A 288,358-nucleotide genomic window follows, 5' to 3' on the forward strand; every position below is an offset into this window, starting at 1 on the left:
GTGGGCAAACGTACAAAATTAGCTGGGGATCAAATACTTTTTTCCTCACTGTATTCACTTACATAGTTTTTTGCTGTACCTTTTATGGTATCAACATTTGATCTGGTCCATGAACTATGTGGGGAAAAGTTTCTCAAATCCCTTCTCTGTCTACCCAGGAAGTATAAGTGGTGGGGTAAAGCGCGGGTAGCTCCCATCTCTTTCAAAACGTCTGGGCTAGCGTGGAAGAGTAGGCCAACATACCTTATAGAGCGGCTCTCTAGAGCTTCCTCGAGAGGAGGCCCTTCCGTCAGCAGTGGCGAAAGCGAGACATTGCATGGGCTGCGCTTTTACCTTCACCATTATTTATTTCGGTGTACTCCACAAAGACAAAGATCACCCGCCCGCACCCACAGTGTAGCCTTTGACTACGGGGCCGTCCATAAATGACGTCACGCGATTTTGGACGATTTTTAACGGCGTCACAAAAAGTCAGAACCCCCCTCAAATATGACGTCATAAAGCACTGCCCCCCCCCCAAAATAAAACATGCTTCAAATCGCTTTAAACTATTGTCATTGTAGTGCGTATTAAGAAAACATTTATTCAAAAGTCTATTTAATTAAGTAGAACGTGTTGTCTATATTTATTTAAAGTTGCGAATTTTGATGTGACGTCACATTTCTCAAACCCCCCCCCCCCCTCATCACACATCGTCACAAATGTCTGACCCCCCTCCCCTCAGGTGCGTGACGTCATTTATGGACGGCCCCTATTCTTAGGGCAAGTGCATTGTTAGCGAACATCGTATTCGGCCGGCACGGCACACGGTGGGGGGGGGGGGGGGGGGTAGGTGGCCAAACAAGGCACGGCCGCCTTTGTCTCTCCGGCGCTGATGTTTTTCCACAGCGTACCAGATACTCATTCAAACGTGCAACTCTTATAAGCGAGGTCATCACAAGGAGTGCACAGTGTTCATACATTGTAAGTTCTGAGTCGACCGAGGACCGATTCAAATATTGGTCGTGAGCGGGAATCTAACTCGGGTCACCGAGGTTCGCAGCATTAACCACTGCACCGCTACCCTCATAATACACACAGAGTCACACAAAGTCACACAGAGTCACACAAAGTCACACAAAGTCACACAGAGTCACACAAAGTCACACAAAGTCACACAGAGTCACACAAAGTCACACAAAGTCACACAGAGTCACGCAGAGTCACGCAGAGTCACACAAAGTCACACAAAGGCAAAGGCCCCCCCATACAGCTTTTACCAGACTGTTGAGGCAAGTGCTCTTAGCGGGCATCTACGAAGATCGGGACGATACACGAGGAGGTGAGTGGAATGCAACCCCGCTAGACCGCCTTTGTCTCCCCAGTGGCGATTATAACACACCGCACCAGGCACTCACTTGAGGCTGAGTCGACCTAGGGGAGGCCCAGGACCGGTTCGGATAATCTTCACTGGTGTTAGCCTTGAGCGGGAATCAAACTCGAGTCGCCGGGTTCATAGCGCAGCGCGCTAACCAACTACACTACCGCTCCCCACACTGACACACACACATACACATACAATGACACACACACATACATATACAATGACACACACACCTACACTGACACACACTGACGACATACGCTGAGATCCTGCTGTGTGCTGGGGAGGGTGGTGGAGCCCTCACCGCAAAAGTGTTGACTTTGATATAAAGTCAACTCCTGGCGGATTTCAATGCAGATTGCATTGCGAGCAAAATGCACTTCTCGCAAGACGTGATGCGACCCGACTCGAGTTTCATCAACTCAGCCTCCACGCGCTCCTGCTGCCAGAATCCGCGGCGACCGTAGCGACACGCAATTGATTTAAATAAATATCTGTGTGTGTGTGTGTGTATATATAAGTAATGAAAAGCAGTGGGGAATAAGTAAAGGAACCTAATGGGTTTATGTCAGCCCTACTGTAGACTAAGAGGGCCAGATTCGCATCTTGATGGAGCGTCACACCAACGCTGGGGTAGGGACGCAGCGATATCAAATTCTTTCAACGATGCGCTACGATTTACAAATTTGACAAGGTGACGATTTGTCGCGATATCTGTTTTCCAGAACTTTGTAATTGTCACCCCCCCACCACGCTTTTTAAACCCTTGGCACACCACGGGAAGGGATGTGGAATCATGGATATAATGTGGATGTGGTGGATAGGAGGGTAATGATGATGATGGTGGAGTATGAGAGGGTAAGGAAGATAGAGATAAAATAAAAGAGTGGCATGTTCTGTTTACGTGATAAATCTGGCTCATTGGCTGCGTCGGGTGGTGGCGGGTCTAACGACACATTTATATTTACGCGATCTAATCCCCAAAAAAATCCCCTCTATTGAGGAGAAAAGAGAAGAGTTTATAGCAATAATAATCATGAATTTACAGCCCTTTGTCTAGTCCACTGCTCGATGACAGCGTCCCCAGGCCGCGTCGGTCACGGGGGGTTGTTTGACCATACTTCACCACGCTGGTCGGTGGAGGTTGGAGAAGGAGCACGTGGGTAACCCGCGACGGACGGCATCTGAAGTTAGCCGTGACTCCATCCCCACTCAGGGCTTGCATTACGCGTGCGGCTTGTCCGGCGAGACCCAGGGGTCGGCAGCATGCAGCTCTCCGCTGACTGCTTCGTGACTGTGATGTCCTGTGTGTATTCACATCGCATTGCGGCCCTTGAAACATTGCGTCTTGGTACCAAATAATAAGATGTTTGCTTTGGTTGCCGATCCCCTGGGGGCTAGGCGACCCATAAATGTGTGTCCGTTCCCGGCACACTCCATCTAGTATGCTTCTTGCTACGAGGTGTGGCTATTAGTCTCGTGCCTACTTCGGTCTACTGCGATGACTTGCGACCCGCGACGAGCAAAAATAAATCGGTGAGAAACTCGATGCCCATTCTACTTTTAGTGTATGGCAGCGATGTGCCCAATATGAGCTGCCTTGCCGAAGTCTGCTACTGTTGCTGGCCACGACGAGAGGGCTTCAGCAGAGAGAGTTCGTGTCGTGTCGCTGTTCCTCCTCCTCCGTTGAAGGAGCGCAGAGCGCAGTGGTGTTGACTGGCCTGTCTTTAATGTGTCTCTGTGGAGTCTCTATGGGTTATCTATGGGTTCACTGTATGGTGCATAGCTTGGGTTGCGTGACCACAGTTGCACCACTGTGGCTCGTCTTTAATGCATTTCTATGGGTGTGTATGTGCTCTGTGTGTCTCTATGTACAGAATAACTGTGATTCTCTGTGCGCTTACTGTGTGGGTCCATCGTTTGGGTTGCATGGCCGCTGTCCCACTCCTGTGGCTTGTCTACAATGCGTCTCTGTGGGTCTCTACGAGTCGCTGTGCATCTCCGAGTCACTCTGCACGTATCTCCGTCTTCTTCTTGAGTATAGCGACGTGGTTCGGGAGCTCGATCGTGCCAATGTCGACGTCTGCTTCTGCTGTTGGCCACGACGAGAGGGCTTCCGCAGAGAGAGAGAGAGTTCGTGTCGCTGTTCCTCCTCCTTCGGTGAAGGAGCGCAGAGCGCAGTGGATTTACTGGTGTGTCCCATCGTTTAGGTCGCATGGCTAACAATCACACTGTTGTGGTTTAATTTATTAGTTTATTATGTATTTTATTTTAAACTTAATAGCACCTCTACCCAAGGGGGTATCAACACGTTGTACACTGAAATGAAATGCAAAGACACTAGAATAATGTTGAAGTAAAAGCTATGAGAAGACAGTGAGCCGTGCACTACCTTCCAAACACACCGAGGCTCTTTAATATATATATCTGTGCATCTCTGTGTCTATATGTATCTATTTGCGTATCTATGTAACTCTGTAGTCCATAGGTTGGGTCGCGTGGCCACGATCGCAGTGTGATTTAGCCCTGACCCCAACCGAAGACACACACACACACACGTACACGTGTGCGTCATTGCAAACACATACACACGCGTACACACGTGCGCGCAACAGTGGCAGGGCAATTTCTTAAAGGTGGGCTACTGGTGCTGCTGCTGCTGCTTCGCGTTCACCTCGAGGATACGGCGAGGGACATCTGACGAATTAAGCGGCGTGATGAATGCATTCGCCACGACGACGACAACAACAACAACAGCAGCAGCAGCAACAAACGAACAACGCAAACCCGACACGACATCGGGGGCTCACGTCACCCCATCACTCATCCACTCGTGCGCGCAACCAGCCGCGCGCGGAATCCAGGTAACGGTACCGCATGTTTGTCAAAAGCCCTTTTCTAACATGGGGGAAGAGAGGAAAAAAACACACACACAATTTATTTAACTATATATTCATTTTTTATTTTCTCGCTAAAGGAATTGAGGCCTCCCCCCCCCCCCCACTTCTCCCCCCCCCTCACCCCACCTCCCTCCTCCCGTAAAAATAAAATACTCAGCCGTCATGGACTGACCTGAGCTCTTTCTGTCTCTCGCTCTCTCGCTCCCTCGCTCAATGCAGCGAGGGGTTTCATAAATCAGCAATCAATTTGAGAACGAGTGAAGTTAATTGCGCGCGACGGGAGCGCGCTCGGCTACGGCGCAAGGTCAGCGCGTAACTCACGGAGTCGCTGGGAAGACCCCCCCGCCCCCCCCCCCCCCCCGTGCCTGACTCAGATCTGCAAGGAGGCACAGAGGGATACACCCGTGTAGTCTGAACGGGCTGTTAGCGAGCACCTATGAAGAGCGGCACGGCACACGAGGAGGTGGGTGGCGAAGACAAAGATCCCCCGTGTAGCCTGAACGGGCTGTTGGGGGCAAGTGCTGTTAGCGAGCACCTATGAAGAGCGGCACGGCACACGAGGAGGTGGGTGGCGAAGACAAAGATCCCCCGTGTAGCCTGAACGGGCTGTTGGGGGCAAGTGCTGTTAGCGATCCCCTATGAAGATCGGCAATACACAATTAATATTGAGATCTCAGTGAGCGTGTGTGTACACGTGTTCCAAAAACATGGTCATTCACAACATATATATAAACAATAATATGTATGTTGAACTTATTTCGCACCGTACGTAGCCAACCGTGCTAATCGAAGGTACGGGGAAGGACAACAAAACTAAACACAAAAATAACTGTTTAAAAAATAGTTTTCAATCTTGATTTAAAAGTGCATACCTCCAGTGGCTTCCAAATATCGGAAGGAAGAGCGTCCCATATGGCCGCAGAAGCGCATTCGAAAGCGCGCGATGCAGTGACCGTCTTATTAGGGATTCACCTTCTAGAAAATCGGCGTTAAAAGAAGCGCGGATAGATGCACGTTTGGAATTAAATCGAGGGGCAAAAAGGAGGCGCACGCGGTCTCGAGAGCACACACACACACACACGTGGGAGTTTGAGAGCACACACACACGTGGGCGTTCTAGAGCACACACACACACGTGGGCGTTCGAGAGCACACACACACGGGCGTTCTAGAGCACACACACACGTGGGCGTTCTAGAGCACACACACGTGGGCGTTTGAGAGCACACACGCACACACACACGTGGGCGTTCGAGAGCACACACAAACACACACGTGGGCGTTCTAGAGCACACACACACGTGGGCGTTCTAGAGCACACACACACACGTGGGCGTTTGAGAGCACACACACACACACACACACGTGGGCGTTCGAGAGCACACACACGCACGTGAGCGTTCGAAATTTGTTCAGAGCAGTGAGCGGGCTTGGGCAAGACGCGTCACGGGGGACGGAAAGCAGCTGATGGGTGAACTACGATGCCAGTGGGACAGCCAGGGATACGGAACGCGCCAGGGGGGACGGTGGGGGGGGGGGGGGCGGAGGGGGTGGGGGCGGGGGAGGTACCCAGCAGGAGGATGGAGCGGCGAGTTCACAGCTTCGTGGAGTTCTTTGGGGACGGCATGGGAAGGCTTTTGTCCAGCAGTGGATTGACCATGGCTGACGAAGGTAACGATGAATTCATTAATGCGCACGGCGTGCGTCCACAAGTCCTCCATCCAGCAGCGGATTGACCATGGCTGACGGAGTCGATAATTAATTAATGCGCACGGCGTGCGTCCAGAAGTCCTCCATCCAGCAGCGGATTGACCATGGCTGACGGAGGTGATGGATGTGTGGATAATGAATGCGCACGGAGTGCACCGCGCGCGGTTACTGCTCGGCCGAGTCCCCCCACCCCGGGCGTGCGAGGCGCCTCTGATAGAGTCTGCGAGTTCATCAGAGGCGGCGCTCAAAGTCACTTTTGAAAGACGCAAGCATCGCGACAACAACAACAGACAGACAAGCAACAACCACTGCGCGTCTGTCCACGCGACTCATCTCGCGTGTGTTCCCCCTCCCCCCTGCACCACCACCACCTGCTGCTGTGGGCGTGAGTGATGGGACGGTTTTCGGAAAGCGTCCGCTTCATGATCGCTGACAAATGATGATGCATTAGGCTAAATCCCACGGCTCGGATGAGAGAGAGAGAGTGCAGAGGAAGCGAGATTGGGACTCGTGCACGCTCCCGATTCTCTTCCTGTAGCGGTGAGCATCTGGTCGTCATCTCATCCGCGCGTCTCTCGGCAGCTGCAATGTGAGAGAAGACGGAGCGAACGGACTTCAATATTCTAATAACAATGCGGTAGTAGTAATAATAATAGTGCAGGGATGGTGCTGTCGTGGTATAACAGTTAAGAGTGCCCTGGGACTCACTGGCGGAGTGTGGGGGGGGGGGCACGTGCCCCCCCCCCCCCAATGATCCTATAGAAATCCTTAATTTCGATCGGATCATTGCGACCCCCACTGCCACATGGTTAGAGCCCGACCGAAACTGAATTTCTGGTTTCGGCTGAAAACGAAACCAGACCGAAAGTTAAAAATTTACTTTCGGCCGAAACTGAAACTATGCCGAAAGAGGCTATTGCCAACTTTCGACGCCAAAACCGAATTTCGGTCGGCCTCTACACTGTGTAGCATATTATCATGTGCCAGGGACTCTATGAGATGATAGGATATTAGTCTGAGTCGGTAAGTGGCAACAAGTAACAGAAAAGCAGTTATAAGTGACTCAGAATTGTGCGCAGTTGCGTCTACAGAGTCCACGACTTCCCTGAAGGCATCGACACCTTCAGCGAGCGTGATGCCGATCACACAACGTGGTTCGAATTCGAACCTCGATCGATGGCTGCGCCATCGCCGCACACGCGTCGAGTAACAAGCAAGGGACAAGTCCTTACTTAGTAACAACTCCTTACTTACTAACAACTCCTTACTAACAACTCCTTACTTACTAACAACTCCTTACTTACTAACAACTCCTTACTTACTAACAACTCCATACTAAACTAACAACTCCTCTATCACTTTTCATTGCTGGAGGAATTTACCCCAACCCCCCCGCCCCCTACCTGAAAATCCTGGCTCCGCCATTGCTGGAACTCGCAATTCAAAGCTTGCCGATTCGAACTCCCACCACCACACCGACACCGCCGTGACCGAGATGTCAACTACCTCGCCTGGTACGCGGGAGATCGCGGACTCGATCCCGACCCTGACGCCTGCATGTTTTGGTAGTGTGCGTCTCTCTCTCTCTCTCTCCCCCTGAGGTCGCGTGGATTTTTCTCCGAGTTTTCCGTGTTTGGAGTATTTGGCTGCTATAAATGTCCACATGACAGGCCACTCGTGTTGAATAATCATTTGTGGCCAGGTCGCTTCTGAAAAAAAAGAGCTCTATACCTCAGCGGCTCTTACCTGGTAAAATCAAGATAGTGCACCGTGAAGTTTTTAAAACATCCGTCGACTCAGCTCGTCGAATGGAAGGTCGCGTGTGGTGGGGTAAAGTGTGGGTACTCCCACCTGCTCTTAGGGGCTGTCCATAAATGACGTCACGCACCTAGGGGGGGGGGTCAGACATTTGTGACGAGGGGGGGGGGGTTTGAGAAATGTGACGTCACATCAAAATGCGTAACTTTAAATAAATATAGACACGTTCTACTTAAATTTTGATTTAAAGCTTTCGTGACTGCAGGGATTCATATTCTTGGTTCTTTCGGTAAAGTCACGTAGAAGGGAAACAATAAAATAATAAAAAATATAAAACCATAAAATTCTCACGACGTTTCGACTGCAACACAAGCAACCAGGATGCTGATTGCTTGTGTTGGAGTCGAAACGTCGTGATAATTTTATTGTTTTATATTTTTATTATTTTATTGTTTCCCTTCTACGTGACTTTACCGAAAGAACCAAGAATACGCTCTACGTAATTAAATAGATTTTTTTAAATAAATGTTTTTTCCTACAACATCAGAGTGCAGCGCCACATTAAATACGCACTACGATTTGAAGCATGTTTTATTTGGGGGGGGGTCTGACTTTTTGTGACGTCGTGTGACGAAGGGGGGGGAGGTCAAAAATCGTCCAAAATCGCGTGACGTCATTTATGGACGGCCCCTAAAGGCTTTTCTCTTTGTCAATGCACTCCAGGACGAGGGTCTCTCTGCGCGGTGCGAGGACGTGGCGGTTTGTTTAACCATACTTCACCGCGCTGGTCAATATGGGCAACGTAGACTGTTGAAGCGTAGTGCAGTAAAACAGTGGCTTTTTCTGTTGTTGCCGATGTTGCTGTTGCTGAATGATGTTGACACGATGTACGTACGCATGCAAAGGCAAAGACCTCCCCCCCCACCCATATAGCCTTAACATATTGGTGGTGGCAAGTGCTGTTAGCGAGCACCCATGAAGCATAACACTTGGAGGGGGGGGCAACACCATGCCCGACCGCCTTTGTCTCCCGAGTGGCGATGTTTACACACCACACCAGGTACTCATTTGAGGCTGAGTAAACCTAGGGGAGGCCCAGGACCTGTTCAGATAATCGTCACTGGGTGTTGGCGGCCGTGAGCGGGAATCGAACTCGTGTCGCCGGGCTCGTAGCGCAGCGCTGCACACAAAGACAAAGAGCCCCCGAATAACCTGAACAGACCGTTGGGGCAAGTGCTGTTAACGAGCAGCACCTATGAAGGCCGGAACAGCACACAACGGGGCGGGTGGCCGGCACCACGCCCGGCCGCCTTTGTCTCCCTAGTGGCGACGTTTTGCACATCGAACCAGATCCTCATTTAAAAGGGCCGAGTCGCGCACACAGACACACACACACGCGTGTGTGTGTGTTTGTGTGTTGAGACGCGGGTCACGCGAACCCAATGGCTCACAATCGCATAAGGGAGTGAGTGGGCTGGCAACTCCGACAGGCGTACACAAGCCAGCGTGTTCTGGCACACGCGCACATATTGACGGTGCGTGGTCGCTTTCACAATAGTTAAACAGTTTCTGCTTGGCTGGCATATTCTTTTTCTTAAAAACTACTTTCACCTGGCCCCAACAACAAACAGGGAATGGGGGAGGGGTGGTGGTGGCACACACGCACGCGTGCTGTGAGTGTGTATGTGTGCACGGAGCGTGCTGTGCTCTCGGGGCATGAAGCTACGTGGCGCTGCTGGTTTGCTGCTGGTGGCCGTAGCGGATGGATGATGGGTGGGTGGGGTGCGTTGTCTGTGTGTGTGTGGGTTGGTGGGTTTTTGACAGCGGGATATCGGAGGGCACTATCCCTCCCACTGACAAATCACCCGCGATCAGCGCGCACAAAGCCATCCATTTAGCGCGACAGACACTGGGGTCTGAGAGGTCACAGATAGCCGGGGGTGGTGGTGGTGGTACCCTAAGCCAAGAACGGTGTGTGTGTGTGGGTGCAGTTCATGGGCCTCCCCTAGGTCGACTCAGCCTCAAAGGAGTACCTGGTGTGGTGTGTAAAAACATCGCTACTGGGAAGCCAAAGGCGGTCGGGTGGGGTTGCTGGCCACCCACTCCCTCGTGTGCCGTGCCGGCCCTCAAAGGTGCTCGCGGACAGCACTTGCCCCAACAGTCTGTTAAGGCTACACGGGGGGCGGGGGGAGGGTAATCTTTGTATTTGCAGCGCGTGAGCGTAAGTCGCACCCCCCCCCCCCCCCCACCCCCATAGAGGGGGTGACGGATCCCTGGCAAGAAAAGGGACTGTGACCCGCTAATGTTCCAGGCCAGCATGTGCGCGCATAGTTACCGGGGTCAGGCAGATGCAAGCGCAGGGGGGGGGGGGGGGGGGACGGGGACGGTCAATTGATGGCCCCGGGGGCGGTTGTCCTTCGCCTTTGTGGACGCGTTGGTAGCATTTAGGTGGCTTACAAGGCGACGTGAAAGAGACGCCTTGGGAAAGGAGGAGCAAAGGAGATCCCCCCCACCTCCACCCCCGCTTCAGTAGAGCGTCTCTCCTCTGTATCTTCCGCACCCCCAAGACCCCCTTCCCCCCACTTGTTAGGAATTGGCCAAGAACATTTGGAGGCGGATGGTTGGTGATGGGTGATGGGGTGGGTGGGTGATGTGGAATTTGGAAGAGACAGGTAAAATAGACTTGCGCACGCGCGTGCACGTACAGGAAGCCGTTTTGTCAATCCACTGCTGGATGGTGGTCTCCCCCCCCCTCCCCCCCGCGCCATGGGGGTTGTTTGACCATACTTCACCGCACTTGTCAGTGCGGGTTGGTGAAGGCAGAAGAGGGGAGACGTTATAGCATAGGGTGGCTCAGATGTCTTGTGACCCCCCCCCCCCCCCACACACAATTAACTCACCCCAGAACATTTTTTTGTTCCTTTGCATATACATTTCTGTTGTCAATAACCCTTCCTTTAAAACAAATAATCATAAAGTTTTAGAGAAATTAAATGTGGGTCACAAGACATCTGGACCCCCCATGACCAACAATAGGTGGTGTTTTCTTGCAATGCTCTCTGCTGACTGTGGCACCTTTAGCAGCTGGGATTTGCGTGGTTGCCTCTCCAAGGAACAACAGGGCTCACCCCAGCTGAACGTCCGATATCAGAGGATATCGTGCGCATTCGGGTGATTTGTTTAAATGACACGTGCACAGAGATGGCCCCGTACAGTCACGTACAAATGAGTGCCTATTAAGCATTGTTAGCAAATGCATATTAAGATACACAAAACAACCCTGGCCGCCTTTGTCTCTCCAATGCTAGCGTTGATGAGATACGGCGCCACAGGCCCATTTAAGGCCGAGTAGACCCAAGACGGCTTCTGATGCCACTTGCCTATGACGCAAGTATTAGCTGTGGCCAGGAATCGAACTTCACCACAACGAGGTCTGCCAATCACTGGGTCACCACCATTCCACGTTCACAGACTACGCAATCCAGACCAGCCATGGACTATACTTGTACTGTCGGGGGTCCAGTGCTGTTATCAAACACCGACTTATTAAGACCGCAACCGGCTAAACGCTCAGCCGCGTTTGTCTCCCCCCCCAAATGCTGATAGCGTATTTCCCACCACCGACTCATTTAAGGTTGAGTCGACCGAGGGGAAATCCCGGTCCGGTGCAGATATCACTCGCTCACATCAAGTCTATGCGCCGATTGTGGTGTCGGTAAAAGAAATAAGGCGGCGTTAATGAGTTTTGCTCATTGTGCTTGACTCATTTCTGAGTGCGCTAACCACTGCGCCACCGCTCCACCCAACAACAACAAGCGCCATTCGCCACTAAGTGGCGGTGACGTCACCACGGCGCTTGCGCCAGGCTAGGTGCACGTTGAGGCCACGTGAAGTGTCGAACGCCCGCCGGCAGGAGGTCACGGGGCAGACCCATTAGGCGCCACGGGTCGACTGAGATGAATGGCCGATGCACCACCTGTGCCCCTACTGTGCCAACTTGCTGTGTTTTAGCCGCCCGGCGCTCCGCTCGTTGTTGTGAGCGTCGCTCCTCCGCCCTCCGTTGTTGTTGGAGGGCGACTACCTCCAACTGCCCAGTAGCATCCTTCACGAGCCTCCTCCACAGAGGCCGATCTTGACACCGCTGGTACCAGTCATCGGCGAGTCCACTCAGCTCCACGTCCTCCTATACCACATCACTCCATCTCTTCTCTAGCCCGTGCCGCGCCCGTTAAGCCCCCTCTATCCGGTCGAACAAAAGCCCTTTAGGCATGCGGTGGCTGGGCATGCGGGCTACATGACCCAGCCAACACACCCACACACGCTACATGTACTAAGTACCTTGTACAGACTTCTAAAGTGTGGGGGGCGGGGGGGGCAAGTGATGTGAGCGAACCAGCCTCACGGCTGGCCGCCTTCGTCTTCCTGGTTGGGTACCAATTTACGGCAGAGGCGACCTATAGGAGAGATCCAGAAACGGTTAGGATATCACTCAACATGCACAAAGACAAGATATTCTTTGGTTTTTGATTTAAAGCTTTCGTGACTGCAGGGATTCATATTCTTGGTTCTTTCGGTAAAGTCACGTAGAAGGGAAGCAATAAAATAATAAAAATATAAAACAATAAAATTCACACACGCTTGCTGTGGTTTTTTCACACCTGATGATGATTGCTTGTGTTGCAGTCGAAACGTCGTGAAAATTTGATTGTTTACCTTCTACGTGACTTTACCGAAAAAACCAATAATATATTCTCTGGTTCTTTCGGTAAAGTCACGTAGATAGAAAACAACGAAAAAAATAAAAAAAACTCACGACGTTTCGATCGCAACACAAGTGGTCGTCATCAGGCGGAGAGAAAAGGGGCAAAGACAAAGATCCCCCGTGTAGCCTGCACAGACAGTCGGAGCAAGTGCTGTTAGCGAAGTAGCACCTGAGGGCCGACACGGCACACGTCTGGCCGCCTTTGTCTCCCCAGTGGCGATGTTTACACCAGGTACTAATTTGAGGCCGAGTCGACCTAGGGGAGGCCCAGGATCCGTTTAGATAATCGTCACTGGAGTTGGCCGTGAGCGGGAATCGAACCTGAGTCGCAGAATTCATAGCGCAGCGCGCTAACCGCTCCACTACCGCTCCCCACGCACAGAGACACACACACACGTGTGCGTCCTTGCTTGCTGACTGATATCCACTTTTTGCCGTGACAGCTGTCACTCAGCTCTTCGCGTTTAAACGCGCCTGAGCGGCAGCCGCTGATGCTTTGCCGCTTTGCTTCCTTGCTGACGTTTTGGTTCGCCAACGTAGCGAGGCGAAACGGAGCGAGGACAATCCCGTCCAGAAGCCTGGCCGCGCCTTCACGAGACGAAAAAATGAGCGAGAGAGAGAGAGAAAATATCCAGCCGCCCCCCCCCCCCCCCTCAAACCAGCACCCATCCTAACCGAAATCAAATCTTTACAAATCGCATTTTTGAAATGAAATTGTCCCGCGCGATTTGTCAGAAAAATGAAACGAGTTGGAAAGGGGGGGGGGGGGGGGGCGTAGGACGATGAACCGCGCCGTCTATTAATACATCTCGGTAATTCTCATCCGTATACCGCAGTACAACAATCGCAACGCAACCCTACTTAAACCGAGCCTCATAACCGATGTGCTGTGGTCAATTTCTGCTTACATCAAATATCAATTATGGCCATTATGGGTTCCCCCCCCCACCCTTCTCCATCTCCGCCCCGCCCGAGCTGTCACGGCTATGACGAACTAAATCTAATAGAGGGGGGGGGGGGGGGGGAGAGAAGCCAATGAAATGAGCAAAACTGTCGTTGTGTCGGCTAACGTATTTGATATTCAGCCTCGACGGCCGCGTAATTCTAATTCATTCATTCATTCGTAACTTTACTGCGCTTCTCGCCCCGGTGTCCCGGCGGCTCGCGGAACTGCAGCGTCTGGTGGCTGCGGCGGCTGCTGCTCCAGTCAAGGACGATTTCCGCTAAGTAAGAGACAACGCGCGCGGCATTGTTGGTGGCCGCGAGGCAGCCCGCACCGCTCATTCTTCCAGCCCGAATGGGGCTTTGAAAGCGCAGAGGACGGATAGGAAGATGTGGGGTTTTGGCGGTGTCGGCAACGACCCATAAGTGAAAGAGGCATTTGGTGCACATCACAAACACGTAATTTTTTTTATTTCAATTTTGCCGTTGTCATTCCCCCTCCCCACCCCCCCCCCCCCCACCAAATTTAATCTCGGGTTTACAGCACCTGAGCCAATGTGTGGAAATTCCACGTTCTTGTGGGAATTGACAGCACGGATGTCTTGGAGGATACAATGTTTTAGATATCTGTATGTTGATTTAGATGTTTGTTTCAGTTGCAAGCTCACCATTGTAAATTGCGAGATAACCCCGCAGAGCTTTTGTCCACGCAATACGGCATCTCTGCGTGTTATTAGCTCTCAACCGAGTAAACACCGTGCGCTCCAAGCTACACTTTGCTAAATACAACTCAATATCCCGCGTACAGATGTAAGGGTTGCTCCAACTGTGTAAAAAAAATCTAGCCGCTTGAATATAAGGTTTACTCAATTTCTATATCACCTCCGATGAGCACGGTTGGCTACGCACGGTGCGAAAGAAGTTCAACATACACACTGTACTGTATTAAAACTTGAGTTAATGTCTACTCGCTTCTTTAACGCAATCTTGAAGTGGAAGCTGCACAGGTAATTTATTGAATACATCCAGCATTGTCTGGCAATGCCAACTAATAATGTTAACACTACGTATGGGCTTTCGCAGTCCGATGCGTCTTGTGGAACTGAAAGAGGCTCCCACGGCAGCACGTGCCGCAAAACGTCGGACCTCGTGCCCAAGCACACGAGGCACAACCGGGAATGAGAGGCCGCCAACTTTGTTGGCACCATCCGATTCGCACGGCTGGCTACGTACGGCGCGAAAAGAAGTTGAAAATACGCACATGTTGTTGGTTTGCGATGGCCATTTCAATATCAAAGCAGACACACGGAAACTGCCAAACTAGCATATACAGAGATTTTTTTTTTAAATAAACCTTTTAATAATCACTTGTTTTTACATTGCTTAGTGACCCTGGATAATCAGCGCTCTAAAAAAAACACATCTCGAGGATAAGGCGAGAGAACACACGGACGTAAAGCGAATGCCATGTGAATAGCACAATCACCTTCGCTATTATTCCGTTACCTTATTTGTTAAGAGAATTTACGAAGCTCCTTCAAGGTTAACCTGCGCATGCAGTTGTAGACGTGTCTCAGTTAAAGAGGGTGAAAGTCACCGCGCGCTTCAATATATGCATCCCTCTGTGATGCGTACACCCGTGCCTCATCGGTCTTGTTCCGCCTTATTGCCAACAGCATGCATTTCTTTAGAACGCGTTCACAAAGATTTCAAGACGCCCCCCTTTTTCACATCTACGCCAGAATATATCGTCCGGTGTTCAAGCTCGACTTACCCACACATTCGGAAACCTTTTGCACACACATCACCACACTCTTCAAGTGACCCCCTGTACACATCACCTGCTTTGATCATTCTCGTTGGGCCAGAAACTGCCGAGCACAAAACGCTGCTGCCCCTCAGCGTGGGGCAATATTCGCCACCGCATTTTTAAATTCCCAGGCTCCTTTGCGTGGCTGGGATGTCACCACGACCACTCTGCACACTTTTAACAGTGATCCGTCATCTTTTGGGGGGGGAATCTCGAACAAAATTTCTAATTTAACCTTGAACGACCCTGGCTGGTTATGCTACGAAAATGCAATTCACCAAATAACGCACCTAGACACTTCATAAATATTAAACTTTTTCAGCCACGTCCACACGCAGGGGGATCTCATTAGCGCTACCAAATACACTCTCGAAATCGCAACAGCTTAATCATCGCTCGTAAACTGCTTCGTCCACATCATGAGCGAGCGGTTGGCGATGCACGGTGCGAAAGTAGTTCAATGTCCATACATCAAGGAAATAAAACGGCATATTACGTGGGATCATAATATAGAATCGAAGTTCATACATGTGCAGCATTGCTGAACGGAGCAGATCACTTGAAAGCAGAACCTGTCTCCACTGCGAGTAACTGGTTGCAGAGACGTCCGCATACATTCTTGATTCAGTCACATGCAACCAAGTTGCATACAACTGATCCATAGGGTGTGGACCCGGCTTGAGCGGATTTTGTTGAGCAAATCAGCAGCAAGTTTGCTAACTAAAATACGTTACATTTCTAAACGAAACTCAAAAAAACAAATGAAACACATGTGGAATAAAAAAAACGGCCGTTGCCTCACATGTTACAGACACGCCCTTAAAATTCAAACTTCGCGTTTAATCTTTCAGGGAATCATTCCAAATTCCAACACTAGTTTCTGCTGATAATGAACTCGCTGAAAAGCCAAACCTCCTCCAGCCGGTAAAGAAAGTTACACTGCGACACAACGCAGCCTTGCTCGATATCACGGTGCATATCGGAAATGTCAAACGCTCCTTGCACCATTCACAGCTTTCAAGCAGGGGGGGGGGGGGAGGGCTAAAACATAAATAGTACACGTTACTGCGCAAAAAAACTCCAGGGGAGCTCCAATCCAAGTTTCATACCCAAAAATATACCGTGTGTCGAATAGCAGCAAAGCTGTCGAATCAACACCCCGTAGGACCCCACGTGACGTGTGGGCTGTGGGGATTGTTTGGCCATACTTCACCACGCTAATCAGAGAGGGCTAACCCAAGGCGGGGAATTGAGATGCAGGAGCGTGGAAGTGCGGGATGATTTACTCTCGCGCACCGGGCCCAGCTGCCAACCACGTAACCCGTACACCCGATGACTTGATTATTTTAAATATAATTTTGTTTTACTTAACACGTAGGCTATCATGACCAATATCATCCATAATAGAGGTTTGGGTTAGAGCACTTAAATATAAATGGAGGCGGGTTTAATGACACATTTATATTTACGCAATTTAACCCAAAAGGAAAAAAAAACCCTATTATTTTTAACTGTTGTGGATTCAGAGGGAATATTTGCGCTGGGTATAAAATTTGGACGGAGAGAGCCGTGTATGTAAACAACAAAGCGATCACTGCTATACGCCTTCACGCGCCAAGTAGTGGAGCGGTCCCTCCACGCGACAACACCACTCAAGCGAGTGGGAGTGTTACACTGTTAAAAGATGACCTGCAAATTACTCAATTTGGATTACACATCACAGCGAAATCACACCCCCCCCCCCCACTGCAAGAACTTGGCAGGACCCTCCTGAATGAGAGTCTCTAGACTCGTTGAAGATTTCCTGGGTAAAGAAGCGGAATAATAACATTGCTAAGTATGCCCACTCTTTCTACACTGTCGGCGGGAGATACATTTGGCATGCAGACCCTGTTGTACGAATCCAAATGGGATGGAATTTTTTTAAAATCTTCTCGATTGTATCCACCCATAAGAACATATATTCTTTGTGTTGCAAGAAAATATTCGTAAGGATCCGAATCAGTGCATTTCATGAATCGGTAATCCACACAACAATAATCCTGGCACGGGCAACTTGAATTAACTTGTTCATGGAACTGTCACTGATATTTATAACCGCCGACTACCCCAACAGCTGTTGTTCACACAAACACCGAGTTTTTGAGTTGCATTCACATTCATTTCTGACCAAGCCAACTGCCAGTGAACAGTTTCTGTCTAATGTGCAAAAAAAACACAACTACAACCAATATTGGTTAAAAACTGGTGATCAAATTTCGAACAATATTTAACTGTGCACATGCCTGGTTTGGTGGGAGTGATGGGGGGGGATTATTCCCCCCCCCCCCCCGTTTAACTTGCTGTGCCGACTCGTTGATTGAATTGGTTGAGTTGCCAATGTGTGATGACTTCAACCGAGTTACATGCACCCTACATCGACTCGTGTCCACAAGCTTATACACAGACACCAGGGGGGGCTAGCAATTCACCTCTCACTGAAATTCTATTCACGATTCGATTAAAAAAGGTTTCTTTTTGTTTCCCTATAAGATTAGAACATTTTTAGCAGGCTCCAATAGTTGCAAATGGTCAAGTCAATCCATGGCATACAATATACGATTGGAAAAATATCGACGCTTACAAATGCGATTAAATGCGTGCATCATGAGCTTAAGAATCGATATTAATCAATAAATAAATGGATGGATGGAGGCATCAATTCACCCTGAACAAAGATCCCCATTAAAGCCTTTACCTGACAGGGCAAGCGTTGCTAAGCAAGCACTTGGTTAGGCAAGAACGAGGAGATGCTGTGGCCAGCGCTGTGCCCGGTCACCTTGTCTCCACAACGGTGATGTTCACACACTGCAACCGATTGCTACCTTGAAGCCATTTGAACCACAGGGAGGCACAGAACCAGGAGAATCAGCTCTGATGTTAGCCACCACATGCTAACACACGTATATAAAGACAAAGCTCCCCCGTATAGCCTGTAACAGACTGTCGGGGCAAGTGCTGTTAGCGAGCAACTATGAAGGCTGGCACGGTACACGAGGGGGTGGGTGGCCAATACCACGCCTGGACACCTTTGTCTCCCCAGCGGCAATGTTTACACACCGCACCAGGTACTCATTTAAGTCGAGTCGACTTATGGAAGGCCCAGAACCGGTTCAAATATTCGTCACTGGTGTTGGCCGTGAGCGGGAATTTAAATTAGGTCGCCGGGTTCACAGCGCAGCGTGCTAACCGCTACACTACCGCTCCCCAAAACGTATATAGACACACAAACCGACACTTTTTTCAAATTTTCTTGCTGTGGTTTTCACACCTGATGATGATTGCTTGTGTTGCAGACGAAACGTCGTGAGAATGTTATTGTTTTATATTTTTATTATTTTATTGTTTCCCTTCTACGTGACTTTACCGAAAGAACCAAGAATATAGACACACACACTCACTTAATTTCGAGATGTTTGAAATGCAAGCAGGGTCTCGTAGTCATAATGCAGTCTGCATGGCACGGCCATGACCTATCCACTGCTGTATTATTATGTGGGAACAATTTGTAAAGAGCAACAATACTAGTTTGTCGACGCAAAAGAATCCCAAACCGAGTCTCGTGGTCACTCTTGCATTCATCTTTGTTATGCGGCAAGGCTTCATTTGCGATCACAGTTACACAGGCAGCTCACCCAGAGAAATCAGGACTGGTGCAGATATTATTTGCGATTTGTCCAGGCTGCCTTGTAAGTTGTGGGTCTTTTTGAGATGCTTGTATCTAAACCCAACATTTGTTTGAGCAGGCAAGCTCCGGATAGATAAGGTTTGACCATCTGCTGATGAGATCTGGAAAGACGAAATCCAGACTTTTCCTGCTGAAACAAATGTCGTTATGAAATTATCCGTCCAGAAAAAAGATACATTGGTTCGTGGAAAAGATTCGAGCCAAGGAATAAGCTTGCGTCGATCAATTACAAAGTCCCGCAAAAGTGCATAACTTAGTAAATCCACTGCTGGATGAGGGCCTCCTCACGCCGTGTGGTTATATGACCATACTTCCAACATGCTTGTCAGTGCGGGTTGGTGAAGGGGTTGGCATAGACGAAAGTAACCATTTGATTTTGCTGTACTGCCATATGCCGTAGAACAATGTTGTCCCGTGGATGCATTCTGGGTGATTGGGCCAGAGGCAACCAGGTTTTATAGCTTTTGTAATTATTTACTTCACTAGCTCCACACACTGGATTTCCAAATTGCTGTTTCAGTCGAAAAAGTTTTACCGATTCAATTAAAATTACCTTTGGGAAATAGCTAACGTCCAGAAAAAAAATAGCTCTTCAGTGAGCCTCCAGAGGGTACAGGAGAAGAGGGACAGATATAAAAGATGCGCTACTTTTAACAGATATTCCACTCAAGCGCCGAGGACAAACGTTTGCACGTCCTTGCCCAGTGTGCGTTTTATTTTTCATAAATTGATGCGTTGCGTATGCTCTGCGCCCACACGAACTATCGGCTGGCCGTGCGTGTCCTCCGCATCGTTAGCGTGAACACGGTCATCTTCAGCCGCGATACATTCCGGTGTGGCGTCTAAGTGAATCTTGCTCCTACAAGCGGCCACCGCTCGCCCTCTAGTGGACAATTCGCAAGAGAAGTGCGGAGCGCTACGTTCGCACCTCTTGAAGCAGCTGCGATCGTAAGCCCTCAACAGCACAGTTGTGGTGCTGATGGCGGTGACGGTTACCACACGAAGAGAAGGGAAAACGAGAAACATTCTGAAATGTTTTAAATAAGGGAATAGTGACACGTTTAAGCAAGAGTACATTACGAAATCCGATTTCACAAGGACTGCCAAGTAGGTCTGTTACGTTTCATCCTCCGTCCCACCTCGCGATTTGAACGTCATGATTTGGGTATGTTTTTTTTTAAAATCCAACATCGCAATGGCTTCCATAATCTTTATTAGTCTGGGAGGCGTCACGTGAATTGGGAACGTACGGCGTACATACGAGTGGTAAATGATGGATCCTCACACGAGGGTAAGAATCGATTTTAATCGATGAATTTGACAATTTGTTACACGCCTACCCGCAAATGGACGAGATGCGATCGCTGCCGAGCACAGCAGCAGTTTGAAATTCTCTGCTCGCGACACGATAACAAGGACCAGGTTTGTACATTCACAAGGGGCGGCATGGAACGCGGGATGATGATTAACGACGTCAGACATTACAGGGAATCTGGCCTGAGCCCTGCAGTCCGCCACGAAACTTTATAACCTGCTCTAAACATCAAGTTGTTATTTTATTTTACTTGCGATATAACATTACGTAGATATTAGTAGCCGGCACAGCAATCGGTGGAACAAAGTTACTACTGCATCAAAAGACATAAAGTGCACTTGACCACAGTCGCTTTAAGTGGAAAGCGAGAGGAGCAAGAGGACGATGCACAAGGACACGAAAAAAAAAAGCTACGAACGTCACTTGAGCGCGTAGACGCGTGCTCGGAGCCAGTCTAGCGATTGTCATGCAGCAGTCGTGGTTTTGAAACGCCTCCGAGAAGGGGGCGGCTTGGTCTGTAGTGACGCCGCGGTGGCCCGACGGTGGCTTTCCTCATATCTGCCGCCGCCCCCACTCAAGTCCACGCCAAGTTGGAGGTTGGCTGGCGGGCCCGGCCGCAAGGGGTGGGACGGCAGGTCGGGTCTGTGGGTGACCTCACAAAATTTCCAGGTCCACGTGACGCACCTCCGGATTTTGTTTCTGAAAAGGGGATTACAGCAAATGCAACCGAATAAATTGCGGCGCGGCTACGTGACCGAGGGGTGAGACGAGCGAGTTACCGTAAGCGGACGACCTTTACGGTCGTCGACGTTGCAACGATGGCACCCGGTGGAAAGCGGTCGCGAGGTGTGGTGTGGTGTGGTATCAACGGCGCGAGCCACAGTGACCCACTGACCCGTGACCGTGACCAGAAGTGTTATTGTATCAAGTCACAGCGTCAATTGTATTTGATATGGAGGCTAGAGGTATTCTTAGAATTCTTTAAATCACAAGTTTGTACCGTTGATGGGTGCTCTGTTTATAAAAAAATGTTGCCGCTGTGAAAACATTTTGCGACTAGTCAGGATTGTTATTGGGGTTCTAGGGGTATGGTAGCTACACAATGTAATGGCTAGATTCATAAAAAGGAAATCGTCTTCCTTGGTTAGACAAAGCCATCCAATGATTCACTTACGCCGTTCATCAGTCACGATTCGATTAATTAATCTCAGTTGCGCAGTTACATTCATTCCATTAGCCGAAATGTAATATTGCCACTTAATTTGCATCGATTATAATCAGTCCTCACAGATGATTCAACGGATGTTATGCAAGAATAACCATCGACATTAATCGATAACCCGATGCATCATTACGTACTTAGTGAGACAAGGAATTTTTTTGGGATACTGCTTCATCCGCAGCTCAGATGTCCTTGGTAGGGCAAACAAAAGTTTCAAAATCTCAGATCCCATTGCTGAGCTGGGCGTGGAAGCTCTTGTTGCACAGACGAGGGATCCCCTTACCTTGAGCTCCTTTTCCAGCCGGTCCACCTCAGCGCCCAGTGTGTCCACGATGTTCTCCCCGTGCTTCAGCATGAACCCCTCCAGGTCCTCAGCCGTCCGCACCATCTGGATCTCCTGGTGGCGCCGAAAGAACGACAGAACGGGATGAGATGTGGCGTGTTTACAACGAGCGACGGATGGCTCACCGTGGCCGGGGAGGGATTTAATTGCCGTGATCGCAATTTGAGGTGGTGATGTGGCTGTGCGGTAGTTCGATTTGCCGCTTGTTGCGGCGCCCACCCTAGTTATAATCGCATTGACCGAAAATGTGTGCTGTCCCGCTTCACACGTCACAAATCTTGTGATGTGATGTGGGAAAATCACTAGACCATGTGTGTTGACATCACGGTCCACATTTGTTTTACTTCTCACAACTTACCACATTTAGTAAACACCACACAGCGATATAGCCATCTACGGTGAAATTACTGCAGACTATATTCATCTGTGAAACGTAGCACCTTTATGATAGCCTTGTGATATAGGAATGGCGCGAATATCAAGAGTAACAATTATTTTGATTTAATATACTATAACCTTTCTTGTAATTACGAGGCACGAAGCAATTCACACAGTTGTGTCCGACAGATATCTTTTCAATATTTAGCGAAACTGGAAAACATAGCAGAGAATATCGTACACCCAGGGGCATTATTGAAGATGGACTGGGACCAAAAGGATTAGTATAATTTAGGAAAACTATCTTTCAAACTGAAATACAACGTACCAATGTGCCTAAAGAAGAACGGTTTTGATCAGTGTATATTACCTGCTATTGCATATGGCTCAGAAACATGGAAAATTCATTTTCATTTTTATGGCAGTGCTGTTGACAAATGTGTTGAGATTTTGTAGCTAAATGTACGTATGAATATGTACGCATATACACATAGATAGATCAAGCAAAGTGCTCCTCGCCCAGCCGTACGTTCAGCATCTGCTCGATGTCCTGCTTCTCCAGGTAAGAGCGTGTCAGCACCCGCCCGTCAAAATCCACCTCCGCCTTGAAGCGCACTTTGTTCATGCCCATGTCAGTGGCCTTCACGTCGTGGATGGCCCTGGCGAGACACAGCACCGGAGACTAAAACCAGAGAGCAGCGAGGGATGTGGGGGATGTGGGGGACGTGGGGCGGCAGCCGGAACGACGCGTCTATTAGTCAACTAAAAGATTGTAATTGACCACTCAATGTTGTGGTTGATTCACTTGGGTCTCCTTTATAATGCTAGGGATGTTTGGGCAATTCCATGAAAGGATTGTACTGTCTGTACGAGGCAGGAAACTGGAGTGAAGGGCTAAAACTTGCACATGTAACGGGTAGGAGCGACCTCCTGTTAAGCAGAGGTTGACTACGTATGGTTCGAAAGAAGTTCAACATACATATACATACAACAGGCCCTGGTTGAAGACGGTTATAATGCGCCCATTATCATAGGATATGATTATTAATGTATACGCATTATTGGGCACAATTAGAGGTGGGCTATTCGATTAAGTAACCAATTACTCTACCGATTACCGTTTCAACCACTCACATTTGTTCGCAAGTGTGCCAGTGTACGTGAGGTGATGGGCAGGGCTTGGTGACGTCATCGGCATCGTGAGCCGCGTTGCGCCTGGGGCGGCTTGTCGGGTGGTCTCCCACATTCGAGAGGCAGAATGTGGGGGAGGGTCGCTATCTTCAAAGGGCCCAGAGTAATCGATAATATAAAAAAAGTTTATTAAAAATTAGCAATCAATCCATGGACTCGATCGATCGTTCGAGTTCTATAAACGCAACGCTCGGCGAACAGCACCCGGTCTGCTCCGCTCTGCACTTCCTCCCACACTGCCTCAACTCACCTGACCATGGGGTCGTTCTCCAGGAACTCTGTGATGCGCCTGAGCTGATCGGTCTGGATGGACCGGCCCAGCAGCACCTCGGTGTTAGTGTAGATGAGGAAGGCGGACACGATGCCCAGCAGCGTGCCCACGCCCAGCGAGCCCACGCTGTCGTACAGCGGGTTCCCTGCGCGACATGCCACTCGCTCGTCACGCGGTGTCACGTCATCCTTGTTTCGTTGTTTAACCAGGTGAGCACCCAAAGAGACCAAGCAGTGACCGGGGGAATTCGTGGCCAAGTCGGGGGGCAATGATTGCTATGTATATAATCGCAATGTATGTATGTTGAACTTCTTTTGCATTGTACGTAGCCAACCGTGCTAATCGGAGGTGTGGGGGAAGGACAACATTGAGTAATCTGCGGTGTGATTTTCAAATTTGCATCCTGATACCGGCACATGATACCAGAACTGTGCTAGACATCTCCCAAGGTCAACTGATCCTTAAAGGTGCACCTGGTGCAGTGTGTTCATATCAGCACTGGGGGGAAAAAAAAGCGGCCGAGAGTGGTTATGACCACACCACCTCCTTGTGCGCAGTCCTGGCCTTCGTAAATGCTCACTAAAAGCACTTGCCCTATTAGTCAGTTAAAGGCTATGAAGGGGAGCTTCGTATTTGTGTGCGAGTGTGTGTATATCTGTATGTACAGATTATTTTTAATAGTGCTTGCCTGACAAAGGGGGAAGCCCTAAAGGTTAAGTGTATGCATTCATGTAGAGAACGTAATGATGGATGGTGGCCATCCACAAACCTCTAACGTGATTAGCCAAATTTATGGGAAGGGCCTGCCCTTTAATATCTGTTATGCATAGCGCATAGCCATAATTAGGCCTGTAAACATTCATCCAAACCGTCTGCCCATCCTGGGGATGCAATTACTTGTCTCAACTCTGCATCACAATTCACAAACTCATTGTTTATTCTTTTTTGTACAGGCCCCCCACTCTACGAGTTTAAATATAACATTTGCATATGATATGCATTCATTGAAACATTACACGTGTGAAATGTAAGAATCAATATCGATCAACGAATTTATTAATTATTACAGACTTACCCACAATCCACTCTCAACCCAGGGTCAGATTACTCGTAATTATTCGAACACCTTGGGGTGAACATTATATCATGCTGCACTATAACTCCCCTACCCCTGCAGGGCCAGAATACTATACAAGGTTAGGGATAAAGTCAGGGGAATCTGTCGAAGATATCTTACACCCTTGTTCAAATTGGCTGTTATCTATATTGGGGTGCACGTATAATCAGCTAACCAAAAATGCTTCTGGAGGGGGGGGGGGGGTCAATCAATCAATCAGAACTTTATGGGGTGTGTAGAGTTCACATATTTTTTTGTATCCTGGGGTCAGAATTAAACTAAACAATTTTTATTTTTACAGATAAGGCACACTGAGCTAAATAGCTCTTTTTCAGAAGCGACCTGGCCACAAATAATAGCTCCAACAAAGTGGCTTATCATGTGCAAATTTAGAGCAGCTAAAGACTCTAAACGCACCTTGATTCTAAATGTGGTGGGGAAAAAATTGGAGGAGCCAGAGAAAATTCCACACGACCACAGCGAGAACATGCAGCTCCAAATATACAAGCGTAAGGGTCAGGATCGAACCTACAACCTCCAGTATAATCACGCGGGGGAGTTAACATCTCGCCACCGTGGCGGCCTGAATGTTACGGGGGTCATAATACTTTCTCACATAGTGGGGCTCACCGGTCAGCGACGTGATGCCCATGCATCCGGCGGCGATCACCACCCCGAGCACGGCGGCCGAGTCCTCCAGCAGCACCACGTTGGTGCTGGGGTCCCGACTCCGGAGAACTGAGCGGCGGCACCGGGGCACAAGAGGCAAAAGCCAGGGCCCGCAGTCTGGCACCGAGTTCCGAAACCAACCGAGCGTCCGAACACACACAGAAACAACCCCCCCCCCCCCCACCAGCCCCCAACTCATGATGGACTAAGAGAAAGTACTATGATGAAGGGCTCCGGCCCCAACCTCTGAGGACATCCTGTGGCTTGTTGGTGCTGCCCTGGCTGCCCACCCCCCCCGTCTCTCTCGGGTTTGTCCTCGTTTGTGGTGAACTCCCCGGTTGCTTAATTCCGGGTTGTGCCGTGGTGTTGCTCTCTCCTCTCTCCCTATCCTGGAGCCCTACCCCAAACCCCCAATACTCACATTATTGCGTGGTTGTTATTTCTGGAAAGCGTCTTCAGATGCGAGTGCATTAAAAGTATATATATATACACATATATGTATATATAATTGCTTGTATTTCTTGGCAATAACATAATACACAACTCAAATAATGTACCGTAATCGAAGAAGGTCATTCCTTTTGCTCGGGCGCCTTTCTTTATTTCATTGATGGCGACGAGAAGGGTGGCTGTGAAAGCAGAGATGCATTCATAGATGCGCTAAGTCACAACTAATATATCTAATGCATATTGAACACTGCAAAAAAGTCACTGGTGTAAATTGTAATGATATTCTAGAGAGCTAGTAAGGTGACATTTGGCACAAATACAGTTGGGTGCATAATTATAACTGTAAAGAAAAAAACAATGTTTAGAATTTAGGGTCTGAAAGTTTAGTCATGAGGCTAATTCGTTTTATTGATATGATAGGTCACAGCCTGACGTTTTTAATTGCTTTAAGTCTAATGCTAAACATTTAAAAAGATTATGCCCATATGGTGAACCAAGGTATTCACCTTCTTGAGAGTGTGAAGCCCATGAAAAGTGCACTAAGCCCACTTGCAAATAGGTCGACTGTATCGGTTACTCATATGAAACATATATTCTGTATATACATGCAAATAAAGAAATGTGATGCGCTGGAATAATAAGGGAAATTACCTCCTTCAGAAATGAGCGAGCCTCCAAGAATGCAGAAAGCCTGGAATTTCCGACATTACATAATGAAAATTTTCAACAATGTAACCAAGAATGAGAATAAAATAATAAATTGATAAAATAAAATAACACAATAATATTCTCACGACGTTTCGGCCACAACACAAGCGGCCTTCATCAGGTGAAGGGGGCGAGACTGTCTGGTAGGACAGCGCTGGAGTGAGCTTTTAAGCCGTGATCTGAACGTGGCTCTCTCACTCCAGCGCTGTCCTACCAGACAGTCTCGCCCCCTTCACCTGATGAAGGCTGCTTGTGTTGTGGCCGAAACGTCGTGAGAATATTATTGTGTTATTTTATTTTATCAATTTATTATTTTATTCTCATTCTACGTGACTTTACCGAAAGAACCAAAGAAGATGAATCATTGCAGTCACGAAAGCTTTAAATCGAAATTTAATGTAACCAAGAATTTGATATCACTACCATATTTTTATGCACACATTCTTGTGATAGCCACCAATTCAACAGAGCTTACGTTGTAAATGCGGTCATGTAAGAGGATTGCCACCGCTGACACGGAGCGAATGAGATCAGTTCACGTGCAGTAGTCAGACCCACAGGGGTATGACCGGACCATGAGAGACGGTGACTGCATGGGGAGGATTTTATTTATTAGTGGATTGAGAGTGGCTGATGATGATGAAAATGCACACAGCCTTGTGACAGCTACCATCTCAAAGGCGCGAAGATTGTGGACCTTTTAAAATGTAGGTGGTATAAGAATAATAGGACAACTGTAAACTGTGTTCATTCTTTTTGGAAATCACCGGTACTCTATAGCCATCGCTTTCTGCTGTCGCCAATGGTGCATTCACGTGTTGAATGTCGACTACATTAATAACTATCAAAACACTGTTCACCATGGAGATCCATGGCATTTTCATAGAAGACTCATGGCAATTTCTTGAGGCGCATAAGCCTTTCATTTCAGAGGCGAGAAGTTTCAACTGCAGCAAGGGGATCGTCATCAACGTTCATCTGAAATTCCCCACCATAACCATCAGTTTGAAATTACAATGGACCGTATCCTTTAAAGAATGTGGCCATATATAATGCATCTCACATTTAAAGGCCTTTTAAGGTAGACCACTGAAAAAAGAGAAAATAACACTCCTGCAACTAAAACATTGAAAAGATTGCACAATGCAATTGTGACTTGATATTAGCTGTGCCTCCACACTATGCAGAAACGTCACGCATCAGGCAGTCTCAGTTTAGGTCCTGTACTGTCGAGTGTTTACTTAAGCATTGGGCTGAGCCTTCCAGAAAGTGCACATGATGATCATGATCGGTGGTTTTCAGTGCTGTTCTTTGTTAACTTTTACATTTGGAAACATGCATATAAAAAAAACAATACAAATAACATTACCAGTTATAAACGGACTAATTTAATCTTCATGACCATAATGGGGTTTTGTCAAGAAAATGGATGTACCTTGGCACTCCTCCCCTGCATTAGCTTGGTATTGTGAGGACAGACTGTATATCCACACAAAATCTCAAGACAGCAGCTTAGTGCTCCGATCTGAGCCATCCGGCCACTTCTTGAGGCCGGAAGTTTAATCTGCATTTGCAGCTTGCCCTTCCTCTAAGTCCATCGAGAGAGAGAGAGATAGATAGAAAGAGAGGCAGTACTGACCCACAGCAGCGATTGGATGGCGTGTGGGTGAAGCAGCCCCATGACCCCGTGGTACCAGGACAGCCCGGCGCCCATCATGAAGATGCCCACGCCGCTGATGAGCGATGCGATGTAGCGCATGTTGCTGAAGCCGTACCTGCGGGAAAAGCGGCGGACGGTATTGCTAGGCGAATACAGCAAAAAAAAAACTCTCGAAGCTGGACTCGAGTAAGCCAGAATTTGTTGCAAGCCAGGAGGCTGTATACATAAGGAAAATAAAGCAAAAAAAACCGTCCAAACGGAACACTGTTGGCGTGCCAAATAACTTGCTCGTCGTAAGCAATGGTGTATTGTGATAAATTGTATATAATTTGTTTATTATTTTTAAACTAAAGTAAACTTTTTAGGCAAGGAGGCCCACTGATTTATATAAGTTACGAATAGTCTTGCTGGAATTAGGAATAAGCCAGAAATGCTATACAAAGCAAGTAAATTAATAACTAACTTCTGATCACAACACAATTCACATGCTTATTAAGTTGTGTGTGGTCAGATATAGCAGTCAGTATTAGTTGAAACTATTTGGTTGTAAAAAAATTGTACATATAATTTATGCGGGTTCCGTTTATGCGATTTCGCCTTTATGCGGCGAACCTATTTCTACCCAAAATCTGCTTTATGCGGATTGAATTCACTCATGCGGTTATGCGGTCAGACTTATGGACAACATTGTGTGTGTACTGTATGTACTACTCGGCAGGCGGTGCATTGTGGCTTGGGTGACTGTGGCCTACGATGCTACGCGATTTCGCTTTGTGTGCCCCCTTTTTTTTTTAAAGCATCTACTGCATAAAGCGAGTGAAACCCTGTTGTTAGACTGGAAGAGGCTGAACGGGAAGGGACAGAGTACACATTGGTCTACTCACGGATGATTCGGATCAGGATTTTTGACCGAGTGATAGATTCCCAGCGCGAGAATGGCCTGAAAATCACAACGCACGTACAACATTCGCACGTCAGTGCTGCAAAGAAATATAACTAATCTACATAAAGCGCATGTCAAGACTCGGAGCTTTCATGCGTAAAAAAAATATTCATTCGAGTCAATTTTATATGCTACCAAGTGAAATTATTGAATGAAGAGATTAATGATAATTTTAATGGTTGTTAATAAATCATAATTCCTCGGCATGCTAGTCTCCCATAACTACTCGTACAATTATGCGATAACTTCTCACTTAGGCATGCAACAATTCTGCAATTAAAACCCATTTTTTATAACAATAATTAGTTTTAAGAAACATTTATTGACACCTTACACAAGTTATATGCACAATTTGTTCAAACAAAACCCTTCAGGCTAAATGGCAGGAGCAAGACAGAACAAGGGACACAATAATAGAGACAGTTCAAACGGGACAAAAAATACTAGACCTCTGATTGAACTGTTGCGACGTTTCCATCCGGTCGCGCAGGGTGTTGCGTAACATACGGCCGTCGCACCTTCCTGGAGGCCCCGGTTTCTACGGTCTCGTCATTAGCTCGTTCGACAGACAGAAGCGGATGGTACCCAACTAAGCTGGGCCGGGAAGAGTGGCTCACCTGATTAGAGGCTCACCTGGTTGGCAGTGTCGGAAAGCGAGTGGATGGCTTCGGAAAACATGCTGCTTGAGCCCGTGTGCAGCCAGGCCAGCAGCTTGAAAACGAAGTTCAGCCCATTTCTGGAAGTGCAGAGATTTACCAGCGAGCGAGTGCGGATGCATACGTCTGGCGCAGTGGTTCGTGAACTACACTACGAACCCGGCGAACCAAGTACGATTTCCGCTCACGGTTAACACGAGTGATATCTGAAACGGTCCTGCGCTTCCCCCAGGTCGACTCGGCCTCATGAGTACCTGGAACAATGTTTAAACATTTCCACCAATCCCCCTCATGTGCCGTGCTGGCGTTCATAGGTGCTCACTAACAGAATTTGCCTCAAAAGTTTGTGTATGCTACACGGGTTTTTTTGCCTTTGTTTCGTGTACGTACAGTGAGGGAAAAAAGTATTTGATCCCCTGCTGATTTTGTACGTTTGCCCACTGACAAAGAAATGATCAGTCTATAATTTTAATGGTAGGTTTATTTGAACAGTGAGAGACAGTATAACAACAAAAACATCCAGAAAAACGCATGTCAAAAATGTTATAAATTGATTTGCATTTTCATGAGGGAAATAAGTATTTGACCCCCTCTCAATCAGAAAGATTTCTGGCTCCCAGGTATCTTTTATACAGGTAACGAGCTGAGATTAGGAGCACACTCTTAAAGGGAGTGCTCCTAATCTCAGCTTGTTACCTGTATAAAAGACACCTGTCCACAGAAGCAATCAATCCGATTCCAAACTCTCCACCATGGCCAAGACCAAAGAGCTCTCCAAGGATGTCAGGGGCAAGATTGTAGACCTACACAAGGCTGGAATGGGCTACAAGACCATTACCAAGCAGCTTGGTGAGAAGGTGACAACAGTTGGTGCGATTATTCGCAAATGGAAGAAACACAAAAGAACTGTCAATCTCCCTCGGCCTAGGGCTCCATGCAAGATCTCACCTCGTGGAATTGCAATGATAACGGTGAGGAATCAGCCCAGAACTATACGGGAGGATCTTGTCAATGATCTCAAGGCAGCTGGGACCATAGTCACCAAGAAAACAATTGGTAACACACTATGCCGTGAAGGACTGAAATCCTGCAGCGCCCGCAAGGTCCCCCTGCTCAAGAAAGCACATATACATGCCCGTCTGAAGTTTGCCAATGAACATCTGAATGATTCAGAGGACAACTGGGTGAAAGTGTTGTGGTCAGATGAGACCAAAATGGAGCTCTTTGGCATCAACTCAACTCGCCGTGTTTGGAGCAGGAGGAATGCTGCCTATGACCCCAAGAACACCATCCCCACCGTCAAACATGGAGGGGGAAACATTATGCGTTGGGGGTGTTTTTCTGCTAAGAGGACAGGACAACTTCACCGCATCAAAGGGACGATGGAAGGGGCCATGTACCGTCAAATATTGGGTGAGAACCTCCTTCCCTCAGCCAGGGCATTGAAAATGGGTCGTGGATGGGTATTCCAGCATGACAATGACCCAAAACACACGGCTAAGGCAACAAAGGAGTGGCTCAAGAAGAAGCACATTAAGGTCCTGGAGTGGCCTAGCCAGTCTCCAGACCTTAATCCCATAGAAAATCTGTGGAGGGAGCTGAAGGTTCGAGTTGCCAAACGTCAGCCTGGAAACCTTAATGACTTGGAGAAGATCTGCAAAGAGGAGTGGGACAAAATCCCTCCTGAGATGTGTGCAAACCTGGTGGCCAACTACAAGAAACGTCTGACCTCTGTGATTGCCAAAAGGATTTTGCCATCAAGTACTAAGTCATGTTTTGCAGAGGGGTCAAATACTTATTTCCCTCATTAAAATGCAAATCAATTTATAACATTTTTGACATGCGTTTTTCTGGATTTTGTTGTTATTCTGTCTCTCACTGTTCAAATAAACCGACCATTAAAATTATAGACTGATCATTTCTTTGTCAGTGGGCAAACGTACAAAATCAGCAGGGGATCAAATACTTTTTTCCCTCACTGTACGAGTGCTTTCCAATGAGCAGCGGTTCATTCAGTGTGGTACAGTTACAGCAAATTAGGGCCCAATTCTGTTTTTTTTCTTCCTGCGCTCGCTACACTTCGGTATCAATGAGAGCAGGGTGTGCATTCAATGCAACCATTTTAGAGCACAGCAAGTCCTCGCTTATCGCGTGTTCACAAAATGCGTTTTCGCGATAACGAGGTTCCTCCATTTGGGAACACTTTCCTCACAACGCAAAACGCGCCCGGTATAACACGGAACGCGCACTGTTATAATGCAGTCTCCGAGTGGTTGACGACAAACTACTTTCTTGAGCTGCGCAGATAAGCGGTAGTATACAGTACACAGAATGATACCGTAACGTGGTGACGTACCCTCAGTTATTTGTCCCGCCATCTCACTGCGTCCATGCGTCCATCGTATCTCGGCAATCTTTATCATCACATTATTTACGGAGTAATTGTCGGTTCACGCGTTTATCGCTTAACGTGGCACATTTCAGAAACTACACGTTAAAACGAGGACTATCTGTAAAGTAGAATATATATCAAAAAGTGACCACAAATTAACTTGGTGAATACGTCTGGGTGCACCTCGTGTTGTTCCGTAACGTCGTGTGACCTTACATGCAGATGGCAACCATGACCACCTTCCCAGGCCCTTTCATGAAGGCGCCCGTCGTGCTTGCTTTGGGCTGCCAACACAAAACCGTAGAAGCAATTATAGCGATTAAAAAAAACCAGGAAAATAATCAAGTACGGATTCTGTAACACTTGGCAACACACGTTTGTCCATGCAAGTATTTAAACCACGATGATAATAATCACATTTATTTGTCCAGCGCCATAGTTCATAGGCAATGTCACAAGGCCGACGCCTGTGGCAATACTCGAGTGGAGAGGCGCCGGTAACTTTTGCTCCAAGTTCCAGAGGATGCGCAAAAACAATGATTTAAAATATTTGTTGAGATAGGATGGGATGGAATGTCATCTGCCAGAGCGTTCCAGACCGATGGACAGGCGACTCGAAATGCTCTACCGGCCATTGTGCGGTTCTGGTCGGCGGAATCACGAGCAAGGATTTTATGGCTGATTGCAGACGGCTGATCGACAATAACCCGAGCGCTTGCGCCAGGCGCACAGGAAGTTGTATGTCCATAGGACGCAAATAGACAATAGGGTTTGGACAGCCGATCTGCCAGGGGAGCGTGCGAGCATCCCTTTGAACAATTCGGACGATTTTATAGGTGAATCGCTAATAAGATCACTGCATCGTGCGCTTTCAAATGTTCTTCTGCGGCCATTTGGAACGCTCTTCCTTCGGATATTTGGAAGCCACTGGAGCTATGCACTTTAAATCAAGATAAAAAACTAATTTCTTGAAAAGTTTTTTTGTGTTGAGTGGTCTGTCCTTCCCCCGCACCTCCGATTAGCACGGTTGGCTACGTACGGTGCGAAAGAAGTCCAACATACATAGATAATATCATTGCAACTTTATACTCAAGTTAAATATTATGTTTACGAGTTGTTATACACACAGCACCTCTAATAGATGGACAGATGTAATGCATTAATGCTTTCAACCTTAATGGAAAGCATTAACAGTGTACAGGGTGACTTTGTGTAACTAACACTTTGAACGGGTGGATTCTTTGGCCCAGAACATAAGCACTGACAACAAGGCGAAGGTACTGCAAGCCTAGTGGCATGCTTATAAGAGCATAATTGACATTCAATCAAAAATAAACATCCACAATTCAATTACAACTCAACAAATTAGATTTTCCAAAACAACAATTAGGCATGCTTAAATGTTTACATTTATATATTAAAAAAATCAAGGTTCAACCCTAGACCTGGCCTCATTACTTAACCTTACAATTGTAAAGGCAGAAATTAAATTACTGGTAGCATGCAATGAAGTCAAAACTGTTAGATTTGGCTCAAGTTTGGGATACTAACGCTCGGATGTTTTGCGAGTGGTCAAAGATGTAGAGAAAACTTATTTAATGCAATGCCATATGGTAATTTTGCACTCCCATTTTTCACAATTTGGATAGATGAGAGGTTAATACTTCATATGCAGGTCTTTTAAAGTTATTTTTATGGTTCCATAAACATTTGATTTAAGATGTCTTTATTGACGACAGGCTGAAAAACGACTTGATCCAATACAAGGCTGGTGTAATATCGACTTAAATAATAAATGGTAGTGGTCAGACCACGGTGCAATAAATAATACATGCGCGAACGCGCTATTCATTACGACGGACAACGGGGTTCCGAGAAAAAACATTTACCTTTGTTTCGCCAAAAAATTCCTTATATTCCTTCAGGAGCTTGTGGGTCCTGAAAACATCTGTAAATACAGCAGGCATTTATTAGATTTAATATTTAAAGTTGCGGTCGTGAATAAAGGATGAGTTAAGGGATGGGTGGGTGACCGGCCACACACTTTCTTTGTATTCTTCCTCGATCACCATTCGACGCCGCCTCTCCCGTGCCAGAGCGTCCAAGCTGCCCCACACATCCAGCGCCCTGCCACACACACACACACAAGCACCAACAAGTGCACACCGTTAAACAAAGACGAACAAAGGCTACCCCGTGTAGCGTCAACAGGCTATTAGGGCAAGTGCTGTTCGCGAGCACCTATGAAGGCGAGCATGGCACTCGAGGGGATGGGTGGCCAGCTCCACGCCAGGCAACCTTTGTCTCCCGAGTGGCTATGTCTCCACACCGCACAAGGTACTCATTTGAGGCTGTCGACCTCGGGGAGGCCCAGGATCGGTTCAGATAATCGTCACTATTGTTGGCCGTGGGAATCGAACTCGGGCGGCCGGATTCATTGTGCAGCACGCGAACTGTTGCATTACCGCGCCCCACGTTGTTAAACATTCACAAAGGCACCAATAGCCACCCTTGATTAACCCAGCTTAATCAAGGGTGGCTGCCCAGTTTTGAACAAACAATATCAGCAGTGTCGGCTACTGCTCAAGACACCTGAGCCACCCAGCCAGCTTCATGAGAAGTGCTTACTTTGCTTCTATGTCCGACCGCAGGAACACGGTGAAGGCTTCCGAGTCATCATGAGGACTTCTCCTGCGAATCCTCCGCAGTTTTTCCAGGTCACTGCAGACGACAATGCCAGTCACCTACAACTCCCACAGCATTTTACTTACCGTATATTTATAAAGTAGCAGCTCTTACACTAATGTTCGTGTAAATGTCATAAGGTCATGGAGTAGTACCCATCAAACAAACATGTTGTGAGTCGCAGGGTTTAATGTCAGCGGGGTTTGCGACCCAAAAAAATATATTTACATACCCGGCACACAACATACAGTATTCCAGTGGCTATTACTCTGGCTACCAGTCATGTCCCTGCTTCGGTTTACCAGCAACACAACATATTCAGTGAGAAATTAAGCTCTAGAAAGTGCCATATATGTATAATAAAGAGCCTGCCCATGCCTGTGCCGGTTGTAGGGATTATATGACCATACTTCACCATGCTGGTCAGTGCGGGGAGTACAGATGTGGAAGCATAAAAGTACAGTACATCAATAGATGTTGCTGCACTGCCCTGATTGTCCATCTAGGCACAATCCAGGTTCAAGCCTGCTTAGCTTCCAATATCTGAGATTTGGCCGATGTTGCACGTCACAATATTTAAGAAACACAATTACAGAAAATTAATTGTTTCAATTTATGTTTTAAAATACAATGATAAGTGGTATATCAGCCAAGGAGTTACATAAGTACATGTGATGCGACATCATTGTGATTAAAGAGCTGGAAAGGAAACAAATGAAATGCTACAATCTTGAATATACAAAAGGTATTCTTTCAGTCATTATGAAATTAATTTTACCCAATTTGAAAAGCTCATAAACAAATTAGAAATTTTCTATTCTGTATTATAATTTTTTTACATAAATGCCAAAGGTGAAAAATTCGAAAGATTTTTTTTATTATTATCAAATATTTAATGTCATAGTCCAGGGTGAATACACACATTTGTTGTGTAATGTTTGTCTTTAATGTGCTGTGTAGTATTATACTTCCATAAAGAGAAAAAGTGCATTGTGGCATTTTGACATTGACTCCACCTACTGAAGTTGTTATTTTGAATCAAACTATTTCACTCATCAGCTTACCAGCACAGCTGCACAGTATTTTTTTAAGAGTAAGCCTTATGCATACAACAATCAGTTTCTCTTCGCTTCTAAACGAGCATGTTTCAGTACCTGCTATTCAGACAGAATTCTGCCAGAATTCTGTCTGAATAGCAGTTTGTGACAGAATTCTGCAAACTATTTAACTCATCAGCTTACCAGCACAGCTGCACAACAAGTTTTTCGTTTTTTACGAGTAAGCCTTATTTGTACATCAATCAGTTGCTCTTTGATTCTAAACGAGCAGGTTTCAGTACCTGCTATTCAGACAGAATTCGTTCATGGCCCGCACGGCCGTGATGAAGTTGTTTTGGGTGTAGCGGGTTCCATACTCCCGCTTTTTGAGCACAGGTTTCACTGAGGGTAAATATGGTAAACCATGGCACACAGTGTAAAAAGCAACATGGCAAACACAACCAAGTTTTAAAGGCGTACATGACTTCAATCACAGTCAGCTGAAGCACCCTCACTCGACTTCCGAGCTAACTTAACCTGACGACGCGCAAAGCAGTATGAGCGAAACGCTACAAGCTGTTAAATATTGCCGTGAAAAATCTTAAACCACCGGTGAGAAGCTGCATTGGTCAGAATTTGATCAAGACATCGGCAAGTATACAAAATATCTTTGTAAACGTGACAATCTTTGTCAAATGGTGAATGGTTCATGACAAAAATGTTGGCCTAAAACTACCATTTGGCCACACCCAAAAACACATGGATCATTGTATTGGCTACGAAAAAAACCTACATTTTTAGATTACACTGAAACCAAAGAGATTCGTGAAATGTGAAACTGAAAGTTTTAAAAACAGACATACCTCGAATCTGTATCTGTTCCGGTGCAAATGAGGCCAGAACTGTGTTTGCTGAAAAATAATGCAACGTTGTCACAAACATTTCATGTAGGACACAATTAGCCTATGTTGTTTTCGTTGCAAATGTAATAGATGATAATTTTCACAATGCAGTGAAACACAATACAAAAGATAAATGTGTATTGTGATGAACAATGATGTGAACTGACAATGCGAAATACAAATCTAGATTCTGACTTTTAGATATTGGACAGCTTTGGAAAACAAGTCAATTCCAGTTCTTACAAGGGTCCATTATTTCAGGCAAAGTGTGGCACATATTTAGCATGGCTCTTAAAGAAAATTATACTCCATTTTGACATTAGCTAATCAAATGCCTTTAATAGCTACCCTATTTATGTTCAACGTTTTATTTCATTTGTGTTATTGTAATGCACCTGTAAATCGTATTTATACAGTATTTCCATTGCTGGAATTTAATTGCATTTTTCTCATTCCATTTTGCCTTAATGTCATGTTCATGTTTATGTTTAGAACTTGTTACTGGTTTATTGTATTAATTGAAGTTAATACATTTTGTTTCATTTTCATTTCCATTTTCCTCTGTAGTTCATTTGATTTAGTTTGTGTTCTATGACGTAACTATTTTTACCTAAAGCCTTCTTGAAAAAAAGTACTTGCAAACTTAATTGGCTTTTTACCAGCTTAAATAACGAATATCTGACTGCACTATGAACCTGGTGACCTGGGTTACATTTCCAGCATATGCTAACATGAAGGGCAATTGATATCTATATGAGCAAATAATTTCAGGGATGTACCTTAACCTTTACCCAAACAAATAATATCTATCATCTGTCTTTCCAATTGCACTCCCAGCTCGTTACCATTCAGCGGCCTGGTCGTGGCAGCTTGAGTTGCCGAGTCTGGTGGTGACGTGGCTTCTTTCCTGATGGTCGCTCCAGCTTCCGTAGTCGCACCATTTTTAGCGGTCTCCTTGGTGCCTCCACCCTCCTTGTCGGTGCCGCCTTGACTGATGTTACCGCTGCTGTAGAACCGAGTGACGGCTCCGGAACGGGCACACCCCAGGCAGTGCACCAGCGGTTGCAGGGCAGACCGCTGCCCACCAATGCAAACCCCAACAAAGTCTGACGACCACGGAAACACAAAGCAACAAAAGTGGCCGAGAGCAACTGTTTACCGCTTACATATTCACCAATCATCAGCTGATGAGAAAACAAAACATATACATCATTCGAGGTAAACCGAGATCAAAACAGCTGACAGGTGAACAGTTATTGTCGGCAAAATTTCCACATACCGTAAGAAGTTCTTTTTAGTTGCGTTTGATGACAAACAGCGAACACTTTACGGATGAACTTTAGCTGTCTCCTTGAGATTCCTTGCAACATGTTTTCCAAGGTCACCTGCAGAATGTAAAGAATATCAATCAGTTGTTTATCCAGGAAGGGCTTTGATCAACTCTTTTTAAGACGTGTCTTGTGTTGGTATTTTGGCCAATGTATTTTCCTGTTTGTCACATGGCAACCCAGCAGATTTGGCAGTTTCACAAATCTCTTCCTAATCCACAAACCCTTTGCTCTTAAATACGATTACGAATGAACGTGCTGAAACGTGTGTCCATTTAAACCAGACATGTTAGCCTAATAGGATGAGCACATAGTATCAGATGAACAAGCATCAGACCAGATGTTTTGAACAGGAATTTGCCCCATGCTTCGCCGTGTCCTGTAATTGTTATGTAACACGAATTCTACACGCGTTCACATTTGAACTCACACGTTACATTTAAGTCGATTGTCACACGCGTTAGCGGTTAACACACAGACAGAAACAAGACCACAGCTGTTTATAAACAATTATGAGCAGCGTTTTAAGCAGACAGCCGTGACAATGCATCCTAAACGCATTCATTCGAAACAATACTGGTGGCGTATGAATTCATATCCATTACAGTACTGTATATTGATTTCCCAACATTGTTTTTAATTAAATAAAACAGATTGAAACGTCACTTGCTCTACAGAGAAATGTATATTGATGGAGGCTTTAGGATAAGCTATAAAAACAACAATAATAACAATGATTCACAACGTTAAGTGTTCTTCCGATAAGCCTAAAAGCCAACAACACCAATGATTAACACAAAGACCCCTTGAGATCAACTACACAGTACAGTACTGCCAAAGCAGCAACAGCCACTATAATCACTATAACTGGTAAATGTTTTGGCGATTAACAAAAAGAAAAACAATGATATAACTGTTCTTGCAATTAATTATAATGATGATCAATACCGGCGAATATATTCTCGACTGCAACGGCAACGTTAATTCCAACTATTAAGGCACCGTAGCTAAGTGTTTTTGAGATTAACTAAATAACAAAAAAAACTAGAATAAACATTGATAGGCGTTATCGACGTAATTATAACGACCACAATAACACCTCCGATTAGCACAGTTGGCTACGTACGGTGCGAAAGAAGTTCAACGCGCATACAATTCAAACTATGAGCATAACAAGCAAACGCATTTATCATACGAGTACGCGTCCTCGATATGACATGAGGGCAAATATAAAACCTTAACAATGAGGCGATTGTGGAAACGGGTACAGTAGTGTATTATGATTAACACAGTTAAAGTGTCCTTGACATAAACTATACAAACAACAATCTCAATACGGTCACGTTTAAAACATTCAGTTCATGCGCGGAGATTTGGACGATAGCAGCACTGAACCGTGAGGAACGTGGGAAGGCATCCATCCAGCAGTGGAGAGACAATGTCTAGGGCTGGCGGTGATTACGATAACAAGCAAAACATTCTACGCGTACCAAGTCACGCGAAGCGGCTTCAACAGTAGGCCGCGGATGAGCCCCCGCTCTGTCCTGGTCGCCTCTACCGGAATCGGAACACCTCGGCCGGGCGGCCGCCTGGTGGACACGGCCCACTACCCCCGGGGAACCGGTCTCGGGGGAAGACGTAGCCGGCCTCTCGGAACGAGTTTCCCTGCGCGGTCCAGGCGGAGCGAGCCGACTTCGGGGGGCTTTGATGGAGCGTTTAGATGAGAATCGCGGCGACGCAGCAGCAGCGGCAGCGGTAGCGGCTGCGTTCGCGATATCGCTGTGCAGGAAACACGCGAGGCCGGGGGTTGAGCGAGCAATCGACTCCCTCTGGCGCGAAACTCAACGAGAATCGATGCGATCGACGGTTGCTGAACGGTCGATTGGTCAGCCTGACTGCAATAATTTTGTCTCTTCATTTATACATTGACCGGCGTGGTGAAGTATGGTCAAACAACAACAATAACAACAACAATAACCGTTACCCGCAAGGCGTGGGGGAGGCCTTCAATCCAGCAGTGGATTGGCCATGGCTGATGTTGATGATGATCCGTGTAACGATTCCATTTACCCTGAGATTTGAGGAATCGGTGCAATAATAGTTTGTGTTTGTTTCACGTGTACTGAAACACATCACGTTATTTTATACTTTAACATAAAAGATGCAGGATGATGTTGAATTGATAAAGTTAAAGAGCATTTCACAGGAATAACGGTCAAGGGTGCGAAAGTTGTTTTGCACTGATTTCCATTTGCTTCATTGCTCTAGTTTATTTGTTTAAAAAAATGCATTTTGGTGACCATGCAAAATTTACTTGCAACGTGTGTGTGTAAGCATGTTATGTGGCGTGAAACTGTTTTAATGTGTTAAGAGTCACGAGAAGGCACACCACGTGCGCAGCTGAATGTTTCTCGAGTCTCCAGACTGGACTCAGAAAAAAATGAGAATCTAGGAGCATATTTAGGATGTTCACTTTAATACCAGCACAGTGGCAGGGCTTAGTGGACTTAGCAGGCGGTTCTCATCAGTGAACAGCCAAGAGAATGAGAGGATGAGTCAGTGGGGATGGGATTAGGCTCTGTATCTGTATAAAGACAGTGGCTACCAAATAATATGTATTATTCAATATATTTTTTTAACGAAGGAAAGGATCACCGATTCGGACTTTTTTTTAAAGGGGGGTCCTGCCAAGTTTGCTCAGTAGGGGGCGATGTATCTTCTTGGTTCTTTCGGTAAAGTCACGTAGAATGGAAACAAAGTAATAAAAAATAAACATAATAAAATAAAATAAAAATCTCACGACGTTTCGGCCACAACACAAGTAGCCTTCTTCAGGTGAAGGAACAGAACTGTCGGGACGACAGCGCTTCAATGAACGCTGCTAAGATTCGTAGCGTCTTTTAAGCTAGGTGAGAGAAGTGAAGCGCCTTGACAAAGGAGTTTACATATCAAACAGGAGAATTTAGCATTGAAATAGCTGAGGGATTAGCTTGTGACTGGTCACAGAAATAGCTATGTTAAAGTCAAAGTTTACATATCAACAGAGGCATTTGATATATGGACGCTAAAGGGCTGCAACTACCCAACTATCATACAGTAAACCGATGTGAAAAAAACGAAGTCTAAATTACATCAATATAATAAATGTACTCAATATATTCTTCAATAAGCTGAGCTATTAACACAAAACAACTGGGTATACACTACACTATATAATGAATACCATATAGTAAACCAATAAAAAACTAAAATATAAACTACCTCAATGTTATCAATAAACTCTATATACTCTCCAACCAGCTGAGCCACCAACAATAAGTCGTTATATATCACAATGCCATATGGCGAAAAAATGGGTGGCGGTTTCTTCCCCTCAACGCCAGCACCACGGACAGCGACGAGCCCCGTTCAGACGGACGAGTCCATCCATGCTCGGAACGGAGGAGGGGGGAGAGAAACAGCCACGATGCGCTGTTATACTCCATGTTATAAACCATACCATTAACCGTGGTGTGAGAGGTATTAAGAGGCAATGCCAGCGAAAGAGCTGCGGTCTGAAGGTCACCGTAAAAGACAATTAATTAAGAACCGAAATGGTTTAAAAATCTTTCCAATGGTTACTAAGCCATAATTCATCTTCTCGGTTGAAATTGTCTCTGTGCTTGTATATGTGGATGGCCTCATGAACGAATCTCTCATGGTAGCCGGTTGGCTTGCAAAGGACCTCCGTCTTGGAGAAGTCAATCTCATGTGAGCCCACTGAATTATAACAGTGATCTGCCATGGCAGAGGAGTTCGTCCTACCGTGTTTCAAGTCTGCTTTATGTTCGCGGATGCGGTCCGAGATATGTCGTTTGGTTTCTCCAATGTAGCTGCTACCACAGAGGCACTTTAGTTTGTAAATGCCCGGGTACTGTATTTCTGGAACAGCATCTTTTACAGATGGAACCAGATCATGGATTTTATGTACTGTGTTGAATCGGACCTGGATCTTGTGTTTATTCAGGATTTTGGAGATCTTTTTAGTGCCCCCTGCAATGTAGGGTAAGGTGATGGTTTTGAGTGGCTCCTCAAGAGGATCCTTCTTCATGACCGGAGTGATGGCTTTGCGGATTGTGTAGTCGGAGTAACTATTAGCCCTGAGAGCCTGGTGTACGTGCTTGAGTTCACTGGCAATGTGTTCCTGGTCGGAAATGCATTGGGCTCTATGGTATAGAGTCTTGATGAGGGAGTTCTTCTGGGATGGATGGTGGTGGGAATCCGGTTTCAAGTAAGCATCTGTATGGGTAGCTCTCCTGTAGACAGAGTGGCTCATTGAATCATCAGGTCTCCTTTTAATTAAGACATCCAAAAAGGGTAGCTTGCCATCTTTTTCGACCTCCATGGGAAATCTGATGGCTGGGTGTATGGAATTGATGTGGTCGAGGAATTGGTCTAGAGCAGGCTGGCCATGTGGCCAGATGACAAAAGTGTGATCCACGTACCTCTTCCATAAGGTCGGGCGTAGAGTGGCAGTCTTGATGGCGTCAGTTTCAAAATTTTCCATGAATATGTTGGCTACAACCGGAGACAGGGGGGAGCCCATTGGGGTGCCCTCAGTCTGTTTGTAGAAAGTTCCATTCCAGGTGAAGTATGTGTTGGTTAAGCAATGTCTCACCAGGGGGGGTACATCAGTATGCAGTCCTTGATGAACCAAGTTTTCAATGATTGCGATGGTGTCAGGTACCGGAACTTTGGTAAATAAGGAAACCACATCAAAACTGACAAGCAGGCCGTCTGGGGACAGGGAAATACCCTTGATTGTCGATACCAGGTGAGTAGAGTTTAGTACCGCAGAGGTGTTTTTTTCCAGTGAAAGGTCGCAGGATATCAGAAAGAAAACTAGCCAGTTTGTAGGTGGGGGAGTTGATAGTGGAGACGATGAGACGAAGGGATGTATCTTCTTTGTGTATCTTTGGAAGGCCATATAATCTTGGTGGTCTGGCCGCAGAAGGTTTCAACGAGAACTGTTTGGTTTGATCAATTAATGCTGTTGAATCAGAAATGATTTTGTTGGTTTTAGTAACCAGGCTGTTGGTGGGGTCTCTTCTTATTTTGTATAGGTGCCATCGTTGAGAAGTTCCTGAATTTTGTTGTTATATTATATTTTGTCCATGACAGTGGCATTGCCCTTGTCGGCTTAGAGGACGACAATGTCATCTCTCTTTTTTAATTGAGCTAATTCAAAGCGCTCATCTTTGCTGATGTTGCGAGGTGGCATCTTAGCCTTTTTGAGGGTTGCAGCGATTTCAGATCTTGCTACGTCTGCAGCGATGTGACCCAGGCCCTTGAGTGCAACGTCGACATGGGCAATGATGTCATTAACTGGTATGTGTCTCGGTGTGACTGCAAAGTTTAGACCTTTAGCTAAAACGGATTTCAGGCCGTCAGAAATAGAACTGTTACTGCGATTAATTACGACTTTGTTAACGTCCAGCTTTTTGGTGTGTGGGTCCGATTTCTTGTTGAAAAGGCGGTTGAATTTGGAAATCAAATTGTCCTTACATTTGGTCGACATAGTGGATGCTGAAAAGGCAGTCATATTGTCTATGTTTCCAATCCGATGTAGACATTGTTGCCGTCAATGATAAGTGTGATTTGTAGAGTATCTTGTCTAACTGATCTAGTTCGGTGCGTGTAAGTCTGATTTTTTCTGAGATAAGAGCCAAGCTAGTTCTAGCTAGAATTCGTTTTGCATTAAAAGAGGTTACAACAGCAGAGGTTAGTGTAAATGCGGTTGGTATTACCTTAGAGTCGCGGCATCTCTTCAGAAAGGTGACTCGATTAGTTGAGCCTTCTTATCCCGGAGTTTGTTGAAGGATCTTAAGGTTATGTGGAATCCCTCCCCGTAGAGGCGGTTAAATTTCGATTTAAAGCTCACAATGCGTGCATGGGCCAAAGCAGACGTCGGTATCACCTGAGGTAGCAAAACGTTCGTAGTTTCCATTTAAATACCAAAGAGTGAAGCAGGTATTTGAATGGTTCTCACACAATTCACCTGGCCACTTTAAGACATTTTAACGAGTGATGCCACCTCAGGCGATACTGACAAGTGAAAATATCGTACACGTTCACTCAACATTGCTGGCAATTTCCCCACGGATGTAGTCTCTCCATTCTGTCCTGTGCTAGGCCATCATCTCCACATCCACCCAAATCCTTCACGCCACTTGGAACCAGCTCTTTCTAGGCCTGCCTTCGTTTCTGCCCTGGTGCTTTCATGTTCATCGCTATTCTGCTGCTGTGGTTTTCGCTTCCCCTTTACTATAGATCCTTCACTCAAATGACACGTCTAAGTGAACAAATAAGACCGCACACACACATACAAAATGTGCCAATTATATTTATTACAATGAAGTGTAATAAGAAACAAAAACTTAGTGCAAAACCCAGATCCCACCTCGACACAATAAGCAAGAAAGTTGTGTTAACATCCCTCCGGTGTTTAAATATATATTTTTAAGTATAGTCTCGTTCTAAGTGTTTTTTTGAGTTGTACCACGCGTTATTTGTTACTGTCCCGATATTTCATTCCACGTGCTGGGAGCTTCAGGAAATATATGCCAAACGTGTGCTACAATCCGAAAAATACAAGAGTGCCGGCCACGCGGCATAACTGCGAATGCCTATGCAGTATAGAGTAATGCGTTGTTCGTGGACTAAACGCCCCATGGCAAAATATTCGGCAGCCACAGGGGTCACGCGAGACGTCGTGGTCTTCGTGACCCCACCGTGCGTACACACAAGGAATTAAATCATTGACACAAGCCAAGCCATGCACACTTTTCCATTACATTAAGTGTCTGCGGCGATGCAAAGTACGTAAAAAACGTCACGTGTAAATATTTGTTCAACGTTCAGATTGCTTTACGGCGAGTTAAAATTCCACCGATTGTCACGCGATGCAGCAACACCAGCTTCATATTCAGACGTCATGAAACCCAACACCAGTTTAACAAAACGATATATGTACATTACCATTTAGCATAAGACACATTTCATTATATTTTATCCTTATCATTTAGAAAATTGTGAGGTGTTAGCGCCATGGTTAAAACGCATTGCACTGTGAAACCAGCGATCAGAGTACAAAATCACGGCTACCATCAGTGACAAATAATAGCTAAACAGGTCCTCGGCCCCCCTCCCTCACTGCACCAATCCGCACTACTGGACTGATCAGTGACGTTTGTTCAATCAACCCATGTGATAAACACAGCACGGGGAGGCTTTCATCCAGCAGTAGATTCGGACATATTACAGTATCATTTATCAATCATGCAGTCCTTACAGAAAATTCATTGTAGAATCTGACGTGCACTTGCAACATATTGTGGGTGCATATTGAGCAAACGACAATCCAAATGGATACTGAACAGCTAACCGCAAAAAGCGCATGCATTCAATTATTAAAAACCCTTCGAGGAAAGTACTTTCATGCCAACCACTCAACCCGGCCCCGCAGCGTTGATATACAGATTAAAGATGGGGGAAAAAATCCCACAAGCACACAATTGAAGTTACAGAAAAATATTGTTATTTAATGCAAGTAAAAAAAACCCCACGGAACAGTGCGCGACATGTGCATTCCAACAACAACTTGCTATTCCGACGTTTATACAAGACAGACTTGTACAAATGAGTTAATAAAGAAGGTGGCCACGTGTCTCAGACGTCAGAGCACCGAGCTGGCTGTTTAATTCTTGTTTACAGAAACATGTTCTGCTTGTTGAGTTGGTTAGCCCCAGTGAAGCCATACATGGCGGGAGTAGCTGCGGAGCGTTTGCCGGCAGCGTTCGAGCTCTCGTCGACGAAGGTCGGGTAGAAGCTGCGGTGGCGCCGATCTGTCAGACGCAGCCTGGACAGGCGTCCAAGCAGTGGAGAGGCGACCTGCGGGAATGCACAAAAAAGACAAATACTCCTTATATATAGCCTACACAGACTGTTATGGCATGTGCAGGGCAAATACTATTCACAATCACATATGGAAGCTGGTTTGACATCAATGAACCGACTTGACATTTGTGAAAATGAGCTTCATTAGTTCATTCGATTCCTTCAGTCTAAATAAAGATTCTGATTATGAGCAAGTGGTTTGGCCAGCACCACGGATCAGCTGCCTTGGTCACCCCCGGTGCAATTTTTTTTTTTTTTACACATGGCAACAGGTATTCATTTAAAGTGGAGTCGACTTAGGGTTGGCCCAGGACAAATCCAGATAACTGCCATCGATGTAAATTGTAGTCGGGAATTAAACTCGGGCCAGGCAGTGGCTGTTGTGCACGAGCGCCCGTTTAGCACAATAGTTATCATACAAATGCATCGAAATATAATCGGGGCAACCTTCTGATCAAGAAAACCTCTTACACGTGACACACCCCAGGAATGAGAGTGCACGGCTCAAGATGAGCAGCAGGGTGAAAGAAGGCACGTCGAGGAAGAAGGAATGACTGGGCCAAGATGTCAGGAGATGAGAGGCGAGGGAAGAGGGAGAGAAGGAGCAAGCAGAAGTGAGCTGCACGGAGCGGCATCTGTTTTCACAGGGGACAGGGAGAGAGGAGGGATTCAGAGTGGGGGTGACCACACAAAAATAATGCGATTTGCAGGAGGCTTGAGCTGATTTAGATATATAAATGTCAGTGCACTTGGGAGTACCATGGCAAGGTTGACTATGAAAGCAGTGAGCAGCTAAACGCCTCTACAGCACCCCCCACCCCCCCAGTTTCACTCCACAGCACAACCTAGCCTGGTGGTGGTGCACGCCTGTAAGCCAGCACTGGAGGCGAGGGTTGTTGATGGATCACACAAATGCTGTGAAACTCCCTTCACGTGGGCATCGAGTTGCCATACCTTGGCTTACCAGGGACAATTGCGGTACAGTAAAGTGCAGACTAAAATCCATCTGTATGGGATAGTGTTTCCCCCTCGCACATGTGGGTATCTCTCTGGATGCTCCGGTTTCCTCCCAAATATAAAACAACACTTTAATTGGCCGAAACGCCTTACTACACCAGTGCTTCCACACGTTGTGGATTGTGCAGTGTTGGGAGATGCATCTCTCATATTTACAATGACAGCATTGCTCCTATCTAAAGCAGAGTTGATGTTTGATAATGTACTGTATTTATACAAGAAATTCTCAGCAAGTCTAAAGACGCTGTTTTTCAGGAGGGCTCTGCATTGAAATATTGGGCCATATTCCTCTTATTTGGCCATGAACTGAGTGGTCTGCATGCCGGCAGGAGTACCCTGAGAAAACCCACACACGAGTTGTGACGAATCAAACCTCTGAAAACTACAAGGTTCGCAAATCCATTCTGTACTGCCATCTCCTGGCAACTTCATCGCCCAGCGGTTTGAGTTTCACGATTCTACTGCACTTACTTTCATTGGGCGCCATAGTGGCAAGATGTTAAATACCTCGCTTGGTGTGCAGGAGGTAGTGGGTTCAATCCCAACCCTGACGCCTGTATATTTGGATTTTGCATGTTCTCCCCGTGGTCGTGTGGATTTTAATCTCCGGGTCCTGCGTTTTTTTTTTTAGAGTATTTGGCTCCAATACATTTTCAAAGTAGCCACCACTTCATCGAGCTGTCTTTTGTGGCCAGGTTGCTTCTGAAAAAGAGCCATATAGCTCAGTGGGCCTTACCTGGTAAAATAAAAATATTTAAGTTTTTTGTTGTTGTTGTTCAAAGCCCTCTATTAGAAGTTCATGCCACCACGCCGAGCTTCTTTCACCCCCGGCCACATGATCGCTAGCGAAGCAATTTACCTTGAAGACCCTGGATCCGCTCTTGTCGTACATCTTTTTCCACTTTAGAATTTCTTCCTGCATGGCCTCCGACGACACCTTGTTCTCAGCCCTGCCAAGGCACGCGGAAGCACGGCACACAACGCTTCTGTTCAGTCTCATGCAGTCTATTAATCTATGAAGGAAAATCCGGCGAAATAGGAAGCTTTTTGAGCTTTTCCAGGGCTCTCCAACATGGGTCGTTGCAGCTTCGTTTATGAGAAAAAATATACTTTAAAGTAACTTTTACTGTTTTAGTTCACTCTCATGACATAATTGTACCGTATAAAAAAATGGGCATTTAACAATGCATCTATTGTACATTAAATGGCATAGGTAGTGAATCGTGCGTGTAAGAATCAATAATTTTCCCTTTGTACACGTTGTGCAAGTGAAGCAATTCAATGGTGGCACATTGATTAGCACACTTTGCTATGAGCCTGGCAACCAGAGTTAAATTCCCGGACATGGCTACTATTAACACTGAGCGACACCTGAAAAATCAGCTTTACTAACCAGTGCGGTGAAATATGGTTGAACAACGCCCCCCCAACGACCAGCACGTTGTAGTGGGGGAGGGGTGGGGGGAGGCTTTAGGTCTAGCAGTGGATTGACAACAGAGGCAGTTACCCAACCCACAGGGGGTCGCAGCGGGTCGCAGGCAAACGGGCTTAATCGTGCGGAGAAGGCACACGGCTTACTCACTCTGCGCTCCGCAGTAGCGGAATTTTTTGCAGGAGCTCGTCTTTGGCAGCGCTCGAGGAGCCCTGCGGCTTGGCCGACTGGGCCCTCGTGACGGCAGCCGCGGGCAGCGGCGGTTCCCCGACTTGCTCCCTGTACGCCTGGTGAATGGCGCTCATCTCGGCCACCATTTGCGTCAGCTTGCTCTCCATGCTCTCCACGTTTCTGTGGTGGGCCACGAGCGACGGGACCGTTGTCAATGGTCGCAAACCAGCTGCTGCTAGCTGAACGGATGATCTCCGTCGCGCGTCTAAGCCGAGTGATTGTTTTGAGTCTTGTTAATGACTTGCTTGTTGGTTAAGCCTGTGACCAAATTGCCCGGAATGCGCCAGATCTCAAAGCCAAGCAGGTTGGATCCTATAAATTGCTCGGACGGAGCGTCAACGTGCTTAAAAACAGGTTTGTTGTTGTTCTAGGGTAGTGCAAAAAAAAAGATATCGCTGCACTGTACTTCTATATACTCAGGTCTATGCTCTCTGCCTTTACCAACCCTTGCTCAATTCAAGAAATATATTAACTCTTATCTGTTACACCTTCAACAAGTCCTGTTTGTTGCTCGCTGCTTGACATTTTTGGATTTTGGGCCTGCGCTAAAAGCAACGGTGATGAAAGAAAACCCGCAGGATGCGCATGGCGCGGGGGAGGCTACGACATCACTATCAGCCATGGTCAATCCACTGCTGGATGAAGGCCTTACCACCCCATCGCCGCCGCCTCTCACGATCCCCCCATGTAGCATTCCGCCTGTCGCCCGTGCATAAACTACATTGAACATCATTATAACGTTATACATGTTATTGAAATGTTACCCCACGCAAGGGGTCGCGCCTGCTCGGCAGGCAGAGGTCACCTGGCGAGCTCGCTTCCGGCTTCGGCTGCGAGCAGCGTCACGCGCCGGCGTGGAGTCTTTGGGGGCGCTCTCTTCTGCCCTTGGGCCACCTCCCGCTCCAGCGCCTCCACTCGCTCCTGCAGGCACTGCCTCTGCTCCTCTGCGGACTCCCTCATGCTGTGGACAAGGACCCCGCAAGTCTTGAGCTGGGCTTTCAGAATATTTAAGTAAAATCGATTACTCCACCAAATATCGCTTCAATTGTTGGGAGGCAGGGCTGAAAAAAGATCTGACATCATGTGTGCACCGTTGGATGGGCGACAATGGCCGGGGGTTTGGGAAACTTCATCGGCACCATCAGCAGCGTGCAGCTGGGTGTGGCTTCGAGAGGGGTTTTCTGGCTCTGGGGCGGCTGCAATTTTTAAAAGGTGCGTAAGTAATCAGTGGCAAAGTTAGTCGATTACGATTTGTTGTTGAATGAACAAACAAAAAAATCGGATAGAACCGAGCCGATGAGCCAAGTTGTCCCACCATCGCCACCGATTAGCACAGTTGGCTACGTACGGTGCAAAATAAGTTCAACATCCATACATACGAAGTATGGTGACAGGGTGTACTCCTGTAACCCAATCAATGCACCTCATCTCGTAGGAAATTAAAAGCCAAGCATACTTTTAAGTCGGCATGGTTGTAAAAGCACACTTTAACCTGACGTGAAAGACAGAATCCCAAACTAGTTTCACCTGTTCAGCTCTTCCTTCAGCTTCTCAATCTCATCGTCCTTCTCCCGCACGTCCCTGTCCATGCGTTCCACGAGCTCCTCCAGCCGCGCATCTCCCCGCTGCAGGTGCTCAACGTCGGCGAGCACCGCTCGCAGGCCCTGCTCGATGGTCACCCGTTCCTCTAGCAGGCCCGACAGCTGCTGCTCCAGCGCGGGCCCCTCCAGCGGCAGCATTGCCATCTCCTCCTCCTCCTCCGTCGTCGCCGCCGCATCCTCGCCAGCACGCGCCCCGGGCTCGTCGCACTCCATGGGAACTTCACGAGCGACAGCGCCGCGCCCCGGCCCACGTTTGGAGAGAGACGGGAGCTTCTTCTCGAGGCGCTGGACCTGAACCCGGAGGGTGGAGATTTCTCCGTCGCGCCGCGCGTTTGCGCCGCTCTGCGCTGCGGGGATTTGGGGCGGCTGCGCGTGGCTGCTGGGATCGCCGCCCCCCAACGGCCGATCCGTCAAATCCGATTTTGAGTTGTCATTTGGGTCCTCTGTTTGATAAATAAAAAATTATTTCCAGGCTTTGTATTAAGTTGAAAAATTACGGGTTAATAAAAGTGCTATATTTTTTTCATAAATTGCCAACTCCTTCCAATTTATATTTACACATCTGAACCTGGTGACCCAAGTGCAATTCTCGGCAACGAATAACATTGGTGGCTGCGATACCCCAGATGGTCATGCCCCAGTATGGTGAAGTATAGTTAAACAAACCCTCAACCAACACAGCATTAAGTAGTAGATTGACAAAAGAGCTTGTATATAAATATTAGACTTATCATTAGAACTATGTGAATGTATATGAAAAGCAATCTATTACAACACCAACCTGTGGGAGGGAATATACACCTTACCTTTCAGGTATTCGAAGACTGTCTGGGATGTCTGTAGATTCAGTTGCAAGGTCCTCACTTGCTCCTCAAACTCACATTTCATCTGCTCTTTCTCCTGTAGAGACAAAGACACATAAAAAAACAAAGATCCCCCCATATAGCCTTAACAGACTGTTGGGGCAAGTGCTGTTAGCGAATACCTATGAAGGCCGGTAATGCACACGAGGGGGTGGGTGGCCAACACCATGCACGGCCACCTTTGTCTCCCTCGTGACGATGTTTTATACACTGCACTAGATATTAATTTGAGGCTGAAGCGACCTAGGGGAGGCCCAGGACCGGTTCAGATAATCGTCACTTGGTGTTGGCCATGAGCATGGACTCAAGCGACAACAAAACAGCCGACTGGCAAGGGTGGAATTACGCACGAATTTATAAATTTCTCAGCTCGCCATACCTTCATCAAAATTGTAATAATATGGTACATTTGGTTATTTCGCACCATTCTTATAGTGCAAGGCCATCATGAAGGAAAGCGCTAAGTTTCACAGGGAGAAGTCTGTAATAGTTTCTCCGTCAGCCACTTGCGATCCTATCGTTTACTGCAAGAAATATAACATTGAGAATGAATCACTGCCCTTAATTGCAACAATCTATAGAATCGTCAGGGATGGGGGGTAAATCTTTTAATGATTGGGCAGTTCCACAATTTCAGATGTATGTTTCAGACACTTAAGAGATGCGGGTAATCATCAGTATAATCATTAAGTCGCTTTTACTTGGGGCAAAGCATGTCAACCAGTTAGAACTGTAATTGAGAAAAAAATTACGCGTCCAACCTTTGTGGTGATGGTGCATTCAGTGTCATGTGTTTGCATCACACCATTTACTCATTCCGTAAATAAGCCATATTTTGAAAATCATACGATCACCCTCATTCGGGATTAGTATACACATTTATTTATTTGTGACTTAACTTACTAGAAGCTAACACTAAACTTGCATGTGTGCGATAGCAATGGGCGAGGTCCAATAAGCGGTGAACACGCAGGAAGCAGACAGTCACCTGCTGTACACTCTCCAGCTTTGGTTTCAGCTCCGCCATTTCCAAGCGGAGTTTGCAAAGTTCGCTTTTCAGCTCATCTCCCGAGAACTGTGGAGTCAGGTGCACACAAAGCACAGCAACAGTGCCACGATGCCAGTCGTTGAAACAGGTGATGCACTAAGACACCGCGTCAAAAGTTAAAATAGAAGGGTGTTTTTTCCGAATTGTTGCCAGATCAGCTTCGAGGCTGCCGACACTTATCTAGTTTGACCACCCGAATGTGAAATTGTAGTCGTTGCTCTGCATCAACATCAGCCATATGAAAAAGAAGACTGCCGACACGATTCAAGAATACGACTTACGATCCAAATTTTACGTTGCAGGATCGTGAGGAATGGTAAGCGGCTAGAGGAGGCATTGATCCAGGGCTCGATTGACCATGGCGGATAATAATGATTAACACGGTTGGCAACGTATGATGCGAAAATAAGTTTAAGATGCATACAATGATGGTGATCTCAACATGGACAGAGAATTTCCCAAGCAGATATCAGTCACAGCGACGAAGATCATTCCCTGAAGTGCAACCTGCGTTTGTCACGGCTTAGAATTCCAAGATAAATGTTTCTGTGTTTTAATGTGAAATGTACAAGTCATTTTAAAACCTGTTAAGATGCAGGGGTTTTATATGTTGCAAGACAACTGAAAGTGATGCCAAGCAAGTATGAGTGACCTAAGGTGATGGCTCAATGTCCAGGTTGAGGAGGCTATAAATTCCACCTTGGAGTTTTGCAAATTAAGGTGATAACACAAGCCAACCACTGGGTCGACCCTTTCAGTGCGAGGGTGTTCAGTGCCGCTCGCAGCAGCAGCAGCAGAGCCCGCTCACCTTAGCCCGCAGCATGTCGTTGATGCTCTGGAGCTCGGTAGATCGCTTCTCCGCGGTGGTCGCCCGCGTCGTCAGGGCATTGCGCTCACGCGCGCCAGTTTGCAGCTTCTCCTCCGCTTTGCGCAACTCCGCTTCCACGGCACGCAGACGGCGCTCTGTCTCGGCGCACTGCTTCACCAACAGGCGCGTCTGTGAAGGCACGAGAGGCGTTGGCGGCGGTTACCGGGCATCCACTTTTCGGTCGATTGGCCCGAGGGGGCAAGGGTGAAACGAATTGGACGGGCACACGACTTTTTACCTCCTTGTCCGTCTCCCTCTGCTTGAGGTCCGTGTTGATGTTTTGAACCTTCAGCACTCTATTGGGCTGCGAAAAGTAAATAAAGAAGGTTAACAAGTGAATCTTTCCCTCAAGTCATTGGTCCAAGGGCAGGTGCATGGCTCAAGCTCCTTCCTTCCCCTCCAATCCCCATGCCGCACACTCTGCAACTCGCAACATTGCACCCCGTACCGGTGATCTTGAGAAATAATTTCAGAACGAAGGTTGAAGTGGTTTCCCTTTGACTTATACAACAGCGACTTTAGGTGACAACATCGCCGTATTACACTCAGCATTATTTCGAATGTAGAGACGACAACTACGCATCTTACTGTTCTTGTGCCGGTCTGGTTTGTTTCCAGATTTTATTGCTCGCAAATTGAGACGTGCTTAAAAATTCCGTAGAGTAAACACTACATTTGGAAACTGTTCTTTCTACGATTAAGCACCTTATACATGGAAAATGTTTGCAATTTTCACCGTTTTAAACCATCCCATCCAATGTTTTTACGTGAAATATTGCCCTCGCCAATTTGCGTGTTCGTGCTTTCGAAATAAAAGTTTTAATATCTCGTTTAAGAAACGTATCTTAAGAAAATATGAAGTTCAACTGAAAGTTTATTTATATTCTTAGTTTTTTCGGTAAAGTCACGTTGAAGAGAAACAACAAAATAATAAAATATATATAAAACAATAAAAAATTCTCACGACGTTTCGACCATAACTCAAACGGTCGTCTTCAGGTGTGTTGGTTCGCATAAATTTATTTTTAAACGGCGCATTTATTTATTTATAAAAAACGTTAGCGCCACGCGCAACGATTTGGCAGTTTACCCAGGACTAGTCCATCTATATTCTGAAAAGAGGAGGGGGGAGACGAAATTTTTTATAATGTATGCTGTCTGAAAGCCACTGTAAGCGTGAACAATCAATTAAGACCTGAAATGGTTTATCAAATCTTTCCAATGATTGCTAAGATAGAATCCATCTTCTCGGTTGAAATTGTCTCTGTGCTTGTATATGTGGATAGCCTCATGAACGAATCTCTCATGGAAGCCAGATTTTAAAAATAAATGTATGCGAACCAACACACCTGAAGACGACCGTTTGAGTTATGGTCGAAACGTCGTGAGAATTTTTTATTGTTTTATATATATTTTATTATTTTGTTGTTTCTCTTCAACGTGACTTTACCGAAAAAACTAAGAATATGAATTACTGCAGTCACGAAAGCTTTAAATCAAAATTGAAAGTTTATTGTTTTACCATTGGTTTTTGTTATTGTATTATTTACGTCAAAATTGTACACTGTTGTTATTGCTATTTTATCACAGATAGTTTGTCTTAGCAGACTCTTACCTGGTTACACATAAAAGTTAATGACGATGATGACAAACCAAACGGCTCTTTCATGGAACTGCTGCCAAATCGGTCCACACCTTTCTCCATCACACAATTCTAGCCGACGACCATCCACAACCACAATCAGTGTCAAATGATGATACCCTGCACCGTGTAATAAGAGCGGTCCACGCCTACACACCGTGGTGGGAAGAAGCCACATTACTCACGCCTAACAAGGTGTTTGTCTCATACCAGGCAAGAGTTGACGTTGCCGCTTGACTCGTTGCCATGCCTGGGAGCTGCTGCGGCAGCAGCGACAGACCTTCTCCCCATCTTGGGCTTCACTTCCATCACCAACCCCGGAGGCTCTGCGCGAGTCGTGGGAGAACCGGCAACGGACATTTTTAGCGGTCGTTGAAAAGGAATTGTGAGACGTTTAACGTCGGTAACTTCGAAAGTCCAGGCAGGGAACAATGCACTGGCGCTGTGGACATTCAGGTGACGTGTTGAAACTCGCTTTAAGCTCATGTGCGGTGCACATTTCTCAGGCCGGTGACGTATGTGTGCACGATTTGCAAGTGCAGCGGTTTCACGGCAGCGTAGCCAACAGTCGTTGGCTGGCTTAATCGTTCTGTGAGCGCAATCTTAACCGTGCCGTTTCGCAAATAAAAAACAAGTTGAACTCCCATCAAATTATAGTTAGGACAATTTGCAAAGCAAGCGTTTACTTTGTCGTTTGTGTAGGCAAAAGTGAAAGTGTATGTAACAAAAAAGTGTGCCGCTTTCTAAAAAGTATTCATGTGGATCAGGATGTGTGCAGAATATCACATGGAAATAGTGAAAACATGGATAAGCGGAACCACCTTCCGTCTCCACATTCAGTATAAATATAAGTGTGTCTCAATCAAATTGGCCTATCATTGGCTTTGGAGGTCAACATTTTCCAGCAGCATGTAAGAATACTAAATCTAAACCAGTCTCGACCTTTTTGTGTTTAAATCGGCATATATGTCACGCCTTATAACATCTTCTAGGTTTCCAAACGTTATTTCACAAGCGCTGATCCCACAGTCACACAACATATTAAAAGTATTCCATCGTTAGCATCGCAGCTAGGCAAGCTGTGGTAGCTCAGCAGACCTGGGATCAATTATAATTGAAATCACGACAGCATTGTTAGCTGAAATTTAAATTCAAATCACACTGGCATAGCAAATTCATTAACACGATAACAATTTGCAATTGCCCCCCGGGTCTGGGGCTAATAAAGCAGTGCAGATAAATTCCATCCGTTGAGCAGTATTGCCCTCTACTGGTCGAGCTATGTTTATTTAGTTTTAGCGACGTGCCTTTTCTCTATTGTACGCTACTATTTATATTGTTGTAACGCTACTATTTTTATTGTTGTAACTTGCCTACTGGACATCTGTGAAAAAAAACCAAGAGCTTCATAGCTCATCGGAATCCTCCAGTCTAAATAAAGCTTCCGATTCTGGAGTTTCTCTATGGCCATGACCGAATCATAATTCAGCACGGTACACACCACTAAACTTGTGCCCGTTATCACTATATACATAGAGTACGTACAGTATACAGATTCTCATACACCCACCGGATTATAAGACGCACTCCAAACCATTGATTTAAAGTACAGGCGGGGAAAGAGTGAGTCTTGTACATCTGGAGAATACGGTGTTTGTAGAGAAGATGCAAATCAAATCGCCCTCGACGGTACCCCGACCTCACTCAATCTCTGACGTTATGCAGGTTTCATGCTGGCTAGTACTTTTATGGGAGACACCCTGGGAAAACCAGGCTTCGAGTTGGTCAGGAAAGAGAAGTACAGGACAGCAATGGATTCTTGCATCTATCAGTGTGGAGCTTTGAAGTAATACCCGCACCCTCGTTCCGAATACCACCAACACCGGGGTATTCCTCCAGTTCTCCAGTTTCCTCTCGCACGAACCCAGGCTCTCATGAATGGGAATTGACAAACATAGCCAATGTGGCAGGGCACCTCCTGAGAACCAGTCCCGAGACTCCAGGAGAGATTTTTTTTTCTTTCTGGGTGGTCAAAACGTTTACTACCTACACGCACATTCAGGTCCTTTGTCAATCCACAATTGGACGAAGGCCTCTTTCCATGCCTGTGGTTTGACCATACTTCACCATCCAGAGGTTTTTTGGGGTTAGATCGCGTAAATGTGTCGTTAAAACCCGCCACCACCCGACACAGCCAACCAGCAAGGTTTGTCACGTAAACAGAACGTGGCCAATTCGTCACTAGTACAGCACTAACCGGTGTGTTGGAGAGCCAAGCCACAACATTTACAATCCGAGTACGACGTTTCGCCACTAATTACAACTAGCTTCATCAGGCGACAGCCAGATTCGTGGAGAAGTTCGTTTCGTTCCTTATGTAAAGGCGCTTCTGACAACCCTTACTAGTTGGCTGTGTCGGGTGGTGGCGGGTTTTAACGAGACATTTATATATTTATACGCGATCCAACCCCCCCAAAAAAACCTCTATTATGGATGATATTGGTCGCGAAAGCCTACGTGTTAAACATACTTCAGCAGTAGAGGTTTGGTGAAAGTGGGAGCACACAAGTACGGTACAACAGTGGGTTTTTGCTGCTATTGCTCTCTGCTGCCCACAACGGAGCCCCGAGAGACAGAGGAGAGATCGTTAGACAAAACACACACACACGGTAAAATGTAACAAGACAAATTCAAGTGTAACATTCAAATGTTTACACGGATTAAGACTGTGAGAACACCCCCACCGTCATAACAGGAACACTGCACATTCGTTACGCAAAAAAAACATCAAAAGTTTCTGAAGAACTACACTACGCAAAATGAATGCACTTCTTTAGAACATTGCGGTCAAAATGCACATTCATTTTTATTTTTACACGTGTTTCGGTCCTGTTTGAAAAGAAAAAAAAACGTTCAATGTGTAACTACATTAATATAACCGTGTCACGATGCCGACACACAAGTCACTCACCCGCGCTGCAATTCAGTCTCTTCCTCTGTGACCTGGAGACCGGCATGTCGCGATTCTTCAAACTTTGTGGTTCTATTCCCCAGATGTATCGCTCTCATTAACCGCACGGGCGTTCCTATATAACCGTCCCTAATAACCGCACTGTGACCCTCGTCAAGCGACTATGCCCCCTCAACTTGCGCCGTGACTCTACAACTTACCTCAACCCCAAATCTAGAATCGCGTCCCAATCTACCGCAGTGTATCTAGATTAGTGTCCTTTATATACACACACGTGCACCCGTAACGATGTTCCCTGTGTAGACGAGCGAGCACCATCTCCTCTCGCCTATTCAAATTGTTCCCCCCCCCCAACGCCGTTGGTCTTCAACTCGTCCAATCGCGATGCGCGGCGTCGTTCATTCTTGCGCCACGACCCACAAGGGGGGGGGGTAGGCGGAGTCTAACTGTAATCACTCAACGGAACAAGACTATCGTTTTAACATCAGCTCAAAGCGACGCGTAAGCGCTTACTAAACTGGTAGCGTATTTACTTTCAAAACGTTACCGCGAGCACGTTCACGCGATGATGACTGAAGAGCGTTACAAGGCAAACCACGCCAACTCCCCCCCCCCCCTACGGAGTCGGTGACGAATGGTTTGGCCTCACCAGCCGTCGGGTGCGGTCTCGCGGGGTGGGGGGAGGCGGCGATGGCCCCACGTGACCTCCTCTGGTGGAGCGGGGGTGGGGGTAGAAGAATTACTTCACCCACCCCCCATGCCGCAGTCGGTCGATTGTTTAATTGTCCATTAATTAAGGAAACAATTGGACGCGGGCGTGTCGAAGGATAGCGGAAGGACGTGCATTTAAATATCACAATGTTCAACGTCCACGAGCCGCTGTTGCGCGTTGTTGTTGTCGGGTTCTCCACAGCGCCGCCACGTGGCTTGCACGTGCAGAAGGCAGCGCACCACAACCACCACCCCCCCAACTCGACCTGCCTCGCTCCAAATGTATAGCGTAAGAAATAATTAATTAAATAAAGAGACTTCCTCCACAACTCCCACCCCGACCCCACCTCGAACGGCAAATGGGACGAGTCACGGAGCTCAGTAGGGAAGTGGTGGTGGTAGTGTTGGTTGGTGGTGGTGGATAGGACCCCGAGTAGGCGTCACGGACGCGGGCAAGAGAACATTTTGTGCAAGTCTGACGCGTGGAGCCTTAACGCGAATGTGACACTCGGAGGGTGGTGGGTGGTGTGGGTGGGGGCAGCTTAGGTGTGCAACTTTGCGACAAAAAAGTGAGCGGCAACGATACGCGTTTGATACGTAGGCAGCACACAATGTGGTGACAAAAGGCAGCAGGATAGGAGGGGCGCAAAGGTGCCGCGCGACTTGGGTTTAGGCGGCACTCAAGCGCAGGTGTTGCTGTGTGTGGGCGCAGGTGAGCGCGTGTGTGAGCACAGGTGTTGTGTGTGTGGGCACAGGTGTTGTGTGTGTGGGCACAGGTGTTGCTGTGTGTGGGCGCAGGTGTTGTGTGTGTGGGCACAGGTGTTGCTGTGTGTGGGCGCAGGTGAGCGCGTGTGTGAGCGCAGGTGAGCGCGTGTGTGGGCACAGGTGTTGCTGTGTGTGAGCGCAGGTGTTGTGTGTGTGGGCACAGGTGTTGCTGTGTGTGGGCACAGGTGTTGCTGTGTGTGGGCGCAGGTGTTGCTGTGTGTGAGCGCAGGTGTTGCTGTGTGTGAGCGCAGGTGTTGCTGTGTGTGGGCGTAGGTGTTGCTGTGTGTGAGCGCAGGTGTTGCTGTGTGTGGGCGCAGGTGTTGCTGTGTGTGGGCGCAGGTGTTGCTGTGTGTGGGCGCAGGTGTTGCTGTGTGTGGGCGCAGGTGTTGCTGTGTGTGGGCACAGGTGTTGCTGTGTGTAGGCACAGGTGAGCGCGTGTGTGGGCACAGGTGAGCGCGTGTGTGGGCGCAGGTGTTGCTGTGTGTGGGCGCAGGTGTTGCTGTGTGTGAGCGCAGGTGTTGCTGTGTGTGGGCGCAGGTGAGCGCGTGTGTGAGCGCAACTGTGCGCGTGTGTGGGCGCAGGTGAGCGACAGCACCGCAGCGCGGGAGTGGGAGTAGGAGGTCGTCACGGGTATTGTAAATCCAGGAGAGACGTTGCCCGGCAAAGCTTCGTGAACTACCCGAAGGGTGCGATTCCCGAGTGAGCTGACTGGCTTGAACTACGCGAGTGTGGACCGAGCGTTATGGGTCCGTATCCTCGCCCGCCGCTGACGGAGCGGCCAGGTGCGGTCAACGCAGGCGTGGTGGTGACTGCTGGCTGCGAAGACTCGGAGTGTACGGGGGGAGGGCATCATCATCATCCCCACGCCGTCTTTCGAAAAAACCTCTTCAGCGCGGCCAAGGCAGGGTAAGGATTCGGTTGTGGTTTTTTTTTTTGGGGGGGGGGGGGTAGCCTCCGCACGCGTGCGCTGTTACCGTAGTCTCCACATTTGACGATTTTCATTTATTCCTCCACCCCAACCCTCCCAGATCCCGCTGTATTTGAAGGTAAAATTTTTGGGGGGGTGCGTCTTATAATCCGGTATGTGTGTGTGTAATGGGGGTAGCGGTTAGGGCTACGCTGCGCTACGAACCCGGCGACCCGGGTTCGATTCCCGCTCACGGCACAACACCACCGGTGATGGTTATCTGAACCGGTTCTGGGGCCCTCCTCCTAAGGTCAAATCGGACTCAAATGAGTACCCGGTGCGGTGCGTTAAGGATCGCCACTGGGGAGACAAAGGCGGCCGGGCGTGGTGTTGGTTGCCACCCACTTGATAGGTGCATGCTCGCTAACAGCACTTGTCGCAACAGTCTGTTGAAGCTATAAGAGGGATCTTTGTATATACTCTTTGTGTGTTGCGAAAACCAGATTTGTCGTAACTTCATTGGCACGAGGAAGACATTTTTGGTGCGTCTTACTTTCCGGGAGCGTCATATAACACGATGGAACACCATTCTTCTTCCTGGATTGTTATTTCGTAATTGCTTATGCATAAAAAGTATAGCAAATGGCTATTATTCCCCACAAACTTTGCTTTTGTGACCAGGACAGTGATATTTTGAAGTGCACCTATTTTCAATGAGAATACGGGCGAATTTGTGTCTTTTCGTTCACATAAAGTCAGGAAAAACCAACATGAATCATGTTTTATTTTTATTATTTTATTTCCATTCTACGTGACTTTACCGAAAGAACCAAGAAGATGAATCCCTGCAGTCACGAAAGCTTTAAATCGAAATTTAACATGAATCAAAATTTACATGTATTTATTCTAAAGTAAGATAAAAATGACTACAGAAGATTTAGAAGTGAGTAGTTTTTGCGAGATTTACGATTATACTGTAAATCACTTTAACGAATCAGCCCCCAAATGTCGTCTCCCATCATGTTCTCGTTATACTGTCCTTGGTAGCGGCGTTCAATGTCCGGTATACCCTGGTGGAAGCGCTCGCCTTGCTCCTCCGAGTACTCGCCCATGATCTCCATGAATTTGTCGAGATGAGCATCAAGGATATGGACTTTCAGGGACATCCTACAGCCCATTGTGCCGTAATTCTTCACCAGAGTCTCAGCCAGCTCCACATAGTTTTAGACCTTGTGATTGCCCAGCAAGCCACGAACCATTGCAACAAAGCTGTCCCAAGTCGCTTTTTCTTTACTAGTGAGCTTCTTGGGTAATTCATTGCACTCCAGGATCTTCTTTATCTGTGGTGCGACAAAGACACCGGCTTTGACCTTTGCCGCAGACAGCTTAGGGAAGAAGTCTTGAAGGTACTTGAAGGTTGCCGACTCCTTATCTACAGCTATGACAAATTGTTTCATAAGGCCCAATTTGATGTACAGTGGTGGCATCAGCACCTTCCGGGGGTCCACCAGTGGCTCCCACTTGACGTTGTTCCTCCCCACAGAGAACTCGGTCTGCTGTGGCCAGTCCCGCCTGTGGTAGTGTGCCTTGGTATCCCTGCTGTCCCAAAGGCAAAGATAGCAGGGAAACTTGGTAAAACCGCCTTGGAGAACCATCAGGAATGCCACCATTTTGAAGTCTCCGATGACCTCCCAGCCGTACTCATCATACTTCAAGGCGTCCAGCAAGGTCTTGATGCTGTTGTAATCTTCTTTGAGGTGCACCGAGTGAGCAAGGGGAAGAGACGGGTACTTGTTACCATTATGGAGCAGCACGGCTTTGAGGCTCCTGGATGAGCTGTCAATGAAGAGGCGCCACTCATTCTGGTTACAGGCGATTCCAATTGCCTCGAACAGACTGGTCACATTGTGGCAGAAGCAGAGCCCATCTTGACGGTTTAAGAAGCTGCAAAAAGGTTGGTGACGCTTCCTCTGATCTGCGACTTGCACACTTTCATTCAACAAGTTCCACAGCTTGACCCAAGACGTCAAAAGCTCGGCATTTAACTTGGTGAGGTCAATATCTATGATCAAGTTGTTGAGGTCTTTTTGGTAAGGGTAGCATGGGGTTCTTTCCTCAGCTCCACCTCATCTGGATCTGCAACGTCTTCCTCGCTTTCTGACTTGCTGCTCTCTTCTAAAGACGGCTGCTTTCTCTCCGGAGGAGTGGGTACAGGGAGCTCATGGCAGTGTGGCACCGGGGCGATGGATGAAGGAAGGTCCGGATACCTGATAGCAGGTGCATTCTTGCCAGTCCGACGTTTGGAATGGTCCACCATGTAGAAGTAGCAGTTGCTTGAGTGGTCAGTGGGTTCCCGCCAAATTATTGAGATAGCGAACTTCATGGCTCTCTTTTCCCCTCTGTAGCATCCTACAAAAATAGTCATGGGTGAAATCAATGTAATGTGTAAGAGATTCCCGCAACATTTTTCCTCTATGATAGATGCATCCGTAAACACCACACCTTTTGCACCTCGGCGCGTGATGACCGAATGGGCCGGGGATCCGCCCGATCTCGCTAGACTTCTCGGAACCTAAGCAGGGGTTGGAACCTGGACAAGCACCAATGGGATGGTCATTGAGTACCATGCGTACACCAGCTGCTGTGCGTTGCTGCTTTGCTAGCCAGTGGGACTTCAGGGCAAAATCCCATTGTTTCGCTGTACTTCTATGCTCCCATTGCGGTGCTCCCTGGCTACACCAACTTATCAACGTGGGGAAGGGCTTTAAAAAAAAACTTCAATGGCCCACACGACGTGGGGAGGTCCTCATCCAGCAGTGAATAGACAAACAAGATCTAGGCGCACTCAACTTCTAACCAAAACCAATAATCCATTTGAGAAATTAATTTTTATTATTTAACTTAAGGAATCTAATCTGGAATACGTTTTGCGTAGTTTGGTGTATCCCCCCCCCCCCCACAAATGAAAAGTGTAAAATGTACACGGTACTTTATTGCATTGAGCGGAGTGGTGGCGCAGTGGTGAGCGCACTGAGTTCTATATCTGGTCGGTGCGAGTTCGATTCGCGGCAACGCCAAACGGAAGTAGTAGGCACGCGAATTCTCAAGTGGTCGCCCGTGGCTGAGTTAGTCGTTTGGTGGGGAAAACAAAGTTTGAGAACCCCCCACCTCATCCAGCGGGGATGAGTAGATCAAGTACCCTCTTGTATTGATGCTCTTCTGCCAGCAATGGTGTGATGAGAGCAAGCACGTTGCAGGGCTGTACCTGGTCTTTTACCTCCATGGCTGAAATGGCGTGTATAGGCCTTCATCCAGCAGTGAATTGTCCAGTTCACCTCCCTCTCCTAGCCCGTCGCCTGGGCTGCGGGGCCCCTGGTGCAGTTGCACCGCCTGCACTCTCAAAAGCTGTGCCCACAACCTCTAATTCAGGTCTGTCACAGCCACTGGGCCTTTGAATTTGCAAGTGAGGGCCACTTTTCAGAAGCTGTAATCTAACACCTGGCCTCCTGTCACCAGACACTTGACCGGGAATTTAACTCGTACTGTGCTGAACGCCGCAGCCGAGCCTGGGCCTGACAGAATACAGGGCTAGTCTATGTACACGTAACCCGCCAAAACCCATCGGCGCCATCAGCCATGGTTAATCCGCTGCTAGATGAAGCCTTTCCCCAAGCCGCAGCCGCATCGCACGATCCTGTGATGTAACAATCCATCCAGCTTGTGCACGCGAGCTAATTTAATCTCTAGTGGTGGTGTGCTAATAGGTGTTCGCTAGCAGCGCATGCCCCAACGGGGTGCAAGGCTGCAACCCAAAGGTGTGGCATGACCAAATTTAATTTGTTCATTACTTCAGTCATACCCATACTTAGCCAGGTTAGAGTCAATTGAGACAAAGGGCGTGAATTATTAATTGTGTATTCATGTGTGGTGTGGATTGTGCAAGTTTGAATTTAAGTACAATAAATAAACAAACACTAATCTACAGCCCTCTGTCAATCCACTGCTTGACGATGGCCCTCCCCATGCCACGTTGGTTATTGCGGTTATTTGACCATACTTCACCATGCCAGTCAGTGTGCATTGGTGAATAGTTGTGGGGGAAGGGGAGAGGGGGTCCAGGATCGGCTCCGATATCACTCGCCACTGACGTTAGCCATGGTTGCAAATTGAAATCTGCTCACTGGGTTCACACCATTTCGGACAAACCACTACTCCATCCCATAGTTCAGTTGAGATTCCTGACCGTATGATTGCAGTTATGAGATGTCTGAGGGTCCCCTATGTATCATACATTTTTTTCCTCAAGTGGATACTGCTATTAACCGATAACGCTTTAAAAAGGGGTCACCCCACATTATTTGCAGGAACCATTACATTATATTCCATCAAGGTCGTTAAGATCTTCTGATCTCCCACTGGTCAGCACTCTCAGGTCCAGGTTGTGCTCTTTTTGGTGATCGGGGTTTTTGTTAGCATGGCACCCAAACTATGGAAGGCCTTTCCACTTGAAATCAGGGCAATCGGAGTCGGTAGATATATTCAAGTGTGCTTTGAAAACCCATCTCCTTATACTGGCCTTTCCCTCTTTAGTTTGGTCGGTTGCCCTTGTTCTGTTTTCGTTTCCTGGCTTTTCATGCATTGCGCATTGGGATCCTAGGATGGAATGCGCATTATAAATTTAAATGATCACTCGTAACTTTCTGTTCTCTGATCCATGTGTTCCTATTTTTGTCTCCCAGTGTAATTCTCATCATGCATCTCTCCTTGCTTCACTGCACACATTTCAGCTTCGCCTTCCATTCTCTTTGTCGGTGTCAAAACGTTTCCGATCCATGTCATAGCATGTGATGGGGCACTGGTTGAAAACTTTCCTGTTCAGGTGCAATGGTACATCGCTTTTCAGAATCGCATAAAAAATTGAAAATCACTTCAACGCCACTCGATTCACTTCTTTATTTCATCATTTTGATCCTGAAACCCAGTGCCGCTACTGTCAATTTTCTGCCCCTCGTTTGCAAGTCCAGGTTCAAGGTCTTCCTGTTCTCCTCTGCCTATGGACTGTCCTATAAAACAAACATGGCCGCTCTTTCCGTACAGTGTCTCGATAAGGAAGAAACGTGCGTTTTAGAGAGTATTTGGCTGCTCGAAATTTCCACATAAGCCACCTCGTTGAGCTATCATATGTGGCCAGGTCGCTTCTGAAAAAAGAGCTATATAGCTCTCAGTGGGCCTTACCTGGTAAAATACCAAAAAAATGGTTTAGTTTATATATTTCTTTAAGTGGTCACACCGTTTAGGCTCGACTATAAATAGGTTTTCATTGTGCTGCGTTGCACGCGTTACGTTGTTACGGTGCGTGTCGGTCAAGTCGCGGCAATCGAAGCATCTCCACGCTGTGGGTGCCTTCGCAATCAATACTAACCACTCGCATCCGTTGTGTAATATATCCTGCACATTCATTGTTTGCCCTTCGGCTTATTGTGCACACACGACTGCCAAGGGCAACGATTAATAAAGCCTTTTATTGTGTTGACATGAACGGTCTTTATTTTATTGGCACGCATTCGCAGTTCAAAACTGTGCAATGTTAATATTTGATCGCGGTTGCCCAGATCGCCAACGGCAAATTCTCTCCAGCTCTCCGAGGTGCTTTCGTGTCGTGCCGCGCGCTCTCCGGCACCATGTCCTGACGTTTCGCTCCGCGTGCTGGGAGCTCGTTGAGGAACTGGAAGGGAAAAAAAACAACCCCAACAACCTGGAACTGGATTCGGATCGTGAGGAAGCTCCAGGCACGCGGAGCGAAAACTTCGGACAACGCAGAGTATAACCACACAACGCATCGGAGGGGCGCGCAACCCCAACCGTGAGACCCTAGGCCAGGGGTGAGGAACCTTTTTTTCTGCTAAGGGCCATTTGGATATTTATAACATCATTCGCGGGCCATACAAAATGATCAACTTAAAAATTGTCCTGTTATATTTGGTCAAACATTTAATTAACTCGCCCCTAATGCGATGGCTGGAACTGCTTCTCTTTAGCGAGGTGTGTGATGATGTTGGCTGGTATTGACGATGTTGCTACTCGCAACTGCTTTTCCAGGTTTGCTCTTAGATTTATTGAATTTCGAGTCCCGCCTGCGGTTGCCTTGGCAGGGCCAGAGCAAATGATTTCGCGGGCCTCATACGGCCCGCGGGCCGGACATTCCCCACCCCTGCCCTAGGCAGTGGAACAAATGCCCACCGCCGACTCGCCTGGATGAGTGTTGGCGCAGGTACTGGTGGCGAGTGCCTGTTAATGCAGGGAAAGGTGAGCCAATGCTTACACACCTTTTACGCCTTTGTCTTCCCAGTGGCAACGAGGAGGACCACAATGCAAAGTAAAGGACACTTGTATTTCGCTAGGTGATATAAAGCAACTATTTAAGACCAACCTAAAAACACGGCCTTGTTTTTCAAGGGTGTCCTGGGGTCAAATCACAAGTTTGAGTACAAAACCATACGGGTAAAACAAAACATCGGTACCAATAAACCTGAACGACAAAATCACCAGAAACTGCGGTGAAATTCCACAATTATGTCTGGAACAACATGACTCGGGCGGGAAAGCGCCTGGGATTTTTGTTTTTGTTCAATGCCGGGGCGCGAAGAGGCCTTCGTTCAGCAGTGGATTGACGAACGGCCGTAAACCAACGTTCACAATTGCTGCCACGAGCTTCAATCGAGCACAAAGCACCGCGAGTGACGCGTGGCCGGGTTGTTGGCGCTGACAATGGCACCGGCGCGGTAATCGCCGCGGACACGCGGGCGCACACCCACGCGTGTTTGAACGCTTGTTGCCGTTCTTTCTCCGATGGACGCGCGTGGCTCTGCTTGTTCGCGCATGAACCGAGCCGAGCCTGGTGACGGGGGGCAGTGGTGGGGGGGGGGGAATACGACTACGGTTGCCACCTCCTGTGGCACGAACAAATAACATTTGCGTGTGTATGCATGTTGAACTTTTTTCGCACCGTACGTAGACAGCCGTGCTAATCTAATGTGCGTGAGAAGGACGACAAGCTAAACACAAAAAAGCAGTTCTAAAAGAAATGAGTTTCCAATCTAGATTGCAGTCGAAGCAGAATATCTCACAATACCAGAAGAGCGTAGAACGACATGTAAATGCATCGTCACGGGTGGTGTGTTATTATGCAAATGGTAAAAAAAAAATTAGGCTTTTAACGTCCTGAGATTTCCGCGGACAGCTGCCTCAACAAGAGGACGATCCAGGGAAATGCTGGACAGGTGGCAATCCTAAACGGGGCACAGCCCCCGCCAAGCTGACAGCTCGTACATTGCCGATGGCCGTACTGACAGATGGGGACAATGCGAAACAAGCTGAACTCTGACTCTGCTGATGACACCCAGAAGGTTGAAACCAGCCCAGAGTTTGTTCACTTACACTGATGACGCTGTTGACTATTGGTCGGCAAAGCCAATAAGGCAAATAGGCTGAAGAATTAAAAAACTGCTTTATATGTCGAGTGACGGAACAGAGTTTCTGCATGTATTAGATTTTACCCATAATGCTCCACAACAAGGGATACTTGGTTCGTATATATTTAAAGTGATGGGATTGGCTAAACATTCCAATGAAGCAGCACCCTCCTGACCAAGAGCCCTGAGACTCAATCAGCCTTTCTTGGGTAAACAATCGGCACGATCATCCAGTAGTTGCTGTTGACGCGGAGGATTGAAAATTATTCTTGTTATATGTAATTGTGTAACACGCGAAGAGACAAACGCTTGGAATTACACGGCGAGACGGGAAGAGGCACACGCGGATCAGAGGAACAAAAACGCAAGTTGACTTGCGACAAGTTAAGTGGTTGTTGTTGTTGTTGTTTGACTTGCATCCCACTGGGATTTTTTGCACACAGCGTTGGTGTGCGGTGCTTTTTTCAGGAATACTTTGCTGTTTTTTTCATGGATTTTCTGTTTGCACAGTCACACATAGTCACTTTAAGATGTTTATCTTGTTCGTGTTTTTTTTGTTTGTTGTGGTTGTACCCGATTCAAGAGCTGAATGGCTCACAGGGCTATACCAAAATAAAGAAACTGAAATAAAGAAACGAAACCTCTTTAAAGCGTGATGGACTGTGGTTGACCCTATCGATGGAGCGGCAGCCAAACAAGGGAACGAGCCTGAGAGGCGACGAGGGCCCCCGCCGCGGTGACGGAGCGATGAAATCGGCTCGTGTGGGGAGCTATGCAGATTGTGTGCATCCCAGGACAAATGAGAGACTGCGATGGCTGGGGGAGGCCTTGATCCAGCAGCGGATGACAATTGTCTGTACCGTATTCTTAGCTCTTTCGGTAAAGTCACGTTGAAGGGAAACGATAGAATAATAAAATATATATATAAAACACACCTGATGACGACCGTTTGTGTTATGGTCGAAACGTCGTGAGTATTTTTATTGTTTTATATATATTTTATTATTTTATTGTTTCCCTTCAACGTGACTTTACCGAAAGAGCTAAGAATATGAATTACTGCAGTCACGAAAGCTTTAAATCAAAATTGTCTGTACCTTGTACCAGGAGCGAACGGGCGCTTTGAATTGAGGTTAATTAGTTGGCTTGGACAGTTCTAGCCTACCGGCGCAAACACACCGTGTGTGTGTTAATACATTGCTCTTTTGTCTTTGAGTACATCGCACAGTGGTTAGCGTACTGCGCTATGAACCAAGCGATCCAAGTTCGATTCCCGTTCGCGACCAACATCGGTGACGAATATCTGATCAGGTCCTGGGCCTCCCCTAGGTCGACTCGGCCTTAATTGAGTGCCCGGTACAGTGTGTAAAATCGTCAGCACTGGGGAGACGAATGCGTTCCGGCGTGGTGCTGGCCACCCGCCCCCTCATGTGCCGTGCCGGCCTTCATAAGTGCTACACGATTAACAGGACTTGCCCCGGCAGTCTGAGGCTGTACGGGGGATCTTTGTCTCCTGTAATTGTGACTCCGTGATGCCGCACACTGTTTAATCGGCACACATGCAATTAACGCAAATCTCTGCCTTGTCTGCCAGTAGGGATTTGATGACGGCGGCGGATGTTGCTGCAGATTTACGAGCGACACGACAGTAATGCCACGGGCTGTAAACATTTTGAGAGAAATTCGTCGTCGTCGTTGTCATCGGCGACGATGACGAACATGAAAGCCTCCCCCAATCTATCGCCATCTCCTCGTGGTCCAGCAATGAGACGGCAGGCTGGCACAGTGATAACACTTGCCTCACTGCAAGTAGGCCCTAGGTTCGACTCCCAACCTTTGTTCCCCCCCGCCCCCGCCAGCAGAAAAAAATGGTTACGTGTGTGGCGGGGTAAAGTGTGGGTACTCCTGCCTCTTGCAAGAAATCTGGTGAGGTGCTATCAAGAGCTCTCCAGTGGAGGCCCTTCCACCAGCGGTGACGTGAACAAGCAATTACAGGGCTGCGCCTTTACCCCCTTTTGCTGATACCTCCGTTATCAAGGCGGTGTGGTCAGCTCTTTCAAGGCGGTGTGTGGTCAGCAGTTTTGTGAAGTTGGCTTAGGTCGTAGTCGCCCAACGCTCGTTTTCTCTGTTGGGCAGCGGAGCATCTGGGCCATCAATACTCATGAGCCAGTGCTGAGATTGTCCCTTCCGCCAGTAGTGATGGCAGGAATGCACCTTGACCCACCTATACCACAGGCCAGTAAAGCCAGACCCAGGTCGCACGATGGGACACGGCCCGAGGCTAGCACCCATACTAATTCCCCCCCCCCCCCCCGTCTCCTCCCCGCAAGGCTTTTTTGTGTGCATCTAATGTATATGCAAAAAAAAAAGAAAAGCGCCACAAAAAGCAAAAGCGTGGGCGCGCAAATAGAATAGATGAGCGACTCGGACACCGGCCGGGCCACTTTCAACACAACGGCTGGGTCTCTGTGGGAGAGAACGACCACCGGAGTCATCGCTTTTTCTTGAAAGTCGAGCAGAGGAGCTTGGCGTTGCTGCGTAAGCCAAATCTCCCAACCACCCCACCACCAACCCCGCCCCGCGGCCGCATGGACCGTGGTGGCGGCGATGCGAGCAAGCGTGTCGTGATCGCTGACCGGACACTCGATTCCCGCGGCCGGCTGCCGAGTTGCGCAGTGATTTATCAACAGTGCGCCCTCTCGCCCGTCCGCCGTAAAAACAGGCGGGATGCCCGAACGCCCTCTGATGTCAGACTCAGAATTGGAATATTTATTTATACAGTGAGGGAAAAAAGTATTTGATCCCCTGCTGATTCTGTACGTTTGCCCACTGACAAAGAAATGATCAGTCTATAATTTTAATGGTCGGTTTATTTGAACAGTGAGAGACAGAATAACAACAACAAAATCCAGAAAAACGCATGTCAAAAACGTTATAAATTGATTTGCATTTTAATGAGGGAAATAAGTATTTGACCCCTCTGCAAAACATGACTTAGTACTTGGTGGCAAAACCCTTGTTGGCAATCACAGAGGTCAGACGTTTCTTGTAGTTGGCCACCAGGTTTGCACACATCTCAGGAGGGATTTTGTCCCACTCCTCTTTGCAGATCTTCTCCAAGTCATTAAGGTTTCGAGGCTGACGTTTGGCAACTCGAACCTTCAGCTCGCTCCACAGATGTTCTATGGGATTAAGGTCTGGAGACTGGCTAGGCCACTCCAGGACCTTAATGTGCTTCTTCTTGAGCCACTACTTTGTTGCCTAGGCCGTGTGTTTTAGGTCATTGTCATGCTGGAATACCCATCCACGACCCATTTTCAATGCCCTGGCTGAGGGAAGGAGGTTCTCACCCAAGATTTGATGGTACATGGCCCCTTCCATCGTCCCTTTGATGCGGTGAAGTTGTCCTGTCCCCTTAGCAGAAAAACACCCCCAAAGCATAATGTTTCCACCTCCATGTTTGACGGTGGGGATGGTATTCTTGGGGTCATAGGCAGGATTCCTCCTCCTCCAAACACGGCGAGTTGAGTTGATGCCAAAGAGCTCCATTTTGGTCTCATCTGACCACAACACTTTCACCCAGTTGTCCTCTGAATCATTCAGATGTTCAATGGCAAACTTCAGACGGGCATGTATATGTGATTTCTTGAGCAGGGGGACCTTGCGGGCGCAGCAGGATTTCAGTCCTTAACGGCGTAGTGTGTTACCAATTGTTTTCTTGGTGACTGTGGTCCCAGCTGCCTTGAGATCATTGACAAGATCCTCCCGTGTAGTTCTGGGCTGATTCCTCACCGTTCTCATGATCATTGCAACTCCACGAGGTGAGATCTTGCATGGAGCCCCAGGCCGAGGGAGATTGACAGTTCTTTTGTGTTTCTTCCATTTGCGTAAAATCGCACCAACTGTTGTCACCTTCTCACCAAGCTGCTTGGCAATGGTCTTGTAGCCCATTCCAGCCTTGTGTAGGTCTACAATCTTGTCCCTGACATCCTTGGAGAGCTCTTTGGTCTTGGCCATGGTGGAGAGTTTGTAATCTGATTGATTGATTGCTTCTGTGGACAGATGTCTTTTATACAAGTAACAAGCTGAGATTAGGAGCACTCCCTTTAAGAGTGTGCTCCTAATCTCAGCTTGTTACCTGTATAAAAGACACCTGGGAGCCAGAAATCTTTCTGATTGAGAGGGGGTCAAATACTTATTTCCCTCATTAAAATGCAAATCAATTTATAACATTTTTGACATGCGTTTTTCTGGATTGTTTTTGTTATGCTGTCTCTCACTGTTCAAATAAACCTACCATTAAAATTATAGACTGATCATTTCTTTGTCAGTGGGCAAACCTACAAAATCAGCAGGGGATCAAATACTTTTTTCCCCTCACTGTAGTGGAGCAATCTGATGAGCTATAAAGCTCTTTATACAGATGTCCAGTAGGTGCGGGTCAGAATGTTACAAGCACAAACGATACAAAACACGATCGGGATGCAGAGTACAGGAAAGGCAAACAAATCGCTCAAAAATATACAACTAAAACTAAACTATTTTTATTTTACCACTCAAAGCCCACCCATGGTCGTTTGCATTTGGCCAACCTCTCGAAGCTCACATTTGGACAACGAAAATAACAACACAAGGTTGAGAAGAATTCTTAAAGAGTTTTTATAAACTGCAGAGACTAAAAGGGAGATTAAGCCCATCAATGAAGATGAGCACTGCTGCGTGATTGTTGAAGCAGAGACACTTTGACTTATTTGTCGACATCAGGAAACCATCAAGACATTGGTTTACACATTTATATCCATTCATCGGTCAAGGCCTCTCCATGCCATATTGCTCACGAGGGATCTTTGACCAAACTTTACCATGCTGGTCAGTGAGGATTAGTGGCCCCGGACTGATTCTGGTGAGGCCCAGGTCCGATTTGAATGTCGGATCACTGATGTTTGATCGTAGCCAGGAAATTGACTCGTGTTTTCAGGTTCATAGTGCAGTGTGCTAACTGCTGCGCCACCACTCCACCCCACATTTAGTTGTTTTAAATCGCACGGAAAGAAAATAAAAATGGAATACTGCCATGGCGTCACTATGGTTACCCAGGTCACACTTGTGAAGAAATAATCTCAACGGGCCTCAGGCTGGCTAAAGGACATGAGCTTATTTATTATAATAAACCATCTTGCATTGTGTGAACTGTATGTGAGAATTGCATATGCATTATAAAGTACATTCGCATATGGCCACGGCTTAATTTCACCCGGAGCTGTCCAGAGCTGAGCTCTGGAAAATATTTCCCTGGGGGTTTGAGGGCCACGGGAAAATATTCCACAAAACATTGATCCATACATATGAATTTTACTCTAACGTACTTGCAGTCAATGCCATTTAAACAAACCATAATTAATAATAATCCCACGTGGATTGTAGAGTGGCAGTTACGATGCAGGAGGTCGTGACACAGAAGAAAGTTGGGTCGGGGAGGGGTCATCGCCGTGACAGTGAACGGTCTCTCAGACTGGAAGTTGCTCATAGAATCGATGGACTGCTCGATATCGCATCAAGCCATGATGCACACGCGAACTCCGTCCATGCGCTCGGAACACAATGCGCAGTTTCTTGCGGCGTGTGTTGCAGACTGTTGGCTCAGCCGACCGTCTTCATGAAACCGCCCCCTAAAGTTCCCTTGGTGTAGTTTTTTTTTTTTCCGCGGCTGACGGGCGCGGTGCATCGAAATTCGCATGCAGTGCAGTGTGCGATCAACGGTGTGATAGTTTGCGCACCGGACCCGCAATCCAGAGGTCGCCAGTTTGAATCGATCTCTTTTTGCACAGCAGATGAAACAACGGTGCAAGTTTCTGAAATCCTTCTCTCCCTGGGGGGGGGGGTGGGGGGGGGGGGTGGTGTGCGATCTTTGTTTTTGCGTGACCAGGAACCTGCCTCTGTGCCAGGAGATCGTGGAGTTGGAGGGCATCGCGAGCCTCTCTCGGCGCGATGCAGCGGGCCACACGGCCGCTCACTGGGCGGCCTTGGGGGGCCACGTCGCCGTGCTGCGGTACTTCGCCGAGTACGGCGGCGGCGCCGGCGACTCGGCCCTCGCGGTGAACGCCCCGAGCGACGCAGAGCCGGGCTCGCGGCCCATCCACTGGGCGGCCACCAACGGGCACGTGGCGGCCATGGAGGCGCTGCTGGTGGCCGGCGTGCCGATCGACGAGCCGGACCAGCGCGGGTGCACGCCGCTCGTGGTGGCGGCGCAGTTCGGGCAGACGACGCTCGCCGGCTACCTGCTGGGGCGCGGCGCGGCGCTGCAAGCCTGCGACACGGAGGGAGACAATGCGCTGCACTGGGCGGCGTTCAAAGGTTGTTGTCGCCATCGCCGTCGTGTTTTCGTCCGCACCGATCACCGTCAGGTGTGACAACCACAACACCTGACGGTGATTGCTTGTGTTGCAGTCGAGACGTCGTGAGAATTTTATTGTTTTAGATTTTTATTATTATTTTATTGTTCCCCTTCTGCGTGAATTTACCGAGAGAACCAAGAACAGGCTTATGTTTGTGGCCAAATTGCCGGGAACGCGCCCGATCTCGTCAGCTCGCGGGAAGCTAAGCTGGGTTGAGCCCGGATAGAGTTTGTGTGGGCGGTTGCCATGCATAACAGGTGTTATAGGCTTCTGCGAGGCTATGCGGTGGGCAGCAGAGGCCAGGTCCGGAAAATCCATTGTTGTTACTGTGCCATGATCCAACGCCTATTGCACCTTGCCTTCGCCACCCCGCACTGACCAGCGCGGTGAAGTATGGTCAACCCCCGAGACCAAGAAGGCATGGGGAGAAGCCTTCATACAGCATTGGATTAACAAAAAGGGTTGTACATGTGAATGCAAAGGGGCATTCCTGTCATTTTTTTTAGAAATGTATCATTCATTCTATGTATGTATGTATGTTGAACTTCTTTCGCACCATACATGGCCAACCGTGCCAATAGGAGGTGCAAAAATCGCTTTCCCGAAAACAACACAATTTCAGATTTAAAAAAAAATGTCGATGGCTTTCGGCCCACAATGACGAAAGCGAGCACGCGTCGAGAAATTGTAAAACCGGGCCGGCGCCCTTGCGGCTTGACGCCGAGAGAGTTCGTGGCAAAAACGGCAACAAAAAATAAAGAAACCGGCGCGTGCGTTTCGGCGGGCAGCATGAGCTGAGCGTCGCCATGTGTGACGCGATTCTCTTCGGCAGGGCACTGCGAGCTCACCCGCCTGCTCACCTACTCGGGCTTCAACCCCCGGCAGACGGACAAGTTCCAACAGGTGGGTGCTGGAGAGCCGCGACAGCCGCCCCGTTGCACACGCGTTTGAGAAATCCCACGCGCGTGTGTGGACTTGTATATAGCCTGCGCGCGTGCGCGTGTGTACGATCGCTGCGCCGAGCGGTGGTGCAGCGGTTAGCGCGCTGCGCTACAAACCTGACGACCCGGGTTCGATTCCCGCTCATGGCCAACGCCAGGTGACGATTTTCTGATCCGGTCCTGCGCCTCCCCTAGGTCGAGTCGGCCTCAAATGAGTACCTGAGTGTCGCGGTGTGTAGTAAACATCGCCACTGGGCAGACAAAGGCGGTCGGGCGTGGTGCTGGCCACCCACCCCCTCGTGTGCCTTGCCGGACTTGGTAGGTGCTCGCTAACGGCACTTGCCCCAACAGCCTGCAAAGGCTACTCGGGGGATCTTTTGTGCGCGCATTGTGAACTGCAAGAGGCTGAAAGTAGAAAGTGATCACAAATGCACGCCAAGGGAGTTGAATTGCAAATACACGTACAGTAAACGGCGGCACAGTGCTGGGGGACATGACCTTTTGTGTTGGTTGACTGTGTGGCCGTTCCAAGCATTATAGACGTGTGTGTGAGCGCACGTGTGTGTGTTTGTATTGAGGGCGGTGGTTCAGTGGGGTCTCAAAGCGCTGCGCTGCAAACCCGGCGACCTAGGTTCGATACCCGAGTTATGGCTAACTTTCGTGGTGAATTCTATCTGAACCTGCCCTGGGCAGGTTGACTTGGCCTTAAATGAGCGTTTGGTGCATTGTCTTATTATCAGTCCCGGGAAGACAAAGCTGGCTTTTCTAGATTTGAAGCTTTCGTGACTGCAAGGATCCATACTCTTTGGTTCTATTCGGTAAAGTCACGTAGGTAAAAACACAGCTTAAAGGACGCGACCTGAGCTTGGCTGTCTTCACTCCAACGCTGTCCTCTGGACAGTACGGTCCCTTCACCTGATGAAGGCCACTTGTGTGCTATATATAGGTGCTCGGTGACAGCACCAACCCCAACTCACTCTCTCTGGCTATATGGGGAGTCGTTTTTTTAATGTATGGAGCAGTGGCATAGGTCTGAGCACATTACGCTTTGATCCTAGGCACCCGGATTCGATACCTGCTCTTGATTCACTCCACCGGTGGCAATTATAAACTTTATTTGGTTTGGGCCCACTTGTAGGTCAACTCGGCCCTAAAATCTGTCTGGTAAAAAAAAACATTTTCCTCGTCCGGTGCACGCGGTTCTGGCCACAGCAGCTTCTCGGGCACTGCTCCAGCCGTAATAGGTGCTCGCTAACAGCACTTGCCTCGGCGGTCTGTCTCTCAACGTGGGGTGCTCGCTCTGTTTGTCTTTGTGTGTGCAATCGGAACGGATTGGCCAGGTGGTGTGGGGGCGGGGGGGAGAGAATGTTGCCCTGGCAGGTATTGAGGATGTGGTGAGACTCGGGCCACGGCGATGTTTAGATGACCTATCTGATTTGGTCGCCCGGGTAACGTGCACGGTAATTGCGTAGTCGGAGACGGGAAGAGGCGGAGCACACGTTTCAGGGAGCAGATGCAAATCTGAGACGTCGTGTTGTACGTGTGTTGAACTTCTTCTTTTGCGCCGTACGTAGCTAATCAGAGGTGCGGAGGAAGGGCAACAAACTGAACACAAGGAGCAGTTCTAAAAAAATGCGTTTTCAATCTGTATGATTATAAAAGTGCACAGTTCCAGTGGCTTCCTAATATTGGAAGTAAGAGCGTTCCAGGCGACCGCAGAAGCGCATCTGAAAGCGCCGCGCGATGCGGTGACCACCGTCTGTGTTCGATGGCCAGTCAAAAGCCGCCGCTGCGAGGATGAGTTCGCGTGATGGTGGCTTATGCGACTTGACGAGATCGGCAAAGGTATCGTGGTTCATTTGTGGCAAGAAGTTTGTGTGTGCCATGAGTGCGACCTTACAATGTGTTCGCTCGGCATCAGGCACTGGATTGACGGACATGGGCGGTGTGTTGAGTTATGACCGAGTTGTAAAGTGGGCTCGGGCTGGACACGCCATGGCTAGTGGAGGGGACGGTGGCCTCTGGAACGGCAGCCAAGGGGGAGGGGACACAGCAGGGAGCGCGCGTCTGCCGTGGAGACGGAGCGATGAAATTGGCTCGTGCGGGAGCGAGGTGGATTGCCGCTCATCACCAAACGCGCACTGACCGGCGTGGTGAAGTATGGTCAACTATCCCATTTTTTTATTGATCGCAACAACAACAAAAATATGAGATGAACTCGATGAGGAGAACTCTGTATGGGCAAATCTCAGCAAGTCACTTCTTTTGGTTTGAGGCAGCATTTGTGTTTACATTGGCAAGGAATGTCAGCAATGCTTCCTCCAACAACAAATCCGTAAAAAAAAAAATGTTGCATGCCCAGCTCTACGAACACAAGCAGACGCAGTTAAATATTTGTACGAGTCCAGCCTACGTGTTCCTATCGAATCCTGCGCCCACACTCCTTGATGGTTCCGATACTCAAGACGGTCCTTCGCTTGCAGCATGTTGAGTCGCCGGAAGGAAAGAGGGGAGGAATGGTTCAGGAAGCGATTGTAAAGTTTAAAAGCAATACAGAAATGATAATTGTTATGATTTATTTTGATTAAATGATACGGAAAATATTATAATAATGTGATGGGCGGAATATTACATGGCAGGATCGTGAGAGGTGGCGAAGGTGGCGTGGGAAGGCCTTCATCCAGCAGCGGATTGACCATGGCTGTCGGTGATATAGCGGCCTCCCCCATGCCGCGTGGGTGCGCGGTTTTTATCACCACTGCGGAGCGCAGGCCCCAGGCTCAAAATCAGCATCGTTGAAGTTGTAATTGTTAATGAACTAATGTTACTTGATTTGTCAAGGTTAGTAACCTCTGTGGGGAGGATACTTTTCCATTGTCAAGGTTATTACAAGAACTCAGCGGGGGGTGGGGGGGGGAGGAACGAGACTATCGGAAGGAGGGAATTCAAAGGTGGAGCAGTACGAGGGAAGAGAAGCGTTGTGATCTGCGCTGTATAGGTATATTTGTTGAAGTTCTTTCGCACCACACATAGCCGGCCGTGCTAATCGGCGGTGCAGGCGCGGTGGCGGAACGCAGCGTGGGCGAGATGACGCGGTCGGTGTCTGGTCACTTGGTGCACCGCCGCCGACGCAGCAGCGCCACCAAATGAGTTTCTGAATAAAGAAAAAAAGAAAGAAAGGACGACCGTGGGAGGATCGTAGTGACCGGTCACAGCAAAGATCTTCAGTTTATCGGCTGCGCTCGGACGTTGGACAAAAGAGGCGGTGGCTACGCCGGACTGCCCGTGTCCACTGCGTTTGCAGACCCAAATACGAAGCGCTCAATCGTTTAGGATTTAAAAGCTGGCGCGGCGGCGGCGGCGGTGCCGCGTCGTGTCGCCGCCGTGACCATGGAGGCGACTGCGCGTGCGTCTCCGTGGCTCGAAGGAGGCGCTCCGAACAGAACGGAGCCTTCTGTTGGGCCTCCGCGTTGGCAGGACCCCGGGCGAAGGCGAAATGTCTCTCCAACCGCGGTGCACGGCAGACCTTTTAGTCACAATCAGAGCCTTTATTTAGACTGGAGGAATCCGATGAGCTGTGAAGCTCTTTTTTTGTTTAGAGATGTCCAGTAAGAGCGAGTCAGGACGTTGGTGTTTGGTGGACCACTGCTGGCAGACGGGCCACAGCCCCTCCAGGGGAGGGTATTTTGGCCGATTTTATTTGTTTTCGCTTTTGTCGTTGTGGTGGACGCGGGTCGTTCTCTTGCAAGCGAGACTCGTTCTAGGTTTCTTGAGTTCACACTTGGCCAAACAGAACAAACCTGAAACTCATCATAACAACAAAAATGAATTTTGATCCGTAAACAAGGATGCACCGATTTAGCGACGATATTTAATTCGTGCGCTCACGGTTTGAGTGACAAAATCGCGTCCGTAACGCTCCATCCGTTTACGATTCGTGCAAATTTACACCCGCGTACGCTCTTGCAAAACATCACCCATCCTGGCTCTCTAGAAAAGTGGAACGAAACGAGCGGTTAAGGCTGCGTTCGCCGGACGTGACCGCGCGCAAGTGTCTGTTCTGTTCCCCTGCGTGCTGCACAGACCCCGCTTCACCTCGCCGTGCTCAGCGGGGACCTACTCACCGTCAAGCTGCTCTGCGAGCAGGTATGTACCGTCCGGCGGGATTGACACCGTGGGTGGGGGGGGGGGGGGGTGCGGTGGGCAACCGCGACCAGAGCAGGGAGCGGTATCGGCGAATCCAGGAAAGCCTCGCCGAGTCTCGAGGCTTGTTGTCGGGAAGGTCCCGCTGCATCGGGATGTTTGGCTGATGCTGTTATTTTACTGAGCTCGCGCGGCTTCGTGCCGAGAGACCCGCCCTAATGCTCGCACGAGGGGCGGGCGTGGGGGAGGCGATACTCGGAAAACGTCTGCCGCACAGACGGATTCATGAAACCCTCCTTGTTGCACTGCCATCTCCCAGCCACGTCGCAGCTCGATAGGAGGGGGTGACGGGCAGCGGGGGAGGGGGGGTGGTGAGAGGCCTTTATCCAGCAGTGGATAGATGCATCGCCGATACTGATGATCTCCGCGTGCGTGTGCGCGCCTGCGTAGGACGAGGTGGAGCTGAACGTCTTGGATGCGAATGGGAACACGCCGCTTGCGCTGGCCCAGGGCCGCAAGTACGGTGACATCGTGGCCTACCTCACCAAGGCGACCGCGCGTTCGCGCAGCCTGCTACAGTGCTGCGACCTCAGGTGCCGCAACGGAAATCGCCATCCTGGGTCAAGAGGTCAACTATTGGCCAATCAAACAATCGAGCTCAAGCGATCACAAATGAATGTTCATTTAAATATGACGTCCAAGATTTGATTGTACCTGCAGCATTCATGATTCGGAGTTGGAAATTAGTTCCAGAAGCAGGGGGGCATGGCCACTAAGCTCCCCCCGTCCCCCCACCCCTCGTGATTTCAAACGACTTCTAGGACCCACCAAGAGGTCGGCGCTCGCCGATACCAACATGCAACTTGCAGCGTAACGTGTCGTCCGTTCCAGTAAAGCCAAACTCCCAAAACGCTTGAAAGAGCCTTGTAGGTATTCATATTCCTGGTTCTTTCGGTAAAGTCACGTAAATAGAAAACAAAAAGATTCAAATAAAATGATAATTAACTAAAAAAATAAAATATATTTTATTATTTAATTGTTTCCCTTCTACGTGACTTTACAGAAAGAAGCAAGATTATAAAATAAAACATTTTAATAATAAAAATAAAATGAAACATTGAAAATAATAAAAGCAAAAAACCCACGACGTTTCGATCGCAACACAAGCGGTCTTCATCAGGCGGAGAGAAGAGGGGGCAAGCCTCCAAATGTAGCAGCTACATTGTAGGTTGTTTGCTTTTATTATTTTCAATTAATTTTGTATTTTTAATTTACTTTCCGATGTTTATTGTGAGTTTTTTGCTTTTATTATTTCCAATTTATAATATTATTTTTTGTTATTACATTTTTATTATTAAAATTTTTATTCTAAAATGTTTTTCTTTTTTAGATTTTTTTGTTTTCTATTTACGTTACTTTACCGAAAGAACCAAGAATATAAATTCCTGCAGTCACGAAAGTTTGAAGGCCTTGTAGGTAAGCGAGCAGAATCTGCATGAGTGCATGGGGAGGCAGATGGGGGCGGCAGCGTCGAGGTAACGACCGTGGATGCCGCGAGATTTCTGCCACGCGTTCCGTGACAGGGCTCGAGCACGCGTGTCGCACGCGCGCACGCGCTGTGAGCAAGACGTCGGAGCCAATTCCATCGGTTAATTCTTCGCGGAGGTTTTCGCGACCCAGAAATTATTATTTGTGATTGGGCTTTTTGGGTCGGACTGTTTGGTCATTGCCGGAACTCGATTCGAAGATCGTATTTCATTGTTGTGTGGCTTCTACCCCCCCCACTTCCTCCCCACTCCACATGCAGGAGCCTGGTGCTGGGGCCTCCCGGGAAGTCGAAGGCCCCCGTGATGTTCTTCTACTGCACGCTGCTGCTGTGGGGTTACCCCACGTACGTCCTCCACGTGAGTGCACGGCGCGCACACTCCACCAAGCTGTCGGTTCTCTGGTAACCTCGCTCTGCAGTTGCGTTTTGACTCATCGATCCCTTGTGACTCTTTACATTATCTGTGTGTGTGTTTTTTTAGCTATGGGAGGGAAAACAGGAGAATCCACAGGAAAACTTACACAGTAGAGGGGGCACCCGGTTCGGCATTCGAACCTAGACCCATCTTGTTGCGCGTCACGAGTGCTACCGCAGCGCCAGCCCGCCGCCGCCCTCCACCCCTTTCCGCTGGACCATCGTGCGACCTCCGACCTGGCTCGTCGCCCCTTTGCCCCTGTCGCTCGCGGTCTGGTCCAGGTGCTGCCCCTGACGCTGCTGGAGATGAAGGCCGTGAACGTGACGTTCGTAACGGGGAACCTGGTCATGTGGTACTTCTTCCTGCGTGCGTCACTCTCTGATCCCGGGTTCCTCCCGCAGAACAACCCCGACTACGACCACGCCATCAAGCAGGTGCGCGCGTTCGTGCGCCGTAGCCTGGCACAAGCGCCGTGGTGACATCAACGCCACTCGGTGGCGAACGGCTGTTGTTGTTGTTGTTGTCGCGTCACGAAGCTGGGTTGGGGAGGCACACGGTGCTCAGACCGTGAACACGCTCGAGGTGCAGGGTACAGCCCTGCAACGTCCCGCTCATGCCACCGCTGGCAGAAGCGTCTCCCCAAGAGGGGGGGCGAGACGCAACGGTGGGGGATCCCTGCCCCCCCGTCCCCCCCGCGCGTTTGGTTGGCCGCCGAGAGATTGTGCCGTCGGCATTTCCATCGTTGGGTCTCCGGTGAAGTCACGTGGTCCAAAGTAAAACTCGTACGATATTCATTTCCCTGAATTATTTTCTTTTACCGAGCTTTTGCTTCTGTTTGTGTGTTTTAAAATCGGTAAAGGTGCAGCCCTGCAATTGTTTTCTCATGCCACGGCTGACGGTAGGGCCTTCTCTTCCATGCTTGCCAGATATATTGGAAGGGGTGGGTGTACCCACTCGCCGTGGTGTACCAAATAAAACTGCAGGATGGATGAAGGCTATGCGTAAAAAAAAACCCGCTGTTATATAGGTTGCTGTGGGGCTATGCCGAGGGCGGCAAAAGACAATGCAGCAAAATCAAATGTTATTCTCACCGCCTTCACGAACTCTGACCAGCGTGGTGAAGTGTGGTAAAGCAACCCCCTACGACCTGCACGGAATGGGGGAGGTGTGGTGCCGAAGATGAGGGGCCTGGAAGTTTCAGAGGCGCCGCTGCAGAATCGTCTCTCATTGAATCGTCACCCAAAGCGGTTCGGCGACATCGCCGCCCTTCTGAACTTCCGCTCCGACTAAGTGCCCCCTCCATTTTTTTAACGGCTCTCAACTAAAGTTCTCAACTAAGGTTGAAAGCCGTTAACGCATTAGCTCTGTCTGCCTCTACGCCCGCCCGTCCGTCTGTTTAAATGGAAGGGGTGCGATGTGTCTGGTAGCGACGAACCAAAACGAACGCTATGTTCCTATTAATTCGTGCCACTGCGCTTTGGGACTTTCTCGAAATGAAAAAAAAAACCCGGTCGAATTGATCAAAGTGTCGCCCGAAATTTAAAGACGCGCAAATTGAGCACCGAAAGGACAAACGCGTGCCAGAAATCGTTTGGGGAATCCATGCGTGCGCATGATTTTTATTCCTCGTTTCAAATGATTTTTTCGTATTTTTTTTTTTACCACCACGGCGTGCGCATCTACGCGAGAAGCGGGGGTGATTAATGGCGTGGCCACTGAGGCGGCTGCGGCGATGGCGGCGGCGTTTCATGTAGCCGCCGCCTTAAGGACGACCTCAAAAACCCTCCGCAGACCCCTCCCTCGAGCAGTGCCCACTACCCTCGGTGCAGCCTCCAGACGCTCTCTCGCTCCCTGAGCTCTCCCCTGCATCCGCTCCCCCTCCCCGCCCTGACTTAATTCCCTTACCAGCTGAGACACTGCTCAGCAGATAAACGCCAAGGTCAGGGAGATTGACCGACACTGGCGTCCATCAAATTCCACTCTGTGCAGTCTCCTTAACGACAAACGATTTGCGTGTCGGTGGGCAGTTAGTAGCACAGTTGTAGGGTGCATTGAATGTACTCTGTAGGGTATTGAATACGGGTGACAGGACATACACAGCTATCTGTAGCATTGCGTGTGTGTGTGTGTGTTTCACTTGGCCTCAAAACGCACCTTGCCTGGTACAAGCGCTGTGGTGAATGGCAGCTGTCAGCATTTTTTGGGTATTTATATATTTAGATATCTACTGTACAATAGATGTATTGTACAGTAGGTGCCCTGGTTGGAATTTTGACATGTACAGCACTTTGCGATCTTTCGTTGAAATGCGCTGTATAGAGATAAATTACGAGTATTATTATCAGTGCATTCAGAATTTTTTGTGCTGCATCATCTGCGGTGATTTCCCCCCCTCCCCGCCCACCCCCACATACGGTATTCAAGTGACTTAATCATATTTATAAATTCATCAAATTGATCAACAATGTGCGACTTACCCACACGTGTGATTCTGGTGACTTTCGAGCCGTTTCTATTTTAATCCGGCCGTGTAATGTCCTGCGTCACCAGAATGTTTAAATCCATTCTGTCCGATCGACTTCACCCAGGCTCTGTGGGCAGCCGTGGTTTCCCCTTTCAGCAAAAAAAAAAAAACTGGGAGTGAAATTCCAGGTGGTCCCTGCCAAGATGGAAATGTGCCCTTGGAAGTGACACGAGTCTAAATAATCATCATCATCATCAACATCAATCGTGGTCAATCCACTGTTGGATGAAGACCTCCGAAATGCGTCGCCATCCCCATCGTGTTCCGACTGCAGGTGAAAGATCATTCAACTATTTTCTCTGACGACGACCCTTGATGATGACGTTGATAATGATGATAATGTCTCAACTACTAAACTAGGGTGAAATGCATGACAATGCCGATACTAGGCTAAAGCTGAAATCACACGTTGCCCTTTTCATGCTTTGCTGTTGCTTTACACTGTTTTTGTTGTTTGTAACGAAGTAAACCACATTTATATTCATATACACACATAGATATACCTATATATGTAAATACCAAAATGCCATGTTCGGTCTTGCTCAGCCCCCGCTGCCTCGAGAACATTATCCTGAGTTTCAAACGACACGCAGGAAAACGCGTACAAAACGTCCGTCTTGCTCTGCGTCCTCGGTCAGGCTCGTTGGTTTTAGTTGGCGTCAGTCGGCCAACGCTTTGGCCGACCCCCCCCCCCCCCCCCCCCCGCCGGCGAGCAGCCGCAGCCATCGTCACGGTCGACTATTGTCGTCCGCCACTCGTCCGTGCGACAAAAACAGTTAAAATGAGAAAGAGAAAAAAAAAAAAGCAACGAAAAACCGCTTCGTCTCGGCAACATTCCCCTCGACCGACGAAATCGCCAACCGCTCGTGCGCGCGGAACGCCTGCGCAGATGGCGCGGTACGCGGACTGCGAGCACGCGGCGTCGGCGCTCAGCCGGCTGTGCCACACGTGCCGCCTGGTGCGCCCGCTGCGCTCCAAGCACTGCCGCGTGGCCAACCGCTGCGTGGATCACTTCGACCACTACTGCCCCTACGTGTACAACACGGTCGGCTTCCGCAACAGGTGAGGGCTGGTGCGACGCGGTGCGACGCGGTGCGACGCGGTGCGACGCGCTGTTGTGGTGCGGCGCGACACGGCAAAGGGACTGAGACGGGGGAGGTGGGGGGTGGCACTCCTAACCAGGGTGCCGCCCCCCCCCCCCCCGCCTTAAGCCAGCAAAGACCGTCAGCGTTTACTGAAGAACTGCATTGCGGTTCTCTTATCTTCGGTCACCGCCCAAATACATTTGAGCAAATGTGAATGACCGACAGGCAGCAGCGATAGACAACGGTGGACCAGTTTCGTGATTCGTCAGCACGGGGTAGGGTCACCAGTGCTCGCTGCTGCCAAGTCTGCCTCTGGGAACCGTATTTGTGCAGTGCCCCACTTCCACATGAGCTTGGCCAGCGGCCTGCCCTTCTTCTGCTTATGGTTGGCTTTGCCTGCGTTTTGCAGATTTTTACTTCAGCCAGGTCAACATCAGGGTGATGGGTTGCTTCAACGCAATCGTTCTCTCAAGGAATTGTGCAACTTAGTCACCTGCCATGCCGGGCAGGGGAAGTCGATTCCAGTGGCAGGGAGCAAGGGGTGAGAAGGACCGAGAGCGGGATTGGGCGCGGCGAGAAGGCTGTGGATCTCACAGCGCGTGCCCCCACAGGTTTCACTTCTTGGGCTTCCTGGCGACCATGTCGCTCAACTGCTGGCTGGGCGTGCACATGACGTGGTCGGTGCTGTCCTGGTATGGCCGCGACCTCCTCCTCTTCGCCGGTCTCCTCTTCCTCTGCGTCTTCGGCACCATCTCTGGCGGCATGACCATCGTCTGTGTAAGCCGTGCGGCGCCGCGGTGGCCCCGATGGCGTGCAGTCGCTCGGAATAATAATCGTTTACGGCACTTTGTCAATCCACTGCTCGTTTCTATTTTACGTTGCGCGATGAAGAAGGGAGGTTGCCCGAAACGCTGCCTCTCGTATATATTTTCTCTCTCCCAAACGTCCCCGCCCCCCCACCCACCACAGCTGTACATGGCGGGCACGAACACGACGACCAACGAGCGGATCAACGGCATGCGCTACGACTACATGAAGGATGAGCACGGCCGCTTCTTCAACCCCTTCGACCGTGGCGTCGTCGCCAACCTCCTGGAGTTCGTGGGGGCCGTGCGGCCGCTGGGGGAGGCCGAGCTGCAGCGGCGTCGGCGTCGTCGCGACGGCGGAGTCTCGCTCGTGTGAGCGACGGCCGCGGTGACGACGCCGCGGTCGTCGCCTCTCTCGCCGCCTCCGCACGGACGCCGGAGGAGCCCGGGACGAGCGGGGGGGGGGGGGGGGGGCGGGGAGGGGGAGCGGTGGGGGGGGGGGGATGGCGGTGGAGCTGGCAGGAAGCAGGAAGGAGCGGGGGGAAGCGAGAAGTGGGGGAAAGCTGGGGGGAAGCGAGAAGCGGGGAGAGAGCAGCGGGGAGGAAGGGGGGGAAGTGGGGAAGGAGCGGGGGAAAGCTGGTAGGAACGGAGTGGGAAGGAGTTGGTAAGATTGAGGAGAGGTGAGGAGGAATTGGGATAGCCTCGGAAGAGCATGGAGGAACAAGAAGTGAGGAGGAGGAGCTATCCATCTCCTCCGTGGATCCAGAACGGAACTTCGGAGAGCGCGTGGGGAACAGGCTGAAATCAAAGGGAACCAAATCTAAACGATCTGCATCCAGCGTGGACTTTGCCGTAAGCAGCAGGTGGCAGCTATCAGTGTTTGTCTTAAGACCGCAAGCAACCGCGATCCTTACAACTCTTGAGCAATGTACAAAAGCACAGACATTATTTCGGATGAATGTTAAGCGTAATTAATGATCACATGCGCGTATGAATAGTTTCGTCTATGCATTTTGGGAATACTTAATCGTTTATTGGGACGGTTTGTCGGTACGGCGATGCGTCGTGAAATTTGGCAGCCGAGGGCCGGACGATTGGATGGGAGGCATGTGGGTTTCGTGTGCGAGTGAGTGTGTGTGTGGGGGTGGTGCGATGGTCTCTGTGTGCGAGCGTCATAACGCGTAATCTCTATGCAACGCAAAGCAATAACGTGGAATTTCAAGGGAATTTGCGTTACCTGTAACTTGCCTTATTTATTTCGTATTATTATTTTTGGTCCAAAATATAGAGACACGTGTGTGTGTGTGAACATTTTACAAATTGCCTCTGCGAGAAGTGTAATTCACCACTGTTTCAAACAAATATATACGAGAATAAACCAAATTTTCTACGCCATCTTTGTCGCAAGCGTGTCATACTTTGTTGAAGCAATGAAATGCAGGCAGGGTCCCCTTATGGTTTCGTGAAAAACCACTTGCTGTCCTGGAAGTCGCTTTGCTTATATTTAGGGATGTTCGCTGGATAAAAGGTTTATTTGGGCCGGGACTTTGAAATAAACGTTGAGGACATTCACGCATCGCCGTGTACCGCACTTGTAAATGTGCATTTGTACCACGTCTCTGAGCCAAATTTCAAAATTAAAACATGTGCACAGGTATGCGTGCGCAATGTTCACTATACTGTAGAGTTGTCGGTGTACTTTATAAGTATGCTGTGACGCGTATGATCGTTATCTACGGGGGGAGAGGTGGGGCGCCTAACATAACGCGATCTGTGCTGTACAGAGAGTCTGGCCTCATCGTCCCCTGTTCCTCCCCGGCCACACCACGGGGTGTGACCTGAGCCCAAGTGGTGAGTTTACACGTCATCGTCAAAATCATTTTGCGCTTCTGCGGCCGTCTGGAACGCTCTTCCTTTCCGATGTTAGGAAGCCACTGGAGCTGTGCGCTTTGAAACCATCCAGATTGAAAACTCATTTCTTTCGGAACTGCGTTTTGTGTTCTAAGCTTGTTCTCCCCCCGCACCTCCGATTAACACGGCTGGCTACGTACGGTGCGAAAGAAGTTCAACGTACAGACGAACATCAGCCGTGGTCAATCCGCCTCTGGATGAAGACTTTTGTCAAGCCATCGCCGTCTTCCACGTTCCTGTGATGAACCAATCCACCCAGCACCTGCACACGAACTGATTTATATCAAGATGGGGGAAGGTAATGGGCTGCTTCTCAAAACAAGCACACTTATATAAGCGTACGTGGCCTCGCCCCAAGGTGTGGACTTATATCATTGTTCAAGTGATTTTCTAATCAAAGCCGTCACTTGAACCAGATCGGGCAACTCCAGTTGTCTGGAATTCACTCCCTCCTCTCTCACTGCCTCACTCACAGCTGTGTCGGTGTTCACATTGCGTCAAAATCTGGACATGTCTCTCTCTTTAATTGATTCTCACGTGCCTCTTCAACGTCCCTATTAAGGTCGATTGTGTGCACGTTTATGAGTTTAATAACGAATGAAACAAATAAATTGTAATGATTATAACGATGATAATGCAGAATAAAAGTTGTGCGCTGTTGTTAACGTTTCCCATTTGTTTAAATAAATTGCAGAAAACGGTGAATATTATTTAACTTTAAAAAAAAAAAACCCATTTTGTATGTATGTTTAATATATATATTTTTTATCTTAGCCAACGCACATTGACCGGTGTGCAGCGCAGTCAAACAGCCCCCATGACCGACACGGTACAGGGAGGGCCTTCATCCATCAGTGGATTGACATGGGCTGTAAACTATTATTATACTTTTTATTGCATTTCCCAGTCCATTCAGAAATACAATGCTTACGAAATCGCATTCTGCTCTGTGAAAAATAAATAAAGCAGCAGTCAGGGTTTAAATCGAAAATTTCAGAATCTTGTAAAAAAAAACCCCGTCATTTTTATAAAAAAAAGATAAAAGATTAAATAGGACACTTGGAGAGTGTGTGGGGCAGTGTGCTCTGCTTCGCCTACGACCAAATGATTTGGACCAAATGACCCAAATCAAATGACCCCCATCTCGCCAGATCTTTGCATCAAAGCATGGTCGAACTTGGATAATTCTGGGATGGGCACCCACCATGCATAACAGATTGCTATTGGTTGCTACGGGCCGCAGAGTGCATTGCAGCAACATCCACTGCTGTACACTTTGCTTCTAGACTCCAACGTCTATGCTCACCGACCCGCACGAACCAGTGTGGTGATGTATTGTCAAATCACTCCCACGACCTCCACGGTGTGCATGGGGAGGCCTTTTATCCGGTAGTGGGCTGACGTGGATTTTTCCAGTAGAAATACATATTTTGATTCTCATGTATGCTACACCGTGCTTCATCGTGACAAAATTAATTGCGTGCCCCTCTGCAATTCTTACAAAACGCTCTCAAAAGCGAACAGAGACGCGAGACGTGTTGCGTTACCACCGCCACCACTGACGCGAGGCATTGGAAAGCCAAGCCAAAGCTTTGGGTACTACCGTCATCCTCGCAGCAGCGGCTTTTGGCTGGCCATCGAACAAACACGGCTACCACATCGCGCGCTTTTAAACGCGCTTCTGCGGCCGTCTGTAAATGTTCTTCCTTTCGATATTCGGAAGCCACTAGGAGCCATGCACTTTTAAATCTAGATTGAAAAACTAATTTCTTTAGAACTGCGTTTTATGTTTAGTTTGTTGTCTTTGATCCGCACCTCCGCTTAACACGATTGGCTATGTGCTGTACATAGAAGTGTCTCAAAGGGGTTTTAATTTATTGAAAAATAGTAGCGCATCAAACACGTGCTTACATTTCAAAATCCTAATCAACATAGTAGGCTGATTAACGTGTGAAGCATAGTATTACTATTATCTCTCTCATCTGTAGCTTGTCGACATACGTCTTCTCTCATCGAGCCAATTAAAACTGGGGCCCTTTTAAATATAAATACTCAGGGCCGCAAATTCCCAGGACCACCAATTCCCAGGACCACCAATTCCCAGGTCACCAATTCAGAGGGCCACCAATTCACAGGGCGAGCAATTCCTAGGGTCACCAATTCCCAGGGCCACCAATTCTCAGGGCCACCAATGGGGTTGATTGTGTGAAGGCATTGTGTGAATGGCGCTTATATCAACTAAGTTTTAACTTACTTACTTTACCAGTGTCCGCTGCCTGCCTGTTGTTGGTGATATGAAGCCAGTCACTCGCACAGAGAAAGTTGGATTGACACGGGGACTCCAAACGGCCACGTAATCCCACGGAGGCTCACGCCCTGTGTGCACAAGCGTCGTGACTTGTTCACGGGGAATTCCCCCCCCCCTCCCCACGGCTCACTTTCATCTGACGCCACGCCGTCACCGAAATAAGGTCTTGTGCAATAAGACCTGCGCCGCCGCACAGCCGCGTTAACTGCTCAAAAAGAATGCATTTGAACCGACTGTGAAGGTTTACAACGTGCGCCGGGCCGCTTTAGACTTTGGCCGAACGAAATGCTGAGGTTGCTCTCTCGAACTCGCTGCGCAAGCGGAGCCTGTTCAAATATTTGACGTTTTCACACTCTGCGGTACTATTTACGGGAGTTGCTTGTGAGGTTTGATGTTGCAGTAACCGCCACATGTAAGGTTCTTTAGTTGGAAAGTGGATAGCAGTCGGTGCCTTACGAATTCAAACCCTTTCGGGATTTGACACATTTGCACAATTTGGCATCAACGAATTGAGTCGGAGAACCATTTTTTTTGTTACCGTCGTGGTTAATTGTAGCGGGCCCTATAGGGGGTCACGTGAACCATCATCAGGCACGATCTATCCATTGCTGGATGACGGCCCCTCTCCAAGCTGTCTCGCCATCTCTGACGGCCTCGTGTTGTCACAATCCAGTTAGCTGCCGCACACGAGCTGGAGAATGAGAGCTACCTTTCACCGAGCGAAGGTCGACTGGGTGCTTGGAACAAGAAAGCATTGGCTACTGGAGCGGAGAGTGTGTGGAGAGGAGTAGAGTGAGACGAGAGGGGAGAGGCAGGTGAGTGCGTGGTGGAGGGGAGTAGAGTGAGATGAGAGGGGAGAGATAGGAGAGTGCGTGGAGGGGAGTAGAGTGAGATGAGAGGGGAGAGGTAGGAGAGTGCGTGGAGGGGAGTAGAGAGAGATGAGAGGGGAGAGGTAGGAGAGTGCGTGGTGGAGGGGAGTAGAGTGAGACTGGCCATGGGGATGGGGGGGGGGGATGAAAAGTGCCTAACAACCTCCAGTAGGTTGTTATGTAAACAATACTGCCTCCGGTATTACATGCGCTGCACGTATGAGACGATTTAGATTTTCTTGCTGCCTATCAAACTTCTCGCACGTAGACCGCAAGCCACAGCGTGGACACATTCGCAGGCATTGACGCCGATGGACGTTGCCCTGTCTTCTTCGTATGTTGTTGTTGTTGTTTCCCCTGCGGCTGTGTCCATCTGTCCCGCGACAAACACAACGTTCAACCACAGCCTCAAGCGGGCGGGCTCGCTACCAACAATTGCCGGCAGTGCCGTCCAGAGTGGGGGGGGGGAGGGGGATGTGAAGGGGACACGGGGCAAATCACCACTGACGCGAGCCCCCCACGACGCAGGGTTGGCTACATGCGGTGCGAAAGAAGACTCGAACTCGGGTGGCCGGGTTCGTAGCGCGGCGCGCTAACCACTGCACCACCGCTCCCCACTAATACGAAGTCACTGGTAGCGCATGCACAACGTGCGACTCCGCTGCCACCTACCTGTTAAGGGGCCGTCCATAAATGATGTCACGCACCTGGGGGGGGGAGGGGGGGTCAGACATTTGTGACGATTTGTGACGAGAGGGGGGGGGGGGTTTGAGAAATGTGACGTCACATCAAAATGCGCAACTTTAAATAAATATAGACAACACGTTCTACTTAATTAAATAGACTTTTTAATACATGTTCTCTCCTACAACATCAGAGTGTACTACAATGACAAAAGTTTAAAGCGATTTGAAGCATGTTTTTTTTTAGGGGAGGGGGGCAGAGCTTTGTGACGTCATATTTGAGGGGGGGGTCAAAAATCGTCCAAAATCGCGTGACGTCATTTATGGACGGCCCCTAAGTTGCGTTGCGATGGCCACCGGCCCACAGTTAAATAGTTGAGTGAAGTGGGACTCCCAGGGCACGTGCAACAACGTGTCTAGCATGTGGTTTTCGCTTCATCCGTTTGGTGAACTTTCCGCGTGAACGAGTTTCGGCGATGCTGCCGGTTTCACGTGGGGCACAATACGACTGAGGTGCGCGTCGTTTCCCACGCGGAGAAATTTTCTTTTTTTTAAGGAGACCCCACGACCTTGGGAGGTCGTGACTTCTCAACCGGGACAGAAAACACACGGCAGCGGACGCCGATTATATTCCGCGGTCCCAGCCAAGGCTGAGAATGATGTAACCTCAGGAGCTATTTCTATTCTCGCGTATCCGTATACAGTACTGTATGTTGGACTTCTTTCGCACCGCACGTAGAACAACCGTGCTCATCGGAGGCGCGTCTCTCAGCAATACCTTCAGGACCTACATTTACAATTGTCAAGGTCCGCTAGGCGCGAGAGGGCTTCAGGAGATAGTTCGTGTAATTGTCCCACTGAAGGGGCTCAGACGACGGCGGTTGACTACATGGTCCATCGTTTTGCTTGGTTGCATGGACACAATCGCACTCCAGTACCGTGGCTTGTATCTTTAACTTTCCGTTCACATCGGAGACGTGCCCATCAGGCCTGCTGTCGATGTCCTGGTGCGGTTGATGGTTACACCACCGCCGGCGTCGTCGAGGACGAGGAATGTAAAAGCCAGGAGGTTGCGATGATGTTTGGGTCTCAAAGTGAGGTGGTGGTTATTATTCTGAACGTCCGCGTTGTTCCCAACTCTGCTCGCGAGCAGAGCCCTTGCAGATTTGGCCGAGATGGCAAAAAATCCCCGCCGCTTGGACCCGTTTTTGTCTGGCAGCACGGTCAGGGCTCAAATGTCTCGCCAAGTATTTGTCGGGCCGCTGGGGAGACTGGAGTAGGTGGCACGTGATGTGTAGCCACGGCTCATAGCGTGCGTTAAGCTGGATGTGGGGTAGAAATATTTTCCGGGACAGCTGAGCACGATCATCCATGCGAAGAGCAGAGCGAGCGTGCGTTAGGTCTCACAAAATGCCACGGCACGCTCAGTTGAGGTTAAATTCCCCAAATGTGTGCGTTGAGTCTATTTTAGTGGCCACTTATACAGAATTATTTTAACTTAAATGTGCATTGTCACACAACTGTCAGCGTCTCTCTCTTCGACGGTAGTTTTGCGTCTGACAGCAGTGACGAGTGTGGCCTCTGCGGTGAAATTCGAATTCTGATAAAATAACAAAATTCGCAAAAGTAAAACAAATGGGAGAAAAAAACCTCCCAAGATGCGTTCATTCTGGGCCCTGTTGCACTGACTACACACTTGATATCTAGCGTTCATTCTGGGCCCTGTTGCACTGACTACACACTTGATATCTAGCGTTCATTCTGGGCCCTGTTGCACTGACTATACACTTGATATCTAGCGCTCATTCTGGGCCCTGTTGCACTGACTACACACTCGATATCTAGCGTTCATTCTGGGCCCTGTTGCACTGACTACACACTTGATATCTAGCGTTCATTCTGGGCCCTGTTGCACTGACTACACACTTGATATCTAGCGTTCATTCTGGGCCCTGTTGCACTGACTACACACTTGATATCTAGCGTTCATTCTGGGCCCTGTTGCACTGACTACACACTTGATATCTAGCGTTCATTCTGGGCCCTGTTGCACTGACTACAGACTCGATATCTAGCGTTCATTCTGGGCCCTGTTGCACTGACTACACACTCGATATCTAGCGTTCATTCTGGGCCCTGTTGCACTGACTACACACTCGATATCTAGCGTTCATTCTGGGCCCTGTTGCACTGACTACACACTCGATATCTAGCGTTCATTCTGGGCCCTGTTGCACTGACTACACATTCGATATCTAGCGTTCATTCTGGGGCCTGTTGCACTGACTACACACTCGATATCTAACGTTCTTTCTGGGCCCTGTTGCACTGACTACACACTCGATATCTAACGCCACTGAATTTTATTTTCCACGACCATCAAGCGCTTGATTTTGCCCTGATTTTTATTTTGCATCGTCAGACTGGATTTCATTTGTTTTGATTTTGTCAATCTAGTCACCAAGGTCACTAGCCTGGGTCTTTGGAGTGATCAACCAGTAATAATAAAAAAAAAACTTTACTTGATTTGTAGAAATTACACTAATCAATGCTGCATATGTTGAGCAAAGCCCATCACAGCGGAATAATAGTGCAGTCCAGAAAACCATGAGCTTCAAACAACACAGCACTAAAGGTTACACGAACGCTGTCGGGACCGATATTATGGATTCATAACTGATTCTTGGGTCGGATCGCGTAAGCAAACAGTGTGAATTCAGGCCCAAGATTGGAGGACATTTTCACCTTTCTGCAACCGCCTGACGATGCTAAATGCAAAACGTCGTAACAGGGTATTTGGCTGCTATAAATGTCCACATGATAAGCCACTTTGTTGAACTTTCATGCGTGGCCAGGTCGCTTCTGAAAAAAAAAATCGACATAGTTGAGTGGAACTAAAGCAGTAAAAACATTGGCTACACTTTAACAAGTAAGCAACCAATATTATCCATAATAGAGGGTTTTTTTAGGGTGAGATCGCATCAGTATAAATGTCTGGTGGCGGGTTTAACGGCATACATTTACGTGATCTAACCCATAAAAACCCCCATTATGGACATTGGGACACGTTGGTCCACTTGACAACCCTTATTCATTGTCTGCGTCGGCTGGAGGAGGATTTCAGACACACGCGGACAATGTACTCAACTCGATCTGCCCCTTAAAAACTCAATCAATTATGAACAACTGCCAAAAGCGATGACAACCCATTGCTCGTTCCAGTAGAGGGCGCAATCCCCATTCCCTCGACGGGTGTGAAGGCGGGCAGCACCAGAAGGAGGGAGGCGGAAGGTCGGAAGGACGTGGGAGAGGAAGGAGGAGTCCACAGTTGTTTTGGCCACCACCACCAGCAAGCAGCAGCAACAACAACAGAAACAACAGAGGCGGTCATGCTGTGTGCTGTGGCCCCTCGGAGAGCGAGAGCTTTGTGCTGCGGGGTCGCCTGTCCTCGGTGGCGCGCGAGGGCCCCCCTCGGGAGCCAGGGCCCCAGTGGGGCCCCAGGGGCCCCGTGGCCCGGGGTTCGATGGGGAAGCGACGACGCAGCGCTGCGCGTCGGTTGCGCGTCCGCGTTCTGGGGAGACACGGCCACCGCAGGTACCTTGCCATGTGATGCTTCTACTGCTGCTGCTACTGCTGCTGCTACTACTGCTGCTACTGCTGCTTCTACTGCTGCTACTGCTGCTTCTATTGCTGCTTCTACTGCTGCGTCAGCTGCTGCGTCAGCTGCTGCTTCTGCTGCTGCTTCTACTGCTGCTACTGCTTCTACTGCTGCTACTGCTTCTACTACTGCTTCTACTGCTGCTACTGCTGCTTCTACTACTTCTGCTGCTGCTTCTACTGCTGCTGCTACTGCTGCTTCTACTACTGCTGCTGCTTCCACTGCTGCTGCTACTGCTGCTTCTACTGCTGCTGCTACTGCTGCTTCTACTGCTGCGTCAGCAGCTGCTTCTTCTACTTCTTCTGCTGCTTCTGCTTTTGCTGCTGCTTCCACGAATTGATGTCGCTTCGTACGCCACTTGCGTGTTCACCACACTTCCCACTGATCGTGGTGTGGTGGTGGTGGGATCGATCGAGTTTCGATTCGTGTGCGTGCGCGGTTGTGGCTTGGAGGCAGTCGCCCTCCAGCAACAACGGAGGGCAGAGGAGCGACGCTCACAACAACAACCAGCGGCTAAAACTCGAGAGAGTTGGCACAGTTGGTGCACTCAGACAATCATCTCAGCCCGTCAGCCCGTGGGCACCTGGGTCTTCGACACTTCACGTGGCCTCAAAGTGCACCTAGCCTGGCACAAGCGCCGTGGTTGACTTGGTGGTGAACGGCGGTTGTTGAAGTTGTGACCCCACCCCCCCCCCCACGATGCAGCCGCATTCACCACCGTGTAGCAATTAGCAATGCGATGATTATTATGATTCTATGGTTCTTTCGGTAAAGTCACGTAGATATAAAATAAAATAATTAAAAGGAAAATATAAAAATATATTAAATACATAAAAAAACTCACAATGAATTCCTGCAGTCACGAAAGTTTTAAGTCGCGATTTTTTGTTTTAGAAATAAGCAAGTATTGGAGACTCGGTGTGGCTATCCTAGAGAAACACAGGGCATTGATATGCTGTTATAATTATAATGCACGCGGTAAAGTGTAGCCACAGATTGCAATGTTGTGACCCTGATTTAGAGTTAGTCACCTCTCACCCAGTTCACTCCAACCCAGTTTCAGTCCCTGGACACAATCCAGACTTGTCGAAAGTAAAAAAAACCACTAAGCCACGCTAGCTGCAGCTCATTGTCACGTTTAAGCAACGAGCTTTCACGCACCTGATGATCGGTAAACATGTCAACGCACGCCCTGTTGTGCTAGCTTGCGATATCTTTTGAGAGGTTTGCAAAAGTCAGGGCTATCTTAGTCGCGCGCGGCACTGTCACTTGCAATTGCATTCGATTCCCTTGCAACGTTTCGCTAACTTAAGTGCCATTGCATGTTGATCAGTTCGTGATTTAACGTTGATTTACGTGCGTGCAATATTTTTTAGATTTCTCACGTGATAGTTTTTTGCTTTCATTTCTATCGGCTGTTTTTGATGTACAGTATTGTACTTTATTGTTTCGTCGACTCAGGTCACGCTTGCAAATGGGGCTCACGTGGTCTCTTGAGCTCCCCATCCCTTTAAACATAATTAACCTCATTCATAATAAAGGTTTTTGGGTTAGATCGCGTTTATTTATAAATGTGTCGTAACCCTCCACCACCCGACACGGCCAATCAGCAAAAAAAAAGTGTCACGTTGACAAAGGACAAATAATTCACTACTTCAGCCCACCGGTGTGTTGAAGAGTTAATCCACATTTACAGTTTGAGTACGACGTTTCGCTGGTAAATACATACAGCATCATCAAGCAATTCGCCAGAATTCGCCAGAATGGCGAATTCGCCAGAATGGCGAATTGCTTGATGATGCTGTATGTATTTACCAGCGAAACGTCGTACTCAAACTGTAAATGTGGATTAACTCTTCAACACACCGGTGGGCTGAAGTAGTGAATTATTTGTCCTTTGTCAACGTGACACTTTTTTTTGCTGATTGGCCGTGTCGGGTGGTGGAGGGTTACGACACATTTATAAATAAACGCGATCTAACCCAAAAACCTTTAATATGAATAAGATTGGTCGCGAAAGCCTACGTGTTAAACTGATAATTAACCTCAACTTAAAACTTGGCAGAATCAGCCGGGAGTTATAAGCAGTAGGCTGGCTCAAGGTCAAACCAATGCGACCGCTCACTGGGCAGGGCTAGTGAGTGAGTGGGCGTGGCTTTGCAAGAGTGGGCGGGGCTGACAGCTCACCATGTGTGTCCCAGTTGAGCCTCCCAGATTTTTGATATCTTTACATATCTCTGCCATGCGTTTTCGTGTGTGTGTGTGGTAGGGTAGCGGTTAAGGAGGCTCGTGAAATACACTACTGGGCAGTTGGAGGCAGTCGCCCTCCAGCAACAATAGATGGCAGAGGAGCGACACTCACAACAACGAGCAGAACGCGGGGTGGCTAAATCACAGCAAGTTGACACAGTCGGGGGCACAGGTGGTGCATCGGCCAGTTATCTCAGTGATTCAACCCATGGCACCTGGCTCTGCCCCGTGACCTCCTGCCAGTGGGAGTTCGACACTTCACGTGGCCTTAATATGCACATAGCCTGGCACAAGCGCCATGGTGACGTCACCCCCACGTAATGGTGATTGATGTTGGTAGCAGTTATTGCTACGCTGCGCTACAGACCCAGTGCCCCGAGTTCGATTCTCGCTCGCGGCCAACACCAGAGACGATTATCTGAAACCGGTCCTGGGCCTACCCTAGGTCGACTCAGCCTCAAATGAGTACCTGGTGCGCTGTGTAAACATCGCCACTAGGGAGACAAAGGCGGCCGAACGTGGTGCGGGCCACCCACTCCCTCGTGTGCTGTGTCGGCCTACGTAGGTGCTCGCTAACAGCACTTGCCCCAACAATCTGTTACAGCTACACGGGGCATCTTTGTTTTGTGTCCCCCCCCCCACCTACCAGTACCGCAACTGGTGCACGGCGGCCGGCTGGACTTCCTGGTGTTTGACTACCTCTCCGAGATCACCATGTCCCTCCTGGCCAACGCGAAGAGCAAGGCGCCGGTGAGGTCACCCAAACGTGTGCGCCTTGCACATCCCGGCTGCACTTGGCAGTCGTGAAAGTGAATTTGATCAAATACATAAATAATCGCGAGGTGTAGCCTGCCTGGTAGCTCAGGGAACGAGGCACCTGAGATGTCACCTTCTGAGACTCTTTGGGTTCTCGAATCCAGCTCCAGAGAATTTAAACGTCGGTTCGGTTGACATTGGCAGGGCCTTGCAAGTGCGTGCCCTTCATGCGGATAAGGAGCCAGCCATATCTATGGAATTGAGCTGCAGAGATCCGAATGGAGACTGCTTCATCTCATGACATGATGGTGATAAAAAAACCGTTAACATTATTGTTACGGGATGGGGGAAATTTGCAGGTTATAGATGGATATAATTCACGGTGTAGGATTTCACCAAAGCAAGGGTTTGGTGGTACGTGTCACATTTCTAAACATTGCCCCAAAAGGGGAAAAAAACCCCATAATGGCCCGTTATTGATGAGTGTGTTAAGTTGTGTTCGTTATTTATGCCTGTCAACCACTGCCATCACAGTATCACCGTACCATGTCACAGACATTGAACATGAATCCAAAGGGTCACCCCTGAAACACAATTGGCGTGCTCTGCAACTTTGTGTGCCTGTCTGCTCATCATCTCAGCTACCCCCACGCGTGTGTGTGTGTGTACGGGTGTAATATTACTACTACTCGACCTGTCCTCCTGTGTGTGTGTATTATTTATTACGAACCCAGCGACCCGCCTTCGATTACTGCTCACGGCCAACACATCAGTGACGATTATCTGAACTAGTCCTGGACCTCCCGTCGGTCGACTCAGCCTCAAATGATGAGTACCTGGTGCGGTGTGTAAACATCAGCACGGGGGAGACAAAGGCGGCCGGGTGTGCCACGTCCGACTTAATAAGTGTTACTTGCTAACAGCACATGCCCTAACAGTATGGTAAAGTCTATATGGGGGATCTTTTTCTTTGTAATATTAATACCAGTCACGTGTCACCTGCGTGTGTGTGTGTGTGCTGCACCAGAACATGGGGTACACGCCTGACTTTGTGTACGCTGCAATGGCTCCGTTCATCAAAGACATCCACAAGAGGGGTGAGGAGCTCGGATTGCAGCTCTCCAGCGAGAGTTAAGGTTGCACCGCGTGTTGTTCGCCACGATTTCCGACGTTGGCCTCCACGCACCCGAGGGTTCTTCGGGAACCGAAGCTTCTAGCTCAGTGGTGGGCAACGTGGGGACCAGTGGGCGGCATGCGTCCCGTGGAGCCCCTGGTGGTGGCCTGGTCTGCGTGCGCCTCGGGTGACGCGTGGGGCTACGGTTAGCGCACGAGCACGACGTCAAGCCTGCGGCCCAGTGAGGTGAAGGAGGGCTTCTCGTGTGGCCCACTTAACGCGTCTGGGTTGCCCGTCACGGTTCTAGCTCATGGGGCGTTCAGCACTTCGAAAGATTTCTTTAAGGAAGGCGTGATGATCGCGGTGGCGATGGTGATGATGGGGATGATGGTATAGAGGTGGCCTAGAGGTCAGAGTGCTGAGCTCAAGGGATCCTGGGTTCACATCCAATTTCATCTGCCACCGATTAAACCAGGTTGTCAAGCGTAGTGAGTTGGTCTCAGCATGGTCACCAAGTGACTGCACAAAAAAAAACTTCGTAGCATTGCCTTGGGTTCTGCATTTCATTTGGCGAAATTCCAGATGACATTGATTTGACCGTCATGTAACAAACATTGCTCTCGGTTGCATGGGGCAGGTGGGAAATTACCGCCCTCTACTGTGTGGACCGGCGGTCACTTGAAGGGATTTCCGAGGTAGTTCTCCGACATCCGCTGCTGTAGACCATCCTCTAACACAAACGCTTGCTTGGTCTCCCGACATGACCCTGTTGTATCTCGCAATCGGATCAAATCGGGGAAATAAAAGAAGTGATGATGATGATGATGATTGGTGTCTTTACCCGCACCTCCGGTTAGCACGGATTGGCTCACGCACGGTGTGCGAAATAAGTTCAACGTACATATACGTACGTGATGACGACAGTAACAGTGACGATGCATCTGACGGACAGCCACAACAACAGTAGCTGGGCTGCTGGCGGTCGTGCGGCGTCTCGGCCGCGCGAGCTTCCGTCGGGGATGTGTGCCGAGCGTGCCGCGTGTGTCCGCCGCGCCTTGCCGACGCCGCAGGCGTGCGCGTGGTGAGCAACGCGGGCGGCATGAACCCGGAGGCGTGCGCGCTGGCGCTGCGAGAGGCCGCCGCCAAGGCCGGGGTGCAGCTCAGCGTGGCCGTCGTGTCGGGGGACGACCTCGTGGAGCACGTGAGACGCTCGCGCGCACGCACGCACGCACGCCAAGACAAAGATCCCCTGTGTAGCCTTAGCAGACTGTTGGGGCAACCAGGAAGGCCGGAACGGCACACGAGGGGGTGGGTCGCAGGAACCACCCCTGGCCGCCTTTGTCTCCCCCAGTGAGCGATGTTTACACACCGCACCAGACACTCAATTGAGGCTGATTCGACCTAGGGGAGGCATTAGGACAGGTTAAGATAATTGTTACTGGTGTTGGCCGTGAGCGGGATTCAAACTCGGGTCACTGGGTTCATAGCACAGCGCGCTAACCACTACGTTACCGCTCCTCAATGTCACATAAAGACACGCACACACACGTACCCACGGGCATTCAGGACATCAAATTGCACGCACCCGCATGCAACATACACTCGTGCATACATGCACACGTGCACAAATGGACATGCAAAGGGACAAAGGGACAAAGGTCAATTCATGAATCCAATTGTGGCCCAAGTGGGCGAATCCTTGTATGCTGAATCAATGACTGAATATCATAGCTTTAATCTGTTCGAAATCAAGTAATGTATTTCTGTTATTATGATATGGCCCAGCGGTAGCGCACTTACCACTTCTTGCAGAGGTGCACGGTTTGAATCCAGCGGCCAACCTGATTAATGGGGCCCCTCAGTGGTGAGATGTTAACTACCTCGCCTGGTATACAGGTGGTCGTGGGTTCGATCCCGACTCTGACGCCTCTATATTTGGAGTTTGCGTGTTCTCTCCGTGGTCGCGTGGATTTTTCCCCGGATCTTAACGGTATTTCCCTCCACATTTAGAATCAACATGCGTTTGGAGTATTTGGCTGCTATAAAATTGCACGTGATAAGCCACTTCATTGAGCTATCATTTGTGGCCAGGTCGCTTCTAAAAAAAGAGCTATATATAGCTCAGTGGGCCTTTCCTGGTAAAATAAAAATTGTTGAACTAGCTTAAAGTTCAATACTGCGGATCCGGATGTGCGCCGGCGTCGTGGTCTGAATTAGAAGAAAAAAATGACACGCAAAATGTACTCAATCGAAATTATACACAGCAATCGGCACCCCTCTCCTGCAAAAAACACAGCAGGACTCTGCTGATAAAGAGTCGTGTGTCTCAGCGAGGCTCTCCTGGGTAATCGAGCATCGTTCCTTCTAATTGTACAGAAGGCGGCGATCGCAGAGTCCGGAGTACGAGACCTGGACACTGGAGCGCCCTTCCCACAGTCCGTCTACAGCATGAACGCATACCTGGGGTATTTGCCATCGCCTCTTTATTGTATGTGTGTATGTTGAACTTCTTTTGCACCATACGTAGCCAACCGTGCTTGTCGGAGGTGCGGGGGAAGGACAACAAACCTGATGAGTTTTCAACATAGATGGTTTAAAAGTGCATCGCTCCAGTGGCTTCCGAATGTCGGAAGGAAGAGCGTTCCAGACGGCCGCAGAAGCGCATCTGAAAGCGCGCGATGCGGTGACCGTCTTTGTTCGATGGCTTAGCCAAAAGCCGCCGCTGCGAGGATGACCGGAGTATTGCCAAGCATTCAAATTAATTCGACAATCGCTGGCACTTTTCCATCACTGGTGCCTTCCAAAACATAACCGCACGCTCAAATAAAGCACGCGAATACGATTGACGCACTCAACGTAAGTTGTGAAATTTCCGAACGGAGGCACCACGGTGGTGAGGTGCCGCGTTTCAATTTCCCAGCGCGCAGCCAATCAGCCGGGCGCTGGACCTCGGGGCGGACGTGGTCATCACTGGCAGGTGCGTGGACAGCGCCCTGGTGCTGGGTCCTCTCATTCACAAAGTACGTCGTCGTGGCTCGCCGAACCACCCAGCGGTCCCCCGCCCCCCAACCCCCTCCGCCGACACCTCGTGCCGGTCCCCCCTACCCCCCTCCTCGCCCATCAACGCACCAGCCGGTAGAAACCCGCGGCGAAACAGGCGCCCTCTAAAACGACGTCGGACGGACTCGCCCGCCCACACCCGGCTCCCGATGGCGTTTAGCTGCGTGACCATGCAGCTGCCCTCCACCGGCGTTTTGATCACTTGCCAACAATTCTGGGGACGTGATTCGAGAAAACCTTCGACATGCATTTATTAAAAAAAAAATTGCTAGCTGGTTTGTATCGTTTCTCAATGATATATATATGTACTTTTTACTTTACCTGTCTCTTCTTTGGTTCTTTCGGGAAAGTCACGTAGAATGAGAATAAAATAATAAATTGATGAAATAATAAATTGATAAAATATCAATTTATTATTTTATTCTCATTCTACGTGACTTTACCGAAAGAACCAAAGAAGATGAATCCTTGCAGTCACGAAAGCTTTAAATCGAAATTTACCTGTCTCGTTCCCGTAGATTTATTTGCTTCCCCCCTTCAGCCCAAATGGCGAGCTCTCAGATAATTAGCGCACAGGTAACGGTGCAGCCCCTGTGGGAACTCCGCTCGAGCAAGAGGTGGGGAGCTATCCACACTTTAAACCAAACTCGCACGGCGCTGCCGATGGACTTTGCTGTGGTGTTACTCATTTCACGCTGCCGGGTGGACAGGTGATTGAAGCAACATGGCCATGTCTGTACGAGTTATAATATTATAAAGATTTTGTATGAATTATAAATAACGCATTATTGTTATTATACTCGTAATTCACTGCATATGTGGGGAGCTTGCGGATCGATTTTACGATTTTAATCAATCGGTGGATGCATCGTTAGATGCCTATAATCAATCGGTGGATGCATCATTAGATACCTAGAATCAATTGGTGGATGCATCATTAGATGCCTATAATCAATCGGTGGATGCATCATTAGATGCCTAGAATCAATTGGTGGATGCATCATTAGATGCCTAGAATCAATCGGTGGATGCATCGTTAGATGTCTAGAATCAATCGGTGGATGCATCATTAGATGCCTAGAATCAATCGGTGGATGCATCGTTAGATGCCTATAATCAATCGGTGGATGCATCATTAGATGCCTAGAATCAATCGGTGGATGCATCGTTAGATGCCTAGAATTAGCCGATGATGCGTGATGATGTGATGTGATTTACCATCACGATCACGGCCATAAACATCGTCTGCACTGCACACCACAGTAGTTTTATTATTATTTGTATTATTATTGTTCCGCTTGCTTACCCAAGGAAGCCTCACCGAGTCTCACGATACTCTTTCAGGAGTGTCCTGCCAATTTTTTTGTTTGTTTTTGCAGTAGGTGGGGCAACGATTGCTTGCGTTAGATTCCAATTGAGTAGTTTGTGGGTCATTTGTGTTCGAATGTGGTAAAGTTTGACCATGACGCCCGGGCACGCCACTTGGCCTACTCTCTAGCGAGTTACGTCACGGGAGTTTACCTAGACGTCCACTGCGGGGGCAGGCAGGCGTCGTGTGCGTTTTGCGGTTTAGACGCTCTCGCAGCAGTGCCGGGTTAAGCTAGTGGGGCTCTAAATGAAGAAAAAAAAACACAAATATTAAAACACTAATTTTTTTACATGCATAGTAAATGTATTTTATTTTCTCATTTGCTTTACAGCCAGATAATACGACAAATCCATAACCTTAAACACCCAGTTCATAAAAGTGGAAGGCGGTATAGTACTATAGTAATAGAGCAAGTGCAGAATCACTGAACCGGAATTTATAGCTTGATAGCATTTAGCGCGGGGCCCTTGAAAGTGCGGGGCCCGTAGCATATGTAGCTACTTTTGCTACGAGGATAATCCGGCACTGGTGGGATGGGAGATTGCAAGTTTAGTCGAAGCACCGTCGCAAGATTGCCCGACATGGGAAACTGTGGCCTGTAAAGGGCAGAGCTTGAAACAGGCGACGGTAAGTGAGGCCTGCACATTCAGACGCTCAGCTGCGTGGCAATTGTAGGGTTACTTGAATAAAGCACACATGGTCCACTATCTGAACAAGGTTGGTGAAGGTCAGCTTGCGGGGGGGGTTATTTGGCTGGTCTGTACTTTACAGCATTGTTAAATGTTTCACCATGCCTGAGAATCTGCTGTTGGTATTGCAGTTTGGTTGGAAACCCCAAGACTATGACCTCCTTGCGGCAGGCAGGTAAGGACTTGCTCACTGTCATTATTATTATCATCATCATCATCACGAGCCGTCATCAATTCACCGCTGGATGAAGGCATCGCCAAGCCATCGTCATCTCTCACGGATCTTATGTAGTGCAATATTCTGCACCATTTATACATCGTCATCCACCATCAGTCCACTGCTGGATGAAGGCCTCCACAAGCTGCCACCTTCTCTCACGTCCCAGCGATGTAACAATACACTCGACGTCTCACGCATGATCCGATTTAATCGCTCCGTCATATACATACAGAATGTTTAAAAACAATCCTCTGTAAATTAAATCTGTTGATGTGTAACTGTGGCAAAACTTAGCATGTACATTGCATATTTACCCCCACGTGTTTGTGCTTTTGACTGTTGCAGCCTGGCAGGGCATCTGATTGAATGTGGTGCTCAGTGCACGGGTGGAATATACACCGACTGGCACACCATCCCAGACTGGTAAGACGCGGTCAAGGTCAAGAGGTCACCGCAGGCAATTCTGGTGATGTCACCACACCTCACTTTCGCTTCCTTCCCTGCTTCTGGATCTCGTAGCGGTAGCAAAGTCAAGACCCAATCTCATCCTGATGCACAGTCGACATGTCCTTTAAAAAAAAAATCTAGACTGAAAACTTAATTTCTTTAGAACTGCTTTTTGTGTTTAGTTTGTTGTTCTCCCCTGGCACCTCCGATTAGCACGGTTGGCTACGTACGGCGTGAAAGAAGCTCAACATACGTACGGACATATACGTCCTGCAGGAGGAGATCGCACTTGCACAGTCTCTTCAGGATGTGTGTGTTGGTGGCTCCCTTGGCCTGTCATCCAGCGCCGTGGAGGCAAGGGTTGGTGGATCACACAAATGTTGGGAATCTCCCCTTGCCAAGCAGAAGGCGGAATATCCAATGTGGACTCCATCCGTTCCGTCTGTATGCAGTGTTGTCCCCTCGTACACGCGGGTTTTCTCCGGGCGCTCCGGTTTTCCTCCCACATCAATGTAGTTCGCGAAACATGCAAAATATAGGGTCGCAGAGCTTGGGCAATTGTTGGCGTCACTTCTGGCTGCCTTCCCACTTGTTTTGTGGTTTCCCCGCTCTTCTGAATTCACAAAAACTGCACAGCGTTACAAATGAGTAAATAACTCTGATCACTCTAGATTTGAAGTTTTCGTGACTGCAAGGATCCATACTCTTTGGTTCTTTCGGTAAAGTCACGTAGGTGAAAAAATAAAATAAAATTAAGAATAAAAATAAAAACTCTGATCACCAACGGGCTTTAGGTCTTCTCTTCCCCTTAGTCACCAATCTCTAGTCACCTGTCCCTCTCCATCCGAAACACGTGGCCCCCAGCCACAGCTGCCTCCTCTTCCCGATTCCTGCCGAATTACATCGACGACGTCGTTCGCAGCGTTGTATTCCAAACTTGCGGGTTGTTTACCCTGCCCATCCGCGACTGTCCCATCCACCCCACCTCCTCCGCACGCACACCGGTACCCCCCCCCCCCACCCCCCCCAAGTCCGCGTGCGCCGCTGTGTGGCACGGTTCCTCCGCAGGGACAACATCGGCTACCCGGTGGTGGAGTGCTCGGCCAACGGAAGCTTCACGGTGAGCAAGCCCCCCGGCACGGGCGGCCTGGTGTCGCCCGGCACGGTGTCGGAGCAGCTGGTGTACGAGGTGGGCGACCCGCGGAGATATCTGCTGCCCGATGTGACGTGCGACTTCTCCGAGGTCACGCTGACCGAGCTGCCCGGTCAGTCGTCGTCGTTCTTCACCGACTCCTACGGCTTTTTCCTGCTCCTCGTCCTCTTTCCCCTCTTCCTCAGCGAGTGCCACGTCGACGCACGCACACGGCCCGGCCAATTCTGCCTCTCTGTGCAAGAGGGCCCTTACACAGAGAGGCAGAAGCGACTCTGACGTGCCAACGTTATTAACGGTGACGGTTGCCAGGCTCAAATATTTCACCGCCCACCCCCCCCCTCCGGTACTCTTGCGGTGCCGGATGAATGTCGTTTTCGGGTTGTTTCGAGGTGTTTGCGGGCCCGTGTGAATTGAAGCGAAGCAGCGGCCCGCGTCTGGCCTGCGGGCCATCTTCCTTGCCGTCTTCCCTCCCCCCCCCGCCCCGCTGCTTCTCCGCCGTAATGGCTGCTTGCCATTTTTGCCGGGAGCGTTGTTTGCCGGGAGGGGGCGTGGTTTTACCGGGATCGTGGTTTGCCGGGAGGGAGCGTTATTTTCCAAGAGCGTTGTTTGCCAGGAGGGAGCGTTGTTTTGCCGGGAGCGTTGTTTGCCGCGAGCGTTGTTTGCCGGGAGCGTTGTTTGCCGGGAGGGAGCGTTGTTTGTTGACTGCCGGGAGGGCCCCTCCTGTTCGCTCAGGTGTGGAAGGCGGCGCGGTGCTGGTGCGGGGAGCCAAGGGGTCACCGCCGTCACCGTCCTACAAGGTCAGGCGTGAGACGGCGACGAGCGACACGCGGCCGGGTTAAAGTCACGCCGGGGATTCGGCTCATTGTCCCAAGAACCTCACGGCACAGAACGTTGTGGCCCAGTAAACGCCCGGAAGTAAGGCCATCGACCAAAATATCAAGTTTGATTTTCTCCTCTCTTGTTAAAAAAATATTTCTGTTTAAAAATGCAATTAACTATTTGTTGGGATCTTCAGCTGGAGGTGAAGTTTGCGGAGAAGATAGCGAAACGTATTTATGCGCGTGTATACGGGTGTGTGTGTGCGCGCATATGTAGTCAACATCGGCGACGATTATCTGAACCGGCCCTGGGCCGCCCCTGGGGAGACAAAAGTGGCCAGGCGAGGTGCTGGCTACCCACCCCCTCGTGTGCCGTGCCGGCCTTCATAGGTGCTCGCGAATAGCACTTGCCCCAGTGGTGGCGTAGTGGTTATCGCACCGCGCTACAAACCTGGCGACCTGGCTTCTATTCCCGACCACTGTTAACATCAGTTACGAATGAACCGCTCCTGGGCTTCCCCTAGGTCAACTCGGCCTCAAGAGAGTACCTGGCGAGGTGTGTAAACGTCAGCGCCGGCAGGGTTGACAGATGCAGGCGTGGCGCGGTGCTAGCCACACCACCACCACCTCGTTGTGCAGAGGTGGTGGTGTGGCGCTCACAGCACTTGTCCGACCGGTCTGTTTTTGGCCACGAGGGGCAGAGTCTTTCGTCCGCGTGCGTGCCTCTGCCGACGCAGGTGAGCGCGACATTCCTCGACGGGTTCCGCGCCACGGCCGTGTGCCCCATCGGAGGCCCCCGGGCGGCCGAGAAGGCCCGGAGGACGGCCGACGCCATCCTCAAAAGGTGGGCGCGGATTTCCGCGTCGGTGAGCCGAACATATTAGTTACTCCCCCCCTTCCACCACCAACCCCCCCCAATAATGATGCGCCCTCTGACTCGCAGCCCTCGGTCCTCCTTCAGCCCTCGATCCTCGATCGCTCAGTGGGAGGTCGCTCATTCTCTTGTGCTGCTCTGGACCTCCCTCCCCCCCCACCAGCCCTCCGTGCTGTTGGCTCCCTGCCCCCGTTCACATGCCACGCTACGGAGGCGTTCTTCACGTGTCGGTCAAGCTGACTCCTTTCTAGGACCTCGGAGATGGAGATTTTTTGCAATTGAGCGGAGACCTTGTTTGACACGATGTGTTCTTTTTTTTGTGCAGCCATTTGTTCATGAGGTCCCAGACCATTACCTTGCCAGCTTTGAGAACCCGATTTAATCGCATGCGGTTAAAACCCAGATTGGAACTCGGGGTCTCAGCGACGCTGGCACGGTATCTCCGGCGTGGTATTAGCTTAGCTCTCCGATGCATTTATTCATGTTGTGCCGCGTATCGTTTCGGTGCGATGTTCGACGTTTCGCTCCCGCGTGCTGGGAGCTTCCGCAGCTTTCTGTAGGAACTGAAAACCTGTAGAAGCTCCCAGCACGTGGAGCAAAGCGTCGGACAATGTTGTCCTTTTCCCCGGCAACTCCGATAAGCATGGTTGGCTACGTGCGGTGCGAAAGATGTTCAACGTACATACGAACAACAACGCCGCGGGAGGGAGATACACAGCACGATCACGAAAACATACACAGGCGGTGAAAAATAAGAATTTGTTTGACCATTTCTGGCAATTAAACAAGAGGTGTTAAGATGTTCAAATAGCAAATAGATACCTTTTGCAGGGCATTAAGTCTGCATTAACCACACGTACTTGTGGTGAACATGCAAACAAACCTGTTATGATAATATATGCATTGTCTTTGAAACGGATTGGCCTACACCAGAGACAGCCTTCTTTTGTGGGCTTGTCTCAACAGTTTTAAAACCAGAGAAGACCAAAAGGCAAACAGTACATAGACAACGCAAGTAAAACATATTCTTATTTTTCGTCGTCTTGGATACCGGCAAAAAGGTCCCATAGATATACACAGGGAGGTTTGCTATCTTGAGCCACCTTCAGAGCTTGGCTGAAAAAAACGGTGACGTTTGGCTGCACGGAGGCCTAGCCCGTTGTGGCAAAAAAATGTTCTGGTCTTCTCTTTCATGGATGTTCAATCCTGAATGAAGGGCTCGGAGGATCTTCAAGCATTTGGGGCTCAGTGACTTCTCGAAGGTTCACGTGCAGGTGCTGGGAGCCGAGGACACGTATGGGCCACACGCACGCAGCTGGCCCGACGGGGTGAGAACTCGCAGTGCCCTATGGATGATAACAACAACAACTAACAAATGACGTCATCGCACAAAGAGTACTGCAGATATAGCATTAAGATGCTTTTTAGAAGAGATCTTTAGACGACACATTAGGTTTCAAACTGGTCTCATTGTCAAGAAAACTATTTTAGATAGTGAAACGCAGCCATCATCGTCAGTCATGATCAATCCACTGCTGGGTGAAAGCCTCCCACAAGCCTTCGCCATCTCTCACGATCGTGTGAGGTAACAGTGATTAAATGATAATATTGCTACAAGTACAGATTGCAGTTTCATTATTTCATGGTTTTTCATAGCATACATTTTAAAATCTTAAAATTTTTATTGCGATTTTTACCAGTTTTGTGGGTGTATATCCTGTCGAGATTGTCGTGGAGGGGGTTACTTTCAGATGGATAGTATATATTTGTTCTCGTATGGAATTTTCTATTTTTATGTTTGAATTGGAGGCCGACCGAATTTCGGTTGCGGCGCCGAAAGTTGGCAAGTGACCTCTTTCGGCATACTCTCAGTTTCGGCCGAAAGTAAATGTTTAACTTTTGGTCTGGTTTCGGTTTCGGCCGAAACTGACATTGACTTTCGGTCATTCATATTCTTGGTTCTTTCGGTAAAGTGACGTAGAAGGGAAACAATAAAATAATAAAAATATGAAACAATACAAATTTTGAAGAAAGTAGCCACTTTTTTCAAATTTTCTTGCTGTGGTTTTCACACCTGATGACGATTGCTTGTGTTGCAGTCGAAACGTCGTGATAATTTTTATTGTTTTATATTTTTATTATTTTATTGTTTACCTTCTACGTGACTTTACCGAATGAACCAAGAATATGAATGCCTGCAGTCACGAAAGCTTTAAATCAAAATTTCGGTCATTCGTCAACCGAAGATCTATTTTTAGAATACAATGCTAGTGCTACGTCTATCACTCTGCCTAACGGTCGGTCAGTCGGCGCTAGGCAATCCTATGCGATAGGCTGCAAACACACACACACTTACACACACACACACACGTCAGCAGCAGCAGCTTGGGAGCGAGGTTACAGCCGCAAATATGGTCTGCTAATGTATATACAGTAAAACCTTGGATTGCGAGTTTAATTCGTTCCGGAAACGTGTTTGTAATCCAAAGCACTCGTATATCAGTTGTGATCACGTGACGCTCGGCAGTACAAAGCGTATACGTACTACTCGTATTGCAAGACCCTCGCTCGTTTATCAAATTAATATTTCTTAAAAAAATTTTGCAGAGCAAGTTACTCACAATCCAAGGTTTTACTGTACGACCGGTCAACAGACGGGGCAGCCTGTCTGGCTGAATGCGGAAAAAACTGTTGTTTCTTTACTACAACATTCGTTTGTTTGGATATAATTACTAAGTAAGTAACACCTAAAGATTTTATATTTAGCGACTCTTACTGCAGGCTCTGAATGATTAGTTCTAGATTTATATTTCATTAAAGTAGCATTGCATCATGACATATTTAATAAATCTTGTGTTCGGTAAGTTCGGTTATATACCTTTTTGTTTCGGTTTCGGACGAAAGTGAAGTTAAACTTTCGGTTTCGGCCGAAAGTAAATTTTTAACTTTCGGTTTCTGGTTTCGGTTTCGGCCGAAACCAGAAATTCAGTTTCGGTTGGCCTCTAGTTTGAATATTAATGCGATGGTGCTTTGAGTGGTAGATTTGTGCCAGAAAGGCGTCGCACGTGTGCATGCAAAAAATAAAATTGATCGATCACATATACGCAGGTACCTCCGATTAGCACGGTTGGCTACGTCCGGTGCAACAAAAGTTCAACGTACCTAGACGTACAAGTTACGCGTACTCGCGGAACGTTGTTGTGACCCACGGCAGACACGCGCACCTTGAGAACCGTTGGTTACCACACGCGCACCGTTTGATGACCTGGTATCGTGAATGCAAGATTCGATTTTAATCCGACGACTCGATGCCCCCAGTGTACCATACCACCCCTATCCCTCCTCTCCCCCCGCCCCCCGAACGGTCGAATCGTCACGCCAGGGTCCCAGGGACGTGGCCCTGTGGATGTCCGTGGGCCACAGCCACAAGAGGGCGCTGGAGCTCTTCCGCATGGAGATCGCTTCGGCGGGCACCAGCATGGGTACGACGCGGCGCTGCGGCCCCACGGCCTGGCGGCTGCGGCCTGATACCCACGGGCCTAGGCCCCGCAGGCCGTCTGCCAATCCACCGCTGGATGAAGGCGGGTTGGTGGCGACGCGGAGCGTGAGACGTCGGGAGCGTTGGAGTACTACAACAAGGGATTGTGCCGCACTGCGCACTACTGGCCCACCACTTTGCACTGACTTGCGATTCAGTGGTTGTGATTTGATACGAACAATTTTAGTTTTTCTTAAACCGTTGCGCTGAACGTAGCAGCTTGAGGTCGCTAATGATAACATGACATAGTGATATCATAACAACATTTGTGTCATTATCTTGATGCGTCGCCCTATGCCGTATGATGATGTCAGCCATGGGGGTCGTTTGGCCATACTTCGCCACGCTGGTCAGTGCGGGTTGGCGAAGGAGGTGGCTGGTGACCGGCTCAGCTGTTACTTGCCACTAATGTTAGCCCTGACCGAGGTATCAAACCCGGGTCGCCAGGTTCGGAGAGAATTGCGCTACATCACCGTGCAACCACCACTCCTCCACCCCCATGCACCGTTTTTGAATCGTAAGAACAAATATCGGTTCTTTAGCACGAGATTCAGTTACATCTATCATTAATAAAAAAGCTCTTTCACCCTCACAAACCGCAACCACATTGCCCCCCCCCACCACCCTGTTCTGTAAATGAGTACTCATAGCACGAGTAGTCAATATGGAACGTCTGTCTGGTCTCTGATATCAGTGTCATTGTTGCCCGTGTGAGTGTAGTGTAGTGGTCAGCGCGCTGCGCTACGAACCTGGCGGCCCGAGTTCGATTCCCGCTCGCGACCAACATCCGTGACGAATATTTGAACCGGTCCTGGGCCACCCCCCAGGTCGACTCAGACTCAAACTAGTGCCTGGTGCAGCGTGTAAACATCGCCACTGGGGAGACAAAGGCGTGGTGCTGGCCACCCACCCCCTCGTGTGCGGTGCCGGCCTGCATAGGTGCTCGCTAACAGCACTTGCCCCAACAGTCTGTTAAAACTATACGGGGGATCTTTGTTTTTGTCTTTGTTTTTGTCTTTGTTTTTAGCTCCAGGACTGACTGGCATTGTCGGCGGACGCCCCAAAATGTAAGTGATCAGTGTGTGTGCGTGTGTCTGATGGTGGGGGGAGTGGTGGTGCAGCAATTAGCGCACTGCGATACGAGCCCCGCTGACCTGAGTTGAACTCCCGGCCGCAGCTCTAACGTCCGTTGCGATTGCTATCCGAGCCGGGCCTGGGCTCCCCCACACTTTCACCAACCCCTTACAGACTGGCATGGTGAGGTATGGTGAAACAACCCCTTCGTGACTAATACGGCATGGTAAGGCCTCCATCCAGCTGTGGTCATCGATACGCGAAAGTATTTACAATCATTTGTGGTGTCTCAGTAGGCTAAATTGGACACACTGGCACCTATCACATTGACGTCACAGGGTATTTTACATTTGACCTTTCCACCTATGTCCCTGCCTACATACCTACCCAGGGACCGTATTGGAGCCCTGCATTAACCCACAGTGACGTGTGGCAAATGTTACCTATCACTGGTCCAACAATAATAGCCTATCTGGATTCGAAGGGAATCCATACTCTTTGGTTCTTTCGGTAAAGTCACGTAGGTTAGAAAAAAATCATCTGTGATGGATCCAGTGCAATGTGTTTGCTATTTATTTCCGTGCCAGCCTTGCTGGCGACACTGGAAGAGGCTCTGCTGCCACAGACCTAATTGGTTGTCTCTTCATTACGATTTGCAGATCCCCAGTGCTGAAACTTTTCTCCTTTCTGTATCCGAAGAACAAGACCAAGGTGAGGCTATACATAGAGAAAGAAAAACCCAATCGCGCAGTCCACACCGGGCTCCATCGTCGGTGACGGATCCTGTTGTTGGGGCTGGTGCTGTGTTGCGAGCGCCTCTTAAGGCGAGTGTCATGAAATATTTTTCTTTGTTCCCGAATGTTTGTTTCCTTAGAAATGAATGTTTATTCACACTCGTCACCGGTATTCAGGAATTGCGGTGTTGCATACGGATATTTGTGCCCCCATATATTTACGTGACGACATTTTTTTTAGTTGCATTTACGTTTATCCGTAAATTGTCAACTGAAACCTTTATTTTTAAGAGCAACGTCCAAACTTACATGTGAAACAGTTGCTCATTTTACTTTTTGGATACTCAGAGATCCAAACCAATGTGGCCCTAATGCCTAAGCATTGTCCTATCCTGAACCCCTACCCAAACCTCTAACATGAACCTGAAGCAATAACTAGACCCCTCACCCCGAATTGTAACTCAAGCACTACCCCTAACCCCTGCATTAATCCATGACTAATAACCCTAACTACGAAACAATAACCAAATGCATAATCCTAACCAATAACACAAATCTCTCGCCTCCAGCTCTTACCCCCAATCCAAAACACCGAAATCCTAATCCACTTATCAAACCATACCGACACCCCTACCCATACACCCTAATCATGAACCGAAAACCCCAAACACTAACCCTTAACCTTAATCCTAGGACGCCAATAGGTATGGGGGTAATGACTGTTACTGTAGGCGAACGGATATTTCGTGGGGGAGACCCGCTGCGCATTGACTTGGGCTCGGCGCACCGTGGCTGTCGCTCGCGTCTCTCTGAGCAGGTGGACCTCAGCCTGAACGGCGTTCACGTGGAGACGTTCACGGGAGACGCGGCGGAGCCCGGCGGCTCGGCAGTGCCGGACGAGACGGCGCAAGAGGGCGCCTCCTCCTCCTCCTCCTCCTCGTCGTCGTCCGGCCAGTAACTGCGACCTGCACACAACCACTCACTCACTCACTCACCCACACAATTATCTACTTACCTAATTACCTGCTTACCAATCTACCCAAGCATCTTCCCACCCACCCATCGGTTTAAGCACGCGCCCATTCAAACCACAGCCCGTCCACCCGCTTATCCGCTGACTAATCCGTGAATCGCTCTATTCGACCACCACCTACCTACTGACCTACCCACCCACCCACCCAACCGCCCATCCGCTTACTTCATTTCTACCTACGCAGCTGCTTACCCAGCCACGCTTCCGTCTGTTTATGAAACCCTGAGCAGGCGAGGCACAGCTGCCCGGGGGCTCGCACAGCTACAGACTGGAGGAGCTGGCGTTGACGAGGAGCGGCGACAAGGCCGACACGGTTAACATCGGTGCGCACACGTCACTCCCACTGCCCGGACACACGGGGAATGTCTGATAAACAGCGATGCGACGACACGGTCTGTAGCTTGGGCGTTTTGCGTCCAGTCTTCATGACGTCCTTGAGGGTTTAGCCGGGCGCTGGTGGCTATGATGGATGTGGCGTGCAATCCAGCACGATGTAACCCATAAAAAAAAAATATTTTTTTAATCAATTTAATATTTGTTGCAAAAACCTCCACGTTAAAAGCACCTTCACGTTATTTGCCAAAATTGTAAACAATGCTCGCGCGTACCATTCAGTGCACGCGTTGCGTGCGTTTAAAAAGTGAATCGACGCATCATCACGTAACCTCGTCGTCGTGCCTGTAGGGGTGATCGCGCGGCACCCAGCACTCTACCCCTACCTCAAGGCGCGACTCACGGTGAGCGTCGTGCAAAAATACTTCCAGCACCTCGGCAACGGAGCGTCGGGCCCAGCCGTGAGCAGGCGAGACCATTCTCCCACCCGCCACCACCCACACACCACCCATCCACCATCCATCCACCCACCATCCACCCACCCACCATTCATCCACCCACCCACCATTCATCTACCCACCCACCATTCATCCACCCAACCACCCTACATCTACCCACCCATCCACCCACCACCCACTACCAGTGACCGCCCACCACCTACCCACTCGCCCACCTACCCACTCACCCACCCACTCACCGCCCACCCTCCCACCCACTCACCCACTCACCCACCCACTCACTCACCCACTCACCCACTCACCCACCCACTCACCCACCCACTCACCCACCCACCGCCCACTCACCGCCCACTCACCGTCCACCCACCGCCCACTCACCCACCCACCCACCGCCCACTCACCCACCCACCCACTGACCCACCCACTCGCCCACCCACCCACTCACTCGCCCCCCAACCCACTCACTCACCCACCCACCCACCCACTCACCCACTCACCCATCGACCCCACCCACCCACTCACCCACCCACCAACTCACCCACCTACCCACCCACTAACCCGCCCACTCACCCACCCACTCACTCACTCACTCACCCACCCACTTACCGACCAACTCACTCACCCACCCACCAAACCACTTACCACCCGCCCACCCACCCACTCAACCACCCACCCACTCAACCACCCACCCACCAACTCACCCACCCACCCGCTCACTCACCCACCCACCCACCCACCAACCCACCCACTCACCCACACACTCACCGCCCACCCACCTACTCACCACCCGCCCACTCAACGTCCACTCAACGCCCACTCACTCACCACCAACCCCCCACCCACTCAGTGCTGTGGCCCAGGGATGGCTTGGTGCCCTGACCTGGCCATCAAGCTTCCTTGTGACTATGAGAGCGACTGTGGCGAATTTCCCAACTCGCCGGTTTAAGCGAGGTTTTTTTTATGCCAGGGGAAATTAAAACCACGACGAAATACTGGTGCCGTGCGAAACAATTCGCAAAGTACATTTTTAGCAAAAAAATTGCAGAAGTCTTTTTGGGGAAATCTGCGAGCAGAAATTGAGCACGCGACGACGCATACCTCCACTCCTATAGACACAAAGCGAAAACTGTCCGACCGGCACGGTTTGTACAGTGCAGCCCGCGTTTGCTTGTTATGGGGTTATGGCAACTTGCGTAATTGGGCCCAGGTTTTGGCGGCAGCTTAATCCGCCACGCAACCTTCAACAGGGCTGTGCGTTTCACTTACCCTGTGACATGTGGCTCTTTTTCGCTAAGGGGACTATGCTCTCTCAACCCGGGGCCGCCCTTGGAGGCTGTCGTGATATGATGGTGGGGGGGGGGGGGCGGTCAGAGCGGAATAGATGCAAGTTTGCTCATATGAATCTCTTTTTCTCTGAGGCCAACATCAGATGCACCTTTTTAGAAAAACATTTTGCTTGGGATGGAGAAACCTAGCCCACGGACACCTCCAATTAGCACAGTTGGCTACGTACGGCGCAAAAGAAGTTCAACATACATACAAACTGTGCTAACATATTTTCGAAGGTAGTCGGATCGCTTTGCTGCCACCGAAGGCCTAACAGAGGGGAAGTTGGTCGAGTCCCCCGGGTGGCTCAAACGCGAGAGCTCCGAGCCGGCTCCGCTGAGATCTAGGGTTCGAATTCAGGCTTCGGCCGTCCGTGATTAAACCTGGGCTCGCGAGAGTCGATGGTACTCAGCCCGGTCACCCAATAGCCGCAACGTAAAAATGTATTTTAAAGTTTGGTTATGCGCTTCATTTGGCCAAGTTCCAGAATTGACTGTATCGGTTTGACTGAATGCGACCACCTTCCGAGTGGGGGGGGGGGGGGGGAATGTGCGAGGGTGCAGCCGTCACTGTGTAAAGAATAAAAATGGCACCTGAAGGATTTTTCGGTGAAAAATCTCTTCCGTGGCCGTCCTCTGCCACATAGCACCGCACAGCTCTGTGAGACGCATTGTTCTGTCCTGACAAAACGTCCGTAATTTCATATATTTTTGCATATAAACCGCAATTGTGCTTGGTCTACGCATCACGAAACAAAGTGCGATCACTGATATTTTACCGTTCTTCCTTCTGCCCTCAACTGCCACCCCACCCATCATCATCATCATCCCGATTCCTCCAGCCACTGCCCTCCATCCTCCTCATTGTCTCTTTCTCCCTCTTCCCCCCCGGGCAGGTATGAGCTGCCAGGAATCCACGCTCTGAACTTCGTCCTGCGGGAGGCCCTGGGCGGCGGAGGAATCACTTCACTCCGCAGCGACCCCCAGGTGGGAACGTGGCTCCGGGCCGCTCTTCCGCACACAAACACAGAGATCCCCCCCCACCCCCGTGTATAGCCTCAAGAAACTGTTGGGGGTAGGTGCTGTGAGCGAGCACCTTAACGAAGGCCAGTACGGCACATGGGGGTAGATTTCCAGCACCACGCCTGGCCGCCTTTTGTCTGCTTAGTGGTGATGTCTACTTTAAGGCCGAGTTGATCTAGGGGAGGCCCATAACCAGTCCACCATTTATTGATCCTGAGCGGGAGTCGGAACTGGGGTCGATGTATTCGTAGCGCAGCACGGATTGTAAATGTTGTCGCTTGGCTCTCCAACACACCGGTTAGTGCTGTACTAGTGACGAATTGGCCACGTTCTGTTTACGTGACAACCCTTACTAGTTGGCTGTGTCGGGTGGTGGCGGGTTTTAACGACACATTTATGTTTACGCGATCTAACACAAAAAATCCTCTTATGGATAATATTGGTTGCGAAAGCCTACGTGTTAAACCCCACAATGGTTCACAAAGTCGCGTACGCATAGACACACACACCCCGGGGGTGAACCCAGGTAACCTCATGTCTGGTACCTTGGTGATGAACCCAATGGGATTTTTCAAGGTTAAACCGCCAAGCAATAATTTTATAGCTAGGTCGCCGGGTGTGTGGCGCGTGTGGAAAGCCATCCAAGTGTGCGCTCGCAAAGCTCGGTCATTGCTCTAGTGGCGGAACGGTGGACCCAGCGTGCCACACGCACGCACGCGCACCGGCCCTTTCGCCAATCCACCGCTGGGCGATGGGCCACCCCATGCCGTTTAGTCATGGCTTGGTCGTTTTTTCATTCCCACCATATTTCACCACCACCACCATCAGTCGGCACGGGTTGGCGATGGCGGGGGGAGCGCATTGATGCGAGAACACCGAAGCGCAGGACAAAAACGAGCCTTGCCGAAGCTGAACCTCCGCTGCCCAACCACGTAGCCCCCACAGCTGGCCACGACGGCCTGTTCGTATCGTGGTCCAAGCACTAATCCAGGCTTGGCGCTACTTGCTCTCCGATCTCTGGGCACATTCCAGGCGGTTTGGTCATTGGACGCACGTGCAACGCGTAGAATGTGTGGATGTTGAACTTCTTTCGCACGCCGCGTAGCCAGCTGTGCTCAACTAAACGCAAAAAAGCAGTTCTAGTTCATCTCCCGGCCAATCGACGAGCAGTGTAGCTCCCCGGAGATTGTTTGGCGGGTGGTGGGGTCGCACCTGCGTGTCGAGATTCTCTCCTCCTGGCGCGCGGAGCGAAACGTCGGACATTGCGCCCAACAACACGCGGGTATGATCCTGGAAAACCCATAGGCGAGCGACACGCCCGTCCCGTTCCTTTGCAGGGCAAAGCTCTCGGCCAGATGCTGCTCGACTTGAAGGTGGGAAACCTCCCGGAGCTGAAGGACATGGCGAGATGAGAGCGGACGGCGGCGAGAGCGTGAAAGCCGCCGCCCCTGGCGATTTGAAGAGAAACGCGCCGTCAACCGCCGGGTCGGCCGACGGGCTGGCGGGCGAGCGTTGTCGTGCCCTTTCCTCGGTTTGTTTTGTGTTCCTTACAAATAATTTCAAGGAATCCCGTTCTCTAAGATTTTTCTTTTGTGCCCCCCGGTGGCTTTGAAGAGACGACGGCTCGCGATGACGATAAATAAAAGGTGCTTGGGACCGCTGGCGAGATTTTTGTGTCGTTTTATTGTTTTTCGTAGAAAAGAAAATGGGGAGGGGGCATGACACAGAGAGAAAAAAAAAATTATGTCACGGCGATCACGAAAGAAATTCTCTTTTAAGCGTCACAAAACGGCGCAAAAGTCTCTTAAAAAAACCGGTAAAAAAGCGAGCATATTTAGTACAGTATTAAACACGTCGGGAAAGAAACGGCAGTTATTAACTATTTTTACATTTTTTACATAAACCCTCACTCCACACCAATAGACTGGCTATGCTACAATCAGCATACTTGCACACGTCCAGATTTGTCAACCGAACGTTAGGCTCATGGCCACAACCAAGTGCCAGACGACTTGAACCCATCTCAGCTTATTGGCAAAAAGAAATTGTAATAGAACACGTTTTGCCTACTCACCGTTGCGTCGGTGGGTTTGGCATTCGGTATGGTGGGCAGTACACGCTGGACAGTGGCCACTCCTGGCCCCAATGTTCAGGATGGCACGGCCAAAGCAGTTGGCACTTGGCAGCACGATCATTGTAACTTTGCCCTCCATTGCCTACGGCTACCCGGCACACCATATTGTTTCCGCTCGTCTCCTGTTTGTGCCGTATTTTACTGTTCGCCGTGTTATTGTCTGTTACCGATAAGCGTTTGCCAGAGGTTATGTGGGGCCAAACTGGCCTTTATTGTTTTGCTCCGTGATAAATGAAAAGCCGCGTGGCCATAGCGAGGGTCCCTGATTCGTATAAAATGTACTTTTATATATCCAGGCAAGTCTCACCGAGTCTCAAAGTACTATTTTTTTCCCGTAAGTTCCTGCTACATTGGGATCTTTGGCCATTAAAAAATAACCCAATTATCCATCCACCCAGGAAAAGACACTGAGTCCTAAGAGTCTTTGTCAGGAGGGTCCTGCTACATTGGGCTGTTTGGCCAACACCAATGAATGTTTTTAGCTCTGGGAGGAAACTCGAGAACCCGGAGCAATCCCACGCAAAACAGGGGGGGAGAACATCCAAACTTCACAGAGAAAGGCACCCGGGGTCAGGAATTGAACCCAGGTTCCCCTCTTGCTGTGCGACACGAGTGTCACCACTGCGCCAACCCTGCAGCGTAGGGACCAAAGTACCCCAACGAGTACTCAAAATCTCCGCGCAGAATGGTTTAACCCTGTGCGATGAAAACTAACAAAAATTACTAACTAAATTCCAGACACTTTTTTTTTCTTCATCAAAAGTGCCACCTGTTTGGGCTACGACCTTCATCGCCAGAGAGAGGTGGGCAAGTTCCATGCAGCAGTAGCAGCGTCGGTGTCTTAATAAATTGACGAGTGGAGTTGGCGGCGCAGTGGTGGGGAGGGGAGGGGGGGGCACTGCGGTGTTGCGCACCCGACGACCTTCGATTGACTGGCCACGGGTAACATCGGTGGACGGTGATGGAGCGTGTGAACGTCAGCGCGGGGCGGATTACGGTGGGCCGGGCGTGACACTGGCTACACTCAATGCCTCGTGCGACGTGCCGGTCCTTAGCAGGTGCCTGCTAACAGCACTTTGCCCTCACACTCTATAATTATGCCACGTGGCTGTGTGGGGGAGTGGGGATTCTTCGTGTTTTTTTGTGTGCACCTAAAACAGGCGAGTGGGCGACGTTTCTCTGTGGGCCCGGCACCACGGCCGTGTGCCCCAACCCGGAAGGCCACCTTAACAAAATCCACGCTGACCGGCACGGCGAAGTATGGCGACGCGATATAACCGCAGGGAGTTTTGCCAAGGTACTATATCGAAGCCACGCAATGCGGAGGAAACTTCACAGCACTGGAGCATTAACCGGGGTCCGCTTGAACCCCCCACCGCTGGGGGTGCATCTGCAACAGACACCGCTATTGTGACGGCACCGCGTGCTATTTTTTTCCTCGTACAAAAATGCATCGCTCGCTGCCGTTCTGCTACGCAAAAGGCGACGCGTGCTTTTCGTTCCGGTGCACAAGAGTGTCTTGAGATGCACACCCGCAGCATTGGGAGAAAGTACCTCGCACCGCATCCGACGGGAGAACAACGCCACTGTCTGTTCCCGCAGAAAAAGGCCGTGGGCCACACTTTCATTGTCCTGGGCTTCGACGTTCGAATGCGTCCTGCAGTGGCGTTGCTTGGACGACCAAACGACGACTGCCCGAGGGGAAGCCCACCTCAAGGCGTCGTTGCCTCGCGACGTCTCAAGAGCCGCGCGGTGCCGAGGGCGGTGGTTGCGAGGCGAAGAGGACGAAGCCGGATCGTTGAAAAAAAAAAAAACCACAACAAGGGAGAGGAGCCGAGGCACGGACCCGCCGCTTGGGCGCGGACGGCGCCGTCACGCCTCGCTGCTCTCCACGTTCTCCAGGTCCACGGTCTGCTTGAGGAACGAGCTCAGCTCGTGCATCACGTTAAAGTGCAAGTTCTTCTTCTGGGCGGTGACCGGGTCGATCGCTAACTGACCGTTGAGCTTCACGGAATCGTGCCTCTCCATCCTGGGCCCCGAGGCCTGAGGCCACACGGGGCTGAGCGGCTCGGCGGAGGGCGTCTGGGCCGCGACCGCCGCCGTCCTCAGTCCCGGCCCGGCGCCCGCCGGCTGCGCGGACGGCGCGGGGGCGACGGGCGTGCCCCGCTGCGGCGACTTCCACGCGAGCTGCTGCCGCGGTTTCGGCGTGGGGGGCGCCTGCTGAGCAGGCTCGGGGGTCACCGGCGAGGCCCGACCCGCCTGGCGCGGCTCGCTCGACGCCGAACACTCGACCTGCTGCGACTGCTCCGGGCTCGGCACGAGGACCTTGTGCTGCGGGCGCAGGCCCGGCGGCGGCGGCGGCGGCGGGGACGGGGCCGGGGAGGCCGTTACCCTGCCTTGACGGGAGGATGGCGGCAGCAGAGGAGCGTGGGTCGCGCTGGCGGCCACCTGGTCCTGACGTGAGGGGGGCGCGAGGGCCGGGCGGGGCTCGGGGGGCGCGGCGGCTCTGTCGTTCTCTTGGGGCCACGGTGCGGCCAGGGAGGGCTCGTCCAGCTCGGGCCTCCTCTCGTCCGCAGTTGGGTTCTCCTGAGAAAAACAAATTAACATGAAAAGTTTGAGTTGAAAAATTACACCTGCATTGATCTGTTATTATTACAGGGACATTTTGTATTTTTCCTCCCCCCACACTCTCGTTTCAATTGTGCCATCGGTGCCATAGCATGAGGCTAAAAATCCCAAATGTTATCCCAAATTGTGCTTTGTATCGGCATAGCGCCATGAGATGAGGTGACAATTTGCATCGCTCACAGAGCGTTGTGATATCTCCTTCGACAGATAATGGTCTGTAGAAGGAGATATCACATAACTAATTCTGAGATCCTTTAAAGTGAACCCTTTCTCTGCAGACCAGAGGGCACCACTTTCCCACACGCTCTGTTGCAGAGAAATGTCCACCGCAAACCGTCAAACTAGAATGTTTTCAGATTTTTCAGAGCCTGAATATAGTTAAATTACGGTAAAAAAATGTTGCATTCATTGGTGGACCACTCTGAGACTATCAACTCACTGCTACACTTAAAAACCCGGTCCAAATCACGGGTGTCTGAACCCCGGATTCAAACCAAGGACCTCAGTAGTGCCCTGGGCCCCCTGAGCCACCTTCTCTTGTCTCCCTTGCAAGACAAGCGGGGCACAGCTGAGGACAAACAACTGTGGGACAAATGCAAAAAAAACACCAGCAATGTTAAGATTTGGGTTAGGGAATTTCTTTGTTATTAGGGAATGTCTTTCTGTTAGGGATGGCTGAAGCAGTAAATACAAGCTTGCGGGCTCATGCACTGCCAAACACGCAGTTTCACTTCCACGCAATTTGCCCTGCAAACACCGGGTCGGCAAAAGTGCAAGGCCCACCCCGTGTGCCCTTGCTGCGGGAACACTCCGAAATCATCATTGCACATTCACGCAGTCAGAGCCAGCAGGAGGTTTAACGACAGCACACGCGGTGGCAAGGGCGTACACGACGGTTATTGTCAGGAGTGGAGTGCTCGTTTTAAACTACGGCGAGTGTAAGGGCAGGACCACGCGCAAAGGAAATTAAGTGGCGACGTGAAAATGCACGAACGTGGATGCAGGCCACAAGCGTAGAGAAGCGTAGAGAAGAAGCGCAGAGCAGCGCTACGGCACAAGCACAGCACGGTGACGACGCAGCTCCATGCAACGAGTAATAAAATATTTTTAAAAATCAGTAACCATTTCTACGTCATGCAACCTACAACTCCCCGAAGGAGGCCGCTGTTCGAGAGCCCTGACATGTGCTGCGTTCCCAACGCCCACTAAATAGTCGGCTGTTTCGGTCCGTGGACCGGGAAGGTGGGCCCAGCCCGGGTTGCTGTGGCAGATATGTCCACCAAGCGAGCTTTAACCGGGCCATGCGTTTCGCTTAGCCCAGGCCAAGTTTCTCGTTTTGCCAAGAGGGCCTTTGGAGACGGTCGTAACATCACGGGGTCGGAGCAGAATAGATGCAGGATTGTTCAAATGCATCTTTTCTCCCTTAGGTTCACCTCAGATCCACGTTTTTATATACACACACATATATATATAAATATCGTGATTAATGAAAACAAAATAATGACATTGCATGGGGTGTACAGTAACCCAACCCACATGCACGTCAACATTTTTCAAAGGTCACGGTCGCTTTCCCTCCACCCGCAGGCGCAAATGGAGGGAAGTTGGCCGAGCCCGCAGAACCACGAGACTGTTTTAGCGCCCATGGAAAAGCAGCAATTTGTAAATAAACCTCGGGCGAGGAGGGGCTGGTGCCGGAGCAGACGGCATCACTTCGGGTCAAAGGTTACGTTTACCTGTGTGGGTCACCGAGCTCAGCTGTGCTGTGCTTCTCAGAGCAGGCTCTGAAATGATAATCGTAAATCTTGACTTAAATCTTTCGTGACTGCAGGAATTCATCTTCTTTGGGTCTTTCCGTAAAGTCACGTAGATAGGTTCAAAGAAAATAGCAAAAAATTACGAAAAAACTACGACGTTTCGATCGCAACGCAAGCGATCGAAACGTCGTAGTTTTTTGTTTGTTATTTTTTTTAACCTATCCACGTGACTTTACCGAAAGACCCAAAGAAAATTATAATGGTAACCACTGAGCCACGGTGGCAAGATGTTATCTCCCTCGCCCGGTACGCAGGAACTCGTGGGTTCGATCCCAACACCTGTATATTTGGGGTTTGCATGTTCTCACCCGTGGTCGCGTGGATTTTACTCCGGGTACTCCAGTTTTGTTCCCTCCACATTTAGAATCAACATTGCGTTCAGAGTATTTGGCTGCTATAAATTTTCACGTGATAAGCCCACTTCGTTGAGCTATCGTTTGTGATTGCCAGGTCGCTTATGAGCAAGAGCTTTATAGCTCAGTGAGCCTTACCTGGTCAAATAAAAGAGTATTTTTTTTTACTTTAACTGTGCTGGGCCGTTTTCTTTGGGTGATGAAAACGCTTGAAGATATATATAAAAAAAAGTTAAACCCAAAAACATTCCAAAGGACAAACGCTGACAGAACTTGTGAAGAAGTGAAACATTTTTGAAGGAAAGTAAGATAAATGACGAGGAGACCCTTGATAAATCAAATGGGCAAGGATGATGACCGACTGGAGGAGGCTGGAGGGAAAGTTGGGGATATCGGGAGACTGCCACTGTGAACTCCGTCGTGGTATTTTCCCTCGCCTAGCCAAAGCCAACGTTTTTGAAACTCCATTCCCATACACGTCTTTCCAAGCACACCGGTTTACATTTCGAATACCGCGCAGGAATCTGGCGATTGATTTCGCCAAGTGGAGGTCGTCGATTCGAATTTAGACGCAGCTCGTGCGGGTGCGCATGCGTACGTGCGTCAACGACGCCAAAATGGGAAGCGGCAAGTGATTATTAGGTGGCGTGCAGCATGTGACGACGATTTGTATTTTAACGCGAGTCGAGCTGGGAAGGTGAGCGATAAGCCTCCCTGGGGTGCCACCTACGCCGCTGAACGTCCTCGAATGCAGCAGCGGCGCACAGCACTCAGGCACAGCACGCATGCATAGTACGCAGATGAGTCAAAGGTCGTCCGTCCGTCTCCGTGCATACGCGTGCGTTCGGTGCATGTGTACGTGCAGTCACGCACGTACATGTGTCTGACGAGCGGCGGTGTAGCGGTTAGCGCGCTGAGCTACAAACCCCTTCCGATTCCCGCTCACGGCCAACACAAGTGACGGTCAATTGAAACCGGTCCTGGGCCTCCCCTAGATCGACTCAGCCTCAGATTAGTAACTGGTGCGGTGTGTAAACATCGCCACTGTGGAGACAAAGGCGGCCGGGCGTGGTGCTGGCCACCCACCCCCCTCGTGTGCTGTGCCGGCGGCCTTCATAGGTGCTCGCTAGCAGCACTTGCCCCGACAGTCTGTCAGGGCCATACGTGTGCACACATGTTCGGCGCGCGCGTGCATACATGCAGTCGCGTGCGTGGTGTGTGCGCGTCCCACGCGCGTTTGGTGCGTGCGTGCGTGCGTGCGATCAATCGTGCGGCAATCGCCGTACAGGCTCCTTGAAGGCCATGCTGTTGGAGAGCGTCAGCCGGTGCAAATCGCTGCCCCGCAGGGGGATGAGAACCTGGCTGCCAAGCTTCTGGGTCGTGGAGGAGGTGCGGCTGCGGAAGTCGCCGTCGGGAGGCCACACGTCGCCCTTGTGCTGCCGGTGGTCGAGGGGCGCGTGGGATGGGGTGGTGTGGTGGGGGCGGGGGGGTCAGGCGGGCATGGGAGAGGGCGCAATGAGAATTGAGAGGAATCCGGAACAATTTGATGACCCGCTAGTATGGCTATAAAATTCTAAAGCTGTTTGGTTCCTGTCCATGCCTGACATCAGTGGTGAGTGATACGCCTTTATCCATTGGTGGATTGAGAATTAATTTGTATTTACATTTTTTTCATTTTAACCCATACCAGCTTGAGAGTTCCTTTGTTTTTGCTTTTGGCATTTTGGTGATCAGGGTCACACTCGTAAAATGAGGCTCTTTGAGCTCGCACTTGGGTTCAACAAAATCAACTTGAACTCGCATGAACTCACCGGAGCACCTTGCAATCCCGTGTTTCGGATCCAGTTTCATTTGAGGTGGGATGTAACAATGCAATGACTCACTCACCCCATCAAACCACTCTGCACAAAAGCGGATTTTCTGGACAATGAAATGTCGTGGGTGATCAAGTTGACATGTTATTCTCGCTCATAAAGATGTGGCGAGATGTTTATGACCTCGCTTGGTATCCAGGAAGTCGTGGATTCAATCCCAACTCGGACACCTGCTGTATATTTGGAGTTTGTATGTTCTTCCCATAGTTGCCTGGATTTTTGTGGGTCCTCTGGTTTTTCCCTCCACGTTTAGAATCATGCGTTTAAGAGTATTTGGCTGCCATAAATTTCCACGTAATAAGCCATACCTCCAATTAGCATGGTCGGCTACGTATGGTGTGAAAGAAGTTCAACATACATTCAAAATAATAGACATTCATACTTTATCGGGCGATCATTTGTGGCCAGGTTGCTTCTGAATAAGAGCTGTATAGCCCAGTGGGCCTTTCCTGGCAAAGTACAAATAGTTTGGTAAAATAAAATAAAAAGTTTTTGTTTCTAGTTTTAGTTTGTTTATAGTTTTAGACTTAGAATGCCTCCTGGTACCTTCAAGTTGAGCATGGTGGCCAGGCAGTCGCACAGCTCCTGGTGGCTCTCAAAGCACAGAAACCTGGCGCGGAAACAAACGGCCCCGTGTACAAAATACATATTTTTTTTTCACGTCCATGTTCGTGGTGCTCGCCAACAAACGTTTGGCCAGCGTCGAGCGGCACGCACCGGGGGAACACGCGCACAGTGCAGCAACGTGGCGAGCACGCGGGGGGACAGCTGCTGTACGGATCCTTGCCCAAAACGATCATCTTACCTATAACCCGCTTCCACTGCTCCTTTAAAACAATCGCCATCTCTTCTCCCCCGAGCCCATCCCTACGCTACTGCCACTCCCTGCCCCTTGCCCCTCAGCGATGACCCGGCCTACCCCAACCCCTGTCAACTACCTCTACCCCTATCACTACCCCTACCCACCATTCCTACCAACACCCCAACCCTTCCCTTAGCCTTTCCCACTTGTTCTCCTATCACCATAACTACACCACTGCTATTAATAACCCCCACACTTCATCTCAAACCACGATCATCTTAACTGCTGTAAAGCACCTTGGGATAAAGGCGCGATATAAAGCTGGATAAGATAGGAAATGACGACGGAGGGTAAACAGCTTGGGGAAGCCTTCATCCAGCAGTGGACAGATCACGGCCTACGATGATGAACAGCGTCGCCGAGAAACCCGTGATGTCATCGTAACGACAGCCCCGCCCCCCCCAATTCCCCCATGGAACGAGTCTCGCCCCCTGCACTTGCCAAGGCGCGGATGACCCGCGGGGGTGCAAGGGTTAGAGGTGTGCCGCACTCACCACCGCTGTTTGTCTTGCACCAGGGTCAGCCCGAAACTGCGACACAGAATAAAAAAATGAATAATAGAATAATAAACACGCGCAACAAAAAGCAAGGAATAAAAAGCACGCACACGCGTGGAATTCTGGGATAGCTTCCCGACGCGCGCGTTTGATATAAGCCACTCCGATGAGCTATCACGTGCGGCCAAGTCGCCACTGAAAAAGAGCTGATAGCTCAGCAGGGGCTTCAGCTGGTAAAATAACATAGTTGAGTACATTTTGATTTAAAGCTTTCGTGACTGCAGGGATTCATATTCTTGGTTCTTTCGGTAAAGTCACCACGTAGAAGGGGAAACAATAAAATAATAAAAATATAAAACAATAAAATTCTCACGACGTTTCGACTGCAACACAAGCAATCATCGTCAGGTGTGAAAAGCACAGCAAGAAAAAAAAAGGGGGCAGACGCGGGTTCACGTCATGGACGCACGTCGCGCGTATGCAGGCAAAGTTCATCTTCCTCTGGGTTGAGTCTCCAAATATCGCGCAACGCTTTGATCAATGCGTTTGGTTTTCACGAGAGTGAGTCCGTCAAAGCATGACAACTTTCTACTAAAAATCATTTGTACTGGATCATCTTTATAGCGTAACCACCCTTTACAGTTGGACAGAAAGATAATGCAGAGATACTTTCAAACTTAGTTGGCAAGATATAACCAACGCTTCTGGTACCTCCTACTTCACGAAAGCGTTTAGTAGTCACTGCAAGGGCTCGTGAATTACACTGCACACCTGATGATGATGATTGCTTGTGTTGCAGTCGAAACGTCGTGAGAATTTAATTGTTTTATATTTTTATTATTTTATTGTTTCCCTTCTACGTGACTTTACCGAAAGGACCAAGAATATAGTTGAGTAAGTTATTGAAGCCACTTTAGAGGGAGTTACATTGCAGGGACCGTGTCTCATGAGAGCTTCACAATGACAGCGTAAGTGAACGTACAAGTGGGGACACTATTAAACTTGTGAGTGTAAGGATAATGACGAGGGGCCACCTCGTGGGAGGTTTCAGCTTCCTCCGAATTCCCAGGAACGTTTTCACCGTCTGCAGGCTCCAATCCCTCTCCGCCTTGTTGGTCTGACGATGGAAAGCGCGCGCACGCACACACACGCTCGATTAACATCTCGAAAGCCTCGCGCAGAATTTCAAAGAAAGCGTCAAAGCGACGATGAAAATGTAACCGCCTTGCAGTTACATTATGAGACCTCCTTTGCCAGTAACAAGATATAGTAATAGGTTTTACCCTTTTAACTGGCACAAAAACTGGCACCTTTATTCAAGGCATCATGTTTGCAATGACCACAACACAAGCAGTCAAAATGCAAACAAAAGAGTAATCTGGTCCAACACCAGTGGAGACTAGGCTCTAAGAAAAGCTGTCTCGGGTGTGGACCAATCAAATTCAAGGACAGTGCATATTATTATCAGAGTTGTCTTTTTTGTTTGCATTTTGACTGCTTGTGTTGTGGTTATTGCAAACATGATGCCTTGAATAAAGGTGTCAGTTTTTGTGCCAGTTAAAAGGGTAAAACCTATTACTACGCCTTGCAGTTGTGCGTGGGAGGCCCAGCCCTTCGTCACCCGCGAGGGGGGTTGAGAGCGAGAGAGCAGAACGCGCGATGGACAACGGCAAATCGTGTCGTGACGCCTTCAGCCTGACATTTGTCTAAAGCAGTGTGGTTCATAACCTTTACTGCGGCCTTGCACCCCTTTGGTTCTGAATCGTAAACAAAAATGTTAATAACTACACAGGGTCTGATGAAGTGCCCGTGCTTAATTTATGTTTCGATGATTTACCTTCTAAAAAAAAAAATCTGGCCATTTCCCGCACCCCCAGAAAGCGCATCTCGCACCCCCAGGGAGTGCGTGCCCCCCCCCCGCCCCCCCAGCTTAAGAAAAACCACCGCTCTAAAGATTCTCTACCATTGGCTGTATCGTGCAGCCACCCGAGTTTTTGTATGTGCCTCCTCCAGCCCCCGACGCCGTCTTTAGACGAGGAGGTCACGCTCGTTGGGGGGCTGCTGTCTGCCCCCGTCGCCACGGCTCACCTTCCTGTCCTTGAACACGAGCACCCTCCCGGCGCAGAGAGCCATGAAGCGCTCGTTGAACCTGCCGGTCTGCAGGAGCAGAGCGTGGACGCTGCGCTCCTCCCGGAAGCGCACAGGACCCTGCCACTCCTTCTTGTCGCGCCCTTCTTCTACACACGGAGAGCACCGGGCGGGGGGTAGTGGGGATAAGGAGGGGTGGGATGAGGGAGGCGATGAGGGAGTGGGGGGTGAGGGGGGGGGGAATGAAGGGGAGGGGGGATGAGGGGGGCACGGTGGAATGAGGGGGAATGAGAGGGATGAATAGGGATTAAGAGGGATGGGGAGAGAGGGAGATGAGAATGAACGGGGAGTTTGTTTTAGCCCGAGGCTTCGTCTCTTTCGACGACGACGACAACCTGTGGGTTTTGAGTCGATACCTTGGGCCGCAGATTCCTTTCTCTTAGTCTAGAACGCGGAATCAATCAAACGCACGCACACGGAGTCCGCCCTTCGTTGTTCAGAGTTGGTGTATGGGGGGGGGGGGGGGGGCGCAATTCAATTGTCTACCTCGAGTGAATAATAAAAATGAAATGTAACACCGGGAAATGAATGAAGTTCAACACTGGCAGGGAGGACCGAGATGGAGCAGCGGAGATGGCAGAGGTCAGAGAAGAGGTGGAGAGGGCAGGGGGGGGGGGGTGTCAGTGGCGCTGGGGTCACGTTCTGAAAAGTCCGAGTCGTGCGGCGGGCAATTTCTCGCTCGCAAGCCGAGTCCACGGGGATGGAGGCCGGAGAGTTGAGCAGACGGAGCCACGGCAATGCAGCAGAGGGGAGGAGGCCTTGGACACGGCCTCACCAAGGTGGCGCCTCATCCCTTCGAGGTCGGGGTGCCTCTTCACCAGGAGGTAGTTCTCCTGCGGATCCGGATGGAAGAGAAGCTCCAGGACCCTCTCCTTGTAGTGCAGCGGCCGCTCTGCGCACACGCGGAGGGAAGGCGAGGATCACTCGTATGGCCCGACCAGACCGTTGGGGCGAGTGCCCCAACGGTCGACAGGTTCACGCGAGAGGGGGTGGGGCGGCCAGCACCATGCCCTGCCGCCTTTGTCTCCCCCCCCCCCCGAGTGGCGACGTTGACACGTCACACCAGGTACTCATTGGAGGCTGAGTCGACTTAGAGGAGGCCCGGGATATTTGTCACTGGTGTTGGCAGTGAATGGGAATCGAACTCGGGTCGCCGGGTTCATAGCGCAGTGCGCTAACTGCTACCCTACCGCTCCTCGTAGACTCACGGACACAAGCGCATGCACATGAAGACTATCGCACGCTTAGTTTGAATTGTCCAAAAGTTCGTAATAATATTAACAGCGGGAGGACTCACCCAGCTCCCCAGACACCTCGAACACGGCCATCGCGGAGTCATTGTGCTGCAGCTGTCCCTGCCTGAGGTCGAGCACCTCCAGGAGTAGCTCCTGTGCCGTCATGAGCCCCGACACCTGGGGAACAAGACAAGCCAAACATATAGCCATTAACCGGACTGTAAGGGCGTTTGCTGTTCGCGAGCACCTATGAAGGCTCAGAACGGTACACGAGAGGGTTGGTGGCAAGTGGCGATGTTCATTATACACCGCAACCAGGTACTCATTTAAGAGGCTGAGTCGACCTAGGGGAGGCCCGAGACCGGTTCAGATAATCGTCACCGGTGTTGGCCGTGAGAGGGAATCGAACTCGGGTCCCCGGGTTCATAGTGCAGCGTAGTGCTAACACATACACACACAACACATACACACACACATAGACGCACACATACACACACACATAGATGCACACATACACACACACAACACATACACACACACACATAGACGCACACATACACACACACACGCACAACACATACATACACGCACACACACTACACGCACAACACATACACACACACATAGACGCACACATACACACACACATAGACGCACACATACACACACGCACGCACAACACATAAACACACACATAGATGCACACATACACACACGCACAACACACACACACTTAGACGCACACATACACACACACACACGCACAACACATACACACACACAGACGCACACATACACACACACGCACAACACATACACACACACACATAGACATACACACACACACAACACATACACACACACGCACAACACATACACACACAGACACACACATACAAACACACACAACACATACACACGCGCACAACACATACACACAACACATACACGCACACACACAACACATACACGCACAACACATACACACATAGATGCACACACACAACACATACACGCACAACACATACACACATACACACACAACACATACAACACATACACACACAACACATACACACACGCACAACACATACACGCACACACACAACACGCACACACACGCACAACACATACACACACACCACACACGCACAACACATACACGCACACACACAACACGCACACACACGCACAACACATACATACACACACACACACGCACAACACATACACGCACAACATATAGACGCACACAGGCAAGTATGAACCCTCAGGTCCAACGGCCACGCAGTGCTCCGAGAGAGAGAGAGAAGTGAACGTGATTTACAGGATTTGAACTTTCTGACTGCGAGCCGCCCGCTCTACCCACTGACACGGGACAGCGCAAGTAGAACACACTTTACATGTACGGCACAGTACGTATGTACGTAGACTTTATCATTAACATTTTCTTCAAACACTTGATCAAGTTACGCAGTGCATGTGAACGATAAAAAAAAAATGCTCTGGCCTGGTGGCTCAGACGTGGTGCGAGTGATCACATTGGTCAACCCAGGTCTGCCTTAGTCTTGACCTTGGTTAACCTGGGTGGGACGCGTTCACGCGCACCTTGAGGCTGATGCAGGTGTCCGTGCTCTTCCTCTCAAAATAAACCGAGACGATCAAATTCCCAGCTTGAGCGGAAGGTTGCTGTAAAACAAAAACAGCAACAAAATGATGACTTGCGTACATTTAATCAAACCGAAATGCAGTGCTCACCAGCAGCAGTCGAGTTCTGCGCGAGTAGCTAAGTTCCGACGGCAGACAAAAACGCGACTTTGCCGGAGGGCACCGACCTGACTCAGTGGGTGCACCGGGCTGGGCCCCGGGAAGAGACTCACGTCGGCCCAATCTATCCCCACATTAGGGGGGGTCTGAGACCTGGATCCTTTGCCGGGCTCACCTGCGAGGCCAGACCGACCGACAGATCCGGGGTCCGTTGGGCAGTGGTGACACGGCCACAGCCGCGGGGCGTTCGTTCGGATTCGAGCTTCGCGGCTCGAATCCGGTGGGCCGCCCCGGTTATTCCCACGGTGTCAACCGTGAGACGCTACACTCCAACCGTGAGACGCTACGCGCCGCCTGCTTCACGGTGGAACGCTGAAAATGAAATGACGTCATTCGAAACGGGTCGGCCATTGTGTGCCGGAGTCACGGTCCAAATTTGACACGTCTGAAAACATTGCCCGCAAATTACTCGATTGGGATCGCGCACGGCAATCGTCGTCCCCCTGCTGTGAACATTGTACAGGACCCTCCTGAAAAAAAAGTAATGAGCGAGGCTTTCCTGGGTAAGCAAGAGGAATAATAATACCAAGTCGCAATAGCCCTCAGGCCGCATATACGTAAAATATATATTTGTGTGTTCGTGTGTGATTATTGGTGATTGGGCAAAGATCATCAGCCTGCTCTGCCTGAGCACCTGGTTTAGTTAGCCTTCATCCTGGGCCAGAACTGCGCCAGAACTGAGCCAGAACTACGCCAAAACTGGGCCAGACCTGGGCCAAAACTGGGTCAGCTGTGCCGGGGTCCCAGTCGTCAGGAGGTGAGGCATTAGTGACACATAGCATGGCTGATGATGCATTGCCTCTTTCGGTGGTGTCTCCTCGTACCTTGACCGTTAACCCCTTGACGATGAGTTCGATCACGTGCAGCACGTTCTGGAAACGCTCCGTATCAACCTGGCGGAGTTGAGACAACCACGGTTACTACAATTGAGGCCACCACGGTTACAACAATTACGGTAAAGGTAGGGGGGGGGAGCGACGGAATGGGCTGGTGCGCAGGCGCGAGGTGGATCGTTGCATCACGAGACCGTGAGGGGGGAGGGCCTTCATCCAGAAGTGGTTAGATCATGGCTGGTGATGATGATGCTGATGATCGGTGAGAAGCGATGCGTGACGGAGCCATCGCTGAGGGGAGCCAATGCTCTAACAGCAGACGGAGCCGACCGGTGGGGAGGGTGATGGGTGAGGAGGTGTGGTGAAAGGTGAGCGGGTGCTGTCAGTAACAGGCGAAAGGCTTCACATGGGTGAGCGGGTGAGGGCTGGATGACGGGTGAGTGAGCAATGAGCAATGGGGCGAGAGGCGAGGGGGGTTGTGGGTAATGGGGAGGCAGCAGAGGGGGATTGTGGGTAATGGACTGTGGGTGAGCGCGGCACCTCGAACACCCTGAGGTAGTTGCTGATGAGCGCCTCCACCACGATGACCTCCTCGCGGCTCGCGCCCTCCGACTGGAAGAGCGTCGGGCCGAACACGATGCCCAGGTTCCGCGCCGACATCTGATTCGAGTTGGCGTTGAGCTGCACGCTGTCGCCGCGGGCGACGACGACGGCAAGGCAAGTTGGGGGGGCAGTAGCAGCGTTGGGAGTTGCAAGGGGTGTGGAGGCGGCAGCGGCAGCAGCAGCAGGAGAAGCAGCAGCAGCAGGAGACGCAGCGGCAGCAGCGGCATGGGTGATGGTAAGACAACAGGGGCAGCAGCAACAGCAGCAGCATCAGCGACAACAGCAGCAGGGATGGAAACAACAGCAACAAAATTGGCACCGGTGAGTGCATCGTTGTATCGGGCCGTGACTCCTAGCGATTACATGAATTGGTATGATCAGGGCTCGCGATATTGACAGCTTTGTTTGCTTTGTTTCTTGTTTGTTCATTCCGGTTTGTGCAGTTTTGGAAACTTCCTTAGACGAAGTAAAGCATTCTCGTTTCGTTTGAAAAACGACGATTCACACACTAATTTGAAGCTTGCATCACGAGTGTAAGAAACGATTTTAATCAAAGGATCAGCGCATCGGTTTTGAATTTTGGAATTTGGCCATCCATGACTAAACGGAGATTTTCAAGAGCAGCAGGTTGATTTAGGCTAGGATTTATTGAAGTTTATTTTGGCACAGGTAAAACCCATTGGCCAATAAATTATAATTTTTAATGGGGACTATCAAATAAACCCATCATAATAATATGATATTTTAACTTAGGCTGGATAAATTCCAAGTTTTCACTATCATGTGACAGACATAGTGATCAAAGTTGTTGGTTAGTTTGTGCATAAAAATGTTCGCTCAAGCGATCCCTGTGAAATCTGCTTCTGCAGGCCATTTTCGAACAAAGGGGCAGTTGCGCCGCTCTGCGAAAGTTCCGGAAGGACACTCTCATCTGGCCGCTACGAAGCCAAGAGCACCATAGCGACGAAATCAGGAGCAAAAAAAATGTGACGAAACATTTTTGTTAGTTGACATAAACAAAACACAATTCCGTTTTTTATACGCACACACGAACAACACTCGCTCATTATTAGCGAATGGTCCAGTCCGGCACTTAGAAGCCCATGCGTGCGACACTGAAAGACATTGGACTGTACCACTGATTGCGGAGCAGCGGGGGTGGGGGGCGGGGGGAGATGTCCCAGTGTTCCCAGTTGCCTCTCACCAGTAGAGATGTTCGATGAGAGCCGCCAGGGTGGCGCGGTTCACGTGCGGCAGCTCCTTGACGAGATCCTTGTACCTCTGCAGCCGTTCCCCATCATCTCGAATGTCTGCACATGACAAAAACGTTCGCGTTTTTACACACACAAGAAAAAAACCCCACAGCCATGATGAAATTGACCACAACGGCAGCGGTGTTATTCTTTACCCATGGCCGTCTCACGGAGTCTCGGGATTCGTTTTCAAGAGGCTCACGCTTTGGGGACGGGGAGAGTGGGAGAGCGGGAGCAAGAGGTCAGGGGGAGAGAGGAGAGAGATGAGGGGAAAAAACCGAGAGAGCAAAGAAGAGAAATTGAGAAGAATGGAGAAAGGCAGGGAGAGAGGCAGGGAAGGAGTGGGAAGAGAGGCAGAGGACAGATAGCGGCAAGGAGATAGAGAGACATGCGTGGTAAAGCGGAAGCCGGGAGAGCAAGAGGTGAGGATAGAAGAAGGGAGATAAATAGTGAGAGGAAAGGAGTGCGAGAAAAGAGAAAGCATGGGGAAATATAGAGAGAGAGATGCATAGTGAAGGAGAGGTAGGGAGTGAGAGAGGCTGGGCGAAGCGGGGAGAGGGTTGGGATGCAGAGAGATATTGCGATGCAGAGAGAGAGGCAGGGGGTGGGATGCAGAGAGATGTTGAGATACAGCACGAGAGGCAGGGAGAGAGGCGTGGAGATAGAGCCAGGGAGGCACAAGGCAGAGAGAGAGAGAGACGGAGAGAGAGACAGGGAGAGGAGACAGAGAGGCGTAAAGAGAGAGATTGAGAAGTGCGGAGGAACGAGGCAGGAAAAGAGATACATGGAGAGGAGATGCAGAGAGAGTGATTGCAAAAGAGGAAGAGACAAGGGAGGGAGAGATGGAGATGCAACAAGGATCATGGACGAGAGGGAGACACACAGGGGGGGATAGAAGCAGAAAGTGAAAGTGTCTCATGTTCGAGCTTATTTGGTGTGACCAGCGGAGACCGGGAGAGAGGTTCTCATTTGGATCTACGGGGAGGGCGAACGGGTTGTGTGGCGTGTGCACAGAACTCGCCGCCGAAGTCGGAGGGACTTCGCCCGCTGTCTCGAGCGCTCGTTTGCAAAAGTGAGCCGGCTCGAATAAAATGACGAAATAAGCGCGAACACGGTGAAGATGCAACCAAAAATCAGGGCCAGAAAACAACGAAACAGAACTCAGATTGGAAATCGGAGCGACGGAGAGGGTCGAGAGACAGGGGTGCTGGGCTGCTGCGAGGGGGGGGGGGCAGCGGTGCTTGGGAGGGGGGGGGGGGGTGGTGGCCACCCGACCCGCGGCGGCTCGTGTCCACGCGAGGCGAGCGCCGGCCGGCACGGTGCCGTCCTGCAGCTCGCGCAGGAAGCGCTTGAGGACGTTGGCGACGTCGTCCACGGAGTGCTCGCCCTCGCGGAGACGCACGGCGCGCGCGTCTCGCCAGAACTCGGCGAGGAGCGCGTGCGTGCGCGAGTTGGTGCCGCTCTTGCGGTAGATGCCATCCGACGTGAGCCCTGGAGAACGCGTACGCGGAAGCGTTTGAGACTTCTTGGCCATCCGTGACTAAACGTGCATCCGTCGTATGAAAGGCTGGTAAGTTCGAAAAATGTGTACTCGGCTATCTCAACAACGCTATTTGTTATTTTAGCAGGTGACGCCCACCGAGCTACGTAGATCTCTTTTCAGAAGCGACCCGGCCATCGAAAATGATTGCTCAACGAAGCGGCTCATCATCACATGGACATTCGTAACAGCGGCCAAACTTGGGGGGGAAACAGCGGAGGACTCGTCAAAAAAGTGCGCACGAGTCAGGGGAGAACCTACAGACTCCAAATACACAGCAGGCCGTCAGGGTTGGAATTGACCCTCCTCTATACCAGGCAAGGTGTACAGCGCGTGGCGGCGGTGCGAGCACGTGGGGGGCCGCACCGTACTGCGTGATGTACTCCATGCAGCGGCCCAGCACCACGGGGACGTCTCCCTCCAGCAGCTGCTGCTCGGCCAGCAGGCGACCCCCTCCCCGCGCCACGTTCTCCAGCGCCAGGCGCCAGGCGGCGAAGTTGAGCCGCGTGTCGCTCTGCACGTAGAGCATCCTGCGACCGGTGGGGAGTGCGGGGGGGGGGGGTGTGTTGGACGGGTGGAGGAGGCAGGGCGGGTGGGGCCGGGGGGGCGGGTGGGGCAGGTGCCTCGGGCACACCGCCTGAGAGAGGTGCCACCTGCATGTGGCCCAAATCTTTGGTGAGGTGGTGCCGGCACCGCAGCAGCCTTGTAGCGTGCGTGCCTTGCTGCCGTGCGTGGTCACATTTGTCTCGCGGGGCTTGTACCTTCGTTTCTCCACCAGGATGAGCGTCTCGTACTTCTCGATGACGTGGTCCGACATTCGTACAGCTGCCGATGGACACAAAAGCCCGTCAATGACCACCAACACGAGTCTCTTAGACTCACGAGGAACAAGCCGGCCGTGTTCTATTGCATCGAGGAGTGTGCTGCATTGCCATCATCGGATGCAGCAGCTCGCCGCTAAACTAACTACACAACCCGGCTTCCTGTTTTACACTAATCGGGAAATGTTGTTGGTGTTGTTGTCAATGTGTTTGTCTGAAACGACTGCTCGTGGAGCAGTGGTGACCATTAATGTTGGAGAACTGCCGACGGAAATGGATATCGTAAAACTACTTCTGAGATCCCCATTAAGTGACCTTTGCCCGGGAGCAGCACTTACCCACCCGCCCTGCGCTGCAGGGTAACGCTCACTGCGTGACAAACAAAACCAACTATTCTTAACTCTCACAGCAGAAATGATAGCCATGTTAAGTGCACACCCAAATCCAACGTGATGATTTGTTTGTGCAAGTCGCTGATACCAAGACCATCGGCCCACTACATCCGAGAAGCCACTTAAATAACTCGCAGCCGCCTGGATTGGAACCCCAGGCGGCCCGACAACCTCCCGCATGAGACTCAAATGAAACCTTTTGAATCCCGGTCCCATCCACGCTCCCCTCCTCCCCCCCGGCAAACAAAACCTCCGGCTGGCTCGACGCACGAGGGGGGAGACCTCTCACGTACAGATCTCCTGAAGTTTCTGCAGGTTGACCACCACCTCGGTGCCCTCGAGGTCATCACCGTCGCCGCCACCGCCGTCCTCGCCACCGTCACCGTAGTCGCCGTCGTCTAAGCCGCCGTCGTCACCAACCTCGTAGAAGCCCTCCTGCGAGGGCGACGCTCGGCCCAGCGCCCCGGACAACTGCCTCTGGAAGGCCGCGTCGGCCTGGGCGATCGCGGCGGGCGGCGTCGCGACGACCGCACGGAAGCGCAGGAAGGCGCCGTGCAGCGCGAACACGGCCGGCTGCCAGCGGATCTGGCTTCGGCCGTCGCGGCACAAGAGGGGGCCCACGCGGTCGAAACCGCGGCGGCACAGGGCCTCGGCACCGGGCCACGGCAGGGCCTGCGGCGATGGAGAAGTGCCGTTCGTTTCTAGTCTTCGTCGTGGTTACCGTCGTCGTAATCGCCGTCGCAATCGTCAGCGGCAGCGTCGTCATCAGCGCGATCGTCGTTGTATTTTTAAAATATCTATATATATATTTTTTAACAAAAGTGCTCGGTCCAGAAGAGAAAAATGGACGGTGTGTACAGATATTTTGTGGACAAAAGCCCGAGGCACGGTGCTCACGGAGGCAAGGGAAACTGGAGAAGGATGACCTCACTGTCCTTCCTAAACGTGGGGACAACGATCGGAGGGGGGGGGAGGGGGAGTGGGAGTGGAGTTTCTTTAGGGGAAGGGAAGGCAAAGGAGAAAAAAGAAGGGGAGGGTGTGGGGGCTGGGGTGCGGATCATCGTCGTCGTGTTGATGATCGTCGTCGTCAGCGACCATCAGCACGACGTTGTTCACGAACCTCCGGCACGTACATGGTCGATCGTACCGCGATCAGAAGGAAAAACGGATTTGGCAGCATTTCACAATCGGTTACTATTAAGTCTATGCCGATTAGCACTGCATCATGGGCGCATGGCACCAATTGGTCGCTTTCAATTAGATAACAATTGTATATTTCGATTTAAAGCTTTCGTGACTGCAAGGATTCATCTTCTTTGGTTCTTTCGGTAAAGTCACGTAGAATGAGAATAAAATAATAAAATAACACAATTAAATTCTCACGATGTTTCGGCCACAATGCAGACAGGTCTGTTCCTTTCAGGTGAAAGGTACAGACCTGTCAGGACGACAGAGCTGTCGTCCCAACAGGTCTGTTCCTTTCACCTGAAGACGGCCGCTTGCGTTGTAGCCGAAACGTCGTGAGAATTTTATTGTGTTATTTTATTATTTTATTCTCATTCTACGTGACTTTACCAAAAGAACCAAAGAAGAACAATTGTATAATTATAAAAACATCTGAATACAAGAACTTGCATTTAGTGTTGGGAAATCGGCAGGAATTTATGTACTTTTGCAATTTGTACGTGCTTACGTTTTCTACGTTTTGCACTCCCATCGTTTGCCGACCCGCCCCTACTGGGCATCTGTGACGAAGAGCTTCACAGCTCCATCGGATTCCTCCTCCTCCCGCAGTCTAACAAAAGATCCCGATATCGAACTGGGCCGAGAGCGCCGGCGGACGAGGAGCGGGCGGCACGGGGAGGGGGCCGCACCTTGAGGAGGGCGAGGATCCACTCCCTGTGCGTGGCGGTGCAGTCCGACCCAAACAGGAAGAGCTTCTCATTCTTGGTGCAGATCTCAAAGGTGTGCTCCATCCTGGCAAGGGGGGACAGGCGATGTGTCAACGGGAGGGATTTATTGTCAACAGGGTCGTCACGAACGCTCCCATCGCTTTCTTCCTTCTCTGTAGACCCAAAAGCCGTTGCATGAATCGAGAGCCCGTCCTCCAATGTCCGCCCTTACAGCCTCGTCACCACCGCCGCTGTGTGGCTCCGAGTCGCTGCCTCCTGCTACGCAGGTGACGCATCCTTCGAGGGCCGCTCTTGCCATGCCCTGCCTCTTCCCAGCCGCTCGTCCGCCCTCCCCTTCCCTTCCTCGTCGCCGCAGCGTGGAACTCAGCACGTTCCTGCTCCGCCCCCCTCCCTCCTTCCCCTCCCCTCCCGTCCATCCCTCCTCACCCATGCGCGTTGTGCGAGTGGGCCCCGCTCACGGCCAGGCTGACCAGGTCCTGCAGCTCGACGCGGCCGCTCGCCGTCGTGCTGCGCTCCGACTCGTAGTAGCTGAGCGCTCCGTTCTCCAGCACGCACCAGCGCCGGCAGAAATCTGAAGCGCACCCCCCACCCCCGCACCGCGACCACACAGCCAAAAGGATTCAAGCGTTCGGTCACCCGGCAACGTTACCGCGCCGGCAGGAGAAGCTGCTGCGCCGTGGGCCCCCCAAACGACACAAAGCGGCGGCGGTGGCGGAGCGAGCTCGGGGTGTCTTTTTTTTAGTTCAGAGCGTCCTCACCTTCCTTGGGCTTGCGGTCAAACAGGACCTTGGTCGTGGAGGCCGTTTTGTAGAGGTAGCCCGAGACGATGGCCGGTGATGAGGGCGGCACCGTGGCTCCGGGTATGGCTGCGGTCGCACCACGGGTGGCGGCAGGGGGGGTGGGGGGGGGTGGTGAGCAACGAGTGCAATTTCACATTCCAGGTGGTCAAGCCGGATAACCGCGTCAGGAGCAGCGGAGTGGTGTAACATCGCTGTGACGTCTCCTTCGTATTTTGTGGATCGGGGCATTGCGTCATTAGACGTTGTACGGTCTCTGTTCTTAATGACCACAGTAACACACCGGAGATTTTTTTTACTTTCCATTTGTGGCATCTGCCAGGGCTTGTGAGGATACGATACAGGGTGGACCATGGACTAACTCTGGTGCGAATTCACTCGCGGGAGCAGCATTTATGAGGCTCAACAGCGCCATCAGTGTACCGCGGTGCGAACAGGTTACATCATGCCAACCCGCTCTGACCAGCGTGGTGGGGTACAGCCTAAAAGGCTCCAAGATGTGCACTGTGCGTCGGGGAGGTTCTCATCCAGCAGCGGAGTGAACAAAAGGGGCTGCACGTATACATCTATGTGTCTGATTTACGTGGCTGCACGGCTCAAGAATGTAGAGGACCGCTGAGCTGGCACCACACTAATAACCTGGGTTCGAATCCGGGTTTCAGTCACCCATGATGAAAACCAAGCGTAGGGAGTTGATGTTCTCGGCCCAGTCACCAATAACTCCCAAGGCAAAGATCCCCCATATAGCCTTAACAGACTGTTGGGGCAAGTGCTGCTCTTGAGCAGCACCTATGAAGGCTGGCACGGTTACACGATGGGGTGGGTGGCCAGCACCACGCCCGACCGCCTTACCGGTGTTGGCCATGAATGGGAAACGAACTCGGGTCGTCGGGTCCGTAGCGCGGCGCGCTGACCGCTACGCTACCGCAGTAACGACGCACACACACTCCACACAATCAAGCGCTTGATTTGGCCAATTCTCGACGGCGTGGCCGGTAGCGATGTCCCGCGCCGAGTGGCCACGCACTCGAGTTGCGGTTCTGCAGCAGGAGCTCGGTCTGCAGGCGCTGTCCCGCGCGCTGTGCGAGCTGCACCGGTGTGGCGCCGTCCGGCTCGCCCGTGCAGCACAGCATGCTCGCTCCGCAGAACACGAGCGCCATCGACTCCAGCAAATTGGAGGTCACCACCGCCCTGCACAGCGCCTGGACCGGGGGGGAAGAGGAATGGGGGGGGGGGGAGGAGGTGCAGGGGTGGGACGGGGGAATGAGTCAGTGGGCGAGTGGGCCCAAAGCGGCCAGGTGGGCGAACTGAGCGAGCGGGCGGGTGGCTGGGAGAGCGCCAATGAGGTGAGGTGAACGCGCTCGCGTGCCGATGTGGCTTGGTTGAGCGGGGGAACGGGCGAGTGGTCTGCGTGGGTGGGTGCCAATGCGGTTAGAGGGGCGAGTGAGTAGTCGAGGGTCAGTGTGGCAGGATGAGTGGGTGAGCGAGTGCCAAGGTGCTGGATTAAAGCGTCCCAAAGCAGTTGCGATTGCTCAAGGGTGGTCACGAGGCAACAGCAATCCGTCTCGGCTCCACGAGCTCGGAGAATAAGTTCCGACTTGTAACGCGCGCGCGGTATTCGCTCACTCTTAGAGAGAGAGAATCACTCAAAGGTGCCAGGAACAAGCGGGAAGGCAGCCGCACGGTGAGCCGGCGCTGACGAATGCCCAAGCTCTGCGGTCCTCTATACAAGAAGATGTCACCAGCCAGCGAATGAGTGTGGGCGGAATCCGGAGCACCCGGAGAAAACCCACGCGTGTGGAGGGGGAAACGCTCGATCCCATTCATACAGACGCAGGTGGACTGCACATTTCTGCTGTAACTGCCTTCTCCTGGCAAGCCAGGGGTATGGCACCTCCTCCTCTTCGACGCCCACGGGAGGCGAATATGGATGACAAAGCTAATCGCCACCTCTGATTCGCACAGTTGGCTACGTTTAACATACACGCATACGTACGGGGAAGGGAGTTTCATTCCGCAGCATTCGTGCGGCCGTCCACTAGCCCTCGCCCGACCAGTGCCTGTATTACAGACTCCTCGGCGCACAGCCACCACCGCCGCCACCAGCCCGACCACCACGAGCGCGAGTCTCACGGACGCTCACCGTGCGCACGCCGGCTCGCTGCTCGGCTCGACCGAGCGCCGCCGCCGCCGCCACGCTCACCTCGTTGAGCTCACTCTCGTTGCCAAAGCACGGGTGGTAGCAGCGGTAGCGGCCCTCGCGGTACTTGGCGAAGACGTACTCGCGGCGCCGCTCGGCCTCCGAGCTCGGATCCACGGCCTCGCTCGGCGGCACCGACGCCGCCCAGAACTTGTTCACCTGGGCATTCCCCAGCTCCTGGAAGAGCTGCCTCGTCACGCGAAGATCAACAACCCACGTGTAGCCGTTAACAGACTGTTGGGGCCGAGCGCTTTCAGCGAGCACCTATGAAGGCCGGCGGGTGGGGTGGCCAGAACTTACGCCCGGCCGCCTTTGTCTCACTCAGTGGCGATGATTGTTTTTTACACCGCACCATTCCTCGGCCTAATGGAGGCCCAGGACCAGTTCAGATAATTATTGTCACTGGGTGTTGACCGTGAGCGGGAATCGAACTCGCCCACGGGCGTGCCGGGTTCGTGGAGCCCATCATTGAACGAGCGCGCACGGTGGGGGGGCGGGGGGGGGGGTTGCGACAAATTACAAATTCGCCGAGACGCGACCAGGCTGGAGCTCGACGCGGGCCGGCACGTCGCTGTCGCCGGTCAGAGGCGACGGTCCCGCCCGGAAAACTATCCGGCCCCGCGGGGGTCAACCCTGAGTAGCATCTATCTATTTATTTATTTTAGTCCACGAGAAGGCACGCTCCGGTCCTCTCCACCGCAGACCGACCTCGATGAGGTTCTTGGTCCAGATGTTCTTGTCCATCTTGAGGCTGCGCACTTTGGACACCGTCTGCCCCAAATTCCGGTGCTCGCCTGGAGACGGTGCGCACGGGAAAACAAAACACGAGGTGGAATGAGCTGCGCGGCTCCACGCACCGTCGCTGAGGTGAAGGCAAATCGGCACGTGGGCGGAGCAGTCGCCAAATTATTTTGAAAAACTGAAAAAAGCAGTTGTATTTCACCAGGTAAGGCCCAACTGAGCCACATCGCTCTTTTTCGACCTGGCCACAAATGATAGCTCAACGAAGTGGCTTATCGTGTGGAAATGTACAGCAGGCAAATACTCCGAATGCATGTGCATTCTAAATGTGGAGGGAAATACCGGAGGACCCGGAAAAAAATCCACACGACCGCGGGGAGAGAGACACGCAAACTCCAAATATACGGCAGGCGTCAGGGTCGGGATAGAACTCACGACCTCCTGTATACCAGGCAAGGTAGTTCACATCTCACCACCATGGCGCCCCCAATATATATAACTAATTAGCATCATTATCATTAACCATGATCTATCCACTGCTGGATGAAGGCCTCTTGCCATCTTGCGATGCAACAATCTCGCTTCTGTGCACGAGCAGATTTAAGCCGCTCCATCTCCGCGGTGGATGTTTCCCCGCTCGGACGCGTTCCCTGCTTTGGCTACCACTCCGTCGACCCTTCCTGGGACGAATCCTAACCGTAGGCTTTCGCGACCAATATTATTCATAATTAAGGTTTTTGGCTTAGATCGCGTTATTTATAAATGTGTCGTAACCCTCCACCACCCGACACGGCCAATCAGCAAAAAAGTGTCACGTTGACAAAAGACAATTAGTTCACTACTTTAGCCCACTGGTGTGTTGAAGAGTGAATCCACAACATTTACAGTTTGAATACGACGTTTTCTTTAGCGGTCAATATGATGAACTCACAAAGGGGCTGTAAATAATTATTATTGTTCAAATAAACAAATACATCTCCAAGAGATGCAATGCATTAATTTGTAAATCCATTATTAAGCCAAAAATACTTCCAAGACGTAATCATGGAAAACTAACCCAAACGCGCAGCACTCAACTCCGCTGGCAGTCCTGGGTCAATGGATGAATTTCCACGTTCCCGTGGTGGGGGCCCAGTCTCTCACCAAAACAATCGCCGTTGAGGTCCCACGAAACAGAACCCGTGTTATTGGCAGTTTAAACGGAGCCTGGGCCGGGATTTTAAACCATAAACTTCCCACTGTGAAACGAGCCCTCCCCAGCCACCAGAAGAAACAAAAAATATGACCCCGGTGTAGCCTCTAACAGACTTTTGGCGCAAGTGCTGTGAGCGAGCAGCGCCTATCAAGGCCGACGCGGCACACGTGGGGCGGGTTGGCCAGCACCGCGCACAGCTGCCATTCGTCTACACCATGACGATGTTTACACATCGCACCAGGTTCTCATTTGAGGCCGAGTCGACCTAGGGGAGGTCAAGGACCGGTTCAGATAACCGTCACCGCTCGCGATTCCCGCTCGCGGGAATCGATTCCCGGGGTCGCCGGGTTCGTAACGCGGCGCTGCCGCCACAGCCGCCACCGGCTGTCAACGCCCTTGGCTCTCTGTGGCCGGTCCGTTACCGGCGCAGCGCTTGCAGATGACGACGCAGAGGTTGACGGAGGCCCAGTCGGGCCAGGCGGCGCCGCAGTCGGCGCAGCGGCGGTTGTGCTCGTTGGCCCAGATCTGCTTGGCGACGTCCAAGTGGGAGAGCGAGGTGGCGATCGAGTCCCGCATCGTCTCGAGCCACTCGTCCCGCTCGCGCTCGTTCTCCGCCATGAAGCTGCGACCGCAAAAATCACGCGCCGCCCTCGAACGCCGGTCGACCGCGCTTGCCCTCCCGCGGAAGGGAGCCAATTCGTGCATTCCGTTCGTCCGTCCGTCCGTCCCGTCCGTCCGTAATGGCGAGGAAACTGCAACTCTTGGAAACGCAACATGTTCGTTGGGCGGTGTTGTTATTGACGAGCGCGTTGAGTTTTGTTGTCGTCGGTGCTTGTGCGCCAGCAAATAATTTGTTTAACGCTAAGAAAGATTATGCAATGTGAGCGAAAACGTTCATTTAGAATTGTGTCATTACGGACTGACCCGATTCAACACCGGCTACGGTGACCAAAGAGTTACCGTTACTTGCCGACACAAAACCGGGGCAAAAAGCAGAGCACAAATCTTTGTAAGCAAGCTTTTACCCCCCGACAGCTACTTGTCAGATTCCATACTCATCGCGAAATTCTTCAAGAAGACCAAACGCACATTGGAAAGTGTTACGTAATCCACGTGGCAAGCACGATTTTCCGCAACTGTTTTTTTTCCCCCTTACAATTATTTTCCATTCGTGCTGCCGGCCCGTGAGCAAATCACCAGGAGGGCGCTCAATTTGCATCGGATCTCGGAAGCTCTTGCTGGGTTGAGCCCACACCGTGCTTCGATAGGCCACCACCACGTGCACAGCAGAGGACAGCGCAGCAACTATTGTTGTACTGTACTTGTACTGAACTGACATCGCGCACTAATCAGCATGGCGAAGTATTGTCACATTCACCCCCATGACCTGCAAACTATGGGGGGCAGGGGAGAGACCGTGATTCAACAGTGGACTGACAAGCAGCTGCGCATGTATATATTTAAATCACGCTTTCAGAATCATGGCATGAGCTAAACTAAATCTAAAGTAATCTATTTTATTATTTCAGAGGCGACCTGGCCACACATGACAGCTCATCGAAGTGCCTGATCATGACATGTGGGAATTTATAGTCGTAGCCAAATAATCTAAACGCATGTTGTTTCCAACTGCGGAGGGGTTTGGCAAAACTGGAGGAACCTGGAGAAAAATCCGAGAAGAGAGGACACACGGACTGCAAATATACAACAACAGGCATCGTCAGGGTTCGGGATCAAACCCACGACTTCATGCATACCAGGCGAGGGAGATAGCATTTCGCCACCGCGGTAATCAAAAGCTTTGTGCTGCCGCAGCAAAAGCGACTTTGGATGTCCACATTTGTTTTTATTTATTCATTCATTGGAGTCTCTGAGTCAGGGTGGGCCAGGATTGGGCAAGGACAGAGCTCCACCACTTTTCACCCAGGAAACCGGAGCGTAACCACATTAAAAAGTATATTATTATTAAACTTTTTTTTATTTTACTAGGTAAGGCCCGCTTTTGTTATATAGCTCTTTTTCCAAAGCGACCTGGCCACAAATGATAGCTCAACGAAGTGGCTTATCAAGTGGACCAAATGCTCGAAACACATGTTTCTAAATGTGGAGGGTAAAACCGGAGGACCCGGAGAAATATCCATGTGAACATGGGGAGAGCGAGACACGCAAGCTCCAAATATACAGCAGGCGTCAGGTTCGGGATCAAACCCGCGACCTCCTGCATACCAAGAAAGGTAGTTAACATCTCACCATTGTGGCGCCCCACTTAGATACTTCTTTACTCATCACTCAAACAAACAACTACGTATACTTTAGAGTGCACAACATAAAAAAATAGCAAATTTACTAAAATAGTTACAATTCTAAAAGTTTAACACCTTGTGCCAGAGGGAGGCCCTGGGAGATGTGAATTCCCCTGCCTGACATGCAGGTCATGGGTTCGATCCCGACCCTGACGCCTGTATATTTGGAGTTTGCATGTCATCTCTCCCCATAGTCGTGTGGATTTTTCCCCGGGTCCTCCGGTTTTTCCCTCCACATTTAGAAAATTTAATTTAGAGTATTTGCCTGCGATAAATTTCCACGCGATAAGCCACTTTGTTGAGCTATCATTTGTGACATCCAGGTCGCTTCTGAAAAAGAGCCGTATAGCTCAGTGGGCCCTTACATTGTAAAATAAAAGTTAGTTTAGTTTTCGTTTATGTGGCACATTAGGAATGGACCACTCTTTTAATTATTTCCTCGTGCAGCAAGGTAGTAAAGTGTGGTTTTGTGAAAGTCCTAATGTGCTGTGCAGGACATCAATACACTTGTGGACACCAGCATGCGATAACTGAGTTGGGCCTGTGGGTGGCTGGCAGCATTATTGATGAACTGGACCTGTACACCAGTCACGTGGTTAATGGCGACTCAGTTGAGGATTGCTGTGTGTGACACCACGTGGTGTTGCATCTTACAGATAAAGGACCCAAAGGTTGTATTTGATCGTTATAGAAATATTCTAGAATTGTTCTAGACTTCAAGCTTGGCTTTGAATTGTTAGTTTGTGATATATTCATTCGAAAAGGTTTGAGCACTGTGCACTGTTAAGAATGACGTACTGTAGTTAATACTTGTAATTCTCTAACCCTGATACTGTTTATTCTATAACCATGCCCATGCACCCACAGTATGACTACTTGCAATGCTATTGAGAATAGAACACATGTACAGTCGTAAGTTGTAGAATGGTGACAAGTACAGTCCGTATACTGTACACATACAGTACAGGTAATGGGTGCAAGATACCGATATAAGTGGATGGTATAGATAGACATACAGCTTAGGATTAAAGTAATATGCGAATAGTGAAGTGCAAATGTTATTGTCAAAGACAAAGATGGTTTATCAGTCGTAGAATTGGGTTTAAGAGAAACTTATTGATTAACCGGGCTTGTACACCAGTCACGTGGTTAATGGTGACTCGGTTGAAGATTGCTGCGTGTGACACCACGTGCTGCTGCATTTTACAGATTGACCACAATAAATGTGTTTGCCCTCGATTTGGAGCACCTGCCCACATCCTTCATTTCGCGTGTGCAACATGTAACTCTTGCTGAGATCTCTTGGAATGGGAGGTCCTCATTTATCCACATTAGGGGCTCCTTACGAAGGGGCCCCAGTGCAAAGGCCTCTACCTGAATGTTTTAAACGCCGTCGTGAGATCAATGCCCTTCTTCTCCACCGCCCTCACGTTTGCCACGTTCATCTCAATGCAGGTGATACCCAACGAGGTGCGGAAGTCCTTAATGAATAAAAGAACACACACACAAACAAAGAGAAAGATCCCCCGTGTAGCCTTCAACAAACTGCTGGGGGCAAGTGCTGGTGGTGAGCACCTATGAAGGCTGGCAAGGCATACCTATTACCCCACTGCTTCTCTACAATCAGCTTAGAATGCACTACAACTGACTGGTGAGTATCTCTGTAAAAGAGTATGTTGTTTCTTAAATCTAAGTTAAAATGTAGGCTTAGTTTCATTTTTTAAAAGTTTTATGTGCTTGGTGAACCGTAACTACACCTCTCAGATAACCGCCATGTTTGATTAACCGGCACCCTCCATTCCCCCATGGATGCCGGGTAACAGAGCTGGATGCCGGATAACAGAGCTGGATGCCGGATAACAGAGCTTTTGCTTTTCGATTTAAAGCTTTCGTGACTGCAAGGATTAATCTTCTTTGGTTCTTTCGGTAAAGTCACGTAGAATAAAATAATAAAATAACAATAACAATACAATTCTCACGACGTTTCGGCCACAACACAAGAATGAAACTAAGCCTTCTTCAGAAGGCTGCTTGTGTTGTGGCCGAAACGTCGTGAGAATTTGATTGTGTTATTTTATTTTATTTTTTTATTCTACATGACTTTACCGAAAGAACCAAAGAAGAAGAGCTTTTGCTGTATAACGGTGAGTTACCAACCCTTTCTCGGACACCCTGTGATCATGCTCAACGATGTATAGTATTCCCTCGTTGTTTGTGAGGGATACGTTTCGGAGATGCCTGTGAACAGGTTTTTTTTGCGGATAATGATATTGGCCTACGAAATAAATTACCTTAAACAAATACATTAATAAGCTATACTTTTTGGTTCTTTCGGTAAAGTCACGTATAACTAGGTGACTTTACCGAAATAACCAAAAAGTATGGATTCCTGCAGTCACGAAAGCTTCAAATCAAGATTAATAAGCTACTAACTGCATAAAATTTAGCATAAAACAAAAATATATACATTGCTTTTCATACACATAAAGTAAATGAAAATAATTCTCAAGTAAATATAAAAATATTTCATGAATGAACTTAAGTTTAATTGCACATCACCACTTTATCCCATCACTTTATATGATCACTTTCTTGCATCTCATTCTCTCTCATTGCTTTTTCTCTCTCGATGCAGCGGTCGAGCAGAGTTCAGATACCGGAATCAGCCAAAATCGCGGGATCGAAAAAGTTTGTGAGTAACGAAGGAACGCGTGAAACGGACGTTTTACAAAGTGCTTGCTGGAAATGATCCACAATACCTTGCTGATCTCGTAAGGGATAATAAATCATTACACGAACTCTGGTCACCCTCACAGCGGCTTTTGGTTAGCTCACCGCATCGCGCGCTTTTGGATGTGGCCGTCTGGAACGCTCTTCCGATATTAGGAAGCCACTGGGAGCTATCCATTTTAAAATCTAGATTGCAAACTAATTTCTTTAAAACTGCTCTTTGTGTTTTAGTTTGTTGTCCTCCCCCTCGCACCTTCCGATTAGCACGGTTAGCAATGTACGGTGCGACAGAAGTTCAACGTGTGTACAGACACACACACACACAAAACAACCTGCTCGCTCTTGAAGAGCCACAGGCGGTCGGAGCAGCAAACGACGTAGAGCTTGGCCTTGCCGCGCAGCTCCAGGGTCCCGCGCTTCTCCTGCTCCCCCCACAGGGCCTCCCCGGGGATGACTCCGGCGCTGTGGAGCATGGAGGCCACGCCGCCTTCGGGGGACCGCTGGGCCTGGACGGCCTCGCGCAGGGCTGACACCCAGCCGGCACGCTCCGCTGCACGCGCGCAATGCACGGTGGGGGTGAGACGCTAAAGCGTTTGTTTTGCTGCCCGTTTGTTTGAAGGTTCGATATTGTACCAGCTGCCAGGGACGTTTGTTTGCATACTTACAAACAGGCTTTTAGCTTTGGTTGTCGTCTCCCATAAAGCAAGACATTTTCACAAGGGGTTAATTCATATTGACTTACTAGGTCCCCCCTCCCACCCATTACCAACAGAGTTAATACTTGAAACCCGTTCAACCATAGCTGGAAACCGTTACAATGTAAGGTCAGTTATTTCTTCCAGTTTCTTCAAAATAAACCAGCTGGCCAGGCGTTGCCATTGGTGGCGAGCTGTTATCTCCCTCGCCTGGTTTACAGGAAGACGTGAGTTCGATCCCAACCCTAATGCCTGTATATTAAGAGTTTGCATATTCTCCCCGTGGTCTCGTGGATTTTTCTCCAGGTCCTCCGGTTTTTCCCTTCACACTTAGAATCAACATCACGCGTTGAGAGTATTTGGCTGCTATACATTTCCACGTGATGGTGATATGCCACTTCGTTGAGCTATCATTTATGACAGCCAGGAGGTATATGCTCAGTGGGCCATACCTGGTAAAATAAAAATAGTTTAGTTTTAGGTTTAGATTAACCCTTGCTGAGATCTCTTGGAACGGGGAGGTCTCTTTTATCCACGTTAGGAGCTCCTTGCGAAGGGGCCCAGTGCAAAGGCTCTACCTGAATGTTTTAAACCACTCACCCTCCGAGTCGGCGCGGAACACGAAGGCCCTGGTCTGCGTCACCACCTCGAATTTGGCGTCTCCTCCTGTCTGAGTGAGGACCTCCTGGACGGCGGACAGAGGCAAGACGCCCTTGGAGTACATCTCCTGTGGTGTGGGACATGGGGAGGAAACCGGGAGGAACCGGGAGGAAGAGTCGGACACCAAAACCCCGGTAAGAGGAGAACGGGCGGCTCGGGGGGGTTAGGTCAAAGGTTAATGACGCCATGATCCTGGGTTTAAATCTGGGGTTCACCCACCTTGTGATTACTATTTGTATCGCAATTTTATTTTTTACCAGGTATGGCCCAACTGAACTCGACAGCTCTTTTTCAGAAGCAACCTGGCTACAAATGACAGCTCAACGAAGTGAATTATCATCACGAGAAAATGTATAGCAGCCAAATACTCTAAACGCAAGTCGATTCCAAATGTGGAGGAAAAAAGCGGAGGACCCAGAGAAAAATCCACGCGACCACGGGGAGAGACACACGCAAACTCCAAATATACAGGCGTCAGGGTCGTGATTGATCCCACAACCTCCGGTATACCAGGCAAGGTAGTAAACATCTCGCAATCGTGGTGCCCCAACCTAATTGAAACCATATTTCAAAGTGAAAATGTAATCGAATAATTATATGAGTTCATGAAATTAACGCATCACCAATGACAAAAAAAACAATAAAATAGATTAAATTTGTTAAGTAGAAGGATTTCGGTCAAATCGTGGACTCACAAATATTTTTTTTACGTTCAAGGTCGCGATAAAGTTGAATGTTTCGAGTTTTTATCGTAAATTATGTTTGTGCAACACTGCCAATGAAGTTCCACCAACTAATGAATGAAATAAAACTTTGGAATTTTACGCCGGCTGGTCGGTGCGGCTCGGTGACGAGGAGCCACACGGGAAACGGTCCAGATGCCACTCGCCACCGATGGGAATCGAACGCGGGTAAGCAGCTGGGGTCACAGCGCAGTGCCGCTAACCACTACAACCCCGCCCCACCGCCACCACCGACCGCCAGATACCTTGTCGTTGCTGTAGTAGTAAAGGTAGCGGCCATCACTCTTCACCCAGCGCTTCTGGAAAAGGTACGGCCTGGTAAAAAAACGTGAGAGCGAGAAAAAGCATGGACACGTTTACACGGGAATTGACCTCGGGTTGCCAGGTTCGTGGCAGAGTGCGATGGACCATTGCAACGCCGCTTCCTTCCTTCGCCACCTTCCCTTGCCCCCTTTTGCGCCGTAAACAAAACCAAAAACCCACGAGGGCAATTTTTGTTCGGTCCTCACAAATTGCGTGGCGACTTTGGGTTTGGTTCGTGTTTTTGCTTGCGAGCGCGCACGTCGCCAGCATTCGCCCGTGGCTGGTGTGAGCTCTGGGTGATGACGGTGAGTGCGTTGAGTGTTTTATCACAATCCCAGAAGAGGGCAGCCCTGCAATTTCTTGCTCAAGCTGCTGCTGATGCTTGGGCCTTCTAGAGAACCCCAAAGTCAAGTTCAAGTTTATTCGTTTAACGGCATGAGAACTCAAGAGACCAGGATGAGTCTCATTTGCAAGAGTGTCCTGGTGCATACATCTGCCGGAAGGGGACCACGATCGCAGCTGTGCATCGTCCCAATTGAGTAACTTGCGGGGCAAGTTTCGAATTTTGACACATTTTGGACCCCTCCACACTGGCATACAATGGCCTGCCCTTGCGAACAACGCAAGGGGGATCTTTAGCGTCCACCACGAGATGAAACGGACACCGTGTGGCATCACTACGGTCGACACAGCAGCGTAAAATCAGCGCGGCCGCAGGATTGGAACCGCAAACCCTCCGCGACAACGAGCGGAATGGGTGGCAAACTCCGGAACTCCGTCGGCGGCCCGGGGGGGACCCCCCCCGGGGGGACCCCCCCCTACCCGGCCCCGGCCCTGCCCTCCCCTCCTCACCCCTGCGGCGCTTGCTTGTCGAGCCAGCCGGCCTTGATGCTGCCGCTGCTAACGGGCCGTGGGGCCAGGACGAAGGTGCCTCCGCCATCACCGTCGCCCGTCGAGTAGACGTGGCGTTCCGACTCACCCGCCCCCTCCACGTCCATGACCAGGCTGTAGACACGGTTCTCGTCGTCGGAGCAGCTGGACGCGAGCGATAAGAGGCACCGTAAAATAAATGAAACAAGTTAATCGTGGTTTGCCGAGTACAGGCCCAAAGCATGCCAAATATTATCCACAATTAAGGTTTTTAGATCATACTACTATAATGAGCCAAGAATGTATGTGTGTCCTGCGCGTGACGTCACTCCACGGTGGCCAGCCCCCCTCATTAATACTTATGAAGAGGTGACGTATTCCAAATAGACAACCCCCCCCCATTAATAATAATTAGCGGGTCACATCACACGATCTCAATAACGCTGTTGTTGAGACAGAAATAAAAAGGACGTCATGATGAACAAGGGATTATAACCTTTAAATGAAATAAGTCTGTGTCACCGCGGTCTTACAAATTGCACACGAATTGATGCAATGAATATCACGTCACGGTCTGCTTTTCGCTTGCAAGTTTCATATTTACTGAAATACACCCATCCTTGGGCAAAGGCTAAGGTAAATATAAATGTGCCATTAAACCCACCACCAGACACAGCCAATTAGTAGGACTTGTCACGTAAACATAAAGCAGGCCAGCATGATTGATTTGGGCCAAGGTGATTGCACACACTTGGGACAAGAGTCTGCCTGAAGCGTGTTCCTCAACATCGGTGGAGGAGTCAATGAGTGAGGTTCATGGAAACAGTGGCTGTGGCGAAAGTGACAGCAGAATGGTAAGGAGACGACTGATCGTCAGTGAGCGAGTGAATGCAATCAATCGGCGAGCAATGGATCATCAATCAACCCGACGGCTCTATGCTGAATTCTAGAACATGTGTACGTACATGTAGTGCCGCCTGGCCAGAAGCTTCATGGCCTTCCCGACACCTCTTTACTAGACATCTGTGAAAAAGAGCTTCATAGCTTTTCGGATTCCTCCAATATGAATAAATATTCAGATTCTGACCCCTCTTCCATCCCCCCCCCCGGCCACCGCCACCTCTGGTAAAATTTAATCTAGATTCACAATTGGTTTCTTTTGAGTTTGGACGTCGTGTTAAAATGCGTGTCGCGAACCCTCCTCCACCCGACATGGCCAATTTATGAAAGTGTCACGTGACTCAAACGTGCCAAATGTGTCGCTGCTTCAGCAGCGCAGCACTACCGGTGGCGTTCTCGTTGTCGGAGAGTAGTCGCACGACACTTGAATGAGTAACGACGCTTCGCTGGAGATGACATCCAGCGTCATCAGGTCGCTAACAGGAGCTGAGATCTCGAGTGAAAGCCCTTCCTGATCCGGGTTCTCAGGTAGATGCCATGACGTCATCGGCACGGTCATGCAAGTGATCCCATTTAATTATAATTGATTTGTTGTGACTGGCAGTTTAGGATCATGTAATAAGGTGAATCCATGAAGCGGTTGGTGAAAATAGGCTTTCCTTAATTATGTTAGGGTATATCGTGTTTGAAATAAAGTTGGGATCCTATCTGTTCAGCACGCATTCAGCACTTTTGTCTACCTTCATGAGTTTGTATATATATAAAAAAAACTATTAAATCCAGGGTGCTTCAAATTTTTTTAACACTTCTGAGAATTTGCAACAATATCACAAGAAATGTGCTGCCTCCGGGCTCTGGAGACGACCTGGAGAAGATTCCAGGCACGTGTTGACAATGATGGCGTTACAGTGGAGACACTTTGAAGCCATTTACATACATTTGTTATCACGTTACAGTGTATTATCCGTTCTTTTCCCATTCAAAACGATAGTCCCATATAAATATTAGCATTGTTGTGAAGCACCCTAAATAATGTATTACTACCGTACCCTGCGATTGTAATGTTTAACATATTTTTGTTTAATGGTGGGTAGTGGGAACTTGGCTGCGCAGTCCACGGTGTGTGACCCCCGTCTCTCTCTCCAAGCTTTTCACATTCGCCCTTCGGATCGCCGCGCAACGACAATAAAAATGTCGACACGGGTTCACGCGGGGACGGGCCATGGGGCCCAATCTGAAGGGAAACGACGCGGAATGCGACGCGACAGATGTGGCCGAGAATGTTGTCTCCTTGCGACCGAATATAAATCCTGCAAAAGATATATGGGATATCAGGTCACGTCTGTTGTTTGAAACAAACGTGTTTTTTTTGTTTTGTTGCAAACAAAACGCCGACACTAGCCTCCCAATAAACATGGAGTCATTGGTGTGAACGTTTGTCCAACGGTTCCGACCACATGCCAACAACTTTTTATTTTAACAGGTCAGGCCCACTGAGCTATCTATCTCTATTTCAGAAGCAACCCCGGCCACAAATGATAGCTCCACGAAATGGCTTATCATCACGTGGAAAATGAATATCAGCCTAATGTTGGCTCGACGATGGTCCGACGTTGGCCCAGCGTTGGCCCAGCATTGGCCCAACTACCGCCCAACGTTTGCACGTTTTCTGGGCTGTCGTAGGAAAATGTTATCCTTTTACAAAAAATAAACAAACCCTCAACACATTCGTCAACAACACTGTGTTTGTGGCCTTAAAAGGAAAACATTACATGAGACGTTTCAGGCAATGCACCTTCTTCACCGCACATAATGGTCCTGGTAGCAGAGGTTACAGGCTAGGCATAGTCGCGCGTAGCCATAATGATGTAACGTTCATCAGGGGTGGGAAGCGGCTATTGTAAAAACGTCAAAAAAAACACGTGAGAACATTGAAGTCCCGCTACGGTTGTCCGGGGCAAAGTTCGGAAACAACAGCAGGCTCCCGGCAAATACAGGTGTCATCCGGTCGTAAGCGGCTCTTGCGCACCACGCAGCAGCAGCATCTTTTTTTTACAAAGTTTAAAGTCGAGCCACGTCTCCGTTGTGAGGTCAATGGCTGGGGAGGCACTGGCTCGTGTCACGGAGGGAGGCGTGGCCTCACTGAGGGGGGCGTGTTAGACACGCCTCTTTCAGTGAGGCAGATGTGATAGCTGCCTCTCCTGGTGCTTTTTCATTGCAGTTTCATGACGAGACCAGCAAGCCTAAATATCTTTATAGACATACGTGAAATAAGTTACCTGGAGTATGGAAGGCGAGGACATGAAATGAAGGGGTCTACAAACATGACATTGGTGACATACTGAGATAGTAACAGGCACGCGCTTATCGCCCGCGCTTCATCCAGTTGCTGAGGGGTTGCGCAATCAGAGGGGAGGCTGAGCTCGTCGCTGCCTCACCTCTCGTCTCTTCCTGCATTAACAGCGGACCTCTGCAAATTTGGCGATTTTGACTATAAAAATGATTGGAATCGTACAGAAATGACATTTATAACAGATCAGTGGAAAAATCTTAATATTTATTTTATTATTCTTTCTTTTAACTTTTCGTAACAGCTATTTTCATTGGAAAATGACAGGTGAGGCTCTGCCTCCCCTGCCTCCCCTGACCGCACGTCCCTGGTGTGTGTCCACTGAGGTGATGAAATCACGTAGCTAAATATTCTTCTCCGCAATACCGATTTCTGCGACAGTTGCAATGGATTCTCCCCCTCGCGGACACGAGCAACACGTTCGTCAATAACGACACTGTCTGCGGCCTTGAAAGCAAAAAAAATATATACCTGAGGCAACGTTTCGGGCGACGGCCTTACCTCATAGCACATTATTCACGTGAACATTCCTCATGGCACATTCTTCACGTGCTTCAAAGAAAGCCCGTTGTTTGAAACATCGCCTGTTTGCCCATTTTCTCCCTTCGAGGCCGTTGTTGACGAATGAATGCTTTGTGCTTTGCATAAGATCATGTTTCAAGTTCCTCATACCAATTAACGTCGCGTGGAAGTGACAGATTTAGACTGAGGTCTCAGGCAAGCTGTGGTCGTCGTCGCTGTTACTGCTCACCGCCGGGCAAAGACATCCCCTCCATGACTAGCTTTCCTCGGTTGCTCCCGTTCCAGCCGTGACCCCCTGCACTGCTGCAATGCCGTCTCGCTGCTGCTGCTGCAGTCTCTTCCACTGCCTCTCCTCCGCTTTCTCTTCCACTCACTCGGTCTCCACTCCGTGGTGAGCTTCGTCTCTCATCCCTCTCATCAGTTGTTCTCGCAATGCATTCTGCCCCCCCCCTTCTCACTTGGGTTCTCTTGCTCTAACGAGACCAGCGTCCTTGTTGGTGAACCGTCACTTAACCTACCTATGAAACTGTAAACAATTTTTCACTAAACCAGGTAAGGCCCCCTCAGCTACGTAGCTATTTTTTGCAGAAGCGACCTGGCCACAAATGATAGCTCAACGAAGTGGCTTATCGAATGTTAATATATAGCAGCCAAATACTCGACACGCGTGTTTTTTTTTAATGTGGAGGGAAAAACCGGAGGATGCGGAGAAAAATCCACGTGACCACGGGGAAAGGCGTCAGGGTCGAGATCGAACCCACGACCTCCTGTATACCAGGCGAGGTAGTTAACATCTCACCACCACAGCACCCTTCTTTCACTTACATTATCACTATTTCCCGTATAACTTTGGCAAACCTGCAGAATTTGTTTTTTATCTTCATGCTTAGGCAAGCCAATTCTCATGTTCAATGTTGCAAGTTCCTCATGCCAATTAATGGCACATGGTAGCGACGAAAATAGACTGGAATTTTACTTTGCAAGCTTCTTGCCTTGAGTTACAATTTCCTCATGACGACTGATCGGCATGCCAGAAATTTCAATAAATGGTTGGCGGATGACGAAAAGACACAACGGCTCCGAGGGCGATGATGGAAACGAGTCGGCGATTCCACACGCAAGGTCAGTGGCGTATTCCTGGGGTCCGCTTGCTCCACATCGCGACGAACGATGCGATGACATCACCGAGCACTGGCCTCAGAACCGTCCCCTTGTCGCTGTTCGGCCGCATCAGGCGGACGCCGGAGAACGCGTCGGCCAATGCCCGGGGCGGTGGTGGGCTCTGACAAGCGGCGGCGTGTAATCCAGCAGCACGGAGGCGAGGGATGGCGGGTCGCACAAATGTTTCTGTGGAAATCCCCTTTCTGCGAGTGACGAGTTGCCTTATCCGGGCAAATGGGAACCCCACCTGTTACATCCATGTCAGCTTGAGCGTGTTTTCTTTCTCCTGGTTGCTCCGGTTGCCTCCCGCGTGTGTAAACGCTCGTTATTTAGCCGACAACACCTCCGTAGACAAGAGGACTGCAGAGCTTGGGAAGGGGGAAGTAAGCGCCGGCTCACCACGTGGCTTGCTTACCGCTCGTCTGTGGCTCCTAACTTCTCCAAGTCGTCTTCTCTCTCTCTCTCTGTTCGAGAGCGGAGCGAAAACTGCGTGGTGGTGCCGAGTTGCAATTTGAAAATAATCATAATTAAAACAGCTACTGACGGCTCCGCATCAAGTTGAGGAGGAGCAGAGGGAGACCAAAGTGGCCACCCGAAGTACCCAGCTGCCTGCCGGCCTCGTCGCACCCCCCCCCCCCCCCCCCACCGTCATCATCATCGTCATCAGCCATGATCTATCTACTGCTGAATGAAGGCCTCTCTCAAGGTCTCACGATGCAACAATCCATTCTCCAGCGCCAGCATATGAGCCGATTCCATCACTCCGTCTCCACTGTGGACGTGTTCCCATGCCCTCCATCGTTAGTCTTGACCACCGGCCGTCATCCCTCCCGTAGAGGTAAAATACTCAACTCTGGCTGTCGCCTGGTGAGGCTGATTGTTGTAATTATAACCGGCGAAGCGTCGTACTCGAATTGTCAATGTTGTGGGTTTACTCTGTGCTGAACGAGTAACTCATTGGCGCGTTTTGTTTACGTCACAAACCTTGCTGATTGGCTGTGTCGGGTGGTGGCGGCTTTAACGACACATTTACATTGACACAATCCAACCCAAAAAAAGCCTCTATTGTGGATACTCTAGCCTGCTTTCGATTTTTAATTGTGCAAGTTCTCTAATCCACGTGCTACCTCTTCCCGCCTTTCACAAGTCGCGTAGCTTCCTCCGCATATTTCGAAGGATGCCAAGCAGGTTTTCTTGAGCAAGTAAAATAAGTAAATAGATTTAAAAAAACACATATCCACGCACACAATATAAAAATGCTGGGCATGCTATTATTCGCCAAATTCTTACCGAGCTAACACACAAAGCAAGTATCAAATCGCAGCAATTGTGTAGAAAGTATCAAATGGCAGCGAGTGTGTATCGCTTCAGAGTCCTTCTGCAGTATACAGTGCTTTGTCAATGTTCGTGCTGTTTCTAATAAGAAAACGTCAAGGGTGATTCAGTTATTTTATTGCTCGCCTGCCATCACACAAAGACATCAACGGTGCATCAGACCATGGCTGATGCTGCTGGATGATGGCGGTGACGGTTGTTATGACCACGACGGCAGTGTTGCCACATTGCAGTGGTTTGGGCACTGGACGGACCCGTCAACCCGGCCACCATCGTTCAATTTCCCGGCCGCGGCTAACATCAGTGGCGAGTGGTGTCAACAATAAGTGGAGTAAAGTACGGCCAAAACAGCCCCTGCGGCTGACACACGGCATGAGGGTGGTGGTGGGGGCGGTGTTGGAGGGACCTTCACCCGGTAACAGACTGCCGATCGCCTGTAAATGCACTGCGCTTTTTGTGTGTTCGTTTGTCGTTCTTCCCCCCGCGCCTCCGATTCGCACGGTCGGCCACGTACGGTGGGCGAATGAAGTCCAGCGTGCAATGCGTACGGACAAATGATGCCAATGTCTGTTATTTATTCTGTGAGTAAAAAAAAAGAAGAAAGAAATCCGCTGGCTGAAGCCAAAGTGACGCTTGGCTGGACTTTACCCCCCCCCACCCCCCCCAATGCCACCACGCTCGGACAAACGCGGCCAGGCACAGCGCAAACTCCGTCCGCCAAACAAAAAATCAACGACGAGCGTCGTTCAGCGCCCCCTCACACTCTCCTCCTCACCTGTAACCCATCTCGTTCACGGAGCTTCCCGATGCGTCCGTCAGGTGGCCGGGGAGCCTCGTCATCGCGACGGGAGCCTTCCTCTGTCGCTGCTGCTGCTGTGGCTGCTCCTGCGAGGCAGTGTGTGTCAACATCGGGAACGAGGACGTGAGCAGTGGTTACCAGCGCTCCGAATGCACATTTTCCTCTCTCGCTTCCCCAACCCCCTTGGTGTCACCAAGGGGCGTAGCAGCGAGAGACGACCTCCAGTCAAGGAGGAGTTCCTCAATACTGTTTACGGTGTTGGCAAAAGCAAGTCCGAGTTGAGCGAATAAGTTGGTCTTCTTTTTTTGGAAGAACCAGTTCCACAACTTGCTTTCTTAAAAAAGTAGGCGCGCGTCAAGATTTGCATTAGCGATGCAGGAATTGCAATGATCCCGCCCTGCGCGCGGTAGACTCGGAGCAATGCCGCTGTCAGCGAGCACCTATCAAGGCCGACTCACTGGCCCTGCCAGCCTCAACAGCACCTATCAAGGCCGACTCACTGGCCCTGCCAGCCGCAACAGGTGCTACTGTCAGCGAGCACCTATCAAGGCCGACTCACTGGCCCTGCCAGCCTCAACATCACCTATCAAGGCCGACTCACTGGCCCTGCCAGCCGCAACAGTTGCTACTGTCAGCGAGCACCTATCAAGGCCGACTCACTGGCCCTGCCAGCCGGAACAGTTGCTGTTGTCAGCGAGCACCTATCAAGGCCGACCCACTGGCCCTGCCAGCCACAACAGTTGCTACTGTCAGCGAGCACCTATCAAGGCCAACTGACGGGCCTGCGCGGCAGTCGAGGCTTTATTTTTCAACCACCTAAAAGACTTTCCCGGAGATAACAAGAGTCTTATTGCGACGGAGACCTCGGCTTGCAAAAAGGTCAAGGGTCAGAACTTAAACGACGTGGGCCACTCCTGCAACGGGGTTTACATTTCCTTCTGCAGCGTCCACCTCACACCGAGTTCCACGCCGCAGGTGACCGATTGATGTCGCGCAGAAAAGAGAAAAAAAGAGAAAAGAGAGGAGGGACCCACGCGCGCCGGAGAGCGACAACAAAAAAAGCGGCGAACGTAACGAGGCGCAACATTGGAATGTAAAGCGAGCGAACGACGGCGACGGTGGCGAAACGTTTACGGCAGACGAAGGTGAAAAGGAGGTGCTGTGCAGGTGGGTACGAGAGGGTGTGCTTTAAGGCCCAACACTACACGTGCACAGCAGACAAGCAAAGGCAAAGATCACACACCCCACCCCCCCCCCAGACTTTTGCTTTTGGGGCAAGTGCCGTTTGCGAGCGCCTATTTAAGCCGGCACGGCACACGAGGGGTTTGGTGGCCGGTAGCACGCCCGGTCACCTTTGTCTCCACAGTGGCGACGTTTACACACCGCACCAGGTGCTCATTTGCAGCCGAGTCGACCTAGGGGAGGGCCAGGACCGGTTCAGATAATCGTCACCGGTGTTGGCCGTGAGTGGGAATCAAACTCGGGCCGCCAGGTTCGTAGCGCAGCGCGCTGACCACTACACTACACTCACACGGGCAACGATGACATTGATATCAGAGACCAAACAGAAGTTCCATATTGTTATGAGTACTCATTTAAGGAACAGGAAGGACCAATCTGGTTGCGGGTCGTGAGGGAGACAGTGCTCCTTTTAAACCACAATACAGTGAGGGAAAAAAGTATTTGATCCCCTGTTGATTTTGTACTTTTGCCCACTGACAAAGAAATTATCAGTCTATAATTTTAATGGTGGGTTTCTTTGAGCAATGAGAGACAGAATGACAACACAAAAATCCAGAAAAACGCATGTCAAAAATGTTATAAATTGATTTGCATTTTTAATGAGGGAAATACGTATTTGACCCCCTCTCAATAAGAAAGATTTCTGGCTCCCAGGTGTCGTTTATACAGGTAACGAGCTGAGATTAGGAGCATACTCTTAAAGGGAGTGCTCCTAATCTCGGCTTGTTACCTATATAAAAGACACCTGTCCACAGAAGCAATCAATCCGATTCCAAACTCTCCACCATGGCCAAGCCTAAAGAGCTCTCCAAGGATGTCAGGGACAAGATTGTAGACCTATACAAGGCTGGAATGGGCTACAAGACCATTGCCAAGCAGCTTGGTGAGAAGGTGACAACAGTTGGTGCGATTATTCGCAAATGGAAGAAACACAAAAGAACTGTCAATCTCCCTCGGCCTGGGGCTCCATGCAAGATCTCACCTCGTGGAGCTGCAATGATCATGAGAACGGTGAGGAATCAGCCCAGAACTACACGGGAGGATCTTGTCAATGATCTCAAGGCAGCTGGGACCATAGTCACCAAGAAAACAATTGGTAACACATTACACCGTGAAGGACTGAAATCCTGCTGCGCCCGCAAGGTCCCCCTGCTCAAGAAAGCACATATACATGCCCGTCTGAAGTTTGCCAATGAACATATGAATGATTCAGAGGACAACTGGGTGAAAGTGTTGTAGTCAGATGAGACCAAAATGGAGCTCTTTGGCATCAACTCAACTCACCGTGTTTGGAGGAGGAATGCTGCCTATGACCCCAAGAACACCAACCCCACCGTCAAACATGGAGGTGGAAACATTATGCTTTGGGGGTGTTTTTTTCTGCTAAAGGGACAGGACAACTTCACCGCATCAAAGGGACGATGGACGGGGCTATGTACCGTCAAATCTCGGATGAGAACCTTCTTCCCTCAGCCAGGGCATTGAAAATGGGTCGTGGATGGGTATTCCAGCATGACAATGACCCAAAACACACGGCCAAGGCAACAAAGGAATGGCTCAAGAAGAAGCACATTAAGGTCCTGGAGTGGCCTAGCCAGTCTCCAGACCTTAATCCAATAGAAAATCTGTGGAGGGAGCTGAAGGTTCGAGTTGCCAAACGTCAGACTCGAAACCTTAATGACTTGGAGAAGATCTGCAAGGAGGAGTGGGACAAAATCCCTCCTGAGATGTGTGCAAACCTGGTGGCCAAATACAAGAAACATCTGACCTCTGTGATTGCCAACAACGGTTTTGCCACCAAGTACTAAGTCATGTTTTGCAGAGGGGTCAAATACTTATTTCCCTCATTAAAATGCAAATCAATTTATAACATTTTTGACATGCGTTCTTCTGGATTTTTTTGTTGTTATTCTGTCTCTCACGGTTCAAATAAACCTACCATTAAAATGATAGACTGATCATTTCTTTGTCAGTGGGCACACGTACAAAATCAGCAGGGGATCAAATACTTTTTTTCCCTCACTGTAGATGTAACTGATTGTCGTGCGAAAGAACCGACATTTGTTCTTACGATTCGTCAACGGTGCATGTGGGTGGAGGAGTGGTGGCACAGTGATGTAGCGCAATGCGCTACGAACCTGGCAATGCGCTACCAACCCGAGTTTGATACGGCATAGATCATCGTCACTGGTGTTGGCCGTGAGCAGGGATTGAACTCGGGTGTCCGGGTTCGTTTTTGTACAAGGTGTGCATCATTCCCCCACTGCTAAATCTGCCCAGCTCACGGTCGCTCTGTATTTCACTTCTGAATGTGCAATTTATTTTAATACCCTTGACTTGTACATTACCCTGGCGAGCTCCATGGGCATTTGGACGCCCCGTACATTCAAAGTGATTTTAATGTTACCATGAAACTCAACACATTCGTCAATAACACCGTGGCCTTAAAAAGGGGAAAAAATACGACAAGGCAACGTTTTTTTGGGCAATTACCTCTCCTTCACGGCGGAATTCACGTGCGTCATGAAGGGCCGAATATGTGACGTGAAAAAGCCCATTGCCCAATACATCACCTGCTATATATTTTTTTTCCTTTCCTGGCCCACGCAGTGCTATTGACATCACGTGCTCAGCTTCACGTCCTTGGCTCCTGTGCATTCGCTGCCAATGCAGCAGCAGCACGGGCAGCAGCAGCATCACTGCACCGTTTTATTTCAGCTACGATGAACATACCCGCCGCGTCTGCGTTCCCGTTCACGTACCTTCGTGGCCCGCTTCTCCACATACTTCACTTCTTCGTACGTGTTGCCATCGTCCTCCATCCCTCGCGCTGCGCGAACGCAAACAGCACCAGCAGCGACGGCGGCGGCGAAAATTACACAACACCGGCCGCGAACGGCGCTCCGCGGAGCGTTGCCACACCGTTGAATTATTTTACCCCCCCCCCCACACACCCCGCTCCGTTGTTTGCTTCTACAGACCGAAGAAATAGCATAGTCCATGCAAAAACAAGGAAGGACGGCCCACGACTTCCTCTACACCCAAGGTACACACTGCTTCCTGAGCCCTCCCCGCAGAGAAAAAAAAACGGTGGCGTGCGATTCGCGGACTGTCCTCGGCGGCCACCCGTGACACCGCCGCTGCCGCACCCCGACCACCCCCCCCAGTTATCTCTCCCCCGAGCGCGCAACGCGAGCGCGGGGACAACGATCGCCAAGGGCGAAAGGGCCGAGGCGGGTCGTGCAGAAAGAAGCGCGGTCGTCCGTTCGTCCCCCCTCTCAGTGCCACCGCACCGCGGGGGGAGTGTGTGCAGCGTTTAACCGCGTCGGTTACGCACGACAGCCAGGATTTGCTGGCACAGCGGTTGTGACTTCCGATCCAGAGGGCCTACCGGGCTGATTTTATTTCACGGTGTGGCGGTTGAAACAATAAATCGACTTTTGTTTGTTGAACGCTCTCTGCCTCTGTCCACCGCAGTTAAGTCGATCGGCAGGTGCTGCCAGGGGCGGAGCCAGGATTTTCAGCCCGGGGTGACATTCAACAAATTTTAATTTCAAGAATGATTGAATGAGAAATCGGCTATACCCCACGCCATCGGTTGGCGACACACTCTGACAATGCAGTTGCACGGAGTCCGCCAGACCGAGTGTCGTACACTTATACGCAGAATGTTTCAGATTTTCGATTTTTTTATTCGCGGGTGACAATTGCCTACCCTGTCACGCCCCTGGCTCCGCCCCTGGGTGCTGCTGTTCGGTGGGTGGTGATGAAGTATAGGTCTTCCCGCCTCTTCCATCACGTACTGGCCAACGTGGAAGAGTAGGCCGACATACTCTCCCGAGCTTCCAACCAATGGAGGCCCTTCCGCTAGCAGCGGCGCGAGTTAGAAAATTGCAGGGCTGCAACTTTTACACATCACAGCACAATGCCCTTCCTTTCATGTGGCCCGTTTATTTTTCCTGGAAGCGAAGGGTTCTCACTAAAGCTGCGTACCTTCATGGAAACGATAAGAGAGAGTTTCCCCAAACATTGACTCTTGCAACCCACCGCTACGGCCAAAACTTTTCCCGTCCTCACCAACCTCTGTACAAATGCCAATTAAGTCGTCGCACACTTTACGTGCCTGATAATTGCTAAATGTACCGTGTGATGCCGAGAGCGACGATTACGATTGTTCTATTGGCGCGGAGTCACGAGACAGAGCATCCAATTCTGATTCGGCCCTTCAAGTTAGAGAATGAGCTATGTTAGCGAACATCGCAGAACTACAACAGAGGTCCCGTCACATGACCTCTGGTCTCCGCTGCCCCCTGCTAAAATCACAGCCACACAGCATGCTCCAGTGCCTGTTTAATGCACGGCGGTCGCCCATCCAAGCACTAACCAGGCTCAAACCCGAATGAGCTTTTGAGGTGTCACAAGGTTGAGCGACAATCACAGGCATGTCCCCGTGATGTCACAACAATTTCAAAGAATGCCATTGTGTATTGTCATGCGTTACAATCAGCATGTCCAACACCACAGTATTTTGTGAGCATTTCCCCATTTTCAAGACTGGTGGACAACTTATTGGTGCCTGAATTACATTGCTTGAGATACTATGCCTAAGGAAAATGCCACTTCACGCCTATAACTAATGACTACCAACATGTTTAAGTTCCTGAAATGTACGTCGCAATCATGCCCAATTGTCATCCTATGTATAGACTCAGCCCTGCTATAAGAACATGGAATTTGCACCACTGGTTCAGGCCCACTGATGGCAACAAGTGCAGCAATTACTTAAGTAGCAAAACACACCGATTGTATTTATCTGTATAGGTTCCTTGTGAATGTCACCTGGACGCACTGGGATTATCTGCACGACTTTATCTGAGATCCGAACTTGAAGAAAGGAAATCGATCGATTAACGAACCACCCAGCTAACGCAGACTTTGAAGATGGGCGTAAACAACGTAACGCCTCGGTGGCCATGTGGATCATAGGTCAGATTGCTGATCTGGCACTAACTCCATAACTTGGCTTCGCCACAGGTGATGAAACAGAGGTGGTGGTGACTAAAAGGAGGCGATGGCCAATGACAGCGCAAGCAAAACTGACCGTTTAAAATGTGGTTCAGCGCTTTAATGTGCCTAAATTCTCAGCTGTGATGGATGAAAAAAAATCGATTTGACCCGTTTTAACACAGTGATCTCGGTGACGCAGTGGATGGGAAAATGCCACCCTCTGCTGTGTGGACCACGAGTCACTCGAAGCAACGTCAGAGGTAGCTCAGTGATATCCGCTTCCAAGCTCTGCCAATCTCCAACACGAAGTTTCTCCGCTTTGCGAGAGATTCCGATGGATGCTTTGTCTCGTTATGCATCGGCAAGAGCACAGTCGGCTAAAATTGAGATTGATGGGGGGGGAGGGGCGGCGGATTTAAAAAAAAAATATTTAAATCGGCGTTCTGTACATCAGGTGGAACATGTTTAGTAATCATCAAGCACGTATGAGTAACGATTCTACGTACAGTTCCCACTTATACGACACAATGCGTTGTTCCTGGATGCCCCATTGTCGTAAAATCGAAACCTATTTTTCCATAGGCAGAAGAATCAGTGTAAACATCTGTGGCACATTAGGAATGGACCATTCTTTTCATTATTTCCTCGTGCAGCAAGGGAAGAGAGTGTGGTTTTGGCAAAGTCCTTATGTGCTGTGCAGTACATCAATGCACGTGTGTACACCAGCATGCGATAACTGAGTTGGGCCTGTGGGTGGCTGGCAGCATTATTGATGAACCGGACCTGTACACCAGTCACGTGGGTAATGGCGACTCGGTTGAGGATTGCTGTGTGTGACACACGTGCTGTTGCATTCTACAGGTAAAGCACCCAAAGGTCGTTATTGATCTTTATAAAAAAATGTCTAGACTTGTTCTAGACTTCAAGCTTGGCTTTGAATTGTTAGTTTGTGATTTATTAATTAGGATGGGTTTTAGCACTGTGCACTGTTAAGATGACGTACTGTAGTTAATACTTGTAATTATCTAACCCTAATACTGTTTATTCTATAACCATGCCCATGCACCCACAGTATGACTACTTGCAATGCTATTGAGAATAGAACACATGTACAGTCGTAAGTTGTACAATGGTGACAAATACAATCCGTATACTGTACACATACAGTACAGGTAATGGGTGTAAGATACCGATATAAGTGGATGGTATAGATAGACATACAGCTTAGGATTAAAGTGTAAAGGTTGCTGTCAAAGACAAAGATGGTTTATCAGTAGTAGAATTGGGTTTAAGAGAAACTGTTATTGATTAACCGGGCTTGTACACCAGTCACGTGGTTAATGGCGACTCGGTTGAAGATTGCTGCGTGTGACATCACGTGCTGCTGCATTTTACAGATTGACCACAAATGTGTTTGCCCTCGATTTGGAGCACCTGCCCACATCCTTCATTTCGAGTGTGCAACGCATCACTTGCCGATATGTTTTTTTCTCCTGTTATCGGCCATATCTGACAGAGTTTTTAAGGTAAAACTTTACAAAAACGCTCGAGAATGACAAATTTCCACGCCAAGTCACGTCGGAATCCGGGCTGACTGTCCAAGTGCGTTCGGAGTCGTGTCGCAAGACGCGTCGTAAATCAAGTTTATGCGTGATAAATCGATCCATGGTGGCGTCGTAAATTGAACCCGCGTAAGCCGGAGGCCGCCTGGATTTGTATTAACAGAGGAGATTGGTGAATGTGGAGAAGATTGGTGAAACAACAAGAACAACAACAACAAAACGTCAAACAATACCGACACAAAACGACTGGGTGTCAGCTACTTACGGGAGGGCTCCCCGCGTGGAGCTGGGATGTCCGATATGTCCTCGTACACGCGGTCGTGCACCATGGCCGATTGCCTGCGGTGGGCATCCAACAAAAACACAAAACAGTCACTGAGTCGGGGAGGGGGGGTGGTCACGTCTCGGCAGTTGCCCCACCAACGACGACGACGGTGGCCGCCATTCGTCAATTAGGCGGAGGTGAAGTCACAACCACCCAACCAAACCCAACCAAACCAACCAACCAAACCAACCAACCAACCCAACCAACCAACCAAACCAACCAACCCAACCAACCCAACCAACCCAACCAACCCAACCAACCAACCCAACCAACCAACCAACCCAACCAGCCAAACCAACCAACCCAACCAACCAACCCAACCAACCCAACCAACCAACCAACCAACCCAACCAACCAACCAACCCAACCAACCAACCAAACCAACCAACCAAACCAACCAACCAACCAAACCAACCAACCAACCAACCCAACCAACCAAACCAACCAAACCAACCAACCAAACCAACAAACCAAACCAACCAACCAACCAAACCAACCAACCAGCCAAACCAACCAACCCAATCAACCAACCCAACCAACCCAACCAACCAACCAACCCAACCAACCCAACCAACCAACCAAACCAACCAAACCAACCAACCAACCAAACCAACCAACCAACCAAACCAACCCAACCAACCAACCAAACCAACCAAACCAACCAACCAAACCAACCAACCAACGAAACCAACCAACCAACCAAACCAACCAACCAACCAAACCAACCCAACCAACCAAACCAACCAACCAAACCAACCAACCAACCAAACCAACCAACCAACCAAACCAACCCAACCAACCAACCAAACCAACCAACCAAACCAACCAACCAACCCAACCAACCAAACCAACCAACCCAACCCAACCAACCATCCCCAACCCAAGCAACCAACCACCACAGTGCTTGTGCCAGGCTCGGTGAGCTTTGAGGCCACGTGGCAGCTGCACCCACGCCACGTGCGGGGAACGTCGGCCACATTGCCATTGGGCTCCCCAGGAATCTGCTCCCAATCGGGGAATGCGGTGGCAGTGGCGACGGTCCGCAATTGCCCACGACTAAATCTGCCCTGAATGCGGCGGATATTGTCAGATCTCGGAAGCTAAGGAAAGTCGAGCCTGGCTTAGTACTTGGATGGGGAGTCTGCCGGTGAGTACCGATGTTTACGTTAAATTAACGTGTCAAAATATATCTGCTTTTTAAATAACTGGCCAAATTTTTTTTTATCATTTCTCTATTAAGTTCAAGAAATTTTTCTTCAATCAAGTGCATCCTAAATGCCTGAGATCTGATCATATTTCATAAGCTAAGCAAGATTTTGAGCCTGATTAGTATTTGGATGGGTAACCAACAGGGGTGGAGGCTTGGACTGCGAGATGGCCAGATGGCAGTGCAGCAATTTAATGTTAATCCGTTCGCTAACAGCACTTGCTACGGGGAATATTTGTCTCCTTCCATGTGTGTGTGCCGACCTGCCGACAATCCATGCTGGGTTTAAGCAGGCTGGATTGTGCGAGACACAGATCCTTAAAACGCCCGGACACACAGCTCCATCAGTGGAGCTCCTCCGGCAGGCAATGATGCATTTGGCTGGGTCATGTGCCTGCGTGCCCATCCACCGCATATGCAAGCAGTTTCTGTTTGTCTAAACTGAGGGGGGCTTTAATTCGGCACAGCGTGGACTATACAGGAGGATGGCCAATGTGGTAAAGAGGGAACTAGAACTGTGTGGATTTGCTGATGCTTGGCACCAGTGGTGTCAAGACCGGCCTCTGTGGAGGAAGCTCGTGAATGATAAGACTCAGCAGTTGGAGGCAGTCGCCCCCAGATACAACGCGAGGCGGGGCGACGCTCGCAAGCCCCGAGCAGAACTTTTCGCGTTTAGTCTGTTGTCCTTCCCTCACACCCCCGATGAGCACGGTCGGCTACGTACGGCGCGAAGGAAGCTCAACATACAGACGCGTGCATGCAGGAGGAACCGGGCAAGAGGAGCAGCTGAGGCCAAGGGGCCGGCGTTGCTCGGCAGCGTGTGTGGCCATGGATCTGAGCCCTAGTAGAATGACCCGGGACCAATTCCCAGGCCGAGGGGCCCTCCCTGTGGCGGTGGTGGGAGTGCCGGTGTAGGAGAGGCGTGCGAAGTGCGCACCGCACCTCCTGATGATTTTCTGCCAAGGGATGGGCAGCGGCCGGCTCTGCAGGGCGTTGCTCTTGGACAGAGTCACCGGGCTGTGACGGCTGGGGCTGATTGTTTCCCGGGCAGGCGTGTCTTCGGGCTTCTGAAACTCCTCGTAAATGTCGTTGTCCATCATTTCCAATGGGTGGTCCTCCTCCTCCTCGTCCTTCTCCTCGGCATCAGGCCAGGGCTCGCCAGGGTGCGGATCCGTGGAGGGCAGCTGGGGGTCAGCTTCGTCCGGCGACCACATGGGGATCTTGAATCGTGACAGGCCGCTGTGCACCCTGCGCGGGCATGGAAGTAGCTTGGAGGGTGTGTCGGGGCTCACAGAGTCTGCCGTGGGGAGAGACAATGAACTCGTGAACGTCAGTTGGTTATACGTCAGCGGCGAGGGGGGATGTCTTAACCGGCCTGGTGCCCGCTGTGTTTGTTGGTCATGTTGTCTTTTACAGCACGATGGATTTGGTGTCTTTTTTTTGTTGTATTCGTGCTCGTCCACCACTGCCAGTGCAGTCCCTTATTTACTGAAAGCTTTGCAACACTTTGCCCATGAGCCCAGACGAGGCATTTCAATTGTCGGTGCCACGTTGCGGTGGCAAAACTTTCGGAGGTTTTAATTTCTCTATGTGGCCAATAACGGTGAATTATGTGATTGACAACTTGAAATTAGTGGGGTTAATGAAATAATTGACTCTTATTAGCCATACTATTATTACATTTTGCTCATCCAGCTCTGGTTCAACCCACGAAGGCATTAGAGTGTAATGCATTATTAAATTTTTCACTTTCCCATTAAAAAAAAAGTATTTCTGAACTTAAATGTTTCATTATCCATGTTGGGACCGTGAAGCCATTCAACAATAATTCATTTGTTTCATCATCTCCATACCACTGCGCCTTTTTTCACTGGAACCCAAAAAAATGACACATTCTACATAATAGCGAAAATGAAGTCTGTACGTGACTTAGGGGGGAAAGCCCATCACGAGAGAGAGAAAAAAGTGCAGGCCGGAGGAAGAAAAAGCACGCGTTGCGCAAAGGGCACGCCTAAAGTGCGTACAAAGCACTCGGCCTTTTTGCATTGAGCAGAAAAAACTCCACTACCAGCTTTTTTCCGAATAACTGCAATGCCGTCCTTGCAACTAAAAGCATATGCACTTTCATCAATGTACGAAGAATAACGGTAGGTTTTTTGTTACACTTTCGAAAATAGAAAATAGGTGTTAAGATGTTCAAACGCGAAATAGATACTTTTTTGCAAGGAATTACGTCTGCATTCACCACAAGTGCGTGTTGGTCATGCACACAGACTTGTGGTTAATACAAGTACGTGTGGTTATTGCAAGCTTCATTCCTTGCCAAAGGTATCGATTTGGTGTTTGAACAACTTAACACATGTTTTATTGGCAGAAAGGGAAACACCGATTCTTATTATTCATACTTTGATTCTGGCAAAAAAAGCTCCCATAGATAATTGTATCAACATCATCTTAAAACAGGAAATGGCGGAGCGGCGGTGGTGCCACGAACACGGTGATCTAAGTTCAATGCCTGGCCAAGGCTACCATGATTCTCGAGCGATATCTGGGGTTGTTCTGGGGCGCCGCCGCTTCACACGAACCCACAGTGACCAGCGTGGGGAAATACGGTCAAACAACCCCCATGACCGACATGGTGTGTGGAAGCCTTCGCATCTATAGCAGCAGCTTGTCAAAGGGCTGTGTAATATTATTATGATGATAAATTGACTTTTAAAGTCAAGCCACAGCAGTGTGATTATGGCCATGCAATCCAAACTATATACCAAATAATCAACTCGTATAGACGTATACATAGAGACTCATAGAGATACATAGAGATACATTTTAGACAAGCCACAGCAGTGCGATTGTGGCCATGCAACCCAATCTATGAACCGTATCAGGGACGTGAGGTCAGGGGAGGCAGGGGAGGCAGAGCCTCACCTGTCATACTCCAATGGAAATAGCTGTTACGAAAAGTAAAATAAAGAACCATCAAATAAAATAAATATTAAGATTTTTCCACTGATCTGTTATAAATGTCGTTTCTGTACGATTCCAATCATTTTTATCATCAAAATCGCCAAATTTGCGGAGCTCCAATGCAAAATACAGGGAGAGACGAGAGGTGAGGCAGCGACGAGCTCAGCCTCCCCTCTGATTGCGCAACCCCTCAGTAACTGTATGGAGCGCGGGCAATAAGCGTGTGCCTGTTACTATCTCAGTATGTCACCAATGTAATGTTTGTAGACCCCTTCATTTCATGTCCTCGCCTTCCATACTCCAGGTAACTTATTTCACGTATGTGTATAAAGATATTTAGTCTCGCTGGTCTCGTCATGAAACTGCAATGAAAAATCACAAGGGGAGGCATATATCACATCTGCCTCACTGAGGTGGACGTGTCTAACACGCCCCCCTTAGGACACGCCCCTTCAGTGATACCACGCCCCTCTCCGTGAGGCCACGCCCCCTTCAGTGTGTGAATCTGGCTCTGACACTAGCCAGTGCCTCCCCAGCCATTGACCTCACCGCACGTCACTGGACCGTATACTAAACCACTGTGGTCTGTGCTCCTTCAACGGAGGAGGAATGGCAAACTCTCTGCTGAAGCCCTCTCGTAGGAGAACTCGACAATTGGCAGTTAGCTCCTGAACACGTTGCTGCCGTACGCAAGAATAGAACATAATATTTTTAAAATAATCATTTATAGAAAGCACTTATGCATTTTCAGCAACTGTACAAAAAGAAGAAACTCATGGTATTTATCACAAGTGACCATTTCGACAAATTTGACCCCGTAATGATCGTGGTTCATCACCAGTGCCTTTGCAGAAGCGGCGATTGATTTCATCCGCGTCCGTCCGAGCCAACTGCATCCCATACACTACGTCCAGTATTACCACTCACTATGGCCGTGCCTGCGAGTCAAGTTATCGTCCAACGCCAGTGACCAGTGGCAGCTCCCAATGGGGCAGAGGATTGCTCTGCCACTGGGGACCCAGGAAATGTCTACGTTATTAAGATACAGCACACCAGGGAAGGTATGTTGAACGTTTGTTTTTAATTATTATTCTTTATGATGGGCCCTATTTAATAACCTTGAAATTCCTGGATTACACTGTCCCTCCACCCACTCCATTCATTTGGGAAACTAAACTAAACTATTATAATTTCAGCACGTAAAACTCTTTTTTCAGAAGTGACCTGGCCACAAATGATAGCTCAACGAAATAACTTACGTTGGAAATTTATACCAGTCAAATACTCAAAGATGCATGTTGATTCTAAATGTGGAGGGAAAAATCGGGAGGCCCCAGGAGAAAAAGTAAATGTGACCACAGGGAGAGAGACATGCAAACTCCAAATATACAGGCATCAGGGTCTGAATCAAACCCCTAGACCTCCTGTATACCAAGCGAAGTAGTTAACATCTTGCCACCACGGAAGCTTCTCAATCCACCTCTTGCCGGCAAACTGGAAAACGCTAAATCGCGGAATAAACACCGTGCAGCGTGCGCGGCACCCACCTGCCCTCAACACCTTCTGCTCCGGCCTCTCCGCCGGCCGCCCGGATCCCTCGGTGGCCCCGCCGCACCCAGGCAGGCCCTCGGGGCCCACCGCGGGCGGCGAGTCGGAGCACGCGGCCGCCTTCCTCCCCCTCTCCTTCGCCGGCAGCGGCGGCGGCAGCGGCAGCTTCAGGTTCTCGTACTCTGGCGTCCGCGACGAGTCGGCGCTCCTCGCGGAGACCGCCGCGTCGGCGTCTCCGCCCTGCTCGGGAGCGTGGCCGCCCCGGCCTGGCGTCGTCGGCTCGGAGAAAACTCCGCCACCGCCGCCACCGCCGCCACCGCCGCCACCGCCGCCACCGCCGCCACCGCCGCCACCGCCGCCACCGCCGCCGCCACCGCCACCACCGCCGCCACCGCCGCCACCGCCGCCGCCGCCGCCACCGCCGCCACCAACCCCGGTGGCCGCCGCGGCATCCGCCAGGGCCGCTTGGGCGTCATGCGAGAACGTCCGCTTGAGCTGCATGAGGATCCGGCTGCGGTGGCCCGGCAGAGAGATGCCCATGTCGGTGAGGAACTCCTTGGAGAGGCCCCTGCAGTCGCGCAGCGTCGTGTAGCCGCGCGAGGTGAAGGCCGCCTCGTACTGGTCCAGGCGCATCATGCGCAGCCAAGCGACGACGCCGTCGTCCTCCTCGGAGTCGCACGCCATGGCCGGTGGGACGGGGGGTGGGGTTGGTGCGGGGGGGGGGGGGCACGGAGCGTGGGGCGAGGTAGGCGGAGGGGGCGAGGGCCGGGCGGTCAGGACCCTGATGTGAGAGAACGCGACAGACGTTACGTTGATACAGCTAGGGATGGACTTCATCCAGCAGTGGAGAGATCATGGCTGGCGATGATGACGATGACGACGACGACACCCCATGCCATCATGCAGCTTACTCTTCTTTTCACAGAGACTGACCCAAACTAATGCTCAGGCGTTGTAGGTTTAGACCACCGTGGAAGCGAATGCACGCAGCGAAAACATCTGCTGCACTGAATATAATGGCAGCGACGTGTGTTTTAAATCGTAGGGGAGTGCTAGCTCTTTTACAGGTTTGTTAATTCCACAGGCCTAGCGGCGGGGGCAACTAGCGCTGGTGAAATGACACGCTGGATAAAACAATGCAAGACTAAAGGTGTTTAAAAAAATATTACTTTACAGTAGAATCCCTCTTAATGACCACCCCTGTTAACGACTAATTGCTTAGCGACGGGCCTCCATAGAGCCCAATGTGTAGTGTATAGTGTAGTGGTGTAAAGTGTAGTGTATAGTAGTGGTGTATAGTGTAGTGTATAGTGTAGTGTATAGTAATGTAGTGTATAGTGTAGTGTAAAGTGTAGTAGTGGTGTATAGTGTAGTGTATAGTAGTCTTGTGCCTCCATAGAGCCCAATGTGTAGTGTATAGTGTAGTGGTGTGAAGTGTAGTGTATAGTGTAGTGCATAGTAGTCTTGTGCCTCCATAGAGCCTAATGTGTAGTATATAGTGTAGTGGTGTAAAGTGTAGTGTATAGTAGTGGTGTATAGTGTAGTGTATAGTAGTGTAGTGCCTCCATAGAGCCCAATGTGTTCGCTTAGCGACCATTCCCCTGTTAATGACGGGCTGTTGTAGGTGCAGTAAATATGAATTAATGCATTTATTAACCATCTTTATTTGAATATTACGTGTTTATAATGTTGTTAGTATCTTTATGTATTAATATCCAATGTTTAAATGTTCTAAAGTACGTTTTTTTGGTGAAAAGGGGCAGCCTTTGATGCTGTGGGAACGAATTTAGCCTTTAACGTGCATCTCCTATACTCGCTTAACAACCAAATCACTTCACGGCTGGTGTTGTGGAATCAATTACCGTGGTTAAGAGGAGGGGGTGGTTTTACTGTAATTTACTCTTTGACCGGTGATAACCAAATAGCGACACCAAAGGTCACGTCTTTCACGAAGGTCACCTCATCGAAGGTCATGTCTATTACGAAGGTCACGTCATCGAAGGTCATGTCTATTATGAAGGTCACGTCATCGAAGGTCACGTCTTTCACGAAGGTCATGTCATCGAAGGTCATGTCTATTGCGAAGGTCACGTTTTTCACGAAGGTCATGTCATCGAAGGTCATGTCTATTACGAAGGTCACGTTTTTCACGAAGGTCACGTCTTTCACGAAGGTCATGTCTATTACGAAGGTCACGTCTTTCACGAAGGTCATGTCTATTACGAAGGTCACGTCATCTAAGGTCATGTCTATTACGAAGGTCACGTCATCGAAGGTCACGTCTTTCACGAAGGTCACGTCATCGAAGGTCATGTCTATTACGAAGGTCATGTCTATTACGAAGGTCACGTCTTTCACAAAGGTCATGTCTATTACGAAGGTCACGTCTTTCACGAAGGTCATGTCTATTACGAAGGTCACGTTTTTCACGAAGGTCACGCCATCGAAGGTCACGTCTTTCGAAAAGTGAACTCTGCGGAAACGAAGCCCAGGAGATGGACAATCGCAGCAGATCTGCTCCTGCAGGTCACCGCGAGACACCACGCTCTTAACCTCACCGCTAGATGGCGCTTCTCTTCGCTCCGCACGGGGAGGTTGGGCGCATTTCAGTCATTCGAAAAACATCCGCGCGCTTTTGCTCTTTGGGAGGTTGTCGCCAGCTGAAACGTAAAAAAGCAAACCAACATTTTTGTTGTTGTTGTTGTACGTGAAATGTTGTCGACAACGATGAAGCATGCTGCAAACGGAGCTTCTCCATCGCGGGAGATGGAGCGATGATGACATTCACAGAGGATAGATCAGGAGTCGGCAAAACCAAGAATAGCAAAGAAGCGCCATTTTTTTTTAGAACTCGGTTTAAAAAAAAAACATTTAAAAAGCCGCAGCAATGCACCGCGGGTGAATACGAGAACGGTGGCGATCCTTGAGAAATGACGGTCACGAAGCAGTCGCTTAAAGAGCCGCGTGCGGGGCTCCGGAACCGCAGGTTGCCGATCCCCTGGGCCAGATTAATTGTCATTTTGCAGGACCACGAGAGCTGGTGATAGCACGGGGGAGACCTTCAAGCAGCGGTGCATTGACCATTAGCGGATGGAAACGCGAACCCAGGATGTCAGCAATGCTGGCTCGGTGGACTGACACCGTTATTACCGTGATCCCACCGAGCCACTGAGTCTAGCCCCTGGCCCAGCACTTCTCTTTACGCTTGTTAGTTCTGTATACGGGGCTAAGCCTGAGCGCAGCGTAATGCGCAACAACACACACACACACAAACAAGACAAAGATCTCCCACATAGCCTCAACAGGTTGTTGGGGCAAGTGCCGTTTGCATGCACCGTAGAAGGCTGACACGGCACACACAGGGGTGGTCGTTCAGCCAGCGCCACGCCCGGCCACCTTTGTCTCGCCGCTGCTGATATTTTACACAACGCGCACAGGACCGGTTCGGATAGACGCTCGTCACCGACGTTAGCCGTGATCAGGAATCGAAGCGGAGTCCACGGGCTTCGGAGCGCACTGCGCTATACGCTGCGCCACCGCTCCACACCGCCCCCCACGCATGCACACATGGCATGTACACACACGCCCGCATACACCAAAACACGCAATGCACACTTGGGTTCCCCTTTACTGTACAGTGCGATGCTTGTGGGTTTTCCTTGTGTGCACAGGACTTCCTACATCTTCCACACCACTTGTCGCCTGCACTATCGCTTGAGAAATCATAGGTCATAGGGTGTCCACGCCCTTCATTTCCCCGCACAGGCCTGTGGCAAAGCGAGGAACGTCGTGCATACGTGCAACGGAGTAGGACCATCGCCCGAAACGTCGCCTCGTATACAGGCGGGTCCCCGCCTTCTTACGACGCAACGTGTCGTTCCTGGAAACCCTCATTGTCACGAGTCGGATCGTCAAATTTTGCCACAGAAAGCAGAAAGAGTAGGAAACAATCTTGATTTGAAGCTTTTGTGACTTCACGAATCCATACTCTTTGGTTCTTTCGGTAAAGTCACGTGGGTAGAAAAATAAAACAAAAAAATAATCTATCACGACGTTTCGATCGCAACACCAGCGGTCGTCCTCAGGCGGAAAAAATAATCCAGCGGTGGAACTTCTGAACCTGGTTCAGAAGTTCAGCTGTTCCACCGCTTGTGTTGAGATCGAAACGTCGTGGTATATTATGTTTTATTTTATTTTTCTACCTACGTGACTTTACCGAAAGAACCAAAGAGTAGGAAACACATCACTTGCCGCTGTGTTTTATCCCCATTTTACCGGCCGTGTTCAACAGGGAGGGTTTAATCGGTGCAGAAAGTCCACGAAAACGTTCGACAATGACATAAGCGCCACGTCCCAAAGCAACGTCGGAAACCAGACGCGACTCGTGTTAAAACGCGTTCGGAGTCGCGTCTGGAATATGCGTCGTACATAAAGTTCCTGCCTCCTAAATAGATCCATGTCAGCATTACATAAATGTCGTGATTGTTGATAATAAACCTGAGACCGGATTGTATATATATTTTATTTTAAGGACACCTCCCCCCCCCCCCACACAGCGCTATGAATGAACGTGTTGAGTGGTTTTTTTTGTGTTTGGGTTTGGTTTTACAATCAAGGGGTGTTGAGGAGCGCCACGCTGGGTAGCAAACAGAGAACGGAGCCCTCCTCTCCCACCGAGAGTTTACTGTGTTCGATGCGTCGCAGCATTCGCCCGTTGCCGTCGGCCCCAAAACGTCCAGGAAACGTTCGACGCCGCGACGAGAAATGTTGCCGCGAGCGAGAGGAGCTCTTCTTTAATTTTCGCCGACGCCGAAATAGATCGGGCGGCGAACGTCAATTCCCCCGTCACATGTACCAAAGACTGCGTCGGTGCTCTCACCCAACAACCACCATCAATGTGCCGAAGTGAGATACGCAGCTGATATCATTGACATCAGCGTTAAAAAAAGAATATATATACGAATGCGGTAGTCATTAAATTTAGTAACGCGGTAGAGACCTTCGTTCACTGCTGGATTAAGTCCCCCGCCACACATTCGATCACGAAAAATAACACGGGCAAGAGGTGACTCAGAGTCACTGAGCGGTGCGATCTGGACGCCCTTTCAAAACGGGATATCTCCACCTCGTGAGATTTTCCAGGGGAAATATTTTTGTTTTACTGGTAGGAACGAAGTTGTAAACTGAGTGTACCAGCCTGCAATAGATTAATGTGTCCGTCCGTCCGTCCACTTTCAATACTTTAACGAAGTGAAATCTCGTGCTGTTGGGGTGTAAAAATAAAATTGCGCAAAATTCCAATGTTCCTACCAGCCCACCCTGCAGGGACCTGTTTAAATCGAATGTAAAAATCCTCCGTCGGATAGGTGGTCCCCCGCGGTGCTTCGCACGCCACGTGCCGTCACCACGCCTGCGAGTGCAATCGAGGCGGCCCTCCGTCACAGTCCGTCAGCTCAGGCGAGTCACAATGACAACTCGTCACGATTTAACTCGTCAACACTTTCATATTTAAAGGCAGTCCCCCCCCCCACTTCCCCGCGAGTTGCGGCTGTTCGACTTACGAACGTCCGCACTTGCGAGCGAACCGCCGTAAAGATGTTGTTGTCTTTCGGCCATCCGACTTGCGAGCGTTCGATTGTACTCACGAAGCGAACTGCGGAACTATTTTGTTCGGCGGAGCGATCCTCAGCGAGACGTAATGAGTAGAGGCATCCCGCGTCAAACGACCGATTATGATCAGGCAAGCCAGCGTCTGGACCTCAAGGTAACTAAAACATTAAAAACATGTTTTTTCCCGTTACTTTATTCAATTTTTTATTTCCTGTACAGTATTTATTACAGAATTACACGCAAACGTGCAAATTGTATTTGTATTTATCAGTTAACCATGCTTCCCCCTTTTTAGTTGAACCGCAACACATTTTTTAACACCTACTCCCCCACCCTATTTTCGCCTGTCGCCTCCCGCAAGCCACCATCACAACTCTCAAACTCCCACCCCGTGCCATGCCGGCCTTCATAGGTGCTCGCTGACAGCACCTGCCCCAAAAGTCTGTTCAGGCTATGGGGGGGGATCTTTGTTATTGGAATTGGCAAACAAAATATGTTCTAGAGAAGTGGAAATAATTGTAAGAATGGAAGGGTTATTATGCCTGGATACACTTGGCAACCCACACAATCTCATTGTAGTGCATCTGTTGTCAACTCCGGGTCCAAAGGTCAAAGGTCAATGCACGTAAATGTGAGCAAATTAAGCGCGTGAAACGGGTGACAATTATATTTGTTAAACGTTCATTGTGCAGCCATCCGTATGGAGAGGCTCCAATAACAAAACAACAACAACAACTTTTGATCGTGGATTGTAAAGCGTACCAACGAAGCGAGCGTGGGTTATTTAAAAAGTCATGTGGGCACGTGGATTATCACGTTTTAACAGGAGACTCCAGAATTGTCACGCAAACCGCCTGGCACATTTTCAATCAAAACGTCGATCAAGTGCAGTTATAGTCAAAAACAACCTCAGGAAATACACGGCCACTATCAGAGAGTGGACCTATAAAACGCACCTGACAATTTCATTCCAGGCCAGAGTCCAACATGCACAGTCCATTGGGCGAATGTCGCAACCATGAATAATAATAATAAAAAAATCAACATTCAGGCAAAGAAAAACAGGCTGTTCAAACTGATATTCAGATATTCGTGCAATATGTTTTTCTTTTGTTGACGAATTACTGTACTGCCACGTTTGTACATCACTCGCTCTGCTGGATGGAGGTTTTTTTTGGACGGTGCAAATTTGGTGGTTTGGTGTCTGTGAGGTTACAAAGGGCTCCGATGAAAGCCGTTCTTAGACAGGGCGGTGTTCAATCGATCGATCGCCAAACTTTGAGCTTTGATGTTGTGGCATAATGGATGTGAGATCAAGCTCAGATAATTAAGCTAAAGAGAATGCGGCCAGCAAACAAATTACCCCACGTACTCATTAAGCAATGATTGTACCGCTTAGACCATACGAATAATAAAATAACTGAAGAAAAGTGGAACTTAGATGCTACTCTCTAGAGTGGTGCTGGATTTCCACAGCCCCAAGAGACGGGATGTGTTAACCCGTACAATCAAAGACAAATATCCCCCGTATAGCCTTAACAGAGTGTTGGGGCAAGTACTGTCTGAGCGAGCACCTATGCAGGCCGGCATGGCACACGAGCGAGTGGATGGCCAGCACCATGACCGGCCGCCTTTGTCTCCCCAGTGGGGGAGTGTCCAAGTCACACCAGGTACTCATTTGAGGCTGAACATACCTAGGGGAAGCCCACAACTAGTTGAGATATTCGCCACTGATGTTGATCGTGAATGGGAATCGAACTCGGGTCGCCGGGTTCGTAGAGCAGTTCAATCATACACATACATTACAAAAAGTATTGTTAGCCAGTGCCTATTAAGGCTGGTACAGCATCTGGTATGCTGTCTGACCAGCACCACGCCCAGCCACTATTGTCTTATCACTGGAGATTGTTTACACTCCACACCCCACAATCATTTTGGGCCGAGTCAACCTTGGCAAGATCCTAGCGAGGTTCAGAGACCAACTATCTGTGGAATTTCTGCAAGACCGAGAATCGAACACGTGCTCATCATCACCATCATCAATGATCTATCCACTGCTGGATGAAGGCCTCCTCCATGCCATTGTGACCCAGTGATGCCACAATCCATGCCTACGCAAGAGCTGATCTTATCGCTCCATCTTAGTCATCTTGGGCATGTTACCTCCCTTGATTGCCGGGTCATTGCCAGGCTCATCCATCGGCCACCATCCCTTTCGAGTCACGATGCTGTGCACTACCAAAGAAAAAACCCATGGTGGGTGGGTTTTCATTACAGATCTCCCTGCGATGATTTACATTGTATGCATGTTGAACTTCTTTCGCACCGTACGTAGCCAACCGTGCCAATTGTAGGTGCAGTAGGGGTGGGGGGAGGGACAACAAACGAAGCACAAAAAGCAGTTCTAAAGAAATTAGTTTTCAACCTAGATTTAAAATTGCGTGTTCGTATTGCTCCGGCAACAATTTGTACAGAACGTTTGATTTTGTGTGGCACTGGAAAGAAAAGCCTGCCAAGATGTTGCGAGCTGCCGTTTGCCAATGTACGATTGCAGTAGTTCCTCTTCCTGTACGTCTCGCGAATATATGTGCAATGACTCTGTCTGACTTTACCGGTACTGGCAAACACAAAAAATTGCCCCTCCTGCACAGGATTAAAATAAAAATCACCAGACATGTATCACTTACTGAGTCTATTTTTGTGGTTATTGAACCAAATGCTACATGTTTTTTTATTCCAACAATGTTTGTTTGGCAAAAGATCACTTGCCTGGAGAAAAATAATTGAGAATTAGTGTTCCAAAAAACAGTCATGAGCAGCATAAAAATGTCCTTTCTATTGTATCGAATACATGTGTTTAAGAAGCAGGAATTTACTTGTTTGTGGAATAAAACTATACGTGACGGAAGCTTCCCAGGTTCTGGAATTGGCCAAACATCCCAATGTAGCAGCACCCTCCTGAAAAAAGAGTCACTTGAATAAACATGAACAAATATCTAATACCAAACAAAAGCAGCTGAGTGGCAGTCAAAAGAATAAATGCTACAAAAAGAACGTCTGTTACGGAGGTGGATCGATGGTTTGCATGCTGGTGCTGGCGACGTACTGCAAACATTTTTTTACAAAGTATCTCTAAAGTCATTTTAATGTTAATCGATCGATAATATTTTCACTTAAAGTGGACACCTACGGGTTATCTGGCAGTACACCGTGAAGTTGATGAAATTAAATATATCGTGAAAAAAAAAAACACCCATACTCCAACAGCATTGGCCCTGGGCTTGGCCAGGATGCATCGGAGCTTCAAGCGGTGATGGCCGATGCACGAGACTGCTGAAGCAACGGCTGCCAGATGAGGGAAGACTCCAGAGAGAGGTGGGAAGACTCCAGAGAGAGGAGGAAAGACAACCGAGAGAGGACGTCCCCCGTGGAGACAGAGCGGAGGATTGTTCCATCGCAAGAATGCGAAGGATGGCGAACAGCTTTTTGGGAAAGGCCTTCACCCAGCAGCGGATTAACCACGGCTGACGAGGTTCATCATGGGTGGCTGTGAATATTTTAAATCGAGAATTCTCTTGCAATGCTGACCCAGTTTGGGGCCTGGTTATTGCGATCCTCATGGAGCCTCCACCGCACACTCATAAACGACACCGTGTGTGGCCTTAACAAAAACACAAACATACGTAGAATAGGCGACGTTTCAGGCAATGGCCCTTTTTCATAGCACAGCATCACCAAATAATGTGATCCTCAAGCGGGCCTATCCCAAAGCCCAGCGCTTCTCTTTACGCATTCCACCTGCTCGCGGTCACATCCACGGGCTGAGCCTGGGCCCCCACGCAATGCAAAACAACGGGAACTTCGCCCAGCAGTGGACCGATCCCGGCCACCGCCACCGCTGCTGATGACAAAGCGCCCATGCCGTTATCATAGCGCACAGCGGGAGGGTGGGGGGGGGCAAGCGCAGGGCCGTTGCACGGCTCGGGTGAAACCTGCAAGCGCTCGATTAAGTAACGCAGCAGAAGCGCGTGGTGGGCCTGTGGGGGGCCTGTGGGGGGCCTGTGGTGGGCCTGTGGGGGGCCTGTGGGGGAGGGGGGGTGTTTACTCCTCCCAAATCCAAGGCCGTAATTATTATATATTAGAATATATTGGGGGGGGGGGGACACATTACCCCCAATATATTCAAATATGCTCAAAATGTCCCCCCCCCCAATATATTGCTATAAAATGTATTTATTTTGAAATTATTGTGGTTATGGTTGTACTTTATTAGATGCGGGGACAACAACTCAACATTGTGTCGCATTCAGGTGGTCAAGGACAGATAAGCGCGTCAGGGGGCAGCAGCAGCTGAGCGCACCGCTGTGACGTCCCCTTCGTATTTTGTGGAGATACTCCCACGTCGCCCGGGAGACTCCCTCCGCGTTCGGTTGGAGCCGGGGCCTGTGAGCTGGCGTGTCGCTGTTTGGCCCTAAAGAGGCGCCAGTAGCCTGGCCTCGTGTCGTTGCTGCTGCTGCTCTGCAGACCCAGAGATGGATGAGCGATGTCCGGTCGCCGCGTGGGTGGCATTCGTCGTGACTTCTCGCTCGAAGGAGTGGGCCGCGCGAAAGATTGGGTGGGGAGCAGTGGCTGAAGCGGTTAGCGATCATCATCCTCATCGCCAATCGGCCATGATCAATCCACTGCTGGATGAATGCCTCCCTCCTCTGCCCCTTTCCCCTGCCCTCCCCCCTTCCCCAAGTCGCCACCACCAACCCTGCATAGTCCCGCGATGCGACTCGTCACACAGTACCCGCCACATGGGTCGTCTCATGTCGCCGTCTGCCTGTGTCGGGATTCCTCTCGGCGCTTTGGGCTGTCACTCGGTTCTTCACTTCGTCCATCGGCATTCGACCCTCCGAGCGACGCGTCCTGTTGACTATGTAGCTCAAAGTTAACGTCGTTGGCCCGCGTGCGTTCTCTCGTCCACGTTTTCCTCTGTCGCAGTGTAAATCCCAGCCGTGCGTCTCTCCCCGCTTTCATTTGTCCAACGGTGAGCTTTCGCTCCGTCCTCTAAGTTTTGAACAACACACAGAAGCACGTACAACCAACGCACGGCCCCTTGCGCGTTCTACAAAAACCATCAACGGTTCATGAAGAACTGCGCTGTTTGCCTCTTGTCTTTAGATCACCATCGAATGAATTTCACCCGGTATCCACGTTTCAGAACCATGTCATAGCCATTGCTTCATTTTCAGCCGGAGCAGTCCGGAAACACCGTTCCGAGAATTATTCTAGCACCCAGACACTTCCACCTCGCCTTGCTTTGTCCTCACGGTATTGAGGAGGTGTGTGAACAAAAAACGCGTGTTAATCGTGCTTAAGATCACCAGCTTTCATGAAGAGCAGTACTAGGATTAATATGGGTAGGTATACCTTATACTGTCGTGGTAGTGCCTTACGCGTGTACCTGCAGATGTCACGAAGAATAGCACTAGGATTACTGTGGATAAGCATACCGTGTACTCTAGTGGTAGTGCCTTATGCCATCATCATATGTCATGAAGGGCAGTACTAGGATTAATATGGATAGGCGTTCCTTATCCTCTTATGGGAGTGCCTTACGCGTGTACCTGCACATGTCACGAGGTACAGGTACAGTGGAAGGATTACTACGGATACATATACCTTGTGTACTCCCGTGGTAGTGCCTTACACTGATAGCATCCCCACTCTTCAGCCGAGAGACGTTTCGGACAAAAAAATAGCAAAATAGCAAGCGAGAAATGAAACCTTGGTGGTGGGGGTGTCTATGGTAGTTAACGGTGGCACTGATGAACAGCTTTTCTCTTGAGACAGACGCGGTTAGGGGGAGGGAGCCGGCGGGGAACTGGCAGCAGCAGCGGTGGGGGGGGGGGGGGGGTGACGGCGGCATTGACATTCCCCGGCACGGCCACCCTTCTTCATTCCGTACGGCCTCGCGTACACGGCGGAGCAACGGCTGCAATTTCGCATTCAAGGAGGGGTCTAGCCGGGCATTTCGCGTCGTCGTATGGAGCCGCGACGTCCCCTTGCTATTTGCGGAGGGGGCATTGCTGCTGCGTGGTTGTCCAACGTGGTTCGAGTGATAGTGGGGTTAGACACCACTCTAGTGGGGGGTCTCTCCGCTGCTCTCTCGAGTGGAGGCCCTTTCGCCCGCGGTGGCGCGAGCACGCAATTGCAGGGCTGCGCCTTTATCTTCGGTGGCTTTCGGCGGAGCTCGTGGTGCAACGATCACGGATTGATATTCGTTCTGAAGATGATTGTTGATGGTTTCCATTCCCTCTTCTGGTCATGCCCACCGTGTAGACTGCTGTGGTTATTCTCAACCCTCTTTTTGTCTACTTTTACCACCCCTTGTTGAATTTTGTTTCAATCGAGTAGTCACCCCCCCTCCACCCCTTGACCTGACCCAACGTGCTTTCTGAGCAATAAATGTGCGGATTAACGAACGGCAATCTTTTCAACCAAATCGTTCATCTCGTGAGGTATAACCTCACTAAGCTGGGAACCGCGAAGCAAGCGAATACAAACAAATTCAAAGGACGCGCTGCACGCGCCACGTCATTTGTTGGCGCTCGTTGGTTACTCTTGGAAACCAACATTGTGGTTGTTGTTGTTTTTTTTTACGATCAATGAGTTTTGAAAGCTCTTTTATACCGTCCTAGGTTACCATGCGGATTTAAAATGCTATCATCGTTATTTTACATTGGCAGATTGATACATGATTTTTTTCACCAATGACTCTCGAGCACGACAACATTGTACACGTTTATAAATAACCTCACGTTGCCCCCCTCCCCACCCGCCCCGGGACATTGCCACGCGCACCCCCAGTTGAGAAGCGCTGCGGTGTAGACGGAGCTGTGCTGAAGCTCACGAGACGTGCCTCGAACCGCGCGTGCAAGAACCGACGTTGATCCATTCGTACGTAATAGGTTCAAGAAGCCGCAACATCCACCACCAAAGACAAAGACCCCCCCCCCCCCTTCCTGTATAGCCTTAACAGACGTTTTGGGGCAAGTGCTGTTGACCGGCCACAGGCACAAGGTGGGTGGGCCAGCACCACGCCCGGCCGCCTTTGTCTCCCCCAGTGTCGATGTTTACTACACACCGTACTAGGTGCTCATTTGAGGCGGAGTTGACCCAGGGGATAGCCAGGACCGGTTCAGATTATCGTCACTGGTGTTGGCAGTGAGCGGGAATCGAGCTCGGAGCGCCGGATTCGCAGCGCAGCGCACCTAACCGCTGCACCACCGCTCCCCATCCATCCACCACCACCATCATCGACATCGGCCATCATCTAAACCCGTCGCCATCTCCCACGGCCCCGCGCTGTAACATCTCCGCCTTGGCTCCTTCGCAACAAATTCTCACTCGACGACTCGGGTGGTCGTGCGGAGGGGATCGTTCGCGCGCCCCGCGTGCGCCGAATGCGAGCTCAGATATTGGTGCCGACGTTGTTCGTCCCGAGCTCGCGTGTGCGTCCTATACGTACGAACCACACGTGGTGTGCCCTACACGTACGAACCACACGTGGTGTGCCCTACACGTACGAACCACACGTGGTGTGCCCTACACGTACGAACCACACGTGGTGTGCCCTACACGTACGAACCACACGTGACGCGTCCTACACGTACGAACGACACGTGACGCGTCCTACACGTACGAATGACACGTGACGTGTCCTACACGTACGAACGACACGTGGTGTGCCCTACACGTACGAACCACACGTGACGCGTCCTACACGTACCAATGACACGTGACGCGTCCTACACGTACGAATGACACGTGACGTGTCCTACACGTACGAACGACACGTGACGCGTCCTACACGTACGAACGACACGTGGCGTGTCCTACACGTACGAACGACACGTGGCGTGTCCTACGTGTACGAATGACACGTGACGTGTCCTACACGTACCAATGACACGTGACGCGTCCTACACGTACCAATGACACGTGACGCGTCCTACACGTACCAATGACACGTGACGCGTCCTACACGTACGAACGACACGTGACGTGTCCTACACGTACGAATGACACGTGACGTGCCCTACACGTACCAATGACACGTGACGCGTCCTACACGTATCAATGCCACGTGACGCGTCCTACACGTACCAATGACACGTGACGCGTCCTACACGTACCAATGACACGTGACGCGTCCTACACGTACGAACGACACGTGGTGTGTCCTACACGTACGAACGACACGTGACGCGTCCTACACGTACGAATGACACGTGACGTGTCCTACACGTACGAACGACACGTGACGCGTCCTACACGTACCAATGACACGTGACGCGTCCTACACGTACCAATGACACGTGACGTGTCCTACACTTACGAATGACACGTGACGTGCCCTACACGTACCAATGACACGTGACGCGTCCTACACGTACGAACGACACGTGACGCGTCCTACACGTACGAATGACACGTGACGTGTCCTACACGTACGAACGACACGTGACGCGTCCTACACGTACCAATGACACGTGACGCGTCCTACACGTACCAATGACACGTGACGCGTCCTACACGTACCAATGACACGTGACGCGTCCTACACGTACCAATGACACGTGGCGTGTCCTACACGTACGAATGACACGTGACGTGTCCTACGTGCTCGAATGACACGTGACGTGTCCTACACGTACCAATGACACGTGACGCGTCCTACACGTACCAATGACACGTGACGCGTCCGACACGTACGAAGGACACGTCACGTGTCCTACACGTACGAACGACTCGTGTTAAGCAAGCGAACGAACAGAGCCTCCATTCTCTGGCGTCGACAAAATAAAAAAAGAGCCCAGCCCGACAGACTCCGCCAATCTTTTGTCATCAAGCTCCTCGTCTTGGCTTACTCCCCAGATTTACAAATCGAAGAGCGCCGCCTTTAAATAAAAAAATATATAACACGATCCCCTCTCTCTCCCTCCCTCTCCCTCCCTCGGCACGCTCCACGCATGCCCTATCAAGGCGAAGTGCGAGGCTTTGGAATAATTTGTGTGGGGTAAAAAATGTTGCAACTAAAACGGAGCAGGAACAAGTAAGCAAGAAACCCTCAAACACTCCGCACACATTCTGTGACTGTGTTCGACAACAACGGACACAACCAAAAACAATCAACAAAACCACAACACCCCAAAACCACTGTGCCCACATTCAACAGTGGATAGAGAATGTCTACAGTCACGGTTCGCGTGCAGCCCCAAATCCGCACGCGTACGCGAGCATTTCTAAATTGAAAACTCATTTCTTGAGAACTACGTGAAACAAGTTCAACACACACACAGAACGGGTGGCTACGTACGGTGTGAAAGAAGTTCAACACACACACAGCACGGTTGGCTACGTACGGTGTGAAACAAGTTCAACACACACACATAGCACGGTTGGCTACGTACGGTGCGAAAGAAGTTCAACACACATTTTCCCTCCCACCCAAGGGAGCATGTCCGAGTATGCGTGCGGGATTGTTGAATTTATTTGCCTTCGGATGCCCTCTTCTCGCCTCCTCCTCGTTCCCTCGCCTTCATTTGACCCTACGAGTTGTTTGGTTTTGAGGACACCATCCGGCAGGCTGCGTGGGTTTGGTGGAGCGGTTTCACGCAACGAACTCGACGCACCTGCATTTGATTCCAGCCCACGACGAACCATCAGCGACATCCGAGTCGTGTTCCCCACCCGCGTCTCCCCAAGCCACATTAACCAGCGTGGCGCGGTATGGCCAAACAACCGCCATGGCGATATTATCTCACACTTATAGAGCGCCTTGGTTTGAGCTACTTCACCTCGAGACTTAGATGGCAAGGGCAGTTTGCAAGGGATTGAGGAACCAGTGACCCGGTGACATAGGGCGCGTGAGGTCAGGGAAGGGCTACAGGGGAGGGGACGGGGAAGGAGCGGAGGGGCGAGAGGAGGGAAAGAGGAAGGGAATGGACAATGGAGAATAGGTGATGGCTTAAAGCGAGGAACGGAAGGAGGTTAAGGAAGGAGGGGGGGGGGCTGCTTAATGATGCAGGTGAAGTCTGGACACGGCATGGGGAAGACTTCACCCAGCAGTGGATTGGATGAAGTGCTCAGCTCGCTGGTTGGGTGAGCTGGCGTAAAGTTTGGGCCACATCTCTGGCTGTACAAAGGAAAAGGTGGGTGGGGGAGGGGAGGCTTTTGATTCTATCAGCATTGCACCGTTCTGTTCCGGGTATAGAAACAGCGACAAGGATGCCCACACCACCAGCGAGCCGCATAGAGTAGGGACATGTCGCAGGCCATGGCAATGCTGACCACACGTGCGGAAAGGGGAAAAGGCAGGAAACCCCAGGCGAGACTGTGCACTCGCTGAACCTCACAGCTTCGCGATCAGTGGTCCCATCAGCCTGGAACTCATCTATTGACTCACCCACTCACCTACTGAGCGGTCCCATCAGCCTGGAACTAATCTACCTACTCACCCACCCACTCACCTACTGAAAGGTCCCATCAGCCTGGAACTCATCTACCTACTCACCCACTCACTCACCTTCTCAGCGGTCCCATCAGCCTGGAACTAATCTACCTACTCTCTCACCTACTCACCTACTGAGCGGTCCCATCAGCCTAGAATTAATCTACCTACTCACCCACCCACTCACTTACTGAGCGGTCCCATCAGCCTGGAACTAATCTACCTACTCACCCACCCACTCACCTACTGAGCGGTCCCATCAGCCTGGAACTAATCTACCTACTCACCCCCCCACTCACCTTCTCAGCGGTCCCATCAGCCTGGAACTAATCTACCTACTCACCCACCCACTCACCTCAGCGGTCCTATCAGCCTGGAACTAATCTACCTACTCACCCACCCACTCACCTCAGCGGTCCTATCAGCCTGGAACTAATCTACCTACTCACCCACCCACTCACCTTCTCAGCGGTCCCATCAGCCTGGAACTAATCTACCTACTCACCCACCCACTCACCTTCTCAGCGGTCCCATCAGCCTGTAACTAATCTACCTACTCACCCACCCACTCACCTTCTCAGCGGTCCCATCAGCCTGGAACTAATCTACCTACTCACCCACCCACTCACCTACTGTGCGGTTCCATCAGCCTGGAACTAATCTACCTACTCACCCACCCACTCACCTTCTCAGAGGTCCCATCAGCATGGAACTAATCTACCTACTCACCCACCCACTCACCTTCTCAGCGGTCCCATCAGCCTGGAACTAATCTACCTACTCACCCACCCACTCACCTTCTCAGTGGTCCCATCAGCCTGGAACTAATCTACCTACTCACCCACCCACTCACCTTCTCACCGGTCCCATCAGCCTGGAACGCATCTACCTACTCACTCACCTACTCACCCAACCACTCACCTACTCAGCGGTCCATTGGCTTGAAACTCTCCGCTGCTGCGCAATCATTGAGACCCTTTACAAACATTTAACCAGTTCAATATGAATTGTGTGCACTCGTAATAACCTACATTTTAAGAGTGGCGCGTTTATAAATGCACCGACTTACAATGGACGTTAGAGACCCCCTGACGGAATTCGCAATAGCAGGCCACTGTGTGCCGGTGTCAGCATCCAAAGTTGTCAATTTCAAGCCACGTGCCGAGCCACCTTGCGCCCACAGGGGCAGATGCTGCCGCTGGGGTGCTCCTTCCAAATGCTTGAGATCAGATGTGTCGTGGCGCGCTGCGGTTCGCCCCAGAGGGCCTTATATCAAAACAAATCATCGTCGCAAAACTGTGCCATTCTCCCCTGATTACGAGATATATTTGGACTTGTGTGCGGCTCCGAAGGTTGACCAAGCCCCTGGCCTGCTCGGACGGGCAACTGCTGGGAAGAACTGTTATTTGCCTGTGCTTTGTTACGGCCTGCGTGGGCGCATGGAAACAATATTTATTGCTCAATCATTACACATTGTACATTTATTTCTCGCAATCCATCTAGCTGCCGGTTCACGAGCTTATCTCGTCGTTCCACTTCCTTCCATGGTGGATGCCCTCTCTAGGTGCGCCCCATCCTTGGGGCTGCCACTCCATGGTTAGCCATTTAAGAATTGACGTGGGTTCAGAGTATTTGGCTGTTATACATTTCCACATGATGATAAGCCACTTCGTTGAGCTGTAATTTGTGGTCAGGTGGCTTCTGACAAATAAGCTACATCAGTGGGCCGTACCTGGAAAAATAAAAATAAATAGTTTAGTTAAATAGTAAGTCTCCATCACCGGTTAATCGAAGCACACTTACAAGCCCTGTTGTGAATCCTCTTGCTGGATGATGGCCTCCCCCACGCCATGCCGGAGTGGTGGAGAAGCGAGCGCAGGGGGATTGTATTGCACTTCTATGCACGTTGTTCGATTTTGCTTTTGAAAACCCAGCCAAAATACAGCCATACATTCAAGTAGCATCATCTTCATCGTTCTGGCCACGGAACATTGCAACTCAGCATCCCCCCCGCCGGCGGGGCCTCCAGTTCCCCCGTGCCCCCTCCCCAAGCACACACCGGATTCGTAGTCTATGAGCCAAGTGTTTATTATCAGGGAGCACACTCTGGCGGATAGGAAGTTACAACCGTAGACTGTGGGCACCACACCGCCACAGCTGCAGACGTTTGGGGACTGCTAGACCAGGACCGGTTTGGTGTTTGGGCTCAAAAGTATGTCCACATGGCTCCGCTATCAACACCCCACATGGCACAAGAGAGGGGCGGTGACAAGCGGCCACTGCCACCGCCACTTTCCGTGTCTTGCGGAACCAGATAGCTCAGCGAAGGTGGCCAAAAAAACCGAAGTGGACGGGCGCATTCTTCACAATTCCACTGCGGTGCAACGGTCAGCACGCTGGACCTTCAATCCAGATGTCACGCGGTTCAGAATCCATCTCCTGGAGCGGCAGTTGAAAGGGCGGGGCAAGCTTCTATGAATCACTTCCTCCCATCTAGCGTTGCCACCTTTTTCCACCTGCGATACATCTCTCAGCACTAGGTCCATGATCAAATCTGCGTAGTTTACTCTGATAAGGTTCAACAAAACAATCCCCTGTACCAAATCTCGCTACAAATTAATTTCCTGCCATCCCAAAATGCAGGTGTCAATTCCTTTCATGTACCGGTAAAACTCACATACAGGTGGCAAACAATATAACAAGAAGATAATAATTTGTTTAATTCGTAACAAAAAACCCCTCAATATCTCAAGAGATGCAATGCACTGCGTAGTGAATATGAGACGGTGGGGTCCTTAATAAATAACATCACGAAGCAGTCACTTAAAGAGCAGGTTCAATGGGTAGACCTCCGTCGGTCGGTTTAGGCCGTTGCTTTCCACCATCAGAAAATGTGGTTTGGGTTTCGCCAAAGGGCTATTGCGAAGGTGGTGCACGCTAAGATTCCATGGAGGAGTCACGCCGTGGAAAGGGGACCTTGCCCGAGGAAAATAATAAAATAATTGAAGACACCGAGAAGAAAGGTGCGTGAAAAGGAGCTAGGCCATTGGAGAGTGGGAACCCCCCCCCCCCCCCCAATGATTGGTGGGAAAGAAGGAAAGAGGGGGCTATAAAGGAGGTGTGGGACGAGGGCCCGAGGCTTTGGCAGGACAAGGCTGGGAATAAACTCCGTGTGGTGTTGCCGTGTCGCCTGCCCCACACACTTGCTCCTGCCGATGCTGAATGAACGATGACGTTCCCATTGCCAAGGAAGACCCGCGTGGGCTCCGTTTCACTCTGACCAGGTCACCCCACGCACAGGCGCGCGACGCAGTCAGATCACGCATGAAGGCCGCTTGTGTTGTGGCCGAAACGTCGTGATTTTTGTTGTTTTATTTTTTACCTACGTGACTTTACCGAATAGAACCAAAGAGTATGGATCCTTGCAGTCACGAAAGCTTCAAATCTAGAATGGAGAAAGCTTCAAATCTAGAATGGATAAAGCTTTGTTTGGGGACCACCATGGGCCGGACACAGGCGTAGTAGGCCTTGTGGGCAGTAGGGGGCAGTAGGGGGCAGTACAGCAAAATATGTTGTTCCTACACTCATCCCCCACACCACCACCTCTGTCCACACAGCCGTAGATAAATGGATGTACGCCATAGTTGGTCGACCGGCAAGTCGCGTGTGGTGGGGTAAAGTGGTGGGGTAAAGTGGTGGGGTAAAGTGATGGGGTAAAGTGGTGGGGTAAAGTGATGGGGTAAAGTGGTGGGGTAAAGTGGTGGGGTAAAGTGGTGGGGTAAAGTGATGGGGTAAAGTGGTAGGGTAAAGTGGTAGGGTAACGTGGTGGGGTAAAGTGGTGGGGTAAAGTGATGGGGTAAAGTGGTGGGGTAAAGTGGTGGGGTAAAGTGGTAGGGTAAAGTGGTGGGGTAAAGTGGTGGGGTAAAGTGGTAGGGTAAAGTGGTGGGGTAAAGTGGTGGGGTAAAGTGGTGGGGTAAAGTGGTGGGGTAAAGTGGTGGGGTAAAGTGATGGGGTAAAGTGGTAGGGTAAAGTGATGGGGTAAAGTGGTGGGGTAAAGTGGTGGGGTAAAGTGATGGGGTAAAGTGGTGGGGTAAAGTGGTGGGGTAAAGTGGTAGGGTAAAGTGGTAGGGTAAAGTGTGGGGTAAAGTGGTGGGGTAAAGTGGTGGGGTAAAGTGGTGGGGTAAAGTGGTGGGGTAAAGTGATGGGGTAAAGTGGTGGGGTAAAGTGGTGGGGTAAAGTCGTAGGGTAAAGTGTGGGGTAAAGTGATGGGGTAAAGTGGTAGGGTAAAGTGGTAGGGTAAAGTGGTAGGGTAAAGTGGTGGGGTAAAGTGGTGGGGTAAAGTGGTGGGGTAAAGTGGTGGGGTAAAGTGGTGGGGTAAAGTGGTGGGGTAAAGTGGTAGGGTAAAGTGGTAGGGTAAAGTGGTGGGGTAAAGTGGTAGGGTAAAGTGGTAGGGTAAAGTGGTAGGGTAAAGTGGTAGGGTAAAGTGGTAGGGTAAAGTGGTAGGGTAAAGTGGTGGGGTAAAGTGGTGGGGTAAAGTGATGGGGTAAAGTGGTGGGGTAAAGTGATGGGGTAAAGTGGTGGGGTAAAGTGATGGGGTAAAGTGGTAGGGTAAAGTGATGGGGTAAAGTGGTAGGGTAAAGTGGTAGGGTAAAGTGGTGGGGTAAAGTGGTGGGGTAAAGTGATGGGGTAAAGTGGTGGGGTAAAGTGGTGGGGTAAAGTGGTGGGGTAAAGTGGTGGGGTAAAGTGGTGGGGTAAAGTGGTGGGGTAAAGTGGTGGGGTAAAGTGATGGGGTAAAGTGGTGGGGTAAAGTGATGGGGTAAAGTGGTAGGGTAAAGTGTGGGGTAAAGTGGTGGGGTAAAGTGGTGGGGTAAAGTGGTGGGGTAAAGTGGTGGGGTAAAGTGGTAGGGTAAAGTGTGGGGTAAAGTGGTGGGGTAAAGTGGTAGGGTAAAGTGGTAGGGTAAAGTGGTAGGGTAAAGTGGTGGGTAAAGTGATGGGGTAAAGTGGTGGGGTAAAGTGGTGGGGTAAAGTGGTGGGGTAAAGTGGTGGGGTAAAGTGGTGGGGTAAAGTGATGGGGTAAAGTGATGGGGTAAAGTGGTGGGGTAAAGTGGTAGGGTAAAGTGGTGGGGTAAAGTGGTGGGGTAAAGTGGTGGGGTAAAGTGGTGGGGTAAAGTGGTGGGGTAACGTGGTAGGGTAAAGTGTGGGGTAAAGTGTGGGGTAAAGTGATGGGGTAAAGTGGTGGGGTAAAGTGGTGGGGTAACGTGGTAGGGTAAAGTGTGGGGTAAAGTGATGGGGTAAAGTGGTAGGGTAAAGTGTGGGGTAAAGTGATGGGGTAAAGTGGTGGGGTAAAGTGGTGGGGTAAAGTGGTAGGGTAAAGTGGTGGGGTAAAGTGGTGGGGTAAAGTGGTGGGGTAAAGTGGTGGGGTAAAGTGGTAGGGTAAAGTGTGGGGTAAAGTGATGGGGTAAAGTGGTAGGGTAAAGTGGTAGGGTAAAGTGTGGGGTAAAGTGATGGGGTAAAGTGGTGGGGTAAAGTGGTGGGGTAACGTGGTAGGGTAAAGTGTGGGGTAAAGTGATGGGGTAAAGTGGTAGGGTAAAGTGTGGGGTAAAGTGATGGGGTAAAGTGGTGGGGTAAAGTGGTGGGGTAAAGTGGTAGGGTAAAGTGGTGGGGTAAAGTGGTGGGGTAAAGTGATGGGGTAAAGTGGTGGGGTAAAGTGGTGGGGTAAAGTGGTGGGGTAAAGTGGTGGGGTAAAGTGGTAGGGTAAAGTGGTAGGGTAAAGTGATGGGGTAAAGTGGTAGGGTAAAGTGTGGGGTAAAGTGGTGGGGTAAAGTGGTAGGGTAAAGTGGTGGGGTAAAGTGGTAGGGTAAAGTGGTGGGGTAAAGTGATGGGGTAAAGTGGTAGGGTAAAGTGTGGGGTAAAGTGATGGGGTAAAGTGGTGGGGTAAAGTGGTGGGGTAAAGTGGTGGGGTAAAGTGGTGGGGTAAAGTGGTGGGGTAAAGTGGTGGGGTAAAGTGGTGGGGTAAAGTGGTGGGGTAAAGTGGTGGGGTAAAGTGGTGGGGTAAAGTGGTGGGGTAAAGTGGTGGGGTAAAGTGGTGGGGTAAAGTGGTGGGGTAAAGTGGTGGGGTAAAGTGGTGGGGTAAAGTGGTGGGGTAAAGTGGTAGGGTAAAGTGGTAGGGTAAAGTGGTAGGGTAAAGTGGTAGGGTAAAGTGGTGGGGTAAAGTGGTGGGGTAAAGTGGTGGGGTAAAGTGGTGGGGTAACGTGGTGGGGTAAAGTGGTAGGGTAAAGTGGTAGGGTAAAGTGATGGGGTAAAGTGGTGGGGTAAAGTGATGGGGTAAAGTGGTAGGGTAAAGTGTGGGGTAAAGTGGTGGGGTAAAGTGGTAGGGTAAAGTGGTAGGGTAAAGTGATGGGGTAAAGTGATGGGGTAAAGTGGTGGGGTAAAGTGGTAGGGTAAAGTGGTGGGGTAAAGTGATGGGGTAAAGTGGTGGGGTAAAGTGGTGGGGTAAAGTGGTGGGGTAAAGTGGTGGGGTAAAGTGGTGGGGTAAAGTGGTGGGGTAAAGTGGTGGGGTAAAGTGGTGGGGTAAAGTGGTGGGGTAAAGTGGTGGGGTAAAGTGATGGGGTAAAGTGATGGGGTAAAGTGGTGGGGTAAAGTGGTGGGGTAAAGTGGTGGGGTAAAGTGGTAGGGTAAAGTGGTGGGGTAAAGTGGTGGGGTAAAGTGATGGGGTAAAGTGGTGGGGTAAAGTGGTGGGGTAAAGTGGTGGGGTAAAGTGGTGGGGTAAAGTGATGGGGTAAAGTGATGGGGTAAAGTGGTGGGGTAAAGTGGTGGGGTAAAGTGGTGGGGTAAAGTGGTAGGGTAAAGTGGTGGGGTAAAGTGGTGGGGTAAAGTGGTAGGGTAAAGTGTGGGGTAAAGTGGTAGGGTAAAGTGGTGGGGTAAAGTGGTGGGGTAAAGTGATGGGGTAAAGTGGTAGGGTAACGTGGTAGGGTAAAGTGGTGGGGTAAAGTGGTGGGGTAAAGTGGTGGGGTAAAGTGGTAGGGTAAAGTGGTGGGGTAAAGTGGTGGGGTAAAGTGGTGGGGTAAAGTGATGGGGTAAAGTGGTGGGGTAAAGTGGTGGGGTAAAGTGGTGGGGTAAAGTGGTGGGGTAAAGTGGTAGGGTAAAGTGGTGGGGTAAAGTGGTGGGGTAAAGTGGTAGGGTAAAGTGGTGGGGTAAAGTGGTGGGGTAAAGTGGTGGGGTAAAGTGGTAGGGTAAAGTGTGGGGTAAAGTGGTGGGGTAAAGTGGTGGGGTAAAGTGGTAGGGTAAAGTGGTGGGGTAAAGTGGTGGGGTAAAGTGGTGGGGTAAAGTGGTGGGGTAAAGTGGTGGGGTAAAGTGGTAGGGTAAAGTGGTAGGGTAAAGTGGTAGGGTAAAGTGGTAGGGTAAAGTGGTGGGGTAAAGTGGTAGGGTAAAGTGATGGGGTAAAGTGGTGGGGTAAAGTGGTGGGGTAAAGTGGTGGGGTAAAGTGGTGGGGTAAAGTGGTGGGGTAAAGTGGTGGGGTAAAGTGGTGGGTTTCCTCCCACATCTTCCAAGTACATCTTGGGCCAGCGTGGAAGAATAGGCCAAATACCAACCGGAGGGACTGCTGATAGACATCTCTCCCGAGTGGTGGCCCTTCCGCCGACAACGTCGTGAACAAACACTTGCAGGGCTATTACCTTTGACCCGTACTCCAAAACGTGAAGGCCTCGCCTGAGCTGGAAGGCTACGGAACGACGCTGGCGGCTCGCGGTGCAAGAGGAGAAAGTGAACGAGCCGACAACATCTGGTGAACCAGCAGCGATATTTGTTTTGAGTAACGCCCGGATGCCTCCGCTGATGAGCCCCAGCAGGGCAAAAAAACACAACCCCGTTCTTCACGACGCTGATCAGAGCGGGTTGGTGAAGCGGTGTTGGGTGCAAGAGCCCAGGGTCACAGTCCAAAGGTTGCTGTCTATACAAACAATCGGGATGTTAACTTGGAAGGCGCCGCCGCTTGCGTCGTGACCGGTTCGCCCTCGACGAGATGGAGGGGATGACTCAGAGGCACACGGCGGTGCCACTGACGAGGCAAGTGGAGGCTATATCAGAAACCGGTCCTGGGCTTTCCCATCACTATCGCGGCATGGTGAAGTATGGTCACGCAACCCCCCGTGAATCAAAAGTGTTGTGAGTTATTGTGTTAACAATTCACCGACGATTCCATGAACGGGTCGAGATTCAATTTGAGAATCACATTTTTTTTTTGTAACAAGGTGGCGAATGTAGCGGCTCCTAGTGGCGAATGTTAACTCCCTCGCCTGGTATGCAGGGACCAGGAGGTCGTGGGTTCGATCCCGACCCTGATGCCTGCTGTCTATTTGGACTCGACGTGCCTCTCTCCCCGTGGTCGTGTGGATTTTTTTCCGGGTCCTCCGGGTTTCCCTTCCCCATTTAGAAACGTGAGCATTTGACTACTATACATTTCCACGGAAGCCACTTCGTTGAGCTATCATATGTGGCCAGGTCGCTTCTGAAAAATAGCTAAATATAGTATAGTTTCATAATCACCCTTTCTTTCGGCTTTAGCGTCAAACTAAACGGGCAACGAATTACTTTGTTCACCAATGAAGCTGCTCGTATCCAGCTCAGTATTAGTGATTAGCGCAAGACATAACATGAATATTGACCTTTAGGCTGACCAAACTCTGTAAGTACAAACATTCGTTAATTGTGGGTTTCAGCTTTTTTTTAATGTATCATCATATACTCGATTTTACTTTAGCAGATATCACCCTTCTAAGAAGCGCTATTATGATTCGCATCAGTCAATTTCTCGGCCACGACCATCATCTGTCTGCATTAGACGCACGTGTATTGGGGGACGGAGCTGCCGCGACTTTAGTCGCAGTAAAAGTGATACATCTGGACCGCTCTTGCCCGCCCCCCCTCCCCCTCCTTCACAAACTCTAACAAACGTTCAAGCACCCCCCCACCCTCGCCCCCCCCCGATCAACACGGTGTAGGTGATTACGACCAGGCCAGTAACGTGCGAATTGGATTCACGGGTGTCAGTGACTGTTAGACGAGTGAGAGGACTTCTCGAGACCGTTCACCGACCGCACCTGCCGCAACCGTGGGGTCGTCCCCCCTCCTCCTCCTCCTCCCTTACCTGGCCACGTGTCCGCACTGAAACGTTCAACTCGGCACTTGTCGGCGCGTAGCTGCACGGGACGCCGTGTGCGCGAAGCCGTCGGTCATGATTGTCTCGCCGCGGTTGTTGTCCGGTGGACGGTCCAATTGAATTCCTTCTCCGAGACGGCTAATCGGAGAGAGATGGAGAGAGACGAGGAGAGACAGAGAGCTCCGGATAGATCGAGCGACGGGGGATTTGTCGTTTGATGATCCTGGTTTGTTGTATCCGTTCAGAACCCCTCCACCCTTGCCGCCTTCCTTCTAATCTCATCGCTCGTATCCGCCGCAAGTGTTCTCTGCACGCCCACACAAGTTCACGCAGCCCTAATAACTCCCCTCCCCTGCCCTCCCTGCAAGCTCCCTCCCCTCCTAACAGCCACCGTGCACACAAAGATTCCCCGTATGTGGCCCGTAACAGACCGTTGGGGCAAGTGCTGTTAAGCGAGTAGCACCGATGAAGGCCGGCACGGCGCACGAGGGGGTGGTTGGCCAGCAACCACGACCGGCCGCCTTTGTCTCCCCAGTGGAGATGTTTACACACCGCACCAGGTACTCACTTGAGGCCGAGTCGACCTAGGGGAGGTCCAGTACCGGTTCAGATTATTATAATCGACACTGGGTGTTGTTCCCGTGAGCGGGAATCGAACTCGGGTCGCCGGGTTCGGTAGCGCTAACGACTACACTGCCGCTCCCCCTGCACTCGAACAGTCACCCTGCACACACCCGCACGATGACACACGCACGCACAACCTTGAGAGAGTCCCCGTGCACTTTGCCGTGGCAGAAAACAAGGCCAGATAATTCGGCACGGCTATGGAAATTTCTCTCACCGCGCATATATATTTTTTTCTCAACGTACTGCAAGTTATTCGTTGCGTCTTCATTTTGGCTGTTGGAGGCGTCTGTCGTTGTTCTTGTTCTTAGCGTTTTCAATGAATCATAAAGGAATAAAAACAAATCCGGAAAATGGTCTGGTCTGGGTGCAGCGACTAACAGTTGTGCAATGAAATGGCGAAAAGGGACATTTTATTTGAGAAAAAGTGTGTTGTAACTAATAATTAACAGATACAATTCACACGGGGCGTATGACGACATGTGTTGCACGTGACGCAGACAGCGTATAATTGATTGTCGTGTCACTTGGGAGGGAGGGCTTGCGTGTTTAACAATCATCGGGCACGCGCAGCGCGGAACGAGTTCATTTGTGTTTGAACGGCGAGTTAGTTGGTCAAAGCAGAGAGACGTCGCGTTGTGGTGGACGGGGTCGCGAGGACTGGAGTTTTGGGGAAAACCGTGGACTAAGGGAACCTCATTGGAACTTTCGATTTAAAGCTTTCGTGCCTGCAAGGATTCATCTTCTTTGGTTCTTTCGGTAAAGTCACGTAGAATGAGAATAAAATAATATAAAATAAAATAACAATAATATTTTTACGACGTTTCGGCCACAACACAAGCGGCCCTCATCAGGTAAAGGGACGAGACTGTCTGGTAGGAACTGTATCGACCTCTTGCCTCTCTCGCCCTGCCTCTCTCTCTCGCTCTCTGCGTCTCTCCAAGCGTGGAGACAACTCGGAGCTTTTTTTTTATTTTGTACCCTCACGTCGTCACATTCCAATCCGAAGGGCTCCCGAAACAAGTTCACCCGGTTCTCGCCTAATCACGGCGATTTACGTCGTCGTGCCGGGCAAACAGTGGATGTGCCTGCCCCGCGATCGTCGGGTTGGTTGGTTGGGTCACGTCGAGATTTGTGAATCTCCCGAACCCGCTGGGCAGTGGCGAGGTGGCCAGGTGATGGCAGTATAGCAAGTTGGTTCGTAATACCCGTGTGTAACGGAGTGTTGTTATCCCTTCGTATGCCTGCTGGGTTTTTTTCTTCCCCGAGCTCTCCAGTAAAAAAAACACATTTTTATTTTACCCTGGTAAGGCCCACTGAGCTATATAGCTCTTTTTTTCTGGCCATAAATAATAGCCCAGCGAAGTGGCTTATCACGTGTAAATGTATAGCAGCCAAATACTCTAAACGCACGTCGCTAGACTTGGACGTAAAAAAAACCGCAGGACCCGGAGAAAATCCACGCGACTACGGGGAGAATATGCAGACTCCAAATATACAGGGTCGAGGATCGAACCCACGACCTCCTGTGTTCCAGGCGAGGTAGTTACCATCTCATCACCGCGGTGACCTGTTTCCTCCCACACAAAACACTCATGAAATATGAGAAGAGGTTTTCCCCTTTTTTCTGACAACAAAACAGCTGTGTTAAGATGTTAAAACACCAAACTGAAACCTTTCACAAGGAATCATATCTGCATTAACCACAGGTACTTGTGGCGGCCTCTGGTCTAACACCGTTTGAGACTAGGCTCTGGTGTGGACCAATCAGTTTCAAATACAATGCACATACGGTCAGAGCATGTTCTTTATTTGTATTTTCACCACAAGTATATGTGGTTAATGCAATGATTCGTTGCAAAAGGTTTCCGTTTGGTGTTTTAGCATCTTAACACAACTGTTTTATTGCCAGAAAAAAAGGGGGAAACCTATTCTTATATTTTGATCCTGGCAAAGGATGTCCCATGATTTACTCACAAAATAACGTAAATGTAAATGTGTTTAGCGTCCAAACGTGTGACCTCGTCGCAAGGCGCTGTACAAAAACAGGGGGGGGACATACTCATGTTTTATAGAGGCGGCCAATCAGGCAGGGAAGAGGAATGTGTTGAGCCTGAACTTGAACTCGATCATAGAGTCGAAAAAGGGGAAGAGTTTGAGGGAGTTTCAGTCCTTTGGGGCCAGCAACGCAGAAGGAGTGACCCCCCCCCCCCCCCCGAGCGAGGGCTAAAGAGGGCTTCTTCGTGGGCAGGAGCCAGATGTATTGTTGCATCGTGGGACCGGCTTGGCGAGACCTTCATCCAACAGTGGATAGACCCTGGCTGCTGCTTCTGATGATGAGTAGCCATAATAGAAATGCTTGCAATTTCTAGAATAATGAAAATGTACGACACTTTTAACTGTACAATAGTATTCTTGGGTCTTTCGGTAAAGTCACGTACAGTAAATACTTTCAAAGAAAATAACAAAAAATAACAAAAACTACGTTTCGATCGCAACACAAGCGGTCGTCTTCAGGAAAAGTGTACAATGGTGATACATAAGATGCTACAATAATAAAATAAATGTCAGTCCTTTGTCAATCCACTGCTGGATGAAGGCCTCCCCACGACGTGTCGGTCGTGGTGGTTGTTTGACCATACTTCACCACGCTGGTTAACGCGGGTTGTTGAAATGGGGGCGGGGTTTGGAAAGGACCATCATTTAGGTTCAGACCTCGTCGGTTCGGCGTGGCTTCGAATCGCATTCTAGTAAGCTGCGTTCTTAGTGTGGTGCGCTAACCATTGCGCCACCGCTCCTCCATCAGGAAATTTATGTGCGAGTTTTTTTGTTGGGAGATTGTGCCACCTGTTGGACGCACATTTTTCGACAGTGATTTATTTAGCATGTTTTTTGTGAAGCAAATTAAATGGTCAAATTAATTGCACAAAAGCCGCGAATGATGGAGCGGGCAACCAATTTGCTCATCAGACATACATTGACATTTGGAGAGACGCAACTTGAAAATGAATAATAATTCAAATTTACAATATGCATTCCATCCTAGGATCCTAATGCGCACAGCATGAAGAGCAGGAAACGAAAACAAAACCAGGGCAACCGACCAAATGAAAGCGGGAAGGTCACTTTAAAGAGATGGGTTTTTAATAAATTCGTGTGTTTAGCATTCGCGCCATTCCTATAACGCACAAGCGATCACGAACGAAGGCGCCTTAGTTTGGCTTTGTAAGCTTTACTCAACGGTCCCGTCATGAGTTATGTTGTTAGATGGGCTGAATACCACTGACCTGAGTGGGTGAGTGAAGGGTGAGTGAGTGGGTGGATGCGAGCGAGCGGGCGGGCGAGTGAGAGTTGGGAGGTGAGTCATGTGCATGTGTAGACACGAATCGTGTTGTCTCGGTGCGTGGACCGATGTGCTGCCGAGCGGAGTCGATGGCTAATGTGGATTCTGGATCAATGATGAGACGAAGGGGCTGCCATCAACAGCAGGGTGTGGCGGGAATTCAAGGCAGAATACCGGTGCACGTGGAGACGAGAGTTTTCAATAATTGCACGGCACCCGCCGTTAGCACGCGTGGATCAGAAGCATGGCCAACGTATGTTGAACCTTTTTCGCACCGTACGTTGCCAAACCGTGCTAATCGGAGGTGCGGGGGGGGGGTAGAGGACAACAAACTAAAAGACAAAGTTACAGGACATTGCAGGGTGGAGGGAATGTGCGAATCAACAAGAGCAAAACAACAACAACTTACATTCTTAGCTCTTTCGGTAAAGTCACGTTGAAGGTAAACAATAAAATAATAAAATATAGATAAAACAATAAAAATTCTCACGACGTTTCGACCATAACACAAACGGTCGTCATCAGGTGTGTCGGTCCGCATTAATTAATTTATTTTTAAACGGTGTATTTATTTATAAAAAAAAACGTCAGCGCCACGCGCAGCGATTTGGCAGTTTATTTAGAAGGACTAGTCCATCTATGTTCTGAAAAGAGGAGGGGGGAGACGAAAAATTAATGTATGCTGTCTTAAAGCCACTGTAAGCGTGAACAATCAATTAAGACCTGAAATGGTTAATCAAATCTTTCCAATGATTGCTAAGCCAGAATCCATCTTCTCGGTTGAAATTGTCTCTGTGCTTGTATATGTGGATAGCCTCATGAACGAATCTCTCATGGTAGCCAGATGGCTTACAAAGAACCTCTGTCTTGGAAAAGTCAATGCCATGTGAGCCTACTGAATTATAACAAAGATCTGCCACGGCCGAGGTGTTGGTCCTACCGTGTTTAAGGTCTGCTTTGTGTTCACGAATGCGGTCCGAGACATGGCGGTTGGTTTCTCCAATGTAACTACTACCACAGAGGCAACTTAGTTTGTAGGCACCAGGGTACTGTATGTCCGGAATCACATCTTTTACAGACGGAACCAGATCACGGATTTTATGTAATGTGTTGAAACGAACCTGGATCTTGTGTTTATTCAAGATTTTGGAAATCTTTTTTTGTGATCTCTGCAATGTAGGGTAAAGTGATGGTTTTGAAAGGCTCCTCAAGAGGGTCCTTCTTCATGGTTTGAGTGATAGCTTTGCGGATTGTATAGTCGGAGTAACCATTAGCCTTAAGAGCTTGGTGTACGTGCTTGAGTTCACTGCCTATGTGTTCCTGGTCGGATATGCATTGGGCTCTATGGTACAGAGTCTTGATGAAAGAATTCTTCTGTGATGGATGGTGGTGGGAATCCGGTTTCAGATAAGCATCCGTATGGGTAGCTTTCCTGTAGACAGAGTGGCTCATTGAACCATCAGGTCTATTTTTTATTAGGACATCCAAAAAGGTAGCTTGCCATCTTTTTCGACTTCCATGGTAAATCTGATGGCTGGGTGTATGGAATTGATGTGGTCGAAGAATTGGTCTAGAGCAGGCCGGCAATGTGGCCAGATGACAAAAGTGTCATCCACGTACCTCTTCCATAAGGTTGGGCGCAGAGTGGCAGTCTGGATGGCGTCAGTCTCAAATTTCTCCAAGAAAATGTTAGCTATAACCGGAGATAGGAGGGAGCCCATTGGGGTGCCCTCAGTTTGTTTGTAGAAAGTTCCATTCCAAGTGAAGTATGTATTGGTTAAACAGTGTCTCACCAGGGGGGGTACCTCAGTGTTTAGTCCTTGATGAACCAAGTCTTCAATGATTGCGATGGTGTCAGGTACAGGAACCTTGGTGAATAAGGAAACTACATCAAAACTCACAAGCAGGTCGTCTGGGGACAGGGAAATACCCTTGATTGTCGATACCTGGTGAGTAGAATTTTGTACCGCAGAGGTGGTTTTTCCAGTGAAAGGACGCAGGATTTCAGACAAAAAACGAGCCAGTTTGTAGGTGGGGGAGTTGATAGTAGAGACGATGAGACGAAGGGGTGTATCTACTTTATGTATTTTTGGTAAGCCGTATAATCTTGGTGGCCTGGCAGCAGAAGGTTTCAACGAAAACTGTTTAGATTGATCAATTAATGCGGTTGAATCAGAAATAATTTTGTTGGTTTGTGTGACGAGGCTGTTGGTGGGATCTCTTTTAATTTTTGTATATATATTTTCTTATTTTATTGTTTCCCTTCAACGTGACTTTACCGAAAGAGCTAAGAATATGAATTACTGCAGTCACGAAAGCTTTAAATCAAAACAACAACTTATTTACACAAAGTACAACCGCCGCGGAGATGGAGCGATACGATCAGGTCACGTGCAGGCGTGAGGTGGTCTTTTGGCATCGCGGGGCTGTGAGGGATTGCGATGGTTTGGAGATGCCTTCATCCAGCAGTAGATAGATCGTGGCTGATGATAATAATTGCGAAGTCGTAGCATTGTAGATGTTCCTGGTTCAGGACCTGACCGTGCATAAATGGCACGCCTCTCTACTTTTAAGCTACACACAGATTATTGAGTAGCAGACTCTCGATCCCGTATTGATTTATATCCGTTCTTCTCGCGATGCGCTGCATGCACTTCTGAATGTGCAAACGGATTTAATAACGATTTAAGAGAAAATTATGCAAAGTATGATCTCGCGGTTCCGTTTACGCTAATGTGGTTAACAGCAGACATCCGTGCCCGTGTTCCCACAGTGCAGGGAGGGTAGGTCGATGTTTTAATTACCCATCATGTTCCACGGCGGGCCGCTGTGGCGTAGTGACCTCGATTGATTCCCAGCCACGGCTAACATTAGTAGTGGGGCGGAGGGGGGGGATCTGAACCGGTTTCAGGCCCTCCCTCCCTCCCTTCTTCACCAAAATGCATTGGCCAGGGTGGTGAAGAATGCTTACAGCAGCCTCCCGGGTTCCACGGTGGCGAGATGTTAACTCTCTCGCCTGCTATGCAGGAGGTCGTGGGTTCGAACCAGACCCTGACGCCTGCTGTATATTTGGAGTTTATGTGTGTCTCTCTCTCATCATCACGGTGGCGAGGAGATGTTAACTCCCTCGCCTGCTTTACAGGAGGTCGTGGGTTCGAAACCGACCCTGACGCCTGCTGCTGTATATTTGGAGTTTGCGTGTCTCTCCCCGTGGTCGCGTGGATTTTTCTCCGGATTTTCCGGTTGTGTTCCCTCCACATTTAAAATCAACATCACGCGTTTAGAGTAAATGTACATACACATGATAAGCCATCTCGTTGAGCTATCATTTGTGATATCTAGTCGTTCCTTAAATATTTAGTGGATTGACGCACAATGGCGGAGCCAGGACTTTCAGGTTGGTAAGTAAGGACTTGTCCCTTGCTTTTTATTCGACGCGTGTGCGGCGATGGGACAGCCATCGATCGAGGATCGAATTCGAACCGCGTTGTGTGATCGGCATCACGCTCGCTGAAGGTGAATCCCTTCAGGGAAGTCGTGAACTGGATACGCAACTGCGCACAATTAAGTGAGTCACTTACAGAATTATGGACTCAGACTATTGTCCTATCATCTCAAAGAGTCCCTGGCATGTAATAATATGCTACACAGTGGCAGTGGGGGTCGCAAAATGCCGATTTATTACTAATAAACCCCAATGATCCGATCGAAATTAGGGATTTCGATCGGATCATTGGGGTTTATTAGGGATTTCGATCGGATCATTGGGGGGGCACGTGCCACCCCACTCCCCCAGTGCTGACGTAGGACTGCCCTGTACGTTGTTCATTCTGCACAACAACATACGCAATTGGTTTTTATTTTTTGAACACCGCGGTGTATTGCGCGCGATGCTAACGAGGGCCCGCACGACGCCACCGCCGTGGAGACGCGAGAGGGCGCTCGTGCGTTCTCGCCAATGGCATCGGGCAAACACCCGGGCAGTAGCATTTTGTTCCACAAAATCGTGGCTCTGCCGATGAGGCACTGCAAGGTTGAAGCCGCTGCACGGGGTGTCTGCGTGCGACGCGAATGTTGCTGGGTAATATTGGCATGGAAGACCCATTCGAACGAGAAAAATGATATAAAAATACTAATTTAACAGATGTCCCTTTTGTTGTTATGGCTTCTGTGTATATAGGACGTGCGCATTTCATGCATAATGCAGTGAGCATATTGCATTATCAAAACCGCAATTTCCCGAGTGCCCTTAATTGCTACGAACGCCACGCGGCGCGAGATAATCCCATATAAGGGTAATTGGCTATTTATTACGGCACAAACAAAAAAAATCCTTGAGGAGTGACATTTCTCCTTAAGGTTAATTATAAATAATATCTCACGAAAAATCCTGGCCTTTTCGCTTGAAACGGAGTAGACCTCTCTTCTTCCAACCCCCCCCCCCCCCCGCCTATTAATGAGCTATTTGCAATTCCCCCAACCCCGAGGTTTACTCTAAGTCGATAATTAGTGGAGCGCCCGCTAACGGGTCCCGTCGTTAACGACTCCCATCCGCCGTTGCTTTGATGATTGCCTTCCAATTAGGGGCGATTAAGGGACGGCGGGCGCGAGACAAACACAAGCCCGACCCGCCCGCCCGCCGGGCCGCCGTGACTTCATCTTCCGTGATATTTTTACAACGTGGCAGTGTCGCCTCTATTCCACCAGGGGTCTCTGCTATATCGGAGATCAAACGCCAATTGAACCTACGGATTGACTTATCACGAGAGAGAGAGAGGACCTTTTACTGGTAGGAACCTCCTGGTTACTACACCAGCCCACAGGGGATTATTGTGTCCGTCCGTCCGTCGTGCATCCAAAAATGGGAGGGGTGGGGCTGGGTGGAGAGGGGTTGGGTGGGGAGGGGCTGGGTGGGGAGGGTGGGGAGGGGCTGGGTGGGGAGGGGAGGGTGGGGAGGGGCTGGGTGGGGAGGGGCTGAGTGGGGAGGGGAGGGTGGGGAGGGGCTGGGTGGGGAGGATGGGGAGGGGCTGGGTGGGGAGGATGGGGCTGGGTGGGGGGTGGGGCTGGGTGGGGAGGGGCTGGTCACCCCGTGGTGCCCTTATAAAACTCAACGTTTAACCTACTCACGCCGGCTTGTGCCCGCCCTCACAGTCGGGCATATTTGCGGAATACACCACGTGGTGCCGCCGTTGACCCTGGCCATTGACCAAGCAACCCAACGTTCCTACAAGCTCCCTCCGCAGGAATGTGTTTTGCCAGCGTCAAGGTATGAAAAATAAAAATAGGTTTTTCCCTTTCTGGCAATTATTTGTTTGCATGTTTACCGCAAGTAGGTATGGTTAATGGAGAATGTATTCCTTGCAAAAGGGTATCGATTTGGTGTCTGAACGTCTTAACACCTCTTTTATTTAACACAGGCTTTCGCGACCAATATCCAAAATATAAGTTTTTTTGGTGGCGGGTTTAACGAAAGGTTTATACTTACGCGATATATCACCCCCCCCCCAAAAAAAACAACAACCTGTATTATGGATGACATTGGTCTCAAAAGCCTACTGCGTGTTAAACAGATGAAGCAGAATCAGCAGAAGAAGCAAAACATGAAGTAGCAGAAGCAGCAACAATAGAAGCGGAAGCAGTGGCGGAAGAAGAGGCAACAGATGAAGCAGAATCAGGAGTAGCAGAAGAAGAAGCAAAACATGAAGCAACAGTTGTAGCAGAAGCAAACGCGGTTGAAGCAGAAGCAACAGAAGAAGCAGCGGGAGCAGAAGCAGTTGTCGAAGCAGGATCAGCAGGAGCAGAAACAGTTGTTGCAGAAGCAGCAGATGATGCAGTAGCAAGAAACAGCAGCAGAAGCAGCAGCAGTCGCAGAAACAACAGACGCAGTAGGAGCAACAGCAGCAGAATAATCAACAGCAGCAGAAACAGAATCGGCAATAGCACAGCTGTATTATGGGCCAGTTTTATTGCCAGAAATTGTAAAACCTATTCTTATTTCTCATACTTATTAAGAGGTTCACCCCCCCCCTCCGCCCCCCACCGCTATCGCTCAGGGGCTGTGGAGGTCTCGGTATCGTTCTCAATTTGGTTATCGACCAAGCATTATACAGATGGCATTGAATACACACTCGTCAACACCACTGTGTGTGTACTGTTATCACAACATTAGTAACGTCGCAGGACGCTGCTCATTGGGCCCTTCCTGCTGAAATAAATACAATCTATCTAAAAGGATAAAACAATAAATAGAATAATTAACAGACGACGTTTCGGGCAACGGCCCTTTTTTATAGCACGTATAGATTGTGACCGCATAGATGTCCCACTACAATAATTGGCATACAGTTATAGAGACGACGTGATATTTCGAAGGTTCTGCGCGGCTGCCACCAATCTAAAAGAGCATTGATTTTTTTTCTTAATCTTGTACCGCTCTCTTCTTCCGCTGGAAGACAACGGGGCCGCCGCTATCGGAACATTCGGCCTCGTGCCGAGCAGAGTGGAACAAGCCACGGGGCCAGCTCTGCGGAGCTCCAATACTCGTTGCTTCTTTCGGTAAAGTCACGTAGGTATGAAATAAAATAAATCACGACGTTTGTATTTTTTATTTTTAAATTATATCTTAAAGCTATTTTATATTCGATATTTATTCAATTTTATATACTTCAGCCCCTTGGTGTTAGACTTTTAACCCTTATTATAGTAAGACTTGTTTAAAACTTATTTAAGATTTTAGATTCCTATATGTTGAATGTATGCACCATCCTGCCAAAGTAAATTCCCTGTCGGTGTGAACTTTCATGGCGAATAAAACCCTTTCTGATTCTGATTCGATTGCAACACAAGAAATCGTCATCAGGTGGGAAAACCACAGCAATAATTTTTCTTTGCTGAAGTGGGAGAGAGAGCTGCCGTGGTAAGAGGTTATAGAGGTCAGAAAGGGGGGAGGGGCAAGGGGGGAGAGAGGGAGGGGGGGGGGCGCTGCGTGGACGCTAGGAGAGGGACGTGAGGCAGGGGGGGGAAGTGGGCGGGGCTTGAAGTGGGAGGCCCAGAGAGAAACCCATTCTTATATACCAAAAGAGGAGGATTCCTGCAGTCACGAAAGCCTCAAATCAAGATTGGAGCTCCAATAGTAAAGCGCCTTTCGTCAACACAGGCGTCATCGAGTTATTGCAGGGCTGCACCATTTACAATTTACCTTCATCTAGGGGGCCGACGGAGCCAGGGGGGGCCGACGGAGCTGGGGGGGGGGGGGGGGCGACGGAGCCGGGGGGGGGGGCGACGGCGCGAGCAGAGGAAGCCGACACTGACTCACTCACACATCATGCACTGACTCACTCACACATCATACACTGACTCACGCATCATACACTGACTCACTCACACATCATGCACTGACTCACTCACACATCATACACTGACTCACTCACACATCATACACTGACTCACTCACACCATGCACTGACTCACTCACGCATCATACACTGACTCACTCACACATCATACACTGACTCACGCATCATACACTGACTCACTCACACATCATGCACTGACTCACTCACACATCATACACTGACTCACTCACACATCATACACTGACTCACTCACACCATGCACTGACTCACTCACGCATCATACACTGACTCACTCACACATCATGCACTGACTCACTCACACATCATGCACTGACTCACTCACACCATGCACTGACTCACTCACACATCATACACTGACTCACTCACACCATGCACTGACTGACTCACACATCATACACTGACTCACTCACACATCATGCACTGACTCACACACACCATGCACTGTCTCACACATCATACACTGACTCACTCACACCATGCACTGACTCACTCACACCATGCACTGACTCACTCACACCATGCACTGACTCACTTACACATCATACACTGACTCACTCACACATCATACACTGACTCACTCACACCATGCATTGACTCACTAACACATCATGCACTGACTTGCTCATCATGCGCTTACTCACTCACACATCATACACTCGCACAACCACTGACCCATTCACTCATCATACACAGGTTCACTCATCGTGTGCTGGCTCACTCGCACATCATACACTCACTCACACTGCCGCTGACTCGCTCACACATCATACACTGACTCACTCATCAACAACAACAACCGCCATTCGCCACTAAGTGGCGGTGACGTCACCACGACGCTTGTGCCAGGCCATGTGCACCTTGAGGCCACGTGAAGTGTCGAACGCCCGCTGGCAGGAGGTCACGGGGCAGACACAGGTGCCACGGGTCGACTGACTGAGATTACTGGCTGATGCACCACCTGTGCCCCCTACTGTGCCAACCTGCTGTGCCCTAGTCACCCGGCGCTCCGCTCGTTGTTGTGAGCGTCGCTCCTCCGCCCTCCGTTGTTGCTGAAGGGCGACTGCCTCCAACTGCCCAGTAGCGTCCTTCACGAGCCTCCTCCACAGAGGCCGATCTTGACACCGCTGGTACCAGTCATCGGCAAGTCCACTCAGCTCCACGTCCTCCTGTACCACATCACTCCATCTCTTCACTGGTCCGTGCCGCGCCCGCTTAGCCTCCTCGATCCGGCCGAACAAAAGCTGTTTCGGCATGCGGTGGCTTGGCATGCGGGCTACATGACCCAGCCAACGCAGCCTTGCCTGCCGGATGAGCTCACCGATGAGATCTTTCCCAGATCTTTCAAGGATTTGTGAGCTCCTCACACAATCCAGTCTGGTTAAACCTAGGATGGATCGTAGGCAGGCCAGCCTAAATGTTTCCAACCGGCGAATATGTACCATTAGGGGGGTCCACGTTTCGCAAGCGTAGAGAAGGGAGGGAATGACCGTGGCCGAGAAGACCTGAAGCTTAGTGCGGAGCGACAGACCAGGTAGCTTCCACACAGCGTTACGCAACCGATGAAAAGAAATTGCCGCTCGACTGATTCGGAGTGAGACCTCTGCTGTTAAACTACTGACTCACTCACACATCATACGCTGACTCGCACATCATACACTCACTCACGCTGCTTCTGACTCACAGTTCCTATGATTACTGTTGTTATATTGTTTTGTAGCTTTATTTTGGTAATTCTAAAACATATGGTTAATCTAAATCGTCTTATGGTTGTTGTTGGCTTGCACCACATTGATTTTTGCACACAGCGTTTTAATAAGTTTTTTTTCGTGTGGAATATTTGCTGGCTTATTCCAGGATATTTCTGTTACGCGTCGTCGCTTTAAGATGTTCTCTGTTCATATTTTGTTTGTTGCGGATGCACCCGACTGAAGAGCCGCATGGCTCACAGGGCTATACCTAATAAATGAAACTTGAAACTTGATCTAGGACAGGAGTCGTCAACCTAAAGGGGCCGTCCATAAATGACGTCACGCACCTGGGGGGGGGGGTCAGACATTTGTGACGATGTGTCACGAGGGGGGGGGGGGTGAGAAATGTGACGTCACATCAAAATGCGCAACTTTAAATAAATATAGACAACACGTTCTACTTAATTAAATATACTTTTTTTATGTTTTCTCCTACAACATCAGTGCAGCGCCACATTAAATACGCACTACAATGCCAATAGTTTAAAGCGATTTGAAGCATGTTTTATTTTCAAAATGTAAATATGGTTTTGGGGAGGGGGGGGCAGAGCTTTGTGACGTCATATTTGAGGGGGGTCTAACTTTTTGTGACGCCGTGTGACGAGAGGAGGGAGAGGGGGGGGTGTCAAAAAATCGTCTAAAATCGCGTGACGTCCTTTACGGACAACCCCAAATAACAAAGAACAGTCTTTTTTAAAAAAAAAATTCGGTAAAACAAAAACAAACGAATGAAAATTTCGAGAGGCGCCGCAATGCACTGTGGGTGAATAGGAGACGGCGATCCCTTTCTGAAACAACGTCACGAAGGGGTCACTCAAAGAGGCGCGCGTGCCGGGCTCCGGCAGCGTACGTAGCGGGGGAGACGCAGCAGGCAGTGGCAGCCGGGAGCTCCATGTGGTGTCGAGACTCGTTCCGCACGTCCTCTGGGCCACCTTCACGAGACTGCATGGGTCTGCGGCCTCCTTCCCGTCGTTCTTTGCCCGTGGCTGGGAGTACAATTTACCGCGGCCACGAGGACGCAATTTTCCGCTTCAGCTTGTTTATAACGCGTATACGTAGAGAACGACAAAGAGATTGATTGTATCGTCGTTGCATTGCAGTTTAAAAAAAAACTAAATCTATTTTTATTGTCGATGTTAGGAGAGGGAGGCGCGGCGCAAGTAGTGATGTTCTTGTTTGCTCTGTGCGCCAGTGAGCTGTGGGCCGATTGCATTGAAGCGACTCACGTGTTTTTTTTATATTTATGCTCAACTGCTCCTGGCTACGAGTGGCAAACTGAGGGTGTTTTTTTCACACTTAAGTTGTTCATGCAACCGGCCACAGGGAAGTCACAACAAAGCGGATATATAATAAACCTCTTGCATGCGATTTTGCCAGATGCGTGCCGATGATGCTAGGAATTGCATGTACGTACGTTGAACTTCTTTCGCACCGTACGTAGCCAATCGTGTTAATCATGGCGGTTAAGGGTAATAGAATTGGAGGTTCCGAAAATTAAGTGTGGCAGGACAGTGCCAGGAAAGTGTTGTACTGTATTATGTGACCAAGAATAGCAGACTCTTCATTTATACTGGAGGAATGCGATGAGCAATGAAGCCCCTTTTTTCCACAGACGTCCAGTGGTGGCGGGTCAGAAAGAAAGTTGTGATGGGCAGGGCTCGCGCGCATTGAGGAGGACAGGTCATTAGATTTGAGGTGGCCACCAAGTGGTGGTGGTGATGATGACATTGTAAGTTGTCATCGAAGGACGTGTCAGCAGGACAGCGGAGGGAAGATCCCACAACCGGACTGTGGTGGTGACAAGACAGAGCAGATTTCTTTTGTTTGAGTTCGGGTGTAAATTTGTACAATATCTGGGTTCGAGCAGGAGGAAAGGCGTGATGGCGAGGTGCGTGGGTTCATTCAACACCACTGACCACAAATCACCTCTCGATCTTCCTAAACACAATTATGTCTCAGCCACATTCATGCTATCATCATTGTGTCGAGAGCAACAACTGGCGTTGCTCTTCGCCAATGGCAGTTCCGTAATTTTTTTTACCATTGATCTCAATTTCATGCTTTGCAGGCTGCGTGCTTTTTAATTGACGATTTTGCTTAGAAAAAAAAACCCACTGTTATCACAAGTCTTGTTTTTAATTTGCAAAAAAGTTTACCCACGTTTATCCTATATGTGCTTTCGGCGCTATGCCACGCATGAGCCATAAAAAAAATCCAATTGGCGTCTTTGGGGGAGCAGTGCAGCCGTTCGTGTTCGAAAACTGGCCGCGGAAGCGGATATCACGGAGCTACTTCTGGACATCCCTTCTTCAAGTGACCTCTGGCACACACAGTAGAGGTCAGCAGTCTCCCCGCCGGCTCTGCCATACGATAAGTGTTCATCGCACGGACAATCAACCCGATACTCGCTTCTCCGAGCGGGAATTTCATTACAACCCTTCGTTACTCTCCGCGGCGAATTTAATTTCCCATCAACTCCACATTAAAGACACCCGGTGGAAGTGATGTTGCGCGAGATGGCGAGTGCGAGACAGACACAGACGCGCGCACACGTACACACCGGCCTCGGTTCATTTAATACGTTTTAATAAAATACCCGAAACATACCACAATTTGCACTGCATACGGCTTCAATAACCTAAACAAAAGACACTACGCTGTTATTGCTGGTAACAAACACCTCGAGGAAAACTTGAATAAAGACTCATCGTCGATGTGAAATGACAACGCTCTGGGCTATTTTTTTCTTCGACCGGGAACTTGTTTCGAGTTGACACGTTGCAAGCCATATTCGTGGCGGTTTTTTTTGGAAGCATTTCAATTGTCCACGACGTGTCGCGTTCAATTCTCCCACCACTCATAAAATATCGTATGTCGTGACACCAGCCGAGGGATTTGCCTGCGTCTGCTCCGCCCCTCCCCCCCCAAAAAATATATACGGGTGGCGTTTATTCATTAAGGATGGCGCGAATCGCCCCACCGCCCAGCGGATTCCATGAATTTTTCACAATGCGGGGTAGTGGGGGTAGAGGGTCACAATTGGCTTTCCCATTGTACAGGTGCGGAGTCGATTTGTTTTTTTTGTCATCGAGACATCGTGCCATCATTAATAATTATTAACCACCACCCAACCAACATCGCGATCGTCGTAACCTTCATCATCGATTACCACTGCCACCACAATCATTGTCACCAATTATCATCATCATCATTGCCGCCTCCACCATTATCATGGCCATCACCACAGTCACTGCCAGCGTCTTCATAATCATCATCTTGATCACGATCTTGTTTGTGTCTTTACATAAACGTCAGAAAGCACACAGGTTTTTACAGGGGAAAATATTAAATGCCTGCGTATTGCATCAAAGCAACTATTGCGGAATAACTCATTGACACAAGATGACGCGTTCCCCGGCCTCACAAAAGCTCCATCAGCTGGGGGAGAGAGGGGGGGGGTTACAAAAGGCAAGACCGTGTGCCTACCAGTCAGGCAAGGCTGCTGTCAATACAAGCCGAGGTTATACAACAGCACATGCTGATGAGTCACAATGAGTACGAAGCACGTAATGCAGTTCCTTTGCCGCCGTGGAGTTCACGTCTCGGCGTATTTATAATGTTAAGGCCAAAACAATAAAACGAAATAAGACAATAAAATTCTCACGACGTTTCGGCCACAACACAAGTAGCCTTCTTCAGGTGAAGGAACAGAACTGTCGGGACGACAGAGCTTCATTGAACGTTGCTAAGATTCGTAGCGTCTTAAGCTAGGTGAGAGAAGTGAAGCGCCTTGACAAAGGAGTTTACATATCAAACAGGAGAATTTAGCATTGAAATAGCGGTGTTAAAGTGTTGGATCAGCAGGGTGTTAAAGTCAGAAATTAGCATGTAACTGGGAGATTAGCATGATGTTAATGTGAGGGATTAGCATGTGACTGGTCACGGAAATAGCTATGTTAAAGTCAAAGTTTACATAACAGAGGCATTTAGTATACGGACGCTAAAGGACTGCAATATCCAACTATCATACAATAAACTGATGTGAAAAAACTAAGTATAAACTACATCAATATAATACATTTATTCAATATATTCTTCAATAAGTTGAGCTATAAACAAAGTAACTGGGTATACACTACACTATATAATGAATACCATATAGTAAACCAATAAAAAACTAAATTATAAACTACATCAATGTTATCAATAAACTCTCCAATTAGCTGAGCGCTTCAATGAACGCTGCTAAGATTCGCAGCGTCTTTTAGGCTACGTGGGAGAGGTAAAGCGCCTTGACAAAGGAGTTTACATATCAAACAGGAGAATTTAGCATTGAAATAGCTGTGTTAAAGTGTTGGATCAGCAGGGTGTTAAAGTCAGAAATTAGCATGTAACTGGGAGATTAGCTTAAAAGACGCTGCGAATCTTAGCAGCGTTCAATGAAGCGCTGTCGTCCCGACAGTTCTGTTCCTTCACCTGAAGAAGGCTACTTGTGTTGTGGCCGAAACGTCATGAGAATTTTGTCTTATTTTGTTTTATTGTTTTATTCTCATTCTACGTGACTTTACCGAAAGAACCAAGAAGATAATTCCTTGCAGTCACGAAAGGCTTTAAATCGAAATGTTAAGGCCCTTTGCTTTTAGTGAAGGCTGCAGAGGATTGTGGGTAGATTTTATTTCGTGTGTGTGTGTGTGCCACCTGAGCACACAGTAAGTTGCTTGGGCATTTTCTGATGTAACGACCGATGAGCCGATCTCAGAATGTACCCAAGGGCGTTCTGTAATGTGAATACGATTTAAAGAGTTGCATGTTGATTATGATCTCCAGCATCTCCAACAAGGCAAGAAAATGACACGCTTTCTTACGAACACGTTTGTTACATTGGACGGCTCATAAGAGAACCGGCGGTCAATCACAGCAAGACCTACAGATTAGGCAAACGGACTGATACACAGGCTGACGCGGTCGTACAGACAGCAAAACAAGTCAGCCAGTCAAGACGGGCCAACAGTCGGATAGACACACAGAAATACACAGTCACTTAGGAGGCCAGACAGGCCAACAGTCGGATGGTCACGCAGTAAGTCAGCCAATGAAGATGGGCCAACAGTAAGGTAATCAGATCGCCAGACGGGGCAACGGGCAGATAGACATACAGATAGCCAAATGTCAGCCGGTCAGACGAGCCAGCAGTCAGATGGTCGACTAGTCAGACAGTAAGCCAGTCAGCCAGACATACTGACAGACAAACCAGCTGACAGTAAGTCAGAAAAACAGTAAAGAGAGGACAAACAACCAGACAGAGAAACAGACAGGGCAACGTTTAAAATCGGCAATGCATTTCTTTTTTTGCATTACAGTGTAAAGTACATTCAACGTCCTTCTAAAGTCAGAGTCTGTGTGCAGCAGCCTTGCGAAATCCTTAGCCACACATTACCTGAACATAAAGAGTACTAATGTGAAAATTGAGTAAATGTTTATTGCCATTACCCTCAAACCGCTTTCCCTGAAAAGTCCACGCTTTACGAAGCATTATAATTCATGATATCAATTGCCGTGGGGCATGCACGCGCATGCATGAGGTGGCTCTTTACCACTCCCTCCCCCCTCCGGCAAATATTGTGGATGTGGGTGGGTGGGCGAGATTAAATAGTGATGTTAATAAGAGGCCGAGTGAAGCGTGGGGGCTGATACGGTGGGGAAATGGGGAGCACACGGCCACCACCTGTCAACAGCAACATGGAACTCAACCACAAAGTTGGACTGACGAGAAGCCCGTTTCGTTTTGACAGCTTCCCCCCCCCCATCGCCCCCCCACCGCCCCTCTTGACCACGCCCCCACCCCCTGGACCACCCCTCCACCGACTCTCGACCCCCCTCCACCGCCCCTCTGGACCACCCCCCACTCGACCACGCCCCCACCCACTCTCGACCCCCCACTCCCCCTATCGACCACCCCCCTCTCGACTACTCCCCCCCCCCTCTCCTATCAGGTATACGATTTAGAATCACGGCTCCCGTTACGTGCTGGTCTATTGTAAACAAAAGAGCTAATAAGCTGCACCAAGGCTGAACAAACCGAATTTGATGTTTTATTAGATCAATGGGGTAATTTTGTTGTTATAATTTCAAGCTTGTGCGCACAATATACATATCTTGAACTTTCAAATTAACTCCTCGTTTATTGATATCTGATGAGCTGTCTAAGAGAGGAGTTTTCCGGACATCAGAATGTTTATTTATCCTGTAGAAATCCGATGAGCTATTAAGCTCTTACTCACAGATGTTCCGTAAGGGCGGGTCAGAAAGCTACACCAAACAATAAAAAAACTACGAGTGCAAAGCATAGAAAAGGCAAGCAGATCACTACAAAATAATTACACGAAAACTAAACTGTTTTTATTTTACCAGTCCACTGAGCTATATAGTTATTTTTTTCAGAAGCGACCTGGTCACAAATGATAGCTCAACGAAGTGGCTCATCGCGTGGAAATTGGGTTTTGGAAAAAAATTATGTTATACTTCGTCTTTTTAAGGATACTTTAGGACAGGGGTGGGGAACGTCCGGCCCGCGGGCCGTATAAGGCCCGCGAAATCATTTGGTGTGGCCCTGCAAAGGCAACCGCAGGCGGGACTCGAAATTCAATAAATCTCGGAGCAAACCTGGAAAAGCAGTTGCGAGTAGCAGCAACATCATCAATACCAGCTAACATCATCAATACCAGCTAACATCATCAATACCAGCTAACATCATCAATACCAGCTAACATCATCAATACCAGCTAACATCATCAATACCAGCTAACATCACCACACGCCTCACCAAAGAGAAGCAGTTCCAGCCATCGCATTGGGGGCGAGTTAATTAAATGTTTGACCAAATATAACAGGCTAATTTTAAGTTGATAATTGTGTATGGCCCGCGAATGATGTTATAAATATCCAAATGGCCTTTGGCAGAAAAAAGGTTCCCCCCCACCCCTGCTTTAAGATCCTTTTCTCAGGCGTTCAGATCATTTACAGTCGGTGTAGATTTCTACTCCCCAACACGTGACGTCACCTAACAGCACGCGACGCATTTTTTTTGTTGGCGTCAATATAGGGGACGTGACGTCCCGAGTGTGACGTCACAGTTACCGGATTAGTCCAAAGCAATTTTAGTCATCGGATCACCGTAAGCATTTCACAACCTCGACCAAAATTCAGGAGCAGCACATCGCGTACACACGTAAAATTAGCCAACTTAGATTGTCTTTCTTACCATCAGCCCCCCCTTTACCGTTTTCAAGAAGTCAGCGGCCGCTAACGAGGATGATTCAACAAATTTCTGCTAGAAACGGTCGCGGAAATTCAACGGCCCGTTGTTCGACGGCTCATCCCGGTGCGATGAATATAAAATCGGCGAGTGCGTTTTTCTGTTTTGTTTTTCATTACGCGGAAGAGAGCGAGCGAGCGCGCGAGAGGATAGAGCGAGCGCGCGCGCACACAAAAAAAAACACGTTAGCGAGGGAAATGGATTCGTACGTAATTTGCAGGCGTTCACAAAGCATTAGTGCTGCAAGACTCGCTTATCGCCCCCCCCCCCCCTACATGCCATTACGAAACTAGATAATGGTCTTCGGCAGATAAAGTGCAAGTGGAATTGTTGCCAAGAAGCCTGACGTAGCGGCAGCGCGAGAGATCCACGCGGCTGCTGATGCTGCTGCATGGGACGATTTTGAAATCAAATTCGTCCCGTCAAAATCAAATACACATATAACCTAAATCACTTGAATTCCGACGACGGAAACCGCTCCGATTATGCAAGGTTGGCTACGTACGGTGCGCGAACGAAGTTCAACACACGGTACGGACGCATATTGAAACAAAATCACCAGCGGTATTCAAAACGTCCTCGCCAAGTCCGGAGCTGCTGATGAGACATCGCACACAGCGGCGGTTGCAGATAGGGCCGGATTCAGTTTTCGTGGAGGACACGGGAGGGGGGGGGTAACCCCTCCCTGGCAGTGCCGGATGAAGCGAGTGCGGGGCCTGTAGCATATGTTATAAAAGGAGCCCTAAATTAAAAAAAAACCGCATAAATAGGAAAAAACTATTTTTTTTTACTTGCATAGTAAAGTAATTGTATTTTTTTCATTTGCTATACGCTAACCTTAAACACCCAGTCGTTCATAAAAGTACTATAGTAATAGAGCATGTGCAGAATCACTGAACCGGAATTGATAGCTTGAAAGCATTTAGCGCGGGGCCCTTGAAAGTGTGGGGCCCGTAGCATATGTAGCTACTTTTGCTACGAGGATAATCCGGCACTGCTCCAAGGTATATTAAATTACCTTCCCAAGACCGTTGTAGGACCGACCCGTGCCCGATGCCAATGGCTCCGCTCGTTAATCACGTCGCCACCCTCAATCGTTGTTCGTGAACGAGATGGACGGATCGGATCGTGAGGCCAAATCAAAGTTAAGCGGGACAAAACTCACGATGCGGCACGTGACTGCCAGTTATTGCAACATAATGGTCCCACGGCTTGAAATGCAACACAAAATTACCGACACGATCTATCAGAACGCGAGAGTACTGGCGTTTCATCAAGGACACGGCGATTCAACTGCGTCTGGTAGCTCCGCGGTAGAGCGGGCGACTTGCAATCGGAAAGGTCGAGAGTTCAAACCGTGGTTTGGTTGCTAAATAAGCCCATCCATCCCTCTGGGGAGGGATGAAATACATACCATCTATTTTAACGGGAAGTCAAAAAGTAGTTGTCCTGTGGACAGACTCGCCCCTGTAATCGGAATGTGGAATGGCCATCACTGGCTTTGGACTGCAAACAGGAGTACTAGCACCGCCTCGATGTTGATTTGAGCAGGAAATCGCGGACTTTTTTTCTTACTATTATGGAGCAGTAACCACTCTTTCTCTCTATATATAAATTGTTGTAATTATTTTTGGTGGCTTCTCAAAAGCCGAGGCTCTTGGCTGTTGCGAGCCGCCCCCCCCCCCCCTTTACACCCCCTGCGTTAATCCGGCCCTGGCTGCAGGCAGAGCCACAAGCGTCAGCAGAAGAAGGGACATCGTGGGGAGGTGATAAAGCAGTCCTCGTCTTCCTGTGGGTTTGCCACCGGCAGCGAGCGGCGATCGGGGCGTTACGGAGCGTGCCCCGGGTCGCAAGGGTTGAAGGATCGAGAGGCAAGGGAGCGGCAGCAGATGGTGCACTATACATTCGCATTACAAATCATTGGGAGGAAATTCAGTTAGGATACAATTGACAAAATTACCAATTTGTCCAGTCTAATTAAGATACAAATTACCAATTACTTTCAGATATGTCATTTAGATATAATTTACAAGTGACAAATGTGATTCAGTTACTCATTTAAATTACATTTAAACATTGTCCATCTCTGCATTTGCGGCCAAAGGATATGCATGGTGGCATAGTCACCGTCATAGCTTTGTATGAGAAAAAAAAATCACCATGTACGAGTACCAGTGTGCTTGGGGAGATAGAGAGAGAAATAAAAATGTGAAATGAAACATCCACGGGATATGTAAATAAATAGGAAGTGTCTAAAACAGACAGCATTAGTATCATCATTATACGCGAGGCTTTCTGCCCATTGTGGACACAGCCCATGGTGCACACGGGCAACATTTGCCACCCCAAGGTGATACCCCCCCCCCTCCTACCTCCGGGTTAAATTGCCTAAGGCTACGAGCAATGCTCGCTTGGCAACACGATTCACGGGTTTTTCTTTTCTGCTGTAGAGGAGTCAAAGGAGTCGGTAGAGGCAAATTTTGCAACAAGAGCCAGCGGATTGGAGCGAGAGCAACATCCCTTGGCGGGTGGCGATATGGGGGGGGGGGGGGGGTGAAATGGGCACACAGACATAACGCGTGCAACGATCAGACCCTCCCCCCTCACTCTCGCGAGTCCGTTGAATTGTCAAAAATCGAGTTGGCGAAATTAGAATTGTGTTCTTTTTTTTTAAATAAACAATGCCACGCACACACCGAAGCGCCTCTCGCGACCGCAGCAATCGAGCGAACCCATTACTCGCGCACAACTTGTGAGAATTAAATGCGATCGATTCATACGCGCAACCGTTTGAAGCATGCGTCGTCGAGCAGAAAGAGTTGTTGATTTTTTGCGTTTTGTTGTAATCGATGGGACCAAAAGCACCGTCGCCTGCCCCAAACACTCGTCACGACCGCGCGTGCCCACTCTGACGACGGAACGAAATCGGTTCCTCGAGGGGGGTGGTCCGTGTCAGGAACATCGAGGCGGCGCTCTTTTTGATTTGGACCGCCGAATTACCAAGGCCAACGTTGCGCAACCCGAGGTCAAAGGTTTTCCCCATCGAGTTTCTTATCATCGCCACCACCATGGTACATCGTTGCGAGCGTTACCCAGTTTTTTTTTGGGTTAGATCGCGTAAATATATATGTGTGTGTGTGTCGTTAAAACCCGCCACCAGCCCGACACAGTCAACTAGTAAAGGTCGTCACGTAAACAGAACGTGCCAATTCGTCACTGGAGAGCCAAGCCACAGCATTTACAATCCGAGTACGACGTTTCGCCAGTAATTACAACTAGCTTCATCAGGCGACAGCCAGATTTGTGGAGAAGTCCACCTGTTTCGTTCACCACATCTACGCCTCTATATAAGGAACGAAACGGTGAGACGTATCCACAAATCTGGCTGTCGCCTGATGAAGCTAGTTGTAATTCTTGGCGAAACGTCGTACTCGGATTGTAAATGTTGTGGCTTGGCTCTGCAACACACCGGTTAGTGCTGTACGAGTGACGAATTGGCCACGTTCTGTTTACGTGACAACCCTTACTAGTTAGCTGTGTCGGGTGGTGGAGAGTTTTAACGACACAACATTTATATATTCAAGTGATCTAACCCAAAAAAACCCTCTATTATGAATGACATCGGTCGTGAAAGCCTGCTGCGTGTTAAACCATCCAGTTACCTGTACGGTGTTTAAATGTCGTGTCAATAGTGACCCTCCGCACAGGACCCGATGATTTTGAAATGCATCCCCCAAGCGATGGCGAGAACGCCAATCATTCCGATTGAGTCTTGTCTCCCTCATGTCACTATGTAACACGATTTCTGTTCCTGGGTACCAAGTGTTACTTTATGATTGCTTATGCCTCATAAGTATAGAAAATGGCTATTTATTCCCCACAAACTTTGCTTTTGTGACCAGGACTTTACGTGAACTGAAGGACGCAAAAGCACACCACGTTTTCTCATTGAAAAATAGGTAAATTTCAAAATATCACTGTCCTGGCCACAAAAGTAAAATTTGTGAGGAACAATAGCCATTTCCTGTACTTTTGAGGCATAAGCAATTGGAAAATAACACTTACTACCCAGGAATAAAAAAGACAAAGTCCCCCGTATAGCCTTGGCAGACTTTAGGGGGGCAAGTGCTGTTAGCGAACACCAATGCAGGCAGGCACAGCTCACGAGGGGTGTGGGTGGCCAGCATCACGTCCGGCTGCCTCTGTCTCCGCAGTGGCGATGTTTATACACCGCTACACCAGGTGCTCATTTGAGGCCGAGTTGATCTAGGGGAGGCGCAGGACCAGTTCAGATAATCGTCACCGGTGTTGGCCGTGAGGGGGGATTCGAACTCTGGTCACGGGGTTCGTCACGCTGTGTGCGCTAACCACTGCGCCACAGCTCCCTTCTTGTTTACGTATTAGAGTACTTTTCACACGTACACTCTCATACACAAACAATAACCTTTATCGTAATTTCAACCAACCTCACCCGACGTCAAAAGTGAGAGAGACACACACACACACGTGTACACGCATACCGAATCAGAACTCTTCATATCGCGTGGCACGTGTTGAACAATCATCAGGCGCGTGCAGTGTGCTAAACGTCTTCAGCTGCGTGTGTGAAATGTAATGTAACGTCGAGCTCTTTGTCAATTCCACTGTGCTTGAAAGGCCTCTTGCCACGAAGGTCAGTGCGGGTGGAGGAGAAGGATGAGGAGGAGGGATGAGGAGGAGGAGGAGAGGGAAGATGGATGGAGGACGAACCGCAGGTGAAGGTCGAATGACTGCGGCCGGAATGATGGAGGAAGGAGTTGAGGAGGAGGATCAGCGGGAAGATGAATCGGATGGTGGCCGGGAACGTGGTGCGGGAGGAGCAGGAAGAACGGTGACGACGACGACGACGACGAGGAGGAGGGAGGAGGGAGGAGGAGGAGGGAAGAGGAGAAGAGCGTCGGGACTGGGCTCACGCCGCTCAGTTAGCGTTGTCGTCGTCCTCGCTGAGCTCTGCGTGGTCGTCGCACGCCTCCGCCAGCGCGCTCTCGTCGATGTGCTCCAGCGAGTCGCAGCGCTGCGGCGCCAGCTCGGCGAGCCGCACCGACGGGAGGTTGCTCTGCTCCGGGTAGAGCCACGGCTTGTGCTGCGGCTCGTGGCGCCGCTTCCACGCCGGGTACTTGACGCACGCCTTGTGGATCCGCTTCATCGCCTGCGCGTGGAACGGTCGGGTTGGGTGGGGTGGTTGGGGTGGGGAGGGGGGGGGAGGCGGGCCGCGATGGAGTTGGAGGAGGTTGGAAGCAGGGTCCGCGCAGGTAACGACACTCGAGGTGGTGAAACCGGCTGCTGCTTTGGCTCCGACGAGCCGGACGCGGCGTAGTGGGTGGCGGGCAGCTACGTCCCAGCGGCAACCTTGCCTCCCCTCCACTGCCCCCCCACCCCCCCCCCCCCCGCTCTCGTTTTTGAACGTACGTTTCCTATTTAAAAATGTATTTTTTTTTTTTTTTACACGAAAGAATATTGAATTTGTTGAAAAATAAAAGTTTGAGCGGCCACAATGGGGGTAAAAGCCCCCTCCGAGCTGGGAGAGAGGACAGCAAGTCGCCTGCAGCCAGGGCCGGATTAACGCAGGTGGGCTCCGTAGAGGCCACAGCCCAGGGCCTGAGGTTTTGAGAAGCCACCACAAATAAAACAAAAATAGTCGTTACTGCTCCATCACAGTAAAAAAAAAATCGGCGATTTCCTGCTAAATTGAACATCGAGGTAGTGCTAACACTCCCGTTTCCAGTCTAAGGCCAGTGATGGCCATTCCATATTCCTATAACAGGGGCGAGACTGTCCACAGGATGATGGGCTTATTTAACAACCAAAACTACGGGTTTGAACTCGCAACCTTTCCGATTGCAAGTCGCCCGCTCTACCGCTGAGCTCCCCGGTCCGGATGAATCGCAGTGTCGTTGTTAAGACGCCATTACTCTAGCGCTATGATGGATCCATAATCCCCAGGAGATGAACGATGGACTTACTTAACAACAACAACAACCACAACGACGGTTCGAACTTGTCGACGCGGGGGCGCAAGAGACTGGCGCGGGCACGTTGAGATCGTGCCGTGCCGCGAATGGCACCGCCGGCCAAGCTAACCCCCGGCTGAGCGGCCCGCCTGCCGGGCAGACTTGGGGGGGGGACACCCAACTCACTGAAGGCGACTTCCACGGGACCCCGTGGCTACCGATTTAAGAATACGGAGAGCGAAACGCAAATAGGTGACGTGGCGGTTGACCGGTGGCCGGTCGAACCCGACGACACCGACTTTGAATCCCGCTCAGGGCCAACACAAGTGACGATTCTCTGAACTGGTCCTGGGACTCCCTTAGGTCGACTCAGCCTCAAATGGGATCCTGGTGCAGTGTGCAGTAAACGTCGCCACTGAGGACAAAAAAAAGCCAGACGGGCGTGGTGCTGGCCAACCTACCCCATCGTGTGCCACAGTGCGGGTCTTCATACAGCGAGGGAAAAAAGTATTTGATCCCCTGCTGATTTTGTGCGTTTGCCCACTGACGAAGAAATGATCAGTCTAACATTTTAACAGTAGGTTTATTTGAATAGTAAGAGACAGAATAACAACAACAAAATCCAGAAAAACGCATGTCAAAAATGTTATAAGTTGATTTGCATTTTAATGAGGGAAATAAGTATTTGACCCCCTCTCAATCAGAAAGATTTCTGGCTCCCAGGTGTCTTTTATACAGGTAACGAGCTGAGATTAGGAGCACACTCTTAAAGGGAGTGCTCCTAATCTCAGCTTGTTACCTGTATAAAAAAACACCTGTCCACAGAAGCAATCAATCAATCGGATTCCAAACTCTCCACCATGGCCAAGACCAAAGAGCTCTCCAAGGATGTTAGGGACAAGATTGTAGACCTACACAAGGCTGGAATAGGCTACAAGACCATTGCCAAGCCGCTTGGTGAGAAGGTGACAACAGTTGGTGCGCTTATTCGCAAATGGAAGAAACACAAAAGAACTGTCAATCTCCCTCGGCCTGGGGCTCCATGCAAGATCTCACCTCGTGGAGTTGCAATGATCATGAGAACGGTGAGGAATCAGCCCAGAATTACACGGGAGGATCTTGTCAATGATCTCAAGGCAGCTGGGACCATAGTCACCAAGAAAACAATTGGTAACACACTATGCCGTGAAGAACCGAAATCCTGCAGCGCCCGCAAGGTCCCCCTGCTCAAGAAAGCACATATACTTGCCCGTCTGAAGTTTGCCAATGAACATCTGAATGATTCAGAGGACAACTGGGTGAAAGTGTTGTGGTCAGATGAGACAAAAATTGAGCTCTTTGGCATCAACTCAACTCGCCGTGTTTGGAGGAGGAGGAATGCTGCCTATGACCCCAAAGAACACCATCCCCACGGTCAAACATGGAAGTGGAAAATTATGCTTTGGGGGTGTTTTTTTTCTAAGGGGACAGGACAACTTCACCGCATCAAAGGGATGATGGACGGGGCCATGTACCGTCAAATCTTGGGTGAGAACCTCCTTCCCTCAGCCAGGGCATTGAAAATGGGTCGTGGATGGGTATTCCAGCATGACAATGACCCAAAACACACGGCCAAGGCAACAAAGGAGTGGCTCAAGAAGAAGCACATTAAGGTCCTGGAGTGGCCTAGCCAGTCTCCAGACCTTAATCCCATAGAAAATCTGTGGAGGGAGCTGAAGGTTCGAGTTTCTAAACGTCAGCCTCGAAACCTTAATGACTTGGAGAAGATCTGCAAAGAGGAGTGGGACAAAAATCCCTCCTGAGATGTGTGCAAACCTGGTGGCCAACTACAAGAAACGTCTGACCTCTGTGATTGCCAACAAGGGTTTTTGCACCAAGTACTAAGTCATGTATTGCAGAGGGGTCAAATACTTATTTCCCTCATTAAAATGCAAATCAATTCATAACATTTTTGACATGCGTTTTTCTGGATTTTTTTGTTATTCTGTCTCCCACTGTTCAAATAAACCTACCATTACAATTATAGACTGATCATTTCTTTGTCAGTGGGCAAACGTACAAAATCAGCAGGGGATCAAATACTTTTTTCCCTCACTGTAGGTGCTACTCGCTAGCAGCACTTGCCCCAACAGTATGTTCGGCTATACAGGAAGTTGGGGATCTTTGTCTTTGGTGATGATACGAATGATGATTTGTGGAGTGGCAGAAAGGATTGTGTGCGGGGCTGGGCACCGTGTAAGGCGGAGGGATGGGGGTGTGGGGGGTAGAGGGTTGGAGGGGCACCCCTCATCGTGAGTGGGAGCCTGTGAATCGCTTCTCTGTGCACCGCCTGGCGCGAGCGTAACGCCAGAGCAGCGGGACAGCGGTCTGCCCCCTTCCACCGAGCCGTAGCCACTGAAGCCGTCGCCGCTCGCGTATAAATATATAAAACAAAAACTTTGGCGGCTGGCAGGTGGGAATTCATGGGGAGGATTACGACAAAACTTTTTTGATTTTGATTTACACCTACGTGAGGGCGGGGGGGGGTGCGAATAAAATGAATAATTGTACAAGAGAACATCGGCTCTCGTTTCGGATATGCTCTGGGCATGAGCAGTGGGAAGTTAATGTTACCTTCGGAGCCAGCATCTGAGAAGCCCGGTTCACCACCCACTTCGGCAAGGAGCCTAGCGATGAGAATCAGTGTCATCATCATCAATGTAATCATTATTCAATCACAATAGAATTACCACCCATCACGCCAATCAGCAACCTGATCATTGTCGTCGTCGTCATCACCATCACCACAGAAATAATCATCATCCCCATGCCGCCGCTATTGATCATCCCCTCCTGTACCGGCAGTCCGGTGCCGAGCCACGTTGTGCTGCACAGGGACAGTTGCCCCTGGGGGTGCCCTTCAAATTATTTTAAAGGAGATAAGGCAATTTTAGCTTCTGAGGCATTTAAGCAAGCACAATTATCATCATCATAAACTTCACCATTATCACTGCCACCACCATCGTCGGTATCATGAGCATCTATGCGAGGCAGACGTTTAAAAAAAAAACATAAATCTTTCCAGAAAATGCTTTTGTTCAAGTCACCATGGTGTGAATACACTTGTGTTCACGTAAAATATTTGTTTAGACCAAGCCAGCAGCTGTCCTTATTCTTCACACGACGCAGCGTCGAGAGAGCGCCACGGTGGCGAGACATTAACGTCCTCACCTGATAGACAGGAGGTCGTAGCTTCAATGCTGACCCTGGTGCATGTCTATTTTTTAGTTTGCATGTTCTCCCCCGTGGTCGCGTGGATTTTTCTACGGGTCCTCCGTTTTTTTCCCCTCCACAGTTAGAAACACGCGTTCACAGTATTTGACCCGCTATAAACTTCCACGCGATAAAGCACTTCGTTGGGCTTATCATTTGTGGCCAGGTCGCTTCTGAAAAATAGAGCTATATAGCTCAGTGGTAAAATAAAAAAATATATATAATAGTGGTGGTGGTCCAAGCTCAAACCAGCCGCCAGAGGACCGCCTATTTCATTACTTTTTGCAAGCTAAGCAGCCTGGAGCCTGGGTCGCACTAGCGTGGGTGACCACTCAGGAGTCAGAACACCGAGCTGGGTTAAAACCTGCACTTCAGCCACCCGTGTTTCTCAAGGATAGTGAGGCGATGGCTTCAGCCCGAGCAGCAAACGAGGGCTATAATTATACGGGCCGGAGGGGAAAGAGAAATGATGTTGCAATACCGTGCATACAAAGGACACGTCACAGCAAGAGAACGCTCTAGGGAGAATAGAAGTCTCGAGTGTGGACTTGATCAGGGGTGGGGTCACAGCAGTGTAGACAGAGCAATGGGGGGAGGGGGGGGCAGAAGATGGCAAGAATGGACCTCCCATTGGGTGAAAGTTCACGGAGGGTTTTTGACAGAAGACCTTGGTTGCTGGAGTGAAGAGCACGTTGGGGAGAGTAGAGCGAGATGAGAGGGGAGGTAGGAGAGCTCGTGTGAGGGAGTGGAAAGAGATGAGAGAGAAGATAACTCGTGTGAGGGAGTGGAAAGAGCTGAGAGGGGAGCGGTAGAAGAGAGCGTGTGAGGGAGTGGCGAGAGATGAGAGAGAAGGGGGTAAATGTCCAAGTCCGTGGAGGATTTTAAAGACGGCGAGTGAGATCTTGCCGTTGATGATGGACTCGATTGGAGGGATTTAGAGACATTTGAGGTCTTTGGGCGATGATGGCTCATTTACATTCCTCACCGTTCATCGTTTGAAATGTATATTCAGTCCTATTTTGTAAAAATTACGTTTACCAAGAATGTGTTTTTTTTTCCGGCTGGCATTAACATTCCATCCGGGGGCTGGGAATACTTTTTGCGACCATTCTGCAAATGTTGTCGCGATGACTGCATGTTGATTTATAATTCGCAAATTGCATCCCGCGTTGAAACATTTAAAACCCCACAAAAAAACGCATTTAAAAGTCATCCTCGAGCCGACGACGATTTCTCAACATCCGAGGTAAGATAGTGGAGGTACACTGTGAAGTAATTAGATATTTTTAATTAAAAATAAATGCAGTCAATAATTTTTGTTTCTCAATTTTCTCTCCGACTTTCCAAAACCAGTCGTCTTGCAATTAGCAAAATGGCTGCTTCGAATTACAAAAGCGAAACCCAATCGTTGCTTCGTTGGGTTTATCCGACAGGACTATTCACGTCCGTGGAACAAGATGAAGCCAGTTCACAGTATGGGGAGGGGGGGATCCATTTAGAGACGCCCCACTGATCACCTATTCACCACCCCCCCCCGCAGGCGACTGAACTCTGTGCAAAAACGACAGCTTCCCATACACGACAGCGAAGAGCGTCAGAACATTTGATGCGTGCATTACAGATCGGTAACGTTGTTGCTCGTCAGTTTGCTCACCGTTCATTTGGTGCCGTGCATAGGGTGATCCATTTAGAGACACCCCACTAATTTGCAAGGTCTCTTTCTCTCTCTCGCTCGCCCTGCTCCGCAAGTGACTCTATACTGTGCAACGTACGGCTCCATATCTTACGGGCGATATGCGATAACGCAAGTAATTAATGTATTGAGGTCGGTGGGAGACACGGTGGATTACGATTTTTCACCATATTATTTTAGTTGGGTGTCTATTAAAAGGATCACCTCCTGTACCGGCTGCGACAAAAACATGTTTCAACACTTCTGACAATTTTTCAACAACACCACGAGATATGTGCCTCCTCCTCCTCCTCCGGGCTCTGGATACCACCTGGAGAAGATGCCAGGCCACGTGTTGACAATGATGGCGAACAAGTGGGAGACTATTAACATAGATTATTATTATTATGTTGCAGCGTATTATCCATTCTTTTTCCATTAAAAACGATAGTCCCGTGTAAGTGTTAACATTTCTTTGAAGCACTAAAAAAATAAAGGTTTGTGCGTACGGTGACCGTCTGGAGCCTTCGCGAATAACTCTGCATGTGTGTGGGGGGGAGGGGGGGGGGTCTCTGTCACATTTGAGCATCAAAATTGGCGTCATCTGTTCCAACACCAGTGGAGACTAGGCTCTAAGAAAAGCCGTCTCGGGTGTGGACCAATCAATTTCAAGGACAGTGCATATCATTATCAGAGTTGTCTCTTTTTGTTTGCATTTTGACTACTTGTGTTGTGGTTATTGTAAACATGATCCCTTGTATAAAGGTGCCAGTTTTGGTGCCAGATAAAAGGGTAAAAACCTATTACTATTTCAAAATTGATTGCGATATAATGTTTACGTGTGTAAGCTGCGCTGCGAACCTAGCCGCCCGAGTTCGATTCCCCACTCTCAAGGCCAAAACCATTGATGATTATCTGAAACTGGTTCTGCACCTCCCCGAGGTCGATTTAGCCTTAAATGAGTACCCGGTGCGATGTGTAAATATAGAGCCAATTGGGAGACAAAGGCGGCCGGGCGTGGTGGTGGCCACCCACCCCCTCCTTGTATGCCGTTCCGACCTTCATTAGGTGCTCGCTAATGGCACTTGCCCCGACAAGTCTCGAATTGTGATTTACGTAGAAGCGAGAGATTTTTGTTGAGCTTCCGTTTGATCCAACCCTTTGCACCCTCGTCGTTTGGGACAAGTTTAGCAATCATCGGGAAAGTGCAGTGAGTGTGCGACAAGTGTATTTATACATTAAACTATTAAACTAAACTATATTTATTTACCAGGTAAGGCCCACTGAGCTATGTAGTTCTTTTTCAGAAGTGGCCTGGCCACAAGTGATCGCCCAATTAAGTGGATTATCGCGTGGAAATTGATCGCAGCCAAATACTCCAAAAATGCGTCGTTTCTCAATGTGAAGGGAAAAAAACTGGAGGACCTGGGAGAAAGATGAATGCAACTACGGAGAAAGAGACATGCAAACTCCAAATATACAGGCGTCAGGGTCGGGATCGAACACAAGGCCTTCTGTATTCCAGGTGAGGTAGTGAACATCTCGCCACTGCGGCACCCTCAATGTAGAAGACTTGTAAAGACGGAGACGCGTACCACAGCGGGTTGCAAAGAGGAAGCTCACATTTGCGGAAACCCCTCCATAAATAATTGGAATCTTTTTTTTATCCACGCACAATTTGCATAAGAGCAGCAGACACTTCATTAGCTTTCACTTAATCAAATTCCTTGCGCTGCTGATTCCTAATTGCGAGTGGGCATTATTCCCCGATTTAACATTTTAATTCCCAAGGCTCGCACAAGGAGCTCTGCTCTGATCACTGGAGCTGCTCCCCATGGCTGCTGTTGCTGCTGCTGTGTGCAAGGATGACTTCTTGATCCCCCCTCCTCCCCCCACTTACAGATACGGCATCAGGAACAGGACTGCTGTTGCAAGTGGATTCTGCTGCTACTGCTTTTGCCACTGCGAATTCTGGTGCTGATGTGCATTCTGCTGCTGCTGTGAATTTTGCTGTTGCTGTGAATGCTGCTGCAAATCATCCTGCTAGCTATTCCCCTCCTGTGTATTGTGTATTCTGCTCTGAATTATCTTGCTGTGCATTCTTCTGCTGTTGCTCGCTGTGAATGTTGCTGCTGCTGCTAATTCCGTTTCTGCTGTGAATTCTTCTCTGCTGCTGATGTTGCTGATGATGCTGATGATGATGCTGATGATGCTGATGTGCGTCGGTTTGTCTGTTACCCAAAAGCGAATATTAGGCAACTGCTCATATTTTAATTTGAAAGCAGTTTAAATATTTAATTGTCAGGCTCCCTTGGTGTAAAATGCATCCTCCAACTGGTACTAATATCTCTGGCACATCAATGTACATGCTATGTAGAAGGGCCATTACCTAAAACGTCGGTTTTTATAAAGATTTTCCTTATAAGGAACGTGTTGAACTGTTTCATCTGCGCCTGTGTAGCACTGCCAGATCAGCAGAAGGACCACCGGGTTATTTCGCTCGGTCGCGAAAGGGCTCACTCGTGATCGTCAATCCCGTGCGTGTACTGCCGTCGATAGTTTTTCGATTTGTATACGCCGGTGTTGTTCTTCATTTCCAAAGCCACTGGCGGCCTCCCGATGGCTTTTAGTGCGGTCCGTGACGTGCAGCCCCCGACAACATACGAATGTGAAAACGTCCCACATCGTGCTGTCAATCCCAATGGTTTCAAATGTGCGGCGGCCCTAACACGGATTATGTCTTATCGGCAAAAGTGTCTCCCCCCCCTCCCCCCCCCCGTGAAAATAAATGAACGCTGGTCGGCATAAGCGTAATAGCGCAAAGATCTTCTGCCAGCAACGGCATGGGTAGGGAATTTACAAAGCCGCACCTTAACAAAAAAACAATAATTCGCCGCACTTAAAACTGGGGGTTTCGCATGACCCTCTGCATCGATCCCGACCCCGACGCCTGCTGTATATTTTGAGTTTGCGTGTCTCTCTTCCCCGTGGTCGCGTGGATTTTTCTACAGGGTCGTCCAGTTTTTTCCCTCCACGTTTATAATGAACATGGTAAAATAAAAATGATTATGCGTTTAGAGTGTTGGCTGCTAGACATTTCCACGTGATGATAAGCCACTTTGTTGAGAATCCATCATTTGCGATGGCCAGGTCACTTCTGAAGAGCTATATAGCTCAGTGGGCCTTACCTGGTAAAATAAAAATTATTATTTTTAGGAGAGGGGGGGGGGAAGCGCTCGCATCGTTTGTCATGACACAAGAAACGAACCAGGTCACACGGGGGGGGGGGCGTTGGTCTCGCGCGTACCCTTGGGGTCAAGCTGGGTCAAGTAGATGAGGGTGCAGCCGTTGTTTCCGTGAGACCGCACCAGGTAGCCTGTGAGGATGGACACCGCTCGGACAAAATCCTTCTTCGGTGGAAATTTCTGACGAGCGACAACAAAGAAAAAAATATAATAAGGATTCACGTTGTCGTCCGTGGAGGCCACGTGCAGTCACACCGGTACGTAGCGGGGGTCAAGTAAATTTGTTTCCGACGCACAAACAAAAAAAAATCGCATTAATCAGGAGCAGTTGTGCGAGTTGACTTGCGGAGGAAAGAAGTTAATGGGGGGGCCTCATTTATTTAAACGATTAAAATCACAACGCAATATCAAGACAAACGTAAATTTATATTAAACACAATCACCAAAAGAAAAACCACACGACCGCGGTGGGAAAAAAAGACAAAGCCATCTCCGTGCCCGAGCGAGCGCGTGACGGTTTGGCGCGCGGAGTGTGCGCACGAGCGCGTGGGAAGTGATGTCTTCAATATGTTTTTCCTTCCAGCCATCAAGGGGAAGTGTGGAAATTGGGTAGAGGATAGCGGATAGTACGGCAGCGGAGGGAGTAATAATGCAAGCCCCGACGAGAATCAGTTGCAGCAATGCAAAGCAACATTCTTCAAAAATTGTGTTTCCCAACTGCTTATAAAGAGGCCACGCGCTGGATTGACAAGGTGAGGAATCGTCTCCAACAACTGCACATCTGTCAGAAAGAGCTTTATAGCTCATCGGGCTCGTCCGGGATAAACGCATATTCTGCGCGTAAAAGGGACGAAGCGTGGAGGAGGCCACGAGAGGTTGCTGCAGGAGACGTGGCGAGGTCTCGTTGGGGCTCGCTCGTCACCAAAAGAAGACAGCGGGGAACTCAACTAACAAAGAAGACCGTGCGAGTGCATATTGCTCATGTTAAAACGTCTTGACGCACGTGCAACTATCTGACCATAACCTCACCATGCTGGTCAGGTGCACGTTTTGGGGGTAAACGGGGCCCAAGGGCTAGTTGGGAGGAAATCACTTGCCACCGATTTTAGCCGTGGCCAGGTATCAAACTCAAGGGGTCGGGTTTGTTAGTTCCATTTCCATTTATTTGGTATAGCCCTGTGAGCCATTCGGCTCTTGAATCGAGTGCAACCGCAACAAACCAAAAACAAAAACATGAACAAGAAAACATCTTAAAGTGATTATGTGACTGTGCAAACAGAAAATCCAGGGAAAAAAAAACATCAAAATATTGCTGAAATAGCACCGTACACCAACGCTGTGTGCAAAAATCCCAGTGGGATGCAAGTCAAACAACAACAACCACCACAAGACAACGAAGATTAAGGCCATCAGTCTAACTCCGTACTACAACAAAACAAAACCATGGCAAGAGCGCTAACAACTGCTGTGCCATTGCCCTGGCCCAACTTGTTTTATAACAAACAAACAAAGGTCCCCCGTATAGCCTTTAAACAGACTCCTGGGGCAAGGGATGTTCGCGAGTAGCACCTATGAAGGCTGGCACAGCACACGAGGGGGTGGGTGCCCAACACCATGCCCGGACGCCTTTGTCTCCCCAGTGGAGATGTGTACACACCGCACCAGGTACTCTCATTCGAGGCCGAGTCGACCTAGGGGAGGCCCAGAACCGGTTCAGATAATCGTCACTTGTGTTGAGCGTGAGCGGGAATCGAACTCGGCTCCCTGTGTTCTTAACACAGCGCTCTAACCACTACACCACCGCTCCCCCCCAACCCCCACACACGCACAGCGAGAGAGAGATATACTGCACTTAAGCACATGCATGCATCTACATACGGATGCATTCACCACCAAATGCTTGCCATGTGATGCGATTACACGGCAATTCGCCTCCCTCATGACTTAACAAATTGTCTGCCCATTGCAAAGTATTCGTAAACCACATCATCATCACCATCAATCACCGACATTGGCAACAAATTCAATGTCGACATCTTCGTCGTCGTCATCACCATCGTTATCAGTGGCGTTAAAGACTCACCCACTCGCTGAGTGCATTGCCACGACTCACGGTCGCCATTCGATTACTTTAAAAAAAAAATCTATTAACATTTTTGCGTAATTTTTTTGTAGCGGCCTCTAGTGGCTGGACGGGGAGGGGGGGGGGGTATGAGAGTGGGGGGTTGGTGAGTTTCACAGGCTCCAACACGCACAAAACGCACGCTCATCGAGAAGAAACGCCCGGGGAGAGCCTTGCACGGCACACAGCTCGGGCCAAGCGACGGAGCTCGCCAATGGACAGCGGCCGGCAAGGCCTCTCGCACGGCCGTCGCGAACGAGCCCTTGCAGCGCACGGCCTTTTTTGCCGGCAATTGCTCGGGTCCCCTTTTCGCAGAGGTGGGGGCGGAGGAGGGGGGGGGGGGTGGAGCAGCACCGGGGTTACCGTGGCAACGCCATCCGAGCAACACCCACCCCCCCTCCGGGTGGTTGCCACGACAACGGTAATATACAGATAATTGCAGCGGTGATTCAATGGGGCTGGCAAGGCGTCTCGTGGTGGCGTACATTGATTGCGTACGCCCCCCCCCCCCAACGCACACCCCCCCCCCCCTCCCCCCGCATTAAGCTTCGTTTATAACACAATCAGTGCCATGAGGTTGGCCCTGGTTTTAAGGGATGTCCGACCATCCAACCGTGACGTGACTTCGACAGACCGCGTGTAGAATTTTCTTTTTCAGACCGGGATAATGGTCAATTGTAAACACCCCCCCCAAACCCCTAATCACCCTTCCGCACCTCCGGATGAGCACGGTTGGCTTACATGCCGGCTTCGAAAGAAGTTCAGCATGCATGCATAGCTTGTGTACAATTTCTGTCGTGGAATTTGCGGAGCGATTTGGCACGGACGGGGCTTGCGACGGGCCCTCGCCTCGCTAACACAAAACAACCAATACACCGCTCTACGAGCCATTCATTTCTAAACAGTCACCGAAGCGCTTATGAACACGGCGGGGGAGTGCTTTCCTGTGCACGATGTATAAACACAAAAAGCCACGAGTGGATTCAGTCCTATGCATAATCGGTTATATTGTGCAGCACTTTAATTGGCCTATTCGGTGTTACATCACACAGCAGGTCAAACGTTGACTATAATTAGGTCATTGTTATCCATATCATCATTGTGTGGCGGCATTTGCCTCGGTCCCTTTCACAGAGGGGAGCAGCACCAGGGTTACCGTGGCAACCACATCCGAGCTACCAGCGGTTTTTGGCTCACCATCAAACTTTTTTTGCTCACCATCAAACTTTTTGGCTCACCATCAAACTTTTTTTGCTCGCCATCAAACGAAGACGGTGGTCACCGCATCGCACGCTTCCAGTGCACTTCTGCGGCCGTCTGGAACGATCTTCATTCCGATATTCGGAAGACACTGGAGCTGTGCACTTTTAAATCATCTATGTTGAAAACCCATTAAAACTGCTTTTTGCGTTCAGTTCGTTGCCCTGCACCACAGATAAGCAAGGTAGGCTACGTATGGTTGCGAAAGAAGTTCAATATACATACGTCGTTCATTCTCCATCTACAGCTGGATGGAATGCTCGCTGTTGACTTTAATTCCTTTCGTTCCGTCTGGCTGTGATCTCTCTCGGCCTTACTTATTAAACATTTTCGCTGCCATGTGTTTTTTTTTCTATTGCCCAATTCTTGATCCCACGTTGTTTTTTTTTCGTGACGCTGCTTTGATCTGGAGTTCTTAACCCAGGGCTGCACAGAGTCAGAAAGTGGCGCTACAGACACGCACAGAGTTAAAGCTCGTTCACTCCGTTAAGCATTTTAAAACCTTGCGCTGGACAAAGTTCCGTTGGAATTTCTGCCAGTGAACGAACAGTCCTGGATTCTTACGAAAAAAACTCACTTTACCCAAATCCTATCGTTACCACTAATCCAAAGCCCAATGATCATCGTAACCAAGACCCCAGCAATAACGAAAACATTAACCTTAAACACTCATACAAACCATACCCACGACGCCAAGATAACATGTAATTCGGACACTGAACAATTACTTTAACCCAGAGGACAGCAAAACCCCCAAAACGAACCCGAGCACGCTGCACGTGCCTAATGATTACTAAACAATGATTCAAGTTGAGATGGAGCTCAATGTGTGTGTCAGTGCGTGTGTGAGGAGCCGTTGTGTAACGGTTCTCACGCTGCGCTACGAACCCGGGGACCCGAGTTCGATCCGTGCTCATGGCCAACACCAGTGACGATAATCTTCACTGGTACTGTGCCTCCCCTAGGTCGACTCAGCCTCAAATGAGTACCTGGTGCAGTGTGTAAACATCGCCACTGGGGAGACAAAGGCGGTCGGGCGTGATGTTGGCCACCCACCCCCTCGTGTGCCGAGCCGGCCTTCATAGGTGCTCGCTAACAGCATTTGCCCCAACAGTCTGTTAAGGCTACACGGGGGATCTTTGTGTGTGTGCGTGTGTACAGTATAGTGTACACGTGTGCTTCTCATCATGCGTTTAGCGATCATCAGGCACGTGTAGCGTGTAAAAAAAAAACTTCGTGCAATTTGGTAAACTTGGCGGGTGAGGGCTGTGCCGCGGGAAAAGCCACAACTAAAAACAAAAACCCACTCTCGCCTTCACCAAACCACCATGCGACCGCATATCGTAACCAACATCGTAAGCAACTCGCCACCCACGTACCCGAAACGCCTAACCAAGGCTTCTTTGTTTTCGCAGCACTGGGTGCAGCGTTTCCGGGAAGTGACTTAACCACGCAAACGCACAATCGCTGCGTTGTTACGTAACGTACGGCACGCGCAGGCCATAACAAAGACAATGATCCCCCGTATAGTCCTACAGACTGCTGGGGCAAGTGTTGTTATCGAGTAGTACCTATTAAGGCCGGCACGGCACACGAGGGGGTGGGCGGCCAACACCACGCCCGGCCGCATTTGTCTCCCCAGTGGCGATGTTTTTACAAACCGCACCGGGTACTCATTTGAGGCCGAGTCAACCTAGGGGAAGGCCAGGGCCGGTTCTGATAATCGCCACCTGGTGTTGGCCGTGAGCGGGAATCGAACTCGGGTCACCGGGTTCGTAGCGCAGCGCGCTACCCCACGGTTACGCGGGTCACTACAAATTTCGCCCCCTCCCCACCCGTGAAACTCAAAACCATGCTCAGCCAGCCATCACCAACACCGCATAATCGTTCATCAGTTGCACCTTGGCTTCGAATGTAAACTGCCATTGCATGCAGCACATGCCAGACGATTGCTAAACACAACGTGCCCACGAGATGTTGAGAGCGTCAATTCGAATTAACGTGGGCACCTTGCGCACGCGTGCGTGCAATGTGCTTCTGTGCCCCGCATCGTAGGTTTACCAATCATCGGGCAAGTGCAGCATGTAACGTAGCGGTCCTCAACATCTCTGAGATCACAGGGTTCCTGCGGACCCCCACCCGTGGTGGGGTGGAGGGGTGGTGGGTGAGGCACTGTCAAATTAAGAGTTACGACCGGGCCCTCATCCAGCGGTGGATGGACAGAGAGTCCGTGGGTGTGCGTGTGTGTGTGTGCGTGTGTGCGTGTGTGTGTGTGTGCGTGTGTGCGTGCGTGCGTGTGCGTGTGTGTGTCGTTGGATTGCATCTCGACATGTACGTACCGGGTGCTTGACCGAGTGGTTGATGATGAGGTAATCGTTCTCCAGGGGAAGCCAGGACCTCAAGGTGACAAAGTCTCTGTTTTTCAGTGGCTTCGGGCACTTCCCTGCAATTTTTGGTTCGTTAGGGGTCAGATCGGGGGGGGGGGGGGGGTGGTGTCAGGGGTTGGTGGGGAGATAGATTGATCGAACGTGATACACGGAAGCAATAATACTAATATTTCCATTGTTTTTGCTGCTGTTGATGCTCGCACACGCGTTACGCGACCGGGAGACATTTCGCCCGCTGGAAATTCCGCAATTCTGGCGCAGGGCTCTAAATGGGGGATGGAGCCATCGCTCCCTCAAATGGGTTATTTTGCAGCAAATCACTTCCACTTTTTGGATGGGCAAGTATCGGTTTAATGTCCGAGCGTTATTGTTTATTAACGATCTTTATTAATAACGCTTTGTTGACCTAGGAAAGCTTCACCGAATCTCATTACTCTTTTTCAAGGAAGGCCTTGCCAAGTTTTTGTTACAGCCAAGGGGGTTGATGTTTTTGCTGCGTACATTGAGTAATTTGCAGGTAATTTGTTTTTCTTTCAACATCGGAATGTTGTGGGCAATGGCAGTTAGACTGCATGGCCCCAGGCTCGGGATGCGAACCCTGGCCCAACTGGCACCAGAGTCGGGATTCGAACCCTGGATCCACTTGCTGTAGAGCCACTCTGCCGCCCATGCATAAACACGCGCACGGCCAACGCAAGGGACGCGCGTTCGCACGTCAGAGCGAACACGCGTGCAAACATTGACATTTGCCGAAGCGCCTTAGCCATGATTGTACACCCACACACAACGACGCCCCCCCCCCCCCCCGTACAGCCGTCGCAGGCTGTTGGGGCAAGTGCTGTTCGCGAGCACCTATTAAGGCTGCCACGGCACACGAGGTGGTGGGTGGGCCAACAACCACGCCCGACCGCCTTTGTCTCCCGAGTGACGACGTTTACACATCGGCACCAGGTACTCAATTGAGGCCGAGTCGACCTTGGGGAGGCCCAGGACCCGCACTTGTACACACACGCGTGTGTAATTGCGCGCCTTGCCAGCTCCATCCTCTTCCTTTATCCGGCAATCAACGACTCCACTCGTACACACGTGGGCAGTTCTCGGCGGGGACCCCAGTCGTGCACAGTACCCGGTGCTATGAAGACGGGGCTATCGCCCCAGGAACGTCACGTTATCATACGTCACTTGTCTTACTTATGTTTGTATTATCACCAGTGACGTTTGCATCTCACAGGAGTCGTTGCGGTCCCCCCTCCCCCGCACCCCTTGCCTCCCATTTCCCTCTCCTCCCCTGAGCCCCCCCCACTCTCTCCGTCGTCTACCCGCTCGACTACGGCAACGGAGGCTTTTTGTGGCGTTTTTTTGTCTTTCCCGACCGAGCACCTCACTTTTCAAAGCACCGCCACGTGGCCTTGGCACCTGGGATACAAAACTCTCCGCAGCGCGGCCGCAGTTGGGTTGGGCGTGCGGGTCCTGCTCGGAACCACGCCTCGTCGTGGCTCCGAGCCAGGGGGCTCGGGGTGGCTCCGAGCCAGTGGCCGGGACGCGAGACGATCCGGGGGGGTCCGAGACGCGAGACGATCCGACGCTCAAATGTCAACCGACGCGCGGTTTGGCCTTAATGACACAATGCTTCGCTTGTATAAAGGTAATCGTGACGATGGTGATGATGATGGGAATAGTTTACAGCCATTCGTCAATCCATTGCTTGGTGAAGACTTCCAAGCATCCCCCCCCCCCACCGTGGGGGGGGGGGGGGAGGTGTTTGACCATACTTCACCATTTTGGTTCGTTGGTGTTCGTGAAGAAAAGGGCATGCGGCACCGGTTTATATATTACTCATCATTGACGTTAATCACGGCCAGGAGTCGAACTCAGGTCGCTGGGTTAATAATGCGTTGTGTGCTAACCACTAAGCCACCGCTCCCCACCACACAAAACCCCGTGTAGCCTTAACAGACTGTAGGGGCAAGTGCTGTTAGCGTACACCTATAAAGGCCGACACGGCACACGAGGGGGTGGGTGGCCAACACCACGCCCGACCGCCTTTGTCTCCCTAGTGACTATATGTACGCATCGCACCAGGTACTCATTTGAGGCCGAGTCGACCTAGGGGAGGCCCAGGACCGGTTCAGATAATCGTCACTGGGTGTTGGCCGTGAGTGAGAATCGAACCCTGGTCACCACACACACGGACACACAGTTTTGCATTTTCATTGCCATGGGACCTGCAAGGAGATGCAATAGGAAACAGAAACATCACAGGAGGAGCAGCAGCAGCAGCAGCAGCATCACAGTCCTGTTCACACTCACTCGTGATGCACGCCCATCACCTGGCTGTGCTGGACACAAAACAAATCTCTTGGCAGCCGCTTCGCACGCGTCGCGCTCCACAAGCCAACAATTCATGAAAAAAAATCACAACATGTGGTTCCGTGGCCTCGACATCTGCTGCTCTCGTGCCCTGTACGCACCAGTTCCAACGTTGTGATTATGCAAGCATTCTTTTTTACGGGTATAACATTAAATATATATGATGGGGGGGAGGGGAGGTGATGGTTCAGTGGTTAGCACACTGCGCTACGAACCCAGCTCTGTATAACATCAGTTGCGAGCGATATCTGAACTGGTCCTGACTCCCCCTCCTCCCCCCCCCCTTTACAAACCTGCACTCACTAGTTTTGGTGAAGTGTGGTCTAACATCTCCCCTGTGACCGACACAATGTGGGGAGTCCTTCATCCAGCAGTGGATTGACAGAGCCTGATGGGAAACTGCCCGGCACTGTCAAAGCATTGTGGCTTGTGAAGGTGGCTACGAAATGGCAGGACGGCGACTAATCATTAAATCCATCTGTGTGAAGTTCTGAATGTTACCCCTCTCGTATGCGTGTCGGGTTTTCTCCGGTTTCTCACATTGATGGCTTTTTTAATCTCAAAAAGCTCCCAATGTAGCAGGGCCCTCCTAGCAGAAACACAAAAAACCACCACGCCGTGAGAGACTCAGCGAGGTTCGTTTTCTGGGTAAGTTAAATAATTGCCGCATTTGCAAAGAGAATGCCACCCTACTAAGGCTTCGCTTCCTAATGTGCGAGTCGAAATCCGGTCCCGTTTGTGGTTAACGTTCACGAGGGATGGCAAGCAGCTTGGTCGTCGTAAACCAGTTGTTTGCAGAAAGCCGCCCTGCCGGTGCACTTGGGAGGGCCACCTGGTGAGAGGCCGGATGGACGCCTCCTTGCCGCTGCCAATGCAGTCCCACATTAGCAGCAGGAAGTCCTAAAGCACTTCTCCGCTTGCAAGAGTGCAAGTGGCAGGCTGCTGCTGTTGCTAATGTGCAGAGCACTCCCGAACGCCGGTAAACCCGTGTCAGTGAGCGTCCTCGTATTGGCTCAGGATAAAGTTACTGTAACGATGTACAAACACACAAACACAAAGACATCCCCCCCCTAAAGCCTTGGAACAGACCGTTAGGGCAAGTGGTGGTAGCGAGCACTTATAAAAGCCCAACACGACACACGAGGCGGTGGGTGGCCGGGCACAGTGCCTGGTAACATTTGCCTCCCCAGTGCTGATGTTTACTTGTTCATGGCAGAGTCGACCTAGGGGAACGGCCCAGGACCCATTCAAACATTCACCACGGATGCCGGGTCCGTAGCTCAGCAGTGCGTTCTACACGACCGCACTACTGCGTCCGTGGCGGACACGCGGGGCACACACGAGGGGCTCACAGGCGTAGTATCCGACGTCGGCGTTGGCGGTGAGACGTCCGATGTCGTGCGTCTGGATGACGTTCGAGTCCCACTTGTGGCGGTAGGCGGCATCGTGCAGCACGTCGTACATGGTGTCCGCCTGCACGTCTTTGCACACGAGGCGCATCTACGGGCGGCGGAGGGACGAGCGAGCGAGATGAGAGAGAGATGGGGGGGGGGTGGAGGGGGGAGGGGGGTGCACCAGTTAGGACGCGCCCGGGCCTCAACCCTAACCTGGGCCATGCGGTGCGTTCGGCCTAGAGGTGGCGCAGAACGGGCACCGTGACTCGAGAAGAGAGAGAGAGAGAACGACTTGGGAGGCGCGAGCAACCGCAGACAAGCGGGAAAGGGAAGCAGCCGGGCGGTGAGATGCCATATTCTCCTCCAAGCTCTGCGGCCCTCTATACATTCAGGTGTTATTGGCTGATCAAATGAGCATTTACATGCGGGAGGAAACTGGGGCACCCAGAGAAAACCCCACAGGTGCAAGGGGAAAACACTGTCCCATGCAGATGGAACAGAGTTCACATTTTGCTGTTCCACCATCTCCTTATCCTGGCGAACCAGGGTATAGATATTGACACATGCGTGCGGCGTGTGTCAAGTACAATATATGATCGTCTCTTATGTGTGCCAAATAGAGTATGTATGTCATCGAGTGACACAGTGAATGATTCCTGACACTGCGATTAGATTTCACACGTGTAAATATGCGGGGCTGCAGCAATTCATTATTTTTATTTCCAGAAAAAGAACAGTGTGCAATTAACACCCAGCAGATGAAAAAAATTAAACTAATTTGTATTTATTTTATTTGTGCAGGTAAGGCGCACTGAGCTACGTAGCTTTTTTTCAGAAGCGACCTGACCACAAATGATAGCTCAACGAAGTGGCTTATCACGTGGAAATGCATAGCAGCCAAATACCCTAAACGCGCGATGTTGATTCTAAATGTGGAGGAGCAAAAAACTGGGAGAACCCGGAGAAAACTCCACGCAAACACCAAATATCCAGCAGGCGTCAGGATCGGGATGGAACCCACGACCTCCTGTTTTACCAGGCGAGGTAGTTAACGTCTCGGCACTGCGGCACCCATACAGGCCACTCAACAAGGTGGCATTTATCGATGTGCGCCACAACGCAAGGCCGACCACATCGCAGTGGCCGTCAGTTCCATTACGATGAATGTAACCGCAGTTAAGGACGCGACGCCCAAACGACAAATAAACGCACGTGAAGCATCTTAACCGTTCATACAGCGCCGTTGCCTCCAAAATAATTTCTCAGCTCTCCCAATTAAAACCCACGAAATATCATCCGTAACGTGTCATGTAACATAGGTGCTGTCTCACGTTCTATAGCCCAGCTAATAGTGATGACGGTTAAAGGTGCAGCCTTGCAATTTGCTTGCTAATGCCAATGCTGGTGGAAGAGCCTCAACTAACGGGGCGTTCCAGAGAGGGCATCTGAGAGGGTACTTTGGAATCGTCTTCCACACTCACCACCTGCCTTGGAAGAGTTGCCAGTGCAGTGCACGCACTTTACTCTTTTATACGCGACCTGCAGATCTCGACTAAATGTGGCGCATCCATTAATACAGAGGCGGGGTGGGGGTGGGATTTAGTCAACTTTCACCATCGTTTTCAACCAGCGACCCCCGGATTGCAAAGCGAGTGGCGACTTCCCTGCACAGATTAGGTTTAACTAATGAGACGAGTTATTACAACTGAACGAGATCATTACGCAACGCCTATATTAACACAAAAATCCCGTGCACTAAACCCATTTATAAGTGGAGATAAGGTAGAATTAAAATCACCTCTGAACTGTAACAATAGCTCTTTTATATGAACCAGAACACGATGTATTGCAAAGCCACAAATTATTGGCTTGGTAGAGTGATTAAAGCTCATGGCTCGCGATCAGAATGTCCCAAGTTCAAATCCTGGCCGGGTTGGTGGGGGCGCTGTCTCAGCCAATCAACTCTCAAGGGTGGCTGAAATAAAGACCACTTTGTGGCAAGCTAAAACATTGCTTGTTCTTTGGGTAATCTCAGCCCACAATGGAAATGTTTAATTCACAAAATTTAGCCGACGGCTGGCCATGAGCATTGCCCTGTGCTAATAGGAGCGGCTTTTAATTCGACTCATTGATCGATATTAATTTGGCTCTCATTAGAGTTGTGATGAATTGTTAATACGGGAATAGAGAATATGTATACAGTGTAATACAACGTAGTGCAGTGTGATCAAATGACCTCCGTGACCTGCACGGCACGGGGAGGCCTTCATCCAGCAGTGGACAATTTTTTTTACACTACACTAAAATAAATAAACGACATTTCACAGCCCTTTGTTAATCCACTGCTGAAGGCCTCTCCACGGAGTGTCGGTTATCGGCGTTGTTTGACCATACTTCACTTCGGAGGCCAGTGTGGGTTGGTTAAAGGAGAGGGGGCAGGCCAAATTCAAATATTACATCCCCAATGATGACAGCGGAACTTAGGTCTCTGGGTTCATAGCACAACCAACTGAGTCGGATTGCCACCACGGATGCCAACATCAGCCACCGATTTGGGAAACGTCAGTGGCGAACCACCGCCCCACCGCTCCGACAAAAACACAGCACTACACGTCTGTGAAGACCACGCGTTTGGAGGAGCCTTCTACTATGGGGTGGAATGAGTTAAGCGAGGCCATCATAGGCTACTGTTGCGTCCGTGCGTTCGATTATTGCTGTCTTTGTGTGTGTGTGATGTGTAAATCGCGATGGAGCCCGCTGCTTTATTTCCAAACTCCACCGCCCACCACAACACACACCCCGAACACACCCTCTGCGCGACACGTTAAAATTAAAGCAGCAAATCCGGTCGATATACCCGTGTGTGGGCTCTACCCACCCACTCCTCCCCTGTTTAAAACGTAATCATGTCTGCAATCAAGAGAGGCTGATGAATAAGCTGCACGGCGTACACGGGCACGGCGTATCGATCGTCGCAGGAGACGTGCGCTCCCCCCCCCCCCATGCTGTATTTCGTCAGAACTGGGAGCAGGAGGGTCAATGGGAAAGGGAGCTCCCCCGCCATCCGTCAGAATCACAAAGGGGCTGCTCATACAAAACGTTGACTCACCCCCCCCCCCATACTTCACTTCAGTCTCGATGATTGCCGTAATTACCGAGCCTCTATCGCAAAGGAAAGTGTGCGCTAGTGTGGGGTTTAATCATTTCAAGTCTCGCACCCCCGCCCCCCACCTCTCCCCCCGCCCCCACCTCTCCCCCCCCCCCCATGCCTCTATCCCCCCTGCCTCTCCAACCCCCCCAACCTCTCCCACCCCACCTCTCTCCCCCCCCCCGTAAATAAAAAAAATATAACACAAATGTAGACTGTAGCCTGGTTCTTAATCGGGGTGAGTGTACTGGCAGTCTATAATGTAGACTGCAGCCTGGTTATTAAGTTTGGTGAGTGTACTGGCAGTATATAATGTAGACTGTAGCAATGGTTAGAATATGAATTCCTGCAGTCACGAAAGTTTTAGGTAAAAATTATGAGACCTACTTGACGTTCATGGTGAGAAGAACGACAGTAGGACTTTGAAAAGACAGGTCAGGGAGATGACGGGCAGTTAAATGCTCAGGGCCCGGAAACACTGCGATATCACCGCCGAGATCTTGGGTTCAAATCTGGCGTTCCATCCGCTCCCGTGCTTAAGCTGGGTTCACAGTGCCAAGAGAGGCAGTCGATGGGCCCCAGCCAGATCACCGACGACTGCACAAGACTAACATCTAAAGCACATTAAATTTGCATTTTTTTTTACTCAACAGAGCAAAGTTCCACCTTTTGGAGACGTAAGATTGTTGGTTTTACATAAGCGGAACACTTCATAGGGTCTTAAGAAGGTGTGACCCTATTGTGGATGGAGAGGCCTACTGAAGTGCCTTCAAAAGTCGTTCTCGGTGGTCACATTACGGAACAGACCTCTGCCACAAGGTGGAGCACTGGAATCTGCAAATGTTCTGAATTGGGCACAGTGTCTCAACATCAATAGCACAATTTGGAATACAATTGGAAATAACACAATAAAAATATATACATCAGCGTAATCTTCAAAAGATTAGTTGTTCCAATATCCCACGTTTCAAAATCAGAGACAAACCTTATAATCCTTGAGCCAAGACTCGGTTTGTCTGCCGACAAAAAACTATCGACTGATCACAAGCTAGAGATGATGGCAGCATAATTCCTCCCCCCCCCCCCCCCCCCCCCAGTAAATATTTTATGCCTGGGGCATACGTGAACATCATTATAACGGACGCCCAGGGAGCACATAATTGGACTCATCCCCGACTCAATTATTTCCCCAAGTGAGCTCAAGGCCCGAGAAGCAAAGTGGAATTATTGCGGCAGATGTTCGGAGAACTCCCCAGCTGCTGCCTTCGCTCGTAGCAATGCGACTGCGGAATGCTTTATGGGAATACTTTGTCACGGTTAAGCAAGCGGAATTTAGCTTTCGAGTACAACCAACTAACGACCTTTTTTATATAAAAAAAGGTATGTAATTGTCCTCCCGGTTTCTTTCGTTGTTTTTTTGTCATCGAGATCACGAGACGCAGTGGCTATCCGGATCTCTCGCGGAGAGTTATTGGTGTAAGAGAACGGCCCACGGAATTTGCTCGCACGGAGCTACTGACGAGATCCATTCAAGCGACGCTCTGGTCCACACAGCAGGGGGCAGCACTTTTCCACCTAATCTGCGTACGAAAGAAAGTTTAATCGAATGACAGTCAAACCGAGAATAAAATTCTGAAAGCTCGATTTTTTTTTCCCCCAGCGCAGAACCACATTTAATGAGACGGTTGGTTATCTGGCGCAGTCATCGCTGACCGAGCTAAGACTCTCAACTCACTACACTCGAGTACCTGGTTTAATGAAAGGTGTCCAAAACCCAGGAGCTCAGTGGTGCCAGCTCAGCGCTCTAACCTCTGAGCCACCTCCGCCGATTAACGGCCTTGATCCACACCCGGCCGCTCGACGCACGTTTCGAGCGGCCGGGTGTGCGACATGGCGAACCCGGCGCTACCTCGTGGTGGTGGGGGGGGGCATCGGTGTGGAGCGGCGAGTTCAAGTGACTCGCTTGTCTCCCCGACACGTTCAGCACTGGCGCAGTAATGCACCCAACGCAGCTCGCGCAAGGCGCGCGCGCTCGCCGCCACTCGATTAATAATCAATCGTGGGATCGGATGCGCTTGCCACACTGGGGTTTTTTTTTCCCACCTCTCACTGCTGTCGAATTGACCCGCGCGATGGGGGTGGCGGAAGGGAGCGTTAACGCACACGACTCTGTGGTTGGCTGTGGTCGACCTTCACAGACATTGCCCCCCGTTAGAAGAATATGGTAGCTGAATCAGGATCGAGACTCGTCGTCAGGCCCGTGACTGGTCAGTAGTTTGCGTGCCCCCCACCACCACTACACACACCGCCTTGGTGGCCAAAGCTACGAGTTTGGGCCTCCCCCCTTGACGACCACGACGAGAGCCAAATCAAGGAATCGGGGGCTCTACGCGGAGCTGATGATCATTGTCGTTACGACGCCGCCGCTCGTCAGCGTCTGGACGATGAGCGGCGAGCGGCGCGCGTGGAGTAAGGGGAGAACAAGTAACCGACTGGCCGGGGATCGAGTCGTGCCGCTCGCGTGTGCAACTTGAATGCTTCCGTCAAATCCACCGTTGGATCAGGGCTTCCTTGCGTCGTGGGTCATGGGAGTTGATTTGACCATACTTCACCGTGCTGTTAGTGCCGGTTAGTGGAAGTTGTTGGGCGGGGGGGTGGGGGGCATGGGGGGGGGCATAGTACAGTGCAATGTATCTTGCTGCACTGCCCTTTGCTGCCCTACATTTAGACCTAACCAGTGATATGACAACCACCTGTCTGTGCATGGCTGTCGCCCATCCAAGCACTGTCCAGGCTCAAGTCGGCCCAGCTTCCGAGATCTGACGAGATTTGGCCCATTCCGGCTGATTTGGTCAAAAGCCCCCCCCCCCCCCCCCCCCCCCCGGATACAGACCAGTAGACTACAACGTAATCGTCATGAGCATCATTATCAGACCTCCTCAAGCCATCTCAGTCTCCCCCCAATGGTCACGCGATGCGACGATGCGTCCGGTGACCGCGAGAGCGCATTTCACTTGTCGGGCGCGACCAAAAAAGCACGGAGACACGACGCCAAAAAAACATAAAACGAAATCTCGAGATAAATAATTCAATGGCCGCGGCGGAATGCGTAAATGTCACGCGGCGTGAAGCGGAGCGTTGCCCTGGAGGAGGGAGGGAGGGGGGGGGGCGATTCGTTTGGTAAGTCGCGCTGGACGCGAGGAATTCATTGGCAGCGCCACGACTCCCGTCGTCGCGAGCGGTGTTTCTCAATTGCAGTCTCAGAGATACGAACAAACCTGTCCGTATGTCCGGTTGCCTGTTCCGACCGAGAGTCGTAAGTTCAACTGCCGCGCCATAGATGGCGGTGGTGGCATCTACATCCGCAGAATGTGGAGAACCAGTGGCATCTACATGAGATTATACAACTTTTAAAGCAATTCTCCGTGTTTAGTGTACATGCCGTACAACGTGTTTGGAATCGACAGGAGTAAAGTTGGACTTACGAACAAATCGACTAACAGACATCTTGAACCTAACTCGTTCGTAAATGTGTGCGGTGGCTTAACTTGCATACGATTGTATTACAGTAGTGAACGTTTTTACTCCGTTTCACGAAAACTACTGTTAACCGAATCGCGAATAGGAATTACACATTACAAGCATTAATCTAAGGCCAGTCAAGGTCTAAACGCTCATAAATGGGCGTCTCTGATTGGCCGACGGCATAGCTTAGCCCACTTACCAGCGCTCGGATTGGCCGAAATTGGCACCCGCGTGCATAACGTTGAACATCCCGTTAATCAAAATGTTCACGTTAAGTTGAAAACCATTGGGGTCCCAATGGGAGGCGAACCGTTAACCGAAAATCCGTTAACCCGTGCAACTGTTAACCGAGGGGACTACTGTATTATTACAACACTCGTTAACCGAGGAAAGCCTCGCCGAGACTTGTTACGCTTTTTCAGGAGGGGGGGGGGGGTCCTGCCAAGTTTTCACGGGCGGATGGTCTGGGTGATGATCTAAATGCATACTCCCATTGAGTCGTTTGCGGGGTCGTTTTTTCCCCCTCAAATTCGGCACACATGGACCATGACTCCGGGCACACGATGGCCTTGCCTACTATTGCCAACGGTGCCACGGCATCTTTAACGTGTACTGTTAAGCAGACTAGGCGCATTTTTTTTCCTTCTGATTATTAGCCCCGCAGTCCTTAACCAGGGCGGCTGCTTGCTTCCAAACCGGGAAACCTCGAAGACGAGGCCGCGTCACCGCCCTCGTTACGCATAGATAACATGGGCACATCACGGAGGCCTACGGGTTCGATTCAATCCATCAGCGCGGAAGTTGCAACAAAGGTGCAAGTTTCCTACATGTTATTTTTTTGCCAGGCCAGACCCACTCTTTTTCAGAATCGACCTGGCCACAAATTATAGCCCAATTAAGCAGCTGATCACGTGGAAATTGAGAGCAGCAGCCAAATACTCTAAGCGCGTGTTCATTGTAAAAGTGGTGAGGGAGACACGCAAACTCCAAATATACAGGCGACAGGGTCGGGATCAAACTCATGACCTCCTGTATACCTGGCGAGGTAGTTAACATCTGGCCACCGCTGTGGAGTGATTGGGTAAACCCACAGTCAAGATGCAGGTCGCCTGGGGTAGGGTTAAGTGTAGGTAGTCTCACCTCTTCAAAGATATCGGACCAGTGTGGAAGAGTAGGACAAACATCCTTACTCGCCAGTAAAAATCCCCACCACGTACTGTAGCGTGAAAACGCACTTGCAGGCCTGCGTCTTTACCTTTGTCTGCGTGGCCAGGATCTCTGGCACCTGTCTGTTGGCGGAGCCTCCTCGGCAACAAAATATTTGCGCTTTTATCTGCGGGGAGGACACATCTCCGAGTTGTTGTTGTTGTTGTTGCGTGATGCGAGTGAGAGCGATACGCGGGGGATCCTCCTTTGTGGCAAGAACGCCAGCACATGGCGTTCGAGAAAGTGATCGTGATGCGGCCCCTGCACCTTTGCCTTTTTGGAAAACATCGAGAAACTTGAGACGGTGCTGGCGCACTGTGAGCCGTGACACGGGGGGGGGGGGGGGGGGGGGTCGGGGGGGGGGCTGAGAACCACAGCATTCATAATCGCGAGTGATCGCGATCAGGTTGACCCTGGCACCGTCACAAAATCCCCGTGTTCGTGGCCGTTCTTTCCTGTTTAATAATGCACGCATCCGAAACGGTGAAAAGGCTAAATATAAAAGCCATTAATTTTGCACGCCTTGCCCCCTCCGCTCGCTGGAGTCACTGGCGCTTGACGTGTCGGGGCTTGACGATATCTCCCCCGCTACCGCATGCTGATGCCCCGGCACGTGAATTCACACTTATTAAAAACACAACGATCACAAATTGCAGGCGTGATTTTACATACATTTGTCTTTGACTTGCATTTAATTTTTTGTCCAGAGCTTCGTTTTCACCCTTCATTATTCTTGCTCATCTCTGCGTCGTGCACTAATGAATGCGCCGATGAACGAACAAATAAATAAATAAATTGGATCACGTAGCTTCGCCTATTTATGATCTTAAGACTCTGGCTGTTATCACAGAAGGACGTCTATGCATGGCCATATTTGTTTGCATTCCGGCAAACCAGTGCTAGGTGTGAGCCGGAACAGTTCTGGGTAATTATTTTGGCCACGTCTCATTCGTGTCGTCTCATTGTGCCTCGTGGCAACCGCGGTGTACGTGCGGTGGAGTGCGTGTGTGCGCTGGCGTGGGTGTGTGTGGTGGCGTGGGTGTGTGTGGTAGCGTGCGTGTGTGCGCTGGCGTGGGTGTGTGTGTGGTGGCGTGCGTGCGGTGTGCAATACACGTGCGTGAATAGTGCTCAGGGTTACCAGATGTCATCAACTCCCTTGCCCGAGAGATTGAACGGGCCTTTAATGAAAAGACACACAAATTATCTGCGATGTCAACTCACGTAACGTGAGGCCCTCGTGAAAATATCGGCGCAAAGTTTTTAGCCCCGGCAACAACGCTACCGAGCATAATCAAGGCTTTTTTGTTTGTTTGGGTTAGATCGCGTAAATGTGTCATTAAACCAGCCACCACCCGACACAGTCAATTAGGCAAGGTTTGTCACGTAGTTACTACTTCAGCACACCGGTGTGTGGGAGAGTAAACCCACACCATTTATAATTCCAGTACGACGCTTCGCTGGTGATTACAACCAGCTTCATCAGGCAATTCGCCAGAATTGTTCTATGACGGGTTTTAACGACAGTTATATTTACGCACTCAAACCAAAAAATATATATTTTGGTTAATATTGGTCGCGAAAGCCTACGTGATCTTTCCCACTCAGCATCTGCGGCGAGACACAGCAATGTGTAAGGTTGTTTTGTGTTTGTGTGTGCAGTTGAGTCGTACAGCTCTCTCGTTGTGTGTGTGAATTGTGCTTCGTGGGAAGCGGTAGTGTAGCGGTTAGCGCGCTGAGCTATACAAATTGGCCACCCGGGATCGATTCCCGCTCACGGCCAACACCCAGTGACGATTATCTGAACCGGTCCTGGGCCTCCCCTAGGTCGACTCAGCCTCAAGTGTGTACCTGGTGCAGTGTATAAACATCGCCACTGGGGAGAAAAGGCGGCCGGGCGTGGTCTTGGCCAGCCACACCCCCTCGTGTGCTGTGCCGGCCTTCATAGGTGCTCGCTAGCAACACTTGCCCCAACAGTCTGCTACAGACTATACTGTCTTCCTGTTGTTTGCCGCGCGATCTTCTGACAAATGACAAACGGTACAAGGCCCCCAAAGCCACACGACATACGGAGCTAGACACAGTGCAGGGATACGTGCAGGGTGACTCCGAGGGCAGAGACACAGAGCCAGCACCAATTAAGGTCCCAGCAGGTTTAAATCCACGTTTCAACCGCCTTTGTTTGTGATCAATCCGCGTTGTTCGTTTTGTAAGCCATGTTTTTTTTTATCGTCATAATAAATAAAAACCACACACCGAATACAATGGGAATTTCCGAAAGGAGGTGAAGACAATGGGTAACGTATAAAAAACAGGCTTAGGGCGCAATGCAGCCTCGTCATAGAGCATCAAGAATCAAGCGAACTCCGCTCATTCTCGCAGCGGCTTTTGTGGCTAAGCCATCGAACGGAGACGGTGACCGCATCGCGCGCTTTCAGATGCGCTTCTGCGGCCGTCTGGAACGTTCTTCCTTGCAATATTCGGAAGCCGCTAGAGAGCCTTGCAATTTTAAATTGTCTAAATTGAAAACTCATTTCTTTAGAACTGCATTTTGTGTGTTTTTAGGTTTTTTTTTTGTCCTTCCCCGCGCACCTTCCACTAGCACGGTTGGCTACGTACCGTGCGAAAGAAGATCAACACACACTCTCGAAATTAGAGGACGAATTAGGGCGTTCGGGCGCGCTGCCCTAAGGGCCGGCCATAAATGACGTCACGCGATTTTGGACGATTATTGACCCCCCCCTCTCTCGTTACACGGCGTCACAAAAAGTCAGACCCCCCCTCAAATGACGTCACAAAGCTCTGCCGCCCCCCCCCCTTCCAAAACTATATTTCCATTTGGAAAATAAAACATGCTTCAAATCGCTTTAAACTATTGTCATTGTAGTGTGTATTTAATGTGGCGCTGCACTCTGATGTTGTAGGGCAAAACATTTATTAAAAAGTCTATTTAATTAAGTAGAACGTATTGTCTATATTTATTTAAAGTTGCGCAGTGACGTCACATTTCTCAAACCCCCTCCCCCCTCACTCGTCACACATCGTCACAAATGTCTGACCCCCCCCCCCCAGGTGCGTGACGTCATTTATTGATGGCCCCCTACCGTAACGATCGAGAGCAGTGAACATAAGGGGAGATGGGGGGGGGGGGATGGGAGAAAGGGGAGGGGGTGGGAGGAATAATGTAACCAGACAAAACCCAAAATAAAATAACAAACGCGATGTTCAAGATTGTCCATCTCGTCATCTCGCAGGAGCAACGGTGACCACGTGTTAAGGGAGGGTCGTGTTAGAATCCACGGGACCATACCGCTTTTATAAAAAAAAAAGTAGTAGCGAGCTGGCAGTCTCAGATTGGTTTCTAGTAACTTCACAACTCATACATCACTTCATTAAACCAAATTTCAGCTCCGACACGTTAACGTTGCGCGTCGTTTGCCACGTGACGAACACGCGGTGGTTATGCCACCAGCGTGGACTCGAGTCCGACTAAAGTCGACGTCCCAGGTAGTCCTGTGACGTCATTTCCCCCGGCCTGCCCGGCACGCGGTGGGTGCGTTGCTTGCCGCTCGAGTTTTGGAAACGGGGGGAACTCTTCGTCTTATGGCGTAACGCCAACAACAAAATCATGGAAGTAAACAAACGTAAACGTCAAGAATGAAAACACCCCAGGACACAGGAGGTCGCAAGCGAGTGTCTCTCGAGACGAACCTCTGTGGATCCCAGGCAAGAAGGACTGAAGGAGAAGCAGAGGACGGGGAGAGAGAGAGAGAGAATATGCTTCTGTCAAAAGGACATCTCAACTACGAATTCAAGAAAATGCTCCCGACTAACAGATGCAGAGCGGTGTAGGATTCGTTCCACGCGAACACACCGAGTAATGCCACCTCATTGTACACGGCCGTGGCGATTAATCACACGGACGCGTGCACTTTTTTAGTCGGCTCGGCTCGTTCAATTAGTTCATGAAATAGGAGTTGGACAAACGTTTCGTAGCAGGAGACCTCCCACAGTCTAGAGCAATGCTATCATGTTTACTTCGTGAGATATATTTATTTACCCCGGGGGGCGGCTAGGGGGGGGGGGGAGTGTAGAATCCCTTGGGTTGTTTGGGGAAAAAAAATCTTAAAAAGAGAATAGTCTGTTCATAATGCGTGCTCATTTGATATATAAATCATTGGGGCAGTAAGAATTTTAGAGAGGCTTCAACAAACATCGGTGCTGCCCAAACCAACAATTCAGACAGACGCGTGGGAGCCATAGACAGGGTGCAATCATCAATAGATGTACACGTGTCTTTTTCTACAGTATATCTGTGTGCGCGTGTGTGTGTATATCAGCGGTAGTGTAGTGGTTAGCGAGCTGCGCCACGAACCCGGCAATCCGAGTTCGAGTCCCGATCACGGCCATCACCATGTGACAATTATCTGAATCGGTACCCGGGCCTCCCCTAGGTCGGCTCAGCCTAACAATAAGTACCTCGTCCGGTGTAAAAGCATTGCCACTGGGGAGACAAAGGCGGCCGGGCGTGGTGTTGGTCACCCACCCCCTGGTGTGCCGCGCCGGCCTTCATAGGTGCTCGCTAACAGCACTTACCCCAACAGTCTGTTAAGGTTATACGGGGGATCTTTGTCTTTGTTTCGGTGTGTATATCAGCGGTGGTGTAGTGGTTAGCGAGCCCGAGTTCGATTCCCGCTCGCAACCAACACCCCGTGAAAATTATCTGAACCGGTCCTGGGCATCCCCTAGATCGACTCAGCCTCTAATGAGTGCCTGGTGAGGTGTGTAAACATCATCACAGCACTTACTCTAACAGTCTGTTAAATGCTATTAGGAGGATATTTGTCTTGTTTTGTATCAGTGGGGAGTTAGTGGTAGTGCAGCCGTTAGCGCGTTGCGATACGAGCCCAGCAACGCGAGTTCGATTCCCGATCATGGCCAACACCGGTGACGAATGTCTGAACCAGTCTTGAGCCTCCCTTACGTTCCCTCAGCCATAAATAAATATCTGTATTTGGGGGGGGGGGGGGGGAAACCTCGTTTAGCATCCTAACCCTGCCGACTGACAAACGACCTCCACGGCAGAGCAGCTATGTGAGCCCCCTGGTCTCATCACGGCCTTCGGTCGTAGAATCAGAATCTTCATTTATACCGGAGGAATCCGATGAGCTATAAAGCTCTTTTTCCACAGATGTCCAGAATAACTCCCTTCGCCCGGCGCGAGCGGCTACTGTTATTATTATTATCGCTCACGATGTACGTTTGACGACAAACGTTACCAGAATCCATGCGTGCGCGTGGTTTTTCTTGCTCGTTTGAACGGTGGCGGGTGGCGAGAGGGGCGCGCCGATCTTCTTCCGCGCCCTCGCATCTCGGCTCCCCGATGCCCAGAGCCCCGAACCCCTGAACCCTCATCTCCACCCCCCCCCTCCCACGTAAAAAAAAAAAACGTCCACCGAAGGTAACCTGCTCGGACCCTCGTGCCGGCGAGCGAAAGTTCGATTCATAACGGGGCACGTGATCCTCCCACGTGATCCTCCCCCGTCCGTCCGCCCGACACTGTGCCCACTGCGCCTCTCCCCCCCCCCCCCCCCGCCACTCGCGGCTCGTCCGGCCCCATATCCCTATCGCTGTCAGCGCAGTGTTCTGAAACCCCAAACCACCGCCTTGCATTATTAATCGCCTCCAAAGAAAAGCAACACTGAGTGACGGCTGCTTAAACATTGATGGCGCAGTCTGGCTGGATGTGTGTGGGGGGCTGGGAGGGGGGGGTTCAGCTGGAAACGTACGGGGTGGGCCTCTCGTCGGCTTCGGCGCTAGCTACGGATGACTTCGGTCCAGAATTGCTTTAATAGTTAGAGTAGAGGCAAGAGGCGCAGCCCCTGCAATTGCTTGCTCACGCCACTGCTGGTGGAAGGGCTTCCACTGGAAGGCGCTCCGAGGGGACTTCTCGCTGCAGGGTATTTTTGGCCTTCTCTTCCACGCCGACCGCCGCATCGCGCGTGTTCAAGATGCGCTCCTGCGGCCGTCTGGAACGCTCTTCCTTCCGATATTAGGAAGCCACTGGAGCTATGCACTTTTAAGTTGAAAATGTTAACTAATTTCTCGAGAACCGATTTTTGTGTTTAGTTTGTTGTCCTTCCCCCGCACCTCCCCTTAGCACAGTGGACACGTATGGCGCTAAAGAAGTTCAACATACATCTTGGAAGATATAGGAATACCCGCGTTTTACCATACCACACGTGATCTGCCGATTGACTGCAGTGTGCTAATTTATACTGCTGGGTGAACTGAGGCAGGGCGGCTTTGTGCCAGAGAATGCCCGTGTAGTTTCACCGCTTTAGCAAAGACTACATTTGTCCTCCCGATACTGCGCCAGGATTTCAATTTATTGGAAAGAGCGTACATGTAGACATTTTTAAAGCCCCAGAAGTAAAAAAAGAAAATAATTACGAAGCAAAATTCTAACTAGGATTAATAAACGATGCTTACAATGTTTAGTAACGGGTTTTTATTGTACCCAGCTCAAACAGTTATAAGGTTAGATACAGCGAGTTCATCATCAATACCATGGGGCCCGAGTTCCTTCTGGTCAGTGAGCCCTTAATTCTGCACGTTAAACAAAATCGTTCAACTGCTTGTGACAGAGAGACTCACAGACTGAAATATTTAGTGAAGTAGCTTTTAAGTCTTTACCTGGGGAGTTTCTACAATTTCTTTTTCGTTAAGAAAATGTTCTGTTGTGGGGATGTTAGGAAAATAAATTTTTGAGTAATTCTGTAAGTGGCGGGTAAACTCGAATGCCTAGAGTTAAACGTGTGCATTTGAGAACATTCAGGTAACAGCTAAAGGGAGGAGACATGCCCCAAGAGTACGTCCACCATGGAGATGGAGCAACGAGAGAAGCTCTGTGCATGCGAGTGAAATGAATCATTGTACTATGTGACAACTGAAAGCTAAGCAGCGTTGAGCCTGGGTTGTTATTTGGAGAAAACCACGTGTTGTCGATTTGGGCTGCAAAAGGTCACCAGGAGACGGCAGACACAGCAATGGATACCTGAATCCATCTGTGTGGAGCGGTGTTATCCATTCATATGCGAGATGGGTTTTCTCCGTGATCTTCAGTTTCTTCCAACACGGGGTGGGGGGGGGCGAGGTGGGTCAGAGACACATTGACGGAATTGTCCAATGATCCCCACATTGCAGCAGAACCCTTCTGAAAACAACGTCTTAATGCTAGACGAGGCCTTCCTGGGTTAATACAAAAAAACCATTATTACCATCATAATTCACATTGGCCCTAACTTGTATAAATGTTCTTACGCACCCTCCAGGAGCCAAGCAACATATCCGATTACTAGCAACAACCTCGCAGCAGCCGTAATATATTTGTTTTCGAGCACACCTCCCCGGCGTGTTCGAGAGTAAACTCTCAACGGTGTTCTGAAGTAGTAGCTAATTGGGACGTTTGATTTACTTGACAAACCTTACTAATTGGTTGTGGCGGGTGGCGGTTGGTTAATGGCACAATTATACTTTACACGATCTAACCTAAAAAAAAACCTTTTTATGAATAATGTTAGTCTTGAAAGCCTACATGATGTTAAACGCACAGCAGCTGTCTTTTTGTTTCTATCCACGCAACCGTTTGCATTTGCCCGAGAGGGCACGTGTCACAGGGGAAAGTTGGGTCTTACAAAAGGCTCTGCCAGGCCACTGAACTTATCCACACACACGCACGTGAATATACAGGAGTACACCAGTTACTTGCGTCTATCATGGAGACGTCACAGCTGTGCAGGCAACGTGATTCATGCCCAATCTGGGCTTAGTTCCTCACTCGATAGATTCTGGAACGCGGCTATAATCGGACGTGGGGTAGGGAATATATTTATCGGTCGGCATAAGGTACTACCTCTAGATGTACAAGGTATGCCTATTTGATGAATTATGCTTTATTATTGCACCCTACATGAGGACAAGATAGGGTGAGATGGTTGTGGCATACCAATTTAATTACTGCAAAACGTTCCAGCTAAATTGAAGCAATATCTACGTCCAACCCCTATATATTTTCAATGCCTCCTATAAGGATGGAGAGAAATAGAAATGGGGAAACCCTCGTACAGGTTCAGGAAGACAACAAGTCTCATTAGAACACTCTAGATAATATTATAGATTTGAAGCTTTCGTGACTGCAAGGATCCATACTCTTTGGTTCAATTCGGTAAAGTCACGTAGGTAAAAAATAAAACAACAAAGATTACGATGTTTTGGCCACCTACGTGACTTTACCGAATAGAACCAAAGAGTATACTCTAGATAATACTTGAAGGATGTTCCAGAGGGAAGGATGTTGGGAAGAAGACAGAAGGGATGAATAAGAGACCTCAAGTTTGGAGATGTATGGATGGAGATTTAGCCAAAAGCCCCATAGTCAGCACATACGTATTGGGGGACATTTACAGACCTGGGTAAATTGCAGCGGTAATTGAGTCATTCGGAATTAATTGCAATCACGATGGAATTGTAGGTTCAGCTAACAGTGGATGCTGCAATTGTAATTAATATTCATCTAAAGTCTGGGCACTGATATAATAATGTATTATAACATAAAGGCATCCCCCCCTTTGCCAGTTATTTATAAATAATAAGGTTTTAATTCACAACAAAAATGTTCTACCCTTATGTCAACCCACCGCTGGATGTGGGCCTCCGCACACCACGTCCAGGTCACGGGCAAACTATTAAATTATCAAAATTATTTCTATTTTTGCCAGGTAAGGTCCACTGATAGCCCAACGAAGTGGTTTATCACGTGGTAATTTACAGCCGCTAAATACTCTCTAAACGCACCATTCTTAATGTGGAGGGAAAAATAACCAGAGGACCACAGGGGGAGAGAACACGCAAACTACAAATATCCAACAGGCGTCAGGGTTGGGATGGAACCCACGACCTCCTGTATACCAGGCGAGGGCGTTAACAACCTGCTGGCTGGCTGCCCTCATCAAAGCCTCTCGGTGGAAACGCGGTCGCTGTTCGCCTCCCCCGCCCGCCCCACCACGCATCAGCGAAACGCGATTCCCCGTGTGTTGTTGTGCTAAATTAATAGACCGAGCCCTATCAGTTACAGCTGCGTCCGCTTGCTCGCGAGTGACGCGCTCATCAAAGGGAGCGCTCAGCGCACGGCACTCAATCGGCCACCTCGCAAGCCTTGGATGGGTAGATTAAGTGTGCGCGCGCGTGCGTCTTTCTGCCTGCGGTGGTGTAGCGGTGAGCGCGCTGCGCTACGAACCCGGTGACCAGAGTTCGATTCCCGCCTTCACGGCCAACACCCCGTGACGATTATTTGAACCGGTTCTGGGCCTCCCAAGGTCGATTCGGCCTCAAATGAGTACCTGGTGCGGTGTGTAAACATCGCCACTGGGGAGACAACGGCGGCCGGGCGTGGCGTTGGCCACCCACCCCCTCGTGTACCGTGCAGGTCCTTCATAGGTGCTCGCTAACAGCACTTGTCACTACAGTCGGTTAAGGCTATACGGGGGATCTTTGTCTTTTGTGGTGGTGGCCACCCACCCCTTCGTGTGCCGTTCCGGCCTTCATTAGGTGCTACTCGCTAATAACGACACTTGCCCCAACATTTTGTTAATGGCTTATACGGGGGATATTGATATCTGTGTAACATCTCGCGCTGCGAACACGGTGACCCGAGTTAGATACCCACTAAACAGTCAACACCGGTCACGAATATCTGAACTAGTCCTGTGCCTCCCGTAGATCGACTCAGCCTTAAATGAGTACCTGGTGTGATGTGTAAACATCGCCACTCAAGAGACGAAGGCGGTTGGGCACCGTGCTGGTCACCCATCCCCTCGTGTGCCGTTCCGGCTTTTATAGGTGCTCGCGAACAGCACTTGCACCAACAGTCTGATCCGGCTATACGGGCGGGGGCGGCGGGGGGGGGGTCTTTGTCTTTCTATTATCCATCCTCTTCAGCCTTGGTCAATCCACTGCTGGATGATGGCCTCTCCAAGCCGCCACCACCGCGCCGCCTATCACAATCCCGTGATGTAAATAATCCAACCAGAGCACCTGCAAACACGAGGCAACATCCGTCGCTCCATCCCTTTGGCGGTCGAACCTACCGGATGCGTTCCCTCCTTTAGCTGCAAGTCCGCGACGATTCTTGGCCATCGGCCTTCCCTAGGCCCACTTGCGTGTCCATGCGCTCCCCTCTTGCCGTTGCTCGGTGACAATCGCAGGCGCGCGTCTTCCCTTCGCTTATTTGAAAACTTAACAATAAATTCGAATCCGCTCCCTTTCTCTGTGTTCCACGGCCGTGTGCCCGAATTGTACGTCATCGCAGTTAACACGCGCCGATTGCAAACTCTCTCGCACGTTCGTCATCCAATTTCAGGCTCGTTTTTATTATTTCTAAATTTGTCCAAACTCGTCGGTTGTGTTCTCTCCGTCAACCTAAATGTACCACGAGTGTTTTCGTTTCACAAACCGTAAATTACTCGACTCGCACGCATAACCCGCAAGCGTAAACCGTGTTCTTCCACTCATTTTAACCCACAACTTTATCCCGATAGTGCTCTTGGTTTTACGGGAAAGTTCTTTTTTACTCTCCTTGCTAGAAGTTACGCGATTTTTGTGTGTGGATGTGTAGTCACTAATGCCCGGTGTACGTATGTTGAATTTCATTCAACCCGTACATCGCCAACCGTGCTAATCGGAGGTGTGGAAAGAAAAGACAACACACTTAACAAAAAAATTCAGTTCAACATATTTTTGTTTCAATCTATGATTGATAACTCAGTGGAGAAGCAAGGTGGGGTTGGGGGGGGGGGGCGTTCAGCACTCTGACCATTAAGCCACTCGGCCACCGCGGCGTGCAAATCAATTAGAATCGATTACATCGTCACCGATCTACTGTCCGGGAGAGGCGGAGAAGCTCTCCATTTCTCAGTGTGCCCGCCAATGCCACGAGCAGTCACCTCCATCCGCACGCGCTCACGATAATGTGGACAGACGCCGCTGTATGGATTGGTTGTCAGCCAATGAAGTGTGTCCCTGGTGTACATCTCCTGTACTGTGTGTGGGATTTGCCCTGTGAAGCCTAAATACCCACGGATGGACTGAAGGGGGGGGGGCGGGGGGGCTCCTATACAACGTAAAACGCAACGTCGATTTAGCGAGTGCGGGGCAGTGTGCCAGGGTTGTGACGGATCTCCTCTGGCTACCTCCGGGGGAGCCGGTGGATCCATCGATCTGTGGCGGTGGATCCTGACGGTCGTTCTTGCACCGTTGCGTGAATTGGCTGTAATATAAGGTGCCTCGGAAAAATGTTAACACTCCGGAGAATTTGCAACAACGCCACGAGAAATGTGCCGCCTTCTCCGGTGCTCTGGAGACACACCTGGAGAAGATTCCAGGCCACGCGTTGACAATGAAGGCGTAACAAGTGGGAGACTCTTTGACTTTTTGAAGCTATTAATATACATTTATTACCATGTTGCATTGTATGATCCGTTAGTTTCCCATTAGCAACGACAGTCCCATGTAAAAAGTGTTCAACATTTTTTGAAGCACCCTGCATAATGCGCAGCGCCATGACGCAGCCGATTCATTGAGCATTGTACGACAACGCCACTGTAGGAGGTTGGCCTCTGTGGCAGCCACACACGCGTGCTGTGTACGACTCGGAGACCCCCCCCCCTGCCAGAGAATAAAGCGACGTGAGAGATCGGTACCAGAAAGACGTGGCCACGACGCGTGCCTATTGGCACAAGACAGAGAGGAAAGTGGAGACAAATTACGAAATGTGCAGTGGACATCTCCGGGGATATATGCCCGTGCATCGTAACGATGACTACTAGGGGTGTGGCGACTCATCGAATAATTAATCGAATATAACGCATCCTTGAGCTCAGGACACATGTCGAATCACACGTGTAAGATTATATTTTTGTTTAGATGCGTTCATAATATATGTAATTCGCTCGCATAAAGCCCTCCCAGCCACTTATCTATCACTGTTAAAAAAGTTATCCGAATATGGAATCAAGGGAGCACATTGAGATGAAAAGTATTTTCAAGAGAGTAGGTTAGTTTCCTACGGTTGCGGAAATTCCACATTGCTATGTCAAGGGCTAGGATAGATACAACTCTGCAATACACTTTATCTATTCATATGAAAGAAACCTGAACAGGCGGCAACTTTTTTCTCACAAGGTTGACACCGATTTTATCGACCCAGGAGATAATTGATTGTGAGCCGAGCACGTCAGTGTGGTTGGCATGGGCTCTGGTGCGAGGAATAACCCCCCCCCCCCCGAGGAGGATTATCAGGCAAGTGGAAAAAACAGGCACGTGCATATAACAAAGAGTTACCGACTTAAAATCAAACACCTTCTGTTTATTAGCTATTAATTAGAGTTTCCACTGCATGGAGATGTCCACAAGAGGCACACAAAACGCACACCGCTGTCCACGGAGTATCGTTACACGACAAAGACATTTGGGGCCGAGTCGTTCTAGGGGAGGCCCCCAGGATAATCGTCACTGAAATGGGTCGTGAGCGGGAATCGTAACTCGGGTCGCCCTGTTCGTAGCGCGGTGCGCTAACCACTGCGAGCCACCTCTTCCCACAACAATAAATAAAAGACAAAGATCCCCCGTATAGCCTGTGACAGACTGTTGGGGCAAGTGCTGTTAGCGAGCACCTTTCAAGGCCAGCACGGCGCACAAGGGGGTGGGTGGCCAACAACACGCCCAGCCGCCTTTGTCTCTCCAGTGGCGATGTTTACACACCGCAGCAGGTACTCATTTGAGGTTGAGTCGACCTCGAACCCGGGTCACCAGGTTTCGTAGCGCAGTGCGCTAACCACTACACTACCGCTCCCCACATACATAATACATACACACACCAACGTTCTGATTCCACTTGCCACCGCTGCTCATCGTGACTGGACACTGAACATGTCTCCACGCCCACACACCGTGGCCGGGAATCGAACTACTAATGACTCCCTCTCTCTCTACACAAAGACAAACGCACGTTCTGTTACCACTTTCCATTGATATTAATCGTGACTGGGAATCCAACTCCCAAATCTTTCTCTCTCTCTCCACACACACACTTCCCACACCATGCCAAATCCCGCCTGCCCGAACGCACCTTGAGTTTCTGCACGGACTGGCCCTCTGCCGGGGGCTGGCACCACACCGTGACCCCGCCGCGGCTGTAGCACTGCAACCAGCCCGAGTCCGAGTCGCACTGCGCACGGAACGAGATGAACGCCGAATCGTCCGGGACCTGAACCCCTTGCAACTGCCCGGCCATGCTGCTGCTGCTGCTACGGCTGTCCAGGCGCGTACTCTCCCCTCGTCTTGATATCGTAGGGTGTAGGCGGGGGGGGGAGTAGGATGATGATGATGATGATTGTGGTGAAGATGAGAAGTAGGTGGTGGTGGTGGTGTAGGAGGAAGACACGGGGAACTCCGGAGCGGGGCGATAATGAATGCGTAAACTCGCCCCAACAGCGCCGCGGCTGCTGCGGCTGCTGCTGCTGCCCGCGCTGGCTGTTGTAGGTGTGCACACACGCGCGCGCGCATAAACGTAGTGAAAAAGATCCCCCGTATAGCCTCTACCAGACTATTGCGGGCAAGTGCTGTTCGAGAGCAACTATGAAGGCACGCGCGGCACACGAGAGGGGTGGGTGACCAACGCCACGCCCGGCCCAATTTTTCTCCCCAGTGCTGTTCTTCACACACCGCACCAGGTATCCATTTCAGTTTGACCCGACCAAATGGAAGCCCACAAAGTTGGTTTAGATATTCGTCACTGGCGTTGGCCGTGAGCATGAATCGAACTCGGGTGGCACGGGTTTATAGGGTAGCGCGCTCGCCACTAAAGTACCGCTCCCCACGTAGGAACACACACACACACTCTCACTGATATGCATACTGTACATGGGGGCGCAAAACACGTGGCTTCATCGCGTGGGGCTCGCCTGATCAATTGTCGGCGAGCACCTATTAAGGTTGGCACGCCCCTGAAGGAGAGGTGTGATGTGATCAAAGCACGGCAGCCTTTGTTTCTCCAGTGATGACGATTGCAAACCTCTCGCCGGATACTCATTTAAGGCTGAGTTGACAAAGCAGGTGGCCAGGCCGGGATCATATGAACGTCCGATCCTCTTTGATATCCGTGGTCGGGAATCGAACCCAGGTCACGGGGATTTATTGGAGAGTTGCGCACGAACCAAACCGCCACCGCTCCTCACCTACATACTGAAAATAAAGTAAACAAAACGATCCCACGTGTAGGCCACATGGGCTGTTGGTTAATTGCTTTTCGTGAGCAACTATGAATGCTAGCACGAGGGCGTGGTGTGGTCGGAACCACTTAAGAACACCTGTGCTATATAGCTATGTTTCAGAAGTGACCTGGCCGCAAATTATTGCTCAACGAAGGGGCGGCTTATTACGTAGAAGTGTATAGCAGCCACATACTCTAAACGCGTGTTGGTAAATGTGTTGGGGGGGGGGGGGGGGAACAAAGACCCGGAGGACCCGGAAAAAATCCACGCGACCACGGGGAGAGAAACACACCGCAAACTGCCAATTTATACATCAGGCGTCAGCATCGAGGATCAAACGCACGACCTCCTGCATACCAGGCGAGGGAGTTAACAACTCGCTGCCGCGGCGCCCGTTCAGCCGGTGTCGCCCAGACTCCAGTCCTGGGCAGTTCAGGTGCCAGCCCACGATTTCATGCGCGGCGTGCGTCGACTTAAACATCTCGCATGGAAATCTTTGGCGAACGTGGAAATACGGAACGGAGCGCGGCTCCATGGAATGGAGTTTTAAGAATCCGATCCGCGCTTTCACTCGGGGCTTATCAAACTCTCGTCACCACGTCCCTCTATTTGTCTTTACCATTATTCTTCGTGCCTCGTTCTTGATTAAACAATAGCCCAACTTGCCATATAGGTGGTGGGGGGGGGGGGTAATTAAAATGTATAGACGTCTTGCCTATGCCGTTGTGTGTGCGGCGTGTCCCATGTGGCGTGGACAAAAGTAATCAGGTTTCTCTATCCGTCATGCAGGGCTTATTGTTTAGCAATGATGAGGCGCGTGCAGCGTGTAACTACCTCATTATTATATTTCAATATATTTTATTATTTTATTGTTTCTCTTCAACGTGACTTTACCGAAAGAACCAAGAATATGAATCACTGCAGTCACGGAAGCTTTAAATCAACATTTACCTAATTATTATTTGCAGGGAGGTAAATTGGTGAATTCCAAATTATGCAATATGGGGGGATGGCAGGGCTGGAGTTTGAGATACTCTGTAGTGATGTTCTGGAATGGCTAGGAAGATGATATTTGGCACTAACATGAGAGATTTGGTTTCAAAGAGAATAAAATCGAAAAACTATTTCTGAAAAAATGTGGTCTCCATCATTATTATAGCCCGCAGGCTGATTGGTTTCGCTCATACGGCAACGTAAATTAAAAGTTTTACCATTTGGCGGATTTGTGGCTCCAGATTAAGAAGGCAACATATTCCGCTTCTGGTTTTCGAGTGTCAGGTGATAACGCATGCAGGTGGATTTCATTGATAATTGTTGTGGTGGTGATGAGGAGGATGGTGAGAATCCAGAGCTGGGTTCCACCAGACCAGTTCTTCTTGGGTGCCGCGTGGACTGCCAGCGCCCGTCTGCTGGAGAAAACGCTGATGATGAATTTGCCAGCGCATTCCAGTTTCTCATTGGGTCTTTTGTAAGACCATGGGCCTCTAATTGAGTCTATGCGTCTCTATGTCAGTATATGGAGTGGTCACTGCCAGCGCTTTCCATTTTTGGGGGAATTGCAATTTCCCATGGAACTACTCCAAGCGTATTATACTCAATATTAATAACAAGTGGCACAGTGGCTATTGAACTGCACAGTGAATCCACACCACGTGTGTTCGATTCCCCCCCCCCCCCAAAAAAAGCGCCTCGAGCCGCGTTGCCCTGGGACGTCACCCATCCATCACACACTTCAGTGGCGACTGTGAACTAACCGACGTGGTGCGGGTGACGCGTGCTGGCTGCCGAGATGCTCGAGACATTCCTCCGACAGTGACTTCCGTCACCCCTCGTCGAGTGGCCGGCGAGCGCAATGCGGCAGTTGCACGTCGAAAAATCGGCAGTCCAAAATGATATTGGGTCGCGAAAGCCTGCGTGTTAAACGAATCGGCAGTGTTCCACGTGGTCATCCCTTTTGTTTGTAAGTCGCGCTCACGACGCTGGATATATAAATCAGATTGTATAACTCTCAATAACACGGTGGCCTTAAAAGGGAAAATTATACAATACACGACGTTTCGGGCGATGCTCCTTCCTCATAGCACATAGGCGACGTTTCGGGTAATAAACCTTCTTGACCCAATGACCCATTTTGCCCAAAACGTCGTCCTTTATATAATTTCCCCTTGAAGTGATTCCGGGGCCTTAACGCTTCGGCCACCTCGATGGTTGGCACGTATGTTGAACTTCTTTCGCACCCTACGCAGTAGCCAACGGTGCTCGACGGAGGTGCGGCACGACAGCGTTGGCGATCGGACGGGGAGTCTAACCGGCCTAAAGGGCTCAAAGCTTGAATTTTACCGCAGTGTCAATATTGATCACTGTTACATTGTTTTTATAGCTTCATTTCGGTGATTTTGAAAACGGTTTGGTCTAGCCTTGTTTGTTTGTTGTAGTACAGAGTTCGCCTGATAACTTTAATCTGAATTGTCTTATGGTTGTTATTGTTTGACTTGCACCCCACTGGGATTTTTGCACACAGCGTTGAAATACGGTGTTTTTTTCTGGAAGACATAGCTGTTTTTTCCAGGATTTTTCTGTGTCGTCACTTTAAGATGTTTTCTTGTTCATGTTTTTTGTTTTGTTGCGGTTGCACCCGAGTCAAGAGCCGCATGGCTCACAGGGTTATACCTAATAAATGAAACTGAAAAATATTACGCCACCTCAACAGCTTAAAAACGAAGCTCCAAAAAGCACCGATTTCTACAGACGCGATTGAGAAGCACATGTCGGTTCACAAATCGAATCCTTCAACGAGCCTTGTACCTGTGGTGAATGTAGCGCCTCTAGTGGCTGCAAGAGGGGTGGTTGGGATAAATGCGACCTGATGAATAATTTCAGGATATTTACACGCATCCACGATAGGGTAATCGAATCTAATACATACGATTCGATTATTCATTCTGATTGCGATTTCGCTAACTTACACGGGAATTGCCTCTCTTAGTCTCAGGGCTGTGTGTTTTGCAAAGAGGGATGTAAAGTGAGCTAGAATAATCGCCAAGATAATCAATATTTATCGATATATAGAACATCGTTATCCCCGCAGTCGCTGGTATTTAAAATTGATTGATATATATTATTATGACTTAAGATTGTGTGCAACGCTCACGTGACCTACGTGATTTTTTTTCTATCTCGTTTGACCTGGTATAAAGATCGCTGTGTTTTGACGGCTGGACATCTGCAAATACTTTTCAGTTTCATTTATTAGGTATAACCCTGTGAGCCATGCGGCACTTCACTCGGGTGCAACCGCAACAAAACAAAAACATGAACAAGAAAACATCTTAAAGCGACTACGCGCGACAGAAAAATCCAGGGAAAAACAGCAAAATCTTCCAGAAAAAACACCGTATTTCAACGATGTGTGCAAAAATCCCAATGGGATGCAAGTCAAACATTAACAACCATAAGACAATTTAGATTAAAGTTTTCAGGCTAACTCTGTACTACAACAAACAAACATGGCTAAACCAAAAGTTTTCAAAATCACCAAAATAAAGCTATAAAAACAACAGTGGTCATAGGAACTGTGATTCAAATGTAACTACCAGACAACTGTCAAAAATAGCTTCGAAGCTCATCGGATTCCTCCAGTCTAGAGAAAGATTCTGATTCACTACTCCTTGTTAATCCACTGCTGGATGAAAGCCTTTCCATGTCGTGTCGGTCAAGCGGTTTCTTTGGCCATACTTCACCGCATTCGTCAGTGCGGAGGAGGGTTGAAGGATCGGGACGGGGGTGGGGAGGTGGTGCTGAAGATCGCATCAGATATCACTTCGCCAAATGATGTTACCCGTGGCAGGGAATCGAACTCAGGTAGCCGGGTTCACAATGCAGTGCGTTAACCATTGCGCCACCGCTCCAAACCATTCCATCCTTTGACTTAAAAGTTCGCAAAGCAGAATCATTCTGCATACTACAATAAGCACGTGCTTGTATTAGATATAATTCACAGACATTGTGCCCATCCGCTGCAGTACGGAGTCCTCAACCATGTCGGTCACGGGGGGTTGTGTGACCATACTTCACCGCGCTAGTTTCGCTGCGTCGTGTGTGAAGTTACGTTAGTTGGCGGTGGTGGTGTGGGATGCCCGGCACCGGTTCAGATATCACTCGCAGTGCGCTAACCACTGCGCCTCTCCCCTGCCGCCGCTATCTTAACGCCCTTTCATAATTTCACTTAAAAGCGCGCAGAGCAACCACCCATCCGAAACTCGGCCCAGGGGGACACGCACAAAGACGACCGATCGCCTGTATCCAAGATCGCGGTGGCTTTGTAACTCGGAGACGGCGATCAGAGGCCGATGTTATTGCCGGCGCAGGCAAATTAGCCGACAGCGCTTCATGTCACGCGTGCGGCTGTGGCGGCGGTGAAACCCCGCGTCCAAAGCAAACACGCGGATTGCAGAGCGACACGCGGTGCTGTTGTGGCCAAGCCTTGGGAGTCATTACCAAGGCAAACATGCCACGACGTCTTATTGCTTCCCAGCTGACGTGTTTTGGTTCACTATTTACCTACGGGGGACATTCTTTTTTGTTTTGTTTTAGATATTGTTCCGCTTTTATTTGCGATGTACAACTGTGCACGATTCGAAGTCGATTTAACACACTTAATTACAATTAATCACACAATCGTTGCACATGCCAAAATAATATTCTAACACATCCGTTAATAACACTTCGTGGTCTTACAAGTAAAACATATATCAGAGGGCGACGTGTAGGCTTGCAATTCATCTTCAGCTGAAGGAGCGCAAACTACATGGGTTTAGACTTGATTTGAAGCTTTCGTGACTGCAGGAATTACTCTTTGTTTTTTTCGGTAAAGTCACGTATAAATAAGGAATAATAAAATAACATAATAGCGTACGACGTTTCGATTGCAACACAAGCAGCCATCATCAGGTACAGAAGAGCTAAATTTACGAGAGAGGGGAAATACATAACCTCAGATGTATATACAGACACCCAAGTAGGGGGAACTAACACAGATACAACAGGGGACACAGAGAGAGAAGCATACCAGACAAACAGGGTTTAGCAAAATTTTGGAAACCATATAAAGCAACACAGACGGTCGGGCAAAACACAATTAACGCATAGTCCGGTTGATCACGCTATTTCAAAGATTGCTAAATTGCAAGTTAAGTATGAAACTCAAAATACAGACCGCACACACACACACACAGACATCCAAGTAGAGCGAACCAGCACAGAGACAAGCACACAGTGAAGTCGCCTTAAATAGGCAGAGAAGGTAAGGCTGAGAGACAATGGGACAATATTTTTAAGGCGACTTCACTGTGTGCTTGTCTCTGTGCTGGTTCGCTCTACTTGGATGTTTGTGTGTATGTGTGCGGTCTGTATTTTGAGTTTCATACTTAACTTGCAATTTAGCAATCTTTGAAATAGCGTGATCAACCGGACTATGCGTTAATTGTGTTTTGACCGACCGTCTGTTGCTTTATATGGTTTCCAAAATTTTGCTAAACCCTGTGTGTCTGGTATGCTTCTCTCTCTGTGTCCCCTGTTGTATCTGTGTTAGTTCCCCCTACTTGGGTGTCTGTATATACATCTGAGGTTATGTGTGTTCCCCTCTCTTGTAAATTTAGCTCTTCTGTACCTGATGATGGCTGCTTGTGTTGCAACCGAAACGTCGTACGCTATTATGTTATTTTATTATTCCTTATTTATACGTGGCTTTACCGAAAAAAAAACAAAGAGTACATGGGTTTACTTTGCGGTACACAGCCACAATTGTTATAGTAAATAAAGCTATCGATTTGGTTTTCAAGGTGAGGCCAAAAGGAACGTGGAATTGTCGCAACTCGCCAACAGCAAACAAACTATCACTGCTCACGAAATATAAATATCTATTGTGATTTCGAATTATTAAAATGAAGGATGAAAAATAATGCACACGCGTGGGTTTCTGTAACACTTTCCAGCACGAGATTGTCCTCGGAAGCATGTCATTGGCGATAACGGTCGCGGTCGAGGCAGCCACACAGGAAGGCGAACATCCATATCGATTGCAGAAACAGAATTAGAAGTTTATTCCTCGAGTAAAGCCCGTAGAGCTAAGAAGCTCTTTGTCAAGAGCGCGACTCGGCCGGCAGACATCATCAAAGCATTCCACAATTACAGATGTAAACCCAAAAAGTAACACCTAAACAATAATTGCAATGATGTCAAAATTACATTGACACTTTCGCGATGTTTCTCACTGAAGTCAATTTAAATTAGGACAGAGATGGCAGAATGGAGATGCCAAAAGGGACGAAATTACGTGGTTCCAAAATGTTGGGAATGCTACCGTAAATGTTTTTTTTTTGTATCCAAATCGTGTGCGACAGATAACATAGCTCCGACAAGGGGGAGGGAGGGTGGAACGGTTATCGCTTCCATCAACGTAACCGAGTGTCTACAGGGTATGTCCCGAATATCAGCGGAACTTTGTATTCAAGTTTCGTTTATATTTAATCACATTTACGAGACTGATCGTGCCCCCATACCCCCCCCCCTCTCAACTTGCAAACAGACACACAGCGCCAATGTAATAACGCTTTCAACCTGAGCTCAACATCAGAATATTTATTTATACTCGAGGAATCCGATGAGCTATAAAGCCCTTTTTATTTACAGATGTCCATTATTTGGTGATGCTGCTGCTGCGTTGGCAGTGATGCACAAGTACAATGAACAACAACAAACCTCAACACATTCGTCAAAGAAAACTGTGGTCTTAAAAGGTGACGTTTATTTTAACAAAATATGACGTTTCCGGGAATGGTCCTTTTTCTATGCGCTACGAAGATAGGGCCAGTACCCTAAACGTCGCTTTATTATACTGTGCATATATTTATTTTTTAAAGCCATAGTAATATTGACAGATGTGTGTTGACTTTTTTTGGGCCATTCTTTTCCAAAAGCGTTCAAAGCACGTGGTAACCTGGAACGTGAACTCCAACGCAGGCGGCGTGTGTGAGGACGGCAGCACGATCTATTACATTGACTTTGCAAAGACATCCGTCATGGTTCTGGTAACCTCACAAAAATACATCTGATTTGTTTTATCTGTAGCTGGCGGGGTGTATATGGCTCGTGAAGGACGCTACTCCATGGGCAGTTGGAGGCAGTCGCCCTCCAACAACAACGGAGGGCGGAGGAGCGACGCTCACAACAACGAGCGGAGCGCCGGGTGGCTAAAGTACAGCAAGTTGGCACAGTAGGAGGCACAGGTGGTGCATCAGCCAGTCATCTCAGTCATCTCAGTCAGTCGACCCGTGGCACTTGCTGGGTCTGCCCCGTGACCTCCTGCCAGCGGGCGTTCGACACTTCACGTGGCCTCAAGGTGCACATGGCCTGGCACAAGCGTCGTGGTGACGTCACCGCCACTTAGTGGCGAATGGCGGTTGTTGTTGTGTGTATGCATGTGTGTATATACGATTGTGTGAATGTGTGTATGTATGTGCTTGTGTATGTATGCGTGTGTGTATGTGTGAATGTATGTGTGTGTATGTGTATGTACGCGTGTGTGAATGTGTGTATGTGTGTATGTGTGTGTGTATGTGTGAATGTGTGAATGTGTGTGTATGTGTGTGTATGTGTGAATGTGTGCAAGCGTCGTCGCGGTGCTATGGAGACCACTCGGAAATGTCAAACGCGCAAAGCCTCCACCAACTCTGCCCCCCCCCTACCCCTCTCATCCACCCCCACACTACACCCTACCCCTCTCATTCACCCCCACACTACCACCCTACCCCTCTCATCCACCCCCACACTACCACCCTACCCCTCTCATCCACCCCCACACTACCACCCTACCCTTCTCATCCATCCCCACACTACCACCCTACCCCTCTCATCCACCCCCACACTACCACCCTACCCCTCTCATCCACCCCCACACTACCACCCTACCCCTCTCATCCACCCCCACACTACCAACCTACCCCTCTCATCCACCCCCACACTACCACCCTACCCCTCTCATCCACCCCCACACTACCACCCTACCCCTCTCATCCACCCCCACACTACCACCCTACCCCTCTCATCTACCCCAACACCACCACCCTACCCCTCTCATTCACCCCCACACTACCACCCTACCCCTCTCATCCACCCCCACACTACCACCCTACCCCTCTCATCCACCCCCACACTACCACCCTACCCCTCTCATCCACCCCCACACTACCACCCTACCCCTCTCATCCACCCCCACACTACCAACCTACCCCTCTCATCCACCCCCAACACCACCACCCTACCCCTCTCATCCACCCCCACACTACCACCCTACCCCTCTCATCCACCCTCACACTACCACCCTACCCCTCTCATCTACCCCAACACTACCACCCTACCCCTCTCATCCACCCCCACACTACCACCCTACCCCTCTCATCCACCCCCACACCACCACCCTACCCCTCTCATCCACCCACAACACTACCACCCTACCCCTCTCATCCACCCACAACACTACCACCCTACCCCTCTCATCCACCCACAACACTACCACCCTACCCCTCTCATCCACCCACAACACTACCACTCTACCCCTCTCATCCACCCCCAACACCACCACCCTACCCCTCTCATCCACCCACAACACTACCACCCTACCCCTCTCATCCACCCACAACACTACCACGCTACCCCTCTCATCCACCCACAACACTACCACCCTACCCCTCTCATCCACCCACAACACTACCACCCTACCCCTCTCATCTCCCACAACACCACCACCCTACCCCTCTCATCCACCCACAACACTACCACCCTACCCCTCTCATCCACCCACACATTACCACCCTACCCCTCTCATCCACCCACAACACCACCACCCTACCCCTCTCATCCACCCACAACACTACCACCCTACACCTCTCATCCACCCACAACACTACCACCCTACCCCTCTCATCCACCCACAACACTACCACCCTACCCCTCTCATCCACCCACAACACTACCACCCTATCCCTCTCATCCACCCACAACACTACCACCCTACCCCTCTCATCTCCCACACCACTACCACCCTACCCCTCTCATCCACCCACAACACTACCACCCTACACCTCTCATCCACCCACAACACTACCACCCTACCCCTCTCATCCACCCACAACACTACCACCCTACCCCTCTCATCCACCCACAACACTACCACCCTACCCCTCTCATCCACCCACACATTACCACCCTACCCCTCTCATCCACCCACAACACTACCACCCTACCCCTCTCATCCACCCACAACACTACCACCCTACCCCTCTCATCCACCCACAACACTACCACCCTACCCCTCTCATCCACCCACAACACTACCACTCTACCCCTCTCATCTCCCACAACACCACCACCCTACCCCTCTCATCCACCCACAACACTACCACCCTACCCCTCTCATCCACCCACAACACTACCACCCTACCCCTCTCATCCACCCACACATTACCACCCTACCCCTCTCATCCACCCACAACACCACCACCCTACCCCTCTCATCCACCCACAACACTACCACTCTACCCCTCTCATCCACCCACAACACTACCACTCTACCCCTCTCATCCACCCACAACACTACCACTCTACCCCTCTCATCCACCCACAACACTACCACCCTACCCCTCTCATCCACCCACAACACTACCACCCTACACCTCTCATCCACCCACAACACTACCACCCTACCCCTCTCATCTATGTACTTAGCCAACCGTGCTCATCGGAGGTGCCCCCAACACTACCACCCATAACCTCACACTACCACTCCTATCCCTCTCACCCGCTCCCTCCCTCCCTATCCCTAACACTACCGATACTGCCCCCCCCTCCCACTCTCCACAACTCACGTGGGGTTGAATGAGTGTCTGAAAGCAAAAAAAAATGTGCCAAGGTACACAAATGCCTGCGACTTCCCCCCACTGCGCTCACGGGGTCTCGCGCAGACCACCTGTGCGCTTCCCCCACCTGAGTTTCACCTGAGTCACGGACTGTCCGGGAGACGACAACGCAGAGCATGAAACATCTCGCGTGTCGATGATCAATCGGTCTTCGTCGTAAGTCGCGATCTGCAGCGATTTCCGTGTGTCCGCACGCGTCTTTAGTTGCTGGCGAGTTTAACGTTCAACTGAGTTGTTGGGGATATTGTTAGGTTGTTTGTAATCGGGGTTTCTTTTTTTTTTTTAACGAACGATTTGATTTTAGTTTGCGCTGTTAGCGGAATCGCACTTTTGAATGCTTTTGTGGAGTTCGTTTGTATCGTAACACAGTAAGTACATAACAACAGTGCACCCAAACGTCCGCATGTTTTGAGATGGAAGTTCACTCGTAAAAAAAAACAATGCTTTTGTATTTGCATACATTTGCGGACAACTTAAATAATTAAGCTAATGTCGTAAGAAAATCCAATTTTAAGATAACCCAAATACGCGTATCGACTGCCGGGAGAAAGATCTGTTGGCGAGCAGCTTTCGAGGTTGGCAAGGCGTTAGGAGAAGGCGGTAGGGCGGCACGTACACACACACGCGCGTGTGTATACACACACACACGCGTGTGTACACACACACGAGTACACACGGCGTGAACACACGCACGCACGTACATACGGACACGTGCGCGCACACATACATGCGTACACAAACGTGCATACCTACGCGCGCGTGTAAACAAAGACACGTACGTACAACGACGCCTCATTTGCGCGTAAGACGCATTAAGACGCACAGACACAAGCGAGCGCACGCGCAAAGACAAAGACCACCCGTACAGTCTACACAGACGATTGGGGCAAGTGCTATTACACACACACGCGCACAACAGCATACGCGCGATGGAACCATCCCCTGCGTCGGATCGTGGCGGCGATGATGGTGACGCCCTGGAGCGGTTCCTGGCCGCAGAGGAGCGGGCCAACCCGGGCCGAGTGCCGCCCGGGCTGTCCGGCATGGGGGCCACCTTGGCCGCCTTGGCTCGGTGGGACGCGGAGGCCTTGCGCGGTCACGTGGAGCGGTGCAGGGGGGCCCTGGAGCGCGCCCTGAACCTCATGGCACAAGTCCCTCGAGAGGAACGGACAGCGAACGGCACCGATGGTGAGAGCTCGTCAGAGCCGTTGTCCATAGAGCGTCAGCATCATCATCATCATCAGCCGTGTGCTTTTCAATGCTGGATGAAGGCCCTCCCCAAGTTGTCTCTCGCGATTTCGCGATGCAAAGGGCCACGTGGCGCCCGGACACGAGCCGAGTCCATTGCTTCATCTCCGCGTCACGATGTTCTCTCGTGCGCCTCCCTCCTATCCTTTTGGCTGCCCCTCTCTCGACCAAGGCCCGCCGTCTCTTCGAGCGGTATATCGTACCCCAAGTCCTGCCCAGGGCCCCACGTCACTCTTTTGAACAGTCAATAAGTCTCTGACTTGTGTACGTCATCTAACTCCTCGAGTTCCTCTTTCCGTAGTGGACGTCAAAGCGTGCACCTCTGTACGCCCCTTTGCGCACTTACTCAGCCCGTTTCATATTTCTATCGTCAATGTCCAACGCACCCGATCAATACATTACAACCGGTAACGTACACACATTAAAGTGATAATTCATGCATGTTTTATGTTTAATACAAACTGCGACGACGATGATCACGATACGTCACAAAGAGCGTGAAGCGTGTTGTGAAGGCGCGGTGCGAAGATCGTGGTGATGTTGATGATAGTGGTGGTGATATTTACAAATGAGTACCTGTTGCGGTGTGTGAACGTCGCCACTTGGGAGACAAAGGTGGCCGGGGGTGGTCTTAGCCACCCCTCCTTCGTATACCGTGCTGGCCTTCATAGGTGCTCGCTCATAGCACTTTACCCATCAGTCTGTTAAGGCTATACGGGGATCCTTGTCTTTGCTTTTTAAAATATAAACAATGATTATTACAATTGATGTTAAGAATGCTCGCGATGGGTGGTGGCAATGATAGCGGACACCATTACAACTCTCCAGAAGGGCGTCTAGAGATGCGGTCACATTTAAACGTTTTATCGGGCAACATTTTCATCGTACGATAATAGTCTCGCATACATCGATCACTCACGGCGGATATTGCAAAAAGTAAACACGGGGCCCAACCATCCATCCATCTCCCCAAACAGGAGACGTCAACCACGTGCGATTTTTGGTCGGAACCTTGCGTTTCAAATCCGGGTTGTTCTCTCGTCTGCCGCGCGCGAAGATTTCGCCAGGCACCAGAGCTACCTGAGCTCGCTGGCCGAAGCCCTCGGAGACGTGGCCTCGCGCTTGGACGCGGCGTGGAACGTTCGAGACGCGCGCTGCACCGACAAAGTCGACGAGAAACAAGGTGGAGGGAGAACAACATTGCCTGAGGAGCGAGACGAGGAGGAGGAAGGAGGAGGACGAGGAAGACGGATCGAGAGGGAAGGCGGCGCGCGGCTATCCCATTCGAACGGGTCTCCTCTGGACGCTGCCGGTAACTTGGCGGGAGCAGGAGAAAAGTCGCCCACCTTCGGGAACGAAACGGCGCGGGAACGCGCAGGGAATGGCGAGGGCGAGGCGGGGCTCCCGACAGAGACGTCCCTGGCGTCGGGCGGCGGAGTCGCGATTCGGGGCCGAGAGGACGTCGCCCATCGCGGAGAAGGAGCCCCCGTGGCGAGAGGCGGAGGAGATTGTACACACGACGCGCAGAGAGCGACGAGTATTCTTACCGAGATAGATGCCGCAGAACCGGCGCCCACCTCATCGTCGTCGTCGTCATTATCCATCACCAGACTTGATCCAAAATCTGTAGACGCGAGTCATGAGAAGGGAGGTGTCAACGGCGCGTGGTGTCCCCCTGGGAGCCAGGCAGACGCAGCACGACAGCTCTCGGTAGGGCCTGGGGATGCAGGAGCGAGACCCCCCGACAGGATTCTGGATAAACCTCCGCGCGAGGATGAGATCGGGGACGCGGGGACTCCCCGTGGTGACCACGGCTATGAGACATTGGCCAACGGGTTGTGCCGGCGAGCGTGAGTGGAGCGTTTCATCGATTATCAAATTTAATTCTGAACTCTTTACTGCCATCCATGCACTCTCTGACCTCGTTCTTCTCATCGCGCTCAACTCTGCCCGACCACTCTCCTACCCCTTTCCTCTCATCACACGCAAACTCCCTTCCAGGTCCTCTTCCTACTTCTCAACTTAGAGAATGCCCTAAAACAATCTACGGCATTCTTTTTTTACGTTTAACGTGGTGAATGTAGTGAATGTAGCGGCCTCTAGTGGCTGCACAAGAAATGTGAACCCATCACTTACAATATATTATATCAAATCGATTGTCACAAACGGCATTACTGAGCAATAAACTTCGAATCGAAATACATCGATATTCATTGACGCATCGCTTACACAGCTGATGATGATGCTGATAATAATGCAAAATGATCAAGATGTGATAGTCTGGCTCTTTGAGCATTAAGGCGTTTCAGTTGAATTGACCTCGTTTTGACATCTTCCCAGGGCTTAATTTCTCACTCGATATATTCCACAACGCTGCCGAGGCTGGCTTGGAGTGGGAGATTATCGGTGTAAGGCACTACCACTAGAATACAAAGTACGCCCATCCATAACCATCCCGTGTTAAAAACAAACAAACAAAAACAATTGCAGTAGGAGAATCGGAAGCGGGGGTGCCAAAATAACTCCCGGAGCAGCTCTCCGGGGAATGCCGCAGCTGGAACGAATCGCTGCCCCTGCCCTGCTCGTCTCAAGCCTGTCGACCCATCCCCGCTCGCAGGCTTCTCGCAGCGTCGGAACCCGGGCTCGAACCCGAGCTGGCGTGCTACGCGACGGCTCCGTTCTTCGTGGCCAACAAGCTGGCGTGCGAGGTCGCGGCCCGCTACAGCCCGCTCGCGGTGGCGGCCGACGACGGCGAGGAGCTCGTGAGCCACGTGGTGAGCGTTCGCTGCCTCGACTCCCGGATCAAGCTGCCCTCCCCCATCACCGTGGCCGTGCCGTACTCGGCGCGCTACCGCGGGGCGATCCGCGACGTCGCCGTGCGCGTCTCACCGGATGGGCTGCGGTGGGACCTGCTGGCGTCGGTGACCGTGGAATTGTCCCACGGGGGACGCAAGGTGACGCGCGCGTGCACGAATCGCCGATGAGCAAATCGGCGGCTCGAGAGGGATAGGGAGCGGCGGGCGCAGCGGCGAGAGAGCACTCCGCCCGCGAACCGGCAGCGGGCCGAGTTCGATTCGCGGTCACGGCGAACGGCGGAGTGGAATCCAGCCAGTTCCGAGACGGGGGTGATTCAGGGGGAGATCCTTTCCGGCGATTGGGGATTATCCGGCACATTTCGCACGGTTGGTTACGTACTGTGCGAGAGAACTTCAACATACATATTGCAAACAATTATATACTCCATAAGTCTGAATTTCATTTACATAACACAACAAGGGTGGAGCGGTTGTAATAACGCATTTTACCCCGTGGACATGCACGTTACTCACATAGCAACTAAATTGTTGGGTAAATTACTCAAAGACACAAAACCGTATCTGGAGCGCGGGTAATGTGGCGTGATAATGATGCATTTAATGATAACGTACGGTTCATTTTTTAAAAATGATGGCAGTAATTAATTCCCAGTCTCTCCTCTCCGCATATCAGCCGAGACACGGCCGAGATGTTTGCGAGTTGGAGTTGAGCTGCAGTAGATTATCGGAGGTTAAAACTGGATTTATTTATAGAGCTGGCGGGTTTTAAGCACTCCGGTAATTAAGCCTTCAATCAATGGGCTGAATGTAAAGCCAGTCAAGGGGCCGCGTTTTGCAAGAAAATTAGTCCTTGTTTTGCATCAAGTGATTGGAAGCTGACAAATACGGAAAACGAACGTGACAAATTGGCCTGTGATTCATTATTCAATAATTTGACTTGAATAAGCACAACATGCCTCGAGGTCGCAATGGCGATAACTGATGGCACATTAAACGTGCCTCCATCAATTATGCGTGTTGTCCTGATTTCCACTGCATTTCTGTTCAGTGCCAAAAACATCCCTCAATTTCATGTTTCGTTTATACCTCCGCGAACATGATCAATCCGCAGCCCCAATAATCAGCCCGTGGATTAATCGGTAATCCCGCCCATGAGTCCACAGGACACACAGTGGTAGAAACACACGGCTATACCACTGCCGTGAAGAGACGACTGACATTGGTACCTGTGCTGCTGCCGATTCTTTTTCTGCTGCTGTTGATCATTCTGCTGCTGCTGTTGCTGCTCCTACTGCTTCTGTTGTTTCTGCGACTGCCGCTTCTTCTTCTGCTGCTGCTGCTGCTTCTTGCTACTGCATCAACTGCTGCTTCCGCTACAACTGCTACCTGCTGTTTCATCTGCTGCTTCTGCAAGAACTGTTTCTGCTCCTGCCGATCCTGCTTCGACAACTGCTTCTGCTCCCACTGCTTCTTCTGTTGCTTCTGCTACAGTCGCGTTTGCTGCTGCTGCTGTTTCTGCTACAACTGCTGCTTCATGTTTTGCTTCTGCTGCCGAATCTGCTTAATCTGTTTAACACTCAGTAGGCTTTTGCGACCAATATAATCTACAATACAGGTTTAATAGGTAGCGTAAAATATATAGATGTGTCGTTAAACCCGCCACCACCCTACACAGCCAGTTAGCAAGGTTTGTCACGTAAAAAAGAACGTGCCAATTCGTCACTAGTACAGCACACCGGTGTGTTGGAGAGCCAAGCCACCATTTACAATCCGAGCACGACGTTTCGCCACTAATTACAACTAACTTCATCAGGCGACAGCCACATTGCTTCATCTGTTGCTTCTTCTGCTGCTTCTTGCCTCCATTGCTACCTCTGCTATTGCTGCTGCTAAAGCAGCTGCTGATACAGCTGCTGCTGCTGCTACTACTACAGCTGTAGCTGCTGCAGCCGCTGCTACTCCAGCTGCACCAGCTGCAGGTGCTGCTACTCCTGCAGCTGCTGCAGAAGTAGCAGCAGCTGCAGCAGCTGCAGCTACTGCTACTCCTGTAGCTGCAGCTACTGCTACTCCTGCAGCTGCTGCTGCTTTTACAGCTACTGCAGCCGCTGCTACTCCTGCAGCTGCAGCAGCTACTGCAGCTACTGCTGCAGCTGCAGCTGCTTCTACAGCTACTGCTACTCCTGCAGCTGCTGCTTCTACAGCTGCAGCTTCTGCAGCTGCTGACACTCCTGCAGCTGCTGCTACTCCTGCAGCTGCTACTACTCCTGCACATGCAGCTACAGCTGCTGCTGCTACTGCTACAGCTTGCTACTGCTACAGCTGCTGCTGCATCTTCCGTTACAGCTGCTTCTTTTTCCGTCTGCCGCCGCTGTCACCGCTCCTCAATGCCTCTCTTCCCTCGCCACCCCCCTCTTTGCCCAGGCGAGCTGCGCCGAGTCGAGGTGCTACGGGCTGGGACTCTTCGCCGTGGTGTTGCGCCCGCGGACCGAGCTCGTGGACGTGCCGAGGCGGGGCACGCTGCACCGCTCCGCCGTGGACGCGCGCCTCACCGCCGCCTACCCGCCCGGCACCTTCGCCATGAACGTCGTGGCCAGGCACAAGGTGCGCGCACACCACACACACACCACACACACACCACATACATCACATACACACCACACACACACCACACACACACCACACACACACACCACACACACACACCACACACACCACACACAAACCCCACACATTACACACCACACACACCCCACACATCACACACACACACCACATACACACCACATACACCACACACACACCACACACACACCACACACACAACACACACACAACACACACACAACACACACACAACACACACACAACACACACACAACACACACACACACACACCACACACACACACACACCACACACACACACACCACACACACACACACCACACACACACACCACACACACACCACACACACACACCACACACACCACATACACACCACATACATCACATACACACTACACACTACACACACCACGCACACACACCACACACACACACCCCACACATCACACACCACACACACCACACACACCCACACATCAACACACACCACACACACACCACATACACACCACATACACCACATACACACACCACACACACACCACACACACCACGCACACACACACCACACACACACCCCACACATCACACCACACACACCACACACACACCCCACACATCACACCACACACACCACACACACACCCCACACATCACACCACACACACACACCATACACACACCACCCACCACACACCACACACACACCCCACACATCACACACACACCACATACACACACCACACACACACACAAATCACACACCACACACATCACACACACCACACACACACACCACACACACCCCACACATCACACACACATCACACACACACCACACACACACCATACACCCTCCCACACACCACACACACACCACATACACACACCACGCACACACACCACACACACACCCCACACATCACACACACCCACAGCCCGGGTTACCGGTGCGCGCAGGAGCTGTGTTGTTGTGTAGGAGCTGTGTATGTAGTGTAGGCTGTGTTTGTGTGTAAGTTGTGTGTAGGCTGTGTTTGTGTGTAGGCTGTGTTTGTGTGTAGGCTGTGTGTTTGTGTGTAGGCTGTGTGTTGTGTGTAGGCTGTGTTTGTGTGTAGGCTGTGTTTGTGTGTAGGCTGTGTTTGACCCGCTACGAACCCGGCGACCCGAGTTCGATCACCGGCTCACGGGATCCCTGATCTCGTCCTGGGGCCTCCCCTAGGTCGACTCAGCCTCAAATGAGTACCTGGTGCGGTACTCATTTGAGGCTGGGGAAACAAAGGCGGCCGTGCGTGGTGCTGGCCATCCACCCCCTCGTGTATCCGTGCCGGCCGTCATAGGTGCTGCTCGCTAACAGCACTTGCCCCAGCAATCTGTTAAGGCTACGTGACACTTTTTTGCTGATTGGCCGTGTCGGGTGGTGGAGCGTTACGCCACATTTATGAATAACGCGATCCAAACCAAAAACCTTTATTATGAATAATATTGGTCGCGAACACCTACGTGTTAAACTACACGGGGGGGTGTTTGTATTCGTCTTTGAACCTGGACTAGCCACAGGCGCCGTGATAATGTCACCATCACTTCGTTGGCGAATGGCGAGTATCGGCATTGGTGAAGGACTTGCCGATGGACCGGTACCAGCGGTGTCAAGATCGGCCCCTGTGGAGAACAAGGGGGCTCGTGAAGGACGCTGCTGCTGGACAGTCGGGAGGCAGTAGCCCTCTCAACAGCAGCGGAGGGCAGAGGAGCGATGCTCACAACAACGAGTGGAGAGCCGCGCGGATAAAACGCAGCGAGTTGGCACAGTAGGGGGGGGGGGGGGGTTGGCACATCTGCCGCATCTGCCAGTCATCTAAGTCAGGCAACCCATTGGCTCCTGGGTCTGTCCCGTGACCTCCTGCCATCGAGCCTTCAGTTCAGTTTCATTTATTTGGTATAGCCCTGTGAGCCATGTGGCTCTTGAATCGGGTGCAACCGCAACAAACAAAAACATGAACAAGAAAACATCTTAAAGTGACTACACGCAACAGAAAAATACAGGGAAAAAACAGCAATATCTTCCAGAAAAAGCACCGTATATTGACGTATATTCACGTGGTCCTATGGTGCATATAGCCTGGCACAAGTGCCGTGGTGACGTCACTGCCACTTGGTGGCGAATGGCGCTTGTTGTTGTAGGTGAAGGGGGGGCGGCGGTGCAGTGGTTAGCGCGCTGCACTGCGAACCCGGGCGGACCCGTGTTCGATTCCCGCCCAGGGACACCCAACACCAGTCACGATGATCTGAGCCGGTCCTGAGTCTCCCCGAGATCGACTCAGCCTCAAATGTCTTGGTCATGTAACAATCCTCCGAGGGCAACAGGGCGTGCGTTTGGCGTTACGGTTGTGCACATCCCTTTGCCGTGGACGCCCTAATTGCAGCTGATAAACAGAAGGCGTTTGATTTTAAGTCAGTATCCCTTTGTCGTATACACGTGGCTGTTTTCCCCCTTTGCCTGATAATCCTTCTTGGGAGCGGGGCTTAAGAGAGCCAGGAGTGCTGCCAATTACCATCCTTCCCTTCGTGTTCCCTTCACGCTTTGAAGACGCTTCACTTGGCACTGTAAAGCAATCAAAGTGATTTCTTTGCCCCAATGTGCATTAAGGCATTGGTGCACATCTCCCGTTTATGGCCCTGAGCCAGCGGTGGAAATTCCCCATTCGTATGGCGGGGGCGAGTCTAGCCACTATCCACGAGACAACCTCTGTTGACTTCCCCACAAAGTGGTATTAATTTATCCCCCCCCCCATTCTAGCCGTCAAAGGAGCGATGGGAGCAGAGTCGAACCTAGACCCAGAATCTGAACTCGCAACCTTCCACCCAGGGATACAACTCAAGATCAGTGGGTGCGCGGTAATGTTTTGACGGTTGCCGTACTGATCCGTCGGTTTGTGTGCGCGCGCGTGTGTGTGTGTGTGTGTCTGCGCGCTTGAATCGACGATGTCCGAAACAATAATAATCGCCGAAAAGATTCAGGCGGTGGAAACGGCGGCTCTGGCGGCTGCGCGGGAGGGCGATTCTGCCCTCCGCGCCGTTGCCAGCTGCAGCCCGCTCCTGCACTTGGCTTACCCGTCGGGCCAGGCCTTCCGCAGGCCCGTGGCCATCACCCTGCCCTGCCCGCCGGCCCCTGAGCGCAAGGCCGCAGGTACCGAGACGGACGGGCGGGGACCTGCGCCGCCGCTGGATCGCGCTCACAGGACCGGGGCCACCAGGTATGTCCACCACGGTGGCGAGATGTTAACTCCCTCGCCTGGTATGCAGGAGATCGTGGGTTCCATGCCGACCCTGACGCCTGTGTATTTGGAGTTTGCGTGTCTCTCTCGCCGTGTTTCTTCGGTTTGATGAGCGCATCCAGCAGGATGTTAACTGCCTCGCCGGGTATACAGGCGGTCGTGGGTTCGATCCCGAACCTGACGCCTGCTGCTGTATATTTGTAGTTGCATGTCACTCCCCCGTGGTGTTTTTTCCCCCTTCACATTTAGAATCGTGGTCGCGTGGATTTTTCTCCGGATCTTCTTGCAAACAATACAAACGTGTTTATTATTGTCATGTGACTCTGACCAAGTACTTGGGTGTGTGGCTATCTGGGAATACCGGGTGGATGGCAGTTCAGCAATGGATTCTGATAATCTATCTGTGCGGAGCTTTGAGTGTTGTCCTCTCGCAGCTGCGCACTTTCACCCCGCGCGCCAAAATCGGTTGGGCCACCGATCGCGCGCTGCACGTAGCGACTTAATTTACCATAAAATTGACAGGGAGCTAACGCTGGTCGACTGAAGGATGTAGGTAGGTGGACCACGAGGAATCGTTTATAGAGAAATCCCGTGGCTTACTACGAGTTATTGGCTCCGACGAGAATTGGAGAATTAATCTGCACAGGAGAGCTCAAGACCAGGCTTGGTAACAACGATGGTTCGATGAGCGACTGGCCAAGCATCATCCACAGTTAGGACCCTGCTCGAAAATAACCTTTGGATCTATTGACAATTTCACGGATTAAATTAAGAACATGTCAGTCCAATGTTTTAATCCCCAATGCTGGTGTACATGAGGACATTTCCATGATTGTCCCGAGGGATTGATTGAAGGGTCTCTAAATTATGCACGGAGGGGTTCTCAGAAGTCTTTGCGAGTCTTTGCGCACGACGTAAAATCAAAACGTACGGCTGATTTGTGTTTTTTTTTAACTGTAAAGACGAAACGTGACGGATTCGCGAGCGATTCAAGGGAGCGTCGGCAAAACCCGGTGGAGCGAAGCGCAGACTCGTCCTACTGGACGAAGAAGAGCCTCATAGCCCGTCGGACTCCTGCGGTATGAGTGACCGTTCTGTGAGCGGGATCATTCCCCCCGCGGGTTCACGCAGGTCGGTGAGCTCGCGGAGCAGAGAGCACGGAGGTGGTGACCTCCGCCTGCTGGTGCTGCGCAGCGCCGAGCCCACGGCGCCGCCCGAGTGGGAGGTGCAGGACTGCGCCTCCCTGCGCAACCTCCACAAGGGATTGGTCACCCTGGAGCTCGACTCGCCCGTGCACAGGTGCCCCTCCCCACCACCCCGTGTGCGTGTGTGCATGTGCGCATTGCGAACAGCGCCGGGCGGCTAAAGCACAGCAGGTTGGCACAGTAGGGGGGCACAGGTGGTGCATCAGCCAGTCATCTCAGTCAGTCGACCCGTGGCATCTGCTGGGTCTGCCCCGTGACCTCCTGCCAGCGGGCGTTCGACACTTCACGTGGCCTCAAGGTGCACGTGGCCTGGCACAAGCGTCGTGGTGACGTCACCGCTACTTAGTGGCGAATGGCGGTTGTTGTATTGCGAACAGCACTTGCTCCTACAGACTCGTCAGGCTATACGGGGGATCCTTGTCTTTGTAGTGGAGCCGTTAGCGCTGATTTCGATTCCCGCTCGCAGGCCAACACCGGTGACGATTTTCTGAACCGGTCCTGGGCCTTCCCTACGTCGACTCAGCCTCAAATGAGTACCTGGTGCGATGTGTAAACATCGCCCACTGGAGAGACAAAGGCGGCCGGGTGTGGTGCCGACCGCCCACCCCGCTTGTGTGCCGTGTCGGCCTTCGTAGGTGCTATTCGCTAAAGCACTTGCCCAAAGACTCTATTAAGGCTTCAAGGGGAATCTTTGTGTGTGTGTATTTCGTGCTGCGTATATCGGGTAGGAGGCTCGTAAAGGAGGCTACTTGGCAGTTGGAGGCAGTCCCCCCCCCCCCCCCCCCTTAACAGCAATGGAGGGTGTAGGAGCGACACTTGCATCTACGGGCAGAGCGCCGGGCAGCTAGAGAGCAGGAAAGAACAAAAAAATACACATTGGGGAGCACAGGCGGTCCACCCATGGCACCTGGGCCTGTCCCAAGCTTTGCGGTCCTCCACATCTTAAGGTCTTATCGGCCGAATGATGAGTGTTTATTCGTTATGTATATTTAGTGGGGTTTTAGTGGGGCATATAAGCCGGAATATTTTTAGTCATCGAATACTCCACCCCCTCAATATCTGCGAGCTATGGGGCATTTGGGGAAAGAGCAGAGTGGTTCCCATACCTGAATGGTGTGCTCATGACTAGTTCCGATTTGTCAGTGGATGTCTCACTTTTTTCAGTTTTCAGTTTATTTATTTTGGTATAGCCCTGTGAGCCATTCTGCTCTTGAATCGGGTGCAACCACAGCAAAAATAAAATAAAAACACGAACAAGAAAACATCTTAAAGTGACTATGTGACTGTGCAAATAGAAAATCCATGAAAAAAACAGCAAAATATTCCTGAAATGAGCACCGTACACCAACGCTGTGTGCAAAAAATCACAGTGGGATGCAAGTCAAACAACAACAACAACAACCACAAGAAAACTTAGATTAAGGTCGTCAGTCTAACTCCGTACCATCCCAAAACAAACATGTCCAAACCAAAAAACTTTTCGAAATCACCAAAAA

The 288,358-nt window shown here is 49.9% G+C and overlaps 7 protein-coding genes and 1 long non-coding RNA gene across 20 annotated transcripts in view; 4 read left to right on the forward strand and 4 right to left on the reverse strand.

Annotated features, from left to right (window-relative positions):
• Window positions 1-17,407: 17,407 nt before the first annotated feature.
• Window positions 17,408-40,094, reverse strand: SLC30A9 (solute carrier family 30 member 9). The gene is made up of 19 exons (XM_032955427.2): window positions 39,730-40,094; window positions 38,191-38,296; window positions 37,757-38,017; window positions 36,873-36,920; window positions 36,312-36,411; window positions 34,916-35,008; window positions 34,332-34,414; window positions 34,177-34,235; window positions 32,504-32,571; window positions 29,873-29,975; window positions 29,181-29,236; window positions 28,276-28,411; window positions 26,580-26,619; window positions 26,036-26,107; window positions 25,440-25,547; window positions 23,672-23,837; window positions 22,760-22,889; window positions 21,793-21,906; window positions 17,408-20,986 (listed from the first exon to the last, which is right to left on the reverse strand). The coding sequence occupies exons 2-19, from the start codon at window positions 38,279-38,281 to the stop codon at window positions 20,942-20,944; spliced, it is 1,773 nt and encodes a 590-aa protein (XP_032811318.1). The 5' UTR covers window positions 38,282-38,296; window positions 39,730-40,094; the 3' UTR covers window positions 17,408-20,941.
• Window positions 40,095-44,603: 4,509 nt separating this feature from the next.
• Window positions 44,604-58,500, reverse strand: LOC116942938 (uncharacterized). Of its 2 annotated transcripts, XM_032955423.2 has the most exons (11): window positions 57,848-58,500; window positions 55,087-55,202; window positions 53,473-53,538; window positions 53,175-53,363; window positions 52,307-52,393; window positions 51,262-51,355; window positions 50,382-50,898; window positions 49,660-49,815; window positions 48,774-48,974; window positions 48,051-48,141; window positions 44,604-46,168 (listed from the first exon to the last, which is right to left on the reverse strand). In XM_032955423.2, exons 1-11 carry the CDS (start codon window positions 57,891-57,893, stop codon window positions 45,986-45,988), a joined length of 1,746 nt encoding a protein of 581 aa, XP_032811314.1. In that variant the 5' UTR covers window positions 57,894-58,500; the 3' UTR covers window positions 44,604-45,985. The 2 variants fall into 2 exon arrangements, with proteins under 2 accessions (XP_032811314.1, XP_032811315.1); XM_032955424.2 differs by lacking the exon at window positions 48,774-48,974.
• A 117-nt stretch (window positions 58,501-58,617) lies between these two features.
• On the forward strand, window positions 58,618-86,009 carry LOC116942939 (uncharacterized). 3 transcript variants are annotated; one of them, XM_032955425.2, is made up of 11 exons: window positions 58,618-59,270; window positions 59,905-60,229; window positions 73,629-74,056; window positions 74,930-75,000; window positions 79,122-79,184; window positions 79,632-79,774; window positions 80,989-81,085; window positions 81,424-81,576; window positions 84,556-84,728; window positions 85,363-85,528; window positions 85,721-86,009. In XM_032955425.2, the coding sequence occupies exons 2-11, from the start codon at window positions 60,066-60,068 to the stop codon at window positions 85,931-85,933; spliced, it is 1,671 nt and encodes a 556-aa protein (XP_032811316.1). In that variant the 5' UTR covers window positions 58,618-59,270; window positions 59,905-60,065; the 3' UTR covers window positions 85,934-86,009. The 3 variants fall into 3 exon arrangements, with proteins under 3 accessions (XP_032811316.1, XP_075923560.1, XP_075923559.1); XM_076067445.1 differs by having other exon boundaries at window positions 58,618-59,127; XM_076067444.1 differs by lacking the exon at window positions 58,618-59,270 and adding an exon at window positions 59,306-59,860.
• An 8,546-nt stretch (window positions 86,010-94,555) lies between these two features.
• LOC116942935 (uncharacterized) lies at window positions 94,556-120,685 on the forward strand. 5 transcript variants are annotated; one of them, XR_004402867.2, is made up of 20 exons: window positions 94,556-94,922; window positions 97,886-97,986; window positions 99,020-99,089; window positions 100,177-100,307; window positions 101,483-101,571; window positions 102,027-102,126; window positions 104,356-104,399; window positions 104,790-104,867; window positions 105,960-106,156; window positions 106,777-106,841; window positions 107,600-107,706; window positions 108,953-109,064; window positions 111,119-111,218; window positions 113,048-113,172; window positions 113,900-114,032; window positions 114,346-114,438; window positions 114,800-114,917; window positions 117,128-117,218; window positions 118,592-118,785; window positions 120,549-120,685. XR_004402867.2 is itself a non-coding variant. In XM_032955416.2 (20 exons), exons 1-20 carry the CDS (start codon window positions 94,718-94,720, stop codon window positions 118,664-118,666), a joined length of 2,001 nt encoding a protein of 666 aa, XP_032811307.1. In that variant the 5' UTR covers window positions 94,556-94,717; the 3' UTR covers window positions 118,667-118,915. The 5 variants fall into 5 exon arrangements, 4 of the variants coding, with proteins under 4 accessions (XP_032811307.1, XP_032811306.1, XP_032811308.1 ...); XM_032955416.2 differs by lacking the exon at window positions 120,549-120,685 and adding an exon at window positions 112,302-112,341 and having other exon boundaries at window positions 113,008-113,059; window positions 118,592-118,915; XM_032955415.2 differs by lacking the exon at window positions 120,549-120,685 and having other exon boundaries at window positions 118,592-118,915.
• LOC116942934 (arf-GAP with Rho-GAP domain, ANK repeat and PH domain-containing protein 1-like) lies at window positions 118,919-174,539 on the reverse strand. 6 transcript variants are annotated; one of them, XM_076067449.1, is made up of 35 exons: window positions 174,146-174,539; window positions 170,574-170,928; window positions 168,365-168,438; window positions 164,293-164,360; window positions 161,641-161,703; window positions 160,265-160,374; window positions 153,204-153,386; window positions 152,294-152,363; window positions 151,246-151,372; window positions 150,283-150,500; window positions 148,595-148,701; window positions 145,340-145,539; window positions 143,690-143,775; window positions 142,985-143,167; window positions 141,809-141,983; window positions 140,743-140,850; window positions 140,411-140,555; window positions 139,946-140,048; window positions 138,365-138,743; window positions 137,620-137,683; window positions 137,225-137,388; window positions 136,594-136,809; window positions 135,270-135,375; window positions 134,003-134,150; window positions 133,454-133,522; window positions 132,411-132,491; window positions 130,865-130,979; window positions 130,343-130,459; window positions 129,508-129,656; window positions 128,454-128,536; window positions 127,417-127,452; window positions 126,607-126,670; window positions 125,473-125,622; window positions 123,753-123,800; window positions 121,840-121,974 (listed from the first exon to the last, which is right to left on the reverse strand). In XM_076067449.1, the coding sequence occupies exons 2-34, from the start codon at window positions 170,843-170,845 to the stop codon at window positions 123,789-123,791; spliced, it is 4,245 nt and encodes a 1,414-aa protein (XP_075923564.1). In that variant the 5' UTR covers window positions 170,846-170,928; window positions 174,146-174,539; the 3' UTR covers window positions 121,840-121,974; window positions 123,753-123,788. The 6 variants fall into 6 exon arrangements, 5 of the variants coding, with proteins under 5 accessions (XP_075923562.1, XP_075923561.1, XP_032811301.1 ...); XM_076067447.1 differs by lacking the exon at window positions 123,753-123,800 and having other exon boundaries at window positions 118,919-121,974; window positions 125,545-125,622; XM_076067446.1 differs by lacking the exon at window positions 123,753-123,800 and having other exon boundaries at window positions 118,919-121,974.
• Window positions 160,373-164,982, forward strand: LOC142924736 (uncharacterized). The gene is made up of 2 exons (XR_012941811.1): window positions 160,373-161,455; window positions 164,510-164,982. It is a non-coding gene; the product is annotated as an uncharacterized LOC142924736 (long non-coding RNA).
• A 44,047-nt stretch (window positions 174,540-218,586) lies between the features above and the next one.
• On the reverse strand, window positions 218,587-265,354 carry LOC116942933 (START domain-containing protein 10-like). The gene is made up of 6 exons (XM_032955409.2): window positions 264,578-265,354; window positions 243,474-243,621; window positions 239,704-239,807; window positions 234,045-234,162; window positions 228,427-228,479; window positions 218,587-225,011 (listed from the first exon to the last, which is right to left on the reverse strand). Exons 1-6 carry the CDS (start codon window positions 264,740-264,742, stop codon window positions 224,781-224,783), a joined length of 819 nt encoding a protein of 272 aa, XP_032811300.1. The 5' UTR covers window positions 264,743-265,354; the 3' UTR covers window positions 218,587-224,780.
• Window positions 265,355-275,468: 10,114 nt separating this feature from the next.
• LOC116942932 (uncharacterized) overlaps window positions 275,469-288,358 on the forward strand; it is a 26,807-nt gene continuing 13,917 nt past the window's right edge. The window contains exons 1-6 of the mRNA XM_076067344.1: window positions 275,469-276,883; window positions 278,001-278,793; window positions 279,561-279,897; window positions 281,989-282,360; window positions 285,395-285,760; window positions 286,634-286,956. Coding sequence (XP_075923459.1) covers window positions 276,625-276,883; window positions 278,001-278,793; window positions 279,561-279,897; window positions 281,989-282,360; window positions 285,395-285,760; window positions 286,634-286,956 — 2,450 coding nt within the window. The 5' untranslated portion in view covers window positions 275,469-276,624. The remainder of the gene's footprint in view (window positions 276,884-278,000; window positions 278,794-279,560; window positions 279,898-281,988; window positions 282,361-285,394; window positions 285,761-286,633; window positions 286,957-288,358) is intronic.

The sequence above is a fragment of the Petromyzon marinus genome, chromosome 16 (genome assembly GCF_048934315.1).
Source record: "Petromyzon marinus isolate PM22_M1 ecotype Great Lakes invasive population chromosome 16, UKy_Petmar_22M1.pri1.0, whole genome shotgun sequence".
Taxonomy (NCBI): domain Eukaryota; kingdom Metazoa; phylum Chordata; class Hyperoartia; order Petromyzontiformes; family Petromyzontidae; genus Petromyzon; species Petromyzon marinus.

Excerpts from the sequence above, each read along its gene's own strand:
- LOC116942939 (XM_032955425.2), top strand. The coding sequence starts at position 60,066 with ATGGGTCCGTATCCTCGCCCGCCGCTGACGGAGCGGCCAGGTGCGGTC. Across the intron at positions 60,230-73,628 it reads TTCAGCGCGGCCAAGGCAGG|GAACCTGCCTCTGTGCCAGG; the intron begins GTAAGGATTCGG and ends TTGCGTGACCAG. Across the intron at positions 81,086-81,423 it reads ACCCCACGTACGTCCTCCAC|GTGCTGCCCCTGACGCTGCT; the intron begins GTGAGTGCACGG and ends GGTCTGGTCCAG.
- LOC116942934 (XM_076067446.1), bottom strand. The coding sequence starts at position 170,845 with ATGTGGTCGCCGGACGAAGCTGACCCCCAGCTGCCCTCCACGGATCCG. Across the intron at positions 140,851-141,808 it reads GCTGCAGAACCGCAACTCGA|CCATACCCGGAGCCACGGTG; the intron begins GTGCGTGGCCAC and ends GTGCGACCGCAG. Across the intron at positions 133,523-134,002 it reads ACTACCTCAGGGTGTTCGAG|GTTGATACGGAGCGTTTCCA; the intron begins GTGCCGCGCTCA and ends CAACTCCGCCAG.
- LOC116942938 (XM_032955423.2), bottom strand. The coding sequence starts at position 57,893 with ATGCCGGTCTCCAGGTCACAGAGGAAGAGACTGAATTGCAGCGCGG. Across the intron at positions 50,899-51,261 it reads AGTCTTCGAATACCTGAAAG|AGGACCCAAATGACAACTCA; the intron begins GTAAGGTGTATA and ends TTTATCAAACAG. Across the intron at positions 48,142-48,773 it reads CCGCTACTGCGGAGCGCAGA|GGCTGAGAACAAGGTGTCGT; the intron begins GTGAGTAAGCCG and ends GTGCCTTGGCAG.
- LOC116942935 (XM_032955415.2), top strand. The coding sequence starts at position 94,718 with ATGCTGTGTGCTGTGGCCCCTCGGAGAGCGAGAGCTTTGTGCTGCGGG. Across the intron at positions 104,868-105,959 it reads TGGCACACCATCCCAGACTG|GGACAACATCGGCTACCCGG; the intron begins GTAAGACGCGGT and ends GTTCCTCCGCAG. Across the intron at positions 106,157-106,776 it reads CACGCTGACCGAGCTGCCCG|GTGTGGAAGGCGGCGCGGTG; the intron begins GTCAGTCGTCGT and ends CTGTTCGCTCAG.
- SLC30A9 (XM_032955427.2), bottom strand. The coding sequence starts at position 38,281 with ATGTTGCAAGGAATCTCAAGGAGACAGCTAAAGTTCATCCGTAAAGTG. Across the intron at positions 23,838-25,439 it reads GGGCATCACGTCGCTGACCG|GGAACCCGCTGTACGACAGC; the intron begins GTGAGCCCCACT and ends CATGTCGCGCAG. Across the intron at positions 20,987-21,792 it reads GGCTGGAAAAGGAGCTCAAG|AAACAAAATCCGGAGGTGCG; the intron begins GTAAGGGGATCC and ends TCCCCTTTTCAG.
- LOC116942933 (XM_032955409.2), bottom strand. The coding sequence starts at position 264,742 with ATGGCCGGGCAGTTGCAAGGGGTTCAGGTCCCGGACGATTCGGCGTTC. Across the intron at positions 239,808-243,473 it reads CGACGTCGGATACTACGCCT|GGAAGTGCCCGAAGCCACTG; the intron begins GTGAGCCCCTCG and ends CAAAAATTGCAG. Across the intron at positions 234,163-239,703 it reads ACCACTCGGTCAAGCACCCG|AAATTTCCACCGAAGAAGGA; the intron begins GTACGTACATGT and ends GTCGCTCGTCAG.